The 285,494-nt window shown below is 50.9% G+C and overlaps 1 protein-coding gene and 1 long non-coding RNA gene across 13 annotated transcripts; both read left to right on the top strand.

Moving 5' to 3' along the window:
- The first annotated feature begins 6,453 nt into the window (after nt 1-6,453).
- On the top strand, nt 6,454-55,378 carry TLE3 (TLE family member 3, transcriptional corepressor). 12 transcript variants are annotated; one of them, XM_089907050.1, is made up of 20 exons: nt 6,455-7,780; nt 8,323-8,423; nt 8,938-9,001; nt 9,993-10,037; nt 28,255-28,317; nt 29,882-29,986; nt 37,606-37,810; nt 39,603-39,619; nt 43,218-43,337; nt 44,268-44,318; nt 44,968-45,120; nt 45,535-45,676; nt 46,237-46,436; nt 47,263-47,339; nt 48,140-48,389; nt 48,775-49,022; nt 49,855-50,002; nt 50,814-50,964; nt 52,078-52,154; nt 53,218-55,378. In XM_089907050.1, exons 1-20 carry the CDS (start codon nt 7,757-7,759, stop codon nt 53,323-53,325), a joined length of 2,349 nt encoding a protein of 782 aa, XP_089763176.1. In that variant the 5' UTR covers nt 6,455-7,756; the 3' UTR covers nt 53,326-55,378. The 12 variants fall into 12 exon arrangements, with proteins under 12 accessions (XP_089763181.1, XP_089763176.1, XP_089763178.1 ...); XM_089907052.1 differs by having other exon boundaries at nt 46,237-46,421; XM_022579906.3 differs by having other exon boundaries at nt 6,458-7,780; nt 29,882-29,956.
- A 37,152-nt stretch (nt 55,379-92,530) lies between these two features.
- On the top strand, nt 92,531-243,062 carry LOC111177596 (uncharacterized). The gene is made up of 9 exons (XR_016392058.1): nt 92,531-102,201; nt 143,714-143,820; nt 186,334-186,517; nt 188,924-189,127; nt 189,353-216,262; nt 218,681-218,761; nt 219,788-219,945; nt 220,404-220,578; nt 221,211-243,062. It is a non-coding gene; the product is annotated as an uncharacterized LOC111177596 (long non-coding RNA).
- Nucleotides 243,063-285,494: the final 42,432 nt, after the last annotated feature.

Below are 285,494 nucleotides of genomic sequence, written 5' to 3' on the forward strand. Positions count from 1 at the left end.
TCATCCAGCCTGACCCAGAGCACTCCCCTCTGCTTGCTGGCCTGGATAATTCTTGCGGCATGGGCCTCACCCTTGTGAAGTTGGATGCATTAATACCAGCAAAATATTTCTTAATCTCCTAAGCCTCCTTTTTGAATCCTTAAAAAGGAAAGAAAGAAATGCCACAAATCTCTTAATTAGGACGCCCAATCACTTCGATAAATATTTACCCGGTTCCGGCATGAGGCATAGAAACCCTGCGCCCTTAGTCAGTGGCGGTCAGCAAAGTGCGCCTTGGGAACAGCAGGATGCGGTGGGGCTCGGCTTCGGATGGAATGCTGGGAGAACGTTTCCAGACTTAAGCTTCTGCTAAAGACAGGTGAACAAACACATTCCATGCCTACTCAGCACAAAGTCCCAGGTAGACATGAGGGGCTCATTAAATCACTGCCCGGCTTCCTTAGCTTTCCGGAGAGAGGTGGTAGCCTCCTCTGCAAGCTGGGCCACCAGGCAAGCAAACCATCCCCAGCATTCTCTAGAATGTCCCGGCTGGGCACCTTTGCCCCTGTCTGGAACTCTCCCCTTCCTCTCCACTTAGCCACACCGAGGGCCACCCTCTATAGGCAGCTTCCCTGACTGTCAACCTCCACCCTTCTACCCAATACTGCTTCCCTGCATAGACTCTATTTGGTTCTTAGGGCCTACATACAGCCTGGAATTAGGGGTTGTCCTGCCTTGTGTATGTTCCAAAGGCAAAGACTTCCCTTAGATTTTGGTACCTCCAAAGAGGTCTTACACAGAGCAGGCTTTCTGTAAATTCTTGCCAGGTAAGCAATCAAGTGTCACTGTTTCCATTCTACAGATCTGGAAACCGAGACCCTGAGAGTTTCAGGGTCTTGCCCAGGATCTTGCAGATCCTCAGGCCTCCTGATGCCCAGGCTGGGGCTGCCACACAGTACAAATGAGTGGATTCCTCTCTCCTGACCTTAGGAGACTTTAGAGCCAGATTTCACTGGAGTCTGAAATAGAAGTTGGGATGAGGGCAGGGGTCTTAAGGAAGGGAGCCAAAGCACGTTGTCAGGTGGCAAAACACAGAAAGGATCCAAGGAAGCAGAAAGCACCCTGGCGCAGGCTGAGGGGGAAAGGTTTCTGTTACAAGTCTTTGTTCAGCCTGGTCCCCTTTACCCACTGGCACTTCTGTCCATCCTTCTTGACTGAGCTCGAGCTCCACCCTTCCAGGGAGCCCTCAGAGAACGCCCCCTGCACAATTCCTGTTCTCCCTCAGAGCCAGACTACTTTATACTCATATACTTCATTGTTGTGGCTTGTCTTCTCAGAAATGCTATGGACTCCACTGCTGTTTAGCCGGACTTCTCTGCCTCCAGAACCCCTCACCCCTCCAAGGCTTAGCCTTGAATTGCCCCCTCCCTTCTGCCCTTCCCCTCCCACACACACCTCAAGGGTCCTTGGGCAGTATGGATGTCCAAGGTCATCTGAGGACCACGATAAAGAATGCGAATTCCAGAGAGGGAGGGGAAGGCCTGATGACCTCAGGAGGGGCTCCAGCGAGCTGGGTGTTCCCACCGGGGCTTGGCTACTGCCTGGATTATTCCCTGCAAGGGCTGGGACATTAGACCTTCCTCATCTCTGCAGGCACCCACAAAACATGCAAGGAGTTGAATCATCTGATGGTTCTGCATCCTCATGACCAGCATGGCCAACTGTTATTGATCACTTAATGTGCCAGGTTCTGTACTAAGTACATTGCATGCATTACCTCCATCAGTCTTCAGAACAATCCTCTGAGGTGGACAGGATTGTCATCTCCACTTTACAGATGAGGAAATGGAGGCTTAGCAAGATTAAATAAGTCCCCCAAGGTCACATAGCTGGGACCAGCCAGAGAATTGGAAGAGGGGTAAGGAGACCCTGGGAAGTTCCCCAGCCTCTCAGAACTCAGTTCCCTTCCCTGAAAAGAGGTGGTTGCAGGATGAGCTCCCTCTGGGTCTTCCTGGAGTCCCTCCAGTTTCCTGTGGTCTGTCCTGCAGCCCTGATCCCCATTCCCAGGAAAGCCAAGCTTGCACAGTGGAGTGTGGGGGCTGAAGACTCTGGAGCCAGATTGCCTGGGTTCAAGTCCATCAGCCACTGAAGTGACTCTGGGCAAGTCATTGTACCACTGCATGTCAATTGCCCCCTCTGTAAAACAGGGGTGATACTGATAGTACCCACTTCATTCGCTGTGAGAGGATTAAGTGTGTTAATATTTGTCAAGTGCTTAGAATAGTGTCTGGGACAGAGTTAAGCACTATGTAAGAGTGTGTTAAATAAATAAAAATTCCCTTTCCTTTCACTCTGTGGTGAGGTGCTCACTTGTGGAAGAAGGCTGGGGATGACTGAGCGGGGGTGGGGTGGGGTAAGGGTGTTGAAGGTTGGGGAACAGAACTGCCCTAGCAATGGAGTCAAGGGCCAACCATCAGAGGAGCCTTACAGAATCAACCAAAGGGGAGAGGGGAGAGAAAGATTCCTCTTCCCTTTGGGCAGTCCCAACAACAGACCTTTAGAAAATCAAAGCCAGTGGAGGCTGGGGGGCTGGGGGGGAGCGGGGGAGGGATGATAGGGAGCCATCTGAAACCCACCCAAGGTACTGAGCTCTTCCTCAAATAGGAGGCCACAGCCCAGTGGCTGACCTCAGTCAGACCCTTTGATTGCTGGGAAAGGGAGAAAACATATATTAACACTTTATCTAAAGTGTTTGACAATTATTTTTTAAAAACCAGAAAAGCAGCTCTTGGAGCTGGCAAACAGCTACCCACCAACCACCCTGCGCCTCAAATGAGGGGCTGGGGAACCTCCGCTCTGCAAATCCAGGCCGGACTTTCTGTCTCACCGGGTGACTTTTTTTTTTTTTTTTTTATGCCAGGAATTCCTCTCCCACGTGGGGTGGACTCCGAGGTACTCAATTAAGCAGCCAATGAAAAGTCAGCTCTCCGGTAGCAAATGACCCTGACACTTCTTGTAACATAAACAGTTGAAACGTTTCCAATTAGAACTGGAGACAGAGACGTTTGAACTCTCTCTCTCCACTCCCCTCCTTCTTTAAAAATAATTGTCAAGCGCTTTGGACGGGGTGTTGTATACATGTTTTTTCTTTTCTCTCTCTCGAGCATAAAAAAATTATTTTTCTCCTTGTTTTTCCTAATTTGTGGGGTGGCAAGGTGGGGGGTAGAGCGGTGGCGAGCTGAAAGGGGTGCTGGCCTGGTTGCCTACCTCTCTGCTCCTCTTGAGGCAGGAGGCCCAGACAGCCCTGCAGAGCTGGGAGTGATGCTGGGTGCAGAGCGAGTAGAAGCCAGGGGCTGGGGAGCTGGGCCTCTGACCTCATCGCCAGAACCTCAGACTGAATGAGTGAATATGAATGAATGAATGCCTTTCCTTTTGCAAAAGCTTGCCCCGGTCCAGCTCGCGCTAGCAAAGGGGGCGCTGAAGTTGGCTGTTGAGCCCGCTGCCCTGGACTCTAATCCTGACACCTCTGCCCAGCTTGGGGCAAGTTACTGAACTTTCTCGGCTTCTCTTTTTTACTCTATAAAATGGACTACCAGCCAGGCCGCTTCCTTCAGGAGTGAGGTGAGGGTGAAGTGGGTTCTCGCCTGGGTAGCAGTGTCCTGCCTTGTGCACAGAAAGTGCTTGGGCGCCGTTATCATTTCGGTCTGGGCGGTGGAGTAGTCCAGTCGGGCCCTGCAGAGGAGGCGTCTCCCTGCAAAACAAGGTCGATCACACGCCCCGCGGGCTCCTCCAAGGTTTCAGGCCTGGCGCTGGCCGTAGGGCTGTGGCTCACAGGTGAATTCGACGTGAGTCTGCTCTGCTCATGCGGTCCCTAGGAGAGTGGACGTCAGGGCAGGAGCGACGCCAAACCCGAGACGTCTCTTCTGGCCACGGTCTGCGTAGACCTGACCTAGGGCCCGGGCTCGTCGGCCGACTGCGGGCGGGCGCCGTCGGAGCCGGTCTCGAGTGAGAGCGGAGAGGGCGAAGGCCGGAACAGGGGCCGCGTCCCGGGCATCTTGAAGGCATTGTGTTTAATAAATCCGGGCGAGACGCACACTCGCTCTCCCCCCCTCTTCTCTCAGCTCCCAAATCGAGACCTGCTGCGGGAGCCCCAGTTTATGGGGTCTTAAACCCCCCTCCACTTTGATTAGCAGCTTCAAAGAGCTCCCTTTAAAGTTTGCCCCCTTCCCCGTCCCCACCTCCTTTTACATTGCCACCCCTCCCCCATCACTCTTTCTAGACTTCTGGACGACAACAGAACACTTAATGCAAGTTTAAAAGTGGGGGGAGGGTGGGGGGAAGCTTCAGGCTTCCTCCTGAACGTGGGCCGTAGAAATTACCTGTTTCAGGCTTGCACAGGAGTCGGAGAACCGTGGAGTTTGGCTTTTTTCCTTTTTCTTTCTTTTTTTCTTTTCTTTTTTTCTTTTCTTTGGTGTGTGTGTGTGTGTGTGTGTTTTTACCTTTTATTATTTAAATTGATACGTTTCATTACTAGGGAGAGAAATAAAATATTCCTTTGATACACAAAATCAAATTGATATTTAGCCTCTGCTTACTTTTTTATGCATGGCTCCTTTATACCACATGGTAGTGACAGATTGTTTGAGCTGGAAGGAAAAGCCATTCAAAGCTAATTAAGCAGCCATTCCAAGCACTATTTGCAAGCGGGAGGCTCAGAAGCCTCGGCATTTGTCAGCGCTCCCCCACCCCGCGTGGTTTTGACTGACAGCCTTGGTCTCGGACTGACAGCGCTCGGCAGCTTCACCAATCGGTAACAGAGACTCCCATCAGCCGTCTCTGATTGGTCTTTCGGGCCTTGATAGGGGGAGGGGTCGGCGACCCCCACGTGGGGGCAGGGGCGAGAAAGGGGCGGGGCGGGTGGGAAGCGGGTGCGCCCACCCGTGACGTAGAGGGGAGGGCAGAGAAGGGGGAGGGGAAAGGAAGCTCCAAAGCGGAGCCATTTTGTGTCTAATGAATGCTGCGGCCAGATGCTCGCATCTGTTGAGCCGGGCTTCTCCTCCCCCGCCCTTCGGTGCGTGCCGCACACGATTTATGTTTTTATTTAGGAAAATAAATAAATGAAGAGAGCAGCACGGTTCGGGGCTGGCGGCCGGAACGGACGCGGGGAGGTTCAACTCCGAGGCGGGTGTTCACGTGTAACTCCCATCGCACCGGCCTCCGAGCGCCCGCTCGCTCTCAGCTCCTCGTTAAGATGCAAAAGCGAACTCCAGCTCCTAATGAGGAGAAAATATAGATCCGGGGACCGCCGACGGCCCCGGGGTGCGTGCGGGTTCGCGGAGACGCTGGAGGGGAGGGTCCGGGGGCCCACCTGGGCCCGCCCACCCGGCGGTGCCCGTGGGCTTTGGGACGCTGCCCTTCCAGCTTCCCAGCCTCTCGAGGGCCGCGTCCCCCAGGCCCGTCTGCCCTGACGTAACCCCGAGCACCAGAGGTGGAGGCTATCGCTGTGCGGGCAAACTGGCCCCCGTTGTCGAGCGGCCTGTTTGACCGCACGGGGAGTCCCGGAGGCGCGGCGGCGGGGTAGGAGAGGAGTGCGCGGGGGCGGATGAGCGTCTTCGCCTCGCGGGGCGTCGAGGCTGGCGGCCGAGACGCCCACAGGCTCGCACACGCGCCGCTCCGCAGGTTTCCGCCGACGCGGTGACACTGCCGAGGGCAGGCTGAGGAAACCGGGTCGGAACTCGGAGCTCCCGGGCCGTGGTGAGGCCAGGCCGCCACCGCATTCCCGACTTCGCTTCCCTGGCCCCGGCTCTCAGTGAGCAGCTGCGGCGAGGGCGTAGCCGTCTCCACCGGGAAGTAGCCCCGTGTGGGGACAGCGTGGACTGAGCAGGGTGTCTGCGGGAGTCGGGCTCTTGTGTCTGCGGTGCCCGCCAAGCTAGAGTTCCTCCGACTTCTCGGGGGCAGCCGCCGCACATCAAAGAGGCTGTTTATTTGGCTTTCTGAAAAGAAGGACAAATGAACAAAGAAGAAAAGCTGGGGGCCGTGGGGTCGGGGGTGGGTCGGAGAAGGCGTAAAGAAAGGGACACCCTCAGTTCCGAGCAAATTTTTTAAGGTGGGGGGCAACTTTGGGACCACCACTTTATCAGTCCGAAATCTTGTGAAAACATTAAAGTGACAAAGTGATTTTGTTTGTTTTATAGTATCTAATTGGGCTGCTTTGCAGACCTAATGGGATTAGAGGGAGGTATCGTTTGCCGCCACTGCAGAATAAACTGATACGTTACTACCAGCCACAGGTTTTGAGGACTGTACAGCTTTTTTTCTTTTGTTATTATTCCTCTGTCTTCCCTCTTTCCCCCTCCCGCCAAATAATTATTTGCTAGTAGATCGTGGGAAAAAAAAAGAGAGGAGGGGAAAAAAACCCTAGCAGCCCAGGACTATAATATATATCTATTTATTATATGTCTTTCGGTTAATTCCTGATCTGAGGAGCGCTGTTTTTCACTCCCATGCGAAAGTCACCAGCGGGTAGGGCCTGATTGCTACTTTTCATGCATAGTTTTAGACACAAGAGGGCATTGTGACGTCGCGCCCGGCGGCGCCCAGTCGCAGGCCGAGTCCGGCAGCCCCACGTGGGGGCCCCGCGCTCCCATTGGCCAGCTCTGGGCGAAGCTGCCACATTATTTTGTTACTTTTCAGTCCCTATTTGGAACTGCTCTCGCGGCAGTTCAGACCTCGTGCTCGTCTCCCTCGCCTGTCTGTGTGTGGTATCCGCAGGTCCGGGGCACTTTTTTTGGTGCGAGTGTATGTGTGTGTGTGCGTGTGCGTGTGCGTGTGCGTGTGTTTGGGGGGATTGTCGGGGCGCGAGAGGAGAGCCGAGCCGAGGGGAAGGAAGGAAGCCACAGATCTCCCCGGTCTCGGGCTGCTTCTCCCTTCCAGCGCTCTCCTGCCTGCGCGCTCGGAGGCGGCGGTGGCGGCACCGAGCGCTCCTCGCTGGGGACTCGGCGCTCGAGCAGGGAGCAGCGAGGACCCCTTTGATGCGGCTTCCTGTGCCTGCTGGAGTTAGGATGCCAGGGTGGTTGATTCCCACCTACTGAGCCCGGAGTTTCCTCCTCGGCCCTGGGAAGGGCTTGCAGCGGCGGCGGCAGTAACAGACAGAACAGCAGGCTCTCCTCTCCGAGTGGGGGGGGGGTCGAAGCGCCCGCGCCGGGCTCCCGCCCTCACCCTCCGGCACTCCTGCGGCCCCAAGCCGCCACCCCGGTGCCTGCCTCCTTCCTCTTCTCGCCGAGAGCCGCCCCTGGGATCGGACCCGCGCGCCCCGGATGCTGGGGCTGCCCCGGCGCGCCACCCTCCTGGCGCGACGCTCTGAGTGAACCGGAGGGCGCCCGCGCTTGCCCCAGGAGGGGCCCCCTAACCTCGGGACCCCGCGCCGGACCCGCCGGGTAGACGACGATGTCCGCTCAGCCCCCGGCTCTGACGCGCTCCACGCAGCGGGGGGAAGGCGGCCGGCCACAGCCCGCCGAGCCCTAGGTGCACAAAGCCCGCGCCCGCCGCCCGGCCTCGGCGCCCGCCGACTTTGCCGCCTGCTTCGCGGCTCTTTGTCTCCGCTTGGGGCGGGCGCCCGACTCTGGGATTTCGGTGTGAGAGCGGGCTGGGGGGGCCGGGGGCGAGCTCTCGGTTTGCCGGCCGCCCCCCGCTCGGGCTTGGCTCCCCCCTCCCCCGCATCTCCCCTGCCCGGGCTCTCGGCGCTTCCACGCTCTCGGAATCACGACCCCTCCCTGCCATGTATCCGCAAGGCAGACATCCGGTGAGTAATTGCAATTCGGTTTATTTAAGCATCTATCATGGGAGGGTAAACGAGGCAGTTTATCTGGCACCTCCATTTTGCTTGTTGCTACCTTTATAGTGTGTGCGTGTGTGCGCGCGCGCGCTCACACAAAGGGGATGGGATGGGGGGGCGCCGTTACGAGAGGAGGTTAATTCCGCCCTAGTGGCGTGGGGGGCTGCCAGTCGTCCTGGGGAACTGTTTTCACGCTGTCCCCCGCCCCCTCGCCTAAGTATCCCAACTCACTCGTTGTGTCTCCCCCGCCCCAGAAGGGAATGGGAGCCCCTTCGTGAAAGGGATGGGAGCCCCGCGGCCAATAGGGAGAGGTTAGCCCCCCGTCCCCCCCGGCCGTCGGGGAGCTGAGAAACTTGCTGGAAAGGTGCTGGGCTGTGAGGGCGGCCCCTATGGTGGGTGGGTGGGGGAGGTGCGGGGGGAGAACGGGGAAAGCCAGTGAGGGGTCTGGGCAGCTTGGAGCCGGGTCTGACGCCCCCGCCCCTCCGCTGTCTTGTCCTCGCCGGCTTCAGGCTCCCCATCAACCCGGGCAGCCGGGATTTAAATTCACGGTGGCTGAGTCTTGTGACAGGATCAAAGACGAATTCCAGTTCCTGCAAGCTCAATATCACAGGTAAGGCCAGTGGGGGCCGCCCCGGGGCTGGCGGGGCGGGGGCGTCTCCGCCGCAGCTCCTGCCACCACCCCTAGGGGACCGAGCGGGCCCCCGACCCCGGGGCGGCGGGGCAGTCCGGGCCTCCTCCTTTTGTTTCCCCTTTCCGAGCGCGGCGTCTTAACCCTTTGCTGCCGGCAGAGCCTCCCGGCTCCCTGCGCCGCCCCCAGGGTGAGGGTTCGGGGCGCGAGCCGGCTCGCTCCGGGTTCTGGGGGTCGCGAGCGAGCGTCGGGGTCCCGCCCCCCCGCGGCTCGGATAAGTCCACTCTCTCGGCCGCGGGAAGTTTCAAGTTGCTTCACTCCATCTCCGCGTGTCGGGGACCCAAGCCCCCCTCCCGCAGAGGCTGCGGGATAAGGGGGTCCCCCGGGGGGAGGGTGTCAGGAAAGTGACGAAGTGGCTCCCAGAGGCCCTTGGGTTGGGGCCTCGGAGGAGGCTGTGCAGGCGCCAAGTCTGAGCCGGCTCCTTCTGCCCTCGCAGCCTCAAAGTGGAATACGACAAGCTGGCGAACGAGAAGACGGAGATGCAGCGCCATTATGTGATGGTGAGAGGCCGGGGCGGCGTGCGCCTGGGGAGCCTGGAGCCGGGTCCCCTGACCGGCCTCCGCCGGGCAGCCCCGGAGCGGGTGTAATCCGAGTGTGCCCTCTGACCCTTCACCAGCCTCCCATAGCCCGGCCACTTGGAGGAGGGTGGGTGAGAGGAGGGGCAGAAAGAGAAACCCAAACCCCAGGCCAAGCACTTGTGCACTTCCTTTGTGCCCCATTAATTTGTGTTTTGAAGGTTTCCCAGAGGGCTGGTTGTCTTATCTTGGCTAGTAAGATAGGATTGGATCAGCCTATGTCAGGGTTGGATAAAAATCTCTCTTAGAGATCTCCTGGGAGTGTTTGAAAACTTCACTGCTCTGCAGCCCTGGGATCTAGCCAGAGTGGGACGTAAGGCCCCTCCGCCTACCCCCTTTCTCCGGGGGTTTCTGACAGTGGAGGAGCCTTTTACAGGCTTTTGCCTCCACTGTACACTCAGGGATCCCCCAACTGAGAACCTTAAAGGCCCTGGGACAGTGTGTAGACGTCCGCCCTTTTCCCAGTGTCTATTCCAGCAAGTTTAAATCTTCTGTTGGTGAGGAAGGCACCGGAGGTCCTTAAGTGAGGCTCCCTGCACTGCTTTGCACATAAGAGGCCTTGGACACATTGCTAAATAACTCTCAGAGGACAAGAGGGTCCCAGCGTACACATGATTCCTTGTTGAACGAGAACCTTGTATAAACAGGGTATATGGTACAGGCAGGGCTGGTGGGAGGGAGGGCCCCGCTCTCCATAATGCTTTGCGTATAGGATGTTCTCTTGCAGTGAGAACAGCCCTCGTGAGCCGGTCTTCAGCTCTGCAACCCCTTTATAGCCGGCTTTGGGCTTTGGCTTAAACTTCTTTAGCAGGTGTATCATAAAAGTACCATTTGGCCAAAACCTCCCCCAAAGCTCATTGTGGAACACAAACAGACTTTGGTGTTGTGCATTAATGGCCGTTACTTTTACTTTTAGTACTACGAGATGTCCTATGGATTGAACATTGAAATGCACAAGCAGGTAAGTGCTTTACCGTACATGTCTAGTTTTAAAATTTTTACCTAATCCACAGATGTTTAAAAATGGCTCCTCCTGTTTGAAAATGAGCCTCGTTCTTCTGTTCCTTCTCCTCCTCCTTGAAGAGTGAATGGATCGAGCCCTTGACATGCCGGGTTTGAGGCTTGGCTGATTTCTTGGACATGTTGAGCTTCTAGTGTCCCAGCTTGTGAAGTTTGTCCTGGTGTTGGATCTTGGTGGAGGAGGAAGGAGCAAAAGGAAACTTGTCCCTTCAGGATCTACTTTACAAACTCCTGAAACCCAGAGGTAGCTGGCTGCTACCTGTTTTAATGTAAAATTTTCAAGAGGAAAGGCAGGAGAGTTTGTGTGTGTGTGTGTGTACAAAAGTATGTTCTGCCTTGATGAGATTAAACTTCAAGAGTCTTAAAAGCCAGGCTGAGCTGTCAAAATTTAAGGGAACAAGCCACCAACTGCTTAAAAATATAAAGCCAGAATGAAATACAGCCCAATGCCTTATGTCTATGAGGCAGTTTTTTCATCTCCATCTTAATGTGAAGGCGGCCACAGCCTTTCCCATTTTTCGGGGAAGGAAGGTGAAGCAGAGAGGTGAAGTAACGAGCCTGGGGCAGCCTAGCCAGGACTTCTGAGATGGCTGGGGGTTGAGCTCAGCTTTGAAATCCTGGTTTGAAGTCAAACCAGTTTAGCTGGTGTGGTAGTGTGTGATGGATATGTAAACTACCCCGTATTGTCACTCTTCTAATAACAGTATACCTCAAACCGGGCAAATACAAACACCTTTATCTTGGTGCATATCAGTAACTCGTCCTGGGTGCTGGGCTGGGCTGTGGGAGAGGCCTGTTTGTGTATTTGTGTTGCGAGGAGAGGCCGCCTATAATTTGGCTTGGCCAGCGATTAGCATTGACTTGGCAAGGAGAAATGGCGCAGGCCGGTTGTTCTCTGTAACAATTGGTGTTCTTGAAATCCCAGAAAACTGTTGACTTATTCTAGTCTTCGTTGACCGTGCTTTGAATGGACTTTCTGCTCTAAATGAACAGTGGTTTACAAGGTTTAAACTTCGCTCTTTAAGGGGGCAGGACCCAGGGCAGGTGAGAAGGGCAGGTGACCTCTGGAATGCTTGTAGATTCCTGTCTGCCCACTCCAGTGGCTTCGCACAGAGTCTTTGGAATCTAGTTTCCTTTCCCCTCCTGGAGGGAACCCCAGTGTTGGGTGAAGGGCAGCCAGAAAGGGACCTGAGTTTGTTGAGGAATCTGGGGAGGCACATGAAGGCTACCAGGTTTTTACTTCTTGACCCACAGGAACTGTAAACAGACACCACTTTGTAAGTAAAGCTGTTTCTCCTCGGGAGTCGGGGCTAGAGACTGCCCAACTTTAGGTGGAACTGACTGGGTCTGACTGGTCCAGTAAGAATGTGTGCAGTGCAGCTGGGGTCCCAGGTGTTCAAGGGCCTTGGGCTCTTATGCAGGATGCAACCTCATCCCTTTCTTCACCCCCTCTTTTTTTGTCCTCAGCGCTTGGTATCTTGGGTGTGTTTAAATTGAACAGGGTAATTGCACCCAGGTTTAAAAGTTATAGCAGCCGTTCTTCTAAGAGCTTCGTAATTAAGGTGTAATATGTCGTTGCATGTCGAGGTCTGCATGGGTGGTGTTCCCCGTGTCTGTGAGTGGATGGTTCTTTGGCACAAAGAATCCACCTTGGCTGGTGGAGCGAAGCTGTTCCTGGAGTCCTGGGGACACTCTGAACCCAGGAAGAGTTATTCGCCTTCCTAGCACATTGAGTGGTGGGGTTTGCATAAGAAGCAGCTGTGTGCATCTGGGACTTCTGGCCAGTCCCCAAACCAGGTTCTTAGGGGGAGAATGCCTGAGGTTTGGCGACATGGTCTCATTTAATCCTGTCAGCTGCCAGAGGCAGATAGATGTATTCTTTGCCCCCTTTTTGTAGGCGAGGAAACTGAGGCTTCAGGGAGGCGAGGAGGGCAGACCTAGGACTCAAATCTGGGCCTCTGGCTTCTAAACAGTACTTTACCCTGTTGGCCACTCACCTTTGCCTTCCAGCCTCAGCTCCCACTTGCTTCCCAGCGGGAGTGTTCCGTGCTCTGAGTTCAGTGGCTTTGCCGGTTTTATGGCAATCTCTGAGTTGGGTGAAATCCGCCCGGTGGCTGTGTAGGAACAAAGAGGCAAGGAGGTGAAGAAACCCTGCACTGAGAAATGCAGCCCTGACCTCCTGGGGCTGGCCACTCCCTAGGCATGCAAGGGTTCTGCAGAAGGAAACCGGCCGCTAATTGTAGTGTGGGTCTTGGGTGCATTTGGCGGATGGTGGTTAGGCCTGAGCAAACAAGTTTATCAGCTGACCTGTTTAGCGGTTGACTGGTGTTTTATCTGCACACACAATCAAGTGACTGGAGTGCTTGAATTATTCATGCAGTGTCCTGCCCTCTAGACTTGACTGTTCGTGTGATTACATCTGCCTGGAACAAACAGGCTGGATTCTTCATCTTGAAGCTGGGGGGGGGGGCGGGGGGGGCGGGGACTGTCTGTACTTTTATATAATGGATGCTCTCCAGAGCTAGCACCTTGGGGAGTGTGGCAGTCCTCAGCCTGCGTGCTCCCGCTCGCTCTTTCTCCCTCTCTCTCTCTCTCTCCCTCTCTCTCTCTCTCTCTCTCTCTCTCTCTCACACACACACACACACACACACACACACACACACACACACCTCTTACCAGCACCCCCACATATTTTTTTCAGAAGCCGCCTGCTGGCTCTGTGGGAAATGCCTGTTAGTTGGGGACCTCAGGTTCTACAGATGGGCCTGAGTATTGACAGAGGGTAGCTGATGAGGTGCGTCCAGCCCGTTTTTATTTTACCGAGAGGTTAAACTCACTGTGGCTGGCTCCTTTCCTAGCTGTTTCTCTGTCTCCCTCTCTGTTCTTTTTCCAAGCTGTCAGATCCCGGAGAAGCAGTAAATGGTTTCTCCTCCCCTCCCTCTCTAATTGTGGCAAAGCAGAGGTTACAGCATCGTGGGCCTGGCCCAAGATTTCAAGAGGTCACCCACCTCCTCCAAGCCTCTACTTCCAGGCAGGATGTCAAGGGTGATTCTTCAAGGCCGGGGAGGTGATGATGGCTGGCCAGCTTGTCAGTTCCCATCTTGTTCCCGCAGAGGCTGAAGCTCTCCAGTGTCAGCCACAAATCACCAGCGTAGAAACGAGCACTCCAGAGCAATCGTAGTGCATTGGGTTTGAGGCACTGATGCCCTGAGAAGCTGGGGCAGGCCGTCTTTTCACCCCCCTGCTGGTGAGCGCTAAGGTTTTGGAAGAGCACCAGAGGCCTTTTGATTTGGGGACAGTGTCATGCCCCCACTTTTCTGTCACCGAGCAACACTTCTTCTAACTTTCTGTTCTAACTGGGAGAGCCCTTTGGCATCTCCTGCAGACCTTTCAAGTCACAGATGAGACTGAGGCCCAGACAGGGGAGCCGAGGTATCCAGCCCCATGTTAGCAGAGGAACTGCCGCTGCCACTTTTCCTCCTGACCCCAGGTCTCTTAGCAAAACTCAAGAAATGAAGAGCGCTTATTTACTAACTAATAGCACTCTGTGTCTTTAATTATTGTTGCTTCTTTCCGCGTTATCTCAGGAGGCTAAGGCCACAAACCTGGCAACGCCAAAGTTCCGCATTTCTGGTTCTATAACCATATCAGATGAATCATCTTTGCCCGCCCAGGGTCCTCTTCTGAACCGCTAGCTATTTGCACAACTAATGATTCAGTGCGCCTAGTAATAAACACAATGCATAGCTAGCAATCCCGGAGGTAAGGGTCACAGGTAAGGTTTCATCTAAGGATGGGGGTGGCCATGAACATGGCTGAAGATGGAGATGGGATGTCTTCATTTGTCATTGCCCTTCTCTGGGTCCTCACACCTACATAAAAAGGGACTTGGGCTGGAGAAGACCTCTAGGGATAACAGCTTGAAGTTTTGTGGCTGCTGTGAAGGTGTCGGTGGCCAGAGGGGGCCAGCAGGTGGTGAGGTTACCAAAACCCTGCCCAGGAATCAGGTCCGTCTTGGTGAGGAGAAGGTGGAACACTGAAATTGAAGGGGACGTGGGTCTTCATACTAGGGCAGTGCCTATATGTGTGGCATCTGAGTCGAGCTAAGAAAAAAACCTTTGAGTATCATTTATTTTGGTCAGAATGCTGGCATCCGGGGACCGCTCTACGCCCTGATTTCCTTCTGACTTTCTTGCCTTGTCGCTTTTCTCCGGAACAGTCTCTCCTCTAGTCATGCTGGCCTGGGGTGACTGCCTTGCTCCAGTTTGGGGTCCACCAAGCTCCAAGTTCCCTTCACCCTGTCCTGTCCACCTAGGAGGAGCCTGCCTCCCAGGCCCCCAAGACTGCATCTCACACCAGCCTTCTCCGGACCCCCTCTTCCTTCTTGCTGATGGAGTTGTCAGAGCGAGGGTCTGTGTGCTTTCCTTGCGCTTTTCCTTCTCATCCCATTTGATCACTGAAATGACCTGGGAGATGGGCACATGGTCCCTGTGTTTACCCTCCGATCAAGGAAACTGGTCCTAGATGGGGACCTGGCTCCTTACTGAAGACTCTCCATGAATCCTGCTGGACCAGGAGCTCCTGGAGGGCATGGAGCTCTTCTTTCTGTCTGTGGCTTCCTCCTTCCCCAGCTCGGACAGGAAGGGTCTAGCCTAGGTCAGAGGCCCTTTGTTTCCTTTTTTGGTGTAGGAGTGAGTCAGCCAAGGGATGAATTCCCTTTTCCTTCCTGCGTGGGGGGGAAAATGTTTTTCCATCCCGTTTGTACAAAATCCTGGGATGCCAGGGGCAAAAAGGTGATCAGGCTAGACCTCAGTGGGGTGCCCTGCTGCGATCTGCATGCAGGAGGTCCTCCTACACCCCCATAGCTGGGGGGCAAGCCCCTCTGCTCAGGACTCCTACGTGCACTTAGCACATATTGGGTGCTCAGTGAACACGTTGCTTCTCCTTTGTTCAGAATTACTGGGCAGTCAGAGGGTGTGAGTCAGGATGGGGGTTGTTCGTTGCGGGCTGGCTGCGGGCTGGCTGCCGGCTCTGCAGGCTTCCTCCTGCTGCTTCCTACCGCTCATCATCCAGTTTCTCCATCAGTCAGATGAGGAGGTTGGACTGATCCCCAAAATGATTATTAGGGGTCTGGGGTGTCCCGGGTGTGGTCTGGGGCTTGTTCCACAGACACCCTTCCCTCCACGGGGGAGTCGGGCATCTAAATAAGTCATTGCAATGCAGTGAAGTAAGTACTAACGGAGGAGCTCCCGGGACAGAAGGGCTCATCCTTCCTGGGAAAGGGGAGTCGGGTCAGAGAAGACTACACCGAAGGACTGTTACTTGAGCCTCGTCTTAAAGGGAGGGCCATATTCGTTAGGCAGGAGCCGCCAGTGGAGGCTCCTCCGGGGGTGGCAGCAGCAGTGCTTGGAAAGGCAGCCAGGTGTGTCCCGGAAGCCACAAGTCCACAAGTCTTGGGAACGGGGCGGGGAGGGGGGACTCCACTTCGGCAGGAGGTGAGGTGGTGACATGTTGCAGCAAAGTGATCTGCAAGGCCTCTCTGCTCTCACACTCGCCGCTCTGTGGCCCTTCGGTCCCCAGATGGCTCTCCAGGGCTGGCCCAAGTCCATCTGCCGGGCCGGGCCGGGGGGCCGCTTGCTGCAGTCTGTGGCCTGCTTCCCCACCGTCATCTGCTGGTTTGAACTTTACTCCCCAAAGTGGCATTGTCTTCTTGCTCATATTGGTAATTCTGTAATGACTGGTTATGACCCACCCCCTCCCCCATATTTAATTCTCATCAGCCCAACTCTCCACTTTGCTATTAATGATAGCAGCCGGCAAAATAGCTTTCAACATGCCATTGACAGTCTGGTTTAAGAGAGCACTTGAAGTAGTGCTAGACAGCTGAAAGCACCCGTAATTGTGCACCAGAGTGAGAACCGTGCCCTCAAGGGCCTTGTTTTTATATGCTTAAAGGGACAATATCTTGTTTTCAACATCACAGCCAAGATGCTTTCTCTCCCCTTCTCTCTTTGCTTTTCTCCCTTGGCTTTTGCTTTTCTCTTGCCTTTCAAAAGAAATGTTCCTTCTCAGGTTGAGGCTAAGGGGAAACTTAGGGAAGGGGGGGAATTTCCTGCTGTCACAGAAGTAAGGTTTGGTGCCGCCCCCGAGGGTCTTCTGGAGGAGATAATGGGGGCGTTGCAGTTCTCCCCAGCAGTGATGTTGAGTTCTTTTGTTTGCTAGGGCTGTTGCACTGGTGAGCATGTGGGTGGAGCGAGCAGGCTTCCAAACTGTCACCTTGTCACCATGGATGTGCAGGCAGAGGCCATCTGACGGGGGAGGGGTCAGCCTTTGGGGAGTCAGATCAGGGACCTCGAAGTCCCCCAAATCAGATTCCAGGAGGCCGTTCTTCTGCAGAGGCCCCTCCGGAAATCGTGAGGTTGGGGAGGTCAGGGACTTGCCTTCTTCAGGGGAGGTTCATCCCAGCTTGGGATGAGCCAGGGGACCCATTTACTCAGCCCTGAAGATTCTGCCTGAGAACAAAGACCTCCCTCCCCTTCACCCCAGTGATGTCACGACTTTGAAGGTTCAACAACCTTTTAGGAAGAGGCTCCCTTCGCTTTCTATCACCAGAACTTCCCCTGACCAATTGCGTCCTTTGAAGGGTGAAGGAAGAACCAAGTTCCCAGGAGTGGGGCTGCGATTCCAGGGGAGCCCCTTTAGGGTTGAGTCTGGCTGTGCCCATTGCCCTGTCCTCACAGAGGCGCCCCGTTTCATTCACCCGCCACGTGAGTGACACAGGCGGGGTGCCGGGGCAGCTGCCGCCATCTCCAGATAATCCCAAGGGAAAGCCTTCATCAAGGATACAGTGAAAATTTGATCTACCAAATATTGTAGATTATAATAATACAGCCTTTCGTATTTCTGTAGCACTTGATTGTTTGCAGAGCAGATTAGACATTTTCATCTTAGAAACCTAAACTCACAGGCATTTGGGTCCAGGACACACACACACCAGGAGGAAAGCATCAGAGCCTGGCACGAAAGGCCTGGCGTGTGAAGATGACCTGTATACTTCAGGGTGCCACAGGGCTGTGTTCTTTTCTTTATTTTTATTTTATTTTTTTTTTTGCGGTACGCGGGCCTCTCACTGTTGTGGCCTCTCCCGTTGCGGAGCACAGGCTCCGGACGTGCAGGCTCAGCGGCCATGGCTCACGGGCCTAGCCGCTCCGTGGCATGTGTGATCCTCCCGGACCGGGGCACGAACCCGTGTCCCCTGCATCGGCACGCGGACTCTCAACCACTGCACCACCAGGGAAGCCCGCAGGGCTGTGTTCTTAAACTGGGGCTCGGTTTGGGAGGGGAGGAGAGCGGTGTGGTGTGGAGGCTCTGACCGCCCTGAGGGACGAGACCATTCTGCATTCACGGAGGCCCCTGAGCCCGTACCGGGTGCACGGTGTGCATTTTGTGGGGGACTCCGGGACTGTATGTTCCAGTTTGGCGGTCTTCCTGACCCTGTATAGCGTCACGGACCTTCTGGGAAGGATAGCAGGCTTTCTCAGGTTTCCGAGAGAGGCCTGTGGTTGTCGTGCTGGTAGGAAGAAATATGTGTCATAAACCTGTATTATAACGTGTCTTTGATAGGCTTAACCATCATCATCCCCCCCCCCCCCCGTTCTCACAGGACAGGACAGTTGAGGTGTGAGAGGGGAAAGAGGGGGGGGCCTGAGGAGCGAGATAGCTGGGGAAGGATGATAAGGCAGAGATGGGGGGGTAAGGAATGGGGAAGAGCCAGGGAAAGCGTGCTGAATTTGGAATACCGGAGCACCTGAGTAGCAGGAAGCGAGGGTTAATGGCTTGGAGGTAAATTAGTAAACAATGCGTGTCATTCCTTAGCTATCTATTTGGGCCTGGAGTTCCAAGTGTTGGGGCCTTATCTCATTGCCCTTTTAAATCCTTGATAATCATTGTTCACCGCTCTTCCGACAGCGGAAAGAGTTCTTTCCACCAGTCCTGCAACCTGGGGGCAGGGCAGGGGACTCTTCCTGCCTGGTTGGCTGGGGAGGTTTCTGTTTTAGACTCCTACACCACCCAGCCAGTAGGTGAGGACTTTGTGACAAAGGGCCTCTACCCAGTCCCCAAACACTTCTCAGGGGAGAGCCCTCAACAGGTCCGTCCTGCTCCTGGTCTGAAACTGAGCATCCTGTCAGGCATGTGCTTTGTGAACCAGTGGTGATATCTGCTAGGGCGGAGCGGGGCAGTTTAGTGTGTCTGGGGGGCAAGGGATGGGAGGCAATCCTCCAGCTGAGGTGCAAGCGGGGTACAGGGACTATCAGACTTCCTGCCCCTTAAGAGGTCGGGCAGACTCATGGGCCTGGGAGAAGCTGCCGGTGATACCAAATGGTCTGGAATGAGGGGCTAAATAGCCTGGTGGGAAGAGAGTACCCATGAGATCGGGCAGGTGGAGGTAGGGCGCGGGCCAGGGCTGATCAGTCAGTGGGTGCTTTAGCCTCTCCTTAAACCCTTGCTCTGAGAAGGGGGCCCTTCCTCAGAGATGCCTTACCCGTGGAGAGTGCTGCAGTCCAGTGCTCATCTTGCTTTGCCTAAGAGCAGAAGTCCTCGGGCAAGACTCCGGAGGAGTTGAGGTTGATGGCCCCATCTCCTAGGACCTCACGCTTTATCCCAGAGAATCGGTATCCCCATGAAGCCAGCCCGAAACGAGGAGAAGCATTAGAGCCCCCCAAAGAGCTGCCCTCCCCCTGCCACAGTTCTCCCACTGTTGGCTTGACGCTGGTCTCTGTGTCACCTGGCGCTCTGTGTGTGGCACCGGGGAGCCTAGCCTGCAGGAACTCCCGAAGGTGGCGGTGGTGGGGTGTGTGCGTGGATGGTCTTCTCTCTTAGCCTTTTCCGGTTTCTCTCTAATCTCTTACCTGGTTCTCACCCCACTTCTCAAGGGATCTCCACCTGGCTCTCCCTCGCTATCCCCCTGACTAGGGCCCTGTCTTAATCCCCCTCTGGTGCTGTAGGAACATTGGGCATTTCCCAGGCCTCCAGGTGGTGGTCTTTGATAAACCCTTTTTCATGAAGGTGCCAGTGGAATCAGAGTTGGTCTATCAGAAGTCAGTTGGTTCTCGAAGGGGCATCCTGGGAAGTTAGGTTCAGAGCACCTGGAGCTGGGAGATGGCCTGTCCTGGTGGCTAGGAGACAGGCTTGGTTGGAAGTCATACAAACTTAGTTTTGAGTCCTAGATTAGGATCTACTGGCTGTGTGACTTGGGACAGGCCATTTCTCTCTGCGAACTTGAATTTGTAATGGGAATGGTGAGAATGCCTACCTGTTAGAGTGGTACTGCCTGATAGAACTTTCTGCAGTCGTGGAAGTGTCTATCTCATTGTCCAGTACGGTAGCCACCAGCCACGTGCGGCTGTTGAGCCTTGGAATGTGGCTACTGTGACCGAGGAACTGAGTTTCAAATTGAACTTTAATTAACGTTAGCTCGCCACGCATGGCTGGTGGCTTCATGTATTGGACTGTGCAGTTATAGAGCGTGTTTTGAGGATAATGTGAAGTGATGCATGCTAACTTAGCACAGTACCTCCCTTGTGTGTGGGGAGACCTCAACAGGGGATTCTCACAACAGGACAGTCCCCAAAGTTGCCAAGGCCTGAGAGAGCGAGGACCAGCTCCTTGGTGTTGCACATGTCGTGACGCTTCCCAGAGCCCTTTCTCCTTTGTGACTTGTTGGCTCCACATGCCAGCCCTACAATGTGGACACCAGGAGCCCCGCCTAACAGTAGGAACACTGACGTTTCAAGAGGTTAAGTGACCCGATTGCGGTCTCACTGTGGATCAGGGGCGGGTTCAGAACTGGTAACTCGGCTTGTTTCATTTGGACCAATGATCTTTACCAAGAGGCCACATCAAGGTGTGGTCTTCTGTGGTCTCCACGCTGGCCCACCCTCAGACCCATCTGTACATCAAGGCTTTGATTCCAGTGTTGGGAAGTCCTCAGACAAAGCTTTTTAAGAATTCAGTGAAACATGAGTGTCAGCGACGTGTAGACTGGGGTTTCTCAACCTGGGCCCCGTTGGCATTTGGGGGCCAGATAATTCTCTGTGGTGGGGCTGTCCTGGGCTTCCCGGGATATTGAACAGCATCCCTCGCCTTTACCTCCTAATTTCCAGTAGCACCACTTCAGTTGTGACACCCAAAAATGTCTCCAGACACTGCCAGTGTCCCTGGGGGAGTAAAATCTGCCCTGGTTTAGAACCCTTGATTAGGGGGAGGAATTCTGGCTCCAGAGCCATTGTCTTGCTGTGTGACCTGGGGCAGCTGGGCCCTCTCTGGGCCTCCTTTTCTCCATCTGTGAAATGAGATGTTGAATGTGCTGGTGGTTTGGGAGGGGACCAGTCTGAGGGAGCCGATCGTTTAAGCAAGTTTCTAAATAACTGATCTTGATTTTTATGGCCTATGAAATGCCACCATTCCTGCCATCCTTGTCTGGGGAAGAGAGGCCCCTCTGACCCTTTTAATCTAAGGAAGGGCCACGCTCTTGGGTTGTGAACTCAGTGATGGGGTGGGTAAAAGGGGACTGTTTTCTGCTCCTTCCCCGGCACCTCATTTTCCCCTTCCCACCACCCAGGTTTCCCAGAGAGCCCCTGTCCTTAAAAAGTCACAGCGCCGACCTTACAGGGAGACTCCCAAAATTTAACGAGCCGCCTCTGCAAGGGTAATGTGACTTTTACAGCCTGTTGAGGGGCAAAGGGAGATTTGCATAATGTTCCAAGGGGGATTAGGTGGCTGGGGGTTGCCATGGTAACGCCACAGGGATGAATTGAGAATTTTCCCTCCTGGCGGGAGTTGGCCTGTGGAGTCTGGGAAGGTGGGGGAGGGGGCCAGGGGGTTATCTGAGGGGAGGGAGGGAGGGGTGGGGGGGTTGGTGGGGTCTGCTGCGCCTGGGATGAATGGGCAGTGTTGGGAGAAGCTGTAATCTGAAAAGGCTTTCCCTGTTCCATCTACACAAGCAGGCTCTTTGAGGGCCATTCCCTGGAGTGAGGGTGGGAGGCAAGCAGAGTTTAATGTGTTTGGGAGCCAAGAAATTAAAGTGAACAAATATTTAAAGATTATTGGATCTTGTTAACAGGAAGCCCGGTGGACGGAAACTGAGAGTCTGAGAAATGAAAATCTCGAGTCTTAGAGCCAGGGAGGGACTTGGCTGTCACCTTTCCAAGTCCCTCCCATAGAGTGGTATCCACGCCCGCCCGTGTCCCTGTAGGGTTGCCATTGAATGCTCCCCAGGACGGGGTACTCACTTGCACACAGCACCTAATTTGTTTTTGAGAGCTCTGATTATTAACTTGGACCCAAGTCTGCCTCCTTCATGCAATGGAAGCTGAGGTCCTAGCGCAAGACACACCTGGGGCGGAAATGCAGGTCTCCAGACTTTGCGTTGCCAACTCTTTCCAGGGTCAGTGGCCTAGATGCTTCCTCTGTTCTCCCACCCACGCCACTCCCCCGCTTCCTCACTCAGCGTCACCATTCCCAATTCCCTTACTCCCTAGACTCTTGGCAGAACATGTCCAAGATTTCTGGTGGGCACAGAAAAGGAAGGCGGGATTCCTTTCAGGGGAGCACGTGGGAAGGTCATGTCACAACTCGGGGCCCCCAGACTCCCTTGCTTTTCGTCTGTCCTCGCTGGGTAAAGGCAAGTGTGTTAAATCCTCTCTGCCATCTTTACTCTGTGTGAAGGGCACGGGGACCAGTGTCACAGGCTGGCCCCAGCCAGCGTCCCCTTCCTTCCTCCGGGAGACGGATCCTCAGGGTCGCACCAGGGCTGGGCCTTTTTTTGTTCCGAGCGCTCCCTGCATAAAGAATTCAGCAGGCTTCCTCGGAAGCATAAATATTTAATGGCGTTGTAGTTATATATAATTTGATCAATATGTCAATGCTAAAAGGGCCTTTAAGGAGGCCCACCTATCACTGAGTGATCTGTGATGCGAACCTCCGCAGCCCCTGCAGGAGCAGGGCTCGTTATCTCCAGGGCTGCTAAGTGGGTCATTTACTCCCCGCTTCTTAAAGTCACGTGGAGCTGCTCTCCCCTAGAGCCAGTGCCTAGCGGGGATGGAGCAGGGCCTGGGAACCCGGCACTGGCTTTCGCTGGAGGCCTCACACCTCCCTGTCCCTGGACTTCCTTCTCTCTGGTGATAAGACATCCACTTGCTTTGTTTCCGAGCTCTCTGAGCTTGGTCTGAGGAGAAACTGCTTGGCAAGGAATTTCATCTCGTAGTCCAATAATTGAGGGCCTATCAGTTTAGAATTGCCTAGGAAATGCAGTGGGATACTTTAAGGCAAAATTGCTCAGATGCATTGTTCTGGAATCTCCCAGTATTTGATTGTGGGGTGACTGTGGCACCTGGCTGCCACAGCTTCCTGCTTCTGCATGGCCCCCGGCCTCTCCCTGTGCCCCTGTGATGTTAATTCAAGACAGGCAGACTCACTTGGAACACCCCAGGACTTGAGTCAGAGAGCCAGGTAAAACCCCATCCAAATTCAAGAACCCCAGAGCAGACCAAGTGTCCACCCCAGACACACATGCTTCAAGAGGAGTCACCAGTCCAGAGGTCACATGGCCTGTCAGACGCAGAGCTGGGGCGGGGGGGGGGGGAAGCACCATTTTCACGTGACTTGGGGTGTAACTCACGTCTCACATAGGTATCTTTTCGTCAGCTCATTTTTCTCGCACACGTCCACAAACGGGGCTCCAGAATCACAGCACTCTGTTCTTCCCACGACGCTGGTTGTCCCGTGAAGAAATTCTTGTTTTAGAAGTGAAACCGGGAACCTAGGAGCGGCCCTTTGGCTGCCTAATTGCTGTTACTTCCCACTAAGTGAGACACCTTGAAGAGCCCTTGCCTGACTGTCTTCAGCTCCTTGTGAATCACGGCAAGAACCCGGACAGGAGGTGCTTGGCACTTACAGATAGGACATCACTGCTCTTGTCTGCTCTGTCACTGTTGTGTGCAGTATGGCTGATGGACACATTCGAACGGTTTGTGCCGTGAAGACTGGTCCTGGGGACCAAGCCCAGCCAGCCCCGGCCTAGCCCGCTACCCGGCATCCATCCGTGTCTCGAGTCGGCTTGCCTCTTCTCTGCTCATCCTCTGAACTCACGTTCTGCTCTGTTTTACTGAGCTTTCTGGAGGAATCGATGTGTCACAGAGCAACTCAGGGATGTTTAGCGTTCTCAGACTCTGAAAGATGGCTCCTGGATCTTATAATTTATTCAGTCCATCCCTCTGTTTTGCAGACAACAGAATTGAAGCCCAGAGGAGGGAAGGGATTTGCCCAAAGCCATGCAGCTAGATTGGAGGCCGAGCTGGGAGGCAACGCCAGGTCATTTCTGTGTGGCTCCGGGGTCAGAACGTGCTCTTTAAAGCGGCCAGGTTCCTCCCTCTCCTTGTTTTTATTGGGCTGAGGTTAGAATGAAGTGTGCATTTTCAAGAGCTGATCGGTCCAGATGACCTGGCAGTTCAAATACTGGAGAGACGGTCTTCTGGAAGTGGCTGTCAGCTGTGACTTGAGCAGGCAGTTAAATTAAAAAAAAAAAAAAAGCCGTAGCCTGGCTGGGTGCTGCCGGTCAGGAGCAAGAGGTTGCTCAGGGTGTGGACCAAGGGCAGATTCCATCTCCCTTCATTCAGTGTCGTGGGTCGAAGGCCCAACGGATGGGAACAGCAGCGAATGTGAATGCGAGGGTGTGGCTGGAGCAGTGTACTTTGAGAGAGCTCTGGTGCCCTCCGTTTACCCCAGGATGGTTAGAGGTTCTGCTCTGATGAGATGATCGCGTGAATGGGAGTCACTAAGGCACGTGGAGCAGACTGCTCTTTGGGAAACTACACTCGCCCCCCCCCACCCCGCATCTTGTGTTCCGTCATTTATTGCCTAACAGTCTGGACGGGGACACAGGGCAGGTGTACCTCCTGCGCCTAGTTGAGAGCACAGATTCCGGATTTCGCAGGATCTCTGTGCACGCTTCTCTCTCTGAGCGGCTGCTCTGTCTGCGTCGAGTAGCTTCGTTCCTTCTGAGGAACGATGTTTTTCCACCAGCAAAGCTGCCTTCTTTGAACCACACTTGAAAAGAAACTTTCAAAGGCAGCACCAGGCTCCCCAAACACCTTTTTCCAAAGGAAGCCGTCCTCCCCCAGCCTGGCACCCGCCGCCTCCCAGGTTCTCCTCCGAGGCTCTGACTCAAAGGCAGTGGCCTTTTGGGACCAGGATGGAGGAAGGATGAAGGTCCACCCCGTGAGCCCTAGCTGCCTTATTGATAACAGGGTGCCCCGAAGGCCAAAAGGAGCTTTCCAACGTAGGATCTAGTTCCGATTTGTGATTTGTGACCTGTCCCGATTGTTAAAGTCACACGTCTTGATTCTTTTTTTCTTTCCTTTCTTGGAAGTGATGTTTAGAGCTTGTTTGAGTTGGATCAAATGCTGTTTTAACAGCTGCCCTAATCGGAAATGCTGTCAATTATTAACCCTGACAGTAGTTTTTCTTTGAAAAATACTTCTCTGAGCTCCCTCAAAATGTCAAAATTTGGCTTCTTGGTAGGAAGTCGGTTAGTGACGTTGCTTAATTGCCAAGCGTCAGTTTCCCCATCTGAAAACTGGAGATTTATAAGGAGTGCCTTCCCTGTAGGGTTCTTGTGAGCTCACACATGCAAAATGCTTGGAGCAGCTGGGTCGGCGGATGTTAGCCATTATTATTATCGTTGTTAAGAGTGGTTCTGTGCGGTCAACTTTCTATTTGCGGGAGCTTCCACTCCTGCCGTCACCACCCTCAAAAAAATAAACATGAAAAGAAAAATCGTTTAGGGAACAGTTTTCCTGTTCGCTCTTTGACGCACCAGCGTGCGCTGAGCCCGTTCTCAGGGTTGGATGGTCTATGTAGAGGAAACCGAGGCTCAATTCCTGCTCGCACGTGGTGGGGAGACCAGGAGGGGAGAGCTGCTCCCCGGCAGGGGACGGTCCCAGCTGGGAAGGATGGGATCGCATGCTTTCTCCACCCCCGCTTCCTCCCAGAAAAAAAAACCCAGACACGAGGACAGGGACCAAGTGTGACACCACCCCCTTTCCTCTGCCCTCCCCCAACACTGTACAGTCCTAACTCGTGGCAGGCCAGAGTCCTTCCTGTCACTCGGGGAGGCCGCTTTTCATTAAGTCTGGGCCCCAGAAGAGAGCCTGAAGGCTGATAGCCCAGGCCTCCGGAATATTGCATATCTGTTCTGCTGGTCCTTGGTTGATGTGTGGGGTTGGGAGGCAAGAACTGCTCCCTCTGGGTGGAAAGGTGAGATGAGAGGGGACTCGGTCTGAGCCCCCCACAGGGCTTCTGAGCGACCCAGCCGTGGTCACCTAGTAGCCTGGATGCCAGGCTTGAACCGGTCTTGAACCAGGCAGAGCTACGTGAAATCCCGGCAGATTTTTCCTCATAACCGGAGGATGCTGGGCTCTGGACCAGGCCGTGCAGGGGAAAGATCCCACCTGGGGGCAGCCTGTGGCCGCACATTTGCTAAAAGATGCGGGGAGAGGGAAGGTCAGCTACTTTTCATTTTGTTCCTTTACCTCCCAAGATCTTGACACTTGACCTGTTTGCTAGAGGAAGTAAGCAACAGCTGGGACTCCTTTATAACCACCCACCCCAAAAACGGTGAGAGCTGTAGTTGCTGAGCAGGCCAGAGTGATGGGGAAGGTTCCGAGCCTGCGCCTGCCTCCCTGGCTGTAGCGGGGGCAGCAGGCAGAGCCCAGCGGGCGGCTTGTGGCTGGTCCGGCTTGACCACTGCCTCACCCTGTCGATGAAGGACTTGTGCTCCTGGTTGTAGGTCAGCGCCCCGTCTGCCACTGCCCCTCCCCCAGATGCCCCCCACAGTGGGGCAGGCCCAGATCCCCGGCCAGGGGCCACTGCAATCTGAAGTCTCGAAAAATAAATGCGGGGAGGCCAGCGAGATTCTTTTGGCTCAACATTTACTGAGCACCTACTATGTACCAGGCTCTGCTATGCCAGTCATTTGAGGTGAGAAGCCTTGGACCGATGAGCTCCCTAGCAGTGAGGATGGTTTATTTTGTTTATTTCTCTTTGCTTTTTGTTGTAAATAAAACTTTCTGTTCTTATTTGGCACATAAACACGTGACAGTTGAGTGATTATGTTGCTCTTACGGGTTTGGACTGATTTGATTGTTTCTAGAACTCCCGACGTGTACAACCCTGACTCTTATATTTTATCCCTCTTGCCCACTGTCAGTCAGTTTGGGGGAAGAAAAATGAACATAAGTGAGAAAGGACCTTGTTTTGGAGTAGAACTCTTCCCACTTACCTAGATTAATAATTTATACAATAATTAGTAATCGTCCCAGGTTCCTTACAGTATGAATGACGGGCATCCAGTGGGCGGAGGCCAGGGATGCTGCTAAAAACACTACAATGCCCAGAACAGCCCCGTGCAACAAAGAATTATCTGGCCCCAAATGTCAATAGCATTGTTGCTGACAAACCCAGTTTGTATGACAAACCGTTATACAGTGCCCTTGCTGGAATATACCCTGAATGTGCAAATGTGGCTGTGAGTCCCATGGGGCTTAGCGAGGATGATATACCCTCTCCACCCTGCAAGTTTAGAAGTGTGGGGACCGTTATTGGCACTCAGTTGGTCTAGGATACGGGGGACAGTCTTTCACACCAAAGGCTTGTTTTACCCCAGATGCCCACAGTGGGCAAGACTGGCCCTATTCCTGAGAATCTAGAGTGTTCCAGGAGAGAGCGGTGATCTCTGATCCCCACCCAGGAGCCCCTGATGCCCTGGACAGGCGGTCTGAGTTGGAGCCTGCACCGCCACCAGCAGCCCCAGGACGTTGGACCACAAAAGCCCAACAGATTCCTGGTCCATGGCCTGTCTCTTCACAAGCCAGGGGCATCCTCATCACTCATGAGTGGCTGGGGGCTGGGGGGAGGAGGGGGTGCTGGCCCCAGGAATTCTCCTGAGGGCCAGGGTCTGTTCGTAAGCCTTCAGACAACATTGCTTTTATTTTAAGTGCGCGAGGATTTCTCATCCAGAGTCATTTGGCATGCGGATGATCACGGATTTTTAAAGGCTGTTGTCATGGTTTTGTCTCTGAAAGATGGCTATGTGCTGATGAGAGCCTTGAAGCCAGCTCTGGGACCTCAGTCCTGGTGGCCTTGGGATTCAGAAGGAGAAAAGAGAAGCAATTCTGAGACTTGTCTGTCTGGTCCTCGGCCTTCCTGTCTGGATTCAGTTAACCATTTAGCCCCACTGTTTTTTTCTTTTTTTTCTAAACCATTCTTCATCTGAGATGGTTTCACATGGAACGCGGGTGGCAAAATCAGTTGATGTTTTTCTGAATGTGATCTTTTCTGGAGGGTTAGCGGTGGGACAGAGAATTGTTTCTGTGGTCAACTTAGATGAAGGGCTAGGGATCCAATCAGTTACATCCCGAGCATCATGTTAGAGAAGGCAGTGCTTTATGCCCCCCAAAAGGAAGCGTCAACGGTGGGATTTCAGGCTGGGCAGCACACATAAGGGTGAGGGATCGGTCTGGTGGGAGACAGGCAGCAGTGGAAAGTGGAGGGCGAGGGAGACCCTTTGAGACACATATCACCGGGTGTGAGGCTGGCCCCAGGGAACACTTTGGCACATGCAGCCGGGCGTCTTCCATCACCTCCTGATTTGTCTGGGAGCCTGAGAGCCTGGCTTGCTGTTGCCCTTGGGGCCACACGGCATAGCAATTCCTTCTCACCACACTGCATTTCACTCTTGTTTGTGATGGGTTTCACCGCAGTGGGCGGTGTGGAGGTTGTTCTTGTTTAGTTTTGCGTTGTTTTGATTAGGGCTTCCATCCAGAGGAGGCGAACTGGATACTCTGAACCAAACACAGAGACCACCTCTGATAGGAAATTGGAGCTCCCTGAAATGTAGGCAGCCCGGTTGGAGGGAGTTGGAAGAGATTGCTTCACGCTGTGGATTTAGCGAGGCCTCCTGGCAGGAGGCCCACCGAGGGTGGAAGGATGGAGCCCGTCGGGGGTCTGCGGTTTGGGGGGGAGCTTGTCCTTCCACCGTCTGACATTTTGGCGACTTGATTTATTGGCCTGAGCCTCACGCAGTCTCTTTTCCTTTGCAGACAGAGATTGCGAAGAGACTGAACACGATTTTAGCACAGATCATGCCTTTCCTGTCACAAGAGGTAAGCCCTTCTTTTACTGTGCCCTCCGTTTCTTGCAGGGCAGCCCAGTGGCTGCCTAGGTCTCACCGGAGCCCCAGCCCCTGTCCGTTCACGTGGACTGAAGTTGACAGCCTGGGGCTTTACAGAAGCTCCTCTGGCACATCAGAGGGGCCACTTGCTCCTTCAGTGGAACCTGTTCTCTGCCCTTGCCTGAGCCCCGAGAGGAGGGTCCTGGCCTGTGGAGGGGCTAACAGTGGGCAGTGGGTACCGCTGTGCCTCCCCCCACCGCCGGCCCTACCCCATCCCAACCAGCATTCCCAGCCTCTGCTTCCGCGTGCCCCAGCTTCCACACCTGGAGACATCTAAGAGCAAGGAAGCCTGGCCAGTTAGCACCGAGGGCCAGACCCTGCAAGGAGAACTACTACCCAAAGGGGACCCCGGCCCCCAGGACAGAGTGTCCTCATCGGAGGCATGACCAAGTCAGTCACATCGTCTTCTAAGCACACTTTTGCAAGAGACTCCCGCCTGAGGCAGGGCTGGACCAGTGGGCAGTAGGAGAAAAGCATCTCCAAGGAGGCCCCGTGGTGCAGGGCAGATGGGTGGGCTGCCCGAGAGGGGCCCCTTTCCATCCAGCAGAGCTCACTCCAGCCTGGGGCAGGCCTGCCCTCCAGGCCCCCGTCAGTGGCTTAGACCACCCTCGCTCCCTCCGGGATTCCTGGGTCTCTTGAGTCGCAGTAGTGACCCATACATGATTGAATGCATGTAAAAACAGGATATAGTGATGTCCTAGGAGCTTGCAGCCCATTAGGGGAGACAGCTGCCTATGAAGCAGGTTTCACCTCAAGGCTGAAGGGAATGAATGCACTAAAAAAAAAAAATGTTTTTTTTTAAATAGACTCTATTCTTTATAGTTTGAGGTTCACAGCAAAACTGAGTGCAAGGTACAGAGACGTCCCCTAGCCTTCCCCACCATCAACATCCCACACCAGAGTAATTGATGAACCTCCATCGACACATTATCACCCAATTCCCAGCCTGTAGCGTTGTGCCGTGGTGTTGTTGTTGTTGTCGTTTAGTGTTGCGATAGATACAGGGTATCTGCAGACGCACCTACTTTTCCTCCGAACCCTCTGGGTGTGAGTTGCAAACAGCCTGACAGCTCACAGCATTCTGCCCCAGCTGCCTCTCCCGATAGGACGCCCTCCTACGGGACTGCACTGTTGCCACCACATTTAGGAAATGAATAATCATTCAGTAGCATCTTCTAATACCCAGCCTGGGTGTTAGTTTGGGAATTTATGCCTGGAAGGAAGTTTTTTTTTGTCTGCGTGGCGGAGGGAGACGGTCCGACAAATAGCCCCTCTTTGGGCTCTTTTATATTTTAACTTGAAACTCCGGGAAGTGTGGATTACAGAAGTAATAGGCACGCGTTGAGAAGGGTTTAAAGGGTCCCCCGTCCTCCCTGTGTCCTGCTTTGGTCAGTGGACCTCCTCTGCCTCCTGTGTCACCGCCTGTCCCCTACCCCCGTGCCTCCGTGGTCGGTCGGGGAAGGCGGCCGCCTCTAACCCACACCCGCTCCCTCCAGCACCAGCAGCAGGTGGCGCAGGCCGTGGAGCGAGCCAAGCAGGTCACCATGACGGAGCTGAACGCCATCATCGGGGTACGTGGACTCCCCAATCTGCCTCTCACCGTGTGTATAGCCCTTTTATTCCTCTCACTTACCGTAACCAGAGATGGACCCTGACCTTAGCTGGCCTCAAAGAATGGCAGCCCCAGGGCTCCGGCCTCTCCCAGCATCTCGTGGGCTTGGACCCGCCTAGAGATCTCCCCCTGTGGCTCCCCGGTTGCCTCTCACTCCCCAAGTTAAAGCGGTGCCCGACACGACCCGATCCACCTCGAAATTCTTCAGCCCCATCCTTTCCCGGCTTTCGGTATCTCCAACATTGAGCGGGGGGTGGACTCTGGGATCACCTTGGAGGCCAACCTGGTTTCTCCCACCTCCCCAGGGGCCTGTCCCCTCACTGGCAAAGGTCTACCCTTCTTTGGCCACCTGGGATCAGAACTGTCTCTGCTGTACCGTGATGTGAAACGTGCTGTGGCATTTGGGGCTGGGCCTTGCTGTCCCGTGCGCTGAGCTGCCTGGCGGAGTCTTCATCCTGGGCCCGTGTCAGGTCCAGCCAGGGCCCCTGGCTAGGTCTCCCTGATGTTCTAGAAGTCCCGTCTCACCCGGGAACAGGAAAAGATAATGCAGAGTGCTTCGTGAGGCCCACTTCTGGTCTGGCCCCTCAGTGAAAGGAGGAAGCCCGATCTCTCCCCTTTGGTGCTCCTACCTGGCTTACATCTTCAGTGCATTTGTGGGATTCACACAGCATCTTCCTCCTGCTTGCTGCTCTGGTATGAGGCTGCTAAAGGATATTTAAGACAAGCATCTGAGGAGAAACAGGTTTTTTAAGGGGACTTTGGGCAAGGCTCTTAGCCTCAGGGTGCACCTGTCCACCTTTGGTCCCTAAAATGAACAGGGTGGGTGAGATAACTGCTTCCCATCCACAGATGGCTGAGTCCAGGTCCCCAACGGAGCTTCTGAGCAATACATTCTAGGGCACTCACCCCAGAGTTCTTTTCCATAGGTTTGGGGTGGACCCGGAAATCTGTGTTTTTGAAGTTTTCTAGATCATTCGGAAGGGTAGGCAGGCTTGGGAAGCAGTGGACTGGTTGGCTGAGGTCCCTCTAGCCCTCTGATTGGTCCTCATTCCTCCTCTTGTTCTTAAGTACGGTCATTATTTCAAGGTGGAACTGAAGGCCTAGAATGTTCTGCTTGGTGGGATGAATGATGACTCTGGGCTCTTCATTCTGGGGCAGAAACCTGGAGACCTGTGTTCTAGTTAAGCCTCTTCCCCAGGTGACCTCAGGCAGTCCCATCTCTTCCTCGGGCCTTAGTTTCTGCGTCTGTTACAGGAAGGGGTGGACCAGCTCATCTCTTTGGGCCAGGAACGCCGGGAGGGTGGGCTTTTGGAGTGACAGAGTGATGCTGGTGGGTACCGGTCCTCCGACACAGCATTGGGACCCCGTGACGGGCACTGGGTTCTGTCCTTCCGGTCTGAGTCCCCTGGCAGCTGCTGAGAGCTGCTGGGGGGTGGCCAGGGCGGGAGCATTAGCCTCGCCTGAATCCTGACAGTGTTGAGCGGGGAGGAGCAGAGAGGAGGCCGGAAAGGGGAACGGGAGTGACTGGTCACTGCTTTTAGCCAGTGAGCTTGGGAGGCAGAGCCCCCAGCGGGGAAGTCATAATATGGTAAAGTTCGAAGTCTCCTTGGAAACCATCTTATTAGCCCAGGGTTCTTCAGCCTCAAGACTCGTGAACTTTGAGGCCACATGCTTTGTGAGGATGTGCAGTAGGGTGTTCGGCAGCAGCCTTGGCCTCCACCCACTGGATGCCAGTGGCACCCTCCCACGCACAGTCGTGACACCCCAAGACGTCTCCAGACATTGCCAGATGTCCCGGCAGGGGGCAGGGGCAGTGCATGAAATGGCCCGTGGTAGAGAACCACTGATCCAGCCGATGCCCTTCCTTTACAGAGACGGGAGTGATTCGCAGATGGTCACACACGGTCCAGGAGCAACGCCAGGCCAGAGGCCCTGGGCTGGCTTTCGGCTTAGGGCTCTTCCCCCCCCCCACCTCCCGTCCAGTCCAGCCCCGGTGTGGCGCCTGTGTCCTCCTCAGTGGCCAGTTCACAGCGTGGAGGCTTTGCTGAGACTGGCAGATGAGGGCTCGGGGTGGGAAGTGCGTTCTCTGATACTTCTCCTCTCTCAGATCCTCTTCCCTATCCGCTTTCCAGGCCCAGCCTTCCCATCCCTCCGTGGCCGCAGTGGAGTCCCTTCTCCCCCACTGTCTCCCCCCCAACCTTTGGAATTAAAATCCTCTTATGAAAATTTTTTTTTTTTTTTTAAGTTCTAAGAGAAGAGTGGAATTGGGGGAAGAAGCGCTGCTTGGATTAGCTCCACTTCCTTCAAGCAGTATTTAGGAAGCTACACGTTAGGCCAAGGCAGCTAGAGGCAGATACTGGAATTCAATTAAAGCCAACGAGTGGGGCCCGTGACCCCCATTTTCGAGGTAATTGCTTCTCCGGCTCTGAGTGAATGCGGCCGTCTCCCTGTCATTAAGAAGGCAGCCATCTAATCACTGCGCCTGACAGAGCCTCACAAGGCAGGAATTACGGACGGCTGAGGATGGCTCGCCGAGCCGGGGCATCCTGTGAAGGAGGAAGGAGAGGGACAGCGGGCTTGCGGCCGGGCTGACTCGGGAGAGCGATGGGAGGAGGGTGGCAGGGGGCCGGGAGGGCTGATGGCCAAAGGGCAGGAGTCCTGCCCCAGCAGGAAAGGGCGGTGAAGGGAAGGACCCAGAAGCCTTGTGGCTACCCACATGGTACTGTCCGATTTGCCCCTCTTGGGGGAGAAGTAGCCCAGCCCCCTGGTCTGGGAGTTAGCGGGGGCTTTGGGCAAGTCACTTCATTCCTCTGGCCTGTTTTCCCCATTTGTGAAAAGATGGAAAAGGGCTGGGCAAGTTTCCTTTGACGTGCCCTTTTCAGTCAGTCACCTGGGGCTCTCCTGGGCGTGGGGTGGAAGGATTCTGGGTTCACCTCTTGGCTCATTTCAGAGAGAGATGAGAGGTCAGGTAGACACATATGGCGTGGGCATACCTGCAGCTAGTGGTGTGTGTTTATCACATGAATTAGAGTATTTCCAGGGCCTCCCGTCCAGGTGAGAGAGGCCAGAATCCAGCGTCAGCTTGGTGTGAGGGGAGAGGGGACAGAGGACAGAGGGGCTGACGGAAGCCCAGGCTTGCTGGCCCAGTCCGCCCACCACACACAGGGCCACTGGGAACTCAAGTGACCGTCTGGGGAAGGCAGGCCTGAAGGTGTGTGTCTGTTCGCCAGGGCCTGCCAGGACCCAGTTAACTGCAGACCTGTTACACACCCTTTTTTCTTGGATCCAAGTTATTGGGGGATCGTTGGAGGGTCAAAAGATTCCTGAGCGTGAGGGGTGAAATATTGTCCCTTGGTCAGCAGCTTGCACAAGGCCCCCCCAAGCAGATTAAAGACCCTGTGAGCCGAAGTTACCCACCATCTTCAGAACTCGTGTTTTAGTTTGCTCCGTGCTAGTCCAAGGTCACTGAACGTGGCAGGTGGAGGGGCATGTACCTCACTGGCCCCACTGACAATTTGGCCTGCATTCCCTTGGAAATTATTAGCGGAAGATACAAGTGTTGGCTTGATTGCTTTTTTTTTTTCATTTTTTATTTTATATTGGAGTATAGTTGATTAACAACGTTGTGTTAATTTCAGGCATACAGCAAAGTGATTCAGTTGTACATATACATGTATCCATTCTCTTTCAAATTCTTTTCCCATTTAGGTTATTACAGAATATTGAGCAGAGTTCCCTGTGCTGTACAGTAGGTCCTTGTTGGTGCTTACTTATTTTTTTTTTTAAATTGGGTGAGCGGGGTGAGGAAGGGGGAGGTTTTAGCTTGTTACAAACCACAGTGGGTATTTTGAAGCCAGTCCTGAGGTTCTCACATTCCCTCTAGGATGCTGACGAGCTGGGTTCAGTTGACTGGGAGAAGGATGGTGCAGCGAGTGTGCTGCCTTAGAATGAACGCATCTGTTTCTCTCAGCCAGGGGGCCGTGGCAGAGAGAAGTCATGCTGGGTTTGCGTCCTGGCTCTGGTTACTTTGGCTTAGCAGAGTTCCTTCACCTCCCCCTGAGCCTGTTCCCGTCTCTGAAATGGGGATAACGGGGTTGTTGTGAGCTCTCCAAACTATAACAGAGCATGAAGGCACAATTCAGCCCGGAGCTGGGGGGCCACCTCCGTGGGCAGGAAGTAGAGGCCGGGGCTGCCCTCCCTCTCCTGGGAGGGCAGGGCGTCTGCATCTTATGCAGTTAGGACTCTGTCTGGGTGTCCTTGGTGGGTCTCAGCCCTGGAAATGCTTAGACAACTTCACTAGGTTTAACCCAAATCGTGAACCTGAGAAGCGAAGCATTAAATCAGGTTGCAGAGGCGTGAAGCGTGATGTGCATAATCCAGTTACACAGACTCGGCCAGTGCGGGCCTCCCTGACAGCCTCCCACGTGAGTGGCCATACCTTCGGAGCCCGGGAACTGGGCATTTGGCACACGTGAGGACAGGGACACACATCTGCCCCATGGGACATGTGTTTTGCCGTGTTTTGCTGTTCAGCATGAAATGTTAAAGGTGGGAGGAGGGTGTGCTCACGATGGGGCTTGCTTCCAGACGCCTCACCCCTCTTTTGGAGCTGTGGGGTGGGTTGTTGACTTCCTCTCCTGTGGTGGACGGAGAAATCCTGGTCTTGGAGGGAATGGTGGACAGGGACAGGCTGCTGCGGAGTGGTGGGCCCAGTTCCCTCCTCGGACGGTCGACTTGATCCCATGTGTCCCCAGTTGAAAACGCTGTCACCCTCCCACTCGGATGTCACTGTGTTTCTGCACATCACCCTCTGGAGTCACAGATACGTCACAGGGATAGAAATGCAGCCTGAGGATGGCTGTACCCTGCCTGCGACACGGGGACGGAGAGACAGGTGGATCACTGCCAGCCGGCTCCCCCTGCCCCGCTGCGGCCAAGACTTTATCTCACTCTTTATCACAACCAGGACTGTTGTTAGCAGACCCTTGGCCCGACAAGCCCTGGCATCTGTCCTCGCCCCAGGGGAGGAGCCTGGGAGGAGGTCGGCTCTCTGTCCCTGCTTCCTAGAGCCTGCTGGGCCACTCCCGACTATGCCTTCCAGCCACCCAGAGCAGATCTCAGGGGAGTTTCTGGCTGTGCAGGGGGTGCTCTTGTATTTGAAGATGAGAAGTACATGGAAGCTGCCTTTCCTCTGTTGCAAAGAAGAGACACTCCTGCTTGACGGGCCACGGCTGAAAACCAACTTGTCCGTCTGGGAAGCTCAGCAGCTTTGAAAGCCACTGTCTTCCAAACAGCCACTGCAACTACAGCCTTTGTTCCAAGTTTCTGATGCTGGTTCACTGGTTCATGTTTTGGGAAGCAGGATGCGCCACTGATGCCCCTCTTCCCAACCAAGAGGAGGCTTGGATCTGGGCAGGTGGATGGCTTTTGGACAGAGCCACTCTGCTGACTTACTTCCCAGCCTCTCTGTGTAAACCCTTTTCCAACATTTTCATTTATTCACCCAGCAGATGTGTATTGGGCAAACATGCCAGGCCCCACCCGAGGTGCTGGGATGGATAAAACAAGGTCTTTTCTTCCTGGAGCCCACGAGTTGCCAAGATCAGAGATGAAAGATGCAGTTCTATTTGTGGTCCACTCATAGTTTTCGCTAATGTTTGTTGAACACCTACTTTGCCTTCACATGTAGTAACGCACGTGATCCTTGTACAACCTGAAGAGACGGGCTGCATTCTGATCCCCACTTTGCAGATGTGGAAACTGAGGCTGAGAGAGGTCCACTGTTGTCTAAGGTCTTACAACTGATAAAAGATGGGGCGGGACATCTTCCTTAGTCTGTCTGGCTCCAGAGTCTGAGCTGTCATAACTGTCAGAAAGGAGGAACCTCTTCTGACCCGCATGATGGGGAGGGCTTCCAGGGGGCCCTTTGGCTTCGTTTCTGCTCTGGCGTCTCGAGGCAGATCTGGGGTCAGGCTGCAACCTGGACCAGTGCCCACCGGCAGCTTCCGTAAACTGCCCACCAAGAGATGTCCTAGGTCTGGAGCAATGGCCGTGGGTCCCAGCCTTTCTCCCCAAACTGAGAAATGAACTCTCTGGGGCCAGGAGTGTGGTGTGACTGGGGGTGCCATTAATTTGGGGGTGCACCAGGTTGGCAGTTGGCGGCTTAGTTGGGGAAGAGTGGGGCTCTTAATCCCTGACCTCACACACACTCATTGCCTCTCGGAGCCTCACGTCTGTCCAGAGCTGTGGGCCTGCATTGTGTTTTGTTGTCTGTTCTTCAGTGGCCTGAGAGCCACAGTTCACACTGACAGGCGAGCTCGTCACGTCTTAGCCCTTCGTCACCCCCACCAACTCTTCTCGCTTTGAGGAGGAGGGTCTCTTTAGGAACATTCTTTGGCTGACGTCGGTGGTTGACAGATTTGAGTCCAGGTACCACACTAGTGGTGAGACTTGGCTAGTTACCGGCTGCCTACTCCAGCCCCTAAGTGCCAGTTTGCCATCTGTAAAATGGGCAGAACCCTTCTGCCAGGTAGTTGGAAGGTCAGAGAAAATATTTGGAAAGGGCCCAGGCATTGATTGAGGCATTCAGTAAATTTCCGTTCCCTCCTGTTGTGCTCGTTGAGAAGAAAGATGTATGTGTACCCAAGGGCCCAGCCATTCCTAAGAAATACTTCAGTCCCTATGAAATATTCAGCCGTGGCGTAGCGTGCGCCACAGTGCCCGTGGTTCTTGACGCAATCTTGGGAATGATAAAGGGCGCTTTGTCTTGGCTGCTGGGGGAGCACAAGGGGAAGGGGGAAAAGAAGACTCTGAGGCTAGTGCTGAGCAGAATCCTTAATTAGGGATTGTTACCCTTGCTATTGATAATAAGTGACTTAATGCACGACTAGATTTTGGAAGGGGAGGGAGCCTTGGAAAGGCCTCTGGGAAACGTTTAGCTATTGTTATGAGATCACTTAGTGAGTAACCTGCCTGAGGTCACCCAGCTAGTAAGTGCCAGGATTTGAATCCTCGTCTGTCTTGATTCCAAAGCCCCCACTCCTCCTGTTACCCTGTTCTCCACTTTTATGTCCGGTGACGTCGGCTCTCATTCCACTGGCCCCAAACTCCTCTTGATCCCGGGACTCCTCTGCTGTGTCCTGCCCCCGCTTTGTAAGACAGGCGTGGAGTTCCTCGGAATTAGGGAGTCTTCCCCAGGGTACGGGCTCAGGGTGGGAAGCGCTGGCTGCTGACGTTTGCAGGCATGTAAGCATGAGCAAAACTGTGGCCGCTGGGAGCTTAAAAGTGGATCGCCCTCAACGGAGAGGGAGCCCCGACGACTGGCTTTTTAACGCATGCTGTATTTATCTTGGGCTTGGAAACATGCATTGAGAAGTTCTGTCCTGAGACTGGGGTTGGAGAAGAGATGGAGCGTTTGCCATCATAAATCTTGTGTCTCAATTGCGGTCCATTACCAGACTTCCTCCAGCATGACTGCATGTGTGGCCTGAGCTGGGGGCAGAGGTTTGGGGGACATGTCCCCTGGCAGTTCCTGGAGAAGCAAGAGGGCTGGCCCAGGCCTACCCGGCCCTCCCCGCTCAGCCGCACTCACCACCAACTTCATTGCAGCAACAGCAGCTCCAGGCGCAGCACCTCTCCCACGCCACGCACGGCCCCCCGGTGCAGCTGCCACCCCACCCGTCAGGCCTCCAGCCTCCAGGGATCCCCCCGGTGACGGGGAGCAGCTCAGGGCTGCTGGCGCTTGGTGCCCTGGGCAGCCAGGCCCACCTGTCGGTGAAGGACGAGAAGAACCACCATGAACTGGACCACAGAGGTGCGGCCCGGGGCGGGGATGGAGGGCAGAGTGCAGGGCTGGGGGCAGAGGTTTTGGAGGCCCCTCTGTGAACAGACACAGCAAATGCTGTCACTCTAGGACCAGGAGTTAGCAAAAGGCTTGGAGCCATCTATTAAGTTCCTGGTACACGGAAACCGGAGCCCCACTCCCCAGGCCACCCCCCAATCCCTGATGTGTACCTTCTCTTCTTTGCCCTGGAAGACATCTTGTCCTTTCTTCCTGGAATACCTTCCCATCTTCCTAGCCACACCCTGTCCACCCTCCAGGGGCCAGCTCCAGTCCCACCCCTGCAGGATGCCCTCCTGGCCAAGCTGAGTGTCTCTTCTCAAATTCCCATAAGAGTTCAAGAGTTGGGGGTCCCAAGACGGAGCCCTTTGTTACCGTTCTTCTGTTTCCTACCCTGGAAAGTGTTTTATCCTCACCAGGATCGTTAGTCCTCGGAGGACAGAGACCACATTCTTTGAAAGAGATACCCAGTTGGCGCTCAAGTAAAGACTCATTAGGGGACTGTCTTTAAGTAGAGGCGGTGGTGACACTGCTGCAGGGAGATGATTGGGAAGACTGGGAATGAGAACGTCCTCTACCCTTAACCCAGCCTGTCCTGCAAAGACCCCTGAAGCTGCGCCGAGAAGGGCCTTGGGAGGGGGCCTAGTTTGATCGGGAAAGGAGAGGGCCTGGCTTCCTAGCAGACCCTTTGCAAAGATTGCCACCTTGTGTGGTCTGCTCTTAGATATATTTTTATAGCTTTATTGAGATATAATCGACACATACTATCCTGTTTAAAGTGCACCACACGATGGTTTGATTTGCCCTTAGATACTTACTGGGGCACATGGCCAATGCATTATGAGCCGGCCCTGGGCACAGGGGGCTTGGAGTGTTACCATCCTGCCTGGGCCGGGGCCGTGGGGCGGTAGTAGCAGGTCGTGGGAACCAGAGACTAAGTTTTTTTGCCCCTGCAATAGGATGGTCCTCCTGGCAGAGGAAGAGGGCCTCCCCACGACAGACAGGAGGATCAGGGAGCTAGTGCTTGGCTGGGCAAATAATCAGAGGCCTCCGCTTGCTGGGGCATCTGGTAAAGAAACAGAGGAGCATTAATTAAAAACAACACCGGGCTTCCCTGGCGGCGCAGTGGCTGAGAGTCCTCCTGCCGACGCAGGGGACGCGGGTTTGAGCCCCGGTCCGGGAAGATCCCACATGCCGCGGAGCGGCTGGGCCCGTGAGCCATGGCCGCTGAGCCTGCGCGTCCGGAGCCTGTGCTCCGCAACGGGAGAGGCCACAGCAGTGAGAGGCCCGCATACTGCAAAACAACACCACCACCACCACCACCAAGATACCACTCCGATAATTCCTTTAAAAAAAAAAAAAATAACAATAATGTTCTCAACTCCCAGATCCTATGGCTATTTTGCGTAGCACGATCCTTCCCAAGTTTACGGCTTTAAAAACTGCTGACCAGTAATCTTGGTGCCCTTCTCCGCGTGTCAGGGAGAGCTAGGCCACAGATCCCCCCCTGCTGCCCCACCGGGGCCTGGTGGCCGAGTGAAGCATTGGAATTGGGGCGGTTAATTTCCAAACTGAGAGACGTCACCTAATGGCCCTACCTTGGCTGACCCGCGGTGACTCAGAGAGCCAGGCCGCTGCCCGTTTTAAAACCCGTGAACTAGCAAAGCATAAAAGCCAACCGGATGATACTGACCTTGCTTTCTTTTTTGTTTCTTTGTCTTGGGGGACCTGACCCTCCTCCTGTCCTGGCCTTCTGTCCCCAAAGAGAGAGAATCCAGCACGGTAAGTGCCAGTACTCTGGAACCTGTGGGGGGGGGGTGTTTGGGTGCTGGGGGAGGGTCAGCCCTAACCCTGTGTGGGCTCCTAGGAGGAGGGTGTTGTCCCCTGTTGAGTGACCTGCACTTGGGGAAGCCTTCATCTCTCCAGGCTTCAGGGCCATCATTTGTTAAATGAAGAGCTGGGCTAAGTGAGCTTTAACCAACCGCCTTTTGTATGAGAGGTGATTACTGGAGAGGTCAGCCAGCCAGCCCTGGGCCCTCCAAGGGGGGTTGTGGAGTCGCAGGGCTGAACCCAGAGCTCGGGACCCTGGTGTCCCCCCCTCGTTTGGGGCCGAGTGCCTCCCTGCCCCCCATATTGGCTGACCCCTGTATGATCCTGTATCCTCCTCATTTCCTCCCAACACCTGAGGTTTCTCCCTGTTCTAGGCTTTAACTCGGTTTGAGAAAGTGCTAGCAAGCGAGCATTAAGGGCAGGCTGCCTGCGTGTCTGTCAGCTCTGAGATTTGTTGTAAATCTTTCTGATCACACTGAGGCTCACAGGTTCTGTTTCAAGTGAATAAGCTTCTGAATAAGCACAGTGGAGTCTGGATAAAAAAAATCCTCCAGCGATTAACACAGCTGTTTTATTCCTCATCGCCGTCCTTGTATCTGGGGCCATCTAATCTGTTAGGATGGCTTTGGTTATTACCTCGTGTTAAGTGGGACTTGGAAGGTCAGGCAGTTAACTAGCCATCTAGACAGCAGCTTCCTTGGGCAGCTCCTCCATCCCGACCCACCTCCCCTTCCCAGCCCTCTACCCGGGCTGACTTTAAACCTCCCATTAGCAGCAGTGCTCACGTCCCCTCTCGACTTGGCCTGTGTGCTCAGAAATCCAGGTCATTTGGGCCCAGGAATGGCTAGGTGCATAAGAAAGGAACAGCTGAAACTGTAAATCCATTTTGATTGCTTTAGTGTTGATCCCAGTAGGTGGCCTTGTTGGAGGGCTGGGCTGGACACCTCAAGGCTCAGTCTGGGCCCAGATTCATGGGATGTTGGGAAGTCCTCTTGGCCTCTCTGAGCCTCAGTTTCTCTATCTGTAACATGGCAATATTCCTGCCCAGCCAGCCTCTCCGCTTAGCTAGGAAGACCCCTTGCTCAGAACGGGACCCAGGATCCGGAGCTTACCTGCTTAACAGGGACCTGCCGCACAGAGAAGTGGGTGCTCGGCCCCTTCCCTGCCTTCACACATTCTCATGCTCATCCTTGTCGCTCTTGACTCTGGCTTTGTGCCCCCATCTGTGAACGCTTTCTGCTAAAAGGAACCCATGGGGAACCCCTAAGAGCTGGGCTCTTCGCTCTGCAGTGCTCGCCGACATCCAGACTCAGGGCAGAGGGGCCATCCTTGGGCCACTGGAGAATTCCGTGGAAATGAATCGGGACGCCGTCCTGGGCCAGGAGGGGGTGTGGGGCGTCCCGGGGACAGGCAGTAGGGGCTCATATGTGTGCACGCGGCCGTGGTGTTGGAGGGAGTGTGGACAAACGTAATCAGCCCTTTGGAAACCAGGTTGTCAACAGATGAGGCCCCGGCAGGAAAGACAGGGCCGTGTCGGAGTGGGAGGGGGGCCGGCTGGATGGGCTGGAAGCTGTCCCAGAGGGGTTAGTCTGGAGTCCAATTAGAGGTAGCTTCATTCATATTTCCTTGCCTAGCCGAAGCAATAAAAAATACTTAGTTTTTTGGCCGCCTGCCAGTCAGAGGCGGGCTGGATCGATGCCGCTAAACGCCTGACAGGACTCTCCTCCGGTAGCAGCGAGGGTTTTCAGCCTGGCTGCAGGAGAAGAAAGAGCCCGCTGTTCTCTGAGCCGTGGCCCTGGTTGCGGGGAGAAACACGAGCAGCCGCGCGCCCCCCCTTTCCTCCCCGCCTGCCCACCCGAAGGCAGAGGGGCTGGGAGCGCTTCTGCTTAGCACGGGGTGGCCACCGTCAGAGGAACTGAAATGAAATGACGGCGATTTTTCTGCCGGCGCTCGCCCCGGCTAATTGAATCACGGCTGTGTGTGTATCGCCGCCGCGCCTGCCCGGCTGCGGGGAGGGTTGAGCTGCACTTCCATTATAACCTCCATATTTTCTTCAAGGCTTGATAACTCTACCATTTTAATTTGCTTCAGGCAGAAGCTTGGCAGGGAAGGGCTGCCCAGAAACCGGCTTAGGGGAGGAAATAAAGTTCTGTGGCTGGTTCCCGCACCACTCCCCCCCGCCACCCCACCCGGGAACGCCGTCCCTGGCCTCTGGGGAAGTGGGGAGTCTTTCCACCTGCCTCTTGATGCCCTTCTCCTCTGAGCAGACGTCTCTCTGGGTCCCCACGTGGCCTCGTCACACACCCCTGGGGATGGGGATGAAGTGGACTTCGCCTTCCCTCCAGCTGGATTGTGAGCTCCTGGAGGGCAGGGACTGTGTCTTGTTCTTTCCTCCACGCCTGGCATCCAGCCCCAGGCCTGATCCAGGGCAGGCGCCCTGAAGAGGGTGCTGAGCGAAGCGGGGACGGTGTCGCGTGGTCTCTTAGGAAGGGGCAAACCTCGGCAGCCCCCTAGAGGGGGTTGTGGTATTTTTCTCTTGGCACAGAGGTTTGCTGGCAGGTACCCCTGCCCGTAGCTCCTCCCTCCCTGCTCCCAGCCCGTTCCTGGTTACCCATCACACCACCAGCCAGGGTCCTCCTCTGCGGGCAGCTCTCCCCTTCCAGCACCACTCCGTTCCTGGGCCCACTGGCGGGTGCTTCTCCTGCCTCGCCTGTTGGCCCACCTTCCCTCTTCCCAGGCCTGAAATTCCAAACTCTCCTCGTCCTCACTTGCTTTGTAGTTGAAGGGAGAACTTGCTAAGTCTCTTCCAGGCCTGAAAAACTTGGGTTTCCTTCGCGTTGCCTGCTGCTGGGGGACCTTGGGCACGTTGCCCATTGTCTTGGGGCCCCTCCTTTCCTGTCATTACAAAGCGTTGCAGTCTACCTGTCCTCTATACCTTTTCCTGTCTTAAGAGGGGAAAGGCTTCATGACATGGCATTTTCTGTTTCTTTATAACTCTGGTGTTTCTCTAAAGTTGTAGGAGGCCACGCTGTAGTTGTAGGGTGTTCGCACAAAATGCCCCATCGCCCACCTACACTTAGGAGGCCTGTTGGCACCCCGGCGATCCCCGTCCCGGTCAGTCTCCCCGCTCCTGTCGGGTTCAGCAGATGAAGTATTGCACTTGGCCCCAGTTTGTCGGCTCAGATCCATCTTTCGAGACCCAGTGCAGATTGAGCTTATCCATTCTTTGAGCAAATATATGTGGCAGGCACAGATGGGTGGTGGGGGACACAGGCGTGACCCCCGCCCTCATGAGGCATACAGTCTCATAGGCCAGAGGCAAACGGCCCGTGCTGGGTTAATTATCTAATTGCAGCTATAAAAGAGAATTGTCGTGCTCCCGGGGTCGCTCCCAGAGGAACCGAGTCTGGGGAGCTGGGAAGGCGTCCCTGGGGAACCTCCGATGGAGCTGAGACCTGCAGGACACACACGACACCTCAGCAGACCTTCTGAGTCACTTAGCTATGTCAATATGTGCATGAAATGTTCATACTCTCCTCCTTGCTTCCAGAATAACTCGGTGTCGCCCTCGGAAAGCCTGCGGGCCAGTGAGAAGCATCGGGGCTCTGCAGACTACAGCATGGAAGCCAAGAAGCGGAAAGCAGAGGAGAAGGACAGTTTGAGCCGATACGTATGTCTGAGAGCACGGCGGGTTCCGCCGGGGTTTGGATTGGGTGGGCTGGGCTGGGGGAGACCCCATGGGGCCTGAGTCGTGGGAGAGTCAGGAAGAAGTGGGGGCAGGAGACGCTGCCGCACTGAGGAGGGCAGGTGGCCCGGGCAGGGGAAGCCTCCACAGACCGATGTCCTGTGAGCCTGCGGACCACGGCCAGGAGGCAGTGGACAGGGAAGTCATCCGGGCCTCCATGGGGCCTGGGGAGAGCTAGGGGTACCTCCCCCGATGGGCCAAAAACCCCCTGCTGCCATCACGGCCCCCTCAGAACCTCCGGTCTGCTCTGGGGACCGTTCCTGGCATCCCCACACTTCGACCCTACAGGTGGTCGTGGTGTCTGCTCTGTGCCAGGCCGAGCAGGGCTGAGAGCTGGGGCAGAGGGCAGGGGGAGATGCGGTGTGGGACCTGGTGCCCTTGGGCCCGGCCCTCCGTGTTCAGCTACTTGGCTGTTCTGGGGCTTCAGACACGTTGCACAGCCAAAGCCTCAGCTGCGTTTCTGGGAGACAAGGCTAATCACCCCCCCCACACACACACGGTGATGGGAATGATGGAACGAGACCAGCGCACTCACTTGCAAATGGTGGTGGATATCAGGCCAGCTGGAGAGAGGTGTCTGGCTCCAGAGTGACATGTTAAAGCAGGCTTAGAAATATTATAACTGGGCAGGTGTTGGTGAGGCCGCCTGTGGGCGTGGGAGCAGAGTGACCGTGGGGCTGGGGTCTGGGCTAGCAAACAGCAAGGAGAAGAGGTCAGCTTTGGTGGGGCTGAGTGGGGAGAGCGTGGACTTCGGGGTTTGGCTGGGGTTCAGATCCTGGCTGGTGGAAGCAGGGGCGTGGTCTGGGCTCAGTCTGGGGTGGGCGTGGCCTCTCACTGGCTTCCCTCTCCGTGCAGGACAGTGACGGGGACAAGAGTGACGACCTGGTGGTGGACGTTTCCAATGAGGTAAGGGCCAGCCCAGGTCGCAGGGCGGCTGTCCCTGTGCAGGGTGGTTGGCGATTGCTCCTGTCCTGGGTGGGAGCTGTCGTGTCTCAGCTGTTGCACCGTTACCAGCAGCCCCAGCTGGGTGACGAGGCCTTTGGGGTTGGGGCATCCAGCTGGTCAGGAGGAGAATGGCAGGGCTTGGCTGCCTGGTGGCTGGGCATTCGTGCACACTGCTGGGTTCCTAGGCTGGGTCTCCAGAGACAGGCCCCTGAAGATCCCAGGGGAGGGCTGGCTCCCAGTCACCATGGTCCTCCAGGTCAGCTCTGTTCTCCCCACCACCCCTGGGATCTTGGGGTTGTGAGCCCCCCGGGTCAGCCTTAGCGAGGGAGGGGGAGCTGGAAAGGACCTACCCAGGGCCAAGGCCCAGCTGCCCAGCTTGGAGTCCTGAACTTGTATTTGATCTTGGGCAGGTCACCTCCACCCACCCAGGCCTCAGTCTCCCCCCGCCTGTGGGATGAAGGGGTCAGACTAGGTCATTAAAAACTCATTGTCCCCACTTGGGACCAGGCTCTTTTCCCATGCCCCGTGCCCACTCCATTCCCGTCCCCAGAGCAGAGAGACTCCAGACTCGTCACTGCTCAGCACATCCCCATATCACTTGTGTTTTTAGGACCCAGCGACGCCCCGGGTCAGCCCGGCACACTCCCCTCCTGAAAACGGGCTGGACAAGGCCCGTGGCCTGAAGAAGGACGCTCCCACCAGCCCCGCCTCGGTGGCCTCCTCCAGCAGCACACCCTCCTCCAAGACCAAAGACCTTGGTCATGTATGTGGGGTCTGCCCCTGGCGCCGCAGAGGCTGGGAGAGGGTGGGGAACGTGGGGGCAGAGGGCAAACGTTCTGGAAAAGGGTCTGGATCTGGAGTAGTGCTAAGTGGAAGGCAGAGGGCTGGAGTAGAAAGTACACGGATTGGGGCTTGGCCTGGGTTCAAATCCTGTCTTTACCACTTACAGGCTGAGCCCTGTGCTTATTATCAGTTAACATTTCTAAGTCTTAGTTGCTGCATCTATTAAATGGGAACAATTACCACAGTCCCTGCCAAACAAGATTGGGCAAGAATTGAGGAGCTGTGGGGCAGAAGATTCAGAGCTGGGTCCAGCACTGGGCTTCATGTGGTGCCCAGCTCTTGGGAGAAAGGAATCTTCATGGCTTCCCTTGGTCTCTGCATCTACCCTCTTCAGAATGACAAATCCTCCACCCCTGGGCTCAAGTCCAACACACCAACCCCAAGGAACGATGCCCCAACTCCGGGCACCAGCACGACCCCGGGACTCCGGTCGATGCCGGGCAAGCCTCCAGGCATGGACCCGATAGGTATAATGGGTAGGCACGATGGGGCTGGGCTGACCATGTTTGAGGGGATGGGCTCTGCCCCAGGCCAGGGCTGGAGCCTCACAGATGGGGGCCAGGGAGGGGGGTCAGAGTCAGGGCTCTCCCAGGGCCCGTCTCTGGGGGACTTGGTCAGGTTTGAGAAGAAGGTGAGTGCCTGGTGCTTCAACACCGATGTCAGGGCTTGCTGGAGCCACTGTGCACTAGGCGTGTGGAAGGAGTTTCAGACAGGTCAGGACACCAGTGATCTGTCTGCCTCTGCTGTTAGTTTTGTGAGGCTCTGAACAACCCCCTCCTCTGGGCCTCCAAGTCCTGCTCTATAAAAAGCGATGGTCACATCTTTCAGCTCGAACCTTCTTAGGCTGTGAAGATGGGGTTCTCTGGTAGGTGGGTTCAGTCCAGGAGGACTGCCTGGAGTAGGCAGCTTTAGAACACAGGAGGGATTGCTGCTGGGCAGGGAGGCAGCCTGGTGGCCTGAGCTTTGCCCTTGATGGAGGCGTGTGGGGCCCACTCCCCTTGGTGGCCTCTCCCAGCTGACGCCCGCCTCCTTGCAGCCTCGGCCCTGCGCACGCCCATCTCCATCACCAGCTCCTACGCTGCGCCCTTTGCCATGATGAGCCACCATGAGATGAACGGCTCCCTCACCAGCCCCAGCGCCTACGCCGGCCTCCACAACATCCCACCCCAGATGAGCGCGGCTGCCGCCGCTGCCGCCGCCGCCTATGGCCGATCGCCAATGGTGAGCTTTGGAGCTGTACGTAGACCTTTTGGCTCCTTTTTTGGGGGGGACTGGGTAAGGAGCGGGGGAGTTAGAGGGGGTGAAGGTGGCCCTTCCTGCACACCAAAGGGGACCTGGGCCCAGCAACCAGGCAGCTAGCTGCCTTTGGGGTAGAGTGTTAATTAGGAATAAGAGTGGAACGCACTTGGGGGTCAGCAGACCTGGGTCCCACCCCGCCTGCCCATCAGTTGCCATGTGACCTCACACAACACAGCCTCCCCGGGCTGCCCCTTTCCATCTGGGAAGCGGGGCTGACACCTCTTTCTGGGCTCTGTGGGGGTGGGAATCCCACGGTGAGTCAGGTGATTTCCACGAGGCAGGGACTTGGCAAACGGGGCAGCCCGTTATACCAAGATTTGTCTGCCGTTTATTGAGAGCAGTTCAGACTGGAGAGGTGGGTCCTCTTCCAGGAGACGGTTTTTCTCTTGATCTCCTGAACCCAGGTTGGCCTTCTCTCCACATGACAAGCCCCCTGGGACACCAGGGGAGGGACCAAAGTGAGGAGGGGCCCGCTCGGCCTTGCAGAGCAGGGAGAATGAGCTGGGGGAGGGAGTGGAAGATAACCGGTTCGGAGTTCGGGGTCTGGACCATCATCCTGTTCCTGCCATTGTCCTGGACGAGGCACTTGGCCCTCCTGGGCCCGTGCTGTCTCTGGAACAAGGGGCTGTGCTCTGCCCAGCTGTCTCGGGTTCTGAAGAGGCAGCGCCGTGCGGGTGGGACAGGAGGTGGTGGAGGGGGATGTATAGTGGGGGGACGTATGGCGGCACCCCGCACTAAGGGCTGGCCTGGCCTTGCCTTACAGGTTGGGTTTGACCCTCACCCCCCGATGCGGGCCACGGGCCTGCCCTCCAGCCTCGCCTCCATTCCTGGTGGAAAACCGTAAGCTTTGGCTCTCTTCTGCTTCTTGGGGAGGGCAGGGGAGAGCACACCACCCACCCACCCATCCCCTGCCCTGGTGGACCTCCCCTGAGGGAGGGTGTCTGCCCCTCTCGGGGTACCCATAGGCCAGGTTGCAACCCCAGCAAAGCTGCCTGGCCGCACTCCTGAACGGCCCCCAGGCTCCCTCTGAAAGGGGAACGAGAAAGGGCTGGGGTGGAGGATGTGGTCCCTGGGCTCTGAGAGGGAAGGAACACTTCGGACACTGCGGTCTCTCAACCAAACGCCGTGGAGCTGCCCTGGCCTTGGGGGCTCCTGTGGGTTCTGCCCACAGCTGGCACTTAAAACAGCAGGCCGACCACACTGGCTCGGCCCTGGCTCTGATGTGCACCCTGGGACTCATTTGGAGGGTCGCAGACAGGTTTTCCTCCCTAATGCCACTGGCTCCTAGAGGAGGGGTGGCGTTCAAGCTGGGTCCTTTCTGGAATCAGCGTGTTCGGGATTCTGTAGATGGTGGGGGAAGGGTGCTCCCTTTCCGCGGCCAGTTTGGGGTCAGCCACCTGGTTTGGAGCAAGGATCTGTAAGCGGGGGCAGAAGCCAAGGTTGGACTCTGCAGCAGTTTCCGGCCTGGTGGAGCCAGGCCAAGGAGGTTGGGGTTACCAGGTGCCCCCAGACCTGGAGAGAGGGGACACCTGGAGGCAAGGAGGCCAGGCAGGGGCGGGTGCCGGTCAAACTAGGCAGGAGCTGTACAAACTGTTATTAGAGGATTGGAGATGGCAGAAGTGTGGTTCTCCCCCTCCCAGAGCCTACTCTTTCCACGTGAGCGCTGACGGGCAGATGCAGCCCGTGCCCTTCCCCCACGATGCCCTGGCAGGCCCCGGCATCCCCAGGCACGCAAGGCAGATCAACACCCTCAGCCACGGGGAGGTGGTGTGTGCAGTGACCATCAGCAACCCCACGCGGCACGTCTACACGGGTGGCAAGGGCTGCGTGAAGATCTGGGACATCAGCCAGCCGGGCAGCAAGAGCCCCATCTCCCAGCTGGACTGCCTGGTGAGGATCCCAGAGCTGTGGGCATCCCTTCCACCTGGTCTAGGAGAGCGGGACAGCCTGGGTCAGGGGGAGAGCCCCATCCCCCCGGCCGGGTGCAGCCCTGTATTGGCTGGGAGACTTTGGGCAAGTTGGCAAACCTCCCTGAGCCCCACTTCCGTCGTCTGTAAGGGGAGGTGATGCCGACCTCCAGGGGTCTGTGAAGAAGTGAGTGAAAGTTTGAAAGGGGGGTGAACGAGGAGTGAATAAGGAGCGGAGTCGGACTGGCAGCTGCCTTCGGTAAGGGCAGGAAGTGGGCAGAAGCGGCCAGGATGCTCAGTGTTGTGGACCCTCCTGGTCCCCAGGAGGGGAGGTGGGTGGTACTGAACGCTGCCCCTTCCCCCTCCAGAACAGGGACAACTACATCCGCTCCTGCAAGCTGCTCCCCGACGGGCGCACGCTCATCGTGGGCGGCGAGGCCAGCACGCTCACCATCTGGGACCTGGCGTCACCCACGCCCCGCATCAAGGCCGAGCTGACATCCTCGGCTCCGGCCTGCTACGCCCTGGCCATCAGCCCCGACGCCAAAGTCTGCTTCTCCTGCTGTAGCGACGGGAACATTGCCGTGTGGGACCTGCACAACCAGACCCTAGTCAGGTTAGACACGGGAGGGAGCGGGGGTCCTTGTCCTCGGGAGGGCCTCGCTGGCCGTGCCTGGTATCTTTGCTGCGACTGGCCTGTCCGAGGTGCTGTGGGCCGGCTGGAACAGCGCAGGCGAGGGCACCCAGGTGAGAAAACAGCTTGTGCCAGATGCCTGGCGTGGGTAGACGATGGAGGGCTCCTTGGCCCAGGAACTTGCACAAGGCTCTGGGGAGAAGGGGAGCTGGAGACACACAGAGAGGGCAGGAGAAGGAGAGGCGTTGAGACCAGAGTGGAGGAGCAGTACCTCTTGGTGGTTAAGTGTGGGGCCTCGGGAGCAAAGCTGCAGGGTTTCAGTCTTGCCTCCGTGTGACCTTGTGCAAGTCGCTTAACCTCCGTGCCTCGGTTTCCCTCGCATGCAACGGGCGGAGTGAAGCCCCTCCCTTAGAGTCGGACCCCAGCGCCGGGCCCAGCATCGGCCCTCAGTGCAGTGTGGCCGTCTGTGTTAGTCATAGCGCCATGCAGCTGGTTTATGGCCTCAGCCGCGTGGTTCGTGCGGGGTGACAAGGATGGATCAAGAATGCAAATTGAGAAGGCATGGGGTGTCGGGCTAAGGCGGGGGGGGGTTCCCCTGTTACGTACCTGCTCTCCCAGAACTGCCCCTGCCGAAGACCCTTGAGCAGAGTAGGAGAGGGGCCCAGGCCTGGCTCTGCTGCAAGCTCCCCGGGGGGACGATGGACCTCAGTTTCCTGTTCTGCTCAGGCGGAGCTGGCCTGCCCCCTGGGATGGCTGTCCGCTTGGCATCGGTTCTTCCCCGGAGCTCACCCCCATCCCTGCCTGGCCTTCCTAGGCAGTTCCAGGGCCACACGGATGGGGCCAGCTGCATAGACATCTCCCACGACGGCACCAAGCTATGGACCGGAGGCCTGGACAACACCGTGCGCTCCTGGGACCTGCGGGAGGGCCGGCAGCTGCAGCAGCATGACTTCACCTCCCAGGTGTGCCCCCGAGACACCCCCCCCCTTCCCTCCATTGGAGCAGCGTGGGGCCTTTCCTCCCCAGGTCCCAGTGGCTGAGTCAGGGGACAAAGGGGCCCTCACACCTGGTCGTTGCAAATGGACCTGAGACCAACCTGAGCCATCTGGGAAGGCTTCCTGGAGGAAGTGGCAATGAAACAGAATCGACAAGGCTTTGGAGTTGGACACACTTGAGCCAACGGCTTGGATTTGATTCCCAGCTCCTCTGCCGTTGAGCACTTTGGCCTTGGTTTTCTTACGTGGGATGGGAATAGTCATAGCTGCCTCATGGGTCTGGTGGGAGCACCTGAAATGGTCCCTCTAAAAGCCTTGGCTGTAAGCATGGCTCATAGAAAGCATTCTGTAAGTGCCAGGTATTACTGGGTTCTGTTGTTGTTTTATTACTTGTTTTAATATTTTAATCTTGCTATTCAAGACGTTAGTGTTTTATTTACTCACGTTTTTCTTAAGGAAAGGCAGAAGTCACTGAGGCAGAGAGAATAACTGTGAGAGTGAAATATCTGTGCCACCTCTGAGTTTGCTCTGCCACTTACTTTCTAGAGTCAGCAACCTCTCTGGGCCTCAACTTCGTCACCTGTCAAATGGGGATGAAACATGAGATCCCATTCCCCCGGGCTATCGGGCTTGGCTTTGCAAATGGCAGGTGGGGAGGTGCTGGGGGAAGGAGTGGTGGGACGCTGAGTCTTCAGGGCCCCAGAGCAGGGCCCTCGAGGAACCCCCGCACCCCTGTGGCTCTGGAGGATGCTGATCTCCTTATGCCCCTCCCCCGCAGATCTTCTCGCTGGGTTACTGCCCCACCGGGGAGTGGCTGGCCGTGGGCATGGAGAGCAGCAACGTGGAGGTGCTGCACCACAGCAAGCCCGACAAGTACCAGCTGCACCTGCACGAGAGCTGCGTGCTATCCCTCAAGTTCGCCTACTGCGGTGAGCCTGGGGGAGTGGGAGCCCCGGGACGCCTGGCCTGCCCTCTGTGCATAGATGCGGCCCAAAGCTCAGAGAAGGGCCAGAGCCCCAAAGTGAGCACGGTCCCAGAACCAGGTCCCCTGACCCTGACCAGTACCCCCCATCTGGCATCCCCCCCTACATCCTCGGATGCGGATACTGCCACAGGGTACCAAGCACTTGTGAGACCAGGCCAGAGCCAGACCGTGCTGGCTTGGGGCAAAGGAACAGTACTCACAGCCCTGCCAGCAGTGCTTCCAGGTTGTGGTTCAGACCCCAGGCTTTGGTGGCCATAGCTCTGGATTGGAATATCTGCCGACCCACTTTTCTTTTTTTAATATATAAATTTATTTTACTTTTTTAAAACTTTAGTTATTCCTTTTTGGCTGCGTTGGGTCTTCGTTGCTGCGCGCAGGCTTTCTCTAGTTGTAGCGAGTGGGGGCTACTTTTTGTTGTGGTGGGCGGGCTTCTCATTGCGGTGGCTTCTCTTGTTGGAGAGCACGGGCTGTAGGCGCGTGGGCTTCAGTAGTTGGGGCACGCGGACTCAGTAGTTATGGCTGTGCAGCTCTGATGCGTCCCGTCCTCTCTAAACCCCGACCGGTCTTTCTGTGGACCAGGAATTGCAGGCACCCCACGTGGCTCTGGGAGCCCTGGGGCATTAACGCAGGCAGAGCCCTGGCAGCGCACCTGCAGCGATCCCCGCCTTCAGCTGGGTCTCCAGACACTCAGAGCTTTGTCATTCCTAGTACTTCCTGCCGTCTTCCAGTAGTAGAATCGAGATGGATCAGTCAACCTTAGTGGCTTTAAAAAGAATCTTTTGGGCAGTGTAATCCCTGTGATTAACTGCAGATCCTCCCTGTCTCCGTCCCAGCCTGCCCACCCCTCCCCTTGATTGCAGAGGAAGGCATTCTCTGGGTGTCGATGTTTGTGTTACTGTGTCTCGGTTACAAAATGCCTCTCACAAGTGAAGAGTTGGCCCAGCACTGGTTAGCGGTTCACACTGTGTTTCCATGGCAGCCAGCCATGTATGGGGCGGGTCTCACTTTAGAGGGCAGCAGCCCACAACCTGATGTTTCCTTTGCCTCCCGCCTGCAGGCAAGTGGTTTGTGAGCACTGGGAAAGATAACCTTCTCAACGCCTGGAGGACACCGTATGGAGCCAGCATATTCCAGGTACCACCCGCCATCCGAGCACCCCTCCTGATTCTGCCCAGAGTCAGGGCCCGTCCGCGGCGCTGGGGGCGGGGGTGGGGCAGGTAAAGCAGAACTTGCCCCGGCCTCTTGCAGCCCCTGCCTGCCAGGGGTCCAGGATGGGTTCTTCAGAGGCAAGGGCTTGGACTTGGGCGCATCAGTGGGCCATACACTCTGCTGCTAATGGCATCTGACCCCTCGGGGTGAGGGCTTTTAAGCAGGGGCTCTTGTAGGATTTCTAGAGCAAGGAGAAGTGAAAACAGGCTCTTGGCTTTGGCCTGCATGCTGAGCCCTCGCAGGAGGTGTGCTGGGCATTTGAGCAAACTGGGCAGCTTTTTTTCTGAGCAGTGTTGTCTGATATTCAAGTAAGTTCATGTTTCGTCTCAACACTTCCAAGTAGGGAGAGAGGTGGGGCAGGAGAAAGATCCAGAAGGAGATGGGAGAGAAGCAAGAGGCTTTCTGTGAGTTTTCAAGACCTGGGGGCTGATGCTGCACCCTCTCACTTGGTCACACAGACGCGCACACATACAGAGACATGCCACACACACACACACACACACAGTCACACGCGCTCTCAGAGCCAACAAGCCACTTTCTGGATTCAGGCTAGAAGTCTGGCATCTAGCGTGTCACGCACGTAACTTTCAAGTCTCCAGTTACACTGGATGCTTCAAAACTCAGGTGCGAATCCTTTTTCTTAGCTCACCAGGCTGAGGGTCTGGCCTGTTGACACCTGCTCCCAGCTCAGGAAAGCTTCTTCCTGTTTGTAAACTCAGGATCAAAGCTCACGAGGCTCAAGTGTTCTGTCTTGCCCCTCAGAGACTGTGAAGATCACGTTGGGCCCTGTTAACGAGCTTTTCCTTGTGGGGAAGCAGGTGGAAGGGGCCCCTCTAACGGGAAGGGCTGTGTTTGAAGGCCTTGCAGTGTGGGCTCCGGGGCGGGCAGAGGGCGGTTGAATTCAGAGAGCACTGAAAGGGCGTCCAGTACCCACAAAGTGAATTTCTGTCCTTTCTCTCGCCGCCCTGTCTTGCCTCTCCTCCTCCAGTCTAAGGAATCCTCGTCTGTCTTGAGTTGTGACATTTCGGCGGATGACAAATATATTGTAACAGGCTCTGGTGACAAGAAGGCCACGGTTTATGAGGTCATCTACTAAACAAGGACTGTAACAGGGCTGTCAAACTCCGGGAGAAACAGACTCAGCTGTGCCGGGGAGACCCCGGCGAGGGGCTCCGTGGACGTGGAGGATGGGCGGCGAGCGGGCCAGCGCTGTGCTCCGGCGGCTGAGAAGGTGCCCCCGTCACAGTCGGGACTCCCAGGCGTGGATTGATGGGACTCACGGACTCTGATGGATTTCTCCTCTCCTCCCCTTAACGATCCTGGCAGATGCTACACATAGATTTATTCGGGGGCTCGTGGCTCCGGCTCCCCACAGACGCCCTCATGAATCTTTCCTTCCCCTCTTGTTTTTGATGTGTTCCCCTGCCCTGGCTCAGGGACACTGGAGCGTGGACCACACGTTTGTGCCAGGGGAGGGGGGGTTTCACGTCCCTGACTGTGCAGCGCACAAGGTTTGTGAAAAGTGTAAATAACAGACTCCTATCTCGGACTGGTCAGCGGGGGGAGGAGGCCCCTTCCCACCGGCAACGCCAGCCGTGTATTTCGCCTGCTGTATTTGTAATCCACTCGTGGTGGTGGCTTTTTTCTTTTTTTTTTTTTTTTAAAAAAAAAAAAAAACAACGAAAGTTCCCATCTGGGAAGGGGAGGCAGGGAGCGGGGTGCAGAATGGAGAGGGAGTAGAACGGGGAGAAAACTCCTGGGGTGGAGGAGAGGCACTACGGCTGGCAGCCAGGTTGGCTATCAGGTACCCCCCTGGACAAGTGTATCTCCATGTGGACCTGGGAATCGATTGAGGCGTGTCAGGACCAAGCTCCAGATAGACTGACGGATTGACAGAGCTTGAGATGGGTGCCAGCCCGGGCTGACGGCAGCAGAAATGGTGGGTTTTTCTGTAGTCTCCTGAGCTCCATGCTCCCCTTTCAGGTGTCTGACCCCCTGTCTGTCTGTCTGTCTGTCTGTCTCTCTCTCTCTCTCTCCCTTTCTCTCCCTCCCTCCCTCCCTCCCACGCTGACCTCCATCTCTCTTTGGTGCACATTTGGTTATCGTGGTGAGAAATGGAAGTTCAAAGCCACTCTGTCTCCGGCCCTTCTTAATCTTCGGACACAACCTAGAAAGGACACGAAGTTAGAGGAGAGCATAGCGACTCAGCTCAGGGGCCACCAGAGAAAAAATACCAACTGATGTGGGTGCTTTTTTTTTTTAATTTGAATAAAAGGAATTAGAAGTGATGTCCTTTCATAAAATGCCTTCTCTCCCCTTTCCTGCCCCTGACCTCCTCCTCTCTCCTTAGAGGGAAAGTGTGTATTTAACCTGCAGAGCTGTGAGTCTGAGGTTTACCTCCCCCCTGCCTGGGGAGAGGGGACTTGGGGTTGGGCTGGGGGCGCACTGGGCTGACTTCTTGTAGCTTCCCGTCTCTCTTAGGAGCCCAGACAGCTTACAGCTAGAATATCGTCTCCTGCAGGTGCCACTTTTTGGTACCAAAATGTTCTGAGGTGTTAGGATTTTGGTGGGTTTTTGGTCTTTGGGGTTTTTTTTTTTTTTCCTTTTTTCCTTTTGGTCTTATTTTTTCTTCTTCTAAGGAAAAGCTAAAGGGCGTCGTGAGTCCTGGTGGTGGGCTCTCCATGGATGTAGCATATGGAAGATAATTTTTATACTGCATTTTTATGGATTATTTTATAATGTGTGATTCTGTCTGGTGAGAAGGAAGGAGGGGCTCTGGTGAACCACGCCTCTAACCCCCCCCCCCCCCCCCGCTCTTGTTCCTGGGTGAGCCCCTCCCCCAACCTGGCATGGGAGGCTGCAGAGACGCAAGGTGCGTTCAAGGTGCGTTCCCTTTCTAAGGCTGGGGAGACGTATCCAGAGTCTGTCTGTGTCTCTCTCCCTCTCTCTCTCTCTCTCTCTCTTTCTTTCTCCCTCCCTCTCTCCCTCCTCTCTCTGGGTCTCAGATGCTCAGCTGCCACCTCTTGTTAAGGTTCTCCCCACAAGGGAGGGCGAGGGTGGAAGACAAGTTGATTCCTGAAGAAAAGAGAAAATGAGAAGTCATTGTAATGAGCTGTTTTTATATTTTTAAAAGTTACTATTTAAAGGTTGGTTTGATTGTTGCGTTTTAATTGCATCCCCCGCCCCCAAGAAGAGAGGGGGGCGCTGTCACCCCCATGTTCTGGATCCTGGGCAGCTTCCTTTGTCATCCATAAACGTGAGCTCTTCTCTCTTCAAAGCACTGCCATGCTGCCCCTGCCCCTAAAAAGTGATCGCACAGGACAGTTAAGGGGAGTGCTTAACTTCCCCTGAGGGGAAGCCCACAGGTAACACCAAAGTCCTATGAAGCTGTCACTGCAAAACTTTTTGGGAAAAAAATGAAGTGTGATGAACTTCCAGTGAAGTTGCAAAGTGTCTGTGACGTCACATCAGGACCCTGAAAACCTCCACCGTCTTTTTTAAGCTGAAATTCAGATGTTGTGGGCTGACCCCGCTCTCTAATTCACTAAGGGTGCATTTCTGAAGGAAGAGGGATTTATTTACGGAAGGGGCAGGATAGGAATGCAGGGCAGTGCCCTCAGGGAGGCAGGGCTGGCCCGGGATGGTTCCCAGGCTCTTGGCTGTCATGCAGCCATGGGCAAAATCTCTCTAGAGCTATGGACTAACGTGGTTTCCAGCTCCGTATTTTGTCAGTCATTGTAAATCGGCACAAACGATTGCCTACTGTTACTTCATACAAGAAAGGGAGTTGAACATTTGAAAAAAGGAGTGACGATCAGGATAAAGCAGTCTATTCTCAGCCTAAGAAAGGACAGCTGGACTGCACACACAGGGGTCATTTATCTGGAGCCGGTTGTCCTCTCAGGCTTACAGCGGAGAAGCTTCCAGCAGGTAGCAAGAATGCCCATCTGGGACTACAGTTTGGCTGACAGCTCTGTCTTGTACTGTTGCACAAACTTGAGTGAAAGCATCACCCCTTTGAACCACACTCCTTGTTTGTCCAGGTCTTATCGTCACAGCAGAGAGCCAGAGGGGCCAGATGGCAGGCCCTGGCCAGAAAATTCTGTGTTTGCCAGTGGGTTGCCCATCGGTGCCGAGATAGGGTTGGAGTTGAGGCTTGCATGCCCCAGCAGGTAGAAGAGGAAAATACCTCTCATAATGCTTACCTCCAGCCTTGTGCTGCTGGGAGTGAAGGCCGATGTCAGGTCCATTTCTGAGAAGGCGAGGCGACCTACCTCAGAAAGGCTGTCCTCCCAAGATTTCCTGGGCACAGTCGAGGATGGAGAGATGACCAAGTTTCAGGCCGAGCGCTAGAAGCTCACAGTCGAGGGTGGGGAGAGACATTTGACCTGTGAAAGTGTGGTTGGGGACACACCCTTGGGCCCTGGCTGCTGGTGCCTTGACCCCTTCCTGTCATCACGGCCACTGTCCTGAAAGGAGCTCACCAAGCCTCTCCACGCTGAGCCTCACACTCCGCCTGCTTCCTCTCCTCCTCTCTCCCCCACCCACCGCTGCCCTCCCATTCCCACGCTTCCCACCTCGCAGAACCTCAGCTCCCCCTCTTACTGCTCTGCAGGTGATTCCTCTGCACTCTCAGGTTTGTGAGGCCTCTTGGAGTCTTTGGGGAGAGACCCAAGTATTGTAAACAATCTGACTTCATCCTTAATCCCCCGAGCTTGCCCACACCTCCTCCTCCACAGGATGGTAGAAAGCCTTGATTTCACTTTTTTAGCCCTTTTCAAAGTCACCCCCTAACTATTGCTGCAAAAATCCAGGCTCCTACTAATTGCAGCATTTCACACACCTGTTTGCACAGCTGGACTAGTTTCCCTGGAGGGCAGCGCCCAGGACTTCATAGGCTCCGGGTTGTAACTAGTGAATAAAGAATGAGCTTTCACTGGCTTGAGATTATCCCGTTTCTCAGGGCAAGTGGGCTGTCAACAGTGCTCACCACTGAAGCCCAGAGAAGGGACTGGTTTCTGCAGTTGTTCAGTTCTGTTGTGCTGCCTTTGCTCAAAGCAAGGAGATCTGTTTGAAACACATGAAGAGGGCGTGGTCGTCAGAAGCCAGCTTTCACGGTTTTAGGTCACATCAGATTATGTACAAGGGTCCAGGCCAGACCAAGCAGGGGCAGTGACAGGATTATCCTAAGACCAGGTCACCCTCAGGCCTCTCTCTGGGTCACTGCCATCCCTGTTCCCCACCCCTAGGCAGCCCAGGCCCCAGCAGGGGCAGTGACTGTCCTAACTTACAGGGTCTACGGGAAAGAACAGATACAGAGGTCTGGATGCTGGAGCTGGAAGTGTTATTGGCAAGACTCTTAAATGTTATGAACTGCCCACGGACTCTCCCGTGATGCTGGAGTGTAAATGTTTTTTCAAGAACACTGTTTGAGAATGAGCTATTTTTAACATAAAGTATAGCAAACAAACCTGATGAACCTTTTTTTATTTACACGGTTAGGCATCATTTGATTTTTTTATGACAACAATAGAAAATGTGCTCTATAAAATGTACCGTACTCTATAAAACGTACCGTACTCATGAGGTATTTTTAAACGTTACACCAAAATTGGGCCTTTTGTATTTGAAGAGACATCTATCCTGAGACCTTGGTTTGATAGATGGGACAGTTAAGGCCCAGAAAGGGTAAGTAACCCACCATGAGACACAGCCTGAGCTGAGATTGTGACTCATACCTCCCCCTCCCCTAAACTCAGTAACCCACCCTTAGTGAAGGAGCTGCCCGGTGGGCAGGACTGAATGATACTGTTTGGAGGATTAGTATCCAGGGGATGACGCCTCCTGCCTCTTCAAGAGGACTGGTGAGGAAATTCCTCATGGAAGGGAGATGGCCCACAGTAGTCATGAGAGTCAAGTCATCCTGCCTTGAGAACACTCTAGAACTCACCCACCCATCTTGCCCATGCTTCCATCCATCCATCCATCACCCAACCCACTCACTCATCTACTCATTTCTTCAGCCATCCTTCTGTCCACCCATCCATCCAACCAACATTTCTATAGTGAGGACCTAACGTGTACCAGGCATGGTTCTGGGTGCTGGGATGCCTGCCCTCCCCACAGAGCTCTCAGCCAGCTGGCAGAAACCGTCACATAAACTGACAACTGCCGCTCCATGAGATGTGCGAAGGCACAAACCAAAAGATGTCACTTCACATAGCTGAGACATTACCCAGGGCGTGGAGTCAGAGCAAGGGGTTCTTGGAAGCAGTGAGCTGAACTGAGGCTTGAAGAATGCAGAGGTACCATGCCCAAGGGAGGTGGGGAGGAGAGTGTTCCAGGCAGAAGGAACAGCATGTGCTAAGGCCTGGGGTAACGGCATATCCTTCCCCGTGCCCCGCCCCTGCCCCACCTAGTTCTCCCCTCTGCCTTGCTCTAGCTCAGGAGGAGGGAGCTGAAACTCAGGAGGAGGGAGCTGCAGAGGCCAGAGTTCGCGCCTGAGCCAGGAGGGGCAGGGGGACGAGGAGGAAATAAAGGGGGTGAGCTGCAGTTCAAGACTGCCCGTGATGGGTCCCAGGCTCTAGGTCCCCACCTCAATTAACATCCAAAGACTTGGGGTTCTGTGCACTGGATCACTGGACGTGATCTGGGTCCCTTACCCGGCTGATATACTCACGCGGGACCTTTGTAAACTGCACATCTGTCCTCGCCACTCCCCTGTTCGGAGCCCCTCAGTGGCCCTGGGCAAGCACAGTGTCTGAACTTTTAACTTGTCCTCAGGCCCAGCCATGCATCTCTAGAGTCATGTCTCACCTTTTCTCCCGTTTGACCTTACACACTAGTCACACATGCCTCCAAGGCCCTGAGAAGCCACGCTCTGATTTTAGGTTTCGTATGTGTTTCTCTTCCAGCCAGGAATGCCCTACATCCTTCTTCCAACCCCTGCTCATCCTTTAGGACTGAGTTTCAGTTTCACTTCTTCCAGGAAGGCCTTCCCTGAGCCTCAGCTCCTCTAGTCTAAACTGGCTGTGTCTCCTTTGTGCTGTTGGAGCATCCTCTGCCAGCTCTCTGTGGCACATACTATGCATGGTGTATTGTGGCTATTAGTTTAATAATATCATCCTCTCTCCTGATGTCCACCTGGCCCTCCCACCAGGCAGTGAGCTCCGAGAGCAGGGACTGTGTCTCGTATCTCTGGTACTTAATACGCAGTACGTGATCGGGAAATGTTAGTTGAATGAATCAGTGAGTGTGTGATGAAGATCATAGCTATTATTAATAGAGTACTTAGTATGTGTCTGCCGGTGCTTCGTAAGCATTGTCTAATTGTAAACTCGTAAGTGTCCTATGAAGTCAATGCTATTATTATATGCATTTTATAGATGATGTAACTGAAGTTCCAAGATCACACAATTTGTAGTGTTTGTACGATATTGCTGCTGGCTGGCTGGATAAATGAATGAGTAGATGGATGAATGAGTGGGTGGGTGGTGGACCAGCTGCATCATTAGGATTGGCTCAGAAGCTTGGAAAGAACTGATCTCACAGATAGAAGAGGAGATCAGCAATCTCAGGATGAAGACCATAGGAAGGTAAAAGTCAGAGGAGGACAGAAGTGTCCACTGCCCAGCTTAGGCCTTCCTCACATCTATTAGGGCACATCTGTCAATGCCCAGAAAACTCCACAGTGTGCTCACCGTGACCCTGACTCTGAACCCCCCTCCCAGGCAGATCAGACAGGGCAGGGCTGATGGCTCAGAAGCGGGCCCTTGGGGGCTCCCGCTCTGCTGAGACCAGAAGCGAGAGTGAGAAGGAGCTGTGGTCTTGTCTCTTGTGAATATCACGGATGCAAGTGTTTGCTGACAATAGGTGACGAGACTTGAAAAAAGCACGTCTCGCATGTCCAATCCTGGCAAATCTAACAGCAAGCTAATTAGGGTTCCCTTTAGCCGTGTGGACAGACATGTTGGGTAAAATTAAAGTAAAACAGGGAATTCCCTGGCGGTCCAGTGGTTAGCACTCCATGCTTTCACTGCCAGGGCCTGGGTTCAGTCCCTGGTTGGGGAAGTAAGATCCTGCATGCCACGCAGCACAGCCAAAAAAAAAAAAAAAAAAAAAAGTAAAACAATTATTTTGATAGCCTACCTTGAAAGAAAGGGGAATCCTTTAATGTCATAGATAAAAAACTTTGAATGTAGAGTGGGAGCTCCCAAGCTAAGAAAACTACATTAAAACTACATAAATCAAAAATGGACAGAATTTTATAAGGAGGAATGGGAGATTTTAACATATCCACTAACAGAAATTGGTAGATCAAGCTGAGAGAAGTTGATAAGGATACAGAAGGTTTGAACAACATAATTGAGACATAGAACCAACCCTACAACCAATTATTGAAGAACACAGCTTATTTTTCAGCACAGCTGGAAGTCTTAGTTTTATCAATCAAAAGAAACAGGTAAGGCATTTTGTAAAATTCAACACCCATTCATGACTTTCCTTAAAGTACCAAAGTAGGCATAAAGTACCAAAGTAGACTTTCCTTAAAGTACCAAAGTAGGCATATAAAAAGAAAATATCTTTCATCTGGCAATGGATAGCTGAATCAGACCAGCAGCAACCCAATAATAGATAAAGGTTACGTTTTAGAAGCATAATTTCAAAGTCAGCAACAAAACAAAAATGCTCATTATTACTGCTTCTGTTCAACATAGTGTTGAATGCTCTAGCCAATGCAATAGGACAAAATAAAAGAATAATAAATATGATGATTGAAATGAATGAACATCAGGATTATTTGTAAATAATATGACTACATACTTAGAAAATATACAATTAAAACAAGTAAGAGAGTTTAATCAAGTTGCTGGATCTGAAATCAATATTAATCAATAGCATTCCTATTCATAAGTAGTAATCAATTACAAAACGTAATTTAAAGAAATAAAACCCATTTACAATAGCAACAAAAATGACCTATGAATAAATCTAAGTAAAGCTACATAAGACCTTTATGAAGAAAAATATTAAATGTTATAGAAGGAAATAATTTTTAAAAAGACTCATGCAAGGGACTTCCCTGATGGTCCAGTGGTAAAAATCCGCCTTCCAATGCAGCCCAAAATAACGGGTTTGATCCCTGTTCGGGGAACTAAGATCCCACATGCCGCGGGGCAGCTAAGCCCTCACGCCACAACTACTGAGCCCACGTGCTGCAAACTACAGAGGCCACGCGCTCTGGAGCCCGAGAGCCACAACTAGAGAAAGCCCGTGTGACACAACGAAAGATCCCACATGCCTCAGTGAAGATCCCGCATGCCGCAACTAAGACCCAATGCAGCCGCCCCACAAAAAAAAAGACGTATATGCAGATCATAATGTTACCGACCAGGATTCTTGGCCTTCCCCAAGCAATAGAAATTGACTAGAGGCCAGACAAGAAATTCAGGCAAGGCTTTATTGGGGCCCCTCCTGCTGCAGCAGGGGGCAGCGAGAACAAACAACAGTTTCCCTTGCTTGCTCGCTCCCCAAGGCGGGTGGGCAACCTTGCTTCTTATATGGGGTGAGGGTAGGGGTGTGTCCAGGGGTCGGGTCAGAGGGGCGGCTTAGGTGTTTTGCCCACCCCTTAGGTGGTGGTGTGTGGAGGGGACATGTGCAGTATCTTGCTTTTGCTCCCTACGCCCTGTTGTTGCTCCAGGCTCTTCAAAAGTGGCAGTTGGGGGCTTCTCTGGTGACGCAGTGGTTGAGAGTCCGCCTGCCGATGCAGGGGACACGGGTTCGTGCCCCGGTCCGGGAAGATCCCACATGCCGTGGAGCGGCTGGGCCCGTGAGCCATGGCCGCTGAGCCTGCGCGCCCGGAGCCTGTGCTCCGCAATGGGAGAGGCCACAACAGTGAGAGGCCCGCGTACCGCAAAAAAAAAAAAAAAAAAAAAAAAAAGTTTTTTTTGGTCTCTTTGTATCAGTTGGATCCAAAATTTGCCCCAACTGCACCATGCACACAGTTATTTTTAGTCCCGTACAGTTTCTTTGTATTTTGTTGCTTGAGGAGAGGTGTGTCCAGGTGCGAGCACTGCAGCACTTGCAGCGAAGGAGCCCAGGTCCCAGCCTGTCTCATTAAGCTATACCATATTCACTGAGGAGAAAATTCGGTTTCATTTTAAAAGCTGTCTTTCCCAGCAATCTATACAGTAATGCAATGTTAAACAGAACCCAAAAAGGATGCTTTCTATGTAATTTTAAAAGCTAATACATTTATCTGAAGAGTAAAGTACCGATAATAGCAAATATAATTTTGAAGAGGAGTAAGAAAGGAGAACTGGTCCTCCAGATATCAAGACTTATTGTAAAGCCACAGTCAGCAGGAAAGTGTGCTCTTGGTGCATGTATAGACAAGTGGACCAGTGGAACAAAACAGAGTGCATAAATAAATCTCCATAGAGATGAACTCTGGCTATGACCTAGGTGCCATCATGTATCATTGAAGAAAAGCATTATTAGCAATAGTTCTGGAGCAATAGACCATCTTTATGGAGGGGAAAATGGATCTCTGCCTCACACAACATACAAAAATAAATTCCAGCAGGATTAAAATCCTTAAACTTTTAGGATAAAATATTAGGGAGCAACCTTAGGACTTTGAGTAGGGAAAGGATCATTGAACAAGACCCAGAAAGGGAGAGCTACAATGAAAAAAATAAAAGAGGTCAATCTGACTACATTAAAATTTAAAACACCTGTACGATGAGAGATGCCATAAAAAAGCATGAAAAAAATAAATGCAACACCTATAACGGACACAGAAGTGGTATCTGGAATATGTAATGAATTCTTCCAAGTCAGTACGTGGAAGTAAACAACACAGAAAAATGGGCAGAATGCAGAAACAGGTGGTTCACAGGAGAGGAAGCACAAATGGTCAGGAAACAGGTGAAAATGCCCCATTCTCACTAGTCATCAGGAAAATGCAAATTCAGAAAACAAAAGCAAAACAGAACAACTCATTCCCGTTGGATTGGCAACTTTTTGACTTTAATAACATGCAGCTTCCAGGAGGATGGGGAATGACATCAAACCCTGCTTGTGGGAGCATGATTGGGTCACCCACCCACTTTGTTGAGCGTTTGGCAATAGTAAAGTAGAAGCAACACAACCCTATGACCTGGTAATTCTACTTCCAACTATATACACTAGAGAAACTCTTACACAAACACACGAAGAGATACATACAGACATTTTTCATTGCCCCATTGTTTGAAGCAGCAAAAAATAACTGTCAATAACCTATAATGCATTATTGGAGGAAACATAAAGAAAAATCTATACGTTTTTGTATAATGAAATTGTATAGAGGCTTTAAAATGCATGAGCTAGATCTTCATGTATCAACTTGGATAAACCTCAAAAACACAATGTTGTGTGAAAAGAGCAAGTTGCAAAAGGAAATATACGATACGATACTATTTATGTCAAATGTAAATCCACACAAAACAATTATAAATTTGAGTATACGCATCAAACTATAAAAACACAAGTGGAAAGAACACAGCATGCCACCAGGATAATTGTATCTGTGAGGAGGAAGGGAGAAGAATGTGGGAGTTCAGTTAGTTCTACCTATCACGTTTTGTTAGCTTTAAAAAAGCTGAAGAAAATCTTAAAATGTTCACATTTTTTAAATCTGTGTGGTAGCTTTAGTAGTATCATATTATCTTCTGTATGGTTGAAATATTTCATAATTGAAGGTTAAATAAAGAAAAGCTAGAAAAATCAGGACTTGTTAAGGAATCATCATAATTTCTGGTGACTGAGAGAAGAGCTTTGGGCATGGGGGGGAGAAGGGGGGGACAGGTGCACATGCCCAGTGGCAGAGGAGCAAAGCTCACCATGTCATCTTATCTATGTCACCAGACCTCTCCAGGTCCTGGTCTTATCTATGGAGTCATGCTTGAAGGCTGGGTGAGCAATCCCTGGGTCCTCTCCAGCCTAGATATTTTGTGATTCTAATGATTCTGTAGATTTCATGGGCAACAATCTCATGCATAGACATCATGGATTAAATTTGTTTAGCTTTTTATTAGGAAACAAACAAAAGTAGAGAGAACAGCATCATGAATCTCCGTGTGCTCACCATCCAGTTTCAACAGTTGTCAACTCGGGGTTAACCGTGCTTTATCTACACCCTCCTATTTCCACCTGGCTGCCACCACTGGAGCATTACGCAGCAAACCCCAGACATCTCATCATTGAATTAGTAAATATTTCAATATCTCCAAAAAGTGAAATCTATTTTAAAAATATAAGCATAATACTAGTAACCCACCCAAAAAATTAACAGCAATGTTAAAAGTCATAAAATACCCACTTCATATTTGAATTTCCTCAATTGTGATTTTTTTTAAAAATGTGTATATTTGAATTAGGATTCCAAATAAAGTACAAAGCGACTATAGTTGATAAATGTCTTTTAGGTTCCTTCTTCATATCTCAGTCTCCCTCTCTCTCTCTGACACACACACACACACACACATTTATTTATTGAAGAAACAAAATTATTTGTCCTCACAGCTTCTCACAGTCTGAATTTTGCTGATTGCTAAATTAGTTAGATCTTGGAGCTTGATGAGATCTCGGCTTGATTTGGGGCCGGAGGGGGGGGGCGGTGGGTGCAGGCAAGACTATTTCATTGATCCATTCGGAAGCACATAACTATGTATGTGTCTCTCCTTTTGAATGTTAGCAGTCATGGTTGATCACTGTCTAGATGCATGAATTCATTAGGAGGCTGCAAGATGGTGATACTTAAATTCTATCCCTCCTTTTTCATCTATTTGCTTGGGTACTTCTATAAAGAGAAAGTGCCCCTCACGAACCATTTGGTTATCTTGAGGTAGAGTTTCAATGCACGATAAATACTTACTTATTTGCTTTATTTTTCAGTTTTCAAAGTAATAAGTTAGTTCCTTAGCAACCTCAAAGATTTTCTTCTTTTAAAGTATCACTCTAACCATGTGGATTTATATATATTTGATATGTTTCAGTCAAGTGGAGTTATTCTTATTGCTTCTCAAATCATCCTATTTTAGGAAACTTCTTGAAGATGCCTTCTGAGTCTTTTTGATATGACTCTGGTAGTCTGATAGCTTCATTGCTTTCTGGTACGAGACAATGTTCCCATCTTGTCCATTTTCTGTCCTAAATCTGGAGTCAGCCATTTCCCCAAGGACCCCTAGCTCCTTTTAGCGGGAAGTAGTATTTAAGGGGCCATAATCTGGGGGCTAGGGGTGCTTGATGCTAATGGATTGGTCATTGCTTTTAGATCCTTTCAGTAGCAGAGCTAGGAGGTACGTGTTTTTATATAGTTGTTAAAGATAAAATGCATCATGAAGTCTACTGATACCTCTTTTTTTATTGAAGCTGTGCCAGTTTCAAGTGTACAGCAAAGTGATTCAGCTATATATATATAACATGTATATTCTTTTTCAGATTCTTTTCCATTATAAGTTATTACGGGATATTGAGTATAGTTCCCTGTGCTCTACATCTGCTGAGACTTCAAATTCAGGGTTGCAGGATTTTACGTAACCTCATGGATCTTCTATCTGAATTTCCTTTCAAAATTGATTCAATTCTGAGTGGTTTTACGTATAAGTGATGATGACGTTGAAATCCTTCCCTTGTTACCCAGTTTGCTGCTTGCCTCACTCTCCAACCTGTGAACTTCCTGAGAGCACAGATCAAAGTTGGTTCACTCTGTACTCCTGGCCCCTAACAAAGTACCTGTCACATGATATGTGCTTAGTAAATAGTTACTGAATGCCTGAAAGAACAATGCCTTCAACACAAATTTTCCTCTCCTTAAATAGAGAAGTAGAGCGAGTGGAAAACTAGCTCATGACTTTAAGCCAAGCCAATGCACCCTTCCACCCACCCACTGATTCGATAGATATAGACAGATGCTCTATATCTATGCTACCCGTACCCAGTGTCAGAAGCTAGGGACATGGGGTATAGAAATGAATGGTCCGTGCTTCAAGCAATGTACTCATTAGTGGGGAAAACAAACTTGAACAATTAGAACAATTATAAAACAGTGTTACTAATAAATAGTGGTATGGACAGCATATTATGGGGGTCAGAAGGTTCATGCAACTCTTAGGAGGGTCAGAGGGGGAGGAATACATGAAGGCTTTTCAACGGAGATCACATTTGTCCTAGGTATTTAAGGATGAATAGGAGTCGTGGGTTGAGAGAAGGAAAGGCCTTTTAGACACACTGGTCCCTGATTTGCCTGCCCCTCTGTAGTGCTGAGCTACTTTGCTCCCGGGTGGCTAAAGGCTTTACAGATCCCTTGTGCTGGGGCTGGAGGCTACTCCTAGGAGGACCCCTTCCCTGGGGCGGCTGTAGGAGGGCAGGCACAAAGAGTGAGGGAGGAAGGGAGAAGGGAGAGAGCCCCCAGGCCTGAGTCACTTTGTAAAGCACTGCACAGAGACGCTGCCCCTCTCTGCAGAGCACTGTTTGGAAACTAATGCCAAGCGCTGTGCGTGCGCTGTAGATCAGCTTGTCTGTCAATGAAAGTAATTTGCATTCAAGCTTGTTTAGGGACACACTCCCTAGTCCCTGGGAAGCCCCAAGGACCGATGTTACCGACTGGCTCACCATCACCTTTTTATCGGGGTGTGGTACCCTCCTCTGACCCTGCTGGCCCAGTTCTAGGAGCTACAGCTGTCAGGTCTCTGAGCCCCGCCCCCCAACAGGAGCAGAGCTACCCTGGTGATGCAGCAGCCCCTGGACCCAAGGATCAAGGAATTGTGGTCATTTGTAAATTACCATCTGCAGATACGTGCCCTGGTTTTTACTAAAACCCACCAGCCTCCGAGTTACTTAACAGTTTTTCTTTAAATAATCTCACTTTTTAAGCTTAAATATAAGCATTTAAAAGGGAAACTGTATATCATTATCCTCAGTGGGTTATCGCTCATCTTTTAAAAAATTCACACTAGTAAATGCAATGTCAACAGATCTAACGAGGCCTCAGGTCCTCCTGACTGAGAAGCACTGAGGACCCCTCAGCATCCACATGGAGCTTGCTTCTTGACCTAATCAGAATCACTGAGAATTGGAAAGGGAAAAACTTTCCCTGCTCTGTGGGCGGTGATTTTCTTTTTCTTTCTTCTTCTTCTTTTTTTTCTTAATTGAAGTATAGTTGATTTACAAAGTTTTGCTAATTTCTGCAGCACAGAAAAGTGAGCCAGTTATATACACAGACGCATCCTTTGTAATATTCTTTTCCATTATGGTTTATCCCAGGAGATTGGATATAGATGGCCATGATTTTCAATGAGGCTTCATCTTACTTAAAAAACGCCTCCCCCATACCAACTTTGGGAGATCAGTTCAAGGCCATTACCCTCGTGACAGATGGGAAAACTGAGGCCCAGAGAGCGCAAGTGACTTGGAATGGAAGTTCCATGGAGGCAGGACCACCGTTAGCATCGGACTGTGTCCGTAGCTCGGCTCGCAGAATGAACGAATGCATAACCTCAGGCAGCCCTGAGTCAAGACTGAAACAAAAACCCAGGTTTCCTGACTCTGAGTGCCTTTTGCATTGCAGACTCTCCCACCTCGTCCCAGGCCTTCAACACCTCTCCTCAGCTTCCTCTTTCCGTTCTACTTGGGGAATTCCAGGCACTGTGCTTCTCGGGCTAGCTGGTGTGGTCCTGCCTGGACCTCACTCTTGTACCATGTCTCCAAGTGTCCCCAGTTGCTGACAGTCCAGTGTCTAGGTGGCCTGACGTGGGATGTGCAGGAGAGAGAAGGCCTCAGCAGTCCGCAGCTCCGAGCCCCACTCTAGGCCATCAGCCCTGCCTGGTCTGACCTGCCTGGGAGCCAAAGGTGTAGCACAGAGTGGGCTTGTCAGGCATGGAATGAGGGGCCCTGGTGGATGTGGGAGAGGCTGGGGAAGGGGGGTGGTTCCTATCCCTTCACTTTCCCGCCCTCGCTCTTCACTCTAACACTGATCTCTGCCCTGACCTGTGGGCTGGGTTCCATGCTCTCCTGAGCCAGTCTGCGTGAGGTAGCCATTTTGTTGGCTTCTGTCTGGTCCACCCACCCACATTCACACACCTGTCCAGTCAGCGCTGAGACTTCAGTGATGCACAGGCCCTAGCCATTGCCCCCAAGTTGCTACCATGGTTGAAGGTGGGAAACAGACCTGTCCCCAGATGACCCCTGTATTCTTTGGTCGGCGCTCCAAGGGGACTAGCATGCAGGTATGAGAGCCCAGAGGAGGGGCACCCAGCTGGCCTTGAGGTCGGGATGGCTTCCTAGAGGAGGAAATGCCTAAGCTGGGCTCTGAAGGACAAGCGGGTTGAGGAGGGCCAAAGGAGGAGGGGCAGAGCTTCAGTCTGTGGACCGGCATGTGCAAAGGCCCTGGGGCAAAGGGGAAAGGTGGGGCTCAAAGGAGAACACCTGGGGGGTCAGATGTATCCTGGGGGAACCAAGGGGCCGCTGGCAGTTTAGCAAATGAGACTTGTGGTGGGATTTGGGCACTAGGAAACGAGCTCTAGCTGTAGCATTATGCTACCATGGTGACTGTGGTCTTAGAGGCTGGCACCGCTGGAAAAATGCTCTGGGTAAACAAGTAAGAGAATAACCAGGAGAAGGGAGCCCGAAGCACCTCCTTTCCCCCACCCCACCCCAAGTCAACAGGGCCTCAGAATGGAGACTTTTCCAGATAGGGGACCAACTCATCTGCTGGTCCAATAGACAGGTTCCTATTCCCTGTGGCTGACAAAGCTGGAGGCCTGGTGCTCTGGGGTGACGTTGCTGCCCCTCGAAAGGCAGCTGCGTCCTCCCCGTCCCTCTGCCTCATGGTGTCACAGACCCAAGCCATGGTCTTCTGCCTGTCTCATCCCCCTAGTCCCTCTGAGTCACCCTGCCCAGAGCCCACGGGTGTCTGATCCGCTGCCTGCTGACTGATGGCCACCTCACGCCCCACCACACTCCCCCAGCAGCCCTGCCCTGTGGCTGGTGTCCCCCACATTGCCCCCATAGGCCCTCCTGTCCCCACCGTTGACTCATTCTGACTCATCCTGGGTCTCAGGCCTCCGCCTGGCCCCTCCAACTCCCCGCAGTCCAGAGTGGCCCCCAACCTCCCAGCCTCCCTCTCTGCATCGTCCCTAGGAGAGCTAGAGCAGGTGTGAGTTTAGGCTTACTGTGCGACGTCTCTCATGGGTCTGTGTCTCAGTTTCCTCATCTGGAGCATGGGGGCAAAACCCAGATCTTCCCGTCCCACCCTCCACAACGGTGGGCACAAACCCAGAAGAGCGGGCGCCATTGCCTCCCCAAACCCCCGTTCCAGACATCGTGTTTCTGGGCCGCCCTGTCCGCAGGGAGGGGCAGCTTCCCCAGCGATCGTTGTCCTGTCCCGGCCCCAGCTCGGCCGGGGGCAGCCCGAATCAGCAGCTCTCCGCCGCTGCGCGGTCCTCCGGCAGCACCTCGCCCCTCGGGCGGCCCCCGCGCCGAGCAGATGGCAGGGGGAGGCGAGCGGCCGCGTCAGCTGCTGTTATCTCTCGCTGATGACACGGAGTGTAAATTTTGTTGGCAACACTCCCTCCTGCCTCTGCATGCCACCAGCTTTAATCACTGTAATTGAGTTATAATGAATGACTGTGTGTTCGCATTGTCTGAGCCAGGCGCCACCCCAGCGAGCAGGCCCGCTGGGCCCGCCCGCCGGGGGAGGGCACCTAGCCCTGCCCCCACGGGGCTCCCTCCCCACCCCCATCCCCGCCCCCACCCCCAGTACGGAAGCGGCCACGCATCGCAGCGGGCGGCCGGGTTGATTTTTCACTCTGTTATCGTTTTCAAATGACGAATTCAGGAGCATTGTGGAATATTTGGAAAACTCAGGTCAAAAGAAAAGGAAAAGAAGAAAAGGAATTGGAATAGCTGAGATCCTGCCCCTCAGTGATACCCACCCCCACTCCCACCCCTGCTTAAATTTTGGTGAAGATTCTTTCAGACTCTTACGGGCAAATAGTTACGTCTTCGGACCTGCTCCCCCATCACAGTGCGTTGACGTCTGTGGTGTTTTGTTACAAGCCTGGCCTCACTCGCCTTTACCAGCAACTGCAGGAGATAGCGCCTTATTACCCCATTGCACAGAGGAGGCAACTGAGCCTGCGAGAACTTGAAGAACCTCCCGAGCTCAGGCAGCTAGAAAGTGGGTCGCCTTGTTTCAAACCCAGGTGTGTCTGAGTCTGTTGGCCCCCCTGCTAAGTATGCAAATAAAATGGATAGATTCTGAACATCCCTCTACACTTTCCCTAGTCCCTGGTGCCCGAGAGAAAAGCAAAACTGGCTCCAGAACTTCAAAGAGTTTTCTCATCCCAACATGGTAGTGTTCAGCCAGGGAAAGTGAGCGCTGGGACCAGGCCTCTTCCGGGAAAGCAGCCACCAAGACCCTGGTGGGGTCTGTTGGGACCTGTGACCTCCCAGACTCACATGGCCCTGTGGCTACTGCCCCTTCTGAGTTGGAGGCCGAGGCCGTAGGTGAGTCGAGACCCCCATGTGTAAGTGAGACTGAGGGGTGAAGGGAGACTTCCCAGGGTGTTCTGCTAATTCTGCTGGGTGGCCTCAGGGTCCCTCGCAGCAGGGTGGGCGGGCAGCTGATGTAGCCCTGGGGTCTCCTGGCTCCCAGCGCTGAGCTGATACGAGTAGACCTCCCTGAGCCAGGGCGACACTGCCAGGAGTCACCAGCCCGGAGACCGAGTAGGTCAGGGTAGGGGGGTACTGGTCCCCCTGCTGGGCCACAGAGGGCTCTGACCCGCAGTGGGGAGGGGAGCAGGGCTAGAGTGTGACAGGCCCCTGGAAGTCAGGAGGTAGTGAGCTTATCCCAGCCCCATCCCTGACTTTCTGCATAACTTTGGCAGGTCTGGCCTTGCCAAATTTCCCCTCTGAGCCCCTGTTCTCTTGTCCAAAGTGATGAATTTGGGGGTCACCTGATTGCTTCTTCCACTCTTCCGGTAGCATCATTCATTTTTTGCCTGCATGATAATATATATTAATAATAATATTAAAATAAACATTATTTATATCTAAGTATTTATACACAAATAATATTCATAGTACATAAATGATGATAAAAATGATTCCAGCTGCCATTTGTGAAGACTTGGTATGTGCTCAGCACTGTGCTTCTGTGCTCAGGTTTTTTTTTCTTTTGTGACTGAGTATGGCGCATTGCTACACCAAGAAAATACAACTCATTCACAAAGAGCTGCTTAGGTGCCGTAAACCCTGTGCTGTAAAGCTGAGCTCTACAAAAGGTGCCAGCCCAGTCCTTGGCCTTGCATCCACCTTCACCTTTGGATCTGGTTGGGCGGGGTTTGTGAGTCTCCATGTCGGAGGCATCCCTCAAAGCAAGTCACAGGGATTGTTCTTCTTGGAGTATTTCTCGGTAAGGTATTTCAAGGGCCCTTTAGAGAACTGCTTCTCAGAGAAAACAATGATTACTTTCGTGAAGTGTGCTCCGTAAACAACATTCCCCAGGGGTCACGTTTTCCAGCTCCTTTCATGTCTTTTGATGATGGTTCCGGTTTCTAGGATCAAAAGTTCCTTCTCCCAATGGCCGGTGAGCCAGGAGGACCTCAGGTGCCAGCCTTCGTGCTTTCGGATGCTCTGGGGGCACAAGGGACGCCAAGCACAGAGAGCGTACCAGGTCCTTTCGCTGTCACGTCAAATCCTTCCCGCAAGCCCAGTGCCAGCTCCATTTTACAGAAGAGGAATCTGAAGCACAGAGAGGTTAAGTACTTTGCCTGGGGCCACACAGCTGGGTGACGGTGCACTGTGATAGGCATGGGGCGAGTGGTGGGTGGGGTGAACAAGACGCGCACACACACACAGTTTCTGTCTTTCAGAAACAGCCACAGGCCCGGACCCTTGACACACCTCAGGGCTCCCACTGACAGCTGCACTCTCTCCACTCATCACCCCCTCAGACACAGCCCCTCACACGTGCACACACGAGTGAGTACACCCCCGACCCTGCAGCGTGGCGGCCCCCTCTCCATGCCCACTCTCTGGTGCTGGGCTTGCTCACCTGGACCTCGCTGGCGATCCCTCCGAGATGAAGGGAAGGGATTCTCCTGTCTCATTAGGAAGACCGTGTAGATCCCTGAGCTATGGGGCTCCTGGAGACTAAGACACCTCCATAATGCAGGCGACTCATAGGAGCCACTGCTGCTCAGCCAGCAGCTGCTCTGAAGCTGCTTCTAAGCAGGGCCTGCACAGACCTCCCTCTGCAGTCAAAGTGCGTGACGGGCCACCTGCCATCCCAGCCTGGGACCTACCCTCTGGAGGCTCTGCTGCTTGCTCCAGTGCTGTGGGTGGGCTCTGCTCTGTGAGGGCCCAGCCTGTCCTCCCTTAGTCCACACCCCCGGGGACTTATCTCCTTCCCTTTTGGCACCAAAGACTTCCCCCAGGGATGAGGGCTTTTACCGGGACCTGTCAGAATCCTAAGTACCGTGACTTAGCCAAATGCTTGCTGGCCTGGAGCCTTTGAACCCCCTTAAGCTCTCCCCATGGGGGATGCAGGGGCGCTGGGGTTGGGCTGCTGACCACGGCTTCTTGCTGGTGCTTCAGGTGGCAGTGCGGTTGGCAGAGTGCTGGGCTTGGAGCCAGAGCTGGGTCTACCCTGGATCTGCCCCCGACATGCTGGTGATATTGGAGGAGTCCATATCTCCAATCCTTGGTTTCCTCATCTGTGACATGGGTCTAAATAGACCTACCTCTGCAGGTTGTGAAGTTTCAGAAGAGAGTACGTAAAAATGTGCTCTGTGAACAGCCAAGCATTGCCCCTGTGAGGATGACAAACCCTTACTAGGTGCCGAGGTGTATGGCCATGCCAAGCTGGCCCCAGCCACCCATGGGAGTTGGTGAGGTTCGTCTTCCAGGCCTGAGCTTGGCCACTCTTTTGTGCCTCATCCTGGCTTTCAGGCCTGTGCCTCCCGCCCATCCAGGGGCCGTGATGCTGTGGGGCTGCCTTTTGTAAGAGAAGACACTCAGCTCGAAACCTTTTCTTTTAAAAAGAGATGCCTGGAGAGAGCAGTGTGTAAGTCCCAGGGGTGCCTGCAGTGGTGGCGTTTCAGCACCCTGGGTCCTGCGTGAAGGAAGGGGTTTGGGGCTGGAGATAGAGAGTCCTCTTTGAGTGTCTCACATGACACATGCTGAGTGACCAGCAGAAGTCTGTTGCTTTTTGAGGAGCCGTGATGCCGGCATTATACAGCCTGACCTGCCTGACACGCAGCCTGACTACCTGCCTGGTTTTCACGGAATCATTACCTGTTGGAGCTAAAAGGGACCTCTGAGAGTCCCTTCACTTCTGCCAAGTGGCAGGCTTTCATCCTCACGGCTACCCTCAAGGTGTTAGCTGCGCCCCTGTTTTATAGTCAGTGGAGTTGGGACACAGATTAATTGGTAGGCGGCCAGGGTCATAGAGCAGGGTCTGAGTGAGACTCCAAGTGCGCAGCTTGTCTGGCCCCTCCTCTGTGCTGCTTCTGGAGGATTCTGGGAAGCTCATCTCTCCTGGCCCTCGGCCAGCAGGGCTCCGATCAACCGCTGTGCTGTTGTGGGTCCACCCGACCTGGGCCCAGCTGTGCGGCTGTGACAGCCGCCATCCCACGCAGCCTGTCCTGGCCGGCTGGGTGCCACCGGCAGCCTCACTCGGGGGTGGGGAGGCCAGGGCACCACGATGGTGCCCCTTTAGGAGAAACTGGTGGGTGAAGGGAAGTAGACGTGAGTCTGGGGAAAGAATCAGGCCCAGAAGACAAGGGCCCTTGATTTCAGGAAGGCGGAGTGCACAACCAGCCCAAGGAAGAGCACCGACTACAGTGTGAGCACCCAGGAGAAGGGGCCAGAGGCTCCCCACAATGCAACGTAGATGGCTCCTTAGCCAGGGGTATGGCTCCTCAGGGGTCTAGTAGGGGCTCAGTCTGGCCGGAAGGCTTGGAGGGCAGGTGAACTCCAGCGCAGGCCAAGCCCAGGTGAGCGAGGCAGCTGGAGAGCCCTGGAGGACAAGAGGGCTTCCTTCTAGCCTGTTTGGAGGAAGGAGGGCTCAGAAACAAAGGACCCCTGCTTTGGCAGGCAGTGAACCAGAGGCCTGGGATCCTGCTTAGGATCTTAACCTGGAAAGGGCATCACAGCCCAGGCAGAGCAGGTGGGGGCGGCCGACCCTCGGGACAGGTGGCCTACAGACCTGGCTGTGAGCCTGGGCTCTTCTAGTTACTAACTTTGCGCACCCTGAGCAACGCAGTGGAGTGGTCAAGAATGTGGACTCTACAGCCAGACCGCCCGAGTTCAGGCCGTGGCTGTGCCAGTGATCAGCTGGAGGACCCTGGGTAAGGTGCTTAGCCTCTCCACGCCTCAGTTTCCTCCTTTTTGTAAAATCGGGGTCATGACGGTATGAGACCAAGTTAGTGAAAACATGCGACGTGCTTAGAACAGTTCCTGGCTCCTACTAATTAATCAATGAAAATGAATTATCACTTCAGTGGCCTAACTTCTCAAATGTAAAGTAGGGCAGTAAGCTTTCAGGAGGATTTCTAACACTAACACCTGCTTCGTGACGACCTGTGCTATATACATCATGCCTGTTAGAGGAGTCGTTACTACGGTGGGTGGTTGAGTGCAGCCTCTGGACCTGACGCCTGTGTCCAGTCTGGTTGCATCACCGATCAGCGGTATGACCTCGGAGAGGTTACTTAACCTCTCTGTGCTTCAACTGCCTCCCCTGTAGGATAAACAATATTTTATTGTTTATTCACTCATCCCATAGAGCTATCGGGAGGGTGAAATGAGTTAATACATATACAGCATTTGGCATACCATCTTGCACATATTACATGCTCAATAAATGATGACAGAGAGGAGACGATATGGAGGCAGCTGCTCTCCTGGTCTCCAGGCCTCCGAGCGGCCTCCACAGGGCCCTAGAGGACCTCCTGGCTATGAGTAAAGAGCCCTGAGTCCTTCAGGGGTCGGGGACACCAGCCTCTCTCTGTCACGGTTCCCTCCCTGATGACGTGGTCCAATTCTTGCTCCAGCCACCAGAACCCAGATGGTCAGTTTTCAGAGGGGAACAGTGACCTTCATGGAGGCAGGGACCACGTGTCACTCATCTCGCATCCCTAGTGCCCAGTGCGCGGTCCAGGGATGCAGGCTGGGCGGAGATGGGAAGGTGAGGACTCGTCCCTGGATGGGGATTTTGCGTATCAGCCTCCTGACTTCTCTCAGCAGCCCTGCGAGGGCAGCGTTTCTGCCCACCTGACAGGCGCCGAAGGTTGGCTGACTGTGCTGTCCTGCCCTTCACTTGAACCTTGCTGCCTCTTAGGGGCCGGCAGCTTCTGGGACAGGCTGGTAGAGCCCTGATGAAGCGAGAAGTCACCAGCTGAAGGTCAGGAGGGGCTGGTGGAGGCAGAAGGTTGAAGGATATCAGGTGGGGGCCCTCAGGGGGCACCAGAGCCTTGTGGGCCCCTGCCCCCCACCCAGCTGAGCTCCTGAAGCAGAGGCCTTCTCTGTGGGCCCAGCCCTGTGGGCCCAGCCCTGTGTCCCCAGCTGCGATGGTCCCCACACCCTGCCTCACTCACCAGTAGTCTTTTTGTCTTATGGGAGGTTAATAAATTTCAGGTCCTTAGAATTCCTTGATGATCCAAATTAGGTGTTCCATCAGCCAGTTCCTTCGTGTTTTCTCATTTACCCATAGATACACATCCTTAGGATCGAAAAGTGAGAAGAATTAGCAACGTCAATTTAAAAAATCTTTTGACTTTTAAAAAAGTAATTAATGAATGCAGAGAGAGAGATGGACCAAAGCTGAAATCGGGGTGTGGGGTGGAGGCGGGTGGAGGACCCTGGTGAGTCCTGTCAGCAGATCCTCCAGTCTCTGAATCCCGGCCACGGGAGGAGCCTGCTCCTGGGGTCTCTTCCAGGTGCCACTTGGAGAACGCCGTGGGTTTGTTGATCAGGCTGTGGCTTCCCTGCCGGAGAGAGCAAGAAGCGCACGCCCGAGCAGAAATCCTGGGTGAGGGACTTCCCCGGCGATCCAGTGGTTAAGAATCTGTGCTTCCACTGCAGGGGGCACGGGTTCGATCCCTGATGGGGGGCTGGGATCCCACATGCCTCGCGGCCCCCCAAAAAACCCAAAACATAGAACAAAGGCAATATTGTAGCAAATTCAATACAGACTTAAAAAAAAAAAAAAGGTCCACATCAAACACATCTTTTAAAAAGAATAATTAATTAATTAAATAAAATAAAGAGAAATCCTGGGTGAGAAATCAGTGCCAGTGGGCTGGGCCTCAGGGTCTAGGTGAAGCCTCTTAGTTTTTCAGGATGAGAGACTCCAGAGGAGGCCCAACCAGACAGTGGGGAGAATGGGGAGGAGGGGGCAGGGAGGGGGGCCCAAGCCCCTCCCAGAGAAGCCTTCTCCTTCCCTTCCTTGGTTGTCAACATCCCGTCCCCCTACAGGCAAGAAACGATTTTAAGTAAAAACTTCCAGATGTGCAGAATTCTTCTATTTTACGATGCCCTTTGACTTCCTTTGCTTACTTGATCTGCAGGGCTTTGTGGTGGAACATCTCTCTGTTTGACAGTGGGGGAACCTGGGGCTCAGAGAGAGCGAATGACTGACTCAAGGCCACACAGCTGGCCAGGGGAAGCCAGAGGAGTCCATCCCAGGTCTTGCTCTTGTCTCCCTACGCAGCTAGGTCCTGGGGCCAGGCCCCTGTCCAGGTCTTCAGCCCTGACTGGCGCCCAACAGTGTAGCACGAGTTTTCCAGCAGCTTCTGCAAGCCCCTTCCCTAACGGGGACTGCGAAGGAGGACTTGATCTCTAAGCCAGGGAGCCAAAAGTTCTGGCTAGAGAAACTCTAGATTGAAGGGCACCAGCGGCTGCCGAGAAGGCCAGATTCCTTGCACGATGCTGTCAGCCGCTTGCCCCGTGGCCCCTGGTGCTTACAGATGCAGGCTAAACTCAAGAGCCCTGACCATGTCCCACAAAGCCCTACGAGACCTGGCCTCGGGCTGCTTCTCCAGCCTCATTTTACCCATTCTTCTCTTTGCTGGCTCAGCTCTGCCACGCTGACTTCCTAATGCCGCCAAGCCTGCTCCGGCCTCGGGGCTTCTATCCGCTCTGATTGCTCTTCCCAGACAGTTGCTCAGCTCAGCCCTCCGATCTCTGCTCCCTTGGTCCCGCCCTCCCCTCACCACCCATCACCCCAGCGGCTCTTGCTTCTTCCCCATCATCTTCGTCATCGCTGGACGTTGCTGTTTTGTCCACGGTTGTCTGTCTCCCCTGCAAGCGCTGGATGGCAGAAGCTCTGTTTTGTTCTCTGCTGTAGCCCCAGTGCCTGGACCAGGGCCTGGAACAGGATAAAAATTTACAGAATGAATACATGGCCCGAAGGCCAATTTCCCCTTAAGATGTCAGCTGTGCCGTTTCTCCAAGGAGTGAATTAGGCAGGGGTGGTGGGGGCGGCGCAGGCAGGCAGGGGAGAATGACAGAGCTACATTATCAGGGGCTGTGTTTGCAGTGGCAGCTGTTCCTGTCTGGGCACCCTTTGTGTCTCAGCCATGCGGGACACAGCTCAACCAACTTACCAACTACATGCCTCCCCCGCCACCCCTCCTATCGCCCCTGCTGCCGCGGTGTCCCTAGGTCAGGCTCTTAGCCCAGGTCACGCCGCAGCCGAATGGATCTCCCCTCCAATCTGCCACCCACACTGCAGCCAGACCTTGACATCTGGGGCCCTGATCCTGCCATCCTGTGTCCAGGGCAGCGGGTCCTAAACGCCTGTCCCCAAACTGGCTTTGGAGTCAGTCCTGAGCTCAAATCCTGCTCCCTCAGTACCAGCTGGGTGGCCTTGGGAAAGTCCCTGAACTTCTCTGAGCCTCATTGTCTATCCACCCGATGCAGGAGAGAGAGCGCAACTGTCCTTGGGCCCACACTGAGCGCCATCATCATTACCTCGACTGTCTGCAAAATGGGGATAAAGATGCCAACCTCGCAGGATTGTTGAAAGAGTAAATGAGTTCAACTGTTTGAACTGGGCCTGCCACATAGGGGTGTCCAGATAATAGTAACTTCGCCTTTCTCCCAGAACTGTTTGACGGCAAACCCACTCAGTGTAGAGAGAAGAGGGGGAGGAAGGGGCTGCTGGAAGGCCGGTAGGAGGCGCTGAGTGTCATTTACTAACCCACATGGTTTGAGGCCAGCTCTGAGGATCCATCCCAAGGACAGCCAAGGCAAAACGGTCCATTTGCAGAGAGTCCTCCAGAACCCCCTTCCCGTCCACCCTACTCCTGGCCCGCGCTCTAGCTCAGGTTGCGCGTTCGCCCCTCCCGTTGCCTCTCACAGGTTTGTCTTCCTGACTATTTGAGCAGACTCCCACCTAACAATGGGCAGCTGACCGCACAGACCTCCACCTCCTTGGCTAGCGGATCTCAGTGGGAGAAGGGGAGAGGCAGGTGGGAGAGCTGCCAGAGGGAGTCGGCTTGGCCTGCATTCTCGGCTCAAGAGAGCTGGCTTTTTCTGGCTTAGGGGTTCGTCTCCTCCAGTGCAAGGAGGGCCTTGAGCCCTGGCCCCAGGGTAACCGATGCTGTGTGGTGGTGGCACCTACTGGCTCCCTCACTGATACAGGTAGGTCTCTGGGCCCAGCCTGCCTGCTAACCCCTGCAGGCGGCTCAGGAGTTCCCCATCTGGACCTGCTGAGTGCATCTCTATCTTCTCTATCTTCCCGTGTGCCCCGGGTCAGCTTGCTTGTGTGCAGTGTCGTGCCTGGTGTGTCTGTACATTTGTGAGTGTGTGTTGATGTGTGTCTGGCAGTGTAATATCTCCAGGTGTAGGTTTGGGCCTGGCATATCTGAGTGTGTGTGTGTGTGTGTGTGTGTGTGTGTGTGTATGCCTTCATGCCTGGATTGCACCCATGAGAGTCTATCTCTGGGTGGGCGGGCTTTCTTTCATGTCTGTCACGTTAAAATCAACGTCACCCAACCCTGCTGAGCACATGAACTCGGTAGCACGTTCGCAGGAGCCGTTGGAAAGCAAAGGCAAGCAAAGGTCTTTCCTCTTTAAAGGTAAATTCCAGGGGGAAGAACACTACAGAGGAATGGTCCCGGAGATAGCTGGCTGGTGGCCAATTCGTCTTGTAAAAAAAGATCCCTGGTGCCTGTGGAGCCAAGATGAAACAATTCTTTGGAATTAACCAAGCTAATTTTGACGAGCAAACATTTTGCTACAATGAAAGTTTTTATTGTAGCACATAAAAGTCAAAACAACAACCAGTCCCCTTGTGGGAAACAGGCCGCCCCGAAGAAGAAAAGCAGCGCACACACAAGCTCTAACTAATCATTGTGAAATCAAAAGTGCTCAGCGGTGCCAAATTAAAAGTGATTAAAAATACCCGTGGAGAGGGGCGGTTCAGGGCAGCCCCCAGAAGCTGTTGATTCCTTGGCTGCCTTAAGGAATCCGAAACCCCCAAGCTCTTCAAGCACAGGCCATTATGTTCCAGGGACGAGTAAGGCCAGAGGGAAAAGGCATCGCCAGCTTTTAGAACATTCCTCAGGCCTGGGTCAAGGTGGTGGCACCTGGCGGGAGTGCGGAAGAAAGCTGCCATTTCTGTGGTGCCTGGTGGCTCTCTGGAGCCAACCCCGACTGTCCCTTTTACCCTCCGGTATGGGGCCACCTCTGTGCCTTTGTTCACGCTGGGCTCCCTTCAACTCTCTTCCCCGCCCTCCCAGGCAAGGTCAAGTCCCAGTTCTTCCAGGCAATCTTTTTCAAACTGTTTGATATTGTGGGTTCCCCCGAGGGTCACATGACCACTGCACTTCTTGGCGTGCCCCATAATGGATACCCCAAATTTTGGTGGAAGAAGCTCCCTTTGGTGGATAAAGGCTTATGCTGAGCATGGGGTGGGTTTGCGGCAATGAGGGGGTGAAACTGACCTGGGGTAGCTGTCCTTACAGAGCGTGTGGTTGGCACTGAATGATGTCATATCAAACCAGGAAGCATTTCCTTAACTCCTCCTGGGCACTCAGGACTGGGTTGGGCATGGGATGGGCACCTGTTTGTAAGACACAGTCTTGCCCACCAGTTGCTCACACTCAGTTGGCAGGAAGGGTACATGTGCACATAATTAGCTTTAAAAACTTTGCTCATGATAAGAATTGGGCAAACATAGCCTGTGAGAGGGCCAGGTCTGCTTGGAACAGTCAGAGCAGGCTGCCTGGAGAAAGGCACGCTTGAACTGGCCTTGAAGGACCCAGACTGGAAGAAGCAGAAGATGTGTTCTTTCTGGGGTCATTCACTGCTTCTGGGGTGACCATCCCAGATCTTTAAAGACAACACAAGCCTTTGAAGGGCAGGGCTGGTTTCATTCTTCACAGGCCCAATCCCATCATCTCTACTCTTTTCAACTCCAAAACACATCATTGGTCCTACAGGACACATTCTAACATGGTTGCTCACTGAATACTTGGAAATGGGGTAATTTAGAGATAGCTCTAGGAGAGGAGTAGAAATCACCTTTTTCTCTGATGTCCTTTCAGTGGAACCCAACTCTCTCTGAGGCAGGACTGTGAGGTGTTTTGGTGCCCAGGTGTGGGAATCAGATGGATCCTGTTTCTTCTACTTGCTGGTGGTAGATATATAAAGTGGGAAAATTCAGTATTTTCTCTAAACCTCAGCTTCCTTACGTATAAAACAGATCTCAGAGTGTCTACTTCATAAAGAAGGTCCTATTATTATCATCGTCATTATTATTATTATTGTTATCCCTTTTATCAGTTAGGATGATCCTGGCTGCAAGTAACAAGACATCAGGTAATGGTATCATCAATACGTACATGTATAATCTTATTCAACAAGATGGGTGGTTCCAAGGATAGTGTAGCAACTCAACAGAGTCAGCGAGGGTCCAGGTTCTCTCTATCTTCCTGCTCCACCATCTTCAGCAGATGTCGCCTCATGGTCACAAAAGAGTTGCCACGGTTCCAGGCATCATATATTCACCCAAGAACATTGTCAGCAGAAAGGAAGGTGGAGGTGCGAGAGGGAGAGCAAAAGGGCTCCTTTCTCGTGTGCCTCTTTATTCGGGGAGGGAACTTTTCCTCAGAGGTTCCCTCCCCTTGTGTTGGTTGGAACTGGGTCATTTGGCCACTGAGCAGCCAATCACTGGCAGAAGAAAAGGATTACCATGACTGATATGTCACTTGGGGCTGGGCATGCCAATATCTGAACACAAATCTGAGAGAATATTGAGCAGGCAATCCGCAGTGTGTGCCATGCCCTGCGCCATCCTGGCTGTGCCTGGCACTGGGATGGGCACAGCAGGAATGCTGCCATACTGTGCAGAGCCCCACATAGGGCCAGGTCTTGAAAGAGGAGGGGGAAGTACTGCCGACGTCTCATCAGAACTTAGACCACAAAGTGTCAAGGGTCATACCTGGATGCTTTTAGAAAGGCAGAGAAGTCTCAGGAACACTAATCACCCCTCACCCAGCATCAAAAGTCCCCAACCCCACCGAGAACACATCGCGTAAGGCATTGCAGCCAAGAGCCTGCAGAAGTGGCTGGAGCCCCAGCTTGGCCTCAGGCATGCCATATGACCCTAGGCGGGTCACTTGGTTTTTCTGGGTTTCAGTGCCCTCCTCTGAAGAGAACATTAACTTGCTTTGTGGATGCCATAAGGCTGGTGAAGACCTGCCAGATACAGGGACTCAACAGGGAAGTTATGACGCAGGTCAAGGTGAAGGGGCGATTCCTTAGCAGTAAACAGGTGGTTGGGCCATGTGTGCTTTAAGGCTTCTTCCAGCTTGGATGTGCTTAGATCCCGTGCCCTGTAAAGTAATGAAGTAGCGGCTGCCTGGGTTCAAATTCAAGCTCCCTCATTTGCAAGCTGTGTGACCTTTAGCCAAATTGCTTAACCTCTCTGAGCCTCAGTTTTCTCATCTATAGCAATAGAGATAATGATAAGATTGTAGTGAGGGGCCATCAAAATAATGCTTGTGAAGTACTTGACAAGGCCTGGCACATTGGTAAGTGCTGGGCAGACAGGAACTATTGTTAATAAATTGTTTTATGTCATTCTCACAGCAACTTAATGAGTTAGTGATTATTATCCCATTCATTACCCTTATTTTACAGGTGAGGCTCTGAATGGCCAGAGGACTTGTTCAAGGTCCTTCAGCCAGTAAGTGCAAGGGAAGAATTAGAATCTAGGTCTTCTGACCGCCAACCCCATGTCCCATCTGCTGCACTGCATTCCAGCCTGGAGGAGAAAACGCAGCAAGGAGGGAGTGAATACCCAGATATGGGGGGAAATATACAGTTTGCCTGTGCGAAGGCCCCAACAAAATTGTAAGTAATGAAAAATAACTGGTCTGCTTTTACGTATATTATTTTAATCCTTAAGTGGCTCCAAAATAGAATTGTTCCTTATCTCCCTTTTACTAATGACAACATGATATTCAAAGAGGTTAAGAAATGTGCCCCAATCTGTCAGGCTCCAGATCCTGGATCCTTTCCACTGAGAGGGCTACAGTAGGTCAGGCCAGCCCTGGACTCACTGGGTCCCTGCTGCCCGCCCCCCCTCCACACACCGGAGATTTCCTTCCTCACCGGTCACTCCCAGGTCTCGAGGGCACTCAAGCCCGCATCCCACTCCTGTTGCCCTGAAAGCCTCAGGGAGACCAGCCGCCCCCTCCCTTGGCCATTGGTCCAGAGGCCAGCAGGTCCCTGTCCCAGCAGGAACCACTTCTCTCTATGTGCCACCTCCTGCCGCAGAGCCAGCTGCTGGTCACACCAGTGTGGAGGACGGCCCGTGGGGTGTGTCACTTCCCCAACCTCTCCTCGCAGCAGAAACCTTCTGAATACCCTCAGCACAGAAGTTAGGGATCTCATGCTGGCAACAGCAGGTACCGGTGGCGAGTGGGGAAGGCATCTGGGGACAGGAGTGGTTGAACCCTCCTTAGGCTGTGCGCGGGAATCATCTGGCCTGGGAGCTGATGCTATCTTTTTTTTTTTTTTTTGCTGTACGCGGGCCTCTCACTGCTGTGGCCTCTCCCGTTGCGGAGCGCAGGCTCCGGACGAGCAGGCTCAGCGGCCATGGCTCACGGGCCCAGCCGCTCCGCGGCATGTGGGATCCTCCCAGACCGGGGCACGAACCCGTGTCCCCTGCAACGGCAGGCGGACTCTCAACCACTGCGCCACCAGGGAAGCCCCCGATGCTATTTTTTGCTGAGTACTTTCACCTGCATTCCCGTCTATGCTTCCAGCCACCCTGCACCCCAAGGCTTGGCGGGTCCTGCAGGCCCGCTTGCCAGATGAGGAAAGCAAGGCTCACCTGTGCCCGAATGGCACAGCTGGGAAGAGGCAGTGCCCCCAGGCTCCGGCCTGGAGCACTTTCAGCAACCAGGGTTATTCTCCAGGTAATCATGGGGTGAGCTCTGGATCTCAGCCCCAAGGTGTTGGGAGGTCACCTGGATCTCAGGGGGCTATGCTTGTTCCTCCTCACACTCGAATCCTGTGTGTGATGAAATTCCCAGAGGGCAGAAGGCCCTGGCTGGCCTGGGAGTCCTGCCCAGCGTGGGCAGTGGGGAACAGGGGTCACTGGCTGGGGAGCAGCTTCAGGGAGCCTAGAGTTCTCAGAAAAGCTGGCCCGGCCTCTCAAGCCAGCAGAACAGGCTAAATTGCGTTGGGCCTAGCATTTTGTAGCGGGTAAAGAAGCAAAGCAGAAGTCTGCTTCAGCCGACAAGACCTGGAGCCACAAACCAGCTCAGAAGTTCCTCCTCTTTTCAGCCTTGGGGTGCGGGTGTGGCATTGTGGAAGCCTGGGCCTTGTGACCTGGAGTAGCCATTTACCCACCCTGGGTCCTGTCTGTAAAGGGAGGAAACTTGTATCCCCGGGGTCCCTGCCTCACTTCTACAGCCCTTTCTGTCCCCCGCCCCCCCCAGGAGCTGCCCACTTGGTCTCTCTCTCTGGACACACACGGATGTAAACACACACACGAGGCACACATCGACACAGACATGCACACAGACACACATACACAGACACACACACACCCAGACACGTGGATTTACGTACACGCAAACATAGACACACACCGGCACACACACAGCCTCACATTCACAAACACAGACTCACACCCATACGCAGACAATACTTCTTGTGTCACAACTGCTCTACACTCAGACATCGTAGAGCTGACCCCCGTGGCCTGCTTCAGTGATTCTCAAACTTGGCCGCACATTAGAATCCTCTGGGGAGCTTTTAACAAATCCCACACGCCCAGGCAACACCCTAGAAGAATCACCTTGCCATCTCTACGGGCCAGCTCCAAGGCCTCGTATCTTTAAGAGCCCCCAGGTGACTCCAGTGTGCACCCAGGGTTGACAACTAGTGGCTCTCAATTTATTTCATCACCCGGCAAGGAACCCCAGAGAGTGAATTCAGGGGGCACCCCAGCATCAGATACAGCATCCACGTTTCCAGACCCAGCTCGTCTCCTTCCAGCTTGTCTAATAAGGCCTTGATCTTAAACTGCCCCCAGTAAGGGACGGGGTGAGTAACCATGAACCAAGCTTCTGCCGCTTTGAGGAGATAGCTGAGCTAGACTCACTGCCTTCCGTGCAAATGTTGAGGAGGGGTGTTTCTCAGACTGGGGGAGCCTGTGGATATGCAGATTCCCAGGCCCCAGCCCTACCAGCTGAGTCCCAGTCTCTGAGGGTTGCGCTTGGGGCTTCCTGGTGTATGCACCATGGCTGGTCTGCACACCAGCAGGCCAGGGTTCAGACCCGGCTCTGGCCCTGACCTGCTGGGTCACCTGAGTGGGTCTGGCCCCTCATCTGGGACCTTCTCATCTCGAGGGTCTCATGGGAATCGAGCACAGGGATGTCAGGGGAGAGGCTCTAGGACACTACATGAGTTGATTGCTTTATTATTCTGGTCGTTGCTTTTGTGCTTGTCATTTACTTCTGCTGGGCCTGCTGTGGCCCTGATGCCTCCGGTGAATAAACCTGGAGGTTTGAGAGCCCTGGAGATGCTGCAAGAAGAGTCCAGAGGTCGTCATGCACAGGGCAGGGGCATAGGGACGAGCCTGTGTGTTAGTAAATATCCTTGTGCCCAGCTGGCTCACCTCTTTGGCGGGGCAGTAAGCGAGGCCCTGTCTTTGTGGCGGGGATGTCCTGTGGCTCCCGTGAGCCTGGCCGTTAATGAAATCACAGCGCAGGGAGAGGAAGGTAGAAGAAACTGAATATAGCACTTGCTATGTACCAGGTAATCCACTGGGCATTTTACACGTATCGCTGCATAGAATTCTCATATCCAGTGTAATCCCCAAGAGAGGAGAGCTATGAAAACTCTAGAAGAGAGAATAGAAACTCAGAGTTGTGATCTGTCCAAAGGCACTCAGCAATGGCAGAGCTCAGGGAGGTCTATCTTCTGATCCCACGGTGTTCCCCTGTACCACTCTGTCCCTCCTGTGCCACCCTGTCCCCCTGAATCATGCAGTCCCACGCTGTCCCCCTATATTACCTATGTCCCCACTGTACCACTCTGTCCCCTGTGCTACTTTGTCCCCACGGTCCCCCTCTATCATCCTGTCCCCCTCTACCACACGGCCTTCCAGTACGCCAGGATTGCAGGATTCCTGAGATACCTCTCATTTAATCTGGTGGAGGCATCCAGCTGCAGCCCAAGCCCTTGCAAGATCTTTGACTTGTGATTTCTGGGGAATAACCCAGCCAGATCCCCTGGCCCAGTGTCGTCTTGGCTGCTACACAGGAAGGATGAGGACATCTGAATAGGTTTCTAACAACACAGGGTTTCAAAGAAAGATAAAGATCAAAGGCAAAGGAGGTAAAAGAAGCCAAAGTCAGATCACCCCTTGATTAAAGCAAGAGGAGCCAGCTCTCTGCAGGCTGAAGTCTGCAGGAGGCCTGCCCAGCCTCAAGAAACCTCTGTAGCCTGGAATCCCAGTGTCTTTCAGGTAGAGCTGTGGGACAGAGAGCGGACCAGAGACAGACAGATGGACAGAGACATGCAGGGCAGGGCAGGGGGGCCTGAAAGAGAGGGAGAGAGGAGGGGTAGCAATCAAGAGAGGGACAGAAGGGAGAGAGAGCAAGACACAGAGAGACAGGCAGGACAGAGCTGCACAGATAGAGAGAGAGGAAGGAGAGAGAAACAGAGACACACACACACACACACACACACAGAGAGAGAGAGAGAAACAGAGAGACAGAGAGAAACAGACAGAAACAGAGATGAAAACAACAATAGAAAGCAAAACAAAGACACAGCCATAGCACCAAGTGAGGCAGTGAGGCAGTGAGGCATGCAAAGAGAGTGTCAGCGGCCAACAGAGACCGGAACAGAGAGCGAGGGAGGCCGAGGGAGAGCCTGGGAGTAGCGGGACCACCACTAAGTGTCTTGTACTGGGGCAGGACTCCCCTGTGGGGCTGGCGCAGCTTGGGCCAGCGGCTTGGCCCCTTGGCCTGCCCTCCCTTCCTCCACGTGGAGGCTGACCCGCTTTCTAGATGAAGGGCCCAGCCCGCCAGGCCTTCTGCTCCCTTTTCCTCAGATGTGGTCTTTGAAGAAAAAGGACTCCTCCTGCAGAGGCTGGGAAGCAACCCCCTCACGGAGGCTGGAGGGGGCTCCCCATGCTGGGAGGCCTGCAGGGTCCTGGTTCCTCAGGCCCTGCAGTGGCCATGACCCCCACGTGCCCAGGCGCCTCCTGCACCCCGCCCCCTGCTTTCCTTTCTCCCCTCCTCCTGTGCGCGCCATGCCTTCAAAGCCCAACCCAGGCTCCTCTTCCTCCAAGAAGCCCACGGGGATCACCAGCCCCAGGGATTCCTCTGGATTTCTTTTGCCTGCCATGCACGTAGATTCTCTATTCCCATCCCTCCTTCTGGATGTAAAATCCTCTTCTCCGTCATCTCCTCCCCCCTCCCCACCCAGGCCTCAGGGCATGTACACAGAGAGGCACCCCCGAGTTCTGAAATGTGCTACTTTTTCCAAATTCGCTCCTGTGAACGCTGGCGCCTGGTCCTCAGTTTGGAGAGCCTGTCACAGAGGACACAGTGTGACCGTGGGCAGAGCGGAGTGGACGCTCAGGCTGGCAGCGTGCCAGGCTCCCGGAGCTGGTCTGCGGCACACTCAGCCAGCGCCTGTTCCTGAACCTCACTCTAGACAAGGGCGGAGTGCCCGCACTGGGGGAGATGGGGAAGGGGTACCGGGGCCTGGCACCTCCTGGCCTGGCTCAGACCCGAAAACCCATCCCGAAGGGCCTAGCCTGCAACTTGGCCCTCACCTGCTCTCACTTCCCTTTCTCAGTGGGTCAGCACCTGCTGCACACCCCACACCCTCGCTCCCACACTTGCCAGCCACACCCTCTTCCTTTCCCCAGAGGCCTTCTTCTGAGCTGGTCCTGCTTGGCCAAAGCAAGACACATGATCACTTAACTTCAGCGGGTGGGGCAACGCAAGTCTGCCACCCGCCCCAAAGGAGCAAGGGCTGGGACATGTCTGAGCAGCCCCAGTGACCTCCGTGTTCAGAGCTGTGGTCGCCCCCGCCAGGCTGAAGCATCTTCAGGGCTGGGGCTGTACGCCCCAATCCTGACACAGTGGATGCAGGGGTACTTGTTGAGCAGGTGATATGGGCCCAAACAAAAGGCAGAAGCCCTGACAGCTTTGAACTGCACTGCCCTCCTGCCATCATGAGGATGACGGTGACAGGAGGATGATAAATACCAACGTGACTGAGTAAAGCTCTTACGTTCTCCCAGTTGATCCCGATAACAACCCAGACAGGTACCTGGGACACCAGAGTCCAGTAACTTGTTCAAGGTCACACAGCTAGCGAGGGGAGAGGGGCCACAGTTGGACTCAGGTAGCCTATAACCAGAGTCCGAGCTCTTGAGGTGGCTGCTGGGTCCCTGAGCTAGAAGCCAGAGACATGAATTCTGGTGGCTCCTCTGTTTGACCTTGGGTGAGTCCCATCTCCCCTCTGAGCCTCAGGCTCCTGGTCTGTATAATGAGGGTTTGAACTCTTTGGGTTCTATGTTCCCTTTCCCAGCTGACATGTCCTAATTCTAAGGGAATTAGGTCACACTCCTGTCTCCCCCAACCACCCCGGCCACGAGGACATTATGATGATTCAGGATCAAGCAACACTTAGAGGCAGGTCTCCTGCCTTCAAAGACCTTACAGTCCAGTGCGGGTGAGAAACAGCCTTGTAACCTTCCATGCAGATTTGGGTTCCAGTTACTGTTCAGACAGTGGGGCTGAGGAAGCCCTGGTGGGAGCTGGAAGTCCTGGGGGAGGGGGAGGGATGGGGCGGGCCTGAGGGAGGGAGGATTTGGCCATTCGGATGGGTTAGGAGAGGGATGGAATAGAGGTGGGGACGATGAGGCTGCAGGGTGTGTGACAGCCTGTGAGGACCCGGCCAGCTGGCACGGAGAAAGCGGTGACCTTCTAGCAGTTTCCCTCTCCAAGCCCCCCTCTTGTGAGCGAACGTCTTTAATTTGTTAAGGGACCAATTTTTTTTTTTTTTTTTTTTTTTTTGCAGTACGCGGGCCTCTCACTGTTGTGGCCTCTCCCGCTGCGGAGCACAGGCTCCGGAAGCGCAGGCTCAGCGGCCACGGCTCACAGGAAGGGACCGATTTTAAATCATCCTCCCTGTCTCCCTGCCCACCCTCCCTCCTCCACTGCCTGTATTTCCCCTGACAATAAATTTTGTTTTAATGACAGTTTAGAAAATGAGCAAATCTTTGGTGACACTTTTATCACCTCCAGAGTACTTTTAATAAGAGGTTTCGGTAGATGGTGTATTCTGGGAGTCAGGCAAGACAGTGGCTCCATCTCCGCAGGTGGAACCGCTTCCCCGTGTCCCAGCCCTGCAGCCCGAATGCCACCTCTCTCTGCCCTATTCCCTCTTCTGGGGGCAAGACTCCTGCCTAGGACCCCAGCGTCCTGGGTTCCAGCCCCATCCTGACAACCCACTCATGCTGCGGCCTCAGGCACAGCCTTTCACGCCTCCTTCTCTGTCAGTCTAATCTGTAAAATTTTGCCTAGGTGCAAAGGGTAATTAGCGCAGACCTATTAATAATGTTTAAAAGGTACCACACCTAGTTACTCAGACTGGCAAATCAGGTCCAAGAATATGTCTCAAACTAAAAACAGAGCCAGCTGAACTGAATTTGCAAGCCTGGACTCCATTGATCACCCGGAAGTGTGCTCGCCCTGTGTTAGTGTCAGAAGCCGGAAGGTCCACATGGCTCCTAAAACACGCTGCCGCCTCCAGGGGTTTTCAGCTGGGTTGCAGAAGCAAGAAAAACAGCCCAGAATGAGGTTGTGGCCGAAAGCAGGCCTTAGAGGGCTAAGGATGGGTTTCGGGTGGGGCAGGCTGAGGAGCCGCCCATGGTTTCTGTGGAGGGAACTGATCCCCAGAAAGGAGAGACTGATCATGTGGGGTCAGTCGGGAAGGGGGGAGCCCTGGAGGGGCTTGTCACAGTTCAAGATGAGGGGAAGCCTGGACATGAGCCAAGAGCAAGACCTGGGAAGGAGGGACATTTAAAGGGAAATCAACAGGATTTGGGAGTTGGCTGGATACTGGACTTAGGAGCAGCAGGGTTTAGGAGAATGGGGGTCCCCAAAGAAAGGCAACCCTGAGAGATCATTGAGTCAATCATTGGGTGACTTGTAAAATGATTCTGTCCACTTAAAAATATATGAAGGAAAAAAGTTTTGTTTTCGTTAAGAAACACACTGTTGAAGGCAATCAAGATGTAATTTGCTACTTTTACCAAAAATTTATTTTATTGAAGTATGGTTGATTTACAGTGTTGTGTTAGTTTCTGGTGTACAGCAAAGTGATTCAGCTATACATATATATATAATAGTTTGCACCTGCTAATCCTAAACTCCCACTCCGTCCCTCTGCCACCCTCCCCCTTAGCAACCACAAGTCATTCTCTATGTCTCTGAGTCTGAGTCTGTTTCTGTTTTGTAGATAAGTTCATTTGTGTCATAGTTTAGATTCCACATGTAAGTGATATCATATGGTATTTGTCTTTCTCTTTTTGACTTCCTTCATTTAGTATGATAATCTCTAGGTGCATCCAAGTGGCCGCAAATGGCATCATTTCATTCTTTTTTATGGCTGAGTAGTATTCCATTGTATTTATACACCACATCTTTTTATCCATTCACCTGTCAGTGTCTATTTGGGTTGTTTCCATAGTGCTGCTATGAGCATAGGGGTGCATGTATCTTTTTGAATTATAGTTTTGTCTCGATATATATCCAGGAGTGGGATTGCTGGATCATACAGTAGTTCGATTTTTAGTTTTTTGAGGAATCTCCATACTGTTTTCCATAGTGGCTGCACCAACTTACATTCCCACCAACAGTGTAGGAGTGTTCCTTTTTCTCCACACCCTCTCCAGCATTTGTTATTTGTAGACTTTTTTAAAAATATATTTATTTATTTATTTGGTTGCACTGGGTCTTAGTTGTGGCATGTGGGCTCCATAGTCATGGCAGGCGGGCTCCCTAGTTGCGGCTCACGGGTTCCCCAGTTGCGGCTCACAGGCTCCCCAGTTGTGGCATGTGAACCCTTAGTTGCTGCATGCACGTGGGATCTGGCTCCCTGACCAGGGATCAAACCCAGGCCCCCTGCATTGGGAGCACGGAGTCTTAACCACTGTGCCACCAGGGACGTCCCTGTAGAGTTTTTAATGATGACCATTCTGATGGACGTGAGGTGGTACCTCACTGTAGTTTTGATTTGCATTTCTCTAATAATTCGCGATGTTGAGCATCTTTTCATGTGCCTGCCGGCCATCTCTATGTCTTCTTTGGAGAAACGTCTATTTAGGTCTGCTGCCCATTTTTTATTGGGTTGTTTGTTTTTTTGTTATTGAGCTGTTTATGCATTTTGGAAATTAATCCCTTGTCAGTCGCATCATTTGCAAATACTTTCTCCCAGTCTGTAAGTTGTCTTTTCATTTTGTCTATGGCTTCCTTTGCTGTGCAAAAGCTTGTCAGTTTGATTAGGTCCCATTTGTTTATTTTTGCTTTTATTTCTATTGCCTTGGGAGACTGACCTAAGAAAACGTAGGTATGATTTATGTCAGAGAATGTTTTGCCTATGTTCTCTTCTAGGATGTAATTTGTTTCTAATAATTATGGTTTAAAAAAAAATGGAAAGGGCTCTAAGTTAACTGAGTGAGAAAGTAACTTGGGTTTCAGAGATCCTGACATTTACTGAGAACCTATGATGGGCCATTCACTGTGCTTGGCACATTTAGAAGCTGATGCATTTAAAGAGTTTAGGACTGTGCCTGGCTTTGTAAAAGGGAGCTCTCCTGCCTCTCACCTTCAGTATTGGGAGGAAATCATTATGGCCATGGGTGACATATGAACACTTAGGGGGTGGGGAATAATTAAGTGCTTCTGGGCACTTCCCAGGTGCCAGGCACTGTCCTAGGTGCTTTGCATTTGTTTAATCTCACAAAAATCCTAGAAGGTAGGTGCTATTATTATCAACCTCATATTATAGATGAGGAAGCAGAAGCACAGAGAGATTGAGTAACTCTCCCGTGGACACACAGTAAGTACCAAGTCAGAGACTGAATCTCTAGCCTGGCTCCAGCGTCCGTGAATGTAGCCGGTCCCCAGCCTGCAGCATCTTGTCTATTTTTGACCTCAGAGGAGTCATGAGGACAAGAGGAGACTGGAGAAGACTCCAAAGGGTTCCCTGAGAACAGATTTCTCTGAGATCAGGGAAGGTCTTGAGGGGAATAGATGCAAAGTTGGGTGATTCATTTCCAACTACACAAAGATGCAGGAGAGAAACTTGAGGGTCTTTTTTTAAAATTAATTAATTAATTAATTTATTTATTTGTGGCTGCGTTGGGTCTTTGTTGCTGCGCGTGGGCTTTCTCTAGTTGGGGCGAGCGGGGACTGCTCTTCGTCGCGGTGCACGGGCTTCTCATTGCGGTGGCTTCTCTTGTTGAGGAGCACGGGCTCTAGGCACATGAGCTTCAGTAGCTGTGGCTCGCGGGCTCTAGAGCACAGGCTCAGTAGTTGTGGTGCACGGTCTAGTTGCTCCTCGGCATGTGGGATCTTCCTGGACCAGGGCTCGAACCCGTGTCCTCTGCACTGGCAGGGGGACTCCTAACCACGGCGCCACCAGGGAAGCCCCCAACTTGAGGGTCTTTAACTGACATTCTCCAGGGGCTACAGGGAGGGGCCTGGGGCTACGTTTGTCTCATAAGGCTTTCATGGCACTGAAGTAGAACTGGTGTGAGGATACAGGTCTGGAGAGGGAAGACTCAATTCCATTTAAACTGGGACTGGAGACAGTTAAGTTAAACTCTATGAGAGACAGTTCTTGTTCTCAGTTTGCTCTTTGGTTTTTTGCTGTAAGTGTGTTTGAAGATGCCTGGCCATTGGAGAGAGAAGGACACAGGAGTGAGAAGGAGTGAGAAGCTGAAGCTTTGCCACATGGTGTCTGTGGGATGGTGGGCAAACCACTGACCTCGCTGAACCCTGCTCTCCCTGTCTGCAAAATGCATGAGTCCCTATGTCAGAAGGTGGGGACCTGGGCACCATGTGTATTTAGCTCCTGGCCCAGATTTGGCCTTCCATATTCCATAATTGGTAGCTATTACTATTATTATGGCTATAACCATAGATCATTAATTTACAGTTTAAAAATGCTTCACCTATGTCATTTTGTACTTTTTTATTGAAGAATTAAATTTCTATGGGAAATCCTCCTAATTGGCTGGATTCAGTAGCATCCGCATTTCTCCAAAGTGTGCGTAACAGATAGGCCAGGACGGGTACTGCTTCTCTCTGGTGGCACCCACCCACCAAGGCACTTTATCTCCTACCACCTACCGAGTGTTGACGGTGGCAGGCACCGTCCTGTGTGCTTGGGGGACGTCACCTTCAATCCTGACAAGAACCCTGCAGTCCGGACCTTTCCCCCACTTGGCAGACGAGGAAGCCCGAGGCTCAGAGAGGTTAGGTGACTTGCCTGAGGTCACACAGCTGGGAAATGCTGAGCGGGGATTCAGAGCCAGGTGTGTCTCTCACGAAAGCTTATACCTCCTCCCAGATGGCGGATCTAGGGTTTAGGGAATTCTCTGGGATCGGAACTGGCCTTGCAACGATGGAGAGAGTGACCAGCTAAAGGCTGTTCTGTGGACAGTATGAATTCTCTGGGGATGGCTCTTCTGGGGCTGAGCAGCTTCAAGAAACCCTAAAGAAACCCTAAAGATGGGAGGATGCCATCTCTACATGTCAGGTGTCCCCCACTGGCAAGCGAAGCTAATCCCTCTTCCGGAATCCCCATGTGGCTCACCTCCCTGGCTCCCACCCTGGGTTCATCTGCCTGGTGTTCAAGGGATCAGATGTGATGCAGGGAATGAAGCTATAACAACCCCTTACATTTGTCCAGGGCTCTGTAATTTGCAGAGAACCCATCATCATGATGGCCATCCATCATGGCCTCTGAGCTAAGAGGAGGTAGTATCCCTACAGATAAGAACAGGAGTTTTGAGGCACACTGACTTGGGCCGGAGTCTCCGTTCCACCCTTTACATGCTGTGTGACCTTGGGCAAGTCTCTCTACCTCTCTAAACCTTAGTTTCCTTACCTGAGAAATGGAGGAAATACCTACTGCATAAGATTTTTATGAGGGCTCATTGAGATTATGCATATACAATATATATGGTTATATTACGTATTTATATATAAAATCTCATTTAACTCTCATAATAGCCCACAAATAAATAATAAATATTGATACATAGCAATGCTTTAATAAATTAAGGGACTTCCCTGGTGGCACAGTGGTTAAGAATCCGCCTGTCGATGCAGGGGACAGGGGTTCGAGCCCTGGTCTGGGAGGATCCCACATGCCACGGAGCAGCTAAGCCCGTGCGCCACAACTACTGAGCCTGTGCCCTAGAGCCCGCGAGCCACAACTACTGAGCCTGCACACCACAACTACTAAAGCCTGCGCGCCTAGAGCCCATGCTCTGCAACAAGAGAAGCCACCGCAATGAGAAGACCTAGTACCACAATGAAGAGTAGCCCCCGCTCGCCGCAACTAGAGAAAGCCTGCACACAGCAACGAAGACCCAACGCAGCCAAAAATAAATAAATTAAATTTTAAATTAATTAATTAATGTTAGCTAAGCACAGCCACACCCCCAAAGGTAGATAATAAGAACTCTTACTTATGAAGCCAAGTTCTTTTCATCATATTTTGTTATACTGCACCCTGACTGTCTGCTCACCCACCAGACTACAAGCTCCAGGGGAGGCCAGAGCCGTGTCTGTTTGCTGAACCCTCCACCCAAAGCGTCCAGCAGCGTGTCTGACACGTAGCAGGGGCTCAATACATCTTTGCTGTTGGATCAGCGATCTTGTTTAATCCTCACAGCAGCCCTTTGAAGTAAGAGAAATATCGTCCCCATTTTACAGATGAAGAAACAGAGGTCGAGAGAGATGAACAAGGTTACACAGCTAGGAAGTGGTGGAACTGGAGTTCACACTCATGTTCCTGACTCACAAATCTGGACTGTGAACCATCAACCATCCTGCCAGAGAGAACGATTTCCTCTCGGCAGACAGAAGGCTGGGACCACGGCTCCCGGGCTGGCAGCCCTGAGCCCTCCCCATCACATTTGAGAGGGTGATGGGTGGTCCCCAGGCCCAGCCTCACAGCTTTCTGAAGAGCACCATTGGGCCATTGCCCAAGAGGCCCTGGGATAAGAGCTCGTGGACTGGGGGAACTAGTCCTGAGCCCACCGCGTATGTGTCCCAGTGGTAGGACTTAAACCAGATTGGGGACAGCACACGTTGAACGACCTCCTTCATTCCCCAAAGAAAACCCCGTGGGGCTGTTTCCTCCCCAGGAGGGAGCCCTGCCTTGCTGGGGTGCCATTCTCTTTGGGAGGAGGGACAGCTGTGGGCGGCAGTGAGCTGGGGGGCACTTGGGCAGCGGCCATTCTCCCCCCCTCCCCTGCAGCCTGGGGGACAGCGGTGACCGAAGGCTTTGAGAGGGGAGCCCTGAGCAGCAGCTTGCAGGGGCCTGTGCTGGGTGCGGCGGGTTTGCTTACAGATGGCTGGAGGAGCCCGTTTCCGAGGGCTCTGAGAGGCTGGCAGGGAGTCTCCTGGGGAGGGAAGCTGGTCACTCAGGCTCCATCCAGCTCACCTTGTTAACTCACAAATGTGCCCCATCCCTCGCGGAGTACCTGTTCCTCTTTCGAGGCCTCAGGAGACTGACATCATTCACCAGCCTAGTGAGAGAAGGAGCTAGAATTTAAACTCAGGCCTGTGTGAGTCCAGGTCTGGTCTCTGGGCTTCCCGTACCTCACTCTGCGTATGTGCGGTCAGGCGGAAGTGAGGCTGTGTGGGTCAGGAGCCAGCGAGGCCTCTGCTGCCCACGGACATCCCCTCACGGCTACCACCCGCTTTAGATCCCTGGGGAAAAGCAGGTGGGTGCCCCAGGGGATGGTGGTGGGAGGGGCATCACACAGGAGGAGAGAAGAGGCAGAAAGGAGGCCAGGTGCCATGGATGTCCTGCTCTCTTACCTGACACCTCAGTCTGTGGAAGCACGTTTTGGGTGGGTGCTGGGGAAGTGGAGGCTGGAAGGATGGGATCAAAGAGAGAGAGAGAGAGTGTGTGTGTGTGCGTGTGTGTGTAGCACACTGGATAAGTAGTCTGGAAACATGGCTCTATTCCCAGCCCTGATAGAAAGAGGGCAGGAGACCTTGGAATTCACTGTTCCCCTCTGTGCCTGTCTGTCACATCAGGAAGATGGCTTAGGTGCTGTCTGAGGCCCTCCCGCAGCCCCACCACCTTTCTCAATTTCTAACCTGAGCAAAGGCACAGATGCAGAAGCCTGACTGCCTGGGTCCAATTTGACTCTCCCCTTTAGCACCTGTGTGCTTATAAGCAAGTGAATCAACCTCTCTGGTCTCTCAGCCCTGACTACAAAACAGGGATAATCATGGCTCCTGATCTCATGGACTGGCTGTGAGGATTCAGTGAGTTAATCCATGCCAATCAGCAAATGCTCAGTAAATAGTACCTACTGCTATCATTACTATCCAGATCCTTTATCCACAATCCTGAGCTCCCAAACACTCTGAACACCAAAAGCTTTTTAAAAATTCATTTGGCAACTATTTTTAGTCTTTATTTACCCATGGACTGTGAATATTCATTAGTTTTCCTGCAGAAATGTTAATGCATTTGATTACAGGGCCCTGTCCCAGATCATCGGAGTGATATGAAATAGGTGGTATTTCCACCATCTTCCCTTCCTAAATTCCAAAAAAAAAAATGTTCTGGATCCTGAAATACATCTGGCCCTAAGGAATTTGGATAAGGGGTTGTGGACCTGAGCTCTTTTTCAATTCTTCCAATAATCTTGGAAAGTAGATGAACTTTATTTCCGTTGTACAGATAGAGAGGCTTTGAGGAGTTAAAGCATTTGTCCTGGACGCCAGGGCTCACCAGCGACAGAGCCAAGACTCAAGTCCCCGCCTCTGATTGCAGATCCCACACTGGTCCCTTCTGCAGCCCTCCTAGGCTGTCAGACCCCCGAGGCCCCTGAGGGCCTGCGTCTGGTTCAAATCTAAGTGCACACACCAGGCACTTAGGACTTGGCCAGTTCAAGTCTATTGAATGAACAAATGCATGCAAGAGCAGAAGACACGAGATTCTTCTCTTGGACGGACCAGCATCTCCCAAAGGAGACAAGGAGGAAGAAGATGAACTCAACAAGAACCATGCCCCAGGAGCCTGCTAAGCTGCCCTGCCATCTGTGCCGAAGTTAGAGTCATGGGCCTACGTTTGCCTCTGCCCGAACTCACTTGCCAAGGGACTCTGAGCAAGTCCCTTGACCTTTCTGAGCCTTGGTTTCCTCATCTGTGTAGTGAGGATAATAATTCTCAGGCAGCCATGGTACTTGGCAGGGGATTGGGATGTATTCAGTGAGGTGACACAGGGCCTGATTGGTGCTTAAGAACAGCTGGAACTGACCAGCTTCCCTCCCCAGGGGACTTCCTGCCAGCTTCTCTGAGCCCTTGGGAAACAGGCTCCTCCAGCCATCTGTGAGCAAACCCCCAGCGCCCAGTACAGGCCTCAGTAGGATGCAGCTGAGGGCTCCCCTCCCAGAGCCTTCAGTCACCACCGTCCTCCAGGTTGCAGGGGGGCGGAGTCTGGCTGGGCCACTCCCCCAGCTCACCGAAGCCCACAGCTGTCCCTCCTCCTGAAGAGAAGGGCACCCCAGCAAGGCAGGGCTCTCTCCTAGGAGGAAATAGCCCCGCGGGGGTTTCCTTGGGGAACAAGGGGCGTTGTTCAGCGTGTGCTATCCATGATCTGGTTTAAGTCTTACCTCCCTGGACAGGTATATGCTGGGCACAAAGTATCATTTGAAGGTTTCCTATTCAATACAGGAAACCCGTTACTGCTGTGAGTCGGGCTTAGAATTCCTGCTGCTTACCCCTCCCTGACTCTGCTCTTCCTATGTGCTGGGGTCCGCAGTGCCCCCTCCCCTTGCCCAGACACCAGAACCTGGCCCCTCCTGACTAGCTTTATCCAGCTGTTGCGGCAAGACCCTCCCAGCCTCCCTTCTTCTCCCAATTCCACTGTTGAAATAAAACATCCATCATGCTTCATTTACCTAATAAGCCTCAGTCTCCATTCTGCTGGGTGATTAACCAGCTAGAGTACCACGTGCTCCCCATCACAGGCTCTCGGAGATCGCCACGGGCGGGGTGACTAGAGCAGCCCTGTGCTGGCCGAGGGCCTGCTTTCCTTCCTTTTGCTTTACACCCACCCCTCATCTTTTTTTTTTTTTTTAAATGAAAAATGACCCTGAGATTCCATTAAGTTCCCTGTACAATAGCAATTATTCTGGAGAAATTGATGGTGACTCTGTTAATGACTGCTCGGGCGGATGTTAGTGTACCAGGGGACAGTATACATTGTCCTGCTTGCTGCAGCCAAAGCAGGGAAGGATTCCCGGGGAGGGCAGCAGGGACCTGGACGCAAGGTGGGCGGGGCATGGATCTATGGTGGGCGGGGTATCGATGCAAGGAAGGTAGGCCGAGTTTCATTAAGACAGTAATAATTTCTAGTACTTCTCAGAAAGGATTTCTCACCGGTTTGGGGTGTCTGGGAGGAGAGTGTTCGTTTCTGGGGTAACTCTCTGCTTTGGGAGTCCCGCCCCCCTCCCACCTCCCCGCGGGAGGCAGCGCCAGGGCCATACTTCCTGCCCCTGCGCTTTATATCCCCGGAAGTGCCGTGCGCAGTCGGGAAAGAGCAGGAGATCCAATCACAGGCCAAGAGCCGACTCTGGCCGGCCTGTGGGTGTGGTCTGGGGCGTCCCTCAGCAACTTTTGGCGCCGGGGAAATGAGCACAGTCGCACCTTCTCCCACACCGCAGCACGGAGGCCAGGGGCAGACCCGCCAGTGGCCTATCCAGTACCCATCCCTTCTGCTCCCTCCTTGCTGGCAGAGCCAAGTGGGGGCATCTGCCCTAAGGGGTGGTGTGGGTCCCTCTCTGGCCCAAAGAGTAAAGAGAGCTTTGTTCAAGTCCACCGCCAGTGGTGGGCAAGAAGGGGCCCCGTGATGCAGTTCTAGACAGAAAGCAGAGGCTCTGTGGGGGCTTCTGGGAATGGATCCCTTGCTCGTAAAAAACTGTGCGGAGAAGGGACTTCTTGCTTCCTGCGTCTGGACACGGCCCAGAGTGTTCTGAGACCCCAAGAACTGTACAGGACACCTCTCGCCGCTTGCAGCTGTAGCAGCCATCTTGCAAGCATGGAGGGAAATGCCTGAGGACCAGGTGAGAGCAAGAGCTAATGAGTCAGGCTTTTATTATCCTTCTAAATCAGCGGTCTCCAACCTTTTTGGCGCCAGGGACCGGTTTCATGGAAGACAGTTTTTCCACGGATGGGGGTGGGAATGGGGATGGTTCAGGTGATAATGCAGGTGATGGGGAGCGATGGGAAGCGGCAGATGAAGCTTCGCTGGGGCTCGCCCTCCACTCACCTCCTGCTGTGCGGCCCGGTTCCTAACAGGGGGTTGGAGACCCCTGTTCTAAATGATCAGTAGAAGTGGACCTGGGGTGCTCCAGCAGGAAACCTGCAGCTTCCCAGGCTCTGTCTCTGAGTACAGGGGGAGACAGAGCAGTTCTGAAGCCCAGGGAAGGATGTGACCACTCAGAACCTTTCAAGTGGAGTGATTTTTTTTAATGGCAGGGATTAGAAACTGTTGTAATGTTTTTCTTAATTGATTCTTCTAATTGCAAATCAATAGAACTGATTTGCACCCTGACTGGGTTTGTTTTGTTGTGAAGTGACTGGGGGCCTTGAAGGACTCCCTTTGAGAAGAAGACTTCAGGTGAGGTGAAACCAGAGATTTCCAATTGTCACTTGTGGGTGGCAGGAGGGGCAGGGACCAGGGACGGAGAGGGAACTGGTTCCTCTCCTCTCTTCTTACCCTTCAGATCTCACAAGGAGGCTGACGCTTGGTGAGTAAGGGGCAAATCCAGCGGGTGGAAAGGGCTGGCTGTCAAGCTGTCCCCTCCAGCCCCTGAGGGCTGTCTCTGGCTGGAAAGTTGGACCCCCAGTAGACACAGCCCTTTTCTCTGGACTTCTCTGAGCAGCCGTAAGATAGCCTGGAAACGTATTCATCTAGTCAGTACAGCATGAATATTTCCCGAGCACCTACTATGTTCCAGGCTCCAGATAGAGACTGGGGATTCAGTGGTGGATAAGACAGCTATGGCATTGAATGACAGAATCAATCAGGATTCAGCTGCCAAGAACTGAATCATCTCTGACTATTTATGCAGAAAAGGACTTATTGCAGAGTACTAAATTACCTTTATTCTTTTTTAATTAAAATTTTTTAAATTTATTATTTATAAATTAAAAAATTTTATTTATGTATTTTTATTAAAAAATTTTTTTTAATGACCTTTAGAACTGCTGAAAGGTCTGGAGAAATAGGCATTAGGCTGAGCTCCCAGGAGTGACCCTTAAGAACCAGGCCTCTGAGAATGTCCCATTCAGGCCGTATCGGGGCAGTTGCTGCCGCAGTCGCATCTTCTAGAACCCCAGTGCCTCTGCAACAAAATGGGAGCCTCATGTTTGCCTCTGTCCCCTCTTGGCTCAGTTCTGAATTTGAGTTTCAGATGAGTCCATCGATTGGTAGAACCCAAATCAGTGTGGAACTCTAGCTGCAAGGGAGTCTGTGCATGTAGGTGTTTGTTCTCTAGGAAGGACCCCTTGGAGCAGGAGGTAGGAATAGATGGTGAGCAAACCTGCACTTTCAACACAGCAACGGATTACACAGTTTGTTAATAACTTTGTGGTTAGTGCCTTGCAGAAAAAGCAGGGGGAATTGTTAAAAGGAACTTGTCTAAATTCTTGGCAAGAATCAAAAGGAAACCATGACTGTAAAAGTGGATGGTGGTGGGGCTTCCCTGGTGGCGCAGTGGTTAGGAACCCGCCTGCCAATGCAGGGGACATGGGTTCGAGCCCTGGTCTGGGAGGATCCCACATGCCGTGGAGCAGCTGGGCCCGTGTGCCACAACTACTGAGCCTGTGCTCTGGAGCCCACGAGCCACGGCTACTGAGCCCACGCGCCACAACTGCTGAGGCCCGTGTGCTTGGAGCCTGTGCTCCGCAACAAGAGAAGCCACCGCAATGAGAACCCTGTGCACCACAAAGAGTAGCCCCTGCTCACCACAAATAGAGTCCACATGCAGCAGCGAAGACCCAATGCAACTAAAAATAAAAAATAATAATAATAATAAAAAAAGTGGATGGATGGTGGGACCATAAAGGACTGTCTGATGGTAGCAGCTTCCAGTCCCAAAGGCATGGCCCTCGTGTCTCCTGGAACTTAGCTGTGCTCCCTCACCTTCCTTGTCCCCAGGCCCACATGGCGGTCATCACTGTGTTCCTGATACACCCCAGCAAGATCCTGGCTATCTCTATCCCTCCTCAAACCACAAGCCCACCACTCTTGTTCAAGTGGTCCAGGTATCCTAGGGCCCACCCATTTGTCCCAAGCTCCCTGGACAGGAGGTGTGGTGGGCACAATGAATGACCCATCATCTTGGCTCAGCCACCAGCCCTGCCTGCCTTGGGAGGCCTCCATACTGACCCTTTCTGGTGTGAGGCCACCCTCCATGGTCAGGAGAATGACTCAGCCCACTGTAGAGCCACATTGTCCACACAACTTATCTCAGTATTTCTTGAAGGTTGGTCTAGGTCCCAAACAACATTGGATTCTTTTCCCCCAGCTTTATTGAGGTATGGTTGACAAAATGTATGTGTTTAACTTTTATTAATTTTTAAGGTGTACCATGTGGTGTTTTGATATATGTATACATTGTGAAATGATTACCACAATCAAGTTAATTAACATACCCACCACCTTACTTAGTGACCATTTGTGTGTGTGAGGGGAGAACATTTGGGATCTAGTCTCTTAGCACATTTCAAATATAAAGTATCTTATTATTAACTATAGTCAACATGCTGTACATTAGGTCTTCAGAATGTATTCATCTTATAACTGAAAGCTTTTACCTTTTGATTACCATCTCCCCTTTTTCCCCATCCTGAGAGGTTGCTCTGGTAATCATTCTACTCTCTGTTAACATGAGGTCAACTTTTTTTTTTTTTTAAGATTCCACATAAAGTGGCTTATTTTACTTAATATAATGTCCTTTAGGTCCAGCCACGTTGTCTCAAATGGCAAGGTTTCACGTTTTTTTGGCTGCGTCGTGAGGCATGCAGGATCTTAGCTCCCGTACCAGGGATCGAACCTTCACCCCTGCAGTGGAAGTGCAGAGTCTTAACCACTGGACTTCCAGGTAAGTCCCTTCCTTCTTTTTTTAAGGCTGAATAGTATTCTGTTGTCTGTATATACACCACATTTTCTTTATCCATCCATCTTTTTTTTTTTTTAATTTATTTATTTGGTTGCACCGGGTCTTAGTTGCGGCAGGCGGGCTCCCCAGTTGTGTCACATGGGCTCCTTGGTATGGCATGGGAACTCCTACTTGCAGCATGCACGTGGGATCTAGTTCCCCGACCAGGGATAGAACCCGGGCCCCCTGCATTGGGAGCGCAGAGTGTTATCCACTTCGCCAGCAGGGAAGTCCCTATCCATCCATCTTTTGATCAACACTTAGGTTGTTTCCATGTCTTGGCAACTGTAAATCATGCTTCAGTGAACGTGGGAGTGCAGATATCTCTTCAGGATCTTGTTTTCATTTCTTTTTGATAAATACCCGGAAGTGGGATTGTGGGATCATACGGCAGTTCTATTTTCAATGTTTTGAGAAATCTCCATACTGTTTTTCGTAATGGCTGTACCAATGTACATTCCCAGTGACGGTGCGCAAGGGTTCCCTTTTCTTCACATCCTCACTGGCACTTGTTACCTTTTGTCTTTTTGCTAGTAGCCATTCTCGTAAGTGTGAGGTGATACCTCTTTGTGGTTTTGATTTGCATTTCCCTGATGATTAGTGATGTTGAGCATCTTTCCATGTACTTGTTGGCCATTTGTATGTGTTTGGAAAAATATCTATTCAGGTCCTTTGCCCATTTAAAAAATTTAATTATTTGGATTTTTTTGTTTTTGAACTGTGTGAGTTCCTTATATATTTTTGGATATTAACACCTTATCAGACATCTGGTTTGCAAATAGTTTTTCCCATTCAGCAGATTGCCTTTTCCTTTTGTTGTTTCCTATGTGGTTCAGAAGCCTTTTAGTTTGATTGTAGTCACACTTGTTTACTTTGCTTTTATTGCCTATGCTTTCGGTGTCAAATCCAAGAAAATCATTGTCAAGACCAATGTCAAGGAGTTTTCCCCTGTATTTTATTCTAGGAGTTTTATGGTTTCAGTCCTTACATTTAAGTCTTTAATCCATTTTTGAGTTAACTTTTGTGTATGGTGTAAGATAGGGACCCAGTTCCATTCTTTTGCATGTGGATATCCAGTTTTCCCTATACCTTTTACATTTTGAAGAGACTATACTTTCCCCATGTGTATTCTTGGTAACTTTGTCAAAAATCTATTGACTGTGTGTGTGGGTTTATGTCTGGGCTCTCTAGTGTTCCACTGGTCTATGTGTCTGTTTTTATGCCAGTACCATACTGTTACTATAGCTTTTTAATATAATTTGGAATCAGGAAGTGTGATGTCTCCAGCTTTGTTCTTCTTGTTCAAGATTGACTTCGAATCTCTTGGGGGTGAGACCATAACACATGCATTTTCTGCAGACTCTCCCGGTGACTCTGGTGCACCCAGGACCGAGGACCGCTGCTCTGAGCATACTGGTTAGAGGGAGGCAGTGCAGATCGTGGGAGGCACAGGGGACTTGGTGTCACAGCCTAGTTTTACCTCTTACTCTCATTCAATCTTCAGATTCTGGTTGTCCTGCTCTGAGGCCCAGTTCCTAACCCAAAAATGGGGGTGATGATATCATTTGTTTCCCGGGTTGGTTGTGGCTGTGAAATAACACATGCAAAGCCTCTACCAACTGGAAGGCACTGTTTAAACACCTGGGTGATCCTTAGGAGCCTTGGTGAGCGTGACATTTAGGAGGCAGAGTTCAACAATCCCTGATAATTTAAAAAAAATTTTTATTCTTTTTTTAATTCATTTTTAAAAATTTTATTGAAGTGTAGTTGATTTACAATGTTATGTTTAATTTCTGCTATACAGCAAAGTGACATAGTTATATATATATATTCTTTTCCATTATGGTTTGTCAAGGATATTGAATATAGTTCCCTGTGCTACAGAGTAGGACCTTGTTGTTTATCCATCCTATATATAAGAGTTTGTATCTGCTAATCCCAAACTCCCACTCCCCTTGCCCCTTGGCAACCACAGGTCTCTTCTCTATGTCTGTGAGTCTGTTTCTGTTTTGTAGATATGTTCATTTGTGTTGTATTATAGATTCCAAAAAATTCATTATTCAAGTTTTCAAGGACATAAAAGGGTTTCAAATACACAGTCCACAGCAGTGCTTATCAAGCTCCCTTTTCCTTCCTACTTCCTTTTCACTTATAAACCCTCTTCCCTGGCTCTACCGGAATCCAACTCCTTATTCCCCTAAAGTCCCTAAGCCCCCTCTACCCCCACTCCAGGGGCCTGCTTTTCTCCTCTTGCCCTGTCCCTCCCCCTCAACATGTTGTATTACTTATAGGTCAAGTTAGCCCTCTTCCTCCCCAAAAGAAGCTGCCCTGCCCAGGAGGAAGGAGAAGGGGGTAACTGAGTAGAGAATGAGGGGTTTGTCTTTGGCGGACTGGATGGGGTTGAGGAAGATTGGCGAGCATGCTCACCTCAACACATTGTTTTTGGTCTGTCACATCAGAGAGTAGAAATATTTGCAGTGTTCACCTGTGATCGGTGCTAAGGGTGTCCATTCTCTCATAGGGGAATGGAAGCCCTTCCCTCCTTCCGTCTCTCCCTCCCCCTGCCCCCTTTCCTCCCTCCCTCCTTTCCTTCCTTCCTTCCTTCCTTCCCTCCTTCCTTCCTTCCTTCCTTCCTTTGTCTCTTCTCTCTGTCTCTCTTTTTCTTCCACCTATAAAACTGGGTTATTCTTTTATCCCACCACCATTTATTTTATCTGTAATATTTAACAAGTGTTCTCTTTAATTATAAAAGTGAATACATGCTTTTGTGAACATTCTCAAACAGGGCAGCTGAGCATAAGGTCAAAAAGCAAAGGAGTCCTTCTGAGTGTCAGTTTCCTTGCCTATAAAATGAATCCCATTCCAGAAAGAGCTGAGAGGATGAGGCGCCCCTGCGGTGGCTGGCACCTGGCTGGCACCCTGAGCAGCTTCTCATTTTACTAAAGGAGTAGGAGACACTGCAGGGGGAAGGAAGGGCTGATGCTGGGTGGGGTGTAGATTCGTGAATTTGCATGTGTAAAAATGCGGCTGGGGCCAAGGGGTGGTGTGTCCTTCTGCCCCTACCTTTGCAATCTCACCCCCTCACCCCGCCTGGTTGCTCCTGTCTCCTCCCTTCCCAGTACCAGGTGGCTTAGAGCCTCAGATAAAACCCCACTTTGGCCCTCTGCTTCAAGGCAGGCAGAACTGAACCGGCATCACAGCCAGGCCTGCTGGGCCCTTAGCTGAGGGCATGAAAAAGGCTGAGGGAGGGTGAGAGGAGACGGAGAAGGAAGCTGGATTCTGGAAGGCCTGGCTGGGGCTGGGGCAAGATACCTGAGGCTGGAAAGGGGTCGTCTAAGTCACCCTGCATGGGGGGCCTTGAAGAACTCAGCCTGGTTCCAGATCCTGTAGACTCCCTGTCATGCATATTTATTTGTCCATTGAATCATTCAGTCAATTACTTATTCAACAAAATTGTATTGAACCTCTTCTCTGTGCCCAGCACTGTTCTAGGCACTGGGGATACAGCAGTAAGTGAAGAAGCAAAATCCCTGCTCTGGCGGAGATCTGTCCCAGTGTGGGAAACAGACAATAAGATAAAGTAAAATGGGTTACAGGCTAGAATGTGATGAGTGCTATGGGGAGAATAAAGCAGAGAAAGGGAATGGGAGTGATGGGGTTGACGTTTTTGAAAGAATGACCAGAGGAAGCCCCCTTGAAATGATCACTTAGAGAAAAGGCCTGAAAGATATGAAGAGGAAGCCTGTGAATGTGTGGAGGAAGAGCACACTAGACAAAGGGGCAAGTGCAAAGGCCCTGAGGCAGGAGCATGTCCCAGAAACAGTAAGGAACAATGTGGCTAGAGCAGGATGAGCAAGACAGAGAGCAGTGGGAGGCGAGGTTGAGGAGCATCAGGGGCCAGATCCCATAGGGTCTTGTAAGCTCTACCCAGTGAAGACTTGGGCCTTGCCTCTGAGAACACGAGAGCCATGGGAGATACGAGCACAGCTGTGCCATGATTGCACTTGTGTTTTAATAGGACCACACAGCTGCTGGGTGGAGCCTAGACTCTTGGGGCAAGGGTCGAATAGGAGATCAGGGGGAGGACCACGTAGGTGAGAAGTACCAGTGGCTGGTACCAGGGTGGTAGCAGCGGGAGGAGTGCGAGGTGGTCAGATTCTGGGTACAGTTTGAAGCTATGCACAGTTGGCTGCATTTGCTGGAAGATCAGCTGTGGGAACTCAGGCGGTGATGCTGCTCAGGCCAGCTTGGCTGACGGTCTGTGGTTCCAGTGGTCCGTCCTTTTCACACGGGTCTCCCCTTGGGGAGAGAGCTGGCCGGAGCCAGGCCATTGTGAGGACCAGTCCACCTGGCCGGACTTGCTCTGGCCCTGCTCCGTGAGCCAGCGGGGAGGCCTGAGGAAAGACCACAGCTCCGTGAGCACACAGGGGCCAAGAACACAGCCTGGAGTCAGACCCACTGTGGCAGGGCTCCTGCCCCTGCCGTGGGCTGGCAGGACTGACTGACCCTGGCCTGACCGGGAGTGCCGAGCTGGCAAAGGTGGGGCTGGGTTCCCAAGTCGTACCTCTTGCTTCCCACTCTCAAAGTCCCCCTCTCTTTCGGCTGGTCACACTGAGGAGAGCTTGTCACAGGACCCAAGGGGACCCACTGAGAGGCGCTTAAGGAATAGCTCCTCTGGGGCCCTCGGTTTACAGCAGCAGTCCTCAAACAGGGACAGCGTCCCCAAGGAGACATTAGGCAACGTCTGCAGACATTTTGGTTGTCACAGCTGGGTGGGGGGTGGAGGTGGTGCTCTTGGCATCTAGTGGGCAGAGGCCAGAGATGCTGCTGAACATCCTACAATGCACAAGACAGCCCCATAGAAAAGAATCATCTGAGTTATCCGTCCCAATCCATCAGTAGCACCAAGGTGGAGAAAACCTGGCTTAGAGGCACCTTAATTCACTAACCTTACCAAGTGTGGCTGACTGCAAACAAATGGCCACAGATTTCTCCCATCTCTATGTGTGTGTCCTTTTACCCTGTCAAGAGGGGGAATCTGTTTCTTCACCCCTGTGACTTGCTTTGACCAACCGAATACAATGGAAGTGATATCATGAGATTTCTGAGCTTAGGCCTCAAGGGGTCCTGCAGCTTCCACTGTCACCTGGTTAGAGCTCCAGGCAGCAGTCAGGGCCAGCCACCACTTCAAGGTCATCTTAAATCGTCCAGCCCCAGACAGCTGCCAGATGAGTGCAGCTGTGTGAGTGATGCCAGATGAAACCAGCAGAAGACCCGCCCAGAAAAGCCCAGCCCAAATTGCTGACCCACAGAATAGTGAGCAAACAGAAAGTTGGTTGTTTGAAGCCCCTAAGTTTTGGGCCTGTTCGTTTGGCAGCAATAGACAACTGATACACTGGGAGGATGCATGTTTTATAGGGGGATGTCTAGGGACCACATGCCTTAACCCAGCGGATTAATGGGCACATTTCAGTCCATGGAAGGCAACTGAACCTCAGCCTGGGGCAGAAGCAGAATGCTTCTTCCTGTTGATCAAACCCCTCTAGGTGAATGGCCACCAGTGTGGTCCGCATAGAAGGCTGGGTCCAATGTGCATACAGAACAGCTGTGATCTGGCTCTACTAGCCATAGGTCAGGTGGGGAGCAGTTGGATACTGGAGACCAGGTTGATGGTAAATGGCTGGAAAGTGGGTGTGGCTTTCAAATGGGACAGTCACGGGCAGGAATGCTGGTTCTACTGACTACCAGCTGCGCAACCTCGTGCGGGTCATTCTGCTTTCTGCTCCAGACCTCATGCTTGCTCCTCTGGGAGAAGGGTGATCATACCTCTCTCAGGCTTGTTAGGAAGATTAGATCAGATTAAATGAGACAATGGATGTGAAGGGTTTAGCACTGAGTCTGGCACAGAGAGTGGCTTGTTGACTGATTAAAAACAGACGCACTGTTTGAGGAGGGTTGGCTGAGTAGAGGGTACAAAGGCACCATCCAGTCTGTGTGCTCTTTTCAGCTGAGGAGGGAAAAAAAAGGACTGGGAGCTGTAGGACCTAGGCTATTGCTGGGTGTTTCCAGAATGGAGGTCCCCAGATGAGAAGGAAGAGCAGGTGTAAATCACACTGGCATTGAGAGCAGAAGGCAGGCAGACAGTCGGTCTTCATATTATTCCTGTGTGAGCCAGCATGTGGTGTGGGTTTTAATTTAAAGCAAGCATTTAGTGAGTTGATAAACAGGAGTGCACACCTCCTGCCCTCCCAGGCCCTGAGCCCCAGAAGAACAATTATCCTGGAGAGAAGATGAAAGGAACATATGGAGATGAATTCTAATAATGAGCAGAGGGCAGGCGGTACCTGCCTTCCCGGGGCGGCTTTGGTGGGGCTCGGGTGGAGATTGTTCACACACCAGCAGGTACCAAAGGTCAGCTGAGGTCTCGCCTCCTGCTTCCCTCTGCTGGTTCAATCCATACGGTGGGATGGAGACAGGCCGGGTGCCCTTTGATCTTCTTTTAATCCTGCGGTCCGGGGCGCCCCCTCCACTGGTGGGGTCTCCATGGCATTGTATGCGGATGGTCCAGGTGGGCGGGCTGGTTGGGTGTTTCTTTGCCTTTCCTCAAAGGCTGACACAGAGTGGACACATAGGAGGCCCATTGGTCTTTGTCTAAGGTCCCCAGACCCAACTGGAAAGGTGGTTGTTTGGATTCCAAGTTAGAGTTCATGGCAATCCATTTCACACTATCCAGGCAAAAGAGGGGCTTCACTGACTTGGAGGATTGACCTAAGGAAGGAGCAGGACAGTGGGATCCCAGGCACCAGACCACCATCACTAATAGGACCCTCCTTATGTCTCATGTCAGTGTTAGTCTCTCTGCTGGTTTTCTCTGCAACACTGAGCACCCTGACTGCCCATAACCCCCATCCATAGCTTTCCAGCCTTGTTCCAGTTGAAAAGAGCCCCAGGAAGGGCTCTCTTGGCCCAGCTTGAGTCCCATGTCCGCTCCTGCACTGTGGCCAGGTGGGTCCTTTGGTAGGTGGTCTCTTCCACAACCTCACTGGTGGGTGGGTGAGGAGGAGGGAGACCTCCCCAAAGAAGTGAGGGTACTGTTGCCAAAAAGAGGGGAGTGCCAGGCAGGTAACATAGTGGTGATACTATGGGGGGGGAGTCAACAGAGTGGCAATGGGGCTTTCTTGAATTACTCCTATTGTTTCCTTAAAGCCCACCAGGAACCATATATTCACTCATGAGTAGGTTATCCACACCCATGGAAGTATTGCCAACCACTCTGGACCACAGTCATAGCCTGGTGTCTTATTTCTGCCCCAAGACCATCTTGGTCATTCTAGGTCTTTGATGATTGAACTTGGAGGAAAAAAACATAATCATTGCATAATGAGTGCAGTTGGTTTCTATTTATTTTTTCATTTTTTATTTTTTGCGGTACGCGGGGCTCTCACTGTCGTGGCCTCTCCCGTTGCGGAGCATAGGCTCCGGACGCGCAGGCTCAGCGGCCATGGCTCACGGGCGCAGCCGCTCCGTGGCATGTGGGATCTTCCCGGAGCAGGGCACGAACCCGTGTCCCTTTCATCGTCAGGCGGACTCTCAACCACTGCGCCACCAGGGAAGCCCTGCAGTTGGTTTTTAAATCAGACTTGTTAAATATTCTAGTTCTGAGGACGAAGCTTGGGGCGGGGTCTTTTCCTCTAAGCGCCCCCTTGCACAGAGAACACACACTTAGGAGGTAAAAGGAACACAGGATAAGATTTCTTACGGTATCACTTAGGATCTGGTTCAGCTGCATGTAACAGCTGAATAATGGTGCTTAAACACACAGGGTTCTCTCTTACCCAAAAGAAACTTGGAGGTATAAGCTGGGAGACAGTGTTCCGTAGGCCTCCTGTGTATTCAGGTATCTTATAAACAGAGCCGCGGGCAGCTTTTCTTCTCAGAGCATGTTTTCAAGGATGTTTTATAGTGCTTGGGTTTGGAAGATAGATACAGTGCCATTCTCTGCGTCAAAGGGTAGATTTCTTTGCTGTCCAGGATAGTAAAGATACTGTCTCGCTCAGGGCAAAGGTGGGGCAGGACTGCCAGTGGCCCCGTTGTAAAGGATTGGCGTTCCCAAGCTTGGGGTTCCTCAGCTGTGACCCAAACCCACTGCGTTTATAGCATCTATCTGGACTGCTCAACACTGCCCCATGGGAACCAAAGCAAACTGACAGGGATGGGAAGCTCATGCTGCCTGCTGTCCTTTTTCTCTGACCTGGGAGTCTAGTGTCTTTTGCCAGTACCCATGAAACCGTGACAATCTAACTGGTTAGCTTGCAAGGAGGGTAAAATTTCAGACCCTTCACAGTTCTTGACAGTATATAGTAAAGGGCTGGAACGGTGACTCCACAAAGTCATCTAGGCAAGGTTCCTTTTATCCTTCTGCTCCAGCAATCTTCAAGGTCACTGTGTGCTCCAAGATGGCTGTTGGAGCTCCAGTCAGCACATCTTCATTCCAGTCAGCAGAAAAGAGGAAAGGAGATTGGGATTGACATATATACACTAATATGTATAAAATAGATAATTAATAAGAACCTGCTGTATAAAAAATAAACAAAATAAAATTCAAAAGTTCAAAAAAAAAAGAGGAAAGGAAAAGTCAACACCTACCATCTCTCCTGGAATTCACAACACTTATTGGCCATCACATAATCTAGGGCTTTACCTAGCTGCAAGGGAGGCTGGGAAATGTCTTAAAGCTGGGTGCAGTGCTGCCCCAGGCAGGGATTTGTTACTAAGGAAGAGGGAGAATGGATGTGTTGGGTGGCCAGTAGCCTCTCTGTCCTAGGCCCCACCTCCTGCCTGCCATCCCTTGTCTGTTGGTGGGGACAGGAGGGAGTTCCTCATCTGAGTACAGTCCTCACTGAGGATGGAGGAGATAGTGAAGGGCAGGTTTGGAGAAGGGTGTATTAGATGAAATCCCCTCCCTACCACCCCAGGGGACTCGAAAGATAGTGGGAGGGATGGGCATGTGCATTACTAATTACAAAACATTGTGAAAAGTGTGATCAGAGCCGGGTAGAGGTCATCCAGCCCAGGGAGCTATGAGAGCGCTAATGGGGGCAGCTGCATTAATCGGGGATCAGGGAGGGCTTCCTGGAGGAAGCGATGCTTGATTTGTGTCTGGAAGGATGAGTAGAAGTTCACCAGACATGGTTTGGGGGTAGGGCTGCCAGATAAAATACAGGATGCCCAGTGAAATTTTAATTTTAGATAAACAACTAATAATTTTAGGATAAGTATAACCCATATGATATTTGGAAGGTATTTGCACTAAAAGATCATGTGTTGTTTATCTGAAATTCACATTTATCTAGCATCCTGTACTTTTATTTGCTAAATCTGGTAACCCTATGTGGGGATGAAGACAGTCCGTGTGCAGTGAGCTGACGCAGAAAAGCCCAAGGGCTGGGGAGCTGGAAGCAGCTTGGCAGGCAGGAGCGAGTGAGGAGGTGTGTGAGGGGGTGTGGGGGGCTGGGAGGAGGGGGGCGAGGCTGGAAAAGGACGCAGGGCAGGTCATTATCTAGTGAACAGGAGTCAGGAGAAATTACCCTGTGCCAGAACTCTCGTACTGACTCCTGTCATCCTCAGCCATCGCTAGGAGAGAGGCGCTTGTACTATACCCACTTTACAGCGGAGGCAAAGTAATAGCTAGGCAGTGGTGGAGTGGGGATTCCAACTCTGGTGTCAATCCAGCTGTGCCTCCTTGGGATAGTCCATGGCCCTGCTGCGTGTTATCTCATTCACCCAGCTCCCTATCATCCTGCAGGGTTGGCAATCGCACAGCTGCCCGAGCAGAGGAGAAAATGAGGGGAGGCCCAGGCTGTTTAAAAGCTCCTTGAAAACGCAGCCCTTGGACTCTCAGAAAACAGCTAGTCCAGAGGCTTCCACACTTGGCACTTAGCAGCCCTTAAGGGTCCTGAGAGGGGTGGGGCCTCTGAAGAGGTGAGGGGGAGAGGGGGGAGGAGGAGGGATGGGGAGAGCCTTGTGAAGGAGAGGTTGACAATGGGGTGGGACTCCATCTAGAGCACCGCGTATGCACGGGCATCTGTGAGAGGCTGCCCATGAATACAAAGTGGCTCAGTGGCTTTGGAAACAAACATCCTGCTGGTAGCCCAACGCCCTCCATTTGCAGGGAGGAAACTGATTCCCCGGAGGGGTGGCGGTGGGGCGTGATCTTGCTGGGTGCAGCAGGGTCTCCAGAGCGTCGCTGGGCAGTCTTGGCCCCACCCTACCAGCCCATCTGCTTCTGCACCCCTGGACTCCAGCGCCAGCACGGCTGAGGCTGCCTAGGAGCCGGCCCGGCATCTCCAGCAGACACAGGCTCCTGCTCAGCCCGGCTTGGCCCGACCCTTCCAGGCCATGGGCTTCGGGGCATTGATTTTGGGCCCGGTGTGTGGATGGAGGGACCCGAGCGTTTACAGAGCTCGGCCGGGGTGGCCCGGGGGGGCCTTGCCAGGGCCCCGGAGGCCCAGGAGAGCCCCTATCCGTACCTGCTCCCCCGCGCCCTCTGCAGCGGCTGGGCCGGGGCGGCCCATTGTTGTCCACGAAATGTTTCCGAATCAGCCATTTAATGAGAACAAAAGGAATTAATTGGTGGTTTAGGCCTAATGAGACCGCTGTGCAAATTAACAGCCCTCACCAGCAGAAACAAACAGAGCCCTTAAATGAATTGCCGAAGAGCATTAAACTGAATAAGCTTTTGCCTGGATGATAAATAGCAGGTCAGAGGAGACCATCTGGCCCCTTCCCGGCAGCTTCCTTCCAGGGAGGAGGGAGCGAGGGAGCAAGGGCGGGGCCCAGCTGGGCGGAGCCAGGCGCGCACTCAGGCTCGCAGCCTCGAGCACACACGGTCACGCGTGTCCGTCCACACACAGCCGCATGCATACGTATTTGCACGCTCACGATCACATCTGTGCACCTCCACACAGTCACACTCAGACACGTTCACACATCCACGGACACACATTTGCACTTACACGTATATAATTGCACACACTCACACGCACACGCACGCTGGAGGTGCAGAAGGCTAAGGTGGCATTTGTCTCCAGGAGATGGGACAAGGCCCTCTGCCTGATCTGCCTGTGCCCCGAGGTAGGGGTTGCGGTGGGCGAAGGTGCTGAAGCTCCGGCCACCCGACACACATCCCCGAGGAATACTGGGCTGGGTGGGAGGATAGAGAGCAGCCCTGGCCCCCAAGGCAGTAACCCCTGCTCAGAGAGCAGTCCTCCCTCAAGGGGCCATGTGCGCGTGTCCGACATGCCCTTCGCCCCTGCCCGCCTCCTCTCTCCTACACACCTGCCGGCTGGTCTGGTGATCTTGGGGTGGAAAGTACTGGGCTAGGCAGTAACTCAGAGGAGGGTCACAGGCCTTCCAGCTGGTTCTGATGCATACTAGTTGCATGTCTAAGATTCCTTCTAGAGCTGATATTCTGGGTGGCTTGCCCCACTTTAATTTTTATTAAAAAAATATTTTTTAGATTACCTGTCTTCTCTATTTTTCACTCCACAAACACACAGTGGCTGCTTTTGTTCATCATTGAACGTTCGCGTAATCACATTGTCTGGCACGTTGGAGGCGCTTCATATGTATTTGTTGGTTGAATGAGTGAAACCAAATTCTTTCAAACAAGCATGTGTGTGTATATATACGTATATACGTAAGTATATACGTATATATACACACACACATACATACATACATACATATATATGTATAATCAGCCCAGGCTAAGGCTTTGGGGAAGTTTGGTGGAAATCCTAGTGTTGCGTTCTGTGCACGGAGGGCCCACATTAGACTCTAAAGATGTCTCGTGTCCCCTACTTGGGGAGCTCCTGAGGTGAGGTGTCCGGGTCTGGATCACTTAGTGTCATTAGAGTCTCCCACAGGGATGCTCTGCCCTTTCCCACACACCTGGCCATTCCAGGCTGTGGGAGTCACCTTGCTAAGGCACAGAAGCCTCTGATGGCCCCTCAGTGCCTGCCCAGTAGAGAGTGAGCGCTCGATACTTCTTAATAAGACAATTAATCTACCCATCCACTCGTTTATTCATTTGACAAACATTTTTCAGAGTCTAGCCTTGTGCTAGGTATAGTGTAACACAGGAATGATTTAAATTGGCCAAGTCTTCACCATCAAGCAATTTACATGTGTTGAGAGAGAGAGACAAGAAACTTGTATTAAGTCTCAATACGTGGAGAGGTTGGTCTGGCTCAGAGCTAAAAGAAATAATGGAAGGATCCATTTTAGGGAGGTGGTCACGGAAGGCCTCCCTGTGGAGGTGATGTCTAAATGACACCTGAAGAATGAGGAATCTGACATGCAGACTGTGGGCAAAAGGGCATTTCTGGAGGAGCAGACAGCATGTGCAAGGGTCCTGAGGTTTACATGCGGCCAGAGCCAGGAGGAGAGAGTGTTGCAAGGCATGCTTAGCAAGTTGGGCAGGCCAGAGTGTGCAGCCATGAGGATGAGTTTGAATGAGCCAATGAACATCAATTGTTAGAGTTTAAAGCATAAGTAATGGGAGAGAACTACAAGGATCCTCAACACAAAATTTTAGGGATCCTCAACCAACTGATGGTCACAGAACACCTCCTGGGTACAGCTCTGTGCCTAATGCTGTGGAGAACAGATTGATGTGAAGGATGTGGTCCCCGCCCTCAAGCCAGTGACAGCTGCTTTGACCTGGACAGCCTCTTCACACTTAGCACCTTCTGAGTGTGGCCCAGCTGAGAACTACAGAGAGAAGCTGAGGCTCTTGGGGCCTCTTTGCAGCCAACAGCCCTGGCTGTGCAGGAGGAGGCAACATGGAGGCTTGGCATGGCTGGGAAGACTTCCCAGGGAAGACGGAATGTAAACTGAGCTTGGGCAAATGAGCGGTAATTGTGGATACCAGTGCCTCTCTGCTAGACACACATCTCCTGCCCTCTCAATCTGTCTGCTAGGTTCAGATCATTAGCCCATTTCATAGATGAGGAAACTGAGGTACAGAGCAGGAATTAGAGCCACTGAGTAATGTAGGTGGGATTTGCCCCTGGCTCTGCCTGGCTTTATCCATTCCCACTTCAAAGAAATGGAAACACAGGGCCTAGGTCTGGGTGGCAGGGCCATGGTATGACTTTCATGGGCTCTGGGCCTTTTGCCTTCATGGGCCCCATTTCTCCCTTAAAAAAATTATTAAAAATTATATTTTCTGACTGTGGTGGTATAAAGATGAATATATTCATTTCTCCTTCTGATTTTGAAAAGATTTACAACATTCTTGTGGACCCCCCAAATGAACCGTGGGCTTGAGGCACGGTGCCACCGGCTAGTGCCTAGTGGAGAAGTAGCTCTGCTGACCCCCCACAGGTGCTCCACAGCTCCTCCAGATCTCACAGCCACCTCCCCAAACTCCAGGAGCTCGCACCCCACTGCCAAAATGCCCACACCGTGCCCTGAGCAGGGGCAGATGCCACCAGGAAGCTCTAGCTTGAGTGTCTCTGCAGTGGAGCTGGTGAGGGCAGGTGGACAAATAAATCACTGCCTGGGAACGTATGTCTGTGCTGATGCAGGGACAAGAGATTGCTTGTCTTTTTTCCTGCAACCAGGGCTTAAATTCACCAGGGTGATAAATGGTTTAGCCTCCACGATTAAGGCCACCTCGATAACTCACAGCGCCAAAGAGGGCCCAGAAGCATCAGTCTCACGTTTGTTTTTCTCAAGGCAGAGGAGGGCCATGCTTAAAAGATCGAGAAAAAAATGGCCTAGCTGTCCTTCTGTGCCCTGGGGAGTGAGGCCCAGGGATGCTGGATTCCATGTTAGAGCACCTCATGGTTCTACCCTCCACCCTTGCAGTGTAAGGCCCCCACTTCCCTCTGATTTCCGTGCTTCCTGCTACTCCTAGAGACTTCCTAAAAGCCTAGCTCAACTGGGCTGCCTACCTCTCTCAAAGACCTTCGATGGCTCCCCTTTGTCCACAGAAGGAAAGCCAAATGCCTCAGTTTGGTCTCCAGAGCTTTCCAGGACCAGGCCTCAGTTTACCTTTCTATGATACTTTCCCTTGAACCTTTTCTTCTAGCCCTGAAACCTGTTCTGTACCTCTAGTTCTTGTTGACCCTGGCTGTTTTCCCCTCCTGGAATGCCCTTCCTCCTCCAGGGAGCCCTCCAAGAAGTTCCACTTATTGGAATTACTTTTTCTTTTCCCTGTCTTCCCACAGACTGTGTTTGGATCTCTGTTGCAACCCTGGGTGCAATCTTCTTGTAGTTACCTGTGTGTGCCTCAGTTTCCTCCTAGTGTGGGAACCTCTAAAGGATGGGGACCTGATTTATTCATCCTTCTCTCTCATATAGGCTTAACGTGGTCCTTTGCACACACAGGAAATGCCCACTGTTTGTGAAGTGAATTGAATTTCCAGTGGGGAACTGCCTTGGTCTAATTAGATGGTCCAGGGACACACAGCTCTGTTCTAATTTGAGACCTTTGCTTAGAGGCAGACCCAGTTCCCTCATTTCTAATTAGACAAAGTCTTGACCTTGACTCATGGCCTGGGAGAAACTCAGGACACCAGGTTTGGCAAATACATTGGTCCAAGAATCCATAAATATTGATTCGTTGTTTGCAGAGTAATTTAAATGTCAGTTATAAGCCCAAGGCAGATAAAGATCTGTAACAACAATAAAACTGGATACAAGCCACCAAGCCCTCGGGAAGCAGCTTTGGGTTAAGACGGAAATGGAATGCACAGGCCTTGGGGAGGGAGGGCATTAGAGGGGGAGACAGATCAATGGCTCTGTGAGACTTGGCTGCCAGCGATGCTCAGGTTGGGATGTGCTTGCTCATTACCATGTCTGCTGTTTGTGGATGGATGCGGTCCCTCATCCATCTATCCATCCATCCCTCTACTGTGGAATTTTGTTTCTCAGCTATTCAGAGGGAGATAAAGACGGACAGATACACATACATACTCAGAGACAGGAACACACAGAACAAAGATAGGCACTGACATTTACACAGAGAAACAGTGAGGCAGAGACATAGGGAGAGACAGAGAAGGAGACACAGACACTCATGGGGAAGGAAATACATAGAGAGACAGAGGTGAAGGGAGAAACAGATACTCCCCACAGTAGGAGGGCACTGGAATAAACAAGCAGAGTTTGGGCACGATTGTGCCTTGGGGAGCAGCAGGCTGGGCCCTAGTTTGCAATAGGGGACCTTGATTCTAACTCCAAGAGGTAGTATGTCCAGTGGTGAAGCTCCACAGCTTAGGAATTAGATTGCAATGATCAGGTGGAGTTCAAGTCCCAGCTTTCCCACATACTAGAAGTTTGTGGTATTGCACTACTTAATTAAACCTCTGAGCCTCAGTTTCATCACCTGTAAAATGGAGATCCTCATACAATATACAAGGATGCTAACCTCGCAGGTTTTGGGGAGTATATGTACATTAAAGGGTTAGCACACCTCAAGCACTCTATAAATGCTGAGTTTTATCACCCTAATTCAGAGTCTTCCCCTAAACAACTATATGACCTTGAGCAAATCGATTCCCCTCTCTGTGCTTTGGTTACCCCATCTGTGAAGCGAGGAGGGGTACCTTTGAGGATTTCCAGGTCCCTACCCTCCGCACCACTTTCTCTCCCCATTGTCCTCTGTCTGAGGTTCTTCGTAGCTGCCCAGAGTGAATGGTTTTCTTGGTAGAAGGTGCCCTCTCTGTCTTTGATTTCATTTAACCGTAGTCAGACCCAGCAAATGAATTGCTTCCCTTCTCTGGGCTGATACCAGGAAGCAGCCGGCCCCACAGCTCCCCAGGAGGGATCGATTGGAGGATGTCTGATTTTGAAATGAACTGGAGGACGGCTTTGGGATGTTGAACCTGACCTGCCATTGTTCCCGGTCAGGGCTGGTGGTCAGGAGCTCCCACCTCACCCCTGGTGAGGTCAGGCCTGGTGGTCTTGCTGCGGCTGTCAGGGGTGGCAGAGGGCAGGCTGCTCTGGGTGCTGTGTGCTGTCTCTACCATCCACAAGGGCCCGTGGGATCTATGGGTCCAGCCTCACACCAGGCAGTGTTCCCCACTCACCTGTTCCTAAGCTTTTTGAGAAATATCCACTCACCTTTGGGGCTCAGCCTGGATGCCTCTGTGCCTGGGAGCTCACTACCTCTCCACTTCTGCACAGCTCTTAGAGACGGAGAGGGGTTTCACTTGTTGATGCTGATGCACTACAATGATTATGACCATCAGCCCTTGTTTTGTACAAACTGTGTTAAGGAGGTGATACAGCTACAAAGCAGATTTTAAATTCTCTGTTAAGAAGCAGGTCAGTAGAAGGAAAAAACCCAGAATTGTCATCGCTTCATCTGCAAAGCTTTCCCAATCATTGACACTGTGACATTGTGTCCTTACATGGCACTATAGGGTCATGGACGTTTGAAAGGCCTGTTTTCCCTACAAGACAGTTAGCGGGGAAGGTGAGGGATATACCTTCCTTTGATGCTTTTGTAGGTCACTATCAAATGTTTGCTTAATGAATATATATTACAGTCTGTAATTTTAATACATCTAGTCTTCAATTCGTTTTCTAAAATTTAATTTAAAATTTTATCACAGTAATACCTGTATACGTTGTTCAAAAAAACGAACTGGTGTTACAAGGTTTCTAGCTGAAGAAAGCAGTCCCCATTCCTACCCTTTCCCAACCGCAGTCCTGGTTCCTTGAGGCAATCATTTCAACTCTTTTCTCTGTATTTTTATCTCCATATTTTAAAGTATGATTATATCTGTATTTTCTGATTTTCTCAATTTTAGATATTATCTACTGGCTTTGCATGATAGAATTTAGCTCTCTGAGACACACACATGCACACACATACACACACACATGCACGTGTACACATTTCTTCCCCCACCCTCCCAATATAGTTCTATCACGAGTTTTGATAATATAGCAGTCAGTATTCAGTGTTTATGCTATTATGACAACTCGAATATTGTTTACAGCTGAGCCATGTAGTGTAATATGATTAGGTTTCCTTTCTTTAATAACTTTAATTTTTTCTTGCAGTTAATAATTGCCTCTTTTTTGTTTGCTTAGTTTTCTATACTTCTATCACTAATTTATCTCTAGATTTCCCCCCCAAATTGTGAAACTCCTCTAAATATGGTTAGACACATCAGATAGTAGTTCAGTTCTATTTTTTTTCCACAGAGACACCCCTTCTGGAACCATTAATTCTCTGCTCCAATCTGGAAGGGGATGTCCAAGTCCACTGGGTAGCTAGCATCCTGGACCTCCCTGCACCATCATCCTGGTGGTTTTCATATGTTTATTTGGGGGCCTCTCTTCTGTGCCGGCTCTCTCTTTGTACCTTTGCTTTCTCTTGTTTTCTCCTTTGCTGTGGTTGAGCACAGCTTCCAATTACATCTGTAATTTTCAGTCCCTTCAGTCCCTTCCAGCACCTTTGCCTTTAGGAGCACCGGTGTGTTTGATTCCTGAGACTTCCTAGGGTTCCAGTGTATAAACCAGCTTGCTGCTTCTAACTTAGCCCTTATAGGTACTTGAAGAGAGAAAAAGCTGAAATCTAAGTCATTTCATCGGTTGTTCACCTGTTTCTTATCTTCCAAAGTTTTCTTGAAACCCATTGTTTGCTATCTTCTCTTTCATCTTCTGTTTTTTTTTTTGGTTTCTTATCCTTTTAAAACCTCTCTACTGTAACTTTTTTTTTTTTTTTTTTTTGCGGTACGCGGGCCTCTCACTGTTTGTGGCCTCTCCCGCTGCGTAGCACAGGCTCCGGACGCGCAGGCTCAGCGGCCATGGCTCACGGGCCCAGCAGCTCCGCGGCACGTGGGATCTTCCCGGACCGGGGCACGAACCCGCGTCCCCTGCATCGGCAGGTGGACTCTCAACCACTGCGCCACCAGGGAAGCCCTCTACTGTAATTTTAATAAGGTTTTTGAGAGGAAGAAGACATCAGCTGGAAGTCCAATTGATTTAAGAATGTTTGATTGAGTATAGTAATTGATTCTTTAGGTCATATATTGTCTCTGAATGAAGAGAAAGTGTCTTAGACTTAATTTAAAATTCAGGAGCCAACAAATAGCTTTTTTCTTCTAACTCCTTTTTGGCTTAGTTTTCTTAGAAATTCATACTTGAGATGAGAGAGCATTAGGGACCACAACTCTTCATGGCCAGTTATCAGATGAAAACTAGTGAACTAACTGTATCAGTTGTCTGTTGCCACAGTAATGCTGTATTATAAACAACCACAAAAACCTCAGAGGCGTACAATAATTGCTTATTGTTGTCAGGTATGGGGTCAGCTGCAGGGAGGCCGGGAGGCTTTTCTCTGCTGTTCTTGGTTGGTGTCTCTCCTATGTCTGGGGTTGGCTGGCTGTTGGCTGATCTAGGATGACCTCATCTGTGGTAACTTGGTAATTGGGGGTAATTGGGTTCCGTTCCTTGTGTCTCTCATCCTCCAGCAGGCTAGCCTGGACATCTGCTTATGCCAGTAACAGAGGTACAAGGCTTCTTGAGGCTTTGACCCCAAAATGACAACCTGTTACTTCCACCACATTCTACTGGCCAAAGCAAGTCATCAGCCTAGCCCAGACTTAAGGACAGGGACATCATCTCCAGCTCTTTGCGGAGAGGAACTGCAAAGTCACGTGACAGTGGCTGTGGATACAAGGAGTGTGTGTGGGTGTGTGTGTATAGTTGGGGCCATTAAAGCCGTCAGTCTGCTATACCAACTAAAATCAGGAATCCTCCAGGTGAGGTCTGCCATTACAATGTAATAGTGTGCTTGACTTTATAGCCTAGTTTCTTCATGAACTTTTGCCTGATCTGGCGCCACGGAGGTAGTATAATACATGGTAAAATCCTGCTGGGACAGGCTGAGCTGACAGCTCTGACCTTCACCTCGTCTCCCGATCCTGGCCTCCTACAGGGGATTCCCTGGGAGTTTTAAACATCCAGATTGTTGACCGGGTTAAAAGAAAAGCCACCCAGGTCTTTCCCATAGGGGGGCCTCTCAGGATTTTTTTGTACGGTCTCCATATTCCTGAGCCAGACCCTGCTGTTTTTATCTGGACCTAAGCTGGGGCCCCAGACCTCTGCTAGGGAAGGGCAGGTGGCGTATCTGTCATGCCTGTCCTGGTGAGGAGCTAGGATGGCATGTTCTCCCTCTTCCTCTTCTCTCCTTGAATTCTCATGGGATTACTCAGTGCTTTAACCCAGAAGAGTGACTTTACTGTGAGCGTTTTGGGCTGGCCTTGTGCAGACATTCCTGGTCTCCAAGCCCCACTCCCCTGTCCCACCATCAACTGAACGCTCGGCAGGTTTTCTTTCTTTTAAACCAAGTGGGGCTGAGTGATGTTTGAAACGGAACCAGTGTCTGTTGCCTTGATCCTAGCAGTGAAGTGGGGACGATAAGAGAGCTGCCCTCATTTGGGTGCTCATGGAGAGCCCTTGAGAGGTCCTACCGCCTAGTTTATTCCTATAGCTGTCAATTGACCTGTCCCCTGCCTGCTCTCCAGAGGGCTCTCTGAAGAGGCTGGCTCAAATCCATTCCTCTCTCCTCTGTTCCCTGGTGTCTGGCTCGGGCTGCCACATCCTGCTTCTGCTGCTCAAGCTGAGCTCCAGTCTGACACCTGTTCAGCATCTCAGCGGCCTCGAGTCCTCCCTCATCTGCAGGGCCAGCCTGACAGCCGAGAGGGGAAGCACTCACTCACTCTTCGAGGGGTCACCATCCCGGGCAGATGTGGACCACCGGCTCCGTGTTCTGTTCGGGCTCAGCCTCAGGGTGGGCCCTTGGAAAGATTCCTTGCCCTGAGCTCTCCTCCCAGTCAGGGAAGAAAGACCTGAAAGTTATGCTTCCCTCGTACGAGTGCATTTGTTAAGGAAGATGTGGACTTGGAAAGGATCATTGTTCCTTGAAAACAGAGAGTGAGAAGTCCAGTAGCATCTCAGTGGCTGCATCTGTGCCAGATCTGGGGGAGGAAATGCTTCTCTGGAAACCACAGAATCCCATGGGTCTGGACTAGTGAGACCTCAGTCACGCACCTCCTCCCCTCTGGCCTGGGTTCCTTCCCCCAAGAAAAGAGAACCGGGGCCAGATCATTGTTTCTTAACCCGAGACTGCAGACCCCTTAAATTGTTTTGGTCTTTACTGAAGACACAGGGTGAAGGAAAAGGGGAGGGTTTGGGGCACGTCTGGGGGCCAGAGCGTGAGGGAGGCACAGTTTGGCAGAGGGGCCTGTGGGAGGTGAACAGGACGTGCCAGGGTCCAGACACCTCCAGGGGGGCTGGCCAGTTCCAAATTTTATGAATCTATCTTCGAATCCAAATAGTGTTAACTTTTATTATTATCCATGGCACTAATAACAGCTATAGTAATCACTAGTAGGCGCCAGGCAGTATTAGGCATGTTGAGGTGTAGATAATACACGGCTGTTTTCATACCTTCTCTATGAAAAAGCGATTAATGTTCCCAGCTGAGTAAACAGGGTAGGAAACTTGCCCAGTGTCACACTCTAACTAGTATTGCCAGCAGAGTTGGGAATCAAACCCAGGACTTGTTTGGGTCCAGGGTCCTTAATCCTGGTTGGATTTCTGGGAGTCGGGCTCTGGGCTAGGAGGCCTGGAACACAGAGTTAATAAGGGAAAACCCACCCCCAACCCTGGAAACTTGTTCTAAACACCATAACAAGGCAGCAATAGAGGGCTATGGGAGTTCCAAGCAGGGCTTGGGGACAGTCCAAAGAGGCTTCCTGGAGGAGAGGGCTTTTAAACTGGACCTTGAAGGAGAGGGATTTCAAGAGTGGAGAGAGAGTTCTGGGCAGACAGCAGGGCTTTTGGAGAACGCTAGATGGGAAGTTTGCAGAAGGTGGGTGTGGTTTAGCCAGACGTGGTTCCTGGGATATTTTGGTTGGAAGGTAGTGTGAAGAGGGATTGGTGGGAGATAGGCTGGAAAGCTAGGTTGAGGCCATATTGATGGCAGTTCTGAATGCCAGGGCAGGGAGCTCGGAACAGAGCAATGGAAAGAGGACAGGACACTCGACAAGTTTTGCACCTAAATTCTGTGCTGTAGAAACAGTGGGAAAACGGGCAGAAACTGACAACACAGGTAGTTCAAATAGGGCTGAGAAAACCTAAAAATATTGTGAGGATTTTTGGTTTTGATTTTGGGAAGCAGCTGAATGTCCTTATCCTGGAGATCTGAGCAAAACCTCCATGAGCCAGGTTGGGAAGATAATTGACCAACTCCTTTCTACTTCCTCGGATTTCCTCTCTGCACAACCTCACCGAACTACACAGAGAACTCATTCGGCTCCGCAGACTATGCAGAACCCCCTTTATTTATGGGCTTCCCTGGTGGCGCAGTGGTTGGGAGTACGCCTGCCGATGCAGGGGACACGGGTTCGTGTCCCGGTCTGGGAGGATCCCACATGCCGCGGAGTGGCTGGGCCTGTGAGCCGTGGCCGCTGGGCCTGCGCGTCTGGAGCCTGTGCTCCGCGGCGGGAGGGACCACGACAGTGAGAGGCCTGCGTACCGCAAAAAAAAAAAAGGAAAATGTTTATTCATTTGTGAAGAGCTGGGGGCCACTGGGAGGAAGGAGACGGCTCATCTTGAAATCATCCTTGGCCCCCACGGGCCTTGTGATCCCTTCATTTTCAGTAACAGTGATTTACACTGCTCATTTGCCTAGTGTCACCTGCAAATGTCCCAGTACCTGTTGCCACTGCGGCTGCAGCTCCAGCTTCAGGCTCACGTTTGCAGCTGGGTGATTGGCTGAGCCGCCCAGCCAGGGCACAGGGAGGGCAGGGTGCCGCTAACCTGGACGGGGCCTCGGGCTCCAGTCCTGCCTGTCGTCACACTCTCACGGTGCGACCTTGGCAAGTCCCCGTCTCTCTCTGTGCAGCTGTCTCCTCACCGCAACCCGCGTGAGGGCTTGCCCTGGGTCAGCACTTCTGGAAACAGTCTCTCATCCCCTCTCCGAAGGCAGCATCCTATCTGAGCATCCCCTACTGTTAGTCAGTGAGTATTTCCCTTAAGTTGACTCACTTTTTAAAACACACCAATTCATGTCAATCTACCATTTCTGTAAATGATGCATCATTTGCTCTAAATGGACAGTAAAGTTAGCTGTTAAAATAGTAAGCGTTCACTCTCTTACCTCCTAAGATCCATGTACGTGCAAGCCCGAGATGTGAGTGTACCCCATGGAGGGAAACCCCCATCCTGGAGCTCGGGCAGCCTCTCCGACATGGTGTGTGCCCGAAACACCTGGGGAACTTACTAAAATGCAGATTCTGATTCAGGAGGTCTGGGGCGGGGCCTGAAACTGCCTTCCTGACAAGCTCCGAGGAGGTGCCCAGTTCCAGAGACCCCACTTTAAGTAATGAGGATCCGTGGGGTTTTTCCAGCCCTCACATCCTGGGTTAGGGCAAGAATATCAACAGAAACAAAGCAGCAAATCTTCTTGAAAACTTTTGTAGTGAAATGTAAAGCCTCATAGCCAAACTTAGGAACAAAGCCTGAATAGGAGAAGAAAACTCAGAGAGTTGTTATTTCTTCTTTTCTCCAGAACATATGTTTACGTTTTCTTTACTTTATGCGCTTAGAACTCTGGTTGTCTCTGCTCATAACCTCAGTGATTAAACAACTGTGACTCTCCTCACAGGCCCCTACCCCCCGCCTTTATTTAGAGACCCGAACATAGAAAACCATTCCAGTGGGGACCTGACTCATAAATCATGCCGATCGTGCCTGCAGCCCGGGCCTAGCTCTCGCCGAGAGACAGAACCCTGGGGCTCTGGAGGCCGGACCACTCGGGCTTTTCCCTTCTGTGGCCTCCCGCCTGGCTCACAGTCAGAACCAAACAAACACCCCCCACTGACTCACTGCAGCTTCATGTCATGTTTTCCCGGGACAGGGGAGTTATAAGTTCTAGTAGCACTTGGTGTGTGCAGGGGTGTCGGGGGGTGCTTGGAGTGGGGAGGGGAGCAAGGCTGCTCCTCAGGAACCCACACAGGGCTGAGGCCATGGCGGGCCCTTGGCGAATGTTACCAGAGTCCAGGACAGGAAGAGAAGCTGACTTGGTGAGAAGTGTGAAGGGGGCCGATCATGGCGGCTCTGCGGTGGCTGCGACGGATCGCTCTTGTGCTCAGGCTGAAAAACAAGGCTCCAGCTGAATGCCAAGTTGTGCCCCGCCCTGAGTCAGTCCCAGAGCCCAGATGTCGTCCCTCCCTCCTCAGCAGCGGCAGGTCACGCCACCCAGCAATTCCTGGCCTCCCGGTAGAATTCAGTGCAATCCATCCTCTGCATCCGGTGTGCCCGAGATGCTGAGCGAGGTGGGGCAAAGCCAGGGACCCAGGGGGCTCAAGGAGGATGGCTGGGGGAGTGTGAAGGTTATGTGCTGAGCAGAGGCCTGATCAGAGACCCCAGGGTGGTGTTTTCCCTGAGCACTGAGAGGGTGTTGGAAAGACTCCCCTGCTCCAAACCCCAGGAATGGTGCCTCTTTGGTGTTTCAGTATCCTCCTGCCAGCCTCTGGCCTTCACCTCTCATTTAGCCTGTTCTGGACCGCATAGAGGAGAAATGCGGTATGGATTCCATCCATCTTAAAAGGCACAGGGAAGGGTTGCCTTTCTCTCATTTCTGAGGCTGTGAACAAAGACGAGAATTCATATACAGGGAAATGAACCCAATCTCTCAAATCGGGCCATGGTTCTCTGTTGCTTACAGAATGAAGTCAAAAGCTCATATAACCTGGAAGGGGCTGATTCAGGATTTGAATCTGTCTCCAGACGCCAAGTGTGTCTCTCTTCCCGAGGGTGAGGCTCCGCGTCTGTGAGGACCGTAAACGTGTAGCTAGCTGCCTTCTGAACTCGGCCAATGGAGCAGCAGTGTCAGAGGAGTAGTTTTCCCATGAGTCTGGGGCCCTGGGGCATCAGACGATTTGCATCCTGCTTCAAGGAGGTGAGGAAGGATAGGAAGAGGAGGCCAGAAGGAGAAGCCAGCCCAGTAATCACAAGACCCTGTTGTCTCATGGCGAGCCTTGCAAAGCCCCAGCCGGTCTTCACAGAGCTTGCACATCATGACGATGGCTCCCGTACTGAGTCCCTAGACCGTGACAAGTGTTTGACGTGCGTTTTGTCACTTTAGTTCTCCAACAACCCAGTGAGATGCATTTTGCTAGGTCCAGCGTTCAGAGAAGAGGACTGGATAATTGAACACAGACCTGTTTAGGGTTCAGGTTCATGTGTTTGCTGCCAGGACCTCCTGCCTGTCTTATCTGAGGCTTAGAATAACCGTGGGAGATAGACATCACCAGTCCCAACTTACGATGCTGAAATAGAACTCAGAGAAGTGAAGTGATTTTGCCTAGTAGGTAAATGGTGGAGCTAAGACCAAATGCCATTCTCTACACTCTGACCAGGATTTTCCCCTTGTGCTACATCAGTGATTCTTTAGGCTTTTATGGCTTATATGCTCTCTGAAGGGCTTGCTCTTATGACTGAAACCAGCCTGGGCTGGGCATCTAGAGGTCAGGGTCTCAGCCTGACTCTACCAGTGGTTGGCTATGTGACAACAAGCAAGCTGCTCTCCATGGGCTGTGGTCATCTTCAAAGTTTCTTCTAGCACTAGAATTCTGGTCTCTCTTTACATTACAAATATAACACATATTTGTTATGAACATGCTCAACAATGTAGAAATATGGAAAGTAGAACCAAATAAACAAAAAAAAAATCAACACCTTCTTACCATTACTGGAGGCAGAAGTTGTTAATAATTTGGTGTTTCCTTCCAAATGATTTTCTCTCTCTCTCAACATAAATAACATATATAAGTTTTATTATCCTAAAATTTATTTTTTGTACTTAAAATATGTTTCAGTGGTCTTCCTGTGCCATCATATATAGATCTACTTTATTCTTTTTGTTTGTTTGTTTGTTTGTTTGTTTTTTGCGGTACGTGGGCCTCTCACTGCTGTGGCCCCTCCCGCGGCAGAGCACAGGCTCCGGACGTGCAGGCTCAGCGGCCATGGCTCACGGGCCCAGCCGCTCCGCGGCACGTGGGATCTTCCCGGACCGGGGCACGAACCCGTGTCCCCTGCATCGGCAGGCGGACTCCCAACCACTGCGCCACCGGGGAAGCCCCACTTTATTCTTTTTAAACAATGTATCTTGGACACGTTCTTCATCAGTAGGTCTTTCCCCCCCTTTTAAAATGATAAACAGTATTTTTGTATCATGGACAAGCATAATTCATTTGGGCATTTACATTATTTCTAGGCTTTTTTTGCTGTGATAAACAATGCTGAAATAAACATCTTTATACATATATCCTAACTCACATGCAGACATATATCTTTAACTTGAATTCTTAGAACTGTCAGATCAAGAACACACACATTTAAAAATTTGAAAGATGCTGCCAAAATCACTCTGCAAAGAGGCCAATGGACCTTTCTCTCCACAAGGCAGGGGGCGGGCCGAGGATGTTTGCATTTGCCCCATTTGAGCCTGGATTAGCAGGTGCAGGTGTTCTGATGTCCACGTGATGATGGGACAGCAGCTCAAAGAAGACAGTGGGTATTCTGGTGTCACACAGGAGCCAGGGACAGAGCTGAGATCGAAGCCTTTGTGCCCCCGACCCTGAGTCTAAGCGCTCTGCAGCCCTGAGGTGATGGCTTGATGGAATGAGCTCTGACCCTGAGCTCAGAACTCCTGGGTCTGAATTCTTTCCATGCACCTTGCCACTTCTTGGACTTCGACCAAGATACTTAATCTACCTGACCTCAGTTTCTTATCCTTGAAGTGGGGATGGCAACACTGTCAAGGAAGGACTGTCATGAGGATTCAGTGAGAATTTCTGTAAGGATCTGGGCCCTAGAAGGTGCCCTTTGAAGCTTCGTCCCTTCTGGGGAGTTGGGGGCCAGGGAACTCTGCCGTACTCTAAAGCTCTTTTGCATTCATCCAAGAAGGTAACTAAGGATTTATTGCCTAGCCATGCATAACTCAAAAAGTTGTTGCTGAATATTGTTGAAAAGGCTTACAATTCAGAAGGGCTTTTTGTTTGTTTGTTTGTTTGTTTAAATTTAGAAGTGAAAAAAACAGTTCTTGTCTGATGCAGCGAGAACTGGTAACGTGGCCCTGAATGTTAGAGAGAGGGCTCAAAGAGACTTTTATTTGTTCCTGATACAATTATGAAAGTGATTTCAGCAGAGGCCAAGTGGACTCTCAGCTTAAAACAGCTGTAGGGGCAAACTCATTTCTCCATGGATTCACCAGAGGGTCATCCCGTTATTTGTAGCCTTAGAGTGCTTTGTGGGCGCAGGATAATGGGAGAAGGGGCAGATTGTTTTAAAAAGACAGCCACAGTCATTCTCTCCCCTGCGTTTGGGCCTTTGGGGACTCCCCTCCCACACTGACTCAGAGCTTGTCTGTGCGACTTGCTTTGGACAATGGAACATTAGCAGATGTGACAGAGACTTGAAAAGAACTTGAGCATTGGAGCTTGCCTTCTCTTATAGGCTTGGGACACTGAGTCCACCATACAAATAAGCCTGAGTTAACATACTGGAGAGACTGCTTGGAAGATAGAGAGGTGCTCTGGCCAACAGCTTGTCAATCACCAGATGTATGAGTGAGGCCATCCTAGCTCATCCAGCTTCAGCCAAGCCACCAGTTGACCACAGATCAGCCAGCCAGGATGGCCTAGGCAGCCCATAGAATTATGAGAAAAAAAATTATGTTTCTGTTTTCATCCACTAAGTTCTGGGATGGTTTATTACACAGCCATAGCTAACTGGTAAAGATATTTATGGAATGAATACCTGGATGAAACGGGAAGAATCCCAGGGTTAGGAGAACTAGCCTTGTCTCGGTGCACAAGAAACGTTTCAGGACCACGGACAGAGGCACAGAAGGGGGGCTGTATTTGAGGGGAGCTAAGCACCTGCCAGGCTCTGGGGTGGGATTGAGGACAGTGGCTCAGGGTGCAGGGGGAGGCAGAAGTGTAAAAGGACACGGCCCTGATATGGGCGCTAGTGACCCTTGCCAGACAGCTGTTAGCTCAGGAAACCCCTCATTCCCAGACAAACCAGGACTGCTGGTCCGTCACGCATTTCCCCAAGTTCAGGCAACTGGAGGGCTGGGGGGTTAGAGGGCAGGAGAGGCAGGGGACTCAGTTGATGACTTACGGGGAGGTGACTGGGCTCAGTTTTCTAACTGCCACCTCCACCCTTTGTACACAGTCTGGTTTACCATTATTTCCCTGGGGAAAGTCAGACTTTATGCGAAGGGAATCTTGAGTCTGTAATTTCATAGTAACGATAATCTCTTGTTTTCAACGGTGCTGAGACTGATAAATCCTTTCATAGTCACATATTATGTAATCTGGCTTGATCCTTAGAACCCTTTCTGAGAAAAGCAGAGCATCCAGGTGCATTCACATTACCCAGTTCTTTTCTCCCCTCTTATCCTCTAAGTGTGTGAGCCAGGGTAAGGGAAGGGGACCAAAAGAGCAGCGGATGGAAGAGAACCCAGGATTCTGGATTCCCTGCGTCCTAAGACTTTCTAACTAGACGAGTGCCCTTAGGATTCAACATTCAGGCACATGAAATGGGTTTTCTCACCCATATGTTCAAATGGGAGGTCAGGACTCCAATCTTTAAATTCTTTTAAGCTCTGAGTTTCTAGTAGTCCACAGAAGCTGAGCAACTCAGATCTTCTGTTCACTATGTGGAGTGCTATTTGGGAAGCTCCTAGATGGCTGCCTGTTTTCCTGGAATTTGAGCCGGTAGGGCCCCTCCAAGTGAGCAGTGTGGGTGGTAATCCCATCTGTTACACATTCAATACAGTCTGGATCCTAGGGGCTGGATGGAGGGCCTGCCTATCTGATTCACAGGCTCATGTGACCCACCCATGGGAAGGGCAGGGGCCTCAGGGTTGATTGCATCCCGGGCCTCAGATGCCCCAGGGCTCTCTCCCCATCTCTGCCCTGCTTCCCTCTGCACACCAGCTTCAATCTCTCAGGTCAGCTTTGCCCATGAGTCTGGGGTCACATCTTCTCAGCTTTACCCCCAGAAAGGGAAGGGGTGTCTTCCTTTATTTCATTTTTTTTTTAAGTTTCTCCTTAATATTTTTTTTTTACATCTTTATTGGAGTATAATTGGTTTACAATGCTGTGTTAGTTTCTGCTTTATAACAAAGTGAATCAGTTATACATATACATATGTTCCCAAATCTCTTCCCTCTTGCGTCTCCCTCCCTCCCACCCTCCCTATCCTACCCCGAAATACTCTCAGGGGAGGCCTCCAATTGGCCTGGCTGGGTTGTGTGCCCACTCCCATAGTCAGGCAGGTGGGACCACTGGAATGGGCTGCTCCTTTCAGAGCTACATGGTTAGAGTTGTGGGGAAGAACAGTTTCCCCAAGATGGGGGGGGGTCCTTATCAGAAGAGGAGAGAGATGGAGAGCAGATGAAGCAGGTGGCCCTCAAGGCAGGGTTTTCTTCCCCATGTTTGCGGTGAAGAGCTGATGTAGAGAGCTCGACCACATTGTCTGAGGTTTGATGACCAGGAAGCTGGAGCTGAGATTTGAACCTGGGTCGTCTGATTCTAAAGCCCATGGTCCTCCCGCCATAGCTTTCTACCGACATTCCATTCTCATATGGTTGCAGGGGATGAAGTATGTGCCCCAGGGCGTTCTCTGTAAGCTGGCACTGTGCTCGTGGGAGAGCTCTGGGCTGGGGATCAGGGGACATGGGAGTTAATCTTAGCTCTCTACTGCCTTGCTGTGTGACCTTGAGAAAGTCACTTTCCTTCTGTGGACTGCAGCATCTTCGCTGCCAAATGGGGATGACCATCCCTGAGTCACTCCTGTAGGCATTGAGGGGAGCTAATGAGATAATGCTGTGAATGAGATTTGAAAGCTGAAAAGCCCACACAGATGTGAGGATTATTCTTATGATCCTGGGCCCCAAAGGATTAGCTTAAATTTATGGCAACAGGAGGGGTGAGGGCTAACAGAAACGTCCAGATGTCTAGCAGCCTTGCTCAAATAACCCAATGTGACCTGCTTTGAGGGTGGCCCCCTGATTTATTTATTTATGGTGGGCGACTCATGCTGGGCTTCCTGACTCTTCCTTGAACTCCCTCTCCCCTCTCTCCATGATGCCCTGGGTCAGGGGGCCATGGGGTCCTTTTATGACAGTATGCAAGGCTGGTCACATGGTTTTAGTTTCCTCTTCTCTTTTTCTGCCTCAGGCCAAGAAATGAGGACACTGAAACACTTCTTCTTGGGATGGCTGCATCTTGCTGCATGTTTATTTATTGTTTCCTGGGGGAGGAGGCACAGTCTGTTGGGGCCAGGAAAGATCAGAGGCCTCCATCTAATTCCATAGGAGGTCAGGAGGGACTCACTTGAAAAGAGGATTGTTGGCAGAAACTCTTGTAAACCCCTGGGTAAAGTGAAACTAAACAATTTTGTTTTTATCATGTAGAATCTCTCAGGGCCTTTAATACACTAATGAGTCTTGCTCATCATCAAGAAGGGGATATAATAGCCCCATTTCCCGATATAGACATATACGTGTGTGTATACACACACACACACGCACACACACACACACACACACACACACACACACACACTTTGGGCAAACTTTTTTTTCCCCCGACAGAGCATTTCTGGGACTGGTGCCCTGCTGAAAACACCTTGGGAAAGAGTGATCCAGCCTCATACCTAACTTCACAGACAGGGACAGGGAGGCCCAGACAGGGCAAGTCAGGTGGAGCAGAAGACCCGTCCCCTGTCCTCTGTCTCCTGCCCCAGGGCTCTTTCCATAGCATCACCCCACTCACATCCACCCCAAGAAGCTCTCTCTGCTTCCATGAGACACTGGGTTGTTTTCCAATTTGGAAGTGCCATTGGGCCCCTTGGAAAGCATAGAACATGTACTTTCTGTGTCAAATACCCAGGATAAGACAGAGTGTGAGTGGGACTTCCCTGGTGGCGCAGTGGTTAACAATCCTCCTGCCAATGCAGGGGACACAGGTTCGAGCCCTGGTCCTGGAAGATCCCACATGCTGTGGAACAACTAAGCCCGTGCGCCACAACTACTGAGCCTGCGCTCTAGAGCCCGCGAGCCACAACTACTGAAGCCCATGCACTCTAGGGCCCGCATGCTGCAACTACTGAGCCCATGTGCTGCAACTACTGAAGCCCGCGCGCCTAGAGCCCGTGTTCTGCAACAAGAGAAGCCACCGCAATGAGAAGCTCACGCACCACAACAAAGAGTAGCCCCCGCTCGCCGCAACTAGGGAAAGTCCACACAGCAACAGAGGCCCAAACACGGCCAAACAAAACGAAACAAAACAAACAAACAAACAAAAAATAAAAAAGAGTGTGAGTATGAATGTGATCAGGAATGCTGGGTATGGGGAGAAACTTTGGTTTTCGTCTTCACTGAGGATCCCACGAGAGGAAGCAGAGTAAAATGACCTCAGGGTAGAAACTGGGAAGCCGCTCACAGGCCATAGGTTGCACACGATGTTTCCTCCAGGAAACATCACGCGGGCAGCCCTTGTCAAGTTGCAGAGCAACCCAGGAGCTGTCCAAGGTTTGTGCACTCAGGCCCCAGTGAGTGGCACCTGGTGGGGAGGGCACTGTGGCCTGTGTCAGGAGGGTGATGATAATCACAGCTTCCACTGATCAAGTGTGCCTGCTGGGCCCCAGGTACTATTCTAACCACATTGCATGTATTTAATCATCTACTTCTCACTTCATCTCTGTGATGCAGGTGCTGTTACTATCATTGCCATATTGCAGGGGAGGAAAACAGAGCCAGGGTTAAGGAGCTTCAGACAGAGGGAGCCCGGCTGGGTTTCTCTCCAGCAGGCTGACTGCGGAACGCACGCTCTTAAACCACAATGTTCTCCCCCTGCTATGGAGTATTAGAGAGTTTGGGGAACTGCTGCTCTGATTGGCTATGAGATCCATGGTGATGCTTATAAGATCAGAATATTAGAGCTGGAATAAGCCTCATGAGTCATTCAGTCCACTCCCTTCATCATAACTGATGAAGGACAGGCCCAGGGAAGACAACAGACTGGCCAAGGTCAACAACTTTTGGCCTCACTAGACGAATGGAATTGAACTTCCTGGCAATGGTGGGAAGAGTGGGAGGCTCCTTGCTCTGGTGTCAAACTCCAGCTGTGTTGCCTTCCTCCCCACAGTACCCATGAGCACAGCCTGCACCCCTCTCCACCCCATCTGTAACCTAGACCCCGTGTTCATTGACTCCCACGCCAAACGGCTCCAGAGTCAGACGCTGAAGAAGGGAACTGACCCTCTCAGCCACATCTCCCCCACCTATGCCCATCTGTTGATCCAACTTTTTAAAAAGAGAAAGAAAAAAAAATGGCAACCACAACTGAAATAGTTTCAAATGATTTTCAAATGATTTTTGAGATCCAGTAGCTTCCTCAAAACATCATAACACATTAAGATCCCTACATCAGTACCCTTTATCCATTAAGGGTCTTTCTAATTCAATAAACAGGATTTCAGGCCCTGTGCCCTCCCACTTCCCTTCCCTCACTCTGGGAGGACGTGGGCTGCTTCCAATACAGCTTGAACTAAGCTGTGCAGGTTGACGGATCTTTAATCTTGCTGAACACGTGTTGCAAAGAATAATACCAATTTTGTTTAGGAAACCAAGGGTCAAACTCAGCTGGAAATTAGCTCTTTGGGTAATCTCACCCCTTATTCTGACCAAGGAGGCCATGTGGGTTTTACTGGGTAACCCTCAAAGGCCCCAAACTCATTGGGTCCAAGGCAGGAGAGGGGGATAGAGTCCTCACTGGGGATCCCTGCCCCAAATCCTTTTGATTCTCCTCTTTCAGCACAGAAAGCAGCTCCAATCCAGGCTGCTTATGGATCAAAGCTAATCTGGTTGTAATTCCCCGTCCAGCTCGCTGCACCCTTAGCAACACATAAATACAGATTAAAGGGTTATATAAATGCAATTTTCTAATTAATCAGTGCAGATCCAGCTATTGCAGGGGACATAGATTTCAGCTTTTATGTGAGGGGTAGTCTTCTTTGAGTTTAGTTAACAAAATGCAAGTCCTGTCCCTGTAATTTCTAATGCTAATGGGCCATGGGGTAGTCCAGAGTTCTGACAATTCCCAGGAATGTCATCATAGTGACCCCAAGTCCTCAAGTTCTCAGCAGGAGACTTTGGACCATGGACAATATATGACTTTGTGTGGGTTGGAAAGCGCCTGGCCTTGGGGCTACTCGGCTCAGGTTCAATCCTGGCCTGATCCTTGACAGGCTGTGTGGCCTAGGACATGTTACCTAACCTCTCTGAGCCCCAATTTCCTCATTCTTAAGAAGATGATGAGACTTGCCTCGTGGAGGTGCTGTGAACAATAAATGCTGTGCTTGAGAGTATGTGCACAGTGCCTGGTGAATTGTTAGCTGCTGCTGCTGTTTGCAGTTGAGGACAAAGATGCTAGAGGGTGCAGTACAGGAGGAGACGACCTAAAATCTCAGGCTTGAGCCTCTACATTTGTTCTGGCAGGATTCTGGTTTTAGATTTGCCCTGCATAGAGAACAGGGTTCATGAATCCTAGAAGGGTGTGGTCTCCCTTGAGTTTCCAGCCCTCCTTTCCTCATTGGCCCACCGAACTGCCCCAGAGGTCTGAATGAGACAGTGCCAATGTGTGACCCACCCTACACAGGGTCAGCAAGAGAGAACGTTTTACAATAGCCTCTATCATAGCAATAATTATGGTGGTGACTATGGGCCGGGCATGCTTTATACTTTGACTCACTGTATCCTTAATGACAGACCTACACAGTGGATGCCAATTCTTTTCCCATTTCTTGGGATGAAGAAACTAAGACTTTAGAGAGGTTGAATAACTTACCTTATTTTGCAGAGCCTTCCTTAGAGAGGCTGCCATTTTCCTTCCTCTCTTCACTGTGCACATGCTTATCCCCAGGGAGTGTGTGTGTGTGTGTGTGTGTGTGTGTGTACGCTAGATTTCCATGCCCAGCCCCCAAGAGCTCATGCAGACACACACTCACTGGCCGGTATGTTCCCCCAGGCCCAGCATGCCCACACGTGCACCTGCTCACAGAGACAAACCTCCCTGAGAATGAGCCACGAGAGGGAGAAGGCCAGCAGGGGAGAGGGAGAAGGATACGTTTGGGAATCTCTTTTGAGTGGAATGATTTTAGTTATTTCAGACCCTACCTTGTTACAGGGAAGTTAACCAGGGTTGCAAGTTGGAGGGCGGCTGCTTTAAAGAGGACCCAGCAAGTTTAGCATTTTGTGCAGATGTGGGGACCCCTACAGGAATTAGAAAACTACTTTTCTCGGAATCATTCTCTAATTTTTCTTAGACCTAGGCTCTGACCCCTGACCTCATCAATGCCTCTGACCTCATCTCATCTCTGACCTTGGGCAACCCCTGGGCATCTCTGGTCCTCAACTTCCTTATCCCCCAAATGGCAAGAAACACCCTCCTTTAAAAAAACCCTAAACTTCACTTATCTATTTCAAAGGGTTATGATGCAACTCAAATGAGAAAATACATTTTGTTTGAACTTGCTTTCAAACAAAACATGGGATGAGTAGAGGTGAGAGGAAAGAGCTCATCGACAGCGAGCTCTTTTGAAAACTGAGACTGGGCAAATTCAAGTTCTCTGCTGTGTCCACAACCCGCCCCCTGTCACTTTGGAAACATCAGGGCTGGGATTGCCCAAGCAGCCTAGGGAGCCACTGAGTGCTGTCACTTTAAAAGTGGAGTGAAGTGTTCATTAGCTGGGCTATTTTTTCAGGTGTGTTCTAATTGTACTCATTAACTCTAAGGTAGATTTTAGCACTCCAGCCTCCATTGCTGCCTTCAAATGCCAAAACAAATCTTGCCATAATTACCAGCAATCCTTTTCATTACCGGCTGCCTAATTATCCTATTAATAGCACATCCTAAGAGACAGTATTTGCTTGGCAGGCAAATATTTGTTTTTAAATGAGCAAACACAAAGACAAACTGCTTTGTATTTGCAGAAGGATTCCAAAATGCAAAATGGTTTGTATTCACGGAAAAAAATAATAAACCAAGTAAAACCAAATGCTTAATCCATTTGAAGCATTTGAGCATTAAAGTTTTTTTTTTTTTTCCATGCTCTGGCTCCAGTTTTTTTTTTTTTTTTTTTGCGATACGCGGGCCTCTCACCGCTGTGGCCTCTCCCGTCGCGGAGCACAGGCTCCGGACGCGCAGGCTCAGCGGCCATGGCTCACGGGCGCAGCCGCTCCGCGGCACGTGGGATCTTCCCGGACCGGGGCACGAACCCGTGTCCCCCGCATCGGCAGGCGGACTCTCCACCACTGCGCCACCAGGGAAGCCCCTGGCTCCAGTTCTTCCTCTCTGAAGAGACTGGGTGCTAGAAGGGCTCTTTATGACACTGCTGTGATACGGAGTTGGATGTCTTATTGGGTTGGCGCTAAACTCAGTGGAAGGGGGATGATGGGAACAGCAACTGAGATGGAATAAAGTCATGTTAGGGCTGGAAGGAAAATTATGGCCTCTTCAGGCCAGGGATTCCCATCCCTGGTTGATCATCAGAGTCACCTGGGGAGGGACTGGTAAGAATGCAGCTTCCCAGGCCTGCTGAATTGTTTCCTTTTTTTTTTTGCATTTTCAAAAATATTGAAATCTAGTTGATTTACAATGTTGTGTTAGTTTCAGGTGCACAGTAAAGTGATTCAGTTATATATATATATATATATGTGTATATTCTTTTTTTATATTGTCTTCCATTATAAGTCATTACAAGATACTGGGTATAATTCCCTGTGCTGTACGGTAGGTCCTTGTTGGTTATCTGTTTTTTATATAGTGGTGTGTATATGTCAATCCCAAACTCCTAATTTCTCCCTCTCCCCACCCCCTTTGGTAACCATAAATTTTCTTTCTGTGTCTGAGTCTATTTCTGTTTTGTAAGTGCATTTGTATCCTTTTTTTAAAGATTCTGCATACAGGTGATATCATATTTGTCTTTCTCTGTCTGACTTACTTCACTTAATGTGATAATCTCTAGGTCCATCCACGTTGCTGCAAATGGCATTATTTCATTCTTTTTTATGGCTGAGTAATATTCCATTGTTTATATTTACCACATCTGCTTTGTCCATTCATCTGTCGATGGACACTTAGGTTGCTTCTATGGCTTGGCTGTTGTAAATAGTGCCACAGTGAACACTGGGGTACATGCATCTTTTCGAATTATGTTTTTCTCCACGTATGCCCAGGAGTGAGATTGCAGGATCATATGGTAGCTCTATTTTTAGTTTTTTAAGGAACCTCCATACTGTTCTCCATAGTGGCTGTACCAGTTTACATTCCCACCAACAGTGTAGGAGGGTTCCCTTTTCTCCACACCCTCTCCAGCATTTATTATTTGTAGACTTTTTGATGCTGGCCATTCTGACCAGTGTGAGGTGATACCTCCTTGTGGTTTTGATTTGCATTTCTCTGTTAATTAGCAATGTTGAGCATCTTTTCATGTGCCTGTTGGCCATCTGTGTCTTCTTTGGAGAACTGTCTTTTTAGATCTTCTGCCCTTCTTTCTTCTTCTTTTTACTTTTTGCAAAGGTCTCTAGGAGATTTTCATTTGTGTCTGTGTTTGGGACTCCCTGATCTAATCAGCGCCCCCCCATTTCACAAAAGAAGTAAGTGACTGAGATCATCCAGTGGATACAGGACCAAGATCAGAACCAGGTCAGCCTTGAGGGTTAAAACATCCTTAATTCAACCTTCATATTTAATTAACTTTCCTTCCTGTCAAAAAATAATCACCATATGAATTGTGATGAATTTAAGCCCTATAGAAGTGTGTTGCGGAAGTGAAAGTAAAAGCTCCCACCTCCCTGACCCACCCAATTCCATCCCGCTGCAGTGTTTTCCTGTTATTCTAGTGTACCTGCACACACACACTTGCTTTTTCCTTTCCTTTTAAACAAGGAGGGACTGCACTATATCTCGGATTGAGCCGTATGAAATTGCTGATGTGTGGCTGCTTTTATAAAGTACAAAAGGGCAATTTCACGTGGTTCAGTTTAAGATCCTGTTCTACGTTTGTCGCTGCGTTCTTTGAAACCTCTGCAGAGTGTTGTATATGAAGGCTGGTCTCTGAAGTAACCAGTCTCTACAGATGGCCGGTCAGCAACTTCCACCTTTCACCTTTACAAGCCCTGGAGAGCACTGCTGCGCTGCAGGACCCTACCCCTGGGGCTCTCCACCTGCCCTGTGTGGCTCACCCTTCAGGGCCGAGCCCATGTCCCACGGCTCTGTGAGCCCTCCCCTGATTGGGCCACCTTCGCGGATGTCCTTGCTCCTATCAGCCTCTCACCGCCAGCTATTCACCGTTGAACTAGAGACTTTGGAACGTCGTCAGCGCTGTTCACTCTCCCCGCAGCCTCTAACGTTTAAGCATAATCCTCTCTTACCCCACTCCTACCTTATAAACCCTCATGGGCTCCTCGCAACATCAAGCGCACAGCGCTCCCCGGGGCGGTCCCAACGCTCCACCAAATGACTCTGCCTTCTTTGTTGTCGCTGTCTGCCTGGACTGCCTGCCCCATCCAGCACGGACGGGCACATAGTAGGAGCTCAATCAGAGGCCCTCCCAGGAACCCAGTACATCCTCCACAGATGCTCGTCTCTTTAAAAAGGTCCGTGAATGGCTTCACATAGTCCTCATAAGACCCGCTTTCGTCAAGTATCAAACAAACGCGTCCACTTTGTAGAGTACCTGAGGATTAGACAACGCCTCAGCAGTAGCTACCAAGCAGCGGGCACATAGTAGGGGCTAATTAAATGTAGTTGTTATTACCATTCTCAGAGCTGGCTTTTCCATTTATTTTTTAAATTATAAGAGACATATCAGGGCTTCCCTGGTGGCGCAGTGGTTGAGAGTCTGCCTGCCGATGCAGGGGACATGGGTTCGTGTCCCGGTCCGGGAAGATCCCACATGCTGCGGAGCAGCTGGGCCCGTGAGCCATGGCCGCTGAGCCTGCGCGTCCAGAGCCTGTGCTCCGCAACGGGAGGGGCCACGACAGTGAGAGGCCCGCGTACCGCAAAAAAAAAAAAAGACATATCATTATGGATAGTTTGATAAGGGAGAATAATCACTCAGAACCCCTAACACATTATTATTTTTGTTTATTCCTGTCTAGTCTTTAAAAGAATTTTTTATTGTGGTAAAATTCTTATATTTACCATCTTAATTATTTTTAAGTGTTCAGTGGTATTAAATACATTCGTGATGCTGTACAACCATCATCACCATCCATCTCAGTAACTCTCGTCCTCTTATGAAACCGAAACTCTAGACCCATTAAACACTAGCTTCTCAATCCCCCCTCCCCCAGCCCCTGGCAACCACCCTTTTACTTTCTGTCTCTATGAATTTGACTACTCTAAGAATCATATAAGTGGAATCATACAGTATGTCCTTCTGTTACTGGCTTATTTCACTTGTCATCGTGTGTTCAAGGATCATCCACGTTGTAACGTATAGCTGATTTTAACAGTTTGGCTGTTGGTTTGAGAGAGATATTCTTTACCATGTTAGAAAAATGTCGTTCTATTCTTAATTTTCTCAGAGATTTTACATTAAGAATATGTTTAAATTCATTGAGTAATTGTTAGCAAACATTAAGTAGATCTTTAAGAAATTTGACACTGAAGTGCTGGATTACATCATCAGACCTCATCTTAAATGATTCCTGTGTTTCTGACGTCAAGCCTAGTAAATCAAAGAGAGTTGTTCTCTTGGTAGATTGTTGAATGTAGTTGCTTGTATTGTACTTTGAATTTTTACATCTACGTTCTCTTTTTTTATTATTTTTTTTTACTTTTTTTTAACTTTATTTTATTTTATTTTATTTTACATTCTCTTTTTAGATGTGTTCATTTAATCGGGGTTTAACAATCCAGTTTAATTTTCCTCCGTTATTTGAAACAAACAATCCTCTTTCTTCTTTTTGCATTAATTTGGTAATTATACTTCGAGGTTTTAACTGATTTTAAAGTTTGTCACTAATCCTTTTGTACTATTTCATCTCCTTTCTTGAATTCTCCATTTTGATTCATCTCTCAGATGACTAACACATGTCTTGAAATATCTTTTTTTTCTAGCAGGAACATGTGGGTGATATATTTTCTGAGGCTTACATATCTGAAACTGTCTTTGTGTTGCCCTCTCAATGAAAAACAAATTGGTTGGGTAGCAAAGTCTTGGGCTTCTTTTCCCTCCCATCAAGATTCTTTAAAAAAAAAAAAAAGTTCCATTACTTTCTGGTGGATGGTACTATTCAGAAATTTGAGGTACACCTGTTTTTTTCATCTTGAATGCTCATAAGACATATTTTAGTTTTCAAAATTTCAAAAACTATCCCTAAGATAAGAAGTCTTTGTTCGTTAGGTATTGCTGTTAACACAATGGACAATGGAAAACCAAAGGTTTCTTCTATTTTAAATTTGATTACTGACTTCACTTCATTTGATTAGTTTTCTTCTTTAAGAAACTGGTAAAATGTAGATCTTGGAACGTAAATTAGTGTGCATACCCCTGGCCCAGTTACAAAAACCTTTTTATTAAAGCTTTAAAATTTTACGTATTTGCTTTTTAATTTACATACAGTAAAATTTACTCTTTGGGGTATAGTTCTTGAGTTCTGACAAATGCTTTGTCATGGAACCACCACAGTCAAGACACAAAACATTTGTGTCACCCGCCCCCTCTCCAGATTCCCTCCTGCGGATCCTTTATAGTCACTCCACCATCAATTCCTGGCAACCACTGATCTGTTTTCTCTCATCCAGGTTATTTATGTTTTTAATTAGTCATTTTACTTTAATAATGATCGTACACTAAAATTGCCTTTTTTTCTATTGGTGCACACGTCTATCAATTTTAGCACAAGTATAGATTCTTGTAAGCATCCCCCCAATCAGTTCTATCCCTCCAAAAAGACTCCTCACATAGGCACCCACCCCTCATCCCCACCCAGGACCCCTGGCAACTACCCCGATTTCTTGTCCATCACCGTGGTTTCTTCTCTCTGAGACTGTCATATAAATGGACTCGTTCAGTATGTGACCTTTTGAGAATGGCCTCTCTGACTTTGCATAATGTCTTTGGGATTCATCCAAGGTGCTGCTCGTGTCCACATTTGGTCCTTCTTACTGCTGAGCAGCGTTCTGTTGTTCAGCTGTGCCACAGCTTGTTTGTCCATTCACCCTTGGCTGGTTTTTAGGGTCTTGTGGGCATTTGTCAAAGGGATTCTGGTTCTGTCGTTTCTTCTCTGATCTGTCTCTTGTCACTCGGTCCAGTCAGCCTGCCTCCTACCTTTGCCTTCCCCAGCCCTCTCCGTGCCCTTCCCATTTCCCCTCTCTTCGCACTGGACCAAGGGCCACACCTGTCCTGGGAGTGAAACGTCTCAATCCAGAAGAGCGAGAGGAAGGTGTGGGTGGGGAGTGGGGAGCTGTCTGCCCCTCTGCCAGTGCAGCCCAGGGCCCTGAGGCAGACGCAGTGGCTGCGGAAGCCCAATGCTTCTCCCACTTTCTTTCTGACTCTCCCAGCTATTTTGTTTCAATGGTGGCGTGGAGGCAGCCTCATTTGCGTCTCTCAGTGCAGCCAGGACTCACTCCCCACCCTTGGGAGTGTGGCCTTTCCTTCTCTTACTGGCCAGGGTGACATTTCTTTATCAGTTGAGACATTTTATTTGTGAGTTGAAGAGGACCGACCAGGCCTTGCTAGCCTGCAGTCAAGTTCACCTGTGGCTCCTCTGTCCTCTGCATTTTCAACGGCTTTCTCTCTTCTGGTGCTTTCCTCAAAGCCTATGAACCAGGTCAGATCTCTCTCATCACTTAGAACACAAACACAAATAAAAAACAATAGCTAAAAAAATCATAATTTTACCCTGAGAACTGGCCCCCGTTAGGCTGTCTGATTACAAAATAATTTGAGAGCCGGTTTTATCAAAAGAATATTCTACACTTATTAGCTTCACTTTTTCACGTGTTCAATTCTGTTTTTTTCCCCAGAGAGTAATTTTTCTAAGTTTTTAAATTTTATTATTATTATATTATTTTTGGATGCACTGCGTGGCTTGCAGGATCTTAGTTCCCCGACTAGGGATTGAACTCTGGCCCCAGCGGTGAAAGCACTGAGTCCTAACCACTGGACCGCTAGGGAATTCCCTAAATTTTATTATTTTTATAGTTATCAAAATAATATGCACTCCTCGTATAGGACTTGTAAAGTTCAGGAAAGCGTACAGAAGTCTAAAGAAAACCCAATAACAATACCACCCATATTCTTACCCAGAGGCAGCTATGAATAACAGTTTGAACACATTTATTTCACATTTTACCTAAGAGTACTTACTTTTCTTTCTTTTTTTTAAAAAATTTTTTTTGGTACTTACTTTTCTTTTTCTTCATGATATTATACTGTATACAGTTTTGACTATTGACTTCTTTTTGTACTTAACATTATATCATGAACATTTTCCTGTAGAATTAAAAAAAACTCTTTGAAAACATAAAATTAAAAATTTTTTGGGTAATAATTGTTTAAATTGAAGCATAGTTGATTAGTAATGTGTTAGTTTCAGGTATAAGCAAAGTGATTCAGTTCCATGTATATATGCACATATACACATATATATTCTTTTTCAGATTCTTTTCCCTTTTAGGTCATTATAAGATATTGAGTATAGTTCCCTGTGCTATACAGTAGGTCCTTGTTGATTATCTATTTTATATATAGTAGTATGTATATGTTAATCCCAAACTCCTAATTTATCTCTCCCCCAAAGTTTCCCCTTTGTTAACTATAAGTTTGTTTTCTGTGTCTGTGGGTCTATTTCTGTTTTGTATATAAATTAGTTTGTATCATTTTTTTTTTTTTGCAGTACGCAGGCCTCTCACTGTTGTGGCCTCTCCCGTTGTGGAGCACAGGCTCAGTGGCCATGGCTCACGGGCGCAGCCGCTCTGTGGCATGTGGGATCTTCCCGGACCGGGGCACGAACCCGTGTCCCCTGCATCGGCAGGTGGACTCTCAACCACTGCGCCACCAGGGAAGCCCTGTATCATTTTTCTGAAAACACACTTTTAATGGCCTCATAGTATTTCATCATATGGATGTACCGTATTTTACTTAAATACCTAAATGTTGAATAATAGGCCATTTCCAACTTTTCACCATCATAAGTAAGAGTGTGGTTTGCTTTGTCCATTTTAAAACTATCTGAGGATGGATTTCTAGAAGGAGAATTATTCCCTTAAACAAAAATAGATATTTCTGAGATTCTTGATACATATGTAGTTAAATTGCTTTCCTGCAGTGCTGGACCAAGACGTGCCCTGCCCAGCAGTGATTTCGAGCACTCCTCTCCCAGGTGACTGTGGTTGACCCTGCTCCATCATCAGATCAGTCCTATGGATGTGAAAGGTGGGTGTGGCTTTCTGTGGTTTTATTTTGCATTCTCCAAGTGCTGCGGAATAGTCCATGATATGGACGTGCCATATTTTATTTAACTATTCCCCTTTTACTCATCCTTTAGGTTGTTTCTAATTTCTCACTATCATAACTAATGTTGCATTGAATATCCTTGAACATAAATTATTTATTATCGTTGATTACCTCTTCTCTTCCCCCCATATATCCACAAGGCTTGCCCCCTCCATTTTTTCTGGTCTCTGCTGGCTGTCACTTTCCTGAGGACCCTCTACTAAACAGTCCCTCTACCTGTCACTCTCTGGCCCCCTCCCAGTGCTTTATTTTTCTTCTGCGTTATCACCACCTGACATGTTGTTTATTTATTTATGGCCTGGTCCCCACCATTGTAATGTAGCTCCACAAAGGCATGGATTTTTATCTGTTGTTATAAAAGTAACATGTGTTCATTAAGTCAGATTTATAAATAGAAAAAGAAGATAAAGGGTACCAAAACAATGGTTCCTTTTTTGATATGTTTCCTCTAGTGTCTTTGGTTGTTGTTTTGATTTTAACATAATTAAAATCGTAATATACATATATATATACACACACACATATGTATATATATAGTTCTGTAACAGCTTTGTTCAATTAACAGGGTACCGTATGTATTACACCTCAGTCTTTGGAATGAGTGTGTGTGTGTGTGTGTGTGTGTGTGTGTGTGTGTGTGTGTGTGACCACTGACTATTGTAATCCATGGTCATCAGGGTTCTGCTTCCACCACACCAGGCGCCTGTACAGGAAAGGCCACTCTGGCCTCCCAGTCTCTAAATGCATTGCCACTTTTCAGTCTTCATGTAACTGCTTGACCTTCAATACCTTTGAAAGGCCTTTTGAAGTGTTCTGTGTCCTGAGGTTCCATGACCATCTTCTTTTCCTCCTTTTTTCCATTCCAGCAATAATTTGGTTTTGGAAGGTAACATTTTCACTTAATATAAATTTAACACCCCACAATTTATCACTTAGCTCAGTGTGGCTTGAAAGGAAGTTTACAGGACTAAGAATTTTAGGGCAGATGGGAAAGTGCTTTGGGCGTTTTCCAAAGGGCACTGGGAAGCCCTCTCCATCCTCAGAGCGTCATCCATCACAGGCTTGCTGCGCCCTCCTTCCCTCCCTCTTTGTATTCTTTTTCTTTTTTTCTGACTGATTTTTTTTATTGAGGTAAAATATACCTAAGAATTACCACTTTAACCATTTTTAAGTGTGCAGTTCAGTGGCATTAAGTGCACGCACATTGTTGTACACCCATCACCATCATCCATCTCCAGAATGCTTCTGTCTTCCCAAACTGAAATTGTATACGTTAAACACTGACTCCCCCTTTCCCTATTCCCCCAGGCTCTGGCCACCGTTGTTCTATTTTCTATCTCTCTATTTTAGGCTATTCCAGGTACTTCATATAAGTGGAATCATACAATAGATGGTGTCCTTTTGTGTCTGGCCTATTGCACTTAGCCTAATGTCTTCAAGCCTCATCTCTGTTTCCTTGAATATTTATTGTATACCTGCTGTATGCCGCTTCTACACCTGGGCCTGGGTATACTGAGGAGATGCGACCGGGGCAGGTAAACGCCATCAGCTGAGACATCAGGCATTAAAGCCCATAACAGGGATTAGCCTATCACATACTTCCCAAGCTCACGATCAACACAGAGGAAAATGGATAAAGGGAAGGTGAAATTTAATGGAGTGGAGGAAGAAAGACCTGGACCATTGGCTGGGGGAGAGGGAGGCATGGGTGGGATGGGGTGGAGATCAATTTGGTTAAACAGGATGTCCTGGGAACTTCCAAAGAGTGAGGGGAGGTGGAGGGTGTCAGTGTCAAGTCTATATTCTATGTGCTTAAAATCATAAGATATCACGGCTGAAAGGGAGCTGAGAAATTCGCGCTTACCGTCTCATTACGAGTGGTTTGAAGAAACAATCACAGTTCTCACTTGACCCCCTAGGACCTGATCCTGGAGCGCTGTGCAGAGAAAAGTTGCTCTGTTGTCAGTTAGCATGTATCCTTTCAGGTCTTTTCCTGTGCTTTTCCATGTATGAATGTGGACATACAGAAATCTACATGTTTCTCTGGGTACACAGGAGGTTTGCGCCTGCTGTAGCCTAAATGGAGTCACCCTCTATGTGTTTTTTTGGCAACTTGCATTTTTCATCCAACAGTATATCCTGGAGATCATTTCATAGAAGTATTTATAGAGCTACTTTGTCCTTTTTAATGTTCCCAGAGTACTCCATGGCATGAACACTCATTTGGATATTGGTTTGGCTGCTTTAACAAGACCACATAGCGGAGGTTTAAACAAGGCAGGAGGTATGGTTTTCATGTGAGAGCAGGTGGTGATCCAGGGGTGGGCAGCTCAGCTCCATCCCCTCTTCCAGGCACCCAGGCTGCTCCTGTCTTGTTGCCTCCAATATGTTGTCCCCATCTGCATGGCAGAAGCTAGCTCACCACCCTTGAAAAGGGGAGCCTAGACCCTGGGAAGAGGAAAGAGGAAATGCAGGACAAGCAGTTCCCCTTTAAGTGTGTGATCCAGAAAATGCACCCATCACCGGCTCTTTCTATCCTGAGCTTTTGTCCTTGGCTGCAAGGGAGGCTGGGAAATGTAGTTTAGAGGTGCACGTTTGTGAGCCCTGCTAAGACCAAAAGAAAGGGGAATGGGCATCTGGCAACAATGACCACAATGACAGTCCTTTCCACTGTGTGTATGTATCTTCATTTCCTCAATCATTTCCCTGTGAGTGGATCTTTAGATTTATAAATGAGACCCTGAGGCTCAGGTGAGGTAGTGATCTCACAGTGAGCTGGGCAGAACTCGGGTCTCCTGCCGCCAGTGCAGTGTTTTTTCTCAAGCACTGTTTCCTGGCCAAGCCCTTGGTGCCCAGGGCAGCCTCCCCAGGGTTCTCTGGGAGAGCAGTCTTTAGGTGGTAGCGGGGAAGAGGTGGCCTGCCGGCAGGGAAGGCACCTGTGCTCCTGCAGACTGACCCAGCAGACGGCTCCCCGACCTGGCCTGGGCTACAGCTGCCTGCCAGTCTCATGGTAGCCGGGCCTGGGCTTTGGTTGGGGCAGCCTGTCTGGTCAGATATCACAGCCAGGGAGACTGGTGCTTGGCTCGGCCTGGGTCCCAGGTCCCAGCTTGAGTCCAGAGTGGACACTCCTCTTGCAGCCAGCCAGGCCTTGACGGGACTCGGGCTTCTCCTCACTGCCTAGAAGCCGGCGTGGCCTCACCTTAGAGAGTACCAGGGTGCATGGTGCCCCACGAGCTCCCCGAGGCACCCCATGAGACTGCCTAGGCTGGGGGAAGTACCTCTCTCCTCAGCCCATCCTGTGCTCCTTTGCACCATCAACCCTGCCATCCTAGCACTGGGCTCAGAGGTTTAAAATAAGCCCTGGCAATGCGTCTGAAAGGGATGTGTGACAACTTGTACCATGGCCTGTCATGTTGGCTCTGACTGACAGATGCCACGGTGAAGGTGACAGAGCTCACAGCCGTAGTGAGCCCTGGGATCACACGTAGAGGCAGCGCTGCGTCATGACCAGGTCACAAGCCACATGCCCCTCCCCAGAGCTGGGATGGCTCTCACCCACAGGTCACAGGCTGCCCGGCTCCTGTAGCACCCAGTTGGCTGGGTGGCGGGGGGAACAGAGAGAAAAGGAGGGAGGAAAAAAGAGGGGAAAGACAAGGAAGGGAGATGAGAGGGAAACAGCAGCGTAGGTAATTGGCAATCAGCAAGTTACTTGAGTCCTCAATGACTAAGGGGGAAGTTGGAGGGGGGAAGTCAATCAGAGACTGAGATAAATTATTATGGTGACACAGAGAGGTCCAGACAATGACATGGAGACATGATGAGAGAGAGAAGGGGTGAGAGAGAGAGAGACAGAGAGACAGAGAGACAGAGGAGGAAATGGGGGACAGAGAGAAACAGGGGCAAAGAGACCCAAAAAGAAGGAGATAAGAGGGCAGCCCAGCAGGGCAGGGTGGTTGGATTTTATGGGGACAGTCCTTTAATCCTGTCTGAGGACAAAGTCTCCAGATCCAGTGAGCCTGGTGCCATCACTTTAGTCCCCAGAGGTGAGTCAGATGCTCCTGCCAGGGACAATGGTGGCCTTTTTGATGAACCCAGAAGGAGGTCCCTGTGGCCTAAAGATCGATTCAGGTCAAATGGCTGTAATTGTTCTGCCCAAAGCAGGAGCAGTTAGATGATTTAAAACCAGAGATAGACAGAGAGAGAGAGAGAGAGAGGGATGAGTTGCCCGAGTGTGATGCCCCGCTGCCGCCCCAGCCCCCATGGCTCTCAGAGGGCCAGCTCAGTCCTTGCCCATCTCTTGCCACATGTTAAGATACCAGAGTATCTATGGATATTCCTTCAGGAATAAATGAGCCTTTGGGTTACAAAAGCTGCCCTTGGACATGGCTGATTTAAGAAGAAATTAGAAGTTGTGCCGTGTCCTGTTTGGTCCTCACCACCCACCACTGTGGAAGTGTTCCACTTCCACTTAATGGGGAAAGAAATTACAACAGGGTTTGGCACCCTTTGGAGGAGAGGGCGAGACCAGCTGGGAGCCCATTCCGATTCCAGCCCTGCCTCCACATGCAATGGAGCGAGCCCCCTCCTGCTCTGAGCCTCAGTTTCCGCATCTACACTCGGAGGCGATCAGGCCTGTGGACTCTGCTCTAAAGCTGTGCGTCTGTGCGTGAGCCCAAGCCCTCAGTATCAGCTGGAAGACAGGCAGCACGGGGTCCCCAGGCTAACCGGCTACAGCTGCCCCTCCAGGGACCCGCCAGCTGGGGAGAGCCACCTCCCCCAGCACTCCTGGCTCCCTCTCCTGGCATGTCCAGCTGACCCAAGGACCTTGCAGAGCCACAGAGCTGGAAGAGGTTGGTCTCTAGGTGTCACTACCTAAATGTGTTACCTAAATGTGTTCTTAGAAGGGCGAGACTGAGGATGTGTCCTCTGAAATCAGACACCCTTGAATTTGAATTCCAGCTCTGCCACTTCCTGTCTGCGTGACTTCAGGCCATTGATTTAACCTGTCACAGCTTCAGCTTTCTCATCTGTAAATGGGGATAATAACAGTACCTAAATCATAGCATTGTCATGAGGATTAAACGAGATAATGCAAGTAAAGTGTTTAGCACAGTGCTAGGCACAGGGAAAGTCCTCAATAAATGTTCTGTTGTAATGTTTAATATGCGTATATGAATATACGCATATATTTGGACAAATCAATGAATGCACATTTATACATAGCATGCCACAAATGCTTGACAGATTGGAGAGGGATACAGCAAAAGCAGAAGTTTGCCTTCACCCTCCCTCATCCTATTCCTCTCTCCAGAAGTGCCTGCTGTTAGGAGTTTGTATTCTTCCAGACTATTTTATAAGCATTTATATACACATGTGCTAATATAAAAATACATGGTTTGTTCTGTTGGCAAAATAGTATATGTATTCTTCTACGGTCTGCTTTTTCTTTTTCTTTTTCTTTTTTGCTTAACAATATGTCTTTGCAGATACCTTCATTTTTTTTTTCACATAGATCTGTTATCGAACTCAGGTTCAGCAGCTCGTTGCTCAAGAATGCAATACTGAAAGACAGGTATTGGAGAAAAAGGAAAGACAGCTTTATTGAAGAAGGTAGCAACCCTGGGCAGAAGGTGGACTCATGTCCCAGAGAACCAACTCCTCACTTCCCAGGTTTTGCTGAGGGATTATATAAGGAAAAGAAGAAGGGGCTATGTGCTGAGGAGAGGGTTACAGGGTGTGTGATTAGCTCATGGACATTCTTCTGATCGGTTGTTGGTGAGGTAACTGGGAGTCAACATCATCAACCTTCTGGTTCCAACCAGTCTGGGGTCTACGTGCTTGTGGGCAGCACACAGTTAACTTCTTCCACCTGCTGGGAGTTTCAATCTCTGCAAAACAGCTCAAAGGATTATGGCTCAAAATATTATACGTAGCTCTTGAGGAAGAACTAAAGGTCCTTGACTTCGTTTAATGGGTAAACTACTCTTATTTTGTCTTGCTTGCCAGGTTTCCTTTGTTTCTGCATATTATCATTTCTCTGATTAAATTTATTCTTTGGAACTCGGGGAAGGCCTAGGAGGCTAAAGTTTTTCTACAGACAAGAGGCAGGCGGTGGTGGGGTGTCCTGTCCTGGGAAGGCCCCATAGGGTGCTGTTCAGTTACAGATCTATTCCATTAAAAACTAGATCTTTTGTGAAGCGTTCTGTAATACGTACGTGTCAGTTTGACCACTCTCTGTGGATAGACATTTAGTTTGGTTCTTTTTTTCTTGTTACGGCAATACAGTAATGACTATCTTACATATATTGCTTTGTGTATAGGTGCAAGTATTTCTTTAGGACGGCTACTCAGAAATTTCTTGCTTGAAGGGTATGCACATTTAAAAATATGATAGATTATGCCAAGTTGCTCTCCAGCAATGATATTCTAATTATATACCTGCCAGCAGCACATGAGACCATTTCTTCAGTCTCCCTCCAACACCGAATATGTTCCTCCTCCCTCCCCCCAGTTTTTGCCCCATCTGATAGGTGATAAGCAATATCCCATTACTGCTTTAATTTGCATTTTTCTGACTACTTGCAGGCGTGAGCATCTTCTCATGACTTATTGGCATTTCTTTTTCTGTGAGTGTCCCTTTCACATTCTTTGCTCATTTTTCTACTAGATTGTCTATTTTCTTATTGATCTATACACACAATTTATATATAAGGGGGTTATTATTTCTTTGTCTTTTATTCATGTGGCAACTGTTTTCTCCTAGTCTGTCTCTTGTCTTTTGGCTTTATGTTCTCCTCCATCATTTTTTTGACACTTTTATGTGGTCAAATTTATCAGTTGCCGTTGAGTCCTGAATCTTTCAAAGATACATTCTTTCCCCAAGATGATATTTTCTTCTAATGCTCTTATTGTTTCATTTATTATCTTTAGTTCTTTAACCCATAGGAATTTTTTTGTGCGGCATGGTGTGAAATAAGAAACCTAACTTTACTTTTTTCCCCAGTGGCTACTCTGTTTTTCCAAGACCATTTATTCAACAGTCTATACTTGTCTCACTGATATAATTTTTCACGTTGATCATGTAATGAAATACCATTTCTACATGGATTGAAAACTGGCAGCTCAGACCAGACCTAACTCTCATTTGTTCACATTTAATTGTGTTCATTATTTTGAATAATATAGTTATGTGTTTTGGAGACCTTTCCATATTGGCACAGATAGAACTTCCGCGTCGTTTTCAGGCTATGTGGTGTGTTAGTGCCCACACTGCACTGTCTGGAGAGACCATCATTTATTTAATGACACTTCTATTGATAGACATTTGGGTTGTTTCCAGTTTTTTTTTTCTGCTACAAACAATGCTGCAATAACTTGTACAACCTGTTTCGCAAGTGTTTGAGTGTATCTGTAGGACAAATTTTTAGAAGTAGAATTTCTGGGTCAAGGGTGTGAGCGTTTATAATTTTGAAGACATTATTAAATTGTTTGTCACTGTGGTCTGGGCCAGGTTATACTCCCACGGCCAGTCTCTGAGAGGGCCTGTTCCCTCACACCCTCATCAACTCAGTGAAGTAGCAAAATGTTCAGTCTTGCCAATCTGATAGATGAAAACTGGTATCTCATAGGAGTTTTAATTTGCATTTTTCATATTATGAGTAAGGATAAACATCTTTCGTGAATTTCTATTCATAGTCTTTGCCGATTTTTCTCTTGCGTTGTGTTTTTTCTAAAGGAGCTCTTTGTATATTAGGTTATTTTTCCCTTTGTCTATTACATGAGATAGAAGTGTGTGTGTGTGTGTGTGTGTGTGTGTGTGTGCGTGCACGTGTGTGCGTGTGTTTTACCAGATACTCATTTTCTGTCTTTAATTTCATGGCTTTTGCCATTAAGAAATTTTTTTCTATGATCAAATTTATCATTTTTTTTGTTTTATGGTTTTTAAGTTCTTTTAATACTTAAAAAATATTATCCACTATAAGATTATGAAAATATACTCCAGTGGTTTTTCCTCTTACTTTAAAGCTATTGCTATTAACATTGGAATGTTTGATTCACTTATTTAACTCATTTATCAAATATATATTGACCACAGAGTGTGTGTCAGACACTGTTGTAGGCACAGAGGATACAGTAGTGACCAAAACTGTCAAAAACACCTGGCTTCATGGCGCTTATATTCCAGAGGGGGAAAGCAGACAATAAACAATATAAATGAATGAAATAAATGGTATATTAGATTAGATGGAAATTATTTTGCGTGGGGGGGAGATATAGATTTACCTTTATTTTTTCTTACATGTCTACCCAGTTATCCCTGTCACTTGTTGATGTAATCCATGCCTCCATCTTGCCAGTTCATCTTTATCATATTTTAAATTCCCTTATGTATTTGTGTCTATTTCCAGACTTTCCTTCTGGTTCCATCTCTCTCTCTCTCTATTTATTCATGTGTTAGCACCACTGTTTTAACTGCTGAAACTTTATGCTGTGTTTTCCTATCTGCTAAAGCTAGCCTTCCCCATCCTTTCCTCTCCTTTTTCAGAATTTTCCTATTATTGCTTGTTTATCTTTTCCTGTATGCACTTTATATTCACATGTATTACTTTAAAAGTAATACTCGATTACTTTTTATCTAGATTATGTAGACTGTTTGTATAGATTAACTCAGAGAGACTCAACATCCTTATGATGTCGTGTTTTCCTGTCTGAGTACACGGTACATCTTTCCATTTGGTTAAGCACCTGTATAGCCTTCAAGAGAATTTTAAGCTTCTTAATTTAGTTCTCACACATTCCTAGCATGTAGACACATTTTCCCAATACCTAACAACATTGCAAAGCTGAGAGAGGTCATTTTTTTTTCAAATCTGGATTTTTTTTTTTCTTCTTGTGAAAAATGAGAAGATCTGGCAATGCTGCGTCCATGTCCTGCTAGGCAACAATTGATTGTCCACCTGATAGAGGCTGGCCTGTCACAGAGAATGTGTGCTCCCCAGATCACTGTCTGGTTGTACATAGGGCTCACCTCTTGAATCAGTGCCTGGTCCCTACGGGCATTGGGGTGGGAGCCCTGAATCAGCAGCTTCTACGCTCTCATGTACAGACACATCACTGTGAGGTCACCGCCTGAGCCTCTCTAGGTTCGCCTGCCTCACCTCCCTCTGGTCCCTGAGCTGCTTGCTCAGGAGGGTCCTCTCAGTGCTGCTCATGTCTTGTCTCCTGACACCACCTCCCACCTCAGCCTCCTGGGGTTGGAGGACCAGGCTCTGCGTGCCCCCTGGCACGAGCCATGGAGCCTGATCTGGCCAGAGCAGAGGCTCTGATTCTTAGTGCTATTTCTGGGCTCAGTGGAGGAGCCCAACCACAGACATAGGTTTGGTTCCCCTAGCAGCTGCTCATCGACGACAGGGTCTGGAGGTTCAGAGGATTTAACACCTTGGGTGGAAAATTCTGACCAATGAGAAAGAGAAGGTAGGAAGGAGATAGCAAATCAATTCCTTTTATTTCTTCCCTGCTGACAGACCATTCCAAGGAGCAGTGGTTCCAAATAGCTTCTTCAGATATATCTGGTCTCTTTTTGTTCCTCAGTTTTCGAAATTGTGGCAAACTACACATAACATAAAATTGAGCATCCAGCCTCTTTTTGTATAAAGGTGTGCCCATCTCAGAACACACCGCCTTGTACTTACTTTCCCCCTGTACTCTTTTCCTAGGGCTGCCGTAATTATGGACCACAAACAGGGTGGCCTAAAACAATAGAAGTTTACACTCTCACAGTTCTGGAGGTCAGAAGTCTGAAATCAAAGAGTCCGTAAGGCCAGGCTCCCCCTGCTATTTCTAGGAAAGAGTCCTTCTTTGTCTCTTCAAGCTTCTGGTGGTTGCTGGCAGTACTTGACTTTCCATGGCTTGTAGACACATCGCTCTGATTTCTGCCTCCCCCTTCACATGCCTTCTCCCATGCGTGTCTGTGTATCTCCTTATCTCTCTTCTTATAAGAATACCAGCCATTGGATGTAAGGACCACCCTAAGTGGTCCAGTGTGACCTCATCTTACCTAATTAAGATCCCATTTCCAAATGATGTCACATTTGGAGGTTCTGGATGGACATGAGTTTGGGGGGACCCTATTCAACCTAGTACAGCTTCCTTCTTTACTTTCTTTTCTCCTGCCCTCACTCTTACTGCCCTGGGGTTATACTTCTTCCTAATAAAGCATCAGCACGCAAGCTTGCTTTCAGGTTTTCCTTTCTAGGGAAACTGGAGTAAGAAAACACCCATATTCCAGAAGCACCTTCTAACACATAGATTTCATTCCCAACAAGGAATTTGACAAAGTCACTCACAGCATCTTTCTTTTCTTCCACAAACATTTATTACACATTGATTTTATGTTAAGTTCTGCGCAGTCATGAGAAAACCCACAAGAGCAATTTTGGCTAGATCAGGGTTTCTCAAATACTTACACTGTGGACCTACAAGTCGCGTATATTTTCTTAGAAAAACCGCAGTAATGGGCAAAAGGAGGAGATGGGGAGGCCTAGAGAGAAATTAAGATATAAATAAAGATATAAAGATATAAATCTGAGTTGAGAAAATGGCAAAAAGGTCATTTTTTTTTGACCCAAGGTCATATAACCTTGTCTTTCCAATCATTGGATCAAGGTTTAGGAGAAAATTCAGAGCTGGCTGATGGTATGTTAGATGCACTTGTAACTAGTAAAGGAGACTGTTCAATAAGTGTCAATTAAAAAAAGCATTATCAGCCTGATGGGGTGGGTCTCTAGTGATGTGCCACAGGACTCTGTCTTAAATGCTGACCAGTCTCTGTTTTAATCAATTAAGTTGATGAAGACAGAACAACTGCTTGCCAAATTTTTAGATGCCCCGAATTTGGGAAGGACAGTAAATGCATTAGGGGAAAGGTAGCACGCATGCACACCTTGACAGTCGAGATTGAAGGGGCAAATCCAATCAGATAACGTTTAGTAACATCGAGGCCTACATTTGGGGCCCCATAGTCAACTTCGCAATCCTGGGTGCATGTTCAAAACTGGCAGCAAGGGTGGTGGGAAGTGGAGGTGGGGTGGCAGGTAGTCAGCTCTTAGCTTACAACAGAGAGGGTACGGTTGCGTAGCATTAAGAGAAGCACAGCATTCAAACGTGGGAGGAGGGAGGCATATGTGGTGTTTGCTGTTCCGCCAGCATCTGCAGGAGCCCGGCCCTGGGTCCGCTTCGTGGGAAACAGAGCAGGAGAGGAGGCCTGCTTCTGTGACAGGGGCTGCTGGGAGAGAGACAGTCCCCTCAGGTTCGAGGTCAGAATTCTGAACACCTTTCCACCTGGAGAGCTGGTTCTACAGGGTAGAATTAATTAACTAATTAATTATTTCAACAGATACTAATTGAACTGCACTCTGGGCCAATCGTTGGCTAAGTGTTGGGGCAAAGCAGTGAACAAGACAAACAGATCCAGGTCCCCATGGAGTGTGGTGTAGTGCAGGTGGCAGCTATGGGACAAGAACTGCCGAGGACCGTGCCTCTTACACAGATGTGCAGGGTGTTCTGGGGTGCACCACAGGGACCCATGTCGGGGCTCAGAGTGGGCTTCCCTGAGGTCGTGATGATGGTGTCGCCTATATCCATCATAGTTGGCTGGAAGGTTACATCTAACTACCTTGAGCCACACTGCTTTTCTGGGAAAATTATCCTGAATTCAAATGTGTTTTCACAGCCAGCCCTGTAATGCAGCCGCCCAAGGCTGAGCATGGTCATGCCTCGTGTAGTTGGAGTGGACCGTGCTAGAAGCCAACAGTCAAGGGCCTGGGCTAGACCCAGCTCTGCTACTAAACTCTCTGTACAACCTCAGGCAAGTCCCTTCTTCTCTCTGGGCCTCAGTTTCTTTATATGTAAAAAAGAGGATCCTTAGATCCAACGACACCGTGGACTTCAGTTCTGTGATCTGGGGATTCCCTGTTAAACGACACCCTCCCGTGCGTGCACTTGCACACCCATGTTGGGATCTGTCCCCAGGCCCCTGTCCCGTGGCCTCCCCACACTCCTCGCTCTCATTGACTCAGCCAAGCATTTACAGGGTCCGTGACTTAAAGGGGCAGGACTCTGCTGGCTCCAGCTCCCCTAGCAGAATCAGGGATAGCAGAGGCTGCCTGCCGGCCCTCCATGTGGCAGGCCTTGATGAAGAACCAGGGACCCTCTGAAAGGAAAGAAAGAGGGAAAATGATAGACTCTCTTCTTCCTGTCCCAGATGGAGGCAGTGAGATCTGCCATATTGTTCAAATTTCTTTCATCCTAAATAACCCCCAGACTCTCTACCTGCTTGTCTCTTTCCATCTGCTGCCCTATCTCTCCCTTTCATCCATCCAGCCAAACTTCTGCAGAGCTGTGTGCGCTGAAGTTCTCCATTTCCATACCACCCACTCCCTCCCTGACCCACCACCACCTGGCTTCCATCCTTGTCCCCCGCAACTTCACCACGACGGTCACCAGCAACTTCCTGTGGTCAGATCCATGTGAAGCGTTTCCATTCGTGTTCTCTTGGACCACTTAGCTGCCTTTGACCTGTTGCACCTCCCCTGCTCTAAAACCTTCCTCTGTTGGTTTTTATGACACCATTCTCTATTGATCCTCCTTCTACCTCTCCGATCACTCTTCAGTACCCTTTTACAGGCTCCCTTTCCACAGGCCAGTGCTTTCAACTCTGATTTATATGACAGCATATTGTCATTTGGGCTTGTATGTGTTTGGCTCTGCTAGTGGGCTATATTCATCTCAACCTCCCTGGTAATTACCACAGGGATTCAGAATGTCCTGTTGATCGAGCGAATGGATAGATGGATGAATGAACACATGAGTGGATACATTTAGCAATACTCATGAGGTTCTGCCCTATGAACGAGGGTGAAATCCAAGGCCAGTATTTTTTTTTAATATTTATTTATTTATTTTGGCTGCGCTGGGTCCTAGTTGTGGCACGTGGGATCTTCATTGCAGCATGCGGGATCTTTTAGTTGCAGCATGCAGACTTCTTAGTTGCAGCATGGAGACTCTTAGCTGTGGCATGTGGACTCTTAGTTGTGGCATGCATGTGGGATCTAGTTCCCCGACCAGGGATCGAACCCAGGCCCCCTGCACTGGGAGCGTGGAGTCTTACCCACTGGACCACCAGGGAAGTCCCCAAGGCCAGTTTTGAAGGTGACAACTCATTCACATGTGAAATACTCAGGCACTTTCTTGATGAGTGAGAAAAAACTTCCAGGAGGAGGTGGTGGAACCTGGGACAGAGAAGGATGTAACCCAGATAGAACCAGGTTAGTACCATGGCTCAGTCCTGCCAGATTCCTGGTTCTTTCCAGAATCTGAGTTTCCTATCATGTCCAGTTAACCACAGTTAAGAAAGTAAGGGGAAAGATAGACACTAAGCAGATCATTAGAGGAAAGGGATGGTAAACTGAAGGCGGGAGGGAAACTTAAGCAGAGAAAGAGCCACTGAGAAGGAGAGAGGATAAAGGAGGGAGAGAGGGGTAGAAAGCATGGATTAGAGAGAGGAGAGTCAGACTTCGTGTGTAAAACCTTGCCTGTACTGGAGTATGTTCATTAATCAGAGTTGTGATAACAGAACTGCTTAAGGACTCTGGATGTTACTGCCACTTGGCAGTTGGGTTACTCTTCATTGTTCTTCTCCTTTAAACCTTATATAGCAACAGGAACCCTGCTCTGTGAGGGCTGGTTATAGCCACCAACTGGGCAGAGTTGGTCACTCCCTCCTCTGGGTTCTTGGCACTGTTTTTTTTTTTTTTTTTTTTGCGGTACGCGGGCCTCTCACTGTTGTGGCCTCTCCCATTGCGGAGCACAGGCTTCGGACATGCAGGCCCAGCGGCCACGGCTCACGGGCCCAGCCGCTTCCCGGCATGTGGGATCCTCCCGGACCGGGGCACGAACCCGCGTCCCCCGCATCGGCAGGCGGACTCTCAACCACTGCGCCACCAGGGAAGCCCCCTTGGCACTTTTTCTTACCTCTGATACAGCCCTGGCTGCACCATGTCACTCATTAGCTCTTTGGCCATCTTTCTCGTTCTGAACGTAAAGCCCTCTTTATCTCTCTAACTCTGATTGCTAGCTCATGCCTGACACCTAATAGGTGCTCAATATAACGTGTGTGTGTGTGTGTGTGTGTGTGTGTGTGATTTTTCTTTCATGGAGAAAGGAATTAACGAATGGAAATTCACAGATGCTGTCCTCAAGGGGCTTACACTTTCCCTGAGGATATGAAATAAAACCACATGAGATCAATTAGATTGCTCTGACACATGTATCCTCAACATGATGATAGACACCAGCAGTGCTCAGCTTTCCTGATTTACTTCCTACCGATTCCTCTAGCTAGCACAGAAGCCAGGTCCCATCATGAAAGGAAGCAGGAGCTCAAGAGAGAGGCCTTTCTATGTTTAGTAGCCTTTGTGATTACAGATGTCATCTACAATCAGTTTAAGTCATGAAACATTAGAGTTGGAATTCATGGAAATACATGTTATATAAAGCTACAGCTTTTAAGCATCCAGTATGTACTGTTCTCTTAGCGCTTAACATAAGAATTCAAATTATCTGTTTATGGGTCCACTTCTGCTATTAGACAGTAAGTTTTCCGCAGATTTTTATTTTCTTTTTCTAACAGAGGTTATGAGCATGCCTCCTGGAACCCGATTTCCGAGGTTCAAACCCTGGCTCTACCACTTAAGAGCTGCATGATCTCAGTTTCTTCATCGGTAAACTGGTAAAAATTGGAATCATAACAGTACCAATACCTAGGGTCATTAGGAGAATTCAATGAGTAGGTGGTCAATACGAGTCACTGTTATTATTTTCATCATCTTTGTGTCCTAGGATCCAGCATCATGCCTTTCACGCAACAGGTCTTCAAAACATGTTTGCCAAGCTGGAAGCGTAAGCAAAAATATTGCTTGGAGTTGAAAATGATAACAGTGCTGTTAAACATAGATTTTGCAAATTCAACAATGGAACACAAAGACAATAAAAATAAAGTTAGTTGTCAAGGAATTGGGAATACACATTATTGCTCTGACTACAGCACAAACAAATAAGACCGGGATCTGAAATGTATCCCAAGAATGGTTATGGCTGCAGATGGCTGACCGGGGAATTCTGAGCGAGGTGCATAATTGCAGTACTGTTGCATCTGCTTGGACTGCTGCTGTACCACTGTGCTCCAGTGCGCGCTCCTGGCTGTCAGTGGGAAGGGGATCTGCAAGGCGGGAGCCCCTGGGGAGTCCTCTGGGGGGCGGGGGTTGGCGATGAGCAGTGAGGGCTTGGCGCTTCCGGGGGCAGGGAATAGACCCCAGTCATGGAGTGACCTTAAGGATACCCACATGTACTATGGTGGTGAGGGCGACAAGGCTCTCCCGGCTCCCAGGAACCACCATCTCCTGCAGCCCAGTCATCTCTAGGGACGGCTCATTTCATCTCCTCCCTCAGAAGCAGAGGTAAATTTTACTCCAGGCTCCGCCATCCATGTAACTGCTCCTTTCCCTGGGTCTTCATAACTTTCTTCCGGCCTCACTTGGCATCCTCGCTATTGTGTCCCCATTCAGATTCCAGAGGGGCAAGTCCGAGTGACATCCCCCCACCCCAGTCCTGACTTGACCCCTGGTCTGTGCACTGGCTGCCCCTTGGGCAGGAGTCCTCCAACCCCTTGCCCTGGCCCCCACAAGGTTCAGTCGGGGAGAGGCCGTTGCTCAAGCCGCAGCCTGGTCTCTGCTTCCCTTGGGAGGATGACGGACGGGTGGGGCAGAGTGCCTGAGGTGTGGGCCAGTCCGGGGGGTTGACATGTCTGGTCTAATAAGCATTGCTGGTGGGTGGGTTCCCCGAGGAGAGTGGATGGAAGGTGGGAGGACCACGGGTGGAGGAGGAGGGTTCTGGTGTGAGAGCAGGATTGGTCTTTCTCCAGCGCCCCGGTGTCTGCTGCCCCTCCCAGGCAAACGCTCTTCACTGTTCTCTGGAGAGGAGACTGCTGGTGCCTCTCCTTCTGGAATCCTGCCTGTGGGTCTCCCCCTGGAATTTTGACTGGTGTTTCTAGGGGTGGAGCCAGTGGCTGGGCGACCACCTGAGGACTGGGGGGCCTCAGCTCTCTGCAGTGACATGGGGTGCGAGTACGCTTTGGTGGGGAGTTCCCAGCTGCAAACGGGAAGGCACGAGTGTGTCAGGTGGGCCCTGACAGCAAGCAGCCACTTGGGGTGACAGGGGGTCCTTACCATCCGTGACAGGCTCCGGGAAGGAGTCTGCTTAGGGCTTAGGCTGTTTCTTCACTCCCTCTCTCCCCATAAAACAGAAACACGTTGTATAAGCATACCTTCCCTCTCACCTTAAAAAAAATAGACAAAAATATCTGGAAATATTTCCACTTTAATTGTCACAGGGAGAGTGTGGCCCAATGGTTTTCCTGTCTGCCTGATAACTGGTCGGCAGTCTTCTCCCAGCTCCCGCCAGTGCCTTGGGGGTGTGGAGCTGGGTGGTGGGAGAGGCAGTCACGGTGATGCTGACTCACAAGGGGCGTGTGATTAACTGCGCCCCAATTTTGAGAGGGGCTCTGCGGCCAAGGTTCACCTTGGTCCGATCAGTCGCCTGGGCAGGGGCTGTTCCTTGGATCTGAGAGTCCTCAGGGCGGACTCAGGGAGACCCCTGTGTGCCACAGCAGACCTGGGCCCGGGGCACCCTAACCCCACTCTCACGGGTGAGGCTGTTGGCTGAAAGGTGGCCGGGAAGTAGCTGGAGGCGAGGAGGAAGTGCCCTCCTTCCTGCCCTGCACGGAGATCTGTGGCTTGGGTCAAGCCCAGCTGGGCAAGAAGGGCTGTCCCTGTCTGCCTTCCATACACGCTTTCAGACTGCGATTCCAGCTCACTTTCCCTTCCAAGGTCGTCGACCCTCTTCTTGGAAACATGAAGTCCAGTGTTCATTTCTCAAACATGAGCTTCGGTGTGGGGGACAGAGACGGACAGGCTGCCCTCCCAGGATCACTGTCTCGTGGAGAAGGGGGCCATGCCTGCTAGCTATCGTCATATGTGTGTTGGGGCCAGAGAGGACCGGGGTGCTCCAGAAGCCCGGGCAGGGGCATCAGCCTCGGCCGCGGGGTCACGGAAGGTTCCACTTTGTGAATCTTGGGTGTGGTAAAGGCTAATGTGTGGACCAGGGCCTTTGAAACCACTTGGCACTGGAGGCTCAACGCCAGACCTGCCTGCTTGTCAGGAGCCTGCAGAAGCACTGAGACCCAGGGAGCCAGTCGCCATGGGCTCCAAAGGAAAAGAAAAATGCAAAATCAGAATGAGTAAATGGCCCATTAAATGTCTACAAAACGCGCTATGATGTCACCCAGTCAACTGCATCTCCACTCACCTCTTCCACACTTAAATATAAAATATAGTTAATGTGGCATGTGGGTAAATTAAATGGGTTTGATATGATTAGGCGTGAGTGCTGTAAGAGTGCCTGAGGCGGAGGGAAATTGTAAGCCAGCCCTGCTGGGGGTAGCACGGAGGGGGCTGAGGATCGCAGATAAAGGCGCAGCGTGGACAAAGTGAGGGGGGCCGGGGGGAGCAGCTGGCCCTGACTGGTCAGCAGGGCTTGGGGAAAAGATGTGTGTGTTTATGGGGTGGGCGGGTTGCAAGATAGGGGCCCAAGAAGCGGGGAGGCAGCCAGGGGAACCCACAGGAAGATGTGGACTGGCCCTGCCTGTAGCTTCCCAGCTTTACCGGCACCAGTGTTTCCTGCCGCCCTGGATCTCAGCATCCTCCGCGTTCCGGGGCCTCGTGCGCGCCCCTCCGCAGCCACAGCCGGCGCCACTGAACATAAACACGCATCCCACAATTCACCGTGGTGTGTCTTCCCCTCCAACTCCAGATGGCCTGTCTGGGGACGGCCGAGGCCCCTGGGTGAGGGCCGTTGCCGTTTTTTGATGAGCTGTGCACATATGGATACCCAAACATCTGGAGCGGCCATGTGCTGCTCGGGGCAGGCCAGACCTGGGGAGCCAATCAGGGGCCCCTGGGCGCCGGGGCAGGGGTTGGGGGGGGGTGTGTGCGCTCGCCCCGCCAGGGAGCGCAGATAAATTATTCATGACCGAGTTATTTGTGGTGCAAGAGGTCCATCAGCTACTTTGATTAAAAATCCAATGAGTAATGAATATGCAAACGCCAGCGACTGCTCCGAGCAACAGATTTGTCAAATTGTCTATACTTCACTGAGATAAAGGAAAATCTCCTGGGGTCCCGAAATTGAAAAACCGCACCGTCAAATCACAGCATTATCTTAATTATCAAATCTCCTTGGCCGTGCAAATACCCCGCGTGAAGCTGAGCGGGGCGATGGAAAAAAAATCTAGAGAAAGAGATATATTTGTCTCTGAAACCGGAGGCCTGGCTAGTGAGAAACGGGCTGGTGGAGGAGAAGCGATTTTAATTCACATGGTGACTCCACAGCCATTTAATTATTTTAATTAGGCTTAATTAGTGGTAAATTTACAATGATATGCTTGATACCTGGCATTAAATCTTTCATGCATAAATGTTTTGTTAAAATGAGAAAAAGGCAAGTGGCATTTCGCCAGCAATTACTGCTGAATGCTCTAATGAAGGATTAGGGCTCCTCGGTGATTCATGAAGACAGGCGGGCACCAGACTTGTTTACGAGGCACCGGCACCATAACTCACGCGCTCCCACCCGAATCATCGCTGTCCTTGTCGCTTCAGGGAGCACCTGCTGGGGATGAGGGCCGGGGCAGTGGTGGCAGGGGCTGGGTGCTGGCTCAGAGCCCCAGGCCTCCTGTGTGTGTGAGACCCTCCAACTCTCGCCCGGAGGGGCTTCATCTGTGGTGTATGAAAAGCCACAGTGATGGGTTTGGGGGGGCTCAAGTGTCACCAAGCAGGGTGACTGTCTGTCTGGGGCCCCAGGCTGAGTTCGTGAGCACCTGGAATTGCCCTGTGCACTGTCTGGGCCTGGCCTGGGCCTGGCAGAGCAGGCCTGCAGGATGAGTTGGCTGGAATAAATGGGGGCCTTGCTAAGTTGTGGCTGAGCTGTGCCCCAGCTGGGGACTAAGTAGTTGTGGAGACTACTGCTTGTTTGCCAAAGAGTCAGAGTTTAAGGCGTGACATACTCTGGGCTGCAGCACGTGGCGGTTCTTGCGGGATGAGTCTGGGGATCCTGACAAGATGCCCCCCACCCTTGTCCTGTCCCTGGGCCCAGTGTCTGTCCTGCTACTCCTTTACCAGGGAACGAGGACTTGTTCCCGCACTCAGAGACCAGCTGCCCCTCCCCGCAAGGAGGAAACACAACAGCTCACACCCGGACCAAGATGGCAGCCCCAGAGAGAGCCAGGTGGACAGAGGGGAGGGGAGCAAGGGCAGGAACGCAGAAGAAAGCGAAGCCTGTCGCGAAGCCTAACATCTGGCTGGCTCTGTCCCTGAGGAGGACAGAGGCGGAGGAGGCCGTGCTTAGCATGTCAGTGACACCGGCTAAGGGGCCCTGGCCTCCTGCCTCCCTCGTCTCAGTCCAGCACTTGATCCCTAGTCACCTTCCCTCCCCACATCCTGCTGCCTTCTCATTAGCTCAAGCTCCTCTTAATTCAGTGCTAATGCCTTTGGCTCCGGCTTACCCATTTCCCTGGAGAGTCCTGATGTTGTGTTTCTTAAGCCTGTCTTGAATCTCTAGTCTATGGGGCTATGTTTCTTGGTTTCACTCCCTTAATGGACTTTCAGAATTTAATGCCTCAGCTTTCCTTTCCCTTCACGAGAAAAAGATGTGACTATTAATGAGGAGACCTTTTTTTTTTTTCTTGGTTGTTAAATTAGTTTTTTTCTTTTTACTCATTCAGAGGAATGTTTATGCAGTCTGGTGGGTATTTCTCTCTTCAAAGTAGCCACTGCTTCTGTCCACTAGAACAGAAGTCCCACGAAGGCAGGGACCTATCAGTCTTGTTTCCTGTTTATCCCTAGCCTATCACAGTGCTTGGCACACACAGGGCGTGCATCTCTGTTGACTCAGTGAGTGATCAGATCCTGCCCAGCATGTATAACCACTTCAAGGGAAGAGGTATGCAGAGCTTCATCTTTCAATATGAGAATCTGTCTCCAATTACATTGTTGGAACACAATACCTCTTTATTTATTACTATTATTTTTTGGCAGTACGCGGGCCTCTCACTGTTGTGGCCTTTCCCGTTGCGGAGCACAGGCTCCGGACGTGCAGGCTCAGCGGCCATGGCTCACAGGCCCAGCCGCTCCGCGGCATGTGGGATCTTCCCGGACCGGGGCACGAACCCGTGTCCCCTGCATCGGCAGGCGGACTCTCAACCACTGCGCCACCAGGGAAGCCCAATACCTCTTTATTGAGTGGGAAGAACTTACATATATACATAATTCTATTTATCCAACAGGGCAGACATTGACACTCCAAATAACGCTCCATATTTATCCTATGGTTTTGTTTCCCCTGGAAACAATGGCATGCACCCCAAGATGTACCGTGCTTCTCTTTGAGAAACAATGATTTGGGGGCCGACCAGGCTGGATCATGGTTTGGCGCCGGAAGGTGGGAGCCCCCGGCTAGGGGCCCTAGGGAAAGAAGGGAACCTTTCAGATGAGGGAGAAGAGCTACGAGAGGGTGGGAGGAGGGAATCAGATCCTACCCCCAGTGTGGGAATTTGAAGTCCCTGAGGAGTCATTTCATGGAGCAGTTTCACACACTCCAGTCCTCTGGGTAGGTCAGATAATGTGGAACTGAGAAAAACTCATCTCCGGGTGGACGTGACAGGCTGCTAGAGGAGAAGGCTCTGCCATAGATGAAGTTGGGTCAAGGCTTCACAGACTACAGGATGGAAGCTCCTGGAAGTCCAAGGAGGAAGGGTGATGGGAAGAAGGCAGGACTCAGACTACTTGCTGTTTAATAAAATTGCAGTGACGGACATTGTAATGATGGCAGAATGAATGCATGTGTACTCTCACTCCCTCCCCAATCCCTACTAAAATAACCATAAGGGAATAAAAAAGAGGCGGAGATCCACGCTGGGGAAGAGTAAGAGGTGGCGACATCAGGCAAGAGAGTCCAATAAGGTTTTTGAAGCTGGGAAGTAAAAGGACTAGCGGTAGATAACTCATCAGATGGGAGACAGCCAGGGCCCCTATAAAGGCAAGGGAGTGGTGGGGGGTTGGGGAGATGAAATGAAGCAAATTGTTTCCCAGTATAGCCCCCAAGAAAGACTCAGAAGGACCTCTGGAGGCTGAGGTGTAGGGTGGAGCTGAGGACAGCAGAACTGGTAGGTCCGTGCTGTGGTGTATCACCCACATCCTCCCTCAGAGCCCATTTCTCCAGCTTCTGAATGCTGTTGGTGGACAGCTCTTGGCAAAAGTTCCTCACCAAGAGTCACCCTCAACCAAAGAAAGTCCCTTGCCCAGGGTCTTATCCTCTCCGGGGTGAGGCACACGTCCAGGGACTGGTGGATGCAAGGGTAAAAATTTTCTACTCCCTTTCCTGAAGATAGGAAGACTCCAGAGGACCATCCCAGCTCTAGAGCTTCCTGTAGGGTGAGGCACACATCCAGGGACTGGTGGATGCAAGGGTAAAAATTTTCTACTCCCTTTCCTGAAGATAGGAAGACTCCAGAGGACCATCCCAGCTCTAGAGCTTCCTGTAGGGCCAGTTGAGGTCTTTGTTGCAACGATGTCACAGTTCAGTTCCTCTCTCTGCTAATGTTATTTCCTTTACTCCTCCCAGGTGTTGATCCCAAGGGCATTCCCAAATAAACCCCTGTATACAAATCTTGTCTTAAGAGTCTGTTCCCAGAGAACCTAACCTAAGAGGGTTGGTGCCAGGAGTGGTCTAAGATAGTAGACTCTAAGATAGGATTGTGGAGCTGAGTTACCTACCACTGGCTGGCCGGCGACGAGGACTCCGTCACTGGTGGCGATGAAGTATGGATATGGTAGTGGAGTATAGGTAACTCCTGGCGTGCTGTCATGGTGCAATTGTTAACACTTTCACAAAGAGTGCACTGGAAGAGGGGATACCAGTGGAAGGTAGAACCCTGGTGGGGGCGATATCCAAGACATTTGAGAAATTCTGGGGAAGTAGTAATTATGAAGAATGTCTAGTTAAATGGCTGTTGCTAAGGGCAATCAGTGCATTGAAGAAAGAAATAAAAGCCTGAGGGTGATTATTCGCCAATCAAAGACCAAGTCTGAAAGCCAGTGAGCCCAGTTGGCAGCATATAAAAGGAACTTTAACTCTTGCAACTGGAGGGCAGGAAAAGCTGAGGATTAGGTCCAGGACTGAATTATAAGGGTAGCAGAACTCTAGAAGAGATTGAATTCTTCATCTCAGAAAGTTTGTCATGCCAAGATCAGGGCCATGATTGGGAAGGAGTGGGACGCTGAGAACTGGGTGGGGACATCTGGGTTGATGCACTCAGAAATCTTGAATCTCCAGATCCTTCTGAACTTTGTAGACCCACTTTGTAGTACTCTTTTTTTTTTTTTTTTTTTCCTGTTAAGAGATTGCAATTCTCTCTTTCTTGGAGGTAGTACAAAGGCTTCTCCCCTGCAAGGCAATGCATACCTTTCTCAGGATTGACTTCCATCTCCCCTCCTGGTCACCTGACCAATCATGACACATCTGTTGGAGCGGGGGGAGATAGTGGGTAATAAATGGAGTCTTGACCCAGGTAACTCATAATGGATCAACTAGGTCCACAGACCTACCCATTGTTCATTTCCTAGACTTCAAATGTATAATCGTAACGGACATACTTAGCAGTTGGCAGAACTCCTCCTAGACATGTGGGCTGGGAGTTAACTGTAGTGAAGGCCCAGTGGAAGTCTCTGAAACTGTCTGCCCACAGAGAGCCAAAGCAGGACATAAAAAAAAACAATGTCACATCCCAGGGGGAATGCAAGAGATTCATCTAGGTCTTTAGACCTGGAGGATGTGGGATAGGGAAGGTGGGGAGTGGTCTGTATCATTTCCCCTTTTAGTTCAGTAGCCTGACCCTCCTGCTTAAACTAGGCAGGTCTTGGAGGATGACAGTGGGCTGTTTGCAAACTCAAATAGGTAGTGACCCAAATTGCAGCTGCTGTACCAGATGTGGCTTTTGTTAGAGTAGGTTACCAAAGCCTCAGGTAAGTAGTACATGGCCATTGTGTCGGTGAATGCCTTCTTTTCCACCAGTATCAGGAATGAGGATCAGAAATGTTTTGCATTCGCCTGGGATGGATAACAGTGTACATGTATGGTTTTACCCCAGAGCCGTGATAACTTTCCACCCTCTGTCACAATGTAGTCTGCAGGGGCCTGGACCATCTGGACATTCTTCAGAACGTCACCTTGGCTCATCCTACTGATGACATGGTGCCAGTGAGACTGGCTGAGCAAGAATTTTGGAGGCTTGGGTTACATATGTGCATCAGAGGTTGGAAGATAAAGCTTACAGAGATTCAGGGCCTGGCCGTGGCAGTGTCTAGAGGTTCGGTGGTCTGGAACATCCTGGGATGTTCTCTCCAGATGTGAGTCATCTTGTATCTCTCATCATTAAGGAAGAAGTACAACACCTGTTAGGCCTCTTTGGGTCCTGGAGTGAGCATATTATGCACTTGGGAATACTGCTCTAAGCCATCTGCCCTATGACATGAGAGGCTGGTGTCTTTGACTGGGGTCCAGGAAAGGGTTCTGCAACAGGTTCAGGCTATGGTTTCAGTGGCCCTACAAGTTGGGCCACACCATCCAGGAGATCCTATGATATTAGAGGTTATCAGTGCTGGGACCAGATGTCATGTGGAATTTATGGAAAACACCAGTAAGAGGATCACAAAGTAGACATCTAGGGTTCTAGAACAAAGCCGTCCCGACTGCAGTGGAGAAGAACCACAGCTCTTGATACGCTCCTGGGCCCTGGAAGAGAGAAGGCACCTAACCCATAGAACAGCGAATGTCCACGCAACCAGCATTGCGCTTTGAGAGCTGAGTTTTGCCAGACCCATGAACTCACAACATCGAGGGCCCAGCAACAATCTCCCAGAAGAGGGAAATGGTACTTCTGGGGTCGGGTAGGGGCAGATCAGAGGGAGCGAGGAGGTGCGTGAGCAGGTGGTCCAGACCCCACGTCCTGCCTCACTGTAGTACTGGCCCCTCTCGCTGTGCTTGCACCAGTGACTAGCGCTTAGGACCAGCTGATGGGGAAGGACTAAGCGCCGGTTTGGTTCACAGATGGATTGACTTGGAATAGGGATGCAGGCTGAAAGTGGACTGTTACATTGCCATTTAGCCATGAGTGTCTGTCCTCCCCAGGGCAGAGCTTCAGGCTGTGTATCTGGCCGTCTACTTTGTGTGGAGAGAGAAGGGACCCGAGGCAAAAAGTTAAGGACTCATCCATGGGCAGTGGCCGTATGCCCAGTAGGCGGAACCGATGGTTCTGAGAACCCAGGGGTGGCAGGAGCAGGGCCCCTGCAGGTCATCACTCCTTGTGACCCATATGGGGAGGTTACGCTTTTTCCTGCAACTTTAGGCTTTGTGGGTCTCAAGGTCTGGGCTTCCGGGGGCGCCTGCTTCTCCTAGAGACATGGTGAGAATTCCACTAAACTTCCATCAATGACTGCTGACCGATCACTTTGGGCTCCTTGTGCCAAGAGACCAGCAGGCAGAGAAAGGGGCCCCCATCCTGGCAGGAGGAGCTGACTCTGATCATCACGAGGGGGTGGGGCTCCTCTTATAAAACGGGGGCAGGGAGGGCTGTGGTTGGCACTCAGGCCATACTCTGGGGTGTCTCTGGGTCCTCCGTTGCTCAGTGTCTACAGATAAGGGACAAGTGCAATATCCATTGCTTGAGAAGGGCATGATGACAAGGGCTCAGGCCCCTCAGGGATGACCATGGTCTGGGTCACTTCCTCAAGTTACCCATCTGGTCCAGCATACATGCTTAGTAAGGTAAGGTAAATCTAGGATGGGGAGTAGAAAAAGGATAAGGGGTATCGTTACAGCCTTGAAACCAGCTCCAGTGGTAGTGGACGCTGGTGTGGGGATACACCTTTCTCCTCTGTGTTTCCCCAGGGAAAAGGACCAACCAGAATTCTAGAGGGCCCTGTGGAGGCAGGTCGCTCTAGTGGTTGCGGTGATGCGCTGCCTAGTGTCCAGCGGGCTCCAGGCACTCATCTCTCCAGCGTGCTGGGAGTATTGGTGACTCTCAGCTCAAGTTTCTCTCCGGCAAATTGCTCTTAGTTAAAAAGAATCCTCTTGCCCAAGGTCAGTAGCCCTCTCTGGGGGAGCCCACCTCCAGTGTCTGGTCAGTGAGGGAGTAGAAAGGCCCAGCCCTCTCGCCTCAGGGCAAGCCTGCTGTGTGGGACCCTTTCAGCTGCAGGGCTCCCTGGAACTGGCTGAGTCTTTCTCCTCCCTCTGCCTAACCCTGCCTCTCTCACTCCCCCCATCGTCACTCATCCTGCAGGCATGCCCCAGTACATTTCCTGCAGGCAAAACTCAGAGTCGATTTCCAAGGAACTGGCCTGATGCGATCTATAACAGAAAAACTTTGACCGTGATTTCCTCCCCGCTCAGTGACACCAAGAAGTAGTGGCTTGTATTTCTCCCCCAGCCAGCAGAAAAGAGCTGCGCTCATGGAGATGCTAAATAGGAGATCCCTGGCCCGGGGAAGCAGGCAGCACTGAAAGTGAGGCTGAGAGTAAGTCTGGATAGTGAAGGGGTACCTTTCCACTACTTGGCTTCCAGAGTGCTGGAGGCCAGGCTTAGAGTCTCCTTCTCCCTGTTGCTTCCCCAGTGACAGCAGACTGGATGATTTTTCTGCAGAAACCAACAGGTCCAAGAGTTAATTCTTACATGTACTGGCAGGTGGGAGGACCACAGGCTGGTCTGTACCTCAGCATCCTATAGCGAAACCACCCACCCAGGCACTGAGAGCATCTGAATGCCTTTTAGCATCTTACGCATAAACGTGTATGTAATAAACAAGGATTATCAGATATTTGAAGACAGTCTCTAACTTGAAAGGCAGATGTCAACATGGAACCAATGGAAGAGGAACTCAGAAGAAAGAGAAACAATGTGGGGAGAAAATGAAAGCTTCAAGTGAAAAAGTAAAATCTCAGAGAGATAAGTCAAGACATATTGTCTCTGCAACAAAACCAGGATGCTATTCAAAAAGCAGTCAGAAAGATTCTGGAAATTAGAACTACCGTAGCAGAAATAAAAATTGAGATGTAAAGAAATTGTGATGTGGGACTTCCCTAGTGGCGCAGTGGTTAAGAACCCGCCTGCCAATGCAGGGGACAGGGGTTCAAGCCCTGGTCCGGGAAGATCCCACATGCCGCGGAGCAAACTAAGCCTGTGCGCCACAACTAATGAGCCTGCGCTCTAGAGCCTAGAGCCCGTGCTCCACAACAAGAGAAGCCAGCGCAAGGAGCAGCCCGCGCACCGCAAGGAAGAGTAGCCCCCGCTCGCCGCAACTAGAGAAAGCCCGCATGCGGCAATGAAGACCCAACGCAGCCGTAAATAAATAAATTTATTTAAAAAAAAAAAGAAATTGTGATGTGCAGAGGAAGGAAAGTGCCTATATGGGTATGTGTGCATGTGAGTGTATGGTGTGTGTGTGTGTGTGTGTGTGTGTGTGTGTGTGCGCGCCCACGTGTGTGAATGGGGTGTAAAATAAACAATCCTCATCTTCCATAGAAGGAAGAGTTTTTTTTTTTTAATTTTGTTTTAAATTTTATTTATTTTTGGCTGCATTGGGTCTTCCTTGCTGCACGTGGGCTTTTACTCGTTGCGGCGAGCGGGGGCTACTCTTCGTTGTGGTGCGCAGCCTTCTCATTGCGGTGGCTTCTCTTGTTGCGGAGCACAGGCTCTAGGCACATGCGAGTAGTTGCAGCACGCGAGCTCAGTAGTTGCGGCGTGTGGGCCCTAGGGCACGCAGGCTTCAGTAGTTGTGACACATGGGCTCAGTAGTTGTGGCATGCGGGCTCTAGGGTGCACAGGCTTCAGTAGTTGTGGCACATGGGCTCAGTAGTTGTGGCATGCGGGCTCTAGGGTGCACAGGCTTCAGTAGTTGTGGCACATGGGCTCAGTAGTTGCGGCGTGTGGGCCCTAGGGCACGCAGGCTTCAGTAGTTGTGACACATGGGCTCAGTAGTTGTGGCATGCGGGCTCTAGGGTGCACAGGCTTCAGTAGTTGTGGCACATGGGCTCAGTAGTTGTGGCATGCGGGCTCTAGGGTGCACAGGCTTCAGTCGTTGTGGCACATGGGCTCAGTAGTTGTGGCTCGTGGGCTCTAGAGTGCAGGCTCAGTAGTTGTGGTACACGGGCTTAGTGGCTCTGTGGCATGTGGGGTCTTCCTGGACCAGGGATCAAACCCATGTCCCCTGCACTGGCATGCGGATTCTTAACCACTGCACCACCAGGGAAGTCCAGAAAGAAGATTTTAGATTACAGTTGTCTCTTGGTATCCATGGGGGATTGGTTTCAGGACACACTCCACCCCAAACCCCCGTGGATACCAAAATCCAAGGGTGCTCAAGTCCCTTATACAAAATGGCGTAGTATTTGCATATAACCTACGTACATCCTCCCATATACTTTAAATCATCTCAAGATTACTGTGATACCTAATACAATGTAAATGCTATGTAAATAGTTGCCCCTGTGGCAAATTTAGGTTTTACTTTTTGGAACTTTCTGGAATATTTTTTATGACAGTTGGTTGAATCCACAGATGCAGAACCCACAGATATGGAGGGCTGACTGTATATCTGAAGGTTTTTAAATCAAGAACTGGAAGTTTAAACATTTTACTTCGAAATATGAAGATAAATACAAGAGCTAGCAAAAAAAATGGCAAGTGCTTGCCTCTAGGTTTTGGGAAATCAGGGCTGGGAGCGCATGGGGCAGAGGACCACTGCTCTTCAGCAAAAGCCTCGTGGAACCATTTGACAGTTTAAATTATAATACTTATATACTACCTTGTTAAAACTGCAAATCAACTTTAAAAAATGAATCACAATGGGATTTGAAATCTGAAAAACTTGGGTTGAAGTCTAAACTCTGCCATCCACTCCCTGGAGAACCTCAGGTAAAAGCCTTGGTTTCCCCACTTATAAAATAAAAACCCGGCTGCTTGCTTTTTCAGGCTGCTCTGAGAATTCTGCCAGACAGTGAATGTGGAAGCAAGTTTTCACCTGGCAATCTCTGTACAAGTGAAGCAAACACGGTGATGAATGTTTCACCCGCTGCTGGGTTTGGCCAGTGAAACAGAATGTGGTGGCTGTGCTTTTTAGATAATAGTGTTTCCAAAAGGCAAATCCCTTTTGGTTGTAAAGGCTTTAAGGGTCTCACTCTGAGACAGATTGTCTCATCAGAAATACTAACATATCTGGATGACTTGCAAACCAGCCACCAGCTAAATTTGCTGCCTCCTAAAATCGTTTGGGGATATCTCTCGGACAGGCCTGGCCCCAAACACATTTATGAAGGCATCCAAGACTGCCTTTGGCGTTCCTGCTCCCTTCTGGCCCGAGGTCTCTCTAGCCTCCAGCCCAGACACTCAGGACCCCTGTCCCTTCCTCCCGTTCCTCAGACCTCCCTCTCCAAACAGTTCCCTCTCTCTGAGAGGAACTGAGAACCTAACCGCACCGTAGGCCCACAGTAACTTATGTCGGACCACCCCTTTCCCAGGAGAATGTGTGTATAGACATGGAATAAAGCATTAAGCTAAAGAAATAAAGCTCTAATGTGAATTATGCAGAAACTAGACATTAAAGAAGTGTACTTAGGTAAGTGATGACACCCTAGCCCTTCTATAATTATATCACACACATAAATGAGAGTTGGAATCTCTCTTTTCACACACTCCCACCCCCACCCCACCAACCCCCACCAATCCGATGGACCCTACTCTGAGGGTCTATGCACTTCAAACTAATAGAATCCTGGGACTTTACAGATAGTCCTTGGAAGGTATCTTCTCTGCCTTCCTGGTGCAAGAAGTCCCTTCCCAGCATCCTTTGACCTACAATTATCCACCCTCTAGGCCAAGGATGACCTTCTCCCTTCAAGCCCTAGCCTCATGCTACTGTTGGGTGGTCTTAGCATTAGAAGAGACTTCCTCTTACCAATTTGAATTCTGCCTCCGTTGATTTTAACTCCTTGGTCCCATTTCCACTCCCTGAAAGCAAATAGAATAGCAAGTTGGTCCTCCTCTTCAATGATGGCCCTTTGTTTATGTGAAGACATTGTTTTGTTTGGCATTTTGCAAAGTGTGTCTCATTGAACGCTGGTTCCAAGGGATGTTGCTAAGAGGTACGCGATGAAATGGTTGGGCGGTCGAACAGGTTTGGAGAATGCTGAGCTAATTGAACTTGCCCAGGGTTCTTTACTGTGGGACTTTGGGGGCCTTTAATAAACTAATGCGCCAAATCGTGCTCTGAGAATGGGATTTAGCTAATGCTGTGTTTTTCAGAGTTGTGTAACCTTAGAAGGCTCCTTTAGCGGGAGTCTTACAGGATCAGTGTTGGGGAATTACTGGACCCGGGAGCTGGGAGTCGCTGGTGTGCGGGATCCGGCTTCTGCCAACTCACAGCGGCTGAAAGTGCACCTCTCTCCCACCTCTGCGCTCCGTGATGGCACGTGGGGAGCTTGAAATCGGCCACAGTGGGAGTGGTCACGCCACAGAAACTGGCAAATGCTACAGATCAGGGCTCTGTGTTCCCAGAGAGCTGATCGTTTAAACATTTATCGGCCCGCCACTCAGTCAGAGGCCTTGGGTTAAACCAGATACTTGACCTGGGACAGGTCATGCCACCCCTCCAGGTCTCTGCCCCATCCATCTGAGTCTGTGAACTCAGCATCCTTTCCTCCTCTGAGGCCCTGCCGCTCCTCTCAGAATGCCCTGCTACGTTCAGCATCCCCAGTGGACTCTCCGTACGTCCTGATTCCCCCATCTCTCATCACCTTGGCTGGCTGCTCCAGACCAAATGACCTCTAGGTGGTCAGTTTCCCTTTCAGATGGAAGTTTCTGGAAGGAGACACCATCCCCCAGATGTGGCCTGGACAGTGCCCAGATGCATCTGAAGGGAGAAGACTCCTGTACCAGGCGGTCCAAGGTCTCCAAAACGGCACCTTCCTGCCTCTCTCACTGACACCAGGCCTCATTAAAGGGTGATACGTTCAGGTTCTGGGGAGCAGTGTGAATCCTGTCTACTGTGTGACCTTGAGTAATTAGATTCTCTGTGCCTGCCTCAGCTTCCTTAGTTGCAGCCTTGGGAAATAATAGTACTTAGCTATGTGGTCATTGTCAGTATTAAATGAGAGGACACTTGTAAAGTACTTAGGGGAGTGTCTGGCATGGAAGTGCTCAACAAAGGGCAGCTTTCATAACTTGTTGTTGTCATTAATCAATGACGGCAATCTTTCCCACTGCTCTCGATGCCACTGGTGCCCTGCCCAGATCCTCGTTCTCCCAACCCCCAGCTGTTGTGAGTGTTCAGTGCTAATAGCTCACAGCTGCACTCTTCTCTGGACCATCTCGCTCAGCAGACAGGAGACCCCTCTCCAGGAGATACCCAAGAGGTCACAGTCTCCTCCCACCTACCCTAAGGGCCAGCCCACAGCTGACTGATTGACACAGGGATACGAAAGCTTTGCTTCACTGGGGGAACAGCTCCGTGGTCCCATCCATTCTCTGTAGATCAGGCTTCAGCTGAAACCACATCTTCGTGTAACTGCTTCTCCTGCATCCCTCACTTTTTTACAGGTTTTTCTGGAGACCACTCCCTTCATAAATGAAGTACAGGGGAGTACCTGCCTCAGGGTTCTGCTTCTAGGAACCAGACCTAAGATACCCACAGAGCCTGGATACAGCCTTATCGTAGCGTCTTACGTAGACCCTGCCCATGATCAGAGTTGGCCTGAGAAGGAAAACCTATTGGTCTCTCCTGCTCCAGGTCCTGCCCTCTTCCTGTCTTGGTTGGAAGACTGTGCGGGGCCGTCACAAGTACAGGGATGGCCTGCATGAGGCACGAAGGTGAAACTGAACATTGTTTAGCAGCAAGTAGAGAAGCAGCAAGAGATGAGGCTAGACAGATAAAGCAGGACCGAGGAATACAAGGCCGTATCTGCTGGGCCAAGCCTTGATTTAAGATGTCCAAGATTTGAGTTAGGTGACCCACAGTCCAGTGCCAGCTCTACCCCTCAGTAGCTGTGTGAACTGGAGAGATGATTATAGATCTTACCTCACAGGGTTGGGATTACATGAGAGAACACTTCGTGCATTTTATAGTGGCTGTGGTTGCCGCCTGTTGTTTCTGCTTGTCAAGCACGTACTTTCCCCTTTTCTGATCTTGGTATTCATGTGGTTCAGGTGGGCCTATGCCAGTCTTTCCCTTGAAGGGCGGCTGAGTAATTATGATTGGTCCACAGATGGGCATGTGACCCAAGTCAGGCCAATGATAGTTATCCCCACCTCTGGTCTCTCTGTCTCTAAGGCCCAGGTAAGCTTGGAATTGCTAGGGGCCATTGCTGTCACCACATAGAGCAAGCTGCTCTGGGAATGAAGCCAACATGGAGAAAAGCAGCATTTGCCTGGATAACCCAGAAACCCTCCCTCAGAAAATTCCTTTAAAAATTATAACAAATGTGTTATAAAGGTATATGTATAAGATGTCTAACTGAGCTTGCAAAATATATGGGGAACCACAAGGAGTCCTAAGTGAAGATGAGGCAAAAATCAGAGCATTTGACATATAAATTGAGGTTGTAGCTGCCTTTGGGCCGGGGTGGGCAGTGTCAGCCTCTATAACCTAGACTAGTGATTGGATTCTCACATGGAGCGAGAGATAACGCTTTGAGCCTGTGCTGAGTTTGAGATGAGAAGCCTGCATAAAGGTGGGATTGTTCAGGCACTGTGCTGGGAAAACATCTTACACAGGGAGATTAAAGGAAAGCTGTTTGTCTTTTTTCTTTCTTTTTTTTTAATTGAATGTGTGTCTTGGCCTGAGCTCTGAAGAGGGAAAGTCTCCCCTGATCATTTATAATGCAAGTCTATGTCTTGTGAAGGGTTGAGGTATGTCATGGTATTAACCTGCATGGTCTGGGAATCCCCAAATCTATAAATTAACATGAAAATTATGCTAGGATATATAGGGATACTCCTGGAGGATTACGCAGAAGCAAACTCAAGACTCTTTTGGCAATGTGCCATCAATGCAAAGAATTCTCCACAGATAAATCTCCATTGAAAGTAGCCTTATAATCCTACATAACAAAACACGCAAAGAATCCATCCACCTTGAGCGAGAGTCAGGAGACTCAACAAATAGCAATATTAGACCCTAACACCCTCTATCCACAAAAATTCCAGGTAGCAGAACTCCTAGTCTATAAAAAATAACTAGGCTTGAAATGAACAAAAATGTAAAAGGAAGAATCAATAACATAGGAAAGAACATGGAAATATGAGAAAATAACTTTCACATTGCAAAAAGAACCTGATGGAATTACTAGAAATGAAAACAGTACAGCCAGCTGATATTTAAAAAAGTGGATTAGTGGGACTTCCCTGGTGGTGCAGTCGTTAAGGATCTACCTGCCAATGCAGGGGGCACGGGTTCGAGCCCTGGTCTGGGAAGATCCCACATGCCGCGGAGCAACTAAGCCCGCGCGCCCCAGCTACTGAGCCCGTGCGCCACAACTACTGAAGCCCGTGCTCTGCAACGAGAAGCTGCTGCAGTGAGAAGCCTGCGCACCGCAACGAAGAGTAGCCCCCGCTCGCCGCAACTAGAGAAAGCCTGTGTTCAGCAACGAAGACCCAATGTAGCCAAAATTAAATAAATAAAATAAATAAATTTATAATAAAAATCAAAAGTGGATTAGTTAAAAAGCTGATTGAACACAACTGGAGAGAGGATTAGTGAACTTAAAAGTATATTTTAGGAAAATACTTAACATGCAGAGAGTTAAAAAGATAGAAATGTGAAAGAGTGGTTAAGAGATATGGAGGACAGGATAAGAAGGCCCCACATACATCAGATGGGAGTTACAGAGAAAGAGGGAGAGGCAATATTAGACAAGTATAATGGATACGAATATTTCAGAATTACTGGTCAGCATTAATCCTCAAACTTGGGAGTCACAGACAGTCCCAATCAAGATAAATAAAAATAACCCCACCCCTTGAAAACCACACTTTGTACTAAGACTGTAGAGCATCAAGCACACAAAAAAGGTCTTAAGAGGGATAATAGAGAAAAGATAGATTACTATAAAGGCATGACGATTAGTTGCTTTCAATAGCAACTGTAGATAAGGAAAAAATGGATTGTCTTTAAAGAGTTGAGAAAAAACACTGCCAAATTAGAATTCTAATTGAGAGTCAGAATAAAAGGAAAAAAAGTAAAGGCATCTCAGACAAAGACTAACAGGGTCCTATTAACAGATCCTCTCTGAAAGATCTGTGGCAGGATTACTTAAAGAAAAAGACAATTCTACCTGGAAGCAAGGACTGAGATGCAAGAAAAACTAGTAAGGAAAGAAAATGGTTAAAATGTGGTTGAATCAAATCACATGTTTTCTTTATAAAATATAGTGACACTGTAAAATATTTATAGGGTATAAAACAGTGTGGATCTAAAGTACTGGATAGAATAAAGATGGGGAGGGGCTGATAGTGGTTAAAGCGTTCTAAAGTCTTATATTGTTGGGTGATATGGATTTGTATTAACTTCAGGCTTATTAAGTCAAGTGTACATGTTAAAAAATAAATAAATTAAGGAGACCGCTAAAACAATGTGTAAGCCACAAACTAGTAAAAGGAAAAGAAGGGAATAAAGAAAAAAAGGTTCACTCAATCAAATAGGAGAAAGAAAAGCATAAAAAAGGCAGAGTTTTAAAATGAATGCAAAACTTAAAATTGTATAAATAAATCCAAATAGATTAGTAATCACAATATTTTTCAGTGGGTTAAAATTTCTCGTTGAAATTCAGAGCTTTTCAGATTGGATTTTTAAAAATGTCAGCTCTGTATTGTTTAAAAGACATGCCTAAATCTTACGGGCACTGACAAGTTGAAAGCAAAAGGATAGTAAAGCTGCCATGAAGGAAAACAGAGTTGAGAGATAGAGGAAAGAAATGTTCTTGATGGCATCAGTTAAAACTTAGAACCCAGCCCTTACCCCTTGAATATCCACTTACGTGAACCTGTAAATATCTCATTCCTCCCCGCCAGTTTGTAAACTTGTTTGAGTTGGATATTTTCACTTGCAGCCAGAAGATGACTGATCAGGGCAGAGATAGACAAAGGTTACTCTAAGAAGGGCAAGGTGAGAGTCATGCTTTAGAAAAATTAGCCTGGTGGTAAGAGGAAGAGAGGGTTGGAGAGGGGAGAGTTTGGAAATAGGTAGTGGACAAGGCAGACATCCAAGCAGGAGGTGAGGAGAGCTGGATTAAGGAAGTGCCAATAAAACTGGACAAGAAATGGAAAGGTTCCCAGAAACCTGAGTTGAAGGTTTGACTTGTCTAAGCTTAGAAGTCTTTATTCGCTTAGGTCCTGAGAGCACGCTAGGGTTTGTAAGACATTAATTGTGGGGCTTCTCTGTCCTGAAGAGAACCTTCTGAAAATATTTCCAGGTGCTCGGCCAACCTAACAAAAGGTCATTAAAAAACAAAACAGAAAACATCAGCAAGACTATTTCAGTCACACCTTGGATCAAAGTGATGATGTCTGGAAATCATTAACTCAGGAACAAGGGCTCAGTAAGCATACGTAAAGCTATGCTTTGCATCTCAGATGAAGTTGATTTATATATTTCTAGGCAAAAGCCCAGGAACATGGGTGTCTGCAAATGGGACATGTAGGGGTATCTGTTATCTTTCTGAGCTTTATTTTTCTTACATGTTAAATGAGGCATTTGGACCAGATCACCCGCATCCCTTCTCACTGTGAAATTCTGTGAGTTTATTTTTTCTTTTCTTTTTCTCGAGTGTGAGATACCTGAGGAGAGAAGCTCGTGTGGTTCTTTCTGTGCCTCCAAGGACGTTTGTCAGTGTTTTCCCCCATGGCTCCAGACGCCTGCCCACCTGCGTGTGTGCATACAGCCATTCGTTTGTTCCTCCTTTCCTCTCCTCCTCCCCTCGCTGCCCCGCCTTTCCCTCTCCCCCTCCAAGTCTAGGAGACGCGTCAACATTTCTCAGTTATGTGATGTTCTCAGCAGGAGGATGGAGCCAAATAATGGTGTTTCTAGTTATTACTCTGATGAATCACAGGGGAACAGCCTTCACCAAGGTAGCACGGCTTGCATAAAATATGTTCATTCAATTAAAAAAAAAAAGAAATTGAAAAATAAGATACTGCCAACATGGGGCGCTGAGTTATGTAGGGTTTATGCAGTGATTCCATTTGCAATTCAAGCAAGAAACACAGCAGAGAGGCACCTGGGAGCAAGCTCCTTGGAGTGGGGGAAGGGTTCCCACTGCCAGCGAAAAATCCTGTGCCTCAGATGAAGTTTCTGGGACAGGGAAGGGGGAAGTGTAGATAGTCCTTGGCCTCCCGCAGCCTAGTCTGAGCAAGAGATTCTGTGCTAGAGATACTGTGGCTCCTAACAGGGAGGACTGGTTGGCCTGTGACCTCTATGGCCCAGGTGGCCATGTTTTATACCATGTGACTCCCTGCCCTGTAGCCTCAGCGGATTGGCTCAGGCACGGCCACCCGACTCAGAGACATCAGACTGACCTGTGTCAGGTGGCCTGGCACAAAAAGATGGGCAGAGCCATTGCATTCTGTTTTTCTTTGACCCTGGAACTGCACTTGGACCTGGTACCAAGAAACATGGAGAGAAGGAAGCAGTTAACAGTGGAGGCTGTGAAGGAGAGCTGGGCCATGGTAGCCACATACAAACTGAAGTTATGAGGGAGCAGAGACTCAAAAAGACAGGGAATGGAAGTCAGGAGACAGCAGAGGTGCTATGCGATGGGCAAGACCATGCAGGCCACAAGAGAGGCGGTAAGAGGAGCTATGTGCTGCGGCTCATGTTTTAGTGGGCCATCCCTGAGGGGCTGCATGATTATACTTTGTACCATTCTCTATCAAGTTTATATTCCCCAAGCCCCAGACAGTTGTACTTTGAGAATATCAGCTCCTACTACAGGGTAGGAATTTGGTGTGCAAGCAACAGAAATGAACTTTGGCTAACTTAAGCAGAAGAGGAGTTTTAAGGCTCATGGAGCTAGGAAAGCTATGAGGGTAGCTCGAAAGAATTGGAGAAGGAGCTTCAGGCATGAGACCTCTCACTCTATCCGTCTCTCGTCTCTGCTTGTTGTGCCAACTGCCTTCTGCACACAGACCCCGTGTGGCAGGGAGAACGGCTGCCATCAACCCACATTCCCAGTCTCCCTGCCCAGGGTCCTCAGTAAAAGGAGAGCAATCCCAGGGAAGATTCTGATTGGCTCAGCCTGGGTCACATGTACCCCCAGCGGACCAATCACAGTTGCCAGGGAGCAAGGCAATGTGACTAGTCAGGCCTATATACACAGCCACCTGTGGCCAGAGGCGTAGGCATCTTTATAAGATAAAGGGAGACAGAGGAAGAAACATGAGAGGAAGCAACAACAATAGTTACCATAGTCTAATAGAGGATGAAAAAAGAAAACCCCAAATGGCTGAAGCCGGATTGGCCCCAGGCCCCCTACTCTGCTGGCCTCCCCAGGTCTGGAGCAGCCCTTGAAGAAAGGATTTTGTACCATGGAACTTTGAGTCTGTTTACTAGTCGCCTCTGAGAAGGTGGCTGCTGGAATACATTAGGATAACTCGATTGTAAGATTTTAATGACATAACACTGAGACCTCGGGAGGCCTGAGCCCTGCAGTCGATCAATTCACATACCTTTCACTCAGACCTAAGTGACTGAAAATCATTTTGCTCCCCGAGCTCTTAAAGGTCAGGAGTTGAATGCTTCAAGAAAATCTCTTTCTCTATCACAGGAAACCTCTTGCATTTAGTGTCCTGTCAATCAGGAGCACCCCAGGAGGCTGAGGAAGGGGAGTGCAGAGAAAATGTGGCCTGTGTTCCTTTCTTTCCTCTTTTTTTTTGGCTAGGCTGGGGTGTGTGCGTGTGTGTGTGTGTGTGTGTGTGTGTGTGTGTGTGGCGTGGGGCTGCTGGCTGCAGGGAGCCCAGATAAGCCCGGGTTGTTAGAATTTACTTGTCTTCTCCCAAGTCATTGTTTGGTGCCAAGTTTGAACTCTCTGAGCGATAAAGCTCTTTCCCTCCAAAACAGGTCTGTTCCAGCTTGTGTCACAGTTTGGGAGAGAGACCGGGACAAGCTGGGGTCACCATCGAGATGGGGGCACCACCCCAGTCCCCCAGTCTCCTCTTTCAAGAAAACCTTTTCTTTCTAATCCACTCCTGTGGCTCAGGGCAGGTGTCCAAAATGCAAATGGAGCCCGGCGCCTCTGTGCCCCAGCTTGGCAGGGAATCTGAAGCTATGTGTCCCCCTCTGCTAACTGGCCTGCGGCTTAATGACATGCAAATGGGAGGGACACTGTCTGTCAAATGGGGCCTAATCCCTTTGTTCCTACCTGCCAGCCGGGTAGCCTTTTCTGAACCAGTTTTGGCTGTGAGGACAGCTGCGAGGTGCTGATGGGGAATGCTGGGCAACGGATCTGGTTGCCTGGTAACAGAGGCGGCTCTGGGGGTGGGGGGCGGCTCAGGTGGCGGATGGGCCCTCAGGGCCGCACCACAGAAGTGGGGCTTCTCCCGCCCAGGGAGCTAAGGGCCTCCCAAGGATTTGGGGTTCTTTGGAGAGCTTGTGACCTTGATCTGAGGCCTCAGTTTTCTCACCTCTAAAACAAGGCGTGTGTTCTTCAAACAGTGTTTCACCAAGAAGAAGGAAGCCTGAAGGCCAGCTCCCATCTCCAATGCAGCCTGAGCAGCTCTGTCTTATAAGTTGGGGTTCTGAGTTTTAAAAAAAAACGGAAAGATTCCTCTGCTAAAATAAATATTTGAAAGGCATTAGATTCAATTATCGGCCATGCCTTTCCCATCTCCCGTGGGCTGTGGTTTGCCTTACAGAGGCCCCGTCAGATAGACAAACCCAGGTAGCTCCATCTCTCCCTTTCTTAGATGGTTCAACTGAAGCCCAGAGAGGTGAAGTGAGTTTCTCAGAATCACACAGCGAGGTAGTGTTGTGCTGAGATCAAACTGTGTTCTACAGATCCTAGGTGGGAGTTCTGTCTGATAAACTCTCTGCAGAAGAGGCAGGGTAGGGTTAGGAGAAAGACCTGACCCCTCAGTGGATTCCAGCCCTGACATCGCATGCATGTAAGCGGCTCAGAGAGTTTGGTGCTCAGATTTGGTTGGCCATGGGAGGAAGATTATGAGGCCAGTACTGACCTTGGCTTCTTGGCCAGTTGTGTGTGTGTGTGTGTGTGTGTGTGTGTGTGTGCGCACGCGCGTGTGTGTGCGTGGGCACGCACGCTGGGCTATTCAGCACCCAACTGTCTGTTCTTTTTTGTTTGTTTGTTCGTTTGTTTGGGGTTTTTTTGCGGTACGCGGGCCTCTCACCGCTGTGGCCTCTCCCGTTGCGGAGCACAGGCTCCGGACGCGCAGGGTCAGTGGCCATGGCTCACGGGCCCAGCCGCTCCGCGGCATGTGGGATCTTCCCGGACCGGGGCACGAACCCGCGTCCCCTGCATCGGCAGGCGGACTCTCAACCACTGTGCCACCATGGAAGCCCTGTCTGTTCTTTTAACAGCATCTTGTGGACCAAATGCTGTCTTCGCCATGGTAGCTAGACTGCCTCGTGCATGCACATTCAGCCAAGGTTTACTGCATACCTGCCCGGAGCTCTGCACCCTATGGGAGGACTCCAGGGAGTTTACAGTCCCATCCTTGCCACCAGGCCCCCTCAATCCGGGGGAGGAATCAACACACGTCTGACACTCTGGCCAGGGCACGGTCCTTGTGGGTTGTCAATTCCAGCTGACCTGCAAGTCCACCCATTCCTGACTCGTTCTCAAGACTCTAGACTGAGCAGAGCTGGTTTCTGCTGACTAGTCCTGGACCTCACTCAGATTCAGGGAGGTCCCCACCGATTTTGTGCAGGCTCTGGGTGAGGACTTCCACTCTCCAACTCATTTAATCCTCCCGATAATCTGTTTAGGCAGGGACAATTATCATCCCCATTGTGCAGCTGGGAAAACTGAGGCTCAGCAGGGAGGGAAAGTGCCATGACCAAGGTCAACTGGCTATTAAGAGGCAGAGGAAAGGGAACAAGGGAAATAGCTTCTATAATTACAAATCTGTTATTTCCTTTACTACATCCAAGCTTTCCTTTAAGAAGTTCTCTGGGGACAGGTTCACCAAATGACCCCAACTCCCTTGTTCTATTAATAAGCTAATGGAGGCAGCTTGGTCGAGTGGAAAGAGCCACAGGAGGTTGGGTTGGAGTTCCCACCCCCTTCGTGGCCACTGTGGGCCTCTCTGGTCCTGGATCCTCCCACCTGGACAAGGGGAGGTTGGGCCAGCAGCGCTGAGTTTCCTCCCAGCCCCTGCCCTCCTTGTCACCACAGATTTCTCAGGCCCCAACCAGGTCCTTGGCTGAATTACAGTTCATCAGACCCTGACAAAAATGAAAAAATTTGCAGAGAGCCGTGAATTTGACTGTTTTCTAACTAAAGCTGAGGGTGCCAGAGGGGATATTAACTATCTCTGGGATTTATCGATCTCTCAGTCCCAGGCAACTTGGGAAACAATTAGAGGTCAGCATGTAACAGAAAATGAAATTTGCAGCTGTCAGATCAACCATTTGGAAATATTCCCTTGCCCTTTTAGCTCCGTTTTCTGTCAAGAGAAATCCTTCTTGGGAACAGAACCGACACGGGGCTGGGCAGTCAGGCATTGTGTATGCGGAGAGGGCAGCCGTGGACTCCAGTTAGCTTGGCCCTGCTGGGAGAACGCTGGCTGGAAGCCTGGGGGCCCGTCCTGCGTGCTGTGTACTCTCTGTGGGATTTGGGGCAGGTCATCACGTTCTCTGGGCTTCGTGGGGATTTTCCCTCATCTGAAAAATCCTACCTGGGGGTAAAAGTCTCAACTTCTACCAAACAAGTGTTTGGCTGCAGCACACGTGGTTTGATGCGAAATTTCCCTCCTTGGAAACACTCCGAGTTGCTAAATGACAAATATAGGTCTTTGCTGTCTCCTCCCCTCTTTCTAACCCATCTCCATCCCCTGGCACCCTATCCTGCCCTTCAGCCCAGGCCTAGCTTGTGCTCGGCCAACTCTTAGTTCAGTCCCGGCCAAAACATCAACTCATACTGGCTTAATGTTACTCCGTCTAAAAGTAATTGTGTTTTAACGGGAGACTGGGAGACCAAAAGACACCATGAACCAGCGAAGGAAGGGTTCACCTGGGAGAAGGAATCTCTTTCTAGGTGGACTTAGAAAGTGATGTTCTAAGTTTTCTAAGTTCCCCACTCCGGCCCCATCCATCAGACATCTGGGGAAATCCTAAACTGAACAGAGGTCAACAGTTTCCTTAACTGCAAGACTCAGGGCCTTTCTGTCTCCAGGAGGGTAACAGAGCATTTGCCATATCCCTAACTTTTCGTCCTGGAACACCCAGAGGGCCTAGTGTTTAGAGGAGATCATTTTTGGGCAATTCGGAACTAGCCTCGCCCCTTCACTTTAGAGCCGAAGAATCTAAAGCCCAGGCAGCTCACAAGGGCCAGAGACGGGTCCTGGGCTCGGGTCTCTGCTTTCTTGCCCGGGTGTTTACACAGCCTGCCTGCTTTGTGCGGAAGACACTGCTTAGTCTGGTCTTGCCAAGGCCCACTTCGCTGAGAGCTTCCAGAAAGCCACTCTCTTGGACTCCTTGCACACCCTGCTAGATGGGGCTGGTTATCCGCTCCCCCACCCCCAGGCACAGCTGCAGGAAGTTTTACAGCTCCTGAGGGGACCCCCCACCCCCACCCCACCCCCCCGCCCAGGTGGAACACAAATTCCTTTTTGTTTTCCCTTGCCTGGATCAGCTCCATCCTTGAAATGTTGCGTATGAGTAGCTGAGCTCAGGAGCTCGTGGCAAGGAGGATATCACCTGGGGTGCTGTTCTCTGAGCAGTTTGGTCAGGTCACGCCAGCCCTGCATGTCCATGTGGCCGGCGCCTGGGGACCCATGTTCCTGGCATCTCTGCCCCAGGCAGGGGAGCTGGACAGACACCACTGCTTGGGCTGCAAGCCTGCGTAACTGTGTAGCCTGGATCGAGCGATAGAGATCTGATGGCTTGAAAATGAGGGGCACCTTCGTCCTGCAGTGTCTCTGCCCACCACGGGTGGCCCCCAAACCTATATTTGCAGTCTTTGCAACCTCTCTTACGTGAGCCCTCTCTTCTCCAATCTTGCTGTTACCACCCCGAGACCCAGGTTCCCACCCCTCCCCTTTAGTATCGCTGCAGCTTTCTAGGGGTTCTCTCTGCTTCTACCAGACCTACTTTCCTCCAGCCAGGCCCCCCGTCCGCCCCCAGCCACTCGCAGCCCTGAGCCCTCGCTCTTGATGGGCGTGAATCTCCCCCACCTGGCTCTAAAACTCCCCCGGAGTGGGTCATGGTCACACAACGCTGTGAATACACTAAAAACGACTGAATTGTACCCTTTAAAGGGGCGGGTTCATAGTCTATGAATTATATCTCAATAAGGCTGCTGTTGAAAAGAAACGAAAAACAGCTCCCTAGGCACCCCCTCTGTCTATCGCACTGCTTCTCAGACTTTTCTGCTGAAGCACCCCCATAGCAAAGGAGAGGGGATGGTCCCCCCAGGTCTGAAAGGAGCCTGAAATTGCCTGTCTCAAACATTTGTTCATTCATTTACTCATTCAGCAAGTATTTTTTGGGTGCACTTTCCACGTGTTAGAAATGTAGTAATGATCCAAGCAAGTGTAAGGCGACCCTCTTGCAGCTTAGTCAGAAAATGTCTCCGAAGTCTCATGCCTTAATTTAAAGCTGCGTGTACATTTTGCATTCTAGTCAGTCATCTAATTTTAATGTAACATACGTTGCTGCTCTGGGACGATGCTCCTTGCTGGCCCAGGGCTTCAGGTACCCTCTGCCCCCTCACCGTACTCCCCTACGGGGGGACCTTAAGCTGTAGAGGGTGCTGTGGTTGACCCTTCAACATCTCACCCCCTCTGCCTCCTTGGGTAGCAGCCTGCATTTGGGAGGTTTGCCCTCAGCCCAGAGGGAGTGCCTGTTTGGTGTAGTGATTGATTCAGGAAGGGGCGTGTGATCCAATTCTGACCAGTGAGACATGAGGCGAGAGGTTTCTCCGGAAGCCCCCTCTTGCTCTCAAGAGAGGACTGTGGGAACCTGTGCTCTCTTTCTCTCTCTTGCAGGAAATGAACAAGAAGGTCCTTTGCCCTAACTGCTCGCCCTGTTTGCAGACCTGTTGTATCCATGAGAACCAAGCAGACATATAAACGGGAAAGCTGTCTCTTTGAGAAAATCAGCAGAAATGATGGAGCTAGAGCCCTGATAAAGCTGGACCTGAAGCTCTCCAGTTGCACGCTTCAATATAAAGTAGGTCAAGTTTGTGTTAGGGCAGCTGTGAGCACTCTCATGACTGGGAAGGACCTCAGTTCAAAGTAGAACCTCTTCACCAAGTTTTTAAGCCTTCCATAACGTGTACTCAGTCCCCTACACACCTCCTCAAACTTAGGTGGGTTTAACACCTCCTTCAGCAGCTCCTCGTCATGCTGTTCCTTCAGATTACACACTGTTCCCTGAATCTAGCATACTTTTCCACATCTGCCTTCCTTTGCTCGCCCCTTCTTACCCCAGAGGCATACCCGGGGATGGTGGCATCCTCGAAGCACAGGCAGCTGCCCACGCTAGCGTCTGCTTATTAGGACTGGGCTGCATCTGCCGCTCTCTGCAGAGAAGCCTGAGGCCTCCCAGTGCCTCTCAATGAGCTGCCCTGGCCCCGCCTGTGCAGACACTGGGGAGACAGTGAGGAGGGACAGAAGAGGTAGAGATGCGGAGGTAGGGAAGGGGAGCAGAGGGGAGACATTCAAAGGATGCCAGAAGGAAAGGTAGCGTGAGGAGGAGAGTAGAAAGAAAGGGGTAGGAGGGGGGAGGGAGGATGGGCCAGAAGGAGAGGAGGGAGGAGGGATGAGCCAGGGCTTGAGAGAAGCATGGGAAGGAGCGGGGAGGGGCGGGGATGAGCATGCTGCAAGAGCGGAGCGGCGAAGGAGCCAGTAGCGCACCACATGAGCGCATAGCTGAGTTCCAGTGGGAGCAATTTTATCAACAGCACTTTACCATACAAGTGATTCTCATCACAGCTGGTGCCAGGTGGGTTGGGAACAGCAGTAAAAAAAATAGTTTTATTAAAAAAAAATCATCCAGGTTATTTGAAAACACTGTATACACACACCCCTTCAGGCTCTAGTGGGAGAGGCCAGGGTGTGCAGACAGCTGCACAGGGACTGGCCCCAGCATGGTGGTGGGAGGGATAGGCGCCCCCCAACACACACACACACACACACACACACACACACACGTGCGCGCGCGCGCGCCACAGGGGGAAGTGCACAGCTATTAGGGTCTCCGCAGAAAGGGGCTGATCTGGACTCTTGGTGGAGCCCAGCCAGCTGAGTTGGGAGTTGGCACCCCTGGCAAGGTTGTGGGCCAGAAAGAGAGGAGGCTCTTCCGGAGCCCCTGCTAGACACCAGGCCCTGTGCCAGGAATGTCCACACGTGTGACTCTGTGTCATAAGAGGCGCTCTCTAGCCGAGACAGAACTTGTCTGGCGCACACAGCCTCAGGAAGTAAGGCCGTGTGTCACAGAGGACCAAAGAAGGCTGGAAGAATCAAAGAATGTCAAAAGAATTGTAAAACCACAGCCAGTCACATTTTAAAGGGTCTCCAAAGGTCACCGGAAGAGTGCTTTTGGAACTGTATTGTTTGGAGCCCTGGGGTTCTGGGGAAGAGGCAGGGGGAGCCGGTGGTCATAGCTCCACTTCACTTTGATGCCGATCAGAGCAATTCTGGTTTTCTTTTCCGTGTCATTTAATATTGGGGTTTTACCAGTTTGCTTTTAACCATATGTAAAATGAGTTAATACCAAGGAAAAATAAATCCTGCTCTACTTCAACCCATTTTGCAGACAGAGAGACTGAGACCCTGAAAGTTTCCCTCAGCTTGCTGGTGACAGAGTCAGGATGAGTGCCCCTCTTCAAGGTGCTCTTCCCACCAGCAGTTTTTCTTCAGTTTATTTAATGAGAACACATGGTTCCTGGGGGCTGGTGGGAGCTGGGGCTGAGAGGTTTATTTTTCACATTGAGATGGTGTTGATGTAAGCACCAGGTTTCAGGATTTTCTATCTCCGACTGCGCTCTCCAACTATCAAGAGTCTTCTCCTGGCAGATAAGCAGTCCTTGCATAGCTAATGTATTATTTCCATAACATATTTATTGATTCTAAATATCTGAGAGGGGAGATTTTATTGTCTCCTTGTCTCTCTCTTTTTTTTTTTAAACCATGTGCCTCTCCATGGTGGTGGTTTACTTAGAGCAGTAGTGTTTCATCCACCAGAGTGGATTTAAACTTTATCGCCCTCTCCCAGTTTTATGGCTTCTGCCGGGTGATAGTGTAAATATTCCCGGGATTGTTAATGTTTCCTAATGTGAACAGGGAGTAGAGGTCTATGAACAAATGGTTTGTTGCTAGCTGGATGGAAAATGCAATTTTTAGATCTTGAAACTAAACAGCACCTTGTGTTTGGATAGTGGGTGACGTTTCTCAAAGCTTGGTTTACCAGGTATCACCTTATTGACCCTCACAACAGCTCCGTGAAGTAGGAAGAGCAGGAAGCCCTACTTTACAGAGGGGAAGCGAAGACCCAGTTAGGGCCAGTTTCACACACAATACTGGACTATAATTAACGCTGTGATTTTTTTTTTTTTTTTTTTTTTTTTTTTTGCAGTACGTGGGCCTCTCACTGTTATGGCCTCTCCCACTGTGGAGCACAGGCTCTGGACGCGCAGGCTCAGTGGCCAAGGCTCACAGGCCCAGCCACTCCGTGGCACGTGGGATCTTCCCGGACCGGGGCACGAACCCGTGTCCCCTGCATCGGCAGGCGGACTCTCAACCATTGCGCCACCAGGGAAGCCCAACGCTGTGATTTTAGGTAAGCCGTTCTGAGAAGCCAGCTTGCACACACCCCAGCTAGGAGCTTTGTAGGTCCTGCTTCCTTCTCTCCACCATGTGAGGAGTTGCTCCCTTTGGGATAAAGGTGGATTTGTTCCCTTATTTCCACCCATTCAGCTCTCTCACTCATTCTCTGACTAAACCAGGGTCTGGCATTCAGCAGAGGTCTGTTAGTGAAGTAATGAAAGGCTTTGATTTTAAACAGGGAGAGAAATGCCAAGTCAGGGTCTACAGCACCAGCTGAAGCAGAACTGGTGACCAGCTCAGCCAACAGGTAAGAATCCGCTGGGGTGAGACCACCGCCTGTTTTTTGTGCATTTGCATGGGAGGAGAGGGGTCAAAAGTTGCTTGGTTTGGACCAAAGTATTGGAGAATACTTGGTTTTCTTCAAATGGTGACATATGCCCTTTGCAGTCCTATGTACCCTTGAATGAATGAATGATTGAATGCCAGAGGGTGATGCCCATGGGATATTACTTGGCCTGGAAGCCATAACAGAACTGATCCACGGTGCGTGGTGGAAACAGAAGGGCAGACTGTTCCTGAGCTCTGGGGTCAGCTATTCCTGGTAAGGGCTATTGGGTCTCCACAGTGCGGGGGCAGGGATGTTCTTGAGAGAGATGAAGAGGGGCAGTGCTTTACAGACACAACTTCTTGCGGAGCTGGAGAGACAAAGGCAGAGATTGAGAGATAAATGAAGGAATAGATCAATGAGAATAAGTCACAAGTATGACCCACAAAAAGTAGGGTTGGCCTCAAATGATCAAGAACAAGATGCACATGACCTTGGGAGGTTTTTTTGAGCGCATTAGAAGGAAAAAAATCAGTTCTGCCCTATGGGACCTTTGAATGTCACCACGGAGGCAGGATACTTGCATTTGTGAAGGCACAATCCTCACCTCCACCACTACCACACACACAGCATACACACCCACAACTGGCAGAGGAAAGGATGGACGGCCTGAAGCAGACCTCTCCGCCCCTTCAAATATGGCCAAGTGTCAAACCTGATTTCTGACCCCTCACCCAAGCCTTCTGCAATTCCTTGACTTCCCTTTCTCTGACCACACAACCAAGTGATTAATTATTTTCACGGTGAATTGCTGTAGGTCACCTTCTCTTCCTGGCTAGCCCCATAGTTTAGTTGCCGATCACCTCCTGCAGTTCTTTGCAAAGAGGTTTGTGCTTTGAAGGTGCTCAGTATAGGCCATAGACGGATTGAAGAGGGGAAAAGAAGAGGTGTTTGGAACAGGACCCAGCCTCGAAGAGAAACGCAGGAGGAGAGAACCCACATTTCACTTCCCTCTGGCGGTGTGTGCTTGGGAGGAAGGAAGCCAGTGGGGAGGAGAAATATGGGCAGCGTGGAGGGACATGTTTTGTCTGTCTACTCTCTCTTTGGGGAAACCACTCTCCTCCTTCTGAGTGTCTGTAGTTTGGGCAGGCAGGCGACACACCTGAGCAGTCATGTGACCAGGCCTGGCCAATCAGAGCTCTCTGTCCTGCTGGGCCCAGTGATTGGTTCAGTGCTGGGCAACTGGGCCAATCAGAGTCCTCTCAGGATTTCACTGGGCTTCTGGAGAGAGAGGCTTCTCTACTCTCAAGAATAGCCAGTGATGATGGTGATTCAAGGCTGTTGGCGGCTGATTTTGCCAGTATGGGGAGTGCCTGCCTGAGAAGAAAACCAACAGAGAACAGTAGAGTCAGGAGATGAGGAGAAGAGGGCGATTCCTGGTGTCTTGATGGAACCGGTGATTTAGCCTTGCTTGAAGCCAGCTTGCCTCTTGAACATCCCAATTTTATCAGCCAGTAAACCCCCTTCCCCGTTTCTTTTTCTTTTTTAAAATTTTTATTGGAGTATAGTTGATTTACAACGTTGTGTTAGTTTCTGCTGTACAGCAAAGTGAATCAGTTATACATACACATATATCCACTCTTTTAACATTCTTTTCCCGTATAGGCCATTACAGAGTATTGTTCCCTCCCCCTCCTTTTTTTTTTTTTCAATTAAGACCAATAATTTTGTAATAAGAGTCCTGACTAATTAGGGAGTGAATAGTCAATGTGATTTACTCAGACTCTGGTTTCAAAAAATAGCTGTAAGTACTAGAGTGAAAATATGTGATAATGTCAGCAACTAGGAAAGAGGGAGCTTCTTTAAACTGTGAGAAGAGAAGGCCTCTCTGAGTGGCAGAAAGGAGCCAGCCATGGGAAGATCTGAGGGATGGCTTTCCTGGCCGAGGCCTCAGCAAGGACAAAGTCTCTGAGGACAGAAGGAGCCTGAGCTACTGAGGTACAGAACAAAGGCCACCATGGCTGTAGCCATGTGACCAATGGGGGGATGCACAGAACTAGACAGAGACGCAGGCCTGGAGGGCCTTAAGGATGAAGATGGGGAATACAGATTTCATTCTGGGATGGAAAATCACTGGGGAGCAAAGTGATCTGATCGGCTCTGGCTACTGTGATGATAGGGGAGCAGAGGTGGAAGTAGGAAGGTCAGTGAGGAGGCTGACGTAAGAGTCCAGGTGGCTGGTAAATGGTGGCTTGAACTGTGGTGGGGGAAGGAGATGGAGGCAAGAGGGTGGATTCTGCATGTACCTTGGAAGGAGAGCTCACATGAGTTATTGGTATACTGGATGTGGGAGGGGAAGGAGTGAGAAATCAGGTATTTCTGAGATGATGAAGACGGGGGAGCAAGAAGTTTTTGGAGCATGTATGTGACCTACCAGTATACATGGGCTTTGGAAAGTTAAAAGTGCCAACGAGTATGCTGTAGGTTGTCATCTCCTGTGGAGCTGAAGATCAGCATGGCTTGGAGACTGCCTGAGAATAGGCTTGATGACTGGGTGGGTGGCCGGGTGATAGATTTTTGGAGGGAGGAGTGCAGAGATGGATGGATGGGTGGATGCAGGCGTGGATGGGTGGATGAATGGATAGAATGATAGATGGGTGAGTGGATAGATGACTGGATGGGGATGAGTGGCTTAGTGTTGGTATGGGTGTATGTGTGGATGACAGGCTACATTCACTTTGGATATCAAGGCCACATCAAAATCGTACACTGTAGGAAGTTCTCACCTCCTTCCACTTGGCTGACAGACTGTCTTAAGCAAACACTGACTCCCCAGGAGACTTAGTGGGGACTGATTTAAGAGGCAGCTGGATTTTGGCACCCTTCGCCTGGAGAGAGGTGAGGTGCAGACTGGGGCACTACATACCTATGGGCCTGGAAACCAGAAGTAGCTTCCTACATGCACCCGCCACCACCTGGGGATGAGAGGGATGGGTAGGGTGTTGTCCAGCCCACCTCTTGCTTCCTCCTAGCATGTCTTTATAAGCTTCCCTGGGAGAGCTGCCAGGGTTCCGCTCTCATAGACCCAGGGAGGCAGCAGCTGGCATCCACACTGAGAGTACCTATGGGCAATCAAAGGAAAATCCCCCCTCCAATTTGACACCCCAAGCAAACTCTACGAGGACCAAGAGGATGGTTCTACCTGGGCATCTAGAGATCTAGACTTCAGCCTCATCCAGTTCTTCACTTTTTTCTGTAAGCCTTTGTCAACCACACCGTTTCTCTGGGCCTTCTGTAAAGCTGGGTTCAGTAATCTCTAAGATCTTTTACATGGAGATTTTATAAAATGTCAATTTCTTGGTTGTTTTAAAGATTCTTGATTTTTTTTTAAAAAAACAACTATTGAACTATGATTTATATAGCATAACATTCATCCATTTTAAGTGTATAATTCAATGATTTTTAGTAAATGTACAGAATTGTGTAGTCATCACCACAATCCAGTTTTTTTTGTTTCTTTGTTTTTGGGTTTTTTTGCGGTACGCGGGCCTCTCACTGTTGTGGCCTCTCCCGTTGTGGAGCACAGGCTCTGGACGTGCAGCCTCAGTGGCCATGGCTTATGGGCCCAGCCGCTCCGCGGCATGTGGGATCTTCCCGGACCGGGGCACGAACCCGTGTCCCCTGCATCGGCAGGCGGACTCTCAACCACTGCGCCACCAGGGAGGCCCCACAATCCAGTTTTAGAACATTTTTATCACCCCCAAAAGATCTTTGTGTTTGTTTACAGCCAATCCCCATTTCTACCCTCAGCCCCAGGCCATCCATCATTAATCTCCTTTCTGCCACTATAGGTTGGCTATTTCTGGACATTTTGTATAAATGGAATCATACGATATGTGGTCTTTTGCACCTGACTTCTTTTTTTTTTTTTTTGCACCTGACTTCTTAGCATAATGCTTGTAGGGGTCATCCATGTCGTGGTACCTTGTTTAAACAATGGAAGTATTTATAAAACTTTAAACAATCTCCCAACGCATCCCAACATTTGTTTTATGCACACTGGATTTGAATGAGTTTCATTCCAACTTTCAAAGCTTGAATTTTCACTGTAAATTTTGGAAAGCTTGGATTCTTAGTTATAGATAGTATGGTCTGGTTGGCTTGTCGGTTGGTTGGTTGGGTCTTCTTGGGCCAGTTCATTGGCTACTTCTGCTTATTATTCCTTTTAGAATGGTTTTCCCACCATTTTACCTCTGAAAACATCCGTTGCCCTCCCTTCAACTGGATTGGCGACGGATTGCTTCAGCCGCCACAGGGTTTTCTTTGTTTGTTTAAAAGTTACATTGCAGTGTTTTGTCTGGGGACAGGTCTAGGAGAGAGGCCATTTTTGAGCAAAGGGTGAGCCAAGGCATAAACATTTACAGTGATCCACAGGCCGGCCCCGACACATTTGTCTGGAAACACCAGGCTGCATTTGTCCATGTGTCTTGTCACCCACTAGGCCATGGCAACCCACTGTGTCCCAAGTGTGTACCGGGCATTGATGACACAGAGATGAACAAAATCAACATAGATCTTCTCTTACTTCAATGTGTCACATTGGGCGAATTATTATGTAATTTCTCTGGGCCTTGATTTCCTCATCTGTAAAATGGAGATAATAGTGTTACCTGCCTCCTAGGACGTCTCTAAAGAGAGAACGCCTGCTGAATACGTAGAACCATGCCTGGCACTTAGTAAGTGCTCAGTAAGTGGCAGCTAAATTATTACTGTAACTGACATTATTGTGACACACCCCTGTCCTCAGACAATTAATGTTCTTTACAGGGACACAGGTGTGTAGTTGAACAACCATCAAACAATCTGATGAATGCCAGATAGGAGTTTGCTTGGGATACTTTGGGCACACAGAGGAGGAGGGAGTGCTTGGCTTCACCCAGAGTGGGGTGTGGGAGATGGCTAGTCGTGGGCCCTATTCCAAACATTGACATGTCAGGTATAGTTCTTGACCAACTCTGATTACATCCCATCTACCTGAAGAGATCAGCACCCGGTCCTCAGCACAGACCCTCCATGTCCCATGTGATGAGTTTCATGGTTGGTCTTGAAACCTGCCATCACCCCACATTGGCCTGTGCTGTGGCCCCACTTGTTCTTCCTTCCCTTGTCCCATCTGTCCACCTGAATCCTTCTTTCCAAGGTGATGCTCATATCTGATCTGTTCCCAAAGTTCTTTGTGACTCCTCTAGCTTACCTGGGCCCTCCTTCACAACTCTAAGGGCTTTGGGGGCATCAGGAAGTAACATTAAGGACCCTGGAAAACCCAAGGCCCTTGTTTTACGGAAACGAAGGTGCACAGAGAAGTGACCTGATAAAGGGTAGCTGTGGTACCTTCCCAACTTAGCTGTCCAACCTGGGAGTCACCTGGACTCTTCCCTCCCTCTGACCAGCTCCAACCCATCCCCACGGCCTGCTGTTTCCACGTCCTAAATACCTCTCCTGTCCATCCACCTCGGGCCCCTGAGCCACCACCTGGGTCTGAGTCACCATCATTTCTCAGACCCCCACCCATCCCCCGTGCTTCCCCCACTATGGTGTCCCAAGGAGCACAAGAATGATCCTTCTAAAATGTGGGCCTGACCATTCCACTGCCCCACTGAGAACTTCAGTGGCGTCCTCCACTTTATTCCCACTCCAGAATAAAGTCCACCCTCTTTAGCAACACTTTCCAGGCCAGCATCCCTGGAGCCTTGACACCACTGCAGCCTTCGACCCCCTCACATTCCACAGGTGCACCCTAGGGAGCTTCCCTTACTTCTCTGAACCTGCCGTACCCCGCCTCACCCCGGAGTGTTAGAACAGACACTTGCCTCTCCCTGGAATTCTTTCCACCCCATTCTCCCTCTCCCAGCCACACTCCCCTTTGTCTGCATAACACCTACTCACCTTTCAGCAAGGCCTTCCAGGATGGGGCCAGACCTTCTGCTCTGGCTCCTATAATCCTCTGTGCCTTCAGGTCCTAATGCCTGCCCTGGGGCTGTGATTGCTGTTATAATGCCATCTTCCACACGTGTACTCTCAGCTCCTCGAGGGCTGGTTCGCCAGCAGATCTGCTGCCCTTAGCACAGTGTTCTACAGGCGAGGCAGCCAGTGCCTGGTTGGATTGTGCTGTTCTTGTCCTTTCCTTTTTCTGCACCGTAAAAGTTCCATGGTACCTAGTGCTCTGCAGCTCGCCTTTGCTACTTAACAGTATTGGGGCTTGAAGGGGCCTAGAAATAACTCTCCTTCCTTCCAAACAGTCAGCTTTATTATTGACAGGAACTAGGCTGGAGGATGTGGCTTCAGTCCTGTCCCTCCCAGCCCCACTCTGGACCTGCAGAGGGACACGCTTCCCCAGGATTGCTGCCTCCTTCTGGGAGGAGAGGGAGGAAAGGAAAGGTTGGAGGACCGGGTCTCTGATTGGATCAGAAGGATCCAGGCACCCAGCTCTGGCCCAATCACCTGCGGTGGGTGGGCAGGACCTCTGAGTACAGGGCGCCGGCTTCCGACCCCTGGTTGGACTAAGGGAAGGTGCGTTTCTCAGAAGAGGGGGAAGGTGCTGGACGGAGGGAATGGTAGTGTCCACTTCCCAGGATGTTGGCCCTCCTCAGGTTTATGCTTCCTGCTCTGGATGATGCCCTTTAAGAGAAATATTTTAACACGACGTCATGGTTCTCCACCTTTGTGGGGAAGACCTGTTTATGACGTAAAAAATTGTTCCTGCCTCCCTCTCTGCCATTTCCCCGTGATAAGGGCCCTAAGTTAATAAATGCTTGGGGCTTATGGCAGAGATTTTTAATTGATTACCAAGTATCCATTCTCCCCCTGCTTCCTTAGTTAATAGAATCCCCAGTTTTGGATGAACATGTTCCAGCCAGGATAAAAGACTCTATTTCCCAGCCTCCCTTGTAGCTAAGGTGTGGACCACGTGGTCAGGTTCTGGCCGATGAAAGCATCGTCTGGCACTTCTGGAAAATCACCTCGACTGAGGAGGATGTATGCCTTCCCTTCCTCTTTTCTTTCTGCTTGGAACAGAGGTCTGATGGTTGGAAGTTCAGCAGCCATCTTGGACCATAAAGGTAGAAGCCACATTCTGAAGACGGCAGAGAAGAAAGATAGGAGTTTCAGCTCCTGATGGAATCACAGAGCTTTCTCCTCGCCTCCAAACTGTCTCCCCCTAGACATCTTTTATATGAGACGGTAGGAAATGTTGATCTTGTTTTAAGCTGTTGCTGTTTTTCCATTGTATGTAGTTGGGATCCAAGCCTAAGGAACACAGAACCAAAAGATTTCAGAGAACCCTTGAAATCAGGCTTCCAGAAGTCTGTGGCCTAGAGTCTGGAACAACTGAATTAGGAAGCATATTGCAAAGGAAATGCCACTGAAAACCCTTTGGAGACATAACTTAAAGACATCACTGTCACCCAGAAGGCCACCTTCCTATGGCATATTTGGGGAAAGGCATCACCCTCGGATCTGCTCTCGGGGTATCCGTGGGGAGGCTGTCTTCTCCATGTCCAAAGGAGACACTGCTGACAACACCAGAAGCTCTCTGTCCTCCATGTGGTCCTGCTACTACCACCGTGGCCTCCCTGGAGGGGTGAGGAGGGGAGCCACACTTCCTGGCACCCTTTCCACCCCCTAATTCTGCCAAAACAGTAAGGAAGGGTTGTGGGTGTCTGAAAGGAATTGTAACACAGGGGAAAACACTGAAGGCACAGGTTAAGTAGGACTTTTCCCATCGAGAGGCAGTAACAGCAGCAGTGGAACAGTGAACTCGATGCGAGGGTGGCACCTGTGGGCGCCCCTCGGTCTCCTTCTATTCACCTGAGCCCCAGCGTCCCCCCTCCCTTCCAGCAGTGTTGCTTTCTTCTGAGAAATCTCCATGAGGTGACTCTCCAGTTAAGGGAACCCCATCTTTTATGCATAGGGGCTGGACTTGCTTCCAGATGAAGCCCCCTTCCCTGCCAGACAGAGGGAGGGACAGCATTATTCCCCAGCATCCTTTTCCCAAAGCCCAAGGGATCCGAGTTAAAATGACACTGAACTGACTTTGGGTGGAGAAGTTGGGGACAGTAGGAGAGTCAAGGGGGCCCTGGAGCTTCCAAGCAGGCTCCACTCTAGGCCTTCCCACCTCTCCATTCTCTCTCTCTCTCTCTCTCTCTCTCACACACACACACACACACACACACAGGTGCACGAGCTCGTGCGCACACACACGCACCAACGATCATCTCCAGGGACTCAGAGTCCAGGCCCGTAGAAAGGCGGGGAAACTGTTTCCTAAATTTGTTACCTGCCATCTGGGGAGAGAGCAGAGTGGTGTCCATTCCCTTTATTCATCCTTATACTTCCAGACCATCCTCAGAGGACAGCCATAGAGCAGGAGACCGGCCATCACCTGTACTGCCTTTACACCGCAGGCACTGTCCCTGGTGGGCCCTTTGGTTCCACGAAAGGTAGCAGAAGCTTTGAAACCCCTGGTTTTTTCCCTGGCCGGGTGCCCCGACGCTAACCCCTGAAAGCAGAAGGGAGGCAGGATGAAGATTTATGGACTCTCTGCACATGGCGACACCCCCCAGGGGGGCAGGAGTGTTGGTCCTTCCTGTTACAGATGCATGAAGTATATTAGGGGTCATGATTTATGGAACCACAGCGGGATTTCATCTGGAGTCAAGTTTCCTTGTATTCAGAGAAGGAGTACAAGTAGCTGACCCATGCCTTCCCACAGCCCTTCCCTAATTCCAGCACTATCGCTCTGGGAGAAAATGGTCGATTTCCTCACAAAGACCCTTCGCTGCTGCAGACAGAGCTCTAGCCGGCTTGGAGCATTGCATGAAGCATCTGGTTTTTCCCTTTCCATTATTCAGGCACTCTCTGTATTGTGGAAGGTTGAATAAGGCACAGTCATAATGCACATGCTTTTATCTCAAGGGTTGGTATTTTTAGTATGGAAGCCAGGCTAAATGAAATTAAAGTTTAAAAAAAAATAAAAAGGAAGGGAAAATATATTGAGGCTTAGATCATTGGCCGAGATTACACACACATTCTTCAGTTCTGATCTCCATGGAATGGTTCTTGTGGGTTTGTGGTGGGGTGGGCTGGGAGGGTGTGGGTTGGAAGCGGGGCTCGTTTCAGGGCAGAGGGAGCCGCGGTGATGGCTCCCCCTCCACGTCCTCAAGAAAAGGCCTGCTGCCAGGCTGGCCTTACTCATCCTCGGGAAGGAGGGCAGGGATCCCCAGTTTCCCCACTCTGTGGCCGGCCCCGTCCTGGGCACATTCCTATGCAGAGTCTCACTGAACTCTCGAAGGACCCTGTGAGGCAGATCCCATCACGCCCATCGTGCAGGTGGTAAGACTGAAGCCCAGAAGCTCACCTCGACGTGCCCAGGTCGCTCTGCTGGGAGCAGCAAAGCCAGGGGCCGAGCTCCAGTCTGTCCGGTGCCCCAGTCCTTGCTCCTGCCCTGCCCCTGCCACCACTGCTAGGGAGTGTTTGCCTCAGGAATGTGGACAATTGAAATATTCCCCCCCCGCCCCGCCCCCGCCCAGCTCCCAGACCAAAAACCTGTTTTTCTGGATTAAATGGAAGCCTTAGTACAGGCAGGCCCTACAAACTAATTAAAGAGCCCTGACAGCACCGTCACTCCCGCCCCCACTGCCACTGGGGCAGCCTGGAGCTGGACCAGCGCAGTCTGGCACTGGTTGAGGGCCAGCAACCTGGGGTCCCTAAACTCAGGCCACAAGACAACACTGGGACGGTCTGCAGGGACCCCGGCGGGCAGCCTCTGCATGGCCCACTTGGTCTCAGTTTCAGGCGACCCTGGAGGTGGAACCCCAGGTGACAGTCACACCAGCCTGCAGGTCAGAGTACGGCCACTGCCCCTGTTGGCTGGGCTGAGGCAACCTTGGAGCCAGGCCCCTGGGCCATGAGGCAGGCCAACAAACTCAGCCCAACACTGCTTGGAGAGGGCAGGTCTGTGACCCAGGCTCTGTTCTATGAACCATCTCGCTGCCAGGAGTCAAGGTGAAATTTTTTGGAGATGCAGTATAGAGCAGAAGAAGATCTTTGCTTTTTAGACGCAGATAGACCGTGCTACCCCTTACTGGCTGTGTGACCTGGGGCAAGTTACTTAACCGCTCTGGGCCTCCATTTCCCCCCCATGAAGAGGATGACTATGACAACCTCATGGGATTATTGTTAAATGAAATAAGTACTGAAAGCACTTAGCCCAGCGCTCTCCTTGAAGCCAAGGCCCTGTTTTGTCCTCACATCCGGCAGAGAGGACTGCTCTGGCTTTCTCTATTCTCTGCCTTCTCGGGGCACAGTGACAGTGGCCTGAGCTATTGTGCAGGCACTACCTCATTACTTTCGCACAACAAGTGGCTACCGTCACTAAACTCAGTTCACAATGAAGGAGGGATGTGTGTGTGTACGTGTGCGTGCATGTGTACAAGTGTGTGCTTATTCTACATCAAGAGCAAGGGATGAGGTGCTGGGCAGGCCTTTGAAGGTGCACCAGGCACATGCACTGTTCTGTCAGGTCTCGCCACTTTCTGTCTGTCCATCCTCAGGCAAATCACTGAATTCTTCGAGACCTCCCTTTGCCTGGCTTGGAAATGGACAGGAGGGCGGCTGCCAGGTTCTCACCTGCTCTCAGACAATCCCTCTGAGGCCCTCCTTCCAGCCCAGGTGACAGCAGCCTCTGGAATTGTCCTCACCCTCTGGAAGAATGTTCTTCTGCTCTTCCAACAAGACCGGATTCTTCCCTGGAGGGGAAGCCACGCCTGAGATTTCTCAGTGTCCCCAGTGCTATCCTGGGAACACGATGGAGATCTTAAAGCAAAATTGTCTGTGCATGTGTGCACGTGTGCGAGCATGGGTGCATTTCCATATCCTTCTCTGAGAAAGAGCAAGCTTTCTATTTACAGCAATGTGCTTTCCGAAGTACCTTCTAAATGGCTTACCTCCCGTGACCCTCAGGCCTCCGCTCCCAGGTGAGCCAGAGCAGGGTCATCATCCTCACCCTGCAGGGGCGGCAGAGGCACAGAGAGGTTGGATGACTCGCCAGAAGTTGTGGACTCTCATTCCGGACCCGCTCCCTCTCACTGACCTGCCCCGGTGAGAGAACAGGTGTGGCCGCGTGGCGCCAAGGCCTCCCTTTCCCGGCAGAAGGCAGAAGGTGTGTGTTGTCACGGGGAGCCCCCATTCCTCACCCTCGGCGCAGAAGCCTGAGGGGCTGCCAGGTGAGGAAGGAGAGGTGGGGCGTCGGCCCCTCTGCTGTGTCCTTCCGGCAGTCCTCCCCAGCCCTGAGACGGGCAACGTCCCGTGGGCTTCCTTCCCCACGGGGCAGACCAGGAGGCAGTGAGGCTTTGGTTAGGCCGGGAGGAGGCCCGCAGCCAGGGTGCGTAAGGGTGGGCGGCCCGGAGCGAGGGCCAGGCGGGAGGCGGTGTGTGTGGTGGGAGATGCACCCTGCACTGGGCTGAAATTGAGGGTCCTCCTGTGAGTCACGCTGGCCCCAGGGGAGGGGCAGGAGGGCCTGGAGTGACACAGCGGGGTATGGTGATGTGTGTGTGTGTGTGTGTGTATGAGAATGAGAGAGAGGGAGGGAGAGACTGCTGGGCCCTGTGAGAGTTGGAGGAGTCACAGGGACAGGGCAGCAGAAGCGACTCCATGGGTTGGGCATCTCCAGGATGTCTGCCTTGTGCACCGCCTTCCTCTGTTTCCACGGCCCTGGCCTCCAGGTCCCCCACAGTGCCCTAGAAAACACCAGGTGGACCGTGGAAACCTCACAGCAGAGGGCAGGCCAGCAGGCCCCCTTCTGAGCACAGCAGGGGGATTAAGCCTGGGGGCGTGGGTGTGCAGAGCACAGGGTGAGAGCCCTGCGCTACGCAAGGCTGTGTGGCTCCAAAAGGTGGTGTGTGTGGCAAAACTGCCAATAGCGGTGCAGGGGCCCAGCCCTACCAAGAGGATTCTGGGCTCGGGGAGTTATGGGATGGGCGAACCTCGCTCTCACATTGATCGTTATTTCCATTCTGACTAGTGTGTGGGAGGCCTGCTTATCAATGGGACTTGTGGGGAGGAGAAGGTGGGCGGCTGGCTGGGGAAGGCTGGCCTGTCGTCTCCCTCAGTGGAGCCGATGGTCACTGGCAGTGCAGGCAGTGCTAGATGTCCAGGTGGGTCCTGCCAGTGCACAGTCACCTGGCAGGTGGCTGTGAGAGGCCTCCCTCCCCGGGCAGAGGGCACAGGCAGACACCCAGGTCTTATGGAGGCCAGACTGAACACCTACTCACTGGCCAGCCCATATTCGGACCTATATAAACATCCCCACCTAGAGATGCCCAGCTGTCCTGGGATATGGGCTGCTTGACCTGGGCCTGAGTGTGCCCAGACCTGTAGAAACCTGATGCTGTGAAGCAAACGCTGGCCTTGCAGTCAGGGGACCTGATCTGAATTCAGCTCCATCGGTGGACAAGTAACTCCCCTCCTGAAGCTCAGTTTTGTCATCAATAAAATGGGAATAACAGTAGCACCTGCGCCAGTGTTATTGGGATGATTGGATGGGAAAAAATATATGACCTACATATAATACATAACAAGGTACATTGCATATGCTCAGTTAATGTCAGCCATCGTCATTTGTTGTTATTGTCTATAAATATAATTGTCTCTCCCACAGGAGACTAAATTCTTTGAGGACAAGAATCACTTTTTAAAAATGTTATTTCTTTATTTTTGGCTGTATGGGGTCTTAGTTGTGGCACGCGGATCTTTCATTGCGGCACGTGGGCTCTTTGTTGTGGCATGCGGGCTTCTCTCTAGTTGTGGCGCATGGGCTCCAGAGCGCACGGGCTCAGTAGTTGAGGCACGTGGGCTTAGTTTACCCCGTGGCACGTGGGATCTTAGTTCCCCGACCAGGGATCAAACCTGCGTCCCCTGCATTGGAAGGCGGATTCTTAACCGCTGGACCACTCAGGGAAGTCCCAGTAATCATTTGAAATTCATCTTTGTGTTACACAATACCTTTTATGGAAATTCACCACTTTTTACATGAAGCAACTACTATGCACTTACATCATGCCAGACTGTCGTCAGAGTCTTGCTTATGATGGACCACGCAGTATGGGAAAAACCGGTCCCCTGATCCACTGCCCGGTACACAAGTGTCTTCACAGCCAACGTGCCCTCTCTCTTTCCTCCCGTCTCTTCTCTCCCTGCCTCCCCAGCCTCTGAGATCCTTAGGACACTCACCTCCTCCTCTTGGTACAGACCAGATGGGTATGGCTCCAGAGAGTATCTGCTACAGTCACACACACTCAGGCAGAGAAAACTCATAACTTGATACTTGCTGTGTTATTTCTCCAAGGGATTATTTCAATTCTAAGAAAGATTTAAACTTAGAGGAGATGTTCTCAACTTAGTTTCATTGAAGGTCTGACTATGGGTGCAATTCACGTACTACTCACACGCTTTTTCTGTTGGGGAGAAAATCCATATCTTTTATCAGATTCGCCCTGGGTCTGTGAACTAAAAAAGATTGAAGAGATGGTTCCTTTGAGCAGTGATGTCCAGGAGAACTCTCTCTGATAAAGGAAATGTTCTGTATCTGTTCTTCCCACTGTGGAATCACTAACCACTTGTGGCTGTTGACCACTTGAAATGTAAGATAGAGCAAGTGAGGAGCCGAATTTTTAATTTTATTTATATTAGTTATTTGAGATTTAAATTTAAATCTCCACATGGGGCCGGTGGCTACCATATTGGCCCACACAGCCTAAGATGATAAAAATTCAGTAGTAGAATTTTAGACATATTGGAAAGGTGGCATTTTAGGGATTCTTCTGGGTGGGAATTTCTCAAGGTCTCTGAAATCTGACAAACTCATCCATCCATCCATCCATCCTTCCATCCATCCATCCATCCTTCCATCCATCCACCAATTCACTTATGCATGCCTGCACACATGAATCAGCACTGACGTCTGCTGAACAGCCACCATGCCTGCAGCACTCAGGGAGGAGAACGCGTGGTGACTAAGAGAGGTGCTTCCAGTTCGCTGGGGACCAGCAGGTCTGCGCAGAATGTCCAGGTGGATCTCTTTGGGGGCAACTTGTATTTAAGAGCAGTACCGCCCTATTCTGTAGTCTGATCCTTGTGACATTTGGCAATCCTGTGAGCAAGAGAATGTTTTTTCCCCTTAGGAGGCTGCTTGGTCCCAGGGGCTGGGAGAGGAGTGGGGTTGGGGGGATTTGCAAAGTGGAAGAGAGTGTGGATGTCTCCTGGGTGATCAGGTTGAGTTTGTAAATGGAAATTTCCTCGTTAACTTTTTACGGCTGTCGATGAGGCAACCTTTGGGAAACCAGGGAATGTAGCATCTGGACTTCATTGATTTTCAGACTTCTTCTCTTACATGTTATCACTAGCTCATCTACTCCCAGGGTTGTGGTGAGGATTAATTAGCTTTTGTGGATAAAGCTCTTATAGCAGCGCCTGTTACACAGTGAATGCTCTGGGAGCGTCAGTTATCATTACTGTTGAGAGTGCCCAGTAAATGTAGGAGCGGTCGGTGCTCAATACCAGTCTGTGGAATGAATGACTGAGGTTGCCGAGTACACAAACTTAAAAAGCATCAAGCAGAACCAGACCAAAGCAGAATGTCAAGGGCTGCAACAGCCTTTGCTGCCTACAGAATGGCCCAGTGCCATGGCCAAGGCAATCACGGTCTCTGTAGGGACAGAAAAAGAAGGCTTCAGTGATGGGCTTTGTCAGTGTGCCCGTCATCATGGCACTGTGACTCCCATCTTAGGGCCATGGTTTCTCACATGGGGGTGGACTAGACATTGCCTAAGACCTGCTCCAGCTGCAGTGGTCTGAGAACATGCCACCTGTCTCTCGCGGGGCCTTTACAACCCTGGAGGCATAATGACAACATCCATGGCTCCTCCGGCCAAGGGAGCTCCAACAATCCACCATATGAACATACTCAGAGACCGGAATTTGGGTCCAAATGACCCATTTTGCAACAGCTCAAGAATTCCCAGTTGTGTCTGCTACTGAGTATAAAGTCCAGAAGTGGGATGGCACTGCAGGACATCTGCAAGTGAGTTGTGGAGGCTTTCTCAGCTCTGCCAAGCGACGGGTGGGTCGGCGTCCACAGAAATAGACAAAACAATCCCCACAAGGTCCAAATAGTGCACTGTAGAATCTTCAAAACTTAGTTTGGGTGAATAACCTCCTTTGTGTCTGGCTGCCATAAAGCTGGACACAGTCATGACTCCTTTCTGCTGGCTGACCACAGCCCTCAATGTGGCCTTTGTCTGGTCAACACAGAGCCCTTTAGGCCGCCAATTCTATCGTTCTGATTAAAATGCCAGAATGGGTCTCCAGATCGCCACTGATTCTATTTCCTCTTGGAAAAGGAGGGAAAAATGGAAGTGGAGCAGGTCACCTAGCCCAGGTGTGAGGAATGGACAATGTTTCTGGGTAGGACGGTGGAGGAAGAGGAGGAAGGTCCAGGGTAGTGTTGCTAGAAGACTCTGTTATGCGCATTTTCGGGGAATGAGGTCTTCATGTTCAAGCGGGGAGCTCAGCTGTGCAGAGGAATGTGTGTTGGCATCTCTTGGAATGACCTCAGTCTCTAAAGGAATCCTTCCACGCCGGACACTTCTGAAGAATGATGACCCCATATCTGCCTGCTCAACCAGCAGTGAGGTACCCCTCATTCTCTCTCCTTCTCTGGCTGGCATAGCAACGAGCAGGGAGGTGAGGGAACTTGAGACTGGGAGTTGGCCAGAGCTAGCTGGCTCAGCCACTTCCTGGTCAGGGAACACCAGGCAAGTTTGCTTATCTCTCTGAGCCCTGGTTTCCTTAACTATAAAAAGGGATCACTTGGCTTCCCTGGTGGCGCAGTGGTTGAGAAGTCCACCTGCCGATGCAGGGGACACGGGTTCGTGCCCCGGTCCGGGAGGATCCCACATGCCGCGGAGCGGCTGGGCCCGTGAGCCATGGCCGCTGAGCCTGCGCGTCCGGAGCCTGTGCTCCGCAACGGGAGAGGCCGCAGTGGTGAGAGGCCCGCGTACCGCAAAAAAAAAAAAAAAAAAGGGGGGGGGGATTACTAAGTCTATCCTGTAGAATCATTGGTGGATGAACTGACTGTCTAGGAAAGAGGTTCTATTAAGAAAAGTGGAGTTTTCATTATCATTATTTAATGTCCTTATTCAGCATTAAGACACTGAGATCTCCAGTGGATTCCACCCATCTTGGCTTTCTCAAAGAACCTTCTTTTCACCTTCAAACTGGACCTTCAAACAGCTGGTGCATCTTACTCTAAGAGCTACTGGTTTTAAGTCATTGCTTCTGCATTCATCTTTGGCAGTGCACCTTCCTTTGCTATCTGATACATGCTCCCAAACTCTATCCATTCGATGTTTACCATTAAACATTTATTGAGTGCCTACTCCTACATTATCTGTATGGCAGGCACATCAGTGAATGAAACAAAGATTTATACCCTGGTGGAACTACATTCTCATGGAGGGAGAGACAGAGTAACTATGGTACACAAGTAAACTATACAGTTGTTCAAAGCAGCAAGTGCTAAGAGGAAAGGAAAGGTAGAGCTGGGAAAGGGGGACAGAGAGTGTAGCAGGAGGTGTGGACTGCAGAGGGTGGCCTCAGGGACAGGGTGAAATGTTAGCAGAGACGTGATAAAGATAAGGGAGTTGGCCAAGCAGAGATGGGAGAGGAGCTTTCTAGGCAGAAGGAGTGGTTGAACAGAGTTCCAAAGCCGTGCTGGCATGTTCAAGGACAGGAAGGAGGCCGCTGTGGCTGGGGCCGAGATGATGGGGTGGAGGGAGGAGAAAAAGTCACGAGGATGGAGGTGGAAAGTGCAGATCACACAGGGCTTTAGTGGCCATTGTAAGGATTTGGGGTTTGACTCTGAATGACGTGGAGGGACATTGCAGGGTTTTGAGCAGAGGAGAGACAAGATCTCACTTTTCAAAGGAATCTTCTGGTTCTGTGTTAAGAAGAGAAGTTAGGGAGGGAAGAATGAGAGCAGGGAGACCCTTTAGGAAAGCTTTGCTAGGATGTAGAGGAGAGATGATGGTGGCTTTGAGCAGCATGGGGTCAGGGGAAGTGGGGAGAAGTGGTCAGAATCTGGATCTACTTGAAGGTAGAGAAACTCCAGGTTTGCTACTCTATTCGATGTGAGGTGTGAGAGAGAGAAAGAGCTTGAAGGCGTCTCCAGGGTTTTGAGCTAAGCCAGGGGAAGGATGGCGGTGTGACAGCTCAGCTGGGGACAGCTGTAGGTGGAGACAGTTTTGAGTAGGGGAGATTAGGAATTTTGGATATGTTGAGTTTGAGGTACCCGTTAGCCGTCTAGGTCAAGATGTTGAGTGGGTTTTAGGCTATGTAAGACTGAAGTCCAGAAGAAAAGGTCTGAGCTGGAAATATAAATGTGGGAGTTGTCAGTAGACAGTTGATGTTTAAAACCATGAGACTAGATGGCCCTGAGCCTTTCTCCTTGAATGCTTCTGCTAAGTGTTTAAACCTAACTTTACCAGGAGACAAATAAAGATCGCATGGAGAGTAATACCTCAGATGTCTCTGGTTCTTTGCCCCCAGCTGATGATGCAGGACCCCCAGCTTCTGAAAATGTTCTACTCCCATCTGGTATTTCTGGGAGTTCTCAGGTGATGCCTCATGTGTGCTCAGAAATAAGTCCAGCCCTCCCAGCCATGTTGCTATTCCATTGCCATGTCCAAAGGCATTGGCCAGGGTGCCTTGTCCAGTTCATGGGTACCACTGCTTTCTCGCCCACAGGCCCAGCATCCCAGGTATCACAGCCCTTACTGATGCTCCTTTTCTGCTCCATGGGGCATCACCATCCTTGTATCACTGCCCTCAGGGACCCAGAGCCTAGGTGGGACTGGGGATGCACATCTCCCCTACTGTGTGCTGACTTCTGTCTCCTGGAGATCTTGCAGTTCTATCAGTGTCAGTTTTTCTCATTGGTATCTAGTTGAAAATAGTTTTAATAGTAAAAGAACAATTACATGGAAGAGTAGGACACAAAACTAGCCTACAATCCATAATAGTTGTCATTTGTGACTATGTCACAGATCTCCCAGGGAATCTCCCATCATCTTTCAGGGGATGGTTAATTATAAAATTTTGAAAAGTCCTAGGATACTGTCAGGGGGTGGAAGTGGAATGGGAGAAATAAGCTTAAAGTATTTTTAAACATTTAAGTCCCTCGCTTGGACTGAATTAAACTAGCCAGACACCTATCAGAGCCCAAGGTAAACAGAGGCAAGCTGGCAAATTGGGGTGGTGAATTACATTTTGGAGAGAGAAAACCATGATTCGGTGTGGCAGGATGGTAACACCTTCTCTCTTCTCTCAATCTCCATAGCCGGGTTTCTGGCGTCACACAGACTTGAAACCAAAGCCAGGCTCGACCACAGATAGTTCGAGGCTCCAGGATAATGTCCCTGATAAGGTGAAGCTGGCATCTCTCAAGGCCAGGAAGGCAGGGGAGGCACTGGAGCTAGCCAAGGGGATCTCACACCGGAATTTGATGGAAGTGTCCAGCGGATGAGGTACATGATATGTGGTCTATGGGGGATGTTGAAACAGGAACCATGGGGGAGGAGACGTCCAGGTGTTTCTAGGGGGACACAGCCGGGAAGAGAGTCCACGCTCGCCCCACTCCAAACAGGTGACCCACGCGTTCCACATCTAGGCCAGTGGTTCCAGAGGATGGTGGTGACCAGAATTTTGTTGATTATTTAATGTAGTCACCTTCAGGCACCTCTTCCAGACCTCCTGAATCAGAATCTAATAAAATTTGATTTCATAAGGGCCTTTGGGGACTTTGAGATTGTCCTATCGCATTCCAGGTGTCCCATGTTGACCTTGATAACCACTGAGTATCTCCTCTGTACCAGGGCTGCCTGCTGTGGGAGAGCACAAAACTATTTAAGACATGGGCTCTGCCCTCAGGTAACTTGAAGACGAGACAAGAAAAAGACAAATTACAACTTCATGAGTGAATTCAAGGCCGTGAAATAATGGCTCTCACCAGGCCATGCTGCTGAGAAGCCAGTGAAGGCTACACGCTGGATGGGCTAGGAGATCATAGCACGGCTTGTGCCAGCCTTTGTTATGGACTGGCCAAGAGAACTGCAGAATGCGGCTCAGACCTTGAGCAGGGATTCCAGCTGGGCCTAAGGGGAGTGAGTGTCTCACTGTGTCTGCTGAGCTGGTGGTCTGGCCAGATCCTGGGGAGAGCTTGCTGCCCGGAGGAGAGGGTGTTGGCAGGAGGTCTGTACATAGATGGTGAGAGCAGATATGACGGGCCATGGAGGAAGAGAGCATGATCCCTCTCCCTGGACCAAGTCTGAACGCTGTGGAGTGAGGGCTGGGGAGGGGACTGATACGACTGTTTTCCCAGGGGCTCAAGCAGTGTTAAGGGAGCCCAGGTGACAAAGTGGGCTGCGGAGTGGAGGAAGCATGCGTTCCTCCCCTGCACGGGTCCTGGGAGGGCTCTGGGCAGCATGATGGCCATCTGCGAGCAGTGGGTGAGAGCAGGGAAACTTGATGTTAGGCTGTGGATGTAATTCCCAATGGGCACTTGGTGGGAGAGCTGATACCTGGTGGTCACGGACGATCCTTTCAACTGGGAATAGGATCGACTTCTGGAGGCTTCACATGAGACCCTCCTTGTGGATTCCCAGAAGTGCGCTTTACTGGGAGGGGGTGCTTTTGGGGGTGGTGGGGGGCGTCCTGTATCAGCAGGCGAATGCGATGAGCCAGAACAATCTGAGTTAAGGCTGTTAAGTACTGAGGCATTTTGGTTCCAACAAACTGATGAAGCTGGGAATATTGTGCACCACAAAAGGACCAGAGCATTTTGGGGGATGAGAGGTGAGGTTAAGAGTGAGTGAAGATGTCTGTGTTTGTGGACATGTGAGTTGCCAAGGATGGCAGAAACAGCAGTCTTAACCCAATGGTTCCTAGGGCAACATTCTTTGGTTAATTGAGAATCTGGAAGTCCGTATGAAAGGAGGAGGTACTTGGTGACGCCCACAGTGGGTGGGGCCTATGTGGAAACTGGCCCTAATCATACCGCTTGTCCAAGGCACTGGGAGAGGCTGAACCCTCCTGGGAAGGCCACCACGGACTGAGGCCCTCTGGAGATGGACAGGGAACTCAGGTCAAGAACTCAGGGACTTCCCTGAGGAGGGCTCCCTAAGAAGATGAAACCAACAGCCCACTGGCCTTCTTTTGCCAACGGGCATCCTGGGTACTCACCCTGTCAGCATTCCTATTGCCCAGGCTACAGATCTGCACCCACCTCAGAACTTATAATTGTGCATAACCTTATCCTTTATTCCAGACTCTCCCTCTCCCATCTCAGGTGAGTCTTCCCCATCCTTTCAAGGGAAGGTCTTGCGTTTCAAGGTAGCCACTGACCCAGGGGATAGGAAGCAAACTGGGCTTGGGAGAAAAATTTCAGTGCCCTTAGTGATTCCATTTCCTTTCCATCCTGCAACTGAGAGCCCAATCGGCAGGCAACCTCATCCCCCCACCGAATCCTGACAGAAGCTGGAGGGCTCTGCAGTCCGTGGGTGAGATTATATGACACTGCCTAATTTGTTCTGAGCTCCCTGAAAGCTTCAGGGAAGACACTGCAATCGTAGCTTCCTCTGAAATACAAAAAAAAAAATAGCATAAAATAAAAGGTTGTGACAGAGATTTAAATGAGAATAAAATGCCAATTAACTCAGAGGTATTGGACAAGAATCTGCGTCTCAGAAGAATCCGACGTCGCACTTGGTGAATCAGTTTCAATTTCCCCCAAAGCACCAAACGGCTACACCAGGGAAGCAGACCTCAGAACAATCCAGAACGCGGTGCCAGACCCACTACTTATCACTTTAATTGACACTTACTCCATATGATGCTCATACATTCACCGAATGGGTTCAATTTAATTCTAAAGGGGGCATTTTTTCTTTCTCCTATTGAAATATTTAATGCGGCAGTCTTTAAAGCTAAATAGCTTCAGCCCTAGCGTTCCATCACTCTTCTGTGTTGCTTTATTTTTTTCTCTGTTTTTTTCTGTTTTGCTCTAAAGAGTGCCAAAGACCCCTCCAACCATGATTTATTTTGAAAAAAAAAAATTTTTTTTTACCAGCTCTGTAATACAAAGCCTATTGATCTCTACCGTTTCTTTCGGTAGGGATGGGATAGGTGGTAAAAATGAAAATCCTCCTTTGCTATCTACCCCATAGTCCTCAAAATTACATTAGCAAGCACAGATCTACTGGAAAGAAGCCACCCTCAGAATCACGGAAGAGATCAGGAGATCGGGTAGGCTCCTACCACCGTGGAGCACCGTGGAGTCTCTCTTCCCCTCTGCCACATCGGGCTGCGCTAAGCATGAGCTAGGGAGGCGGCACCTTTACTGATGAGAAGGATGAGAGGCTCCGGATCTCGGCCGATCACAGGAAAGCAGGTGGGTTCTCCCCCGCCCCGTGTTTATTAGTGCTGACAGACGGAGTGCAAGAGCATCCTTCACCCCGAGGTGTTACATACTGATACACTGACAGGCAATTATCTTTGGAGAGAGTGTTAAAACACAATAATTAATTGGAAGAGTAAGCGAAAGAGTGGTGGCCCCAGGCTGAGGCAGAATGGTATTTCTAGAAAACACTCTGTGAGGCTGGTAATTTAGCCTCAGTGGGTCATTTGATTGCAACACCTCCCCAGTCCGGAAACCTTCCCAGTGCTTTGTTTTTCAAAAGCATTAGCCATGGATGTGTCTCAGATGTCATTAAAGTGCAGACTAACCTCCCACAACAACTTTCCAAAATGGTGCCTGGCAATAGAGAAAAATCACTGCCTTGGTAAAGATGTCTCACACAGCCCTGCTTTTGTGATGGCCAGTGCTGGCAGTGTCTTTGTTTCAAACGGAGGCTGACACATGTCTGCTTAAATAAAACATTCGCACTTTAGCTGATTTGGTGGGAACAAGAAGTTCACATGCCAAAGCATGGGCTGACCTTCCCGACCCGCTCCACAGCAGCAGCAGGGGGGGAAGGCCACATTGTTGTCTCCTTTTACTAACAAGCATGGAGAAGGGTGAGCTTTTCTTTTGCTTTTCTTTTTTTTTCTTTTTACCATGGTGACATCCATTGGCCTATATTTGATATTCTGCATAATATACATGTGCCAGCAATCACACATTTGATTGGGAAGGGGGAAAGGGGACGAGGAAGGAAGAGAAGGATGGAGGAAGCCTTTTACACTTTAGCAAGAACCTGAATGTATTACAGAGGATTCCTCAGTTGCAAGCGGGTAGAAACCACCTGGATTTAACTGAAAGGGGGAAAGGGGAGATTTATTTTTAGGACACAGGATTTCTAACAGAATCCAAAGGAAAGCAGGCTTCCTGACCTCGGAAACAGGTCAGAACAAAAAGTCATTTGCTCTCCCTCCATCTCTTGTCCCTAATAAGGGCTTTATTGGCTTTTGCTGTTCAAGCTGGACCGTTTTCCTCTCTGGCCCACATGGTCATGGACAGCCCCAAGCCCCAGGAACCAGGCCACATGTTGAAGGTACAACCACACGACATGAAGAGTGTCTCACTCATGCTGTCTCATGGATAAAATTCCCAAGCCTCGGACAAGGGTTTTGATTGGTCTACCTGAAGTTAGGTTCCTACCCCTTGTGTAAGCAACCTCATCTCCAAAAATCCTATCAGACGCTGGAGGGTCTGGTAATTCATGGGTGCGATTATATGACACCATTCAATTTGCTGCAGAGAAGGTAATGGAACTGGAAAATTAGAAAAATAAAATAGAAGGTTGTGGTTTACTCTAGAGGGTAAATCACTTTGAACAAAATGGTATATTTGGGGGCAGATAGGGGTTCAATGACAGGGAAGATAGCCAAAAAAGTAACTTATTTAAGAATAAATAAGAATAAAACATAATAACTTAAACTTAAAAAATAAGAATAACTTATTTTTTAACTAAAGAAAATATTGGGAGAGATTTAGTGCTAACTGTGCTGAGTTATTTAGAGGAAGCGTAAAGAGCAGAAGTGAGACTTTAGTGGTTCTTTGCAACCTTTCCTAGACTGTATCACCCTTCCCTTTATTCTCCAGGAGGGGCATTTTATGGTTCTCTAACATCCTGCATTTCCTTTTCTGGACAATCTATATAAACCTGTGGCATGAAAGGTTTGGGAGTCCTGGATTGTTCTGCCTTTCTTGTATTGCTACGAAGGAATTATCTAATTAGGGTAGTGTAGAAGTCATAACTCTCTGAGTCACGTGCGACAGAAACCAGTTCAGACTGGATTTTTAAAAGGGGGGAACATATCATGGTACAGTGTAACTGAGAAATGCTTTGGAGGGTCAGGGCAGGCATGTCAGTGTCTAGAGGAAATCGAGTGTCTTGTTAAGGCTCTCTCTTACCCTCCTTCTTGTCTCAGCTGATACCCTCTATGTGTCAGCTCCATTCACTCCTGCTAAGATCGATCTTTTTCCCTGTGCTCAAAGAAGATGACTGCTGGCAGCCTCAGCTTCACCCCTCCCTGGCACCAAGACTCAGGCAAAAAGCAACTCCAGCTGACGAGCCCTTGCAAGACTCTGATTGGCTGAGCTTGGGTCATGTGCACATCCCTGAACCAATCACTGCACCCAGGGCTAGCCTGGGTCAGTGTCTGGCCCCATGGAGGGGCAGGGTCCAGGGCACCACACTGTGGTACCTCCCAGACCACACGGTGTGTGAAAGGGATGGTCCCCCCCAAAGAAAGGGCTGTGTGCACACACACGATATCTGACCACCATGGGTATTCATCTTGTCTATTATTGTTGGACATTAAAGAGGCACATTTAGGGCCAATAAATAGCCTTGGTGCCAAGATATTGGGGCCCCAAAGATCCATCTGGCAATGCTTCCAGTGTTCATGGGCTCTTGGCATCCTGCCAGGAGATGCTAAGCGCTCATAAGCATGTGGGATTACTAAACGGGTCTCTGATAATAAACCTCCAAGGTTAAGGCTAATAGTGGCTTTATAGGCTCTTTCCTCTGATCTCTCTTGAAAATATCCTCATTTTTTGTCGTGGGATCTGGTTTGTTATGATGATGGAAGACGGAAAGGAGGGGACTAATAGGGAACTGTAGGGAAAATGTTTCAGTGGGAAAGATGTTTTGTTTGCTTGTTTTTTTGTTTTTTTTTAATTCTTTGAGATAATTGTGGATTCACAGGCCATTGTAAGATATAATAGGGAGAGATCTTTACACCCTTCGCCCAGTTTCCCCAAGGGTAATACCCTGTATAACTGTGGTATAGTGTCACCGCTAGGAAACTGACACTGATACAACCCATGGATCTTACTCGAATTTCACCAGTTTTACCTGCACTCATTTGAAGACTGGATTATAACATGTTTACATTTTATCCGTAGTTACTTCTTGGAGCTGGGCTTGATGTTGGTACTCATTATGAGAGCGAAAAAAGTTTCCTAAGTTTCTGCATTCAGATGCTTTCCTGTAATCCTCTGGGATCCGATTAGATTACACCTTGAAGGGAGAGTGGAGACGATCTCTATGACTAAATATAAATAGGCTGTTCATTTCTGTAAATTACAAGAAGTCTTGGATTCCCAGCTGGCACTGGAGACACATGGGCAGTGTTTTGCACTTTGCAGTGGAGTGTAGGGTGGCTTGGGAGGGAGGCTGGAGGAAGGGAGACGCCTAGTAAGCTAAAGCACAACTTGACATGAGATACAGCCAAGGACTGAGGCAAAGCTGTGGAAATCAAGAGAAGGCGACACACTGGGGAGGTGCAGAAGAGTCGGAGAATGGGCAGGCCTTTGCACTTGGTTGAGTGTGTGTGTGTGTGTGTGTGTGTGTTCATATCCACTACTGGCCTTCATCTGTTTCAGAACACAATCCAGGAACCCCACATTGCACATAGATGAGCTTTATTTTTGCACGCTTCATTTTGAGGAACCGATGGAACAGCTGAGGGGCATGGTCTCTTCAAAGCATGGATGATCTTGTCTCTAGTTTTGGCTGTATCTGGCAGAAGGTAAAGGTGGGTTGGAGAGTATCAACCCGCCAAAGTTTTTGTTTTCGTTTTACAAGATTTTCTAGATGTTACCTCTCTTCAACTCTGGGGAGATTTTCAGGGGATCCTGCCTGAAATCAGGTAATATATCACGTGAGTCTCCAAGCCCCTTTCCACCTGCTAAGGTGCAGGATAGGCAGAGGCTCGGAGAAGCTGCACTGTGGCTGAGGACACACAACTGACAAGGGCTGGCCGTGGGATCCCGCCCAGGGCTGCGGGTCTCCAAAGTCTGCTCTCATCGTGGAGGGAAAATGCTCCTGCCCTACTTATCTTCCCGATCACAGAAATATGGTTGTTTTGGATAAGAACTGTGATTGTCTTTGGATCCCTAGATGTGCCTGCACAGTGGCTGACATAATGCATCTTATATAGCTGTGGAAGGAAGGGAGGGAAGGAGGAGAAAAAGATAGTCTGAATCCATATACTCAGATCCTAAGCATTAGGAGGCTAAATTAATTGCTTGAGTTAGGATTTAATTAGGGCTTTAAACAACAGCTGTGCTATCTTGAGCGCCAACTGTAGATGACAGCTCACGATCCATAGTTACCTATCTGAGACACTGCACCTATTTAAGATAAGCTCCCATAAACTGAAGGCGAACAAGGAACTATATTTAAGTGGCAGGAGCAATCTCTCCACCCTTAAGTGAAAGATTGCTAATATCTCACACCTTTGGACAAGGCTGGAGATGGATAATATAGCAGAAGCAAAACATGTTAAGACTGGGAGCCGGGAGGCATGGGATTGGGTCTTGGTGGTTTATTAGCTGTGTGGCCCTGAGTAAGTTCCCCTTCCAAGGTCTCCATGGCCTCATCGGAGAAGTGATGATCGAGGTCTCTTCCAGCTGGAAAGTGGTGCTAGCACACGGTCATAGTGAGCTCTCAATGTTTTGCCTGAGATTCAGAAAGAAGAAATACCGTCCTAATTCCTTTCGTTCAGAGCTGCGTGAGCTCCCCAAAGCAGCCTCTTCCGTGTTCTCTTGACCCTTTCTGGTCTCTCTCCTGCCACTCTAGATTTTATGGATCCAGGAGGGAGAGGCCCACGCTGGCTGAGGTGTCTGTGTCTGCCTCGTGCTCACAGCTCCATGAGGACAGTCCCACATGGGACTGAGTCCTCTGTGACTGGAGCCCACCCGAGGGTGGGCAGGGAGTGGGCATCTCAGGAAAGGGTGGCTGAAGGAGTAAATGGATGAACAAACAAGCAAAGGAACAAACGAGTGATGACTCATAACTCTTGGCAAAAGGAGCCAAAACCCCAGGCAGCCCAGAAGGTCCGCCTTTTCCTGGGAACAAGTGCCCACGTGTTCGAGCTCCTGTGTGCCAAGAGGCAGCACTGCGCTCCGCCTTTCCCACCCACCACCATCCTCCCAGCAGCTCTCTGGGGCAGATGCAGTAGTTCCCTCCCATTCCACAGAGGAAGGGACCCAGACTTCAAGTGACTTCAGATCCTGATCTGCCCAAGCCAGCGTCTTGATCCCCGCACCCAGGGGGATGGGTCTGTGCCTTCACTGCCTCTGAACCCCTTGTTTCATCAACAGGATCCTTTCTGCCCGTGTGGCACTGAGAGCCCCTTCCCATATGGACAGCGGTTGAACAGAAGTGATTGGGAGCTGCATGGCCCCCTTAGGAAGACGGAAAGGTACCTGCTTTGGAATGAGATACAACTGGGTTTTAATTCTGGCTCTTCCACTTACCCGCTTCGTATTCTCGGCCAAGTCCCGTAACCTCTCTGAGTCTCTGTTTCCTCTTGTGTGAAACGAGGATAAGACTATCCACCTCTTGGGGCTGCTGTGAGGATTAAAGTTCAGCCACGGAGCGTGTTTAATACCGGGCTTGACCCACGGCTGCTGATAAACAAAGCAGTAACGGCAGCGTATCCTTAGTTTGGAACAGTTTGTTTTTCCATGCCCCTCAGTAAGGTAAGCATGGCATTTGACACCTTTTACAGATGGGGAAACTGAGGCGTGCAGGGGTGAAGTGACAAGCCCAAGGTGCCACAGTTTACGAGGGGTAGAGCTGAGACTAGGCCGCCCTGCGGGCAGATTTCCCTTTGTCTCGGTGCTCTGCATTGCCCTGTGCGGGATGGGGGGAGGGTCTCTGTCTTGTCCACTTGGCCCAGTTTGGGATGAGGACCCTGGTCTGGAAGCCCTGAGTGATGCACATCGCCAGCTAAGGCAAAGGCGCCATGCTGGGGCCTTGACGGGGGAAGCAAGGCCATAGGGCATTTGCTGAGGTCAGTGTGACTGCTGCTCCCGCCTGTGTGGCGACACAGCACCAGAACCAAGTAGTGAGTGATGTTGGGTGAGCGGTCGGGGACACCGAGTGTGGTCGGATCTGCAGGTGACAGTGGACTGATCCTCTCTGCCCTGCGTCTGAGGGTCAGGAGAGGGGAGGTCTGGGTGAGACAAGCCTCAGAATGCTGTGCCCCAGGCTCCTGGCCTCCTCCAAGGGGACACTGGAGTGGACCGTCGGAGGCCACAGGGAGGAGAGAGCGGTGGGCCGTGCAAAGCGGGCTGCACAGAGGCAAGCACGGGCCCCCGGCCCCAGCCCTTGAGTTGTGCCACTGGGTTCCTTCCACGTGAGCCTTCTCGTGGGAGAGAGAATGGGATTCACCTGTTTTTAAAAGGTTGCGATTTACCTGCATGACTTTGCACAGGGCTCATTGGAGCCCAGGGAAGTCAGGTGCACTGCCTGGGGGCCCCCGGGCTGCGCAGGGAGTGGGAGTCTGCAGCCGCCCCGGGGTGGACAGCTCTGCCACTGACACGGCACTTTATCTTCTGATTGGTCTGAGAAAGGGTCTCAACTTGGCCCAGGCTGCACTGCCAGTTAGGGTCACAGATAGGACTTGGGGACTTCCCCGAGGGATGACGTTCGGGCCCTGCCCCCTCATTTCCCCAGAGCCTCTCGTTCTGACTTTTGGCTCTATCTCCAGATGAGGTTGTGCTTAGAGGTACGCATGGGACAGGAAGGAGACATCTGTCACATCACTCTCGATAAACTATTTTCCATACCTATCTCTTCACTTTAAATGCGTCCAAAGCCCCACAAGGCTCTGGACGAGGCCGGGTAACTCAGACCCACTCAGGAGTGGGGTGTCTGTCACCCGTCTGCCTTGTGACAACAATGATGCCCCTCATCTCGCTTGTCACCCCCCTGGGGCCCCCCAAGATGTGGGGACCGGCATTGATTGAAGCCACAGCAAACTGGGCCGGCACTGCCTGTGATGCATGCCGAGAAACACACCCAGCTGCTTTCAAAGCGCCTTTCTCTCCTCTCCTTTCTAATGAAAACCCTTGTGTAATCTGTTAGTGCCGCGTCTACTGGAGCATGAATTATTCAGAGAAGTCTCTGTTCCGTTATCTCCCCTCCCAGGGGGACGCCCCTACCATTGTCCGCCCTGACGGGTCATTATGCACTCTGTGAATTTAATCTTTTAGGCTATCTGGCCACACAGAAAAAATGTATGAATAACAATTTTCCTGTAATAACCTTCAACTAACCTTTCAACCAGAGTGAGTCATTCCAATCCCATTTTCACATCAAGAGGAGTCAAAGGCATGCAGTTACCTCTCGTCTGTTTCAGGAGCTGCCCCACCTCTGCCGCACCCTTAATTTTTAGAGGGGTGTTGAAGAGCATTACGAGCCAGAGGAGGGTGTGGGAGGGTTGGGTGGTAAGAGACGGGCTCTGGAGTCCTGACACTAAGTCTGGGCCAGGGGTCCCGAGCCTCAGCTTTTTCCTGTGGACAGGGGAACCGGACCACCGCATCCAGGTCCTAGGGCCACTGCATCTGGCTCTCATCATCCAGCAGCCTGATATTTTTTTTGCCCCATTGAAGGCAGCACTAATTCCTTCCTTTGCTCCTGCATAAGGAAAAATGTCCCCTCTGCCCAGAGGTTTCCCCAGAGCCCTTCCACAGATGGCAATTTCAGATCAGTTTTAGCTTTTGGTGAGAGCTGTGGTGTCACCATGCTGCTGACATGAGAGAGGACGGGAGAGGGTGGGGCCGTGCACGCACCCAGGAGCCCTAACCTTCCCCCCACCCCTGGGTTCCCACAGTGCAGCGATCTGGAAGGAACCTGGAGTTTGGAGTCAGGTAACTGACTTTGAGAGTTGGCTCCTCCAGCTGTGTGACCTTGGGTAAGTCACTTCCCCTCTCTGGGCATTGGAAGGGTTCCATGGGTAAGATGGGGATAATAATACTTTGCAGGGTTGTTTTGAAGATCAAATGAGACATTGAAGCAATCCGTCTGGCGCAAAGCCCTGGGCCTGAGTTGGTTCCTCTCCTGGGGCTGAGGCGCCCCTACCCCACTTTCCCCATCTCCTTTTCCCCTTCCTGAGTTCAGCTGGTTATGAGCACCTGTCTCCCCCTTCCCCCAGGCTCTTTGGCTCTGAGGCAGGGTCTGATACACTCATCCATGCTCAGGTCTGAGAACAGCAGCTCCCAGTGGCTCAACAGACCCAAAGAGAGAGGAGGAAGGATGCTCACTCCAAGGTGGCCTTGGCCCACCCACTGGGTCCTGCAGAATTGCCTTTGACTCCTGGACTGCATCTTTGATTCTGCTTTTCCGGTTTGCCTCATACCAATCTTCTTTTCTTTTTTAACCAAATGGGAAAAGCAAACCCAGGGTGTGAAAGGACTTCTGCAGGTCATAATTCAGAGGGTCAAAAACAGACCCTGACAAGGACCCTGTGCCCTGACTCCCCTCTGGGTGCTCAGATCATCTCACTGCCCCTTAAAGCGCTTGGATGGTGGTGGCAGTACAGGCCCTCAGGCAAGAGATCTAAACAGACATTTCTCCAAAAAAGATGTACAGATGGCCAAAAAACACATGAAAAGATGCTCAGCATCACTAATTATTAGAGAAATGCAAATCAAAACTACAGTGAGGTATCACCTCACACCAGTCAGAATGGCCATCATCAAAAAATCTACAAACAATATGTGCTGGAGAGGGTGTGGAGAAAAGGGAACCCTCCTGCACTGTTGATGGGAATGTAAATTGGTACAGCCACTATAGAGAACAGGATGGAGGTTCCTAAAATACCCAAAAATAGAGCTACCATATGATCTAGCAATCCCACTCCTGGGCATATATCTGGAGAAAACCATAATTCGAAAAGATACATGAACCACAGTGTTCATTGCAGCTCTATTTACAACAGCCAGGACATGGAAGCAACCTAAATGTCCATTGATAGAAGAATGGAAGAAGAAGATGTGGAACCTGTACACAATGGAATATTACTCAGCCATAAAAAGGAACGAAATAATGCTATTTGTAGCGACATGGATGGACCTGGAGATTGTCATACTAAGTGAAGTGAGTCAGACGGAGAAAGACAAATATATAATATCGCTTATATGTGGAATCTAGAAAAATGGTACAGATGAACTTATTTGCAAAGCAGAAATAGAGTCACAGATGCATAAAACAAACTTACGGTTACCAAGGGGGGAAGGGGGTGGTGGTGGGATGAATTGGGAGATTGGGATTGACATATATACCCCACTATGTGTAAAATGGATGTAAAATGAGAACCTGCTGTATAGCACAGGGAACCCTACTAATGCCCTCTGGTGACCTAAATGGGAAGGGAATCTAAAAAAGAGTGGATATATGTATATGTATAACGGATTCACTTTGCTGTACAGCAGAAACTAGCGCCATTGTAAAGCAATATTCTAATAAGAATTAAATTGTTTTAGAAAGGTCAGGGACCCTTGATCTCCCTCAAGTCACACCGTGCAGGCCAAGCTTTAGCGAGTTTTTTCTCTCAGGTCACAAAAATGGCCAAGGAGGTGATCCTGAAGTTCTGACAGTTTCCTCAGTGGGAGATGGGCTCTCTGGGCGATCACACAGACAGCACGGAGAACCCCGGGGGCCTGTGTGAATGACGGGGTCTGCGCAGAGAGAGCAAGGTGCCACGAGGGTGAGGACAAGAGAGAGAGACGGGTGAGCAAGCACTAAGCAGGGTTTATCTGCCGTTAGTTTTCAGACCGTCTTTGCCGCTTCCCATGCTCCCCGCCAGCTGTCCTGCTGTCACAGGGCAGGGATGTGCAGGCCCCATCCCACATCTGCGTCCCCGCCTGCTCCTTGGCCCCGCCCAGGAGGCCACCACCCTGGCTCTTCCACAGCCCGTATCCTGTATGCTTGCTTTGGTGCTTTTAGAGTATCCCGTCTCCCACTTGACCTGTCTTCCTCCAGAAAGCTCGCTCAGTTTGCCTTTGAGGGCTGGAGGGAGGCAGCCTGGACCCAGACCTTCCTTCCTCTCCATTCCAAGGCCTTGGATTCCTGTTCAGACTTTTCCTCCCGTCTCCCTCTGATGTATTTGCCGGGCTCTGAGCGAAGCCCCGCTGCCCCTGCAGAAGGATCTTCCTGAAAAAACGTTCCCCAAGGGCTGAAAGGGAATACAGAAAAACACTCACAGTCGTTGCCTTTGGCAATGGGATTTTAAGTGGGTTTTTAAAGTTTTACCGTTTCCTCCTGCTTTTTGGTAGTTTCCAAACTTTAAAAAATGTATGTTATAAAAGTTGACAGAATGTAAGAGAATCGCCGTTCTCAACATGTTTCCCCTCCTACTTCAGATCTAATAGTGATGCTCTGCTGCCCATTTGACACACAATCCTGGAGAACCTACTGAACGCTGGGCACCCAGGAGCGCCACCCAGAAGGCCAGCCTTATGATTGGTAGGTGTAGCTGTTGGTTTGTGAGTTCAGAGGCTTCTGGAAGACGCCCCTGTTAAAAGAAAAAACCCTCCGCCTGCTAGCTGGGCCCTGCCCCTCTAGAACTCAGACCTGAGGCTTAGAGGCAGTTTTGCTGAACTGCATGAGACTGTGGGTGCAGGCAGTCCTGCTTTGGGCTTTTCTACCAGACTAATGAGAAATGGAGTTCTCCTTCACACCATAGAAGCAGCCTAGCCTTCTGAGCTTCCCAGGTCTTGGCCATGGTAGACGGAAGAACAGCAGGGGACCCCAAGGGAACTGCCTGCCAGCCTGGGTAGGAATTGGCAACGACTAAAGACAAAGGCAGTGTTACTTGGCAGATACCATGAAGCCCGCGAGGAGTGGATGCATTCACTGCACGGAGATCCGCCACGCTGGTCAGGAGGTGCACGGGAAACACCGCTGGGCTCCTTGGAAATGCTTGACAGCGAGCGTGGCTGTGCTGTTTCATGGAAGAGGGCACGAGAGCCAGCAACATCCATGATTGTAGAAATGCAAGCCCATTTTCACTCTCAGACAAAGGGTCCATAGGCTGTTGGGCTGCATCTTAGTGGGTTGTTTGCCTACCTGCCCCCTCCCCTGGAGCCGCTCTTTGGGGTTGGGGACCATGGCTGACCCTGCCCTGTTTCCCCACTGTGCCTTGCTAGGGCCCTGCCCCTAACGGTGTGTGTAGCCGGGAAGGTAGAGGAGACAGAGCCTTTCCAAAGGGCGAATGTGAATGGAGCGACTGAGGCGAGGAGTACCAGGGCCTTTGAGCCATTTGTGAAGGAGGGAAGAATCCAAACTGACAGCTGAGGGCACCAAGAACAAAGCTTGGCGGCCACCAAGGGGATGGGGATTGCCCGGACTCGGGCCTGGGCTGCTGCTTCACCGTCTTCACAGGCTCCCAGGAGAAAGGCAGCCCCCCAGGGAGGACCTTTCCTAGGTCAGAATTCAAACGCAGGTCCATCTGTGTCTGAAGCCTGCTTGCCTAATCCATCCCATGTCCGTTTCCAGCACCCACAAGATAGTTCCCCATCCCTATGCACTTCATCTTAGCTTTGTTGATTTCTCCACTGGCCCATATAACAGTCAACGTTCCTTCACCTCCACTGTCCCTGTCACCTCCTCTTCCTCTGCCCCATTCATACCTCCATCTTTTACAATTATTCCTGACTGCCCGCTCTCAGACCCTGATATGAACATGAGATCCTTCTCCTTCTGTGCCAACTAATAAACCCTGTTGTACAGCCTCCACTCCTGGAGAGCTTGCCTTAGAGTCTGGAGCAGATTCTCCTGCAAGGAAAGCGCACAGCAAGGCTGGGGGAAAGTGCTCTGAACTTCTGGTGCCTGTTCGCTCAGATGTTTCCCATTTTGAATGTATATAAAAGAGCAAAATGGGCTGCAGAGCCAACATTTGTGCTACAAAAACATGTCCTATCAACAACAGCAACCTTCTCCCCAGAGAAAATTAGGTTGTGTATATGTGTATGTGTTTTTTTCTTTTCTTCCGGGGGTGGAAGTGTTGCATTTTAATGCCTGATTTTGGCACTTGGTGCAGAAAAATAATTTTGAGATGCCAGTGGCCAAATTTTCCTCCATCCCATTTCAGAAAACTCGTTTATGTTTAAATTTCTTGCAGCTGAGTTATATACACAGTACATGGGGGCGGCTGTTCAAAATGTACACATTTATAGCTCCACTGTATTTTTTCCCCCTTTGCAATAGAGAACTGAGACATAAACACCACCCCCATCTGACTGCACACAAGGTATGTATGTGACAAAAGTAAATCCCCCGGGATTTCTGCAGCCAGGCTTTTGTGCACCCAGGCACGACACATGTCAGTGCAGATTGCCAACAGGTGTGGCTCAGGGGGAGGACAGAGCGAAGGACAGGTGGGATGACTGTGCAGAAGCTGGTGGAAAGATGGCAGAGGGGATGCACCACCCTTCTCTCCCACAGCCTGGCCCGGTCCCCCTTCTAGACCAAGTGCAAGGCACGACCGCTGGTGTATGGCCAAAATGTGGGATTCTGGGCAATGCTATAGCTCTAAGATTGGCCTCTGCAGGAGAGACGAGGGGACATAAATGTCATCCCGAGTTTGGGGAGTTGCAGTAGCCTCTCTGGGGAAAGACCCCATTTACCCCTCACTGCCCAGTGGTTGAGAAACCAGCTGTTTGGGGACCCTGTGGAATCCAGGGTGATGTGTATTGGGGTGCTCCGGAAGCACAGCTTGTTTCTGAGACCCATGAGATACAACGGACAGGCACTGTCCTCCCATTTCGCAGGTGAGTACCAAGAGGCTGAGTCATCGGCCCACCGTCACACAGCCAGCCGAAGGTAGAAAGGAGCTCTGGAGCCTTTCTGGAGCAAAGGCAACAGACCCTGAGGAAAGTCTGAGGGGAATGGCATGGGTGCAGCATGACTTGAGGGACAGAGGAAGTCTTGCCTCATCCATTTGCAGACCTGAAATCCTTCTGGGGAGAGTCAGCCATTGAGTTTTGATAAAATTTCCCAAAGGTGATAGAGCACTAGATTCCTGGGATATGTGAAGTGTGAAAGGGTCTCTGTGCCCAAAGAAGTTTGGGAAATGCTGATTTAAAGAAATGTAGACTTTTCTACCTTGCAGGACTTGTCAGAGCCTTTAATGTGCTAATGATCCAATGTGGGGCGTGGGGGCACAGGTTGGAGCCTCCAGGATTTCCCAACCCCACTGACCAGGGCACTAGCTTCACCACGCCCTTACCAGGGCTCTGTAGACACACATTTTGTGAAACGCTGGATTGCGGCTGTGATGAGTTTAGAAAGGTGTATTTTCTTGGGGAGGAGTAAAATATACCAATATTGATTAAACTCTCCAAAATGCAAAGTGGTTTGCAAAAATTAGCTTTGAATCATCTGGAAGGCTCAGAGGAAATGGGACACAGCAAAGGTAAGTTTCAATTAGAAGAAGAACAGAGGGAAGTGAAACCATCTTAAATCCAACTTGAGAAAAGCTTATTTAAATGTGTTGCTGAAAAAAACAAAAAAGAGGTTTCATGCTTTGTAGAAGTTAGATTTGGCACCAGGAACTCTTCAGCTGAGCCTGAAAGGCGCTGACCCATCGCTCTAGGAGCCTGTGTCCCGTGCAAGCAACACGTGGCCAGAGGCATCACGGGAAACACCTGTTGGCCGGGAGTGGGGGAGGGGCAACTGGGAGCTGAATTGTTCTTCATTTTTAAGAGGAGAGAGATTTCTGCTTTCTTATGGAAGAAAAATTTTTTGTTTGTATTTGGTTTTGGTTTTTGGTGATGCCATGATTTGAGAGCACATTTTTGCCCCATCAGAGGGTTTTTTAATAAATGAAGCCCAAAGGCAGGGGCTGGATCTCGGGCACCCCCGTTGCCTGCCTCCTAGTTTAGGGCTGAGTGCATAAGGGAAATAGTTCTGCTGAACTGGACATTTGACTCTTGCGTTTTTAAGATGGAATGCTAATGAAAAAAAATAAGTTTGCACATAGTCCTTTCTGGCAGGACTGTCCTGTACATTGTGGCTCTTTCCAGAAGAAGCCCGGGGTTGGGGAGGTGACTTGGGGGTCCATGCCTGCCTCTGCTTCTCTGTGGGTGGCCACAGGCAAGTCTCTTAACCTCTCTGAGCTCCAGTTTTCTCACCATAAAATAAGGATCCTAAAAGCTGCCTTGCTTATCTCTCATGTGACGGAAGCGTTAAAGGAGTGAGGGAATAAACACATGTTGTAAAATTAAGATGCCATACAAATACCAGTTATTATTACATGATGGCATTTAAGCAATGTCAGGAAGGCCTCCTTGCCTATCTAGAAATACCTTTTGTCAAGGATTGTCAAGGGGCCTGAAATCGTATCATTAGAAATGCATTCCCTGGGATGTTAAAGGCTTTTAGATCTTTAAGACGTCTTCACTAAAATGCATTTGGGAGACATCAATATGAAGCCATTATCTCTGAGCCCCCGAGAGCCTGGCGGAAGAGATGGACTTGTCCAAGCTGATAGCAAACTAGCAAACCAGCTGAGGGGGCAGGGAAGTGACAAAGAAAAGTAGGTGTTCCAGGAAGGGATCCCCAAGACTGTGAAAGACCAGAGCTTCTTACCCTTGACTGTGCCCACAAATGGCCTGGGGATGGAGTTAAAATGCAGATTCTGATTGGGGGGGGGCTTGAGAAGGGCCTGAGAATCTGCATTTCTCACAAGCTTCCAGGTGATGCTGATACTGCTAGTTTGAGGTCCACATTTGTAGTACAAGTATAATAATACAATAACTAACAGCAAATCCAACTCTCCCAAGAGCATCTGGCTTTGGCCGAAGGCCTAAGCGCTGTAGGATTTGGTGGTTTGGGAGGAATTCTGAAAAAAGGCACTGTTGCCTTGTGAGAGGAGAGTGACTAACACGTGGGGATGCTGTTTGTTAATTTGGATGTGTTGTTTTGTGTGGACTTGGTTAGTGAGCTGTGCTCTTAAGAACCGTTAAGATGTGCATGCAGGATGGGGCCTTGAGACCTTGCTGGGCTCTACCCTCCCACCCTGACAGAGTCCAGTGTGAACTAGATCTCCCTGCCCACCCTCATCCCCTGCCCCACTTTCCCCTCCCCTTGCTTTGTCACCTCCCCCTAGCGCAGGTTTCCTCGAGCCTCTGGCTCTAATCTGCCTCTGCGGGTTGAGTGGTGCTTATGTGTGTACATATATTTCTATCTATCTATCAATCTCTCCCTCTTCCTCTCTCCCAGTTTCTCCCTCCTCTTCCTCTCCATCATCGAATCATCATCTCTGTGTTTCTTCTCTAGTAGCCGGTTCCCGGAGGAGGGGTGACGTATCAACTCACCAGATCAGTGTTTACTCCCCAGGAATCCCGGGCATTTTAGCACTGGATGATGAGCCCCTGAGGGCAGACGCAGGTGTTCCTCTGTTTGGAGCTCCACATCTCGGATCTGGCATGGACCAAGAGATGTGACAGTTGTAACTTGTAACAGCTCCGTGTGGAGCTGGGTTTGCAGGTCTCACGGCAGGCGCCTCTGAGCCCCAGGTGAAGCGTACACTGCTCCCAAGCTCTTGTTTGCCCCGGTCCTGGAAGTTACCACATGAGGACGAATAAGGAAGACTCAAAATATAGTGAATGAGACCAGTCATCTACCACCATGGGAGCCCAGCTGATTATCTGTGAACATATGATTGAAGGACCTCTCCCCCCTGCATGGCCGGGGCATCCTTCAGAGAGAATGACTGGGGAGGGGTTAATGCCAGGGGGAAGCCTGGGCTACCAGAAGGGAAGAGCTGCACGGTACCTCTAAAGAGGGGGACTGGGGGAACACATTGGTCTCCCAGCATCCTGGGCACATGGCACCTGGTGGGGGGGAAGACCTGTCCTTACAGGGAAGGTCAGGTCACAAATATTTAACTTGATGACTGGAGCTCATTGATGGGCGCGTGAGGGCTCATTATACTACTCTATTTTTGTGTAGATGACATTTGCCAAAATAAAAAGTAAAGGAAAGAAGAAAAGAGAGAGAGAGAAGAAAGAAAGAAAGATCAACGCATGTCATGCTTCCCATACTACTTTCTGATTACAAGCTGACTACCCACCTTCCTGCTGGTAAAGGCGGCCCTGATCCTGGCCACGTTGTTCTGGCTTACTTGGTGATTGTTTTGCCCTTTGCAAATTAGGAATGTGGCATTCAAGTTTGGATGAGCACTGCCCCAAGTGTGGTATGGGGATCAGAGCCTACGTGTGAACTGTTTGTTACCAGAATACAAGGTAATCGAGGGCAAATAATTTAGAAACTTTTGTAGCCAATGACTTTGCCCTACCGTCCAAGCTCACGGTCAGTGGATGGGTCTCGTGAACAGGGCTTGAGGGTAGTCAGATTCGAGTGGTGAATGTCATGTGGTGTGAACTGGGGCTTGATCACACACAGTAGGACCAAACATCAGACCATGATGGAGTGGGATTTTTTTTCAAGTGGTATCTCACAACATGTGGCTTGAATCCTTGGGACTTTCGATGGCGTCAGTCAGTCCTTTAGAATCTAGTCGTGGAGAGCCCTAACAAGAACAAATTTCTAGACCTGCAAGAATAAGACCCCCTGCAAGGACCCTGGTTTGAATTGCGGATCTCCCTACGGGGGCCTGCCTGGTCCACCTGCCCAGCCTCCCTGCCGTACCCTCACCCATCCTCACCCAGTTTGTCGAAAAGCAACAGATGCAAAGAGCCTGCAAGGGCAGGACAGTTTCACGGGCTAAGCCAGATCCCCGCTCTCCCTTTTTTCAAATTAAAATGGAGATGTGCTTCAGCTGCCTCTCCCACACCCCTCTTCCTGGGAGGACCTGGAGGGGTCCTCAGGAGGGGGACAGAGGGGCACTCAGGAGCCCCACACAAGCTGTCGAGGCTGTTCTGGAAGTGGGTAATCTCTGAAAGGGTGATTTAGAGCTCAGCGTGGCAGGGCTGGAGGCAGCGAGGTAGCTGTTCCCCACGGCGCTCATTAAGTTTCCATAGATTGCATTTCCTGCCTCCCCCGCTAGCCCTCCAAAGTGCCTGTTACTAATTCATAAAAACACTGCAAGCGTGATCGAGTCCGCTGATTACTGGAGCAGGCAGACACAAGAGACGGTAAAATATTCCGTGTCTCTCTCTCTCAGGCTCTCAGGGGCTCAGGAGGAAGAAAAAATTAAAAAAGAGAAAAACAACAACATGAAGAAAGGAATATGAAAAAAAAAAAAAAAACCTGTGTTGTGAAATATTAATCAGAGATGTTTGCCCCCGGGGGCCAAAAATATGAGGCGGCGTAATCAATGTAGCAAGAGCTGCCCAGCAACATGTCTTTGAGAAGCTGCTTATTGCGGGTAAACACAGCTAAATATTCTGAACCTTTGCACTGTGCCTCTGGTGTTGCTTGAGAATCCGATTCCCTTATCATCCTTCTGCAGGTGTGGCCCCGGGGAGGAGCGTGGGAGGTGTTGGCGGGATATGGCTTCCTGGGCAGGGAGTCACTTGGGCCCCAGTAGGAGCTGCTTCTGTTCCTTTCCAAATGCTGATCAGGAGGGGTGTGGGGTAGGGGGTGGGGGGGTGGACGATGCCCAGGGAGGTTTGTGTGTGCATGTGGGCTGGGGCCATCGTCCAGAGTTGGCTCTTAACAGCTAATGACCCGATGCTGGCCATGCCAAGGGAGCCCCAGTTCTAGAATGGCCTTCCTGAGGGTCCCCCAAAGGAGCCCAGCTGGTTTTAGGGGGAATCGGGTGGTGCATTCAGGGGTCTCCAGTAAGAATGGAGTCTTTCCAACTAAATTCTGCATTGGGGAGGATTTGGTTGGTTGACTGCAATATAAGCTCACAGTATGCACATCATTGCATTAAGGGGTCCCCATCCCTTGAGCTCAGTGATTAAGATATGAAACCTGCATGCAAACTGGAAGGGAATGCTCACCTGTCACTATGGGCCGAAGTGAGCATGGGGATCTTCCAAACCTGGGGGTGGATCTCACCTGCACAGAACCTGAGGCTATCAGAATGGAAGTGACTTTGGAGATCAGGTATCTTCCTCATTGAGGACAGAGGCCCAGAGAGGGACAGTGACTTGCCCAAGGTCACACAGCAGAGATAGGATTCTTGACGCATAGGCCAATCTCCCAGCACACCCTTGGGGCATGAAGAAGGAGGAGCAGGGGCAGGTGATGGAGACTGGTTTGCGTTAAGCCTTCAGGCTTAAGGAAAGCTCCCTGTCAGCTACAAGGAGCTGGATCAGAGGGGAGTGAGCCCAGAATAAGAGACAGTCCCCCCTGAATTCCTGGGTGCTAGTTTCAGCTCCACAGCTAAACTTCTGGAGGACCTTGATTAAATCACCCTCCTCTGAGCCTCAGTTTCCTCATTCGAAAGGAGTTTGACTAAGTAATGATAGCAAAGGCCTCATCAAGTCCTGATGAAGGAGAGCAGTATTTGAGGTGAGCTGTGGCCAGGGTCTTCTCCATGAAGGACAGAAAGAGGATGGGGTTAAGTAAGGCAAACTGGACCAATCACAGCATCCCCCTATCCAGGGACCAGGAGAGCAGCTGCCACAAAATGATTCAGGAAGAGTATGGCCCTCTACCCCAAAGTGTCCTGAGTTACTTTGTTCTTCTCTTGGTGTTTATTATGGAAACTCAGAACTCCATCTCTGTTCTCCATCAGCCACAACAGCAGAGGACCCACGCCGGGGGAGGACCTAGGCAGGCAATGGCTGATTGCTTTGGTGAGAGTGGCTTAACTTGGGAAAAAAGTATTCCTTATTGGCTTCAAGAGATGGTCATTCAAGCCAATTGGGCTGATAATGGTAATTGTAACTATCATTTGTGGAGAAAGTACATTATGCCCAATCTTAAGCCAATTCTACCCATTTTACAGAACTGGAGAGCAAGGATTAGCAAGGTTCAACAACTTATCCTAGGTCATAGAGCTGGCCAGTGGTGGAGCTTGGATTTGAACAAGGTCTCTGTCTGATTCCCAAGGCCCATGACCTTCCCACTATACCTCCCATTGATGTCAGGGGATAAAGAGGAAATGGATGTGTTCTAATGCTGATTTCTCCTCAGGCCAGGAAAGTGAGCTTCAGGCTGGAAAGGAAAGAGTGCCATGAGCTGGTGGTGCAACTGTGATGGGGGAAGGAGGTCAGAATCCTGAACCTAGTCCAGTCTCCTAAGGCCGATGAGCTATATCCCCTGGGAACAGCTAGCGGTGATCTTAGGAGGACTGTGGGGATGAGGAAACTTGAATGGTAATAGAAATATCATGAATTTGTGAGCCTGCTGTTGGTCCAGGGAGGGATTGCAGCATGAGTGATTAAAACCATGATTTATTAGGAATTGGAAAATGGCATGGTGATCACCAGGGCTCAAGATGGCTTTACAAAGAATAGCTGAATCAAAATAAGCCTATGTCAAAGCAGCACTCTTTGACAAGGTTACTGGAAAGGTGATCAGAGAAACACAATAAATGTAACAGATCTAAATTTCTATAAAGTAATTGACATGGACTCTCAGGACATCCCGATGAGTGAGATCGAGAAATGCAGGCAGAAACCTTGGGAAACTGAGTTTAGCATAACTCAGAGAACTTTGATTAATGCCCAATGCCTGGTCCTCAAGACACTCAGCAACATTTCCCAAATGGAGTGTCAATGTGGCAACAGCTGTGGCTGTGACTGAATAGGATCCCACCCCAGTCTGTGACTTCCCTCATCACCTGATATAGACAGAGAAGTCAGGTTTATATTAACTTGAGAATAAAATTAATTGTATAGCATAATCTTTGTAAAGTCCTTCATGTACCCTTAGAATAAAATAAAAAATAATTGAACAGCCAGAAAAAGTTCTGGAAGGATCCACAGAAAACCCAATGCTAGTGGGGAGCAGGCAGGATGGTCATCAAGGGAGATTCTTTCTTTAGGATGATAATTCTATAATGAGGATTTGATCAGACCTTATTTGTTTGAGTAGAACTAGAGAATGAAAAATAAAAAGGGCTCTCTGGCTTATCAAATATTTGGTGGGATTTGAGCATCAGGTATGTTGTTGGTTTGGTGACGTGGAAGGTCCCTTCCAACCTTTGGCTCTGCGCTTGGCTCCAACTCTTATTCATGGTGCTGACCTTGGACACACCCTCCCCTGCTCTGCCTCTACTTTTTGGAACCTGGTTCCTCCCTCACAGGAGAGTCTAGTTTAGGCTTGTGGTCCCCCAATGTAGCTGTACATCAGAGTCACTTGATGAGCTTTTTTAAAAACAAGAGATTTGGGGGTCACCCCATCCCAACAATGAATTAGGCAGCGCCCCTACCCTCTGTGCAGCAGCAAAGACAGAAATTCGAGCAGTGATGACGCAGTAAGCACCAGGCACCAAGCTCTCCCTTTTCATGCTCATGACACACTTACCCAGTTGGCATATGGTTGCCATCAGAGGACAAGGTCACAAAGGCCTGGGGAGATGGGGACCTGTCCAAGGTCATGCAGCTAGGAAATGACAGAGCCACAGTTTGGACCACTTCTTATGCAATATGTTATAGGGGCTCAGAGAAGAGGGTGATGACTTTTCATGGAGGAAGGATGGGTTCAGGAAGATTTCATTCAAATGTGGCATTTGAGCGAAGGCTAAAAGGGTGAGTGTACTTGGGTATCAGAGGCAGGCCTGGCAGCAGAGGTAAGGAGCAGCCCAGGTAAGATGGGGAGCTGTGCAAATCAGGCACCTGGGAGGCAGCATGTGTGCTCCTCTGGCTCAGGGTTCTGGCCCAATGGGTGGGATGGAGCCAGGGAAGGTAGCAGTGACGTCCATCTCCTCTGTCAGTACTCCCTGGAGAACAGCCACTCAGGACCCCTCCTGCCCATCAGTCAACATTTCTTGACCCCCTACTGTATACCAAGCCCTGTGCTAGGCACCAAAGGTCCCAGAAACATGGAAAAGATATGTATTCCAGCCCCCAGAGGCTCTCAGTCAGGAGGAAGACCAGACTGTGCTTCAAAGGAATGCCAAATAGTGATTCAGAAAATCGATAGCAATGCAAGAGAGCAACTCAAGAGATGCCATACTGCTCAGAGTTACCAGAAAAATAAATGGTTCAGACTGTACGGTTTGGTTGAGGTCAGGGAGGGAGAGATGCTGTAGAACCAGCAGAACCTCAGCTGAAGGGTGGGCTAATTTAGAAAAGAGGAGGGAGAGCATAGCAAACAAGGCACACAGCACAGGCAAAGGTGCAGAGGTCAGAAAACATCAGATGGCACTGGGGCCAGGCTGTGGTGTACAGACTCGGCTGTCTAGCCCTGCCCTGTGAGTGTGGCCTGGAGGATCACTAAGCCAAGGGCTTTTGTTGTGGAACTCCAAGATAGTTAGATGCTCTTAAAGCCAGTAACCAGGCAGTTTTTAGCCTTTGGTATCTCAGGCAAATGCCTGTCCTGCAAAGGGCTCCAGGCAGCCCAGGCCCCTGGCACCAGAGCACCAGTAGCCCCAGTCCAGGCAGCTTCAGAGCCCCATCCTCTTAGGACAGTAGCTGCCTTCTACTTGCAGGGTTGCTGGGACGATTAATGAGCTCGTATTTATAAAGGACTCTCAGCTCCTCAGAAGGGCTCTGCAGAAGTACAAGTGGGTTATAATTACCACCACTGTAATTAATGAGTCCCAACTTCTTAGAGAGTATAAAGTGCATAATAAAAGGAAGGGGGAAAGCAAGAGAAAAACTCCGTGTGTTTGAACTTGGAATTTCTTTCCTTTGTAAAGTACGTTTTGGTAAAGTTATCAAACAATATTATATTCTCTCAAAACTGAGTGGAAGCCCGGGTGGGATGCCTCAATGCCCAGGGCAGAGTTTCCAAGAATACTGGAGTACGTTGCAGGTCTTTGAAAAACACTGGGCTGGAAATCAATCCTGCCACTCCCAGTAAATTGCATAGTGAGCCATTGTCTGTAAGGGGACAATGCTACCCACCTAACGGGTGGGGGGAGGGATGTCACTGAGCTCAGGAAAGTGAAGCACTGGGTACACGGCTGGCATTCAGTTAATACCAGTTCTGTGACCTTTTATACCTCAGGTTCCAACTGTGAAGGGGAAATAACACCTCCTGCTTAGCCTAAACTGAAAAGAAAGAAAACACATGCTTCCAATTTTCCCCTCTAATAAATGTAGTTATTTATAATAGATACCTTTTCATTTTTTTCTTTTAGTGGTGGTAGGATATCATTTCCTTATGATAAATTCCTAGGGTTGAAAAGAAAAAGCATTCTTATGGTTCCCAGGGTGCATTGTTAAAATTCTCTCTGGAGGAATTTATGCTGGGGCTACCCCATTGAATAAGGACGTGTGTTTTTCCACAAATTAACCAGCACTGTGTATTACTATTTTAACGTGTGTGGAAGGGGATGCCATTCCTTTTGCAAGGTTTCCACCATTGGTGTGGCAGTTGAGAGGCTGGGAGTTCTTACCCTGCCTCCTGGTTTCTGCTGGTGTTGGTCATGAAGTTGTTAGCAGTGCTTCAATAGGGTAAAGTAGGGAGATGAACCATTTTCTTCTATACAGAAAAATAACTTTAAAAGCTGAACGGGGATACGCCTCCACTCATCGTAACTTTTGTTAAGAATCTGAGGACTTCCCTGGTGGCACAGTGGTTAAGAATCCGCCTGCTTATGCTGGGGACACGGGTTCGAGCCTTGGTCCGGGAAGATTCCACATGCCGTGGAGCAACTAAGCCCGTGCGCCACGACTACTGAGCCTGTGCTCTAGAGCCCACAACCACAACCACTGAGTCCTCCTGCCACAACTACTGAGCTCGTGCACCTAGGGCCTGTGCTCCGCAACAAGAGAAGCCACTGCAACGAGAAGTCTGTGTACCACTCAGTGCAACTAGAGAAAGCCTGTGCGCAGCAACGAAGACCCAATGCAGCCAAAAATAAATAAATAAATTTATTTAAAAAAGAGAAAAAAGAATTTGAATTATTTGGAAAAATAAACCAGAAATTCTATTTCAAAATAATTTAAAACAACTTGCATATACTACCTATCATGCAAATTCAATTTTAAGGAATCCTTCTAAGGGCAAAGAGCATATGGTGGCACTTCAATGAGATAAAATTCCCTGATCGGGCTTCCCTGGTGGCGCAGTGGTTGAGAGTCCGCCTGCCGATGCAGGGGACACGGGTTCGTGCCCCGGTCCCGGAGGATGCCACATGCCATGGAGTGGCTGGGCCCATGAGCCATGGCCACTGACCCTGTGTGTCCGGAGCCTGTGCTCCTCAACAGGAGAGGCCCGCGTACTGCCAAAAAAAAAAAAAATTTCCTGATCACCTGAGGAGCTCAGGTGGGCAGGTAGGCATTTAGGGCATATGTCCCTACAAACACTTGAGGACAGCATTGTCCTTCGTGCAACCCCAGCTTTCCTTGCAGAAACGTGGGGAAAGCTTCCTTTTAACTCCCTCCAGTCTCTGTATGAGCTTGGCTTGTTTTATCCAGCTGTCTATAGAGGCCTCAGGCCTCTTCTTGGCTTTGGTGGTGTCATGTCTTATTTACTCAGATTTTGAGAAATTGAAGTCCAAGTGCTCTTTTTTACATTAATTCTGTCATACCATTTGCTAGGACCCACCCACGTCTCAGCCACTTTTCTTAATTTTATCAGCTCTGGTCTATTCTCTGTGGCTCGACTCGGCATCTCTCACTTTTGCTCTTGTTCCTATCTTCTGCATCCAGAGGTTGTCAAGGGGACTCCTGTCACTCTCCCAAGTGCTCAACATGCTCAGACTTCCACATGGGCACAGGATGCAGCAGGCTAGCCCACCACCTGATTTACCTGGGAGTCACGGGTTTACACGTCTGTCCTCCTCCCCCAGAGTCTGAGCCACTGGGGCCAAGGACAGTTAGCCTTTGGGAGAGGAAAGTAAATGTAGCAACAGGTGTCAAGGAGAGTTTATATGTTGTCTGGCCTAGAACCTCAGAGCCTTTCTGGAAAGAGGCCAGTTCATACAGAGAATGGAGGGAGCTAAAAGGGAGCTTTCCCCAATGTCTGCAAGGAAAGCTAGGGTTGCATGAAGGATAATGCTCTCCTCAAGCGTTTGTAGGGACATATGACCTAAATGCCTACCTGCCCACCCGAGCTCCTCAGGTTATCTGCCCCAAGTGGCCTGCCCTGGCTGCACCTGCTCACCAGGGTGGGTGGGCATCTAACCCAAGCTTGGGCTAACTCATGAACATCTCAGGGATTTTGGAATTGGGTCATGGGGACTTTGCAGAGTTCATGTTGGCACTTGAACTGGTAGGTCAGGGTGACCATTTTCTGCTATGTACCTAGGGAAGAGAAAGACAAATATCAGAGAGGGAGAGAAAGAATTGAAGCAGATGAGGAGATCAGAGGGAATTGGAGACAGGAGATTATTAGGACCCTCAGAAGGGGAAAAGGAAGAGAAATCCTTGGGCCAGTTTCCTTCGCTGGCGCACCAGCTTCCTGCCCTTCACTCTAAGATAGTCCCATGAATCCTTATAATAAACTCCCTGTTTTACTTAAGGCAGTCAAGTAGCTTTCTGTTCTTTGCAACTAAATGATTTCTACCTAAGACACACGATTTTCATGATAACTTGACCTCATTTACTAAAGTGTACAGTTTTTTTTTTTAATTTTTAAAAAGGAAAATCTAATGGAAAAAAGATGCTAATTTTGCCTATTTATTCCTTCTGCAACAGAGATTTCTAGTTACCTACCCAATATCCATTTTCCTCTTTTCATAACAGAATCCCTGTATTTTGGAGGTAGCAATATGCCCAACTAAAATGCGACATATCCCAAGCTATCTTGTAGCTATCAGTGGCTATAGGAGCTAAAAGTGGAAACCTTTGGGTGGGCCTCCAGGAAAGCACCTTAAAGGGGGCTGACTCGACTGGCAGGTGATTTTCTTCCTTCCTTCCTCCTGGGATCTTCCTGTCTGGAACATGGGCATGATAGCTGGAGCTGCAGCAGCCATTTTGTGAATAAGATGGGGTCACACTTTTAGAGGGCTGGAAGGAGCCTGGGTCCCTGATGAAATCAAGGACCACCCTAAGCAGTCAGCAAATGGTTCGCTCTGGCCTACCTGGGCCTACCAGCTCTATCTCAGGTATAGGTTGGGGAACCTCAGTCCCAGCTCCTTCGTTCTGACCTGCATCCAGGTGCTATCTTTCCTCTCAGATTCACCCACATGACCCCAGAAGCATCCCTTTTCATCCTGTTGAGTCCACTCTTGTGGCTGCCACTCCCCTCCCTGACTGCCTCGGGTCTCCATCCCTGGTCTACATGACAGCCCATCCTTCCTGCTTAGCGCATCCACCCCAGGTTGGGGGTGACACCACCCAGCTGCCTCTACTGAGAGCCAGGACTGCACCCACAAATCCAGTTCTTAAGGCTATTAGGCAAGGACTCGGTCCTGAAGCACACATTTAGGACCCCAAAGCTGATCCTAACCCAGGGCTTCCTAGCTCTGGTAAAGACTGTGCAGCTTCCCAGATGCCCAGGCCAGACGCCTGGGAGAAAGCTCCTCTCTCGCCACCCTCCACCTCTCACCACACCATTCAAAGGAGCATCCTATCCAGGAGACTCCAACTGCTAATCTGTCCTGAAAGGTATCACTTCTCTCCGTCCCACTGCCACTTCCTGGTCAGGCTGCCGCCCTCTCTCTCCTGGATTGTCCTAACTGCCCCTCCCTGAAATCCCTCCCTGCAACCTTAACTTGCCTCCAACCCAAGCTCCACTCTGCAGTACCACGTGGCTTTTGCAGAACGTAAATCTCATCGTCTCCCTTCTCTGCTTAGCACCTTCCAAAGCCTCCCTGTTGCCTCTAGAAGCTCACTGGCTTCTTGGGCCTTGACTCCTGGTTAAGTGTCAAGCTCTGTCCATCCTGAGTGCCTTTCTCCCTCCCACCATCCTCAGGAAGCCTCCCCTGACCTCTGGACCAGGTGGAATTTCCATCCTGCTTGGTCCCAAGACCCACTGTACGTCCCCTGCCAAACCCCTCAGTTCTTGGTTGAAAGCTCTCATTGTCAGATGCCTCCCCTGCTGGGCACTCGCTCCTTAAGGGGGCCCACGCTGCAGGCTACACCCTGTGCCCACCATCTGGCTGAGCCCCTGGCCCAGAGTGGGCTTCAGGAGCTCTTTGTTGAGTGATAGAGGGCACAGGCCAGGGCCTGGATCCAGCAGAGAGGGCTGAGAAATTCCAACAACTTCTGGGTCCCTCAGCTGCGACCTTGTGTGCCTCCATCCATCCAAGACAGCAGCCCAGCCTGGGCTCAAGCGATCTGGCTGGTGAGGAAGCCCGGGAATCGGGGCTGGGAGGCCCCCCCACTGGCTGCTGATGGCCGGGCTGCCACACACTGGAGGGATTGTGTTTCCTCCTCTTCCTGAAGGAAACCCAGGACCCTCCCTCCTCCTTCACCAGAAGTCAGAACCATCCCCGAAGGGCACCTGATTAGAACTTGGAGTGGCCTCGGGAGATAAATCCAAAGGATCATGCAACATTAAACCCAACGCACGTGAAACAGACTCCCTGGACAGGGATGTCCCAGGGTAGCGGTTCTCCAACTTGAACGAGCACCAGGATCTCCTGGAGGGCTTGTTAAAAAACAGACTGTGGGGCTTCCCTGGTGGCGCAGTGGTTAAGAGTCCGCCTGCCAACGCAGGGGACACGGGTTCGAGCCATGGCCCGGGAAGGTCCCCCATGCCGCTGAGCAGCTAAGCCCATGTTCCACAACTACTGAACCTGTGAGCCACAACTACTGAGCCTGCGTGCCACAACTACTGAAGCCTGTGTGCCTAGAGCCCGTGCTCTGCAACAAGAGGAGCCACCACAATGAGAACCCCGGGCACCGCAATGAAGAGTAGCCCCCGCTCACCGCAACTAGAGAAAGCCCACGCGCAGCAACAAAGACCCAATGCAGCCAAAAATAAAAACAAACAAATAATTAAAATACAAACAAACAAAAAACAGACTGTGGGCTCCACGCCTAGAGTTTCTGACTGGCCGGTAGATTTGGGATGGGCCCGAGAATCTGCATTTCTAACATGCTCCCAGGGGATGCTGATACTGCCAGTCAGGGGCTCACATTTTTGAGTGCCCCATCCTACTGGGACCTAGAGCAGCCAGCCTGGAACTTCTGCCACCCCTCAGAGGCAGAGGAGGTACCCCTGGCTGGCACTGCCAAGCTGGACGGCCGTGAGCAGGTGCCCAGGAAAGTGACACCACCTCGTCTGCCCCAGAGGAGGGCTGCTTAGCACCCCTGGGTGCTCACCCCACACCCACATCCTGACGCACCCAGAGCCTGGGCTCCATTTAGCTGCCTTTGCAATCCCTTCCTAAAACCCTTGAAAAGAGGGAGAAAGATTTTAAAGTCCTTACTCTGCACTACGGAAGAAATATTAAGCAATGATGAAGCCTTAAACCCTTTATATGCAAATGTACTCATTTGAATAACTGCCAATTTATATGCCTCATCAAATTAGGTATTCAGATTCTAGCCTGTGTATGTACGGTCGTTCCTCTTCCTGGTTCGGGCTTAGATAGTCACATGAAGGATGAGCCGCCGGCTTCTCTTCTGGGCCCCTGTCTCCATAGAACTGAAAGGAATAATTAAGGATTCAGTTTTTTGGAGTGCGAATTGTCCCTTTGATGGTTGGGCTGGCCCTCTTTTTCGTCGTTTCTGTCCTAGTAATTCACCATCTCCTTCTGTGTGGGGTTCCTGAAAGTATGTATTTTTTTCAATCCCCCTGGGTTTCATCACACCCCAGGAGGGTGCTGGGGTGTAAAGTGGGACCCACATTTCGCAGGTGGGGAAACCGAGACTTGAGGATACACAGCCTGCAAACTGGGACTCAAGCCTGGGGTTTTGGATTCAAAACTCAGGCCTCTCTGTTCCATCATGTGGGTCCCGTGCATGTGCATTTTCTCTTTTTTAGCCCCAGAAGGTCAAAATTGGTGATAATTTAAAGCTCTTTTATTCTTTTTTCAAAGAGTTGTCTAAAAAACAGCAAAGCCCTTTCACTCAGTTTCTTTCTAACGACCCTGAGGGGCACGTGGACACAGCTATTCTTCACCCAGTTACACAGCTGAGGAAACTGAGGCCTGAAGTTATAGGGCAGGTTAGAATCAGAGCAGCAACTGAGATCAGGTCACGCTCTCCCCCTGTGAGGTGAGGCCAGCTTATAAGATGACTGTTAGCGCCTCTCCCAACCCTGATTCAATGACCCTGCATTGGCAGCTTGACCAACTGGAGACTGACCGTGGTGGGAGTATTTACACCTCGGGACTCAGCACACACTACAAATCAGGGCATCGGCCCAACCTAACTCCAGATTTATTTCTCACAGAGAAGATGTCCAGGAGAGACTGCAGCCTTATTTTCCAGACTGTCTTGGATCTTCATGGCTACATCCTTGGCACCCCACTCGCATCTCTTGAGGCAGGCCAGGCACTGCACGGTGGACTCCCCAGAGAGGTGAACAAGTACCCTCGGCTACCTTCATCAGAGAGACCATTCACCTGCCTCTGGGCATCCTTCCAGCTCTTGTCAGTTCCTGTGGGATCTGAAAGTTCCCAGAAGACAGCCAAGGAGCTGCCTCTGTTGTAGAATTATGCACCACCCATATGCTACATCACCATATGTTTTTGACCTCTGGGACCCTGAACCCCATGAGTTAGGGCGTTCGGCACCTGCCTATTCCTCCCTGTCTCACTAGCTCAGGACCCTTTGTAGGTAATGAATCCTTCATGCCTGGAGATGTACAAGGTGAGGCTGGACAGACATGTGGCCAAGTTGCTGCAGGGTTAAATTCAAGCCTCATACAGAAGGTAAGGCCATATGTCTCAACCTGAGAAGCCATGATTGTCTTCTTTGGCCTTGACTCTTGACCTTACCAGACCTTTCAAAGCTGCTGCCCTCTCCTGCGGGGTTAAATGCCTGGGCCTTTTCTCTCCCAGCTTGCCCTGCCCATCACAACCCAGGACCCGTGTGAGCTAGCTGGGTACCACTGTGGAGGCTCTCGCCTGAACTCAGAATCTAGACAGCAAACAGGGCCACTGAAATCTCAGATTTCCTGTTGGAGTTCCCACTGGTCTCCCCTCTGGAGCAGTATGCTGGCTTGAGAAGGCTGCCGTTGATTGGCTGGCACGGCTTCATCAGCCTCAGGGACACAGGCTGGCCAGTCGTGCAAGGAGCATCAGGCTGGGAGGGGCTGGGAGACGCGAGTTCTGAAAACCCCTTTTCCTTTTTTTCTAGGTGTAGGTGTTCTCATCCCTGGGTTGTAAATATCAGGAAAGGACTTGGGGTAGTTAATAATGTGAATCCCTCCCTTTTTCTGAGACCTGTGGTCCATTTCAGCTCCATCCCTCCCAGTCTCAACATTGTTGGGGGTTATTTTGTCAGCTAATACAGAGGACTCCTCCAGCAAAAGAGACACAGATAGTGGCTTTTTGATGGAGGTGGGAGGAAACCTTTGGTGCATTTGGGGTTTAATTTGCTTACGACTTACACCTCTCCTGCTTCCTGAAAGTGTTCAAGGCAGTTTACAATTTTAAAACATATAATGAGGTAGCCAAAAGTAAAACTAAAAAGAGGTTTCCAGAGCCATTTAGAGAATTGGGAGGAAGAACTCTTCAAGAGCCTGGAATAAGATCTGATTTACCTCCGAGCCTCCTGGCAGCCAAAGCAAAATGAAGTAACCAAAGAAAGGTAATGGGTAATTGGGGGATCCTTGTAAAGGGAAACCTGATCCTTTCCTGGAGGTGGGACCAGACTTGATGCCTTGGGGATGGGGCTCACCGCCTCACCTTTTACTCGGTCTTCATCCAGGTAATGCCAGCTCTCCCCAGCTAATCTCCACTAAAGCCCAGAAATTAGTCATGCCTTCTGTGTTTTCAGACTGGCTTCATAAATAAACATGGGCGCCTAGGAGGAATTCCCCGAAGAAAGTTAAGAAATCAGAGTCGTGTTTATACCAGGGAGTAGGGCATGCTGCTTCTATCTGTAAATAGGAGAAGAGAGGGATTTGGTGGCTGTTTGCGATGATCCAGTGTGGTCTAGACCAAAATAGTCAAGTGTATTTGGGCTGGGAATTAGGTACAGATAAACATGAGGTAACTTGCTTTATGCAACGACTTTGCCTAGAAACATCTCTGGCAAACTGGTCCCTTGTAGCGTGAGCATCATTCTCCATGTGCTCAGACAGGCATCCATTAAAGAACTCTTTGGGCTCATCTTTTGTTGAGGTTTAAAAATGTCTGTCTCCTTTATCCATTTGGTACAGGTGACTTTCTAATGGATGCTCTGATTAAAGAGGGAATCTACCCGTGAAGCAGGAGTCCATCCGCTTCCTCATGCCTGGATGCTGTGAGATGCCTGGGCACCCTTCCCCTCTTCTGGCCCACGTTCCATCTTTCTCCATCTCTTGAATAAATCAGCTTTTAAGTTTACACTGGCCGAGTCAGGAAAGGGACACCGTATGATTTGGGAGGACCTGTGATGCTCTCAAGGTGAAGGTGGGCCTGCCGACTGTGAGTGCAGCCCCGGAAGAGACAACAGAGCCCAGAGCGCCCACAGAAGCTCTGCCCCAAGGCATTTGCTGAGGTCTCAACACAGGTGGATAAGGCAAGAAACCTGCAGCCAATGGGAGGGCTCAGATGAGCAGAACAGTAACTTCCAGAACAATTTTCAAAAGCCTGAGCTGAGCGTACGGAGCCTTTCTTCAGGGCCCTGAGTATGTCTGCAGCCTCATCCACCCCCATTCCTTGGAGAACATCTCACTCGTGTGTGGCAAACTGTGAGGTTCCCCAAGTACGCCCAACATTGTTCAGGGAGCTCTCTTCCTAGGGTGCCTTCCCTTTCTTCCTCTAGTGGTTCTCCGTGGAAGCAATTTTGCTTCCCAGGGGACATTCGGTAACGTCTGGAGACGTTTGTGGTTGTCCCCACTTGATGGGGGGGGGGGGCGGGTGTGCTGCTGGCATCCAGATGGAAGAGGCCAAGGATGCCGCCGGACACCTGCAGTGCACAGGACAGCCTGCAGCAGACATGTATCCAGCCCAGTGGTGACAGTGCCCAGGCTGAGGACTTCTAGGTACCTGGGACTTGCCCTCCAAAACTCAGCAAGGAACAGCACCTGCTCAACAAAGGCTGCCTTGACCCCTGCCAGCTGTGCTGGGAGCCCCTAGCCGGGTTCCCGGGCCGGCAGAGAGTTGGGCCCTGGGGCTGTGATGAAGGACCATAGGAATGAATACGGACATTCGTGTATTCTTCCTTTTCTGCCCTGCCCTTTCTTTCCCCTGTCCGAGTTGGCTCCTGGCTAGCAGGCACGTGCGACTCTTTGCCAAGAGGCTTCTGGTTGGTCCATTGCAGCCTCAGTTTCCCCACCTGTAATAGAAGGAGCACAGACCCTTCTAGGGCTGACCTCGTTCTGACCCGAGCTCCCACTCCTCCAAGGTGACAGCCGCCCACTTCGTCATCGGCCTAGCGTCAACAGATGAAGTGCAGAAAGAAACCGAGATTAACTCCACTCCAGCAAAACCGTGGGAGCCAGAGAACCTTGTTAGAAAATGCCTGCTAAATGGAATGCCTGCTAGAAATGACAGTCACAGTTTAATTCCCAGAGAAGAGTCTTCTCTTCGGGGCTTTGGATTTGTAACCTTGCAGCTGCTTCTCCTTTCTTGTCACCAGAATCCCTCCGAGCTGGCTGATTTGCCCCAAACAGCTCCTGAGTGAGATCAGGAGCCCAAGCCCCTATGGCAGGAGCCGGGTAGGGGCTACCCGAGGCATCAGCCTGGGAATCAGGTGATCCAGGGACCAGGATGGCCCTCACTGCCATGTGACCTTGGACAAGTCTCCTTACCAATCTGGGCCTCAGTTCATCCATCTGTCCAGTGGGGGTGATAATGCTTAGACTACCTCACAGAGTTATTAGAAAATCGACGGGAAAGGGGGGAACAAGACAGAGGATGCAACTAATATGTCTGGGATCCTATTATATACCAGGACCTTTACATACATCATGGCACTATCCTTTGTGCTGATCACTGAGGCTCAGAGATGTTGACGAATACTCTTGGTCCCGTGGTGGTGGAACTGGGGTGTGAGCCCAAGTCTGCCCAACGCCAAGGACCACGTTCTCCCTTCCATGCTGCACTGTCTCCATTGCATGTGCTGCCTGTGAAATGTGGGATTCCTGTCCACATGCAAACCTTTCCCAGAATCGCCATCCCAGCACACATTTACCCTTCATTAAGACTAAAGTGTGTGGCACTGAGGCGACCCTGGAGGAGGAGAGGAAAGAGAAAGCGGTGAGAGCTAGAGGAGGTGGGATCTGAGCCGGGCTTTGGAGGGTGAGTCAGAGAGGAGCAAGGAGGATGTCACAGGCAGGGAGGAGGACAAAACCAAAGGCTTGGCAGCTGGGATGGGCGTGGGGGATGCAGGTGGTAGTGAGAAGAATATGTGACTAGAGCAGGGCTTACATGGGGGATGATGGAGAAAGGGTCGGGGAGATGGGTGCGTTGTGGGGATAGGCCATCTTCTCTATCCTCAATCCATGAGATGCAGCTCTCAGATTCCTCACGCACACTCTGGGGTCAATGACAGACTAATAAAAAGAAAAATTCAAAAGTGGAGCCTTGCATCCCTGGTGGCGCAGTGGTTGAAAAAAAAGTGAGCATCAGACAGTCAAGTGGACCTGAAAACTAGTGTCAGCCCTGCCACTAAGAGCTGTGAGACCTCACAGAAGTAACTTCAACAATCTAGCCCTCAATTGCCACACCTGCAAAAGGGGTTGAACAAACCTTGGGCAGCCTGAGAGTGGGATGGATAACTTGCCATTAGCTCTGGGCTGCTTAGAGAATTAAATGAGATACAGTGTGTAAAGTGCCTACCGAAAGGCCTGCTATAGGGGAGGTACCAGTGAGGTTAATTGAATGGGAAGGTGGTTGAGGATGAGCAAGGGCTGGCTGCATCCCTGTGGTGTGACAGCATCCCAGTTCCAACTGGACCTGCTAGCTGCTGCCTGGAATCCCACCATTAAGGCCTCCTCCTTTCAGCCTGAAGCACTGATCCCAATTAAAATGCTCATTATCTCCAAGGCTCTACTTTTTTTTTTTTTTTTTTTTTTTGCGGTACGCGGGCCTCTCACTGTTGTGACCTCTCCCGTGGCGGAGCACAGGCTCCGGACGCGCAGGCGCAGCGGCCATGGCTCACGGGCCCAGCCCCCCCATGGCATGTGGGATCTTCCCGGACCGGGGCACGAACCCATGTCCCCTGCATCGGCAGGCAGACTCTCAACCACTGCGCCACCAGGGAAGCCCTGTCTGGTGCTCTTTTGCTGATAACTCTTGGCTTGGTGGAAAGAACAAACAGGAGTTCATGCCCCCCTTCACCAAACCTCAGTTTTGGGTCTCAGTTGGTCAGAGTCACCATGAATGCTCATTGGCCTGGAGAGCAAGGAAATTGACCAAAACGTCAATTTCCAGCTAATTGAAGGTTCTCACTTTAAGGACCACATTTAAAAAAGAAAAAAAGTATTAACCATTTCATATGGAAATCATTCTAAAATATCATTCTTTCCTGCTATAACAAGTAGTACTTAGGGAACCCAATGTGTTAGTCTATAGTAAAGGGGGTACCTGGAGCGTGAAGGCCTTTGTAGTTTTTTGACCTTGGCCTGCTTGGGTGGGCAAAATCCATGACTCACCTGCCTGATTCATTCCCATTTTCTAGGAAGTGAGAAGGTGGCCAAGTAAATAAATAAATAAATAATTGGAGGAGGTGAAGTGATGAAAATTGTACCTATCTTGAAGACCCCTGGCTAACTTGGATGTGTTGGATTACCTGGAAGCAGCCTCTGAACAGTCCTCAAAATTGCACATCATTTGCCCATAAAACCAAACAGTTGTGGGCTGTTTATGCTTTTTGTTCAGTTTGCAGTCAGTTGAGAAATGCCCCCCAGCCCCCTTCCTGAGTCCTACCCCTGTTGATTTCCAAGCTGCCCAGCAAACACCCCTCTTGCCTGATGTACCCCCAGCCTCTCCTTTTGGGTGCAGCCCTGGAGGGGCTCTCAGGAGAGGTGTAGCTCCCCCAGCTAGGAGCAGGCCCACGGCCCAAACTGAGCCAGACCACCACCCCTCCTGGGGCTTTGCTGCTGGAGCAGGTGAGAAGGTGGGGAAGGTCCCGGAGCATCCCTGCCCACAGTTCCTGCAGCCTGAGCCCCAGGACACACTGGTTTGCCTTTCATTCTATTTCCCAGACTGGTTCCCCTTCTGTGAGCTTCCTGCCATCCCACCAGCAAGGGCCCTGCCTCTCCAAGTGGTCCGGGGCTCTTCTGTGGTTTGCAGCTAATGTTTCTGAGCCAAATGTTGCCATGTCCTCCCTTGCCACCGGCTGTCCTGGCGCCTTCTCGCCCCCCCATCAGCGTGCTGCCTTCCAGAAGCCCTCCCCTCCTGATCTGTTGCTACTAATGGGCCATGGGATGGACAAGCCCTCAGCTAGCTCATTAGAGGCACGTGCAAAGAGTCCATGGGACCCAAACAGGGCGTGGAATCAGCTACACAACCCATCAATACATATTTATCAGCTCCTAACGTGTGCCAAGGTCAGTGCCAGCCTCTGGGGGGTGGGGTTTGGGCAGGGCTGCCAGGTGTGCAACGCCTGCTGGGCAGTGCCTACCACCAGCAGCAGAGGGAGGCTCTGCGGCTTCCCTCTGTCAGTATCCACTGCCCTGGCCCCGGGAGCTCCCCACTGAGAGGACTGAGGTTTAGAGTGGTGGTCCCCGCAGGGCCCTTTGATCTGGAGCCTAAGTGCAATTTACAGGAAATTTTAATAGCCTTTTATCTTTACAACAGGAAGCTGGGTTATGACCAAGGGTCCCTCACGTGCGGCTGCCAGGCTGGTTTGGAACATAAGCCCCATCTAGAAGGAGAAACACATATTGGACTGCAGATCTAGAGCACTGGGAGTCGGCCTCAGGCCTCACACACGCAGTTTATGTGTTTCTCTATTTAATAGGCAGTTTTGGAACCCCCTCTCTGTGCCACGTCAGGTGCTGAACACTGAACGATCCTCACAACGTCCTCAACAGTAGGTTCCCTCCTGGGAGGCAAGGACAAGGCACTCAACCCAGGCCTCAGGTCTGAGTTAAGCTTCTCCTGCCTGGCTTGAAGCTCTGCTTCGCCCGAAAGATGCCCAGCTCCCTTTTGGCTCTGAAATTCTATGACCAGTTTGTTCAGTGTGCTCCACCACACTGGCCTCCCACGCCACTTCCAAAACACTGTTCAGAGCTAAGGTCAGCATAAAGCAAAAAGCATATTTTGTCCTCTATCCTGCCTCCCATCTTCCCCAGTTCCATTTTCAATGCCCAACAGGAAATGGGCCTGGGTCTTGCTCCACTGTGGTGTTGGGAATGGGGGCTCTGTCCTCCTGGCATGGGCGGGGATGGGCTGGGAGGAGGAGAAGGAGAATGTTGGGAAGGGAGGCTTTGTGGGGGCCATGGTGGACCCAAAGCGATGACCGCCGGTAGCAGAGTGCTGGGCTCACAGCCCATTTCTGGACGAAGGGGTGGGATGGGGAGGTGTCCTTCCCTGCACTCGAGGCTGCACTGTCCTTAGACGTGGGAAACAGGCCCAGGACCCGCCCTGGCCGTGATCCACCCCAGGGGCGAGGAGGCCACAGGGCAGAGGGCCTATGCTCACTCCATGCTAGAGGCCCTCTCCTTCCAGGCCACATTTTGGAACCGGGGACCCTACAATTCCCTGACCAAATGGTCCTGACTGTGCTTCTGGGGCCTGAGAAGTTTTTTTCTGGGGTCCGTCTCCCCACACTACCAGTGTGTGCAACCCTGGGCCCAAGGGGTGGCTTGGGGGGACGACTGTTTGGGAAGAGTGGGGTAGGGTAGATGGCAGGCAGAGTGATCACAGGAGTGGCTGCGAGGCCTCTCAGGTGTGGGGTGCAGCCGGCCTGGCTGACACGAGAGGGGAGGTGAGGCTGTCTTTCCTATCCTTGCTGTGGGCACTGCAAACATCAGGGGTCTCCAGTCCTGATACAGAGGACAGGGCATGACAGAAGATGCCTTTGTGCCCACGCTGATTATCAACTTACTGATTGCTTACTATTTGTATCAATTCATATTACCAGATTTTGAAATACTCCAGCTTAAAGTAGAATTTTTAATAAAATAGCTTTTAGAGATCAGGGACTCACTCAAACATTGACTAAGGGCCTCCTAAGGGCTGGTCCTGTGGGGTGCTGGCCACGCAGAGCTTGGAGCTGCTTGGGGAGGTGGCAGTATGCCCGGAAGGGCGTGAGTGATAGGACGCTACTTAAAGGGAAGTGCAGACTTGTAAACAGAGATCTCAATGCCCGTGGTCGGAAGGCTTCCCTAAGGGAGGGAGATAAGTTTACAGATGGGTAACCGAGGCCCAAAGATGCTAAATGTATTAAGCTCAGAGTGGCTGTCATGATCAGATGCAGTTTTCCCATCTCTGAGCTCAGTGGGCTTGGGGCCACCCTTCATTGCCTAGTTTTCATGTTTGTGCAAGGATGCCACACACCAGCCTATCTGCACAGAAAGCTCACAGTTTACACCCATCGTTAGATTTTGACCGTGCATGCACGTACACACGTACACACACACACACACAGCTCTGCCTCCAGTCTGAGTGTGGATGACGAGCCTGAATAGCAAAGAGACACTGGGTGCTTCCTGCAAAGCATTCGGAAGAAAAGGAGACCCACTGGCCGCTTACCAGGCGTCCTCAGTGCAGCTTTGAAATCTGAGGCTGGGCTCCCCGCCCTGCCCGCCCGCGGTTTTCCTCCGCGGGCCTCCGTGGGGAAGCAGGCCCTGCCATGAGCTGGATTTGATCAAAGCCTCCACAAACCCGAGCTGAAGCCGCAACTCTCGGCATTATTAAAGCGTTTAATAACTTTCCACGACTCCTCCCTCACCGAGACCCTGAAAGGCCGCCCGTTCCTGCTCCATTCTCCCTCTGCCTTTTCATGTGAGGGGAAGGGGGCCAGGGGGAGGGGGGGTTGGATCTGATTTTCCTCACCGAGTTCATAACCATAATCATAATCACCATGTTCATAATTTCCATGTTCTGGAAAGCTCCTTACAGTATAACAAATGCCCTAATTACCGTGTTTGCGGCCCTTAATGTCATTTTAAACACGCCTCTCCATTTCAGTCACCCCGCAACGTGGCAGAGAAGCTGCCGGGAGAGCTTCCTGTGTGCAGAGCGGGTCTCCGGCCTGCCTAGATCCCGAGGTTTCAATCTTATCTGGTAGGCAGAGTAATTTGAAATTTAATCATCTTTCCCCCCAAGCGAGAACGCCTTATTATTGCTTTTTTAGACAAAGAGAACAGGCCCAGGAATCAATCTCCAAAATTTGGGGGTGGGGAGGTAGGGGGAGGGGGTGCATCAGGCTGTGGATCCATGGCTGCCTCAGTAGGGGTCTCTGTTCTTGGGACAATCACTGTGACTGTTTCTAGCTGGAGCCAGCAGGCATAGGCAGGCCAGGATGCTGGTGGGCAGGCCCTGGCAGGATCCTTCTCTCTGAGAACTCTCCCCTCCACCAGTCTATCCTGGGCTCAGAATTCCACAGGGAAGTGGTTTTTTCCTCCCTAGTTGAAAGGTAATCACCTCGGGGAGATGGTCCAGCATGCCCAGATTAGCCAGCAGGATCTAAGGGATGCCACCTGGTACCCAGGTTTCCCAACCAGTCACTGAAGGTGCTTTAGCAGCAGCCTGTCGCCAAGTGAGAGAAATAAGGATGTAGGACCTTTTGGATAAAACCAGATTCTGTCTGTGGATCGTGGAGGAGAAAGAAGTTTTGAACGTATAGAGCCAGAAGCTAGTCTAAGGAAAATTCTGCCTGTCATCAGCTGTGTACATACACTTCGAAGGAGAGAATCTGGTTCTCATCACATCTGGCCCAAAACGGAAGTTCTTTCCCGTCTGGAATATACTTGATAATCCTGCGTATACAATTACGAACGCACGATACATTGACAGCTCATCTGTGCAGGAAATTGGATAGAGGTTTTCCCAAATTTGACAACAGTCTGAAAATTTAAATGACCTACCAACAATGAGTTACGAAACTAGAAGAAATTTCTCCAAGTGATCAGTAATAAAAAATCCAGTTGACAATATGAAAGGGGAGACAGAATTGTCCTTTTATTCTCCCTATAGAAAGTAGCACAACTGTGGACATGTGAAGAGGGGACTGTAGGAAAAACATATCTTTAAGGCATATCAGGCAGTTAACTACGAAATACTGTGGAGTTTTCCCCCTGAATTTTGTCATGTTTGTATGTGTCAGCTTTCTAAATGTGATCTGTGATTGGTTGTGATTTCTCATTCTAAGTAATTCTCACTCTGATATCTAATTTTGTATCTGTAATCTGACATTCTTTTTCTTAACACCTAATCGAACTGGGTCCTGCCTGAGCAGAGCAGCTGGGACCTGCTGGCAGATTGAGTGTGGGTGCAAGAGAAGGGTGGCCAACGCTGACTTCGGAATTGTATCTTTCCAATGTTCAGGCGGTAAAAAAAAAAAAAAAAAAAAAATCCCCTTACTTTATGGAATCATGGGAATCACTGAGTTTTCAAATGCCCTTACTTGGCAAAGCAAGCAGCCTGCCCCCTTATGCTAACTTCCCGTTGCATTTACATTCGGAATGCCACTGGTCTGTGAAACCTCACGTCAAAGCTGGGCAGCGCAGTGACTGGGCTCGACTCCCCGGGAATGAGTCCTGCAGAAGTGCCCTTGGACTGGAGGGCTAGAGAAAGAGCTGCCTCTGAGACACAGACTCAGCTGCGTCCGCTGAGCCATGGAGCGGCCCAGAACTTAGAGCTGGGACAGAGTAAGGACTTTTTACCCAGGGGCTGGCCCTGCCTGCCTCTGGGGTCCCATGCCTCATGACCCCCAGACTGATGTCTTCCCCAGCAGGTCTGACCCCCACTTTCCCACATCTCCCCTCCAGGCTCCAAGCTGGTTGTGGTTCAAACTCTCCACGGCTTTTGCCGTTCACGTTGTGTCTCCCTGTTGCCCAATTGCCTTTCGTGGCTTCTCAGCGTCCTTGCGCGTACCCAAAGTGGTCCCCTACTCACCCCCGGTCTCCTTGTCCTCCCGGGTCTCGTACTGGCTGGCGCTGATACATGGCACCCCCTGGACCGGGCCACTTGCGTCCTATGTGCTCTGACAGATGCAACCGTGTGGCAAAGGCATGAGAAACGCCCCGCAACAGCAAGCCACATTCGTGAAACCTGGGGAATCATCAGTTATATCCGTTACGCCTGTAACCTGCCTCGACTAATCAAGCTCGCTTTAACTGTTACTACAAGAACCTGTATGTCCTCCAAGCTGCACGTAGCCTAAACAAGAGGTTTGCCCAAGTTATTTTTTTTAGGAACTTGGAGTCAGCTGTGTCCGGTTTGACAGCAAGCCAGTTAAGATTGGGTGGGACCACCGACCCTCCAACGGGGTATGCGCGAGTGTCCACTTGGTGACCTTTTGACGTCAGAGGACCCAAAACTCCACCCTCAGATCGTGCTCACCATCGTCTTCTGAACACGCATCCGGTGAAGAAGGCTGTAGCTTAGTTACACCTGCACTGAACTACGATTACCTCACCTTTTTCTTATTTCCAGTCACCTTTCCCAGCGATCCCCACATTCCCCAAGCCTAAGACTGACCGCCCTGCTCCCTCGTCCCATAAATACCCCTTGCCTGTGGGGAGGTGGGCCTGAGATTTGCTCTTCTGTCTTCTTGCTCTTCTGTCTCTTCAAGAAACCCTTCCTCTCCTCATATCTCAGTGGTTCAGCATTCAGCTGGCTGCTCGTAGGGCAAACGAACTTGGTTTAGTCATACTCTGAACCCCTTCCTCCACCCAACAAGAGAATTGACCATAGATGACCCTGGAAGACAAATTCAGCCTGTTTAAAATCATCCTTAGTTTCTCTTAACTTTTTCTGTCTCTCAGGCATGTGGGTACCTGCCCAAAGATGCCTGCTGACCTTTACTGGTGCCACCCCCTAGATGAACCTGGAACAACGGCACCGCCAGTGCAGTGGAGATGCGCTGCAGACCCGTTGGCACACTCCTTTGACCTCAGCAAAGCCAGCCCTCCATCTTTAGGCCCTGCCTGTGCGGGAGAAAGCGAACTAGAATTCAGGATTAAATGGGATGGCAAACATTTCCACAGTGCTTATTTCTGTGTCGGGTTATTCTAAGCACTGGAAATAGCCTCCTTAACCCTCCCGACAACCCTGATGATTCCCCAGTTTAGGGACGGAACAACGAGAACAGCTCGCATTTGCTGGAAGTAGTCTTTGTGCCAGTCTCGGCACTGGCTTTTCACCTGGGCTAATGTGGAGTCTGCGACCACAGTGCGGGTGTACAAGAAACGCAGTGCTCCTCTCTCTGTCTTCTTAAATCTGGGTCTGAAGTCTGTCATCCCAGGGTGGGTGGAAATTCTACAGCAGTTATTCTTGTTATCTACCCTTCCCTCACCCTACTAGGGAGCTTTGGGTTCCTGGAGCTTTCGTGGTGCCCAGAACTGAAGCAGGGCCTGTGGTGGCTAGGCCATGGCGGGTGTCCTCAAATTCTGCACCAGGTGAGCTCCTTTAGCCTTGGGTGGCCAAACACTTTCTGCCTCCAGGGCATGAAGGCAAGCTTTCCCACATGAGGGATGCCCTGGGAGGAGGGGTGGGTGCAGGCCGGTGCCCCAGAGATGCAGTAAAGGGGCGAGTCCAGGGGGCACTGGGACCTGGTGCTAAACGGGTACAGGAAGCAATTCCCCTGAACTTCCAGACTGTGACTGCTTTTCCATACTACATTCTCTTTGCAGTTAAAAAAAGCAGAGTTTTGGGGCTTCCCTGGTGGTGCAGTGGTTGAGAGTCCGCCTGCCGATGCAGCGGACACGGGTTCGTGCCCCGGTCCGGGAAGATCCCACATGCCGCGGAGCAGCTGGGTCCGGGAGAGGCCACAACAGTGAGAGGCCCACGTACCGCGAAAAAAAAAAAAAAAAAAGATCCCCACAGTAGCTATAGCTTTATATAATTTTTGATTCATATTTATGCTTAAATGCCTGGTTAGAAAATCTACACAGGTGACTCTATGGTCTGTATTCAGTCCTTGGTCAATTGCTCTTGCTTTCTATAAAACCCTGAGCTGTGAGCAGCTTTACAAGCCAGTTGGATGGCGGTTGACCTCCATGGATCAGTCTTTCAGACTTCCTAACCTGGTCATTCTTCTTCCGAAAATATACACTAATCAACCAACATATAGGGAGACATTCCATTCACATCATTTATAACAGCAACAGTCTGGAAACAAGCTAAGTGTCCAGCAACAGGGGAGTGCTTAGTTAAAGTGGGAAGTCCATTTAAGGGACTCTCAGCTGTTAGGAATTATGCTTACAAGGACTGATAACGTGGACACGCTTATCATGTAGAGCTGGTGGGGGGACCACTCAATATTGAATGCACACTGATGGTGATCTATTAAAAATAATGACCCTACATACTAGAGTGAAGCCAGAACCTGAGTCATATTTGTGTGAGGACCCAGATATTTCTAAGCATGCTTGGTCACCTTGGGTGGGTGGTGCCCAGCCCAGGGGTTCATCGGCACGTGCAGGCTTGCATGAAGGCTGGGGGGAGGCGCCCCTGTGAGTGTGTGAGCCCCAGAAGGGCAGGACCCTGGAGACCCAGCACCACCTGTTCCGCAGACTAAGCCCCAAGGGGAGAGAGCCACAGAGGGACACCGGGCGCTGTCATGTAGAATGTAGAACAAGCGCGTTCTCTGCTCCAGGCAGAAACCCATGTGGCAGCTTCGTGCTGGCTGGTTCAGCAACCCTTTAGCACTGGGAAGTGTCAGAGGTGGTATGAGGCACTGCCACCCCCGAGGAGGTCTCACCCAGAGCAACATTAGAACATCACAGACACTGGATGGTATCAGGCTGGCCTGGTTTGTGAGCACATGTCAGACAACACTATGGGACCCCAAGAAGCGTGTAGTGTGCGAGTCTGTATGTGCACACGTGTCTGTGTGTATGATTTGACCTGTCGAGCAGAGTCAGAGAAACAAAGTGACTACTTGGGCTGGGATGGCCTGTAGAATTCTGAGTGACCCACACCCAGTACATCTGGAGGAAAACCTATCAAAACACTAACACTGGAAGAGTGGGGGGTGGGGGAAAGGATTCTGGAGCCCATGGGAGACAGACGACGACCTTACAGCACCCGTTGGAGGTAGTGTACAGGGGACGGGTCTGGTCATGTGCAATAGAAGACCTTCAACTCGCTGCCCTCCCCATGCAAAGGCTGACTAGTAACAGCCTCACGCATTTCTCAGTTGCTTAGCTCCCAGCTTGAACCAGATAGCGTCCTAGGAACAAGAAGACGTGTGCATTCAAGCCTTGACCTTGCAGGAGCTCCCTGTGCGGCACCAAGCCCTGCCTCTCTCTCTAACCTCAGCCCTGCCCCTCTTCCCCTCGCTCTGTGCCCCTGTCACTCGGGCTTCCTTCCAGCTCCCTGTCACCTCGGGGACGTCTGAGTGCTGTTTCCTTTGACAAGAATGCTCTTCCCGTTGCTCCTCCTGGTCGACTCCCACCCGAGGTCCAGGTTTCAGCTCACAGAGCCCCTCCTCTCGGAGCCCATCTCCACACCAACCCAGTCAGCCCCATAGTTCTGCAGGCTCACCACTCCCTGATCTTTCCCTCCACGGCGCTTCTCGGTCTAAAATCTTAGATGTAAGTCATTCGATGGGATCGCTGTCTAGCCCCACTGCTAGACCGTGAGCTTTATGAGGGGCGGGGCCGCAAATGTCAGCTTAGCATTGCTGTCCGAGCCTCGCACAGTGCTTGCGTGGCAGGGACTGAGCTGATACTTGGATGGCTGGATAAATGAGGTGTGAAAGGACATGTTATGATAAGGATGGTGAAAATTGTAGCATGACAGGAGGGAAGGGTATGTGAAATGACCCTGGAGGGTAAAGTAGGGGCCAGACTCGACACCGGCTGGAAAGCCATGCTGAGAGCAAAGCAGAGACACCGAAGGCTCTTAGGGAGGAGATTAAGGGGGCTCGTTTAGGGCTGGGGCAGATAGGAGGAGGCAGCCAGGAGAAAGCAGGAAGGACATGTGGGCCGGAAGTCTCTAGGTGTCTGTCTGTCCTCTAGACCTACAAACCGGCCTACCCACCCTGTGCCAGGCCACGTGTGTCTAACCTGGGCACGGCAGACCCCCAAGGCCGGCAGACCCTTCCTGACCCGAGCCTGCGGCTGCCCCGATGCCCAACTCTTGACTCCGTGTTGGCCCCCCTGCCCTGGGAAGCTGGCACGGGGCTCCTGGCTCTTCCTACAGGCTCCTGGCCCGGACTCACTTTCAAGCTCTTGGGTGGACGCCATGGCCAAGTCCCTGCCTCTAGAAGCCCACCCCAGAGGCCGGAGCTACTGGAAATTGTAGAAGAGAAAGCTCTCTGCGCCTCACACTGTGTCTGGGTGAGCCCTGTCTCTTGAGCACAGCCTGGAGCCAGGAGCCAGGAGGCCCGGTTTCCTCTCCCCTGGCCCTGGAGCAGCAGAAGGCTCATCGGTGGAAGAACCAGAACACGTTACGGTGGGCCGTCCACTGTCCTAGCCCCCTCGGGCTGCCATAACAAAGCCCCATACGCTGGGGGGCTTAAACAAGACAGGTGTACTTTCCCACAGCTCTGGAGGCTGGAGAGGCTGAGGTCAAGGTGTCGGCAGGATTGGTTGCTTGCTTGGAGATGGCTGTCTTCCCCCACGTCTTCACGTGCTCTTTGTGCACGTGGGTCCTAATCTCTCCTTCTTAGAAGGACACCAGTCACGTTGGATTAGCGCCCATCCTCGTATACTGTACTTGTTTTAGCTTAATTACTCCTTTAAAGACTCTACCTTCAAATATGGTCACATTCTGAGGTCCTGGAGGTTAGGACTTCAACATGTGAATTTAGGGGGGCACACAAGTCAGTCCATCACAGAATCCCGGATCACCACAGAGAGCCTCCCGTGATCCCCATTACATAGCCCGGAACCCAGTGCCTGCCCTAAAGGGAAGGAGAAAGGGAATCCAGACAAGCCAGGGCTGCTTTTGGAGGAGACACAACCAGAGAACATTCCTGACCCTTCAGGCCTCCCCACCACAGCCCTGCAGGGACCCGCCCCTCCCAGCTGCCAACTCTCAGGCAGCCGCGAGGCTAATTGCTTGGCAGGGATGCTACGGGGGAGAGAAAAGGCCTTGAGCAAGCTTTGAGTTCCTCCAAGATAGGGCGTCTCCAACCCAGAGCTTATCAGCACGCTGCTGGGTCAGGATCCAATAATTAGAATGACATTCCCAGAGCAACGTGGTAGAGCGTCTGCCCTCCCATTCGCGCCAGCCAGATGGGGCCTCTGGTTGGCAGCTTCGGAAAAACAAGAAATTCCAGTAAGGGATTAATGACTTAATTATAAATGCGGCTTGGAAATGGAAAGGTTATTAAGAAGGGGAAAAGATACATGCTAATAAGAGACACGCTATTAACAACAGAATAAAGATTCATTGTTGGTGCCGCCTTAAACTTTTCCAAGTTCGGTAATAAAAACCACCTGGTCTTCGGAGGGTTGGCTGCCATGGTGACAGGCCCCGCGGCACTGGGCTGGGGCTGTCTAATGGGGTGTGTCTTCCCTGCCCTCTGATCGTGTTCCCTGCAGGCCTTGGGCTTGCTGGTGAAATTGGCCAACAGGCTTCGAACCACCTCAGAAGGGCTGGGCCCATGCCCATTCGTCCGTCAGAAGTGCACAGCGAGGCTTAGGGAAGCCACCAGGTGTTGTCAGGCCCAAAGGCTGAGGCTGACTCCCGGAGCCCCTGAAGGCCCATCTGTGCGAGAGCCAGAGCTGGAAGGAAGCGGGGATTCTGGGAAGGAACATCAGCCATCACAGGTCAAAGACAGCGTCCTCCCACCCTCGGTGACAAAGACATCGCCCTGAGCTCAGAACATTGCTGTGGCAACTGTGAACCACTGGAAGAGCACTGGAATGGAGTTGTCTTCGTGCCAGGGATTACAAGAGGTGTTTGTTCACATGAAGTTATTTAATCTTTGCAATCACCTTGTGAAGCACTATTGTTTCCATGTGTCACTGACAAAGCGACAGAGGTTCAGAGAAGTTAGGAAAGGCACCCAAGGTCACTGGGCTATCAAGGGCAGAGCTGTGATTCGCCGCAGGTGAAAGCGGGGGTGGAAAGGACCCCCAGGGCCTGGAGCTGTTTTCCTGCTTAGACTAGAGTCTCCTTGAGGGCAGGTACTGGCCTTCCTTGCACACTTCTCAGACACGGGGCTCAAACCCCAAATCCTGGAAAAGCTTCTCAAGGACCTGGGTCACCACGTCAGGCTTCTCTAACCAACCATCTGTGCCCACGTGTTCCTCCCCAGGGCCACCAGGCCTCCTGCCCTCCCACTGCGCTTGCCCGGGAAGTGGCTTCCCAGAGTAACCTAGGGGGTTAATTGCTCCAGATGACCGTTTGAGGGCTGATGGGTTGTGGGGAGGAGAGTGAGGGAGGGGCAGCTCAGCCCACCTTACACCTTCTCTCTTCTGCCCCCAGTGTAAGAATCCTGGAATTCAGGTGGAGTTGAGCAAACCCCGGCATGCAGCATCAGGAGTCCTGGGTCCCAAGAAACTGGGTCCTAAGGGATGGGTATGGGACAGATGAGCATTCCTGGAGAGGGGAGGAAAGACTCGCCCAAAGGAGATGGGAGGTGGAAGCCTCTAGGGCTTAGCCAGCCAGCTCCATGGGGAGGGACCATGAGTGTCCTGTTCACCTGGGGGCCCCAGTGACTGGCACAGTGCCTGGCACACAGTGGGTGCTCAGATACCAGTGGAATGAGTGGCATGTCAGGAGAGTGGCCTTCAGACCCCCCAGCAATGCTCAAATCCACCCCTGCTTGCACCCCTCCAACGACAAAAGAGCTCACTCCATCCCGGGGCACCCACCCACAGTGGTTAGAACCTTTTTTCATGTCCTGAGCTGAATCCCACCCCTCTTGCCATCACCCTCTGTGCCCCTGTGCCCTCAGTCACCAGAGCCAGTCTGCTCCTGTATCCACAGGAGGCAGCACAGCCACGTCCTAGCTGTGTGATCCTATCCTCATTTCTCAACTTCTCTGAGCCTCAGGTTCCTCATCTATAAAACGTAGAGGTAGACACATATACATACAACCACCTGGCACCGGAGAGACTACCTCCTTCAGGTAACCCAGTGTCCACTGGCTCCTCCCAGGCCAAACACCCGGCCCCCACTTGTGACTGGCCTCGCTTGTCATGGTGCCCAGTGCCCCCTCCCCATCTTGGCTTCTCATCCCCAGCCAGTCCCAAGGCTCAGACTGACCTCGACACGGGCATCGCTGAACTGCCCTGGCTCACCCAGGCCATGTCCCGCAGCTCTTCCTGCTTTCCGGAGGACTGCGCTGGGGGAAAGGAAGGGAGAGAGAATGTGGAAAGGATGGGGCTTCTAGGGGCCAAATGGGGGAGCCCCCAGGAGGGAGAAACCAGGGTGTGGGGCAGACTGTGCTGGGTTTGAGTCCAGTCTCTACTCCTCGCCAGCCTCCCCGAGCCTCGGATTCCTCATCTGTAAAGTGGTGATAACTCTTCCTTCACAGGGTTGCTATGGAGACCATTTGCAGGTGTCCAACACTTAGTAGGTCGTCAGCCAATGCTATCTGGCGTTATCCCTATTGTTATTAAATGTGCATTTTGTTGTTCATGGCATCTGATTGAGGGGACCTGGAGTCTTGGTTTTGCTTTGAGTTGTTTGTTAATCAGGAGTTTTTGCTAAGGTAGCTTTTAGAAACCCCCAGGAGCCCTGGACCCAAATCAGATCTCAGGCATGACTAGAAGGGTGCTCAGCCCTTCCAGTTCTAAGACCTGCATGGTCTGTCCCTTGGCAGTGTCCTCTGGCCAGCTTCAGGCCAAAGCGGGTCAGCCCCGACATCAGCTACCTCAGGAAAATGGGGTGCTGGCAAGGGGCAGGGGTGGCAGGACCACGAAGGAAGAAGATGGGTGAGAGCAAAGGGAAGGGGGCTGGGGGAGGGAGACAGCTCATCTAAAATGGGGAAACTAATGAAGGAATCTCCATCTAATTAGACAGGCTGCAGTTTTAATCAGACATAGTTTCCTTGGCAAAACCTGTTTGCGTGTTTTCTGTCGTTCAGCCAACGTGTTAATTAGGCAAATAATATTAATAATGATATTCACTTCGGGAAAGTTAAGAGGAGAGGGAAAATGTGGCAGTGACGGTTTGGGTCCGGGCAGGTGGGAGTGGGGAGGGGGCTGGAATTCACAGGCAGCCTGAGGGAGGGGAGAGAAAGCAGCGTGGAGGGCTCTGAACCTGGGCTCAGGTCCCCACCGTGCCCTATCGCCTGAGCATCTGCTCCTCTCCAAGCCTCAGTTTCCTCATCTGTACAATGGGAATGATGACACTTCAGCCCTTCCTTACAAGCAAGATGACGTGTGTGAAGACCAGAAGGCTGTGTGCAGCCCTGGCACAGGGCAGGTAGAGGGGTGGGGGTCAGGAGAGGTGCTGCTTCCTGGCTTCCGCCCTGCCAGCATCCACCACCCCCTCTGACCTGTGCCTCTGCACTGTCTGGAGTCCCCACTGCCACGTCAGCAGGGAGCAGAGCAGGGGTGAGATGGGAGAGTGATGGGTCCCGAACCCCACGGAACACACCGCTTAACTTCCCAGAGCCCCACACAGGGAGCACCCCAGCCAATCGCAACCCTCCCCCAGCACAGTCTCAGGCTGGTCTCCAACTTCCTGTCCACTGAGTCTGGGGTTTGGGATGAAGGGGAGGCTCCTGCAAGTCTACCTTGCTTCTACCTCATCGCCAAACCCGTCCAGAGCTAATGTGCCCCCTGGCACCCCGCCCCCCAGCAGCACAGGTCAGAGTAGCCTCCAGCGCATGAGGAGCCAGGCCCCCACGGCACACCCTCCAGGCTGTGCTCCTAGGAGGGCACTTCCTCCCAACTCATGATCACATATCACAGAAGGAACCTTAGGTATCGACCAGCGAGCCTCCTTTCTCCCTGGTATTGCAGCCCCTCTCGGACACGGCATCCGGCCTCAGCTTGCACACGTCCTGTGACGAGGTACTCACACCCACGGGTGCTGCCTGAGCATTAGGCACTTTGGGCTCCCCTTTACTTTGGGTTAAAATAGTTCTGGTTGCAACATTTAGTCACTGGACCCAGTTCTGCCCTCCTGAGATGCACAGAAGTCTAGGCTCTCTTCCGCAGGGAAGTTGGCCCTCTAGCCATTTGAAGCCAGCTGTCCTGGGCCCCTGGGTCCCTGCGTCTTTCTCTCTCTAGGACCTGTGGCCCCAGCCTCCAGCAGGTCCTGGAAGACTGTGTACTGCATCTATGGGTGCTTACTGAGTACCTACTATGTGTCAGGCACGGAGTCCTGACACCTATACAGCGCATCTGCTATCTAATCCTCCCAGCGAGCTCACCAGACAGGGCTCAGTATCCCCATCGTACAGCTGAGAAAACTAAAGCTCAGAGCCATGAAAATTACCTGAGGTTTCTCGTAATTTAGTCACCAAGGAGAGGCTAGAACTCAAGTCTTAATATTGGACCCCATGATCTTTCTAGAAGAAGTCCTACTAATGGTTCACACAGCAGCTCCTTATCCAAGCTCTGTGAGGGGCCCACTGCCATCCTCCCCACTCCGGGCCTCTGCCTCAGAAGTCATGAATGTAGCCCATGTTCCATGACCAATAGGATGCCAGCTTGCCCAGCTCTGCCCCTCTGCACTTGGGCTGAGAAGAACCAGACTACTCTGGCCCTCACAGGGCACTGATCAGTGTTCCAGGGGCTTGGATGATTATGGCTTGTTGCAGTTTCAGGATGGGGAGCGGTGGGCCTGGGCCCCCAGTGGTTAATGCCTCCTCCTTGCCTCTAAAATCCCCAGCCTGACTTTGCAGTTCACCTTCAGGGAGAGGCTGGTGAACCGTTTTAACTGCAGCCAGAGAGCTTGGCTGTGTTCCCCTTGCCCGGGGTCAGACGCGTTGCACACCTCCCAGCCAGCTACAGACAAGGTGATTATGAGCTAATAACTTTTGGTTCCAGAACCCCAAGTGAGCACTGATCAGGGGTAACCCCGAAGGCAGCTCCTGGGGAGGCGTGGGAGCCAGGGGCTCACCTCGCCTTCGCAGCCACAAAAACAATTCTCTTTTTAATGGCAGGGTTCCCTGATTCCTCTCCTGGCTGTCACTACCCAGTGGCTGGAAGAGAGTCCTAGACCACAGAGGGTCACGCTGGGGCCCTGGCTGTTGCAGAAAAGTAGACAAGCCCTGAGATGGGGTGGGGTGTGCCAGGGTCCCCCGAGGGCTTGAGGCAGGCAGGGAAGGAGGAAAACCTTGCCATCCATCTGTGGGCCTCTTGGCCTTTCCAGCTCTCAGGATCTGCAGAGTGGTTTGTTTGTTTGGGGGTCCAGCCCTCTGCACAGGCTGCCAACCAGCCTATTACCGGCCTCTTTCAGACACTTGAATTCTTTTCCTCTAACAATATTATTTATAATTTAGATGTCAGGCCCAATGGCTGAGGGGTGCGGAGCCCCAGCACTGCCAGCTCGGGTTGGGGGCCAAGGTGAGGAAAAGCACAGGGTAGGAGAGCGGAGTTGGGTGTGGGAGGAGCCTGCCGAGGAGCCCCGCCGGCGCCAGCATTAACTTGTTATGTAAATACCTTATTCAATTATTCCTCCTCCTCCACCTCCAGCACGCAGCTGCTAATCACTCATGCCTGGCTGGCTCATGAATATTAAACCCAGCTCCCCTGCCAGAGCATCTCAGTGGTGGGAAACTGTGGCGCCCGGGAGAGAGAAGAGCCCGTGTCTCTAGTGGGCCCTGGATCCCAAGAGGAAGACTCGGCGCTTCATTTTCACGTCCCTAACGTGGGGCTGGCACGATCAGTCCACAGAGACAGTGTGCCTGCTTTTGTGGAGACACCAGACTAGACTCAGACTAGACTGGCTGTGTGCCCTGAGGCTAGTGATTCAGCTTTTCTGGGACTCAGTGTCCCCATCTGTAAAATGGGATAGCAGCATTCACCTCATCCGTGGTTGTGACTTATGAACCCGATATGTATAAAACACGCCCGTATCATATGTGCAGTTAGGAACTTCTGTTTGAATCCTCTCTTCAAGACGTGGAGCCCAAGCTTGCCCTCGGGGAGCTCAAGGCCTGCTTTCTAGGGCCATCCACTGAGACAAACGGAGCCCAGGGCCCAGAGGGAGGGCAGGGCAGGCAGGAGGTGGAGGCTGAGGAAGGAGAGGGGCCCATGGCTCTGGAGAGGTGTGGAGGACTTCCTGACAGAGGCAGACTTGGCATAGACTGTAAAGGTTACATTTCATCTTTCACTCACTCAGTACATACTTATTAAGCACCTATTATGTGCTAGGCACTTGGAGTAGAGCAGTGAACAAAACAGCCTACAGACCCTGTGTTTGGAAAGCATGTGCTGGTGGACTGAAGGCGGCAACTCTCCCATTGAGAGGTGGGCTCTGTTCCCCTCCTTGAATCCAGGTTGGCCTCAGTGATTTATTTTTGATCAATAGAATGAGACAGAAGTGTTGTTCTGAGGCAAGATCAAAAGATGTCTCACAGCTTCCACTTGTGCCTCTTAAAACACTCACTCCAGGAGTCCTGGGCCTCCAGGGGAAAAGTCTGACTTCAGGCATGTTGGCAAGGCCGCGCGCAGGCGCTCCAGTCAGGCCCAGCTTGGCCTTTGCGCTCTCTTCCACTAGGCAGCGGGCAGGCATGCGGGCAGCTCGGATGTCCCATCCCAGCTACCCGCTGAAGACTCCAGAGCATGTGAGACAGAAGAGCCACCTGCCGCGAGCCTCGCCCGAATGCCTTACTCACAAAATTGTGAGAAATAATAGAAGGTTTGTTTTAAGAAAATGCATAAGGGCAGAAATTGAGACACAGATGCAGAGAACAAACATATGGACACCAAGGGGGGAAAGCGGCTGGCGGGGTGGGGGTGTGTGTGTGATGAATTGGGCGATTAGGATTGACATGTATACACTGATGTGTATAAAATGGATGACTAATAAGAACCTGCTGTATAAAAAAATAAATAAAATTTAACTAAAAATTAAAAAAAAAAAAGAAAATGCATAGAGGAGAGTTCCAGGGAGAGGAAAGAGCCAGTGCAAAGGCCCTGAGGCAGGGGCGCACCTGGCTGGGACACAGAGCAGCGAAGAGGCAGCAGGGCAGGAGTAGAGAGCCTGCTTGCTCACAGCCGCACCTCCCACCTCTGCAGCCGTCTTGCACAATGGGTCCCGTCGCCTGCCCTGTGAGTCTCCTCCTCCACTGTGAGCAGTCACCATCCCCTAACCTCAGTGTTCCCATTCCACAGACTGGGAAACTGAGGTCCAGAAAACGGTGAACCCAGAGGCCCGCAGCTTTGTTGGAAGAGCCAGGTGAGAGTCCATTCTATGACTCCAGGGTTTTCCAACCATCTCTCCTCTCTTTCATTCCAGAACACCTCACCACCACCACCCCCCATTCTGTCCCCCCGACTCCATTCCTCTCTGGGGGCTACCCTGCCTCTGGCTTCTCAGCCTCCCCGGCAGCCCTGTCTGCTGAAGAGCTGCTGCAGCTGACCCTCCAAAGCAGTTCCCCAAGGTCCAGCCTGAGAGCTCACCCCCACCCTCCATCCCCCCTGCCCCTGCATTGAGATTTTAAGGTCATCTGATCCACTCAAGAGGTCGAGGATCGGGGGTGGCTCTGAAGCATCAGAAGTCAGAGGAAGGGACTTATACAGACTGAGCATCCACCAGAGAGGGTGGAGCCCACACCCTGGGAGGTGAGACTTGTCACTGCTGGCACTGAGTGGGCACTTACCGGGTGCCAGGCCATGCTGGCTCCTTTACTCATTAACCCTCACCCCTCTGAGGTCAGTGCCATTATGTCCCATCTCACAGATGAGGAAACTGAGACAGATGAAATACTTTGCCCAAGGTCTTCCAGCGAGAAGGCAGAGGCGGGCACCAGGGGCCACATTGAAACAGCTCGGAGCCCTGAGCCGTTTCCTAATATCAAAAATGTCAACCCCAATGTAAGGCTTTCCACAAATGGTAGGATTTCTGTCACCACTGTAGACAGCAGATGAAAAGACAGAAGGCTTTCCAGAACTCTTCAAGTCATGCCATGAAAGGGACCTCCTCCTCCTTCTTCAACAGCCAGGTCTGGACCAGCCCACAGGGAGCTGAGTGCCGAGTGAAAACAGGAGAGCAGGATAAACACTGGCAGGATGAGTGGGGTGATGCTGTAGGAGACGCTGACTCTATTCAGCCCAGACAGTGAAAGAGGAAAGGGAAGGTGCGCTGGGTTGGCAAGATCCAGTTCGCTGGGAGCCCGCTCTCAACAAGCTCGGAATGAGAGAACGCGAGCGCCACTGTTGGCTAAGGTCAGTATTGTTAATAATTGATTAAGGATGATGATAACATAGTCGACGTTGATTGAACCCTCACCCTGCACCAGCCTTTCAACACAGCTTATTAACTCCTCACAATAAACCATGAAGTAGTGATGCCCACTTTAAGTAGAAGGACACTGTGGCTCAGAGAGGTTCAGTAACCTGCCCAGATTCACACAGCCACTAGGTACACCGAATCCAGCTCTTAGTCCCAAGGCTCGTGCTCTTAACCCCACTGTATTATATATGCAACAACTAACAAAACATGGCCCCTGCGTAAGGCAGTCTGCATCTAGCTGTATACAAGCCACAAGGGATGTGATCTGTAGGTGGAATTTCGGGCATCAACCTTCAGGACTCACAGCTTATACAAGGCTCCAGTTTTATTTGTGCACAGTCTGGTCTGAGCCTCCCAAGAGGCCCTCGAAGTTGACATCACTCTTTCGTTTTACAAGTAGGTAGGCCAAGAGCCACAGCTACTTAAACAGTCTCAGAGAGTTAACTGCGAAGTTGGGACTCGAGCCCCAGCTGCCTCTCTGCAGCCCAGCTCGCACACCCCGCAGGGGCAGGTGGGCCTCCAGCTGGAACCACCATCACCCCTTCATGCCGCTCTGGCTACGGTTACGGCCCGGGAGCGGGGTGCCCACCGGGAGGCGCAGTGCCCTGCGATCCTGCTTCTGTGTGGAGGGAAAGACTGGCCTCCCCTCCCCCCACCCCGAGAAAGTTCTCAGCTCTGGGGCTGCAAGGCCTCCTCAAAGCCAGGTGTCACGGGCCAGTTTGTTCAAATCTGAGGTCAGGACAGATTCAGGCCTGGCGTTGGGGGCGCCCACGCTCCTTTCAGGCCCTATTGCACCACTGCATTTTTAACTATGCAGATAAATGCCTTACGTGCTTTTTAAAAACTACTTAAAAAGGGAAAGACAGTACCCAGAGTTGGCGAGGGGGGAGGTGTATGGAGAGACAGCCGCTCAGAGAATGTTGGTGGGAAAATAAGCTGGCGTAGTCGGCCCTTCCTGTGCATGGGTTCTGCGATTACAGATTCAACTAATTTCAGCCTGTGGTTGGCTGTCCGCAGATGTGAAACCGGCGGATACAGAACCCACGGATACGGAGGACTGACTGTAGGACGGCATTTTACATGAGGGAATCGAGCATCCTCGGATTTTGGCATCTGTGGGGGTCCGGGAACCTCAATCCCCCAAGGATACCGAGGGGAATGTCCATTTTCAGAACCAAACTGGCAATATAGGCTAAATGTAAAATATTTTTACCCTTTCATCCGGCAATTCTACTTCTAGGAATGTATCCTACAACCATTCAAAGGCACTGAGATACCTTTGCAAAGATGTTAGTTGCAGTGATGTCTGTAACCACGAAACATTAGATAATACCTGCAAAGTGATCGATGGGGAATCCATAAATTAATTCAATGCAGTAATAATAGATAGTTATGAAAAAGAACATGGAAAATCTCCATTTAACAGGGCAAATGTAAGTAAGGGCATATAACTGCTCACGGGGGAGGAAATGTCACAAAATATTGCTACTTTTGTTATTTTGGAGCTAGGCATAAGGAGTTTTCTGCTTTCTGTGTTGTTATGTTTGAAAATTTTTACCATGCCTTCTTTTATATTTGGAAGCAGGAGAAAAATATGGTTAATAAATGAATCATGAATTAAAACAGAAAAGAGGGTAGGGTCTGTGAAGCCAGAGGGCAGGGGAAAGGCATTCTGAGGCAGAGGCCTGGTGAAGGCTGGGGGCCACGGGGGCACCTGAGTCCAGAGATAGAGGGGAAAGGGCTAGTGTGGGGCATCTCTGACGGTCTCAGCGCCGCCCCCCGCCACATGCACCCAGGGGCTCTCAGGGGAGGGAGGGAGGGAGGAAAGCTGACTTCACAGAATGAGGCAGAAGGGGTGGGGAGGAGGTCCCCACATGGAGGAAGAAGTGGAACCAGAAGGCATGTCCCAAAGCTTAGACTCTTACAGCTTGGAAGAGATTCCAGGCACTGGCATGGAACTGAGGAAGGAGGACACCTTGGGGGCATGCGGGCAATCTGGCTGGGGCAGAGGCACAATGTGCGCAGGGAGATGGAGAGAGAGTAAGTCCAGCTGTAGAAACACGGGATCTTAGAGCCCACCCAGCCCTTAGATGAAATGGTCATCGCAACGGTTCCTAGGAATAGCAGTTCTCCAAGGAAATCCAGACGCTCATTTCCAAATCTCTGAGGGTCATGGCTGGAAACCTTCATTTTAACCCAATTCCCCCATGAGTGTCCAGTACTCTGAAGTTTGAGAACCAACGGTTTAGAGGTTAAAAAGCTCACCTTCTTTATTTTAAAATGGGGACACTAAAGCACAGAGGGGCTGAGCCACTTACCCAAGGTCACACAGCCAGTGTGTGGCAGAGCTAAGCAAGAAGCCATGGGCTCTGTCCCCTGGGGTGTCTAGAACTCTATCTTGTCATCCTTCCACGTTGAAAGAAGGCCTGGCCAGGCAATGGAGGCATTGGGACAACTTGAGACCCCCGTCCTCCGCATCGGGGTCCTCTGCCGACCACCTCCCTGCCATTTCTCCTGCTCTCCCTCCTCCAGGCAAACACTGGGGATGGAGCTTAGAGCCCACAGACTTAGGTGCTTGTACCTCAACTATCTCAACTCGCTTCCCCATAAATCAGTTTCCTTAAATCAGTTTCAAGTCTACTTTGGCAGAAATATTAGCTGGTCAGTTCTGCGTCTTCTCAATCATTCCAGTGTTTTCTCAGTCAGGTCAGGGTGTTCCTGGCCCTCCCCACTCCTCCTTTCCCGGGGGCTGATCTAAGATGACGAAGGTGGTGGTGGCAGGGGCCGGTATAGAGCCAAAGGTCAGCCACCCTCTGCTGGGCCCTCTCCACACCGCGAGGCCCCCGCCAGGCCACCAGCCTGCAGTCTCCGAGGTTCAGGTGTTGCCGGCTTGCCGGGATGGGGAATGCCACCAGATGTCTGGTCCCGTCTGTCTACATGCCACCCCTGACAACCCATTCCTCCACTACCGTTGCCCAGTCCTCCGTGGATGCTGTGTGGCTGGAACAGGGAGAGGGGTGCAGTTCCCCAAAGCCTATCCGAGGGGCGGGGTCTACCCTTAGCCCCCTTTGGTGCAGAGCGGGTTAGGTGGGCGGCCCACAGGGGGTCCTGTCTCTCTCATTATTTTCTGCTCCCCACTCACGACTCAACGCCTCCCCTCCTAGCCCCACGTCACCCCTTGGGTGGGAATCAAAAACAGCAAGCATCCCCTCCAAGTGCACTGTTTATAGCTTTTGAAGCTCAAAAATCCAGGAGGCTGTCCCTGTCACTCACTGGCAGCTTGGTCCGGCTGCCCAGAGGAAGATGGGGCATGTGTGCAAAAGGCGGAGGAAGGAAACACATATGGACCAAGGCTTTGCAAAATCCGCTTTCCCCCGGCCTGCAAGATGCTCCCAACCGGTGCCAGCTTCTTGCAGAAGTGTCCCCTCCACTCTGCCTGTCCTACTCCCCGCAGGGCCAGACCAAGGGCCACCTCCTCCAGGGGCTCCTGATTGCTCTGAGGACCCCCCTTCAGAGCTCCCGCAGTCCTGGGGCCCTCAACAGGTGTCACTCTGCAGTCCACTCATCTTGTCATTTTATGCTCCGCAGGGGTGTCTGCAGAGCGCGGGTGTGTGTATGCACACTCATGTCTCAACTACCCACCGAGGCCGTGGGTGCAGTACTTCCTCACTGCTCTGGGGCCTAGCAGAGTGCCTCCCGCGCTGGCTGGGGGACCATGGAATCACCCAGCCAGGAGATCAGGCCAGGGCTGGGGCGCCAACCCTGACTCACTGTGCAATTCTGGGGGAGTTAGTCCGCTTCCTGGCTAGCCTCCTAGTCTGTAAAATTAGGAAAGTAGACCCTACATTCTGCAAGGTCCCTCCAGGGTACATAATTCATCTACACATAGCATCAGAACTGTGACTCGTCCTGAACCTCCGTCCCCCCCATCCCCAGTCTCTGGCTCTGTGCTGGGCAATTGAGAATTCAGTAAATATTTAGCCGATTGATGTAAGCAAAGCATAAAAGTCACTGAAATGGACGTTAGGTTTCCAAGAAACCCTGGAACCGTCCATGGTATCTCTTGTGAATCCTCTCAGAGGGCAGAAAGCATAAATAAAGCAGGAAGCTGATTTTTTTTTTCTCTTTAAAGTCAAAGGCCCATAAATCATGCACGTGCAAGTTCATTTCATAATTAACATCACGGGGTGTATGTCTGTGAATGTCGTGCGTCAGCTGGGTATGATACTCTGTTAATTAAAGGCTTATTTTGTGATGGGAATCATTTTGTGGCAGCTACTTCACATGCACTAGTTTAGGTTTTCTGGGGTTTTCTTAACGACCCATAGGCTCTGCAAAGTGACTCAGTTGATGACACTGAGCCGCTCATGGCTTATTAGACAGTAACACCGAGTGCACTCCAGAGCCTCCATTTTCAAGCACAGCCAGCGGCGAGTGTGTCCTCAGAGTCACAAAGAACACACGCAGAGAACCTCTGAGCAGGAGGGGAACCCAGCAGGCCTTGGAGATAACGGAGGCCCAGAGAGGGAAAGCCATCTGCCCACAGCCTCCCAGCAGACTGGCAGGACCCAGGCTGAGAACCCCATTTCTCTCCAGTCCCCACACCTCCATCCCTTGACCCCATGCTGCACATGCCCACGTGCCCCCGGCTGTCTTGGGAGCTCTGGGTTCGATTGCTGGGCTTTGCCTCTCAACGAAGGAGCGCTCGGTAGGTAAGCCTGCCTACCGCCTTGCTGAGCACCCCCTGGAAGCAAGAAAATTGGAAAGAGACAGCTGGGATGGAGCCTTAACTATTTTAATAATGTTTGGTACCATAGCTGTTGCCGGGAGATTAGCAGGGAAATGTAATGGTGTGTAATTTTTCCTAAGAATTCCATTAACAGAATCAAACGGGCAGACGGAGGCAGAAGCTGGGGTGGGGGGCTGGAGAGCTTTCTGGAGGCTTCCTTGGGAGACAGTTTCTAGGCTCAGGACCTCAGCAAAGCTCTGGGGTGTAAGTTCCACTTTCCTTTGGGCCTTCTCTCATCTTTCCTACCTCTGCCTATCATCCATGTGGGATAGACAAGACAGGGTAAAGAGAAAAAAGAATGGGTTCAAATGTCTATCCTGCTGCTTTTTCACTGTGTGGCCTTAGGTAAGAGGCTTAACCTCTCTGAGTATCAGCTTCCTCGCCTGTAACTAGGGCTATCCACGCAGTGCTGTTCTGAGGATCACGATGATGAGCGTGGCACCTGATGCAAAGTGGCCTGGGATGGATGCCTATCTGGTTAACTCTCCAAATATCCACTCTCCAGGCCACCCAGTTCTGTACCATCTACCTCTCCTCACTTTCTACATTGGGAGCATTCTCTCTGCCTGCCAGGCCAGGGCTGGGGCCAAGAACAATGCTAGAGAGGGCAAGACATGGTCCCTGCCTCTGGGTGCTTGCAGGGGGCTGAGGAGACCAGACATTTATAGCCACTTTTCTCCAGGCTGGCAGCAGATTTAAGATACTACAGAGTGTGCTCCCAGCCAGTATCACCTAGATCCATCTCAAAAACCCGGAGAGAAAGGGGCTATCAGGCCCCATTTTACAGATAAGGAAACTGAGGCTCAGACAGCAGGTCACTTGCCTGGGGCCACACAGCTGGTCAATAGCAGAGTTAAAAATGGAGCCTAGGGGCTTCCCTGGTGGCGCAGAGGTTGAAAGTCTGCCTACCGATGCAGGGGACACGGGTTCGAGCCCTGGTCTGGGAGGATCCCACATGCCGCGGAGCAACTGGGCCCGTAAGCCATGGCCGCTGAGCCTGCGCGTCCGGAGCCTGTGCTCCGCAACGGGAGAGGCCGCGACAGTGAGAGGCCCGCGCACTGCGATAAAGAGTGGCCCCCGCTCGCTGCAACTAGAGAAAGCCCTCGCACAGAAACGAAGACACAACACAGCCCAAGAAAAAAAAAAAAAAAAAAAAAATGGAGCCCAAATACCTAGATTGGAAATCCCAAATTCTTTCTCCAACACCCCTTTCTTGTGTCTGTTCCATCCAGCTTCACGTGAGTTTTATGTTCTCATTTTCTATTTGGTTTGGTTTTGCACTATCAGTTAGACTATAAGCTCCTTGAGGGCAGACATTTATTATACTTTCCCTCTAACTTCCATGAGACTTGGCACACAGTAGGTGTTTGTGTAAGACATCGAACCAAATGAACAGGGACCCTGTGAGATACGATTTCCTTAATAAATCCAGACTCTCTGAGTTGCCCCTTCCTCCCATCCTCCAGCCTACACACACATACACACACACAAACACACCACACACACGATGCCACACACACACACACACACACACACCACACACACACACCCCTTGCAAAATCTAATAACAACCAGTTTAAAAACATACTAAAAACAGAAAATTTATGTAGCATGACCCAAATTGAATTATACATTACAGCACTATAATTGATTTTCTAGAAGAGAGATTAAATTTATTTTATGCCTCACTAACTAACAGCTAGATTTACCTAATCGCTTGGAGTGCAGAGTTAGTATGATTCATTAAACCCCATCCATGCTTGGGTACACTGCGCACTGAGTAAGGCTTCCCTGCTCGCAGCAATTAACAAGGAGAAGCCCGGCCGCACCAGTAATTGACGAGAACAATTCAGCCTGAAGTTTGCTCTGGGTGTTTTGTTAAGTTCTTTGAGCAAAATGCAGATACTGTACCTTCTGGTAAAGCGGCTCCAAGAAATCAAAGACAACTAATGCTCTCTCTCTCTCTCAACTCTGCTGTGATGGAGAGGGGAGGAAGAAAAGGAAAGAGCAAAAAAGGCAAAATGGAAGGCTTGTCTCGATTTAATTACATCAATCATAACAGTGCTTTAAAAAATCTCACCAGCGTCTGACAGCAGGCAGGCAAAGTCAGCCAGCCTAACAAAGAGTGAGTTTGGGTGGAATCAGGGAGCGTTCAGTAATTATATACACATTATCCAAAAGGTAGCAATTTAGGAAAATGGAAAAAAAATGCTAATTTTTGAGAGCAAGAGAAAATTAGAACTCCCTGAGCCATTTATTTATTAGTATTAATGATAAAGGACATTTAAAGTGGCATACATTCAAATAAGTGTGATTTCCTTTTTTGGTGCCTGTCTGGATGTGTTTTGGGGTTCTGTAGATGTCACACACACACCCTTTCCTCCTCATTCAAAGGCACATTCAGATTTTTCACACTCACTCCTCCCAGGACCAGTGAGGTGTATGTTTTGACTGGTCTGTCTACAAAATGGATGAAATTGCTCTGCCCACATCATACTTTAAGTTGTAGGCTTTTGCAGTTGTGGAAACAGAGAAAGAGATGCTCCCACATCCCCGAACCATGTCTCTAGAGCCCCTGTGCCTGTATTTTGGACTTGGAGCAATTTGCTTTGCTCTGGGAGAGGCATTTAAACATGTATAGGTTTCGGCCATGGCTTTTATCTTCCAGGAATGGGCAATATAACTGGGGAGGCAAGATGTCCTAGCCATCAATTATGCTGTCACGATACCAGGACCTCCCCTTCTCTGGAATCCTCTCAAGAGACACAAGTGGCCATGTCTTAGTCCCAACTAAAGTTGATTGGGCCAGGGATGGACACCTGACTCCCACTGGGCCAATCACATTCTCTCTGTGGGGACCTGAAACTGAACAAAAGCCACAGAGACTGGTGGCCGTTTGGAGTCAAGGTTCACTGGGGGCGGCACTCAAAGAGATGTTCCACCAACTCCCTCTTCTGAAGTCTCCAAAGCTACTGAGGTCCAGAGGTTCTGCAGCTCCTTCAATTCTATGGATGCCCCCGAAACCTCCTTTTGTCTTAAGTTACCCAGAGTCATTTGCATTATTTGCACCCAGAGATCCTTACCTGATCTCCAAGGCAAAGGCAACATAATCACATAAGGCAGAAAGGGAGGCTGGTTGACACTTCAGGTACCGCGGCTTGTGCTGTCCCTGCTAGAGGATTCAGGGATTTGGGATGTTTGGGCTGGCCCGGCGCTCAAAGACCCTCTCCCTCAGTTTTGCAGGCCGAGTTCCCAGGAGCAATCCTGCTTCTGCATCTAGAGCAGCAGTGGCATCGGCTGGTAGATGCTTCTGCCTCCAGTGAGTCTCAGAGTGCCTGCCGCTGAATCCACCACACCGTTGAAAGCCACTGTTCTAATTGAAACCCGTCATTTACAGACTGGAAAACGGAGCACAGGGAAGTTTTAAGTGACTTCTTAAGGTTATAAGAGCTGCATCCAGGCAGCAAGCAGGGGCCCCTGGATCTATTCCCATGAAGCACCGGGTCCCAGGGTCTGTGCTGGGATGCGCAGGGCCTGGGAGGGCGCCCTCTCAGCCTCGTTGGACAGATGGGGAAACTGAGGCTCAGAAAGCCAAGTGATTGTCCTGGGCCAAAGACGTAGAAAGCACAGAAGGCCAGATTTGAACCTGGGTCCATCTGACTCAAATAAGTTCCAGCACTTTCCTCTGTGACAACCAGGGACTAATCCCAGGCTCCCTGGGAGCTGGTGTCCTGGAGGTCTGGCCTCAGTCAACTCCACGACTGGGTCGTTGTGAAGCTTCTGCAGGGTTTGAGCGCTGTGTCTAAGGAGCCTGTGAGGATGACCAGCCCTGCCCTCCAGGAGCCCCTAGAATAAGCAGGAAAGCTCTTAATGCCCTGGGGTGCTTCCACCCTGCTTCTTGCACACCACCCCTCCCCCAACAAGCCCACAGTGACCACCAGCCCTGCTTCACCCAGGACCTGCCACCTGGATGTGCTCTCAGAGAGGGGACCCATATCCCTGGAACTGTGTATAAAAAGGGGGCTCCCGAGGGAAGAGAAATCACCCCCCAAGTTGGAGTCATCCATTCAGGAAGCATTTATGGAGCCCAAGTTGTCGCACGTGTTCTAGGCCGACACCAGGGAACTCTGTCACAACCCCTGTCCCTGAAGAAGCCCACAGGCCAGGGGAAATTGACCTGGTTGGGAGGGTCCTGAAAGCCAATGCCGAGGAGCGGATAAAGCAGCTCGATGAACCGGTTTGCAAAGCAGAAATAGAGACGCAGATGTAGAGAACATATGACACCAAGGGGAGGAAAGCGGGGCGGGGCGGTGGTGGTGGTGGGATGAACTGGGAGATTGGGATTGACATATATACACTAATATATATAAAACAGATAACTAATAAGAACCTGCTGTATAAAAATAAATAAATAAAATTCTAAAAAAAAAGAAGCTCGAGAAATGCCCTGCGTTGGAGGCTGGAGACCCAGTCTAGGGACCTCTTTGACATTATCTTTTTGCACGTCACTTTCCAGACCTCAGTTTCTGCATCTGCAAGTAGAAAGGTAGAGTGAGAACTGGGCCTGGTTCAAAAACTATGTGCAGACTTTCTACCGTAGACAGTAGAAAACGGTGGAAGGTTTTTGGGAGGAGGAGGTCTTCCTCTAGCCCCCCACGGTGGGAGAGTGAGCCCATGGGTGCCCTGAGATGCACATGTGGTCTTGTGGCCACTAAGCTGACCCCATTTCTCCCTTTCTGCCTCCCTCCCAGGTGACCCAGGTCTAGGGCTAAGGACCAATTTTTGGTCCCTGTCAGGGTAGCAGGAAAGCTGGATTTGCACCTTCCTGAACCACCCAAATGTCAGGTGCACACAAACAGAACCAGTTGTTTCCTGGCCTCCCAGCCTGACCCTCTTCCTCAGCCCCCTGATTAAAGAGTGTGTATTCACAAGGCTCAGTCCTCTGCTGCTGGGAACCCAGCTGGGTCCACACACCCCTGCCTGCGGCTCACCTGTCTCTGTACCTGTGTGATGTAGGCTGAGAGCCCTGTTTCAACACATCCTCCAGGTGGGAGGCCCGGCAGGGCTCGGCAGGGCTTTCCCTTGGCTTCGTGTGAAGCCTGCCCCACACCACAGCCCTGCCACCTGGCTGTCCCTTGATGTCAAAATTGCAGCCACGCTGGCCGCAAGGACAGCCAGCTGGATCTGATGGCCAGCGTAGAGTCCTGGCAAAGGTCCAGCTCTAGATCCTGCCTGTCGTGCATTGTGTGACCCTGGGAAAGTCATTTCATCACTCTGAGCTGAAAGCTTGAGCACAGTGAGGATAAAAACAATTAGTTCACAGGGCTTATATGAAGATTATGGACACATGTATTCCAAATGCCTAAATTATGAGCTTTTTTTTTGGCTGCGTTGGGTCTTTGTTGCTGCACGTGGGCTTTCTCTAGTTGTGGCGAGTGGGGGCTACTCTCGTAGCGGTGTGCGGGCTTCTCATTGCAGTGGTTCCTCTTGTTGCAGAGCACGGGCTCTAGGCACGCGAGCTCAGTAGTTGCGGCATGCGGGCTCCAGAGCACAGGCTCAGTAGTTGTGGCGCAGGGGCTTAGTTGCTCTGTGGCCTGTGGGATATTCCCGGACCAGGGATTGAACCCGTGTCCCCTGCATTGGCAGGCGGATTCTTAACCTCTGCACCACCAGGGAAGTTCCTTAGCTTTTTTTTTTTTGGTGGTACGCGGGCCTCTCACTGTTGTGGCCTCTCCCGTTGCGGAGCACAGGCTCCGGACGCGCAGGCTCAGCGGCCATGGCTCACGGGCCCAGCCGCTCTGCGGCATGTGGGTTCTTCCCGGACCGGGGCACGAACCCGTGTCCCCTGCATCGGCAGGTGGACTCTCAACCACTGCGCCACCAGGGAAGCCCTCCTTAGCTATTTTTAACGTTAGGAGTCATTTTTTCCTCACAGCCCTCTTTCTCACCGCAGATAGGTTCTAGAAAGCTTGTCAACGCACCTGCTAATGAGCAGTGTGAACCTGCCGGCCCAGCATCTTCAGAGGGTCTGAGCTTTCTCCACGTTCCCATCATTTACACCAGAAGGACGGGAAGCTCACCTTCACCATCACTATCCAGATCTTATCGGGGAAACACAGAGCTCTCGTTACCAAGGGCTCAGCAGATAGAATCAGGGCTTCAATGACAGAAACTAGAGTTTTGCTTGTCTCTTCCTAGAGACCAGCAGAATTCTGAACTTTAATCTAACTGACCCAATTCTTAGTTGGGGGTGATATCCTTCAAGCCTATCTGGAAGTCTCTCCCCCTTCCTCAGAAGATTGAGGGGCTTTCTCTCCTAGGCCCGGGTCCTCCAGGGGGTGCCAGCCTAGCCAGAAGTTTTCTTTTGTTTGCTCCCACAGACCCCTGGAGCCCATGATGCAAATAAAGCACAAACCAACTCTCTGGGAAAAACTGTAGGTAACGCAAACTAATATGTCGTCCTTTGGACAGAAAGAACATTCTAGAAGTCCCTCAGTTCTTGCCTGGTATGAGCATTAGCTGTGATCCAGACTAAAACATCAGAGAAGCGAGCGGACAGGAGTAGACAGAGCAGGCAGATAAGATAGTGACATCTTTCATCTGTGTAGAACAGCACGGTTCCCAAGGGCAACGTCCCCTTCCGTTTCATCCCCAGAGCAACCCTGTGGGCAGGTCAGGCACCTCGCCCAAGGCCACTTCAACTAGTCAGTGGCCCAAGAGTTCTGCTGTTGACCTCCATGTGCTGCCCCTACAGCGATGTGGCATTCAAGCAGAGCGGGGACAAACACGGCAGGTGGAGGGGCCTCAGAACCTGGGTGATCAACTTCAGGTTTCAATGAGAAATCACCCGAACATCAAGGCCTTTGTGCTACAGCACACCTGGAAAGTCGCGCTGAATTGGGAGCTTTTCTATGTGAAATCAAACCCTGTTCTCTGCACATTAGCATCGCCAGCACAAAGATTCGTTGACGGCACAAACAAACCTGAATCACTGGTGAATGGGGGAATTTCAGGCATAAATTCCATGTCTCCTGCGCTCAGGCGTGGAGTAATTGAAATCCATTTGCTCTCAAAGAGGAGATAGCTAAGAGATGAGGTCACATTTAAAGAAAGTCTCAGGAATCTATCTCGTGTCTAGGTCCCTTGGTGGAGCCATGGCCATAAAGATATCTAAGTTAGCCCTATTTATATCTTTCTGGAGACAGTTTCTCCATTCAGGAGGAACTCCAGCCTAGTAAGTGATGGTTTGGGGAGGATCTGGTGGAGGTCTTTGACGGCTGCACGGAAACTTGGGGGTATCTTTTGATAGGGAACCCGGGGAGGGGGGTGGAGGAGTGAGAAGCTATCTAAAGGGGTCTTATCGAACTTTTACAAGCTAATGAGTGCATTTCATGGGAACAGCGTTGGATGTCAACCACATAATGACCATGTAATCTGTTTGGCTAGATTCGTGTGGCTTTCGAGGAGGAAAGAAAGAAGGACCTGCCTGAGCATTTAATCACTCTGTAGCCAAACTTCATTTAAAATGTCACCGTGTTCCCCAAACTGTGCCAAGGGACGGTGTCACTTGTCACCAAATCAGAAACAAGCAGGAGACCCAGCCTTTTTCCCCCTTATTTTGAGTCTCTATTTCCGGTGACATGCGATTCGGTGACACAGTGGAGTCTGATCAAAGGGTAATGGTGGCAACTTCCACGCCTGACCCCATTCTAAGCACTCCCAAGATGCAAAGATGGGTTTGGCTCCAGTCTGTTGATGGGGAAACTGAGGCCCAGAGCAATTAGAAGAGTTGCCCATAGTGGTCATAGAGGTAGGGGGTAGGGCTCTAAAGTTTTTTCTGTTGTTTTTAATTGCAGTATAGTTGATATACAATATTAGTTGCGGGTGTACAAATAGTGATTCCATATTTTTGTAGATTCTACTCCATTTAAAGTCATTATAAAATATTGGCTATGTTCCCTGTGCTGTGCAAGCACCTTGTCCTTGACTCCGTAGTTCATCCTTTTCACCAACAAGCCCAGACTGTGAACCCCTAGAGAAGTGGAAGTAGGCTGCCTCTGTTCTTCCTAAGACTGCATTCTATCCGTGCTCTTCCCTGTTAGCTGTGCCTGCCGGGGTGGCTGCCAGGAAAAAACCACGGCCTTACATGCCTTCAGTGACAGCCCCATGGTGTGGGTCCATGGTTTTGACCCATTCTACGTGTGGGAGAACTGAGAGCCAGAAAGGTAACGTCAGATTTGTTGGATGACTGAGGGAAGCAGTTCACACAGCTGGTTCGTGTTAGCACTAGATTTGATCTGCGGCTATAGATTCCAACACCCCTGCTCTTTCCCTCCCACCATGTGGATTCTGGAGGGAAAGCAACTATTTTTATTATCTACATTGGACAGATGGCGAAACAGAAGCCCAGCAGGTGAAGAGGCCCATTGTAGGGTTGTGAGAGAATGGATATTTAACTAATGTGAAGTTTTATCAGTGGATACAGTACAAATGAACAATATTGATCACAGGTATAATCACACACATGCACGCACACACACTTACACACTCCTCCAGGAATTAATGCAGTCAGTTTAAACAGCACATGTGGTGTCAGAGAAGAGTGCATGGGTTTTGTTTTTTTCTTTCTTACTCCTCCCCCCCCAACCCCCCCCCACCCCCTCCTCAGCTGAGCTCTGAGATAGTAAACAACTTGCTTTTCAATATTTGTGCTGGGATTTGAACCCAGGTTGGCCGGCTGCTGCCCTATGCCAATCTTCCCGGCTGGATTCCAATCTCACGCGATTTCACCCCCTTGCTATGAGCTCCTGCGAGCCTTTTCCAACCCATGGGTGGCTTCCTATGGCTGTCATTTCTAGCCCTTGTGGGCCAGCCCGACCTCACTCTCAAAGGTGGAGCTCAACTTTCCACCCAGAAGAAATTCTCCAAATGAAATTTCAGATTGATTTAAAATCCAGATTCCCCACGTGGAACCAATAGCATTATACTCTGTCTGGTTTCACTCATGAGCTAAGTGTTACTGAAGACTTGTGCTCCGATCCCAGTCTGGTTTTATTGAGGACATTCTCCAGCTGAAGGGTTTCAAAGGGAAACCAGCTACGCAGCCAGGGACCCCCTGAACGTGTGGCTTGGCGCCCTTATTCCAGCCAGCACTCAGAGCAAAGCCCGCCCTGTGGTAAACACTTCCCGTGAGGGTGGGGGAACATAGGGGGAGGATGGGAAGTGGGAGATGGAGGGAGAGGGAGAAAGATCAACACATCCCCACCTCCTCTGGGCACAGAAGCCAAATGGTCTGCGCGAGGTGTCAGCTCTCCCAGCCTAGAGGTCGAGGGGCCGGGCACCAGGGCTTGTGGCCCTCGGCCCGTGCATAGGGCACCAGGCACGTCACCCAGCTCTGGGCATGGTGGGTCTGTCTCCACAGGAGCCTGCCATGCAGCCTTTGGCAGAGGTTGAGGGTGGGCAGAAGGGAGACCAACTCCCTCTCTTTCTGAATGGAAGCATCAACTCTAAGAGTAGAGTCAATAGGACTTTCCTCTCATGAGAAAAATTTTTTTCAATTATATATACACACACATAGCAGGAAATTAAGCCAGAGGATGAGGAAGTCTTGGAGAGGAATGGTGCTCTCTGACTTCCAAAACATGTGCTTGTTTAGTGGATGGAAATAAGGGAATATTGACAGAGACACACAAGACAGCATTTAACAGGCTTTCTGTGATCACAGCAAAGCAGGGGGGATTTCTGGGCAAGGAAGCAGGGGTTGACAGACACAGAGGACATGGCTTCAGGGCTACCTAAGTATCCCTCCATCTGAGGCCTCGCTTCCCGGGACCTGTGTAGAGCTGGGGGCCTTGGCTCTGCTTTTCAACTCCCCATCCCCTACCCTCTACAGAACTGGAAAATAATTAAAATATTATTCTCAGAACTGGAAAATAATTTCCTGCCGACAACTAAGAGGCTCTGTGCTGCCCGGTCCCACCTCCCAGAATTGGTGCTCAGCCCTCAGCTTCCCCTAGGTCAGCATCTCCCCCCAGCATCCTCTGACTGTTTCTGTCTCACCTGGCTTCTCCTCTCTGCCCACTCTTAGCTTAGCACACAATGCCCCAAATTCTCTCAGGGTCGTGAAACCATGTTAGGGTGTAGTCTCTTGAAGGCAGAGCTGAAGTCCATAGTTCTGTATATTCGTGATGCCAAGGTCTGAGTTTGTTTAAACCTTCAGTTATAGTCTGAGTAACTCTCAGTGGTATGTTTGAGTTATCCAGACACTTCCAAAATCCTGCTCCCCTACAACCTGCATCGTTACCCTCTGATATTATGATGCACCTTTTAGAGACAAGGGAGCTAAGACTTGGAGAGTCGAGATTTGCTCACAAGTGCCAGACGAGGAGGAATGGGCAGGTCTGGTTCCTGAACCCGGGCTGCTAGCGAGAATCGGGGTTTTCTCCATCAGTAACCTCTACCCCCTCCATGCACACACACCCTGGCTGGGTTCATATGGCCTGCTCCGTATCCCCCTCCAGCTCCTGGCCCACTCTGGAGGAACAGGGGCTCCGCCCAAGGAAAAAAGTTGGGACAGTTATGACCAGGTCTCCGGGATGGAGAGCCAGAGTCGCAATAAACCTCCTCCTGGCCCGACGCTTGGGCGGAGCAGCTAGTCACGGAGGCCAGGCCTGCCTCCTTCTTGGTCCCTTGCCGAATTCTGGATACCTCTAGGCTTTGGTTGATTTCTAAAATTATTTCCAGAAGGAACTGTCCAAAGACTCCTAAAGCAGCAATAAAACCCTCTGACTTTTACATTTCCACAGGCCCAGATGGGCTGTCACGGGGTTCCCAGCATCCCAGCCACAGGCCAAGTCACAGAAAACCAAGCAATTCTCACCCTGGGAGCCATGGCTTGATATGGAGGTGGCCTGTGTCCCAGCCAGTAAGCTCCTCCTCGCTGGCCTGCCAGGCTGTCTGGGGCCTCAATGGGCAGAGGAAGAACATGGGTTTTGGAGACATCCACCGGGTAGACACAGACAAAGCATCTACCATGTGCCAAGAATGGTGTCTGGGGACATAGCAAAGGGAAAGACGTTGAAGTCCAGTGGGAGAGGCCAACAAGTCACCAGGCAACTCTAATCAAACAAGGATGTAGGCAATGCTGCAGGAACACAGAGGAGGGGGAGCTGTCAGTCTGGGTGTCCTGGAAGTCTTCCCGGAGGAGGTGATTTCTGAGTGGAGAGGACCAGAGAGTTGAATATGCAAATGCCTGGAGGCCCATCTTGACAATACAGCCTGGAAGGTGGGAGTGAGGGTGCGCCACGACTGCACGTGAAGTGTACACATGGTGCTGGGCACACAGCAGGGCTGGACTTTCCCCACACCTGCCCTTGGAAACATCCTCCACAGCGAGACTGTTGGCATGACCTTGGCCTAATTGGAGAGCTGGTCTTTTGGGAAATACAAGCCCAGCCCCCTCAGACCAGTACAGAGGACAGGAAGCAGCCAGCTTTGGCTGGAACAGAGACTTTGCAGGGTAAATCCAGGGAACCCACCGTTGAGGACCCAACCACGGAAGGCCTCGAGGCCAGGCTGTGGCGTGCCATCTTGTATGTTCAGGCCATCGGCTATGACCCTGCTTCCTGGAACCCTGGGTTTTGGCAGAATTCCCAAGTCTGCTACAGGGTGAGGGACGGGCTGCTGCATCCTGGGCCCCACACCATTGGAGCTGCAGAAGCTCCAGCTGATCTGTGTTCTACACTGTAGACAGTGACGGGGCCGGGCCCAGAGAGACAACATGCAGACGAACGGCATCTTTGAAAGTTGTCAAAGACAAATAAGAGAGATGCTGAGCAGGAAAGGACACCACCATGGGCTGATCTGGGGGACAGGGTGTAAGGTGGGCTAGAGAGACCGGGTCACTGCTAGTAGCCTGTTGTGATAGAATCCATGAGGGCCCACCTGATCCTAGCCAAGCTGTGCGTGGGAGAAGCTGTAGAGAAGTGAAGAGGTGGAGAGGACCCTCCAGAGGTAGAATAAAGAGCTGGTACTTGGCAACAGATGGGGTACAGGCCTCATCTCCCCGGTGTAGTTACTTCAGGGTAGGGACTGTGGTCCATGCACCTTTCTGTCCTTCATACTGTCAACCATGGTTGGTGCCTGGCAAGGCACAGGTGTTTTCTAAGCACCTGTTGGGGGAACAAACAAGGGCCCAGGACCTATGATCCCCAAATATAAGTTCTATGGGAACTGAGAAATAAGGTCCTGACCCCCATTCAGAGGCCCCATAGGAGTTTGGGTGAGGGCAGAAACTCTGCAGTCAGGGGTTCAGTCCTAACCCCTCTTCCTGCTAGTTGCGTAGCCTTGGGCCAGTAACTTAACCTCAGGTTGGCTCAATTTCTTATCTGTAAAGTGGGAATAATCGGGATACCTATTTCATAGAGTTGTCGTGAGGACTGGGTTCTGGAATGTTTGTGTCCTCCCCAAATTCATGTGTTGAAGCCCTAACCCCCATTGTGATGGTATCCAGGGATGAGACCTTTAGGGAACAATTAAGTTTAGATGAGATCATGAGGGTGAAGCCTCTGTGATGGGATTAGTGCCCTTACAAGAAGATACATGAGAACCATTTCTCTCTCTCTCTCTCTCTCTCTCTCTCTCTCTCTGCCTGCCATGTGAGGACACAGCAAGAAGTCATTCTCCAAACCAGAAAGACAGTTCTCACCAGGAACTGAATCAGCCGGCACCTTAATCTTAGATTTCCAGCCTCTAAAACTGAGCAATACATTTCTGCTGTTTAGGACGCAGAATCTATGGTGTTTTGTTACAGTAGCCAGAGAAGACCAAGACAGACAGCACGTAAAAACGAAAGTTCTTAGAACAATGCCTGGCAGCACGTAATAAAGGGGCAGAAATCACTGGGAAAGGGAACCTGGCATGCAGGCTGTGGCCAGGCTGCCTGAGTTCAAACCTGGCACTGCAGCTTGAGCTGTGTGTCCAGTGACAAACTTCCTAACCTCTCTGTGTCTCAGTTTGCTCACCTGTCGGGGCGAAGGGTGGGTGATCATATTTCTGTTTCCAGGAGAGGTAAACAACGATATTCAGCTGCTGTCAACAGCAATGCAGCCAGGCTTATAGCGAAAACATTGAAATATCTCCATACCAGCTAGCAACAGTCAGCTCTTCATCTCCCTGAGGGCCTCCCAGTATCCTCCCAGAAGTTCCCTACAATCTAGCAACTGAAGAGTTCATAAGCAGCACCAGGGGCCTGCTCTCCTAAGTGGGTTCATCACTGAATTAAAAAGGGTTCCCAAAATGCTTTGAGAGATGACATCATCATTATTGGAGTAAAAGACGCTTTTATTCATCCAACCATTCAATAAATCTTTATTGATCACCTTCAAATGTCACACATGTCAGGACCTGGGGATCTAAAAGAAATAAGGCCTGGTCTCTGCCCTCAGGAGACCCACAATGTAGCAGGAAAAAAATCATCAAAAAGTAAGAGGCTGTGTAATGGGATGCCCAGGGCCCTGGGGGCTCTAACAAGGTGATTGAGACAAAGGACAAACTCAGCCCGTGCATGAAGGTGTGACACTTTTTGGTCCAGCACCGGTCTGTCTACTTGATACCCACCCTCCCCATGTAGGGTTGCCAGATATAGCAAATAAAAATTCAAGGCACTCCATGAAATAATTTCAGATAAACAATGAAGGATTTTATAAGTATGTCTCAAAATATCACATACACTGAAAAATGTCTTAGGTGTTTATCTGAAATCCACATTTAAGTGAGATGTTGCATTTTCTCTGGCAATCCCATTCCTAGGTCAGTTATAACCAGTGCTCCATTAACTGTCAAACGGGACCCCTTATACTTCTGTCCAGAAGATCACCTCAGATACAGCTTGGTTTCCTGGAGAGAACAAGAAAAGGACAGAACAGGGAGGAAGTGAGTGGAGGGGCCCAGAATGAGGTGGGCAGAAAATGGATGTGCTGCAGGAAAAGGAGGAGGATGGCAGGGGAAGAAAGAGAGAGCAGGGCAGGCGGAGCCTACGGGGAAGCCTCCCCCTCTCTGCAGCTGCCTCTCCCTCCCCCGGCACCGCCCCCCCGCCCCCACCCCCGCCTGCCCCCCCACCCCCGCCCAGCGATGTGGATGTGTCAGGAGGTTGGTGCGGGCCGTCTTGGGAACCTGAGTGTGCTCTCTGAAATGTCAGCAGAAATAAACCTGGCTAATCCTCCGCGATGGCCCGTCACATTAATATCCCTGAAATTCCAAGCGGATTAAAATAACCATGAGCGTGACACCATTTGGAAGGCCGGGGATTTACTTGGAAGCGGTGCCCCATTGGTGAGCATTCCTCTAATTGCTGCTTCGTATAGAGTGTTCTTTAATATCGCCACCCGCCCCAGCTGACAGATTTAGAAGGGAGCTGTCGAAGTCATCAGGGCCCGGGCCGTGGTAAACCGAGGCTCTGTTCGGGCTGTAAATGGGATTCTCGAAGGTCGATCAATCTTACCAAAGCCGCCAACATTGCCTGTTGATCTGTGAGGTCCTGAGTGACTACAGCTTCCCAGAAATGTGCTCGCATCTGTCAGAATTATAAGCAGCTAGCAGCTGACACCAAGGTCAAGTTTGCTGCTAGTGTGGAAATAGAATCTCCCCAGTACACGAAATGCTACTTAGGAGTATATCAATTGCAGGCGGGTCATTAAGGGAGGATTGTGTGTGCGTGTGCATGTACGTTACAGCCTCGGTTGCCCAGAACCCACTTCCTCTGTAGGTCCTCATTGGACGCAAAAGCAGGTGCTCAGATGAATAAAATTAAATAACAGTTAGTTCGCAGCAAAATTTTTTGTATCATCATAATAAGGCAGTTTTCACTCTGTCATCTAACAAGTAGTTGAGCGCTCCTGCTGACTCAGGCACTGCTCTTGGTTAAGACCTCTCTTATTTAGGGGCCGTGTGGCCTTGGGTGTGTTGTTTCTTGGCTTTGCTGAGCCTCAGGTTTGCCACCTTTAAAATGGGGATGATAATTCCTACTTCAGAGTGTTGAGCGTACCTGATGAAGTTAGGTCCCTGAAGCGCTGGGACAGGTCATGCTCCACCCGCGTTAACGGTAACTCCTGTCAGATGGCCATCTGGGAGGACGGCAGAGGAGACGAAGGAGCCAGGAAAGGACGGGTCCAGATCCAGACAGGGTACACTACGAGGAGTGATTAAAGGTCTAGATCCCAGTGTCCCAAGCTATGGAGACTCAGGCTTCAATCTAGGGGATAGATCTAATTTGGGGGAGGGTTTCACGGCAAAGGCAGTTTCCAGGGTCCATGGATACTTGACCCTCTGTTTGACCCGAACGTGTCCCCAGTCAAGAGTGGGCCCCGGGGAAGAGGGACTTGCTCCACCCAAGGAGAGGGGCTGGTGAGAGGCAGGCCCCAGAGCCTCCTGCAGCCCCAGACTCAGGGCAAGGGAGAGCCTGGGGGAGCCCAGGCAGTCTTCTGGACTTTGTTCTGGTCCATCGTGTCAACTGGAAGCCTCCTCAAATCTCCAACAAATCTGGAGGCTACTCCCTGTAGAGAATTGGGTCTGGGGTAAGCCAAGCAGTTCTTGGATGAGCTGGCTCATAAGATTGCATCAGACACAACAGGCAAGAGTCAGTTTTTGGCCTTGTGATCCAATTCCACCCAAACCTCACCCCAATTCCAATTCACTGAAAATCTGTCTAAGTGAGGCGGCTTCTGTAAGAGTCAGCGAGGGATTTATTCCGTTCCAGCTGTTGGCATGTGCCTCCCTGTGATGATTCCTATGTCTGCCCAGCACGTTACACGATTAGAAGTCCTGTTATGTCCTGTCGCTCTTTCAAGTCTCACTCCCCTCAGCCTTTGGCAGCTGGACTGAACGTAAAGACCGTGAGCTTTGTATCCCTCAGGCTCGGGACTGCACCCTTGTCTGCTCAACTCAGCAGTCCGTCAGTGCTAAGGCCCGCTATTCACACTTTTTAACGTCTGTGACATTAGAATGGCCTTATGAGCTGTGACCCCTTGCGGTTATAATCGGCAGCTCTTTTTCTTTCTTTCCTGTTTATAAAATCATAGTGTGTCCCACCATCTATGAAGTCTTAAATTCGATGAATTGACTGTCTGGCCTTTGGCAAGGCCCTTCTCTGTGAACCTGCTTCCAACATCTGTAAACTGACAGGGCTGTCGTGAAGACAAAAAAAGAGGCCTGTGGGGAAGGCGCCTGCCCGTGGCAGTCGCTGGAGACCAGAGAGCTGGGCTGCTGTGAGCAGCAAAGTGAATTTTACAGGTGAGGAAACGGAGCCCCAAGGGGAGGCTCTGTCACAGGCAGAGATTTGGGGTTTTCGATGTACAGTTGACCCTTGAACAACATGGGTTTGAACTGCACTGCTCCCCTTACACTTGATTTTTTTGTTCAGTAAATGTATAGTCGTTCCTCCCTATCTGGGGATGCAGGGCTGTGGATACAGGGAGCCATCTATAAGGGACTTGAGCATCCATGGACTTTGGTACCCACAGGGGTCCTGGAACCAATTCCCCACAAATACTGAGGGATGACTGTGTTTACACCAGTGTTTACCTCACCAGGAGCAAGAATGACTCACGGGGTGTTCAGCCCAGGAGGCAGGGCTAGATGAGGGACCCAGTCTGCTCCTGGACACTCAGCCACTGGTGGGCTGCGGGCAGGACTCCCCACAGCAGAACCCAAGAGGTGGCCACCAGTGCCAGCCCTATTTTACAAAAAATAACTGCCAATGGGCTGTCCGTCATTTTAATTTTGACCCAGAGCGTGGGTAAGGAAAAACCAATGTCAGATAATAATTCAAGAAGGGAAGATGCTTGAAACCTTTTTTAAGAAAATATACTGGGGGCTTCCCCGGTGGCACAGTGGTTGAGGGTCCGCCTGCCGATGCAGGGGACGCGGGTTCGTGCCCCGGTCCAGGAGGATCCCATGTGCCACGGAGCGGCTAGGCCCGTGAGCCATGGCCGCTGAGCCTGCGCGTCCAGAGCCTGTGCTCCGCACGGGAGAGGCCACGGCTGTGAGAGGCCCGCGTACCACAGAAAAAAAAAAAAAAAAAGAAAAGAAAATATACTGGATTCGTTTTAACTGTATTATATCAGAATTAATTTCATAGGCCACAAATTCAGATGGGAAAGAAAGCAAAAGTTTATTTCCCCCTTGGCTCCCATCCCACTTTGGGCAGAACCTCTATTTTAGTCACCTCGTGGTCCCCCCTCTCTCCTTCCAGAGGTGGCACCCAGCTGGGGTGGGGGGAACAGAGCACCCAGGGAGCATGCCTGGTTCGCTGCGGTCACCTGTCCACACTGGCCTCTGCTGAGCAGGGCA

Source organism: Delphinapterus leucas, chromosome 2 (assembly GCF_059928025.1).
Source record: "Delphinapterus leucas isolate spDelLeu-1000000601 "Yukka" chromosome 2, BTC_Dleu_Yukka2, whole genome shotgun sequence".
NCBI lineage: Eukaryota > Metazoa > Chordata > Mammalia > Artiodactyla > Monodontidae > Delphinapterus > Delphinapterus leucas.

Coding starts and splice junctions, on each gene's coding strand:
- TLE3 (XM_089907050.1), top strand. CDS start 7,757: ATGTATCCGCAAGGCAGACATCCG. Junction 8,424..8,937: donor CTGCAAGCTCAATATCACAG/GTAAGGCCAGTG, acceptor CTGCCCTCGCAG/CCTCAAAGTGGAATACGACA. Junction 50,003..50,813: donor AGCATGACTTCACCTCCCAG/GTGTGCCCCCGA, acceptor CCTCCCCCGCAG/ATCTTCTCGCTGGGTTACTG.